Raw genomic sequence first — 221,308 nt, forward strand, 5'->3', positions numbered from 1 at the left:
ACTGATGTAGAGAAATATTATCGATCGGTACACTGCTAAGAGGAGAGGACAGTGTACACAAAGGATGAGAAACGGTGCTCCCGGTAAACCTTGGAAGGTAAGAAAGAGAGGCAGAAATCAATAGTCATGACGAAGATGGAATAATCAATGAGAAAGTAATACAAAATATAACTTTAAATACAATTGTACTGCTACGTTAAGGTATCATTAAATCATCGTTCATTCATACTTCGTAAAGATTCCTAAATCCTATTGGTCCATTCAGGTCAGCTGACCGTGGTTAATCCTGTGAGTAACGCACGGTAAAATTACGGGGCATCCCTTTAATAAATCTTTGGTTATATGTAACCAAAAATGTTTTGTTTTATGATTTTTTCCCCCACACAAATGGTAGTGTATGCATGAACGGGGTTAATCAACGGTCTAGCGTGCGTTACTCACATGATTAAAGCACTCCGGTTGTTAACGCCCTCGTGCATCGCTTGCATTATCCCCCGATCGTGCATTAATAATGTGAGTAACGCACGCTAGACCGTTGATTAACCCCTTATTTTCATATTTAGTATTTTAACTGACAATTAATTCTTAGACGGGCTAAATCTTGCAATTGCTGCTAGACGTAATTTGAGCAACATAGTAATCAAACTCCTTGGTCCCCTTAACTCAAAGAATCCCTCTTCCGAAACATAACGCTTCGGTTAGAAATCCCCCCTCACCCCCTCCCCCATTTGCTTTCTACTGAAGAGGGAGTATGACATACCTCTGTTTGCCAAATCCAGGAATTGAGCTCTCTTGATCAAATACCTTACATTGAGCGTAGTTGCCCAACAGAGTCTACACGCAGCGACCTTAAAGATGCTACGGATCTTTGAGCATAGGATGAAGATGTAATGAGTCGCCATTAACGCAACCAGTGTAAGTTTCAGCAGAAGCGACAGGACTTGATCCGGTTCTCCGAATAACTTGGGAACGAAGCTTCCGGTGTAACAAAGTAAACCGCCAAGGACAACTGTCAACCATGCCATAGAGATGACTCCATCACACCTTGGGCTCAATCGACTCCTCCCTATGAATTACAAAGAGATGTATATTAGATCCTCCTGCAAGCAGGATCTCGTGAAGAAGCCATCATTGGCTTATCAAAGCCGCAAGCTGACCGAAGTCAGTCTCGTAGATTCATATTTAACGTCCATGATTATGAATTGTCAACAACTCTGTAACTGGACGACATACATTAATCTTGGAGTGACTCGAACCGGGGACCTTATGATTGAAAGGCACCGGCGTTAACCACTGAGCTAACACTCCTCTCCAATTTGAACGCTCCAATTTGAAATCGCATAAAGATGACTATATAGGACTGGACGCTAAATTGAAGCTATAGAACAGTTGCATTGATTGGCCTTCCAGTATATTCTTCAAACATGAAATGGAAATTAAAAAAGGGATCAAACAGGACTTGACTGTGACCTTACGTAACATATTTTTTTCTCTCTGACTTTAACGTCTAATAGAACGTCGGGGGATTATTTGGAGGATCAGAAACTCTCCGAACAGTATTTTTTTGCGCATTCCCGAAATAGTATACAACGGACCGAGATTCTTCTTTATGTAGGAAGGCCTATAAAGTAGTTAAAATAGAATGTGTGTGGGTGTAAAGTATATTGAAACACGTTTAGAAATAACTTTAGCTTATTATCTCTTGATGAGATATAGATGGTGGTGGTCATTATTATGGCTATTCTAAGATTATATCTCGGTCCGTAGTTTGATGGTCAGACAACATCTAGGCCTATATATGGTGATGTATTTGCTATATTTAATCCAGACCAGAAGTCACCAAGTTCGAATTCCGTTTCTTCGGTCTTTGTTAGTAACTTACCAATGTCCCGTTCGGTGTATTTTTCAGGTACCCGGTAGCTGTTCCACCACGATGCTTGACAAGCGTCGCAACTGTCCGGGTCTTGATTCTGTGAGTTGTTCATTTCATCACTGCGTGATAAAGCGCCGTTGGATTCATACGTCAAGATATAGAAGTCCAAAGGAGTATCCATTCCGTTCATTCGTTGTTCATAATTGTTACCCGTTATGTTTCGAACGTGACAGTAGAGACATTTCCTCTCGATGACAACAGATCGGTGATAAAAGAGAGCTAAGGCCCTCATCAAAAACCAAAATGAATTGGGCCATTTTCGCGATTTTCTCTCCACTAAAGGTTGTGTCATCTCCATGTCGTTTTGTTTCTCCCAAATATTTCACGTTTAGAATATCACCAGGAAGTACCAGCTCTGGTTCGTTTCCTGAAAACGACAAACTGAGTATAGAGTTCAGACGTGTATTTACTCCCAAAGTACAAAACATGCTTAGAGCAAAAGGTTAGTATTAGTTTAATATCGAAGTGAAAACTTCGTAAGATTTAATTATACGAGATTCACTTTCTATCGTGCAGGTCCCTAATTTTATATCTCCTTGGATCGTCGTTTGTTTTGCAACAATGTTGACGATTGAATTTTGAAGTAGGTGTAGTTTCATATCACTACTGCATTTTGCATTCACTATATGCCAGACTAAAGTGCACTGAGTTAAAGTGCACATTTTTTTGGGCATTTCCTTCTCATCCGAAACTAGAGTTTATTAACCTGGAAATGTTATGCTATTTGCTTCATTTTCTTATACATCAATTAGGCTACTGGTATAATTTAGACTTTTTGCTTGGTGAATCCTGGTCCACCTCCATCATCGTCACAGCCTGCCAGTGGAGGATGTTGTGGCCTCGGGGGAGGGGCGTCCACTAACCGGAGGTATAGGTATGCCCCTCCTCTTTGAGACATATATAGTCATATGAGATTAAGGGTGCACGATTGAAACCATTCTATCATATATATTTCAATTATTTACTTTGCTAGAAACCCGCAAGGAGCGAGGCATGATTCCATGTATGACGGCATTGAATTGAACGGCCGTTGAGACTACGAAGACGGCAAACCAATACTTTATACGACTTCCCTTTCGGTATGTTCGCCGAATTCGATTCGCTAAGTAATTTCCCAGTAAACCCGACCTTTCAAAGTTTCCAGAAGATTCGCCGACCATGTCGAGAGTGCGATAAATTAAATGTATACGATATGCATTCAATGTTCTCCAATTTTGTAAACGAAAGTAGCTTGACCATCACAGAGATTGTAGTGCGAGAGGTTCTAAAAGCCGGCTCTCTCAGATGATGTTAGTGGTCACGGGATTTCACGCCTTCTTTGTTTATATACTGAGGTGTCCATCTGAATAACTTATATGTATATAAACTATCTATTTATACGACACAGTTTCAATTTTATAATTCCAAACTACACCGTAACATTAATATCAATGATAATGCTATTGTTTACTTGATATTTATTGTGCATTTTATATTTTCTTATTCTTTTATGAGAAATAGATTTCACACTCTCTCTTTATATACTGAGGTATTGAAATATATATATATATATATATATATATATATATATATATATATATATATATATATATCAATTCAGCAGAAATCAGTAAGTCGCTTTGCCTTTACAACCATGCCGACATCTTCTCTATAAAACAGTTTCAATTCCTGCTACTCCTTGTCACTTTCGGTGATCATGCACTGAAGAAGAGCTAGTTTTGCTCGAAAGCTCTGCAAAAACCAAACATTGGCTGTTTTACTTCCAATCACTTACCTAATTCAATTATTGTATCTCACTCGAGATCCAGCCTTTCTCTAAATGCAGCATAGTTGTTTAACAGTTTTTCCTTTGTTCCTATATATATATATATATATATATATATATATATATATATATATATATATATATATATATATATACAAATATATATGTAACCTTCCTTTTCCTTCGGTCAAGGTTATTGGGAAAATGGGTCAGTAATATGTGTATCAAGTGGGCCTAGGCCTCAAGACAGGATAAAATTGTCTCCATGTCCGAATGGTTCAATACTGATATTCAAAACAACTGCCGAGTCAGTTCTATACAGGTTTACAATGAAAGACACAAAACACAAAGAAATGTACCATGAAACTACTTATATTTTCAATCCTCCAATTTGGGAAATGGGGATGTAATAAAGCTATCAATGGCACAAAACAATAAAAAGGATCTACATTACAAATATGTCAACTTGACCACACTCTTAAATATTAATTCTTGCAGTTACATACCATACTGGTTACTGTGGTACTGAACACTGTACATCAAGTTGCAGCATAGGTGGTATAGACAATATTAACAATAATATATAAGGTTACAGTGTGCACTGTACTATGCACTGAACCTTTAGAACTTAGAAAAACTTGAACTTTATTGTCTATGGCCATGACAAGGTTACAATAAAAGGAATACTTAAACTTAACTTATTTTAAACTGCTGCTGCCGCGAACTGCTTGCTGTCCTGCTTAAACGCGGAAAGTTAAGTTAATTAAAAACAGCACTCCAACGATTTACAAAATTGTTTGGCAAATTAATAAAATAGTTTATAGAGTGACGTTCATAGTTCGGTGGGGTAGCATCTGGTTCTTCAAGTAAATACAAAGTACAGGTAGGCTCCAAGAACAACAATTAAGTAAATAATAAAACGTCCATTGTTACCATCTCGACAAGATCCAGAACAGTGGCCAAACAGATATTTATGACAGTCTCATCATAATTTTTTTTTTTTGACATTGACATCCTTTATTTCCATCATCAATTAAATACAAGAATGTTGAACGAAACATTTTTAAGCTCACAGAAAGCACAATACATTATAGAGACAACTTTCGATGATTGGGTATATACATAAATAAAGATTAAATGGAAAGGGAGAAAAAAGAAGCAAAATGCTTTTAAATAATTTGCCCAGTTATATATCTGTCTATACATGTATTACAGTGAAGGCAAATTGGTGATGGCAATATTAAATAGAAAATAAACAGAAAGCACTAAAAAAAAAAACAGATGTTGTGGCTTAGAGAGAATGAGAAGGTGTATAACTTAATTTAAATAATTATCATCATAGGCTGTCAGGAAATTGTTTTTAAGTCTTTTTTTTTAAATAAACTTAATGTAACAGCAGGTTTAAAAGTGTTATCCGATGAATTCCAAATTTTAACACCAAAGGAAGAAATAGAAAATTGTATTTTCTTTGTTCTTGCATAATGCAAATAAAAAATGGCATAAAATCTCTTATTATTACTTAGTACAAAATTGCTTTGAAAAGTTGATGGCAGACTATTATGAAAAGCTTTATACATGAAAATACTTGTATTGAAATCAATAATTTAAAAAACCTTAAGTGCTCGTAACTTATGAAATAGTGGGGAAGTATGGTCCAAAAATTTAACATGACAAACAATACCAATAGCCTTTTTCTGTTTTAAAAAATAATGGATGTACATTGGTTTTGTAAGTGTTACCCCATGCTTCCACACAATAATTCAAATAAGGAAGGAAACTAGCACAATATAAAGAATACAGAGCATGGGTATTAAGAACATGGCTAGCTTTGTAAATAGCACAAATACTTTTGGAAAGTTTACTTGAAATATGGGAAATGTGATCTTTCCAGAACAGTTTACAGTCAAGGAACACACCGAGAAACTTGACACAGTTAACTTGGTCAATTTCTAAACCATCTATGTTGACATTGTTACATGTGGTATGGTTGGAGAAAATCATATAATTTGTTTTGTTTACATTCAATGATAATTTTTCTTTGCGCAGTCCCATAGGGAACACAACTCTGGTACCCTTGTATATTATGTCATCTTGAACACTTAACTGAGACCTTACACTACTCAGTTATACTGGCTTGGCACACATTGTTTTCACTTGGTCATTACTTTAGGAAAGCTTCTTTTAGTGTGACTATACCTTCATGACTCTGTGTACTTTGTTTATCAACTACATTTTGTGATGATAGAGGTAGGCTTTTTACAATTAAATCACCGTACACACGGACATCTTGTTCTGTTTTATTATATGTAGCCTATCATGTTATAAACGTGTCAACAGCACTTCAGAGAGTATCGGCAGGAATTAATTCCTTTCCTGGGACATATAATACCATAAAATCATATTTTTAAAGCCGCAGCATTAACCTCTGTACTCTAAGAGGTAACTCGTTGAATGGCTTATTTAACAAAGATATCATTAGTTTATAATCAGTCTCTGCCTGTAATCTGTGGCAATACAGAAACTGGTGGAACCTTTCGCATGCAAAGGTAACATTCAATAACTACTTTTCAATATGAGCATAATTTACCTCCGCACTAGTCGTTGATCTAGATGCGTGTGCAATAGGGCGCCCTCTTCTTCTCATGTCTCTGTAAAGAATTGCTCATAAACCTGTTTTTGAAGCGTCTGATGAGATTCTTGTCTCTTTTCGTGGGTCATGAAATGCCAACACAGGTACACTTGTTGGTTACTCGTTGAGATGAACCCATTATTTATCATGGTTTTGTGTCCACACCCACTCATTCTGGACACTAAATTAGTGATCTCAAAAGAGCATTTTGGTTGATAGTACAAATTTACTTAAGTAATTGAACATTCCAAGGACTCTTTGTAGAGCCTTTTTGTTTTCTGGTTTCATTATGTTAACAATCGCTTTGATTTTCTTGGGGTTTGGCATAATGCCTGTATCTGTTAACTTATCTCCCATGAATGTTAACTCAGACAACCCAAACTCACATATATTTTAAGGATAACTTCCTGAATCTTATAATTTAATTATCCCTTCATCATGCTAAGCTTTCATCGAGCCCCACACTATGATATCATCGATGGAGGTGTCCACTCCTTTCTTGTTTTCAAACAATTGAGTCATCCAGTTTGCTGAATTATTTTGCATCAGCAACCATCACCTCCTTTGTAGAATTTAATTTGAAGTGATGTCTCTTAATTACAGTGTTTAGGCCTCTTGGGCCTGAGCACACTTTTTGACAGAATCACCCATGAATTAACCTATTCTGTCGGTTCTTCGATTTTAGTAATGGCATTCAACAACTCCATTCGATCTAATTCTGTTTTCAACTTATCTCTGATACGAAAAGGTACTTTAAGACATGGATTTATTGTTGGAGTAGAATTGTGTTTTTGCCTGGAAGGCATCCTAAGCCTTCAAACATTTTGTGACCATTTGCCGGGGGAAATGTAAAACATGCACATTGCCTTAAATGTCATTTGTGTGTAAGCAGTACCAGTTACAATGTCAAATGTTGCAACGTGTTCTTATTTAATATCAGAAATTAATTGACAGTTTTGGGGTACTTTCATGCAGCTGAATATTAAGGAAGACCGGCGTCGAGGCTCCATACAGGAAGCAGTAACAATTTCGAGTTGGCTTACCCAACAGCACATTACAAAAGGTTCTGTACACGACAGTCATTCCTGGATACCACTGTGCCATACCGTTCGCAAAGTAGCATACACCCATTAACTGCCCCATTGACATTGACATTAAATTATGAAAGTAAGGTGGTCTCTAAGTCTAGATATATAGAAGTTCTGACTGGCTAAACGCTACACCGATCACTGGATAGCTGACTAGATGGCAATTCAAGGCATTACAAATTTTCTATATCATGAACATGCATATTTTTGCTATTAGAGCCTGAATTTTTCGTCACTTTTAGCAAACCACTTTACTCAGTAGTAAACCATTTTCGTACGCTGTTCCTGGGAGGGTTAGTGTGGTCTAAAATTGCCCGAATTGACCTAATTTTTGCACCACATGTACTTCATTCATGCTTTTCAACATCCAAGCCACAAAAAACAGATCCTAATTGATAACATATAAGAAAGATGTTCTCCTGTTGCTTTCTGGCACTGTTCCTGACGTTAAGAAACAGTTGAAGTGTTAACCAGTCTACTTTAAATCCCAAAACCTTAAACTCTTATGATAGTTAGAGAAGTCATGAAAAACATAAACTCCATATTCCATTTGCCATATACCAGGAAATACATAACTTTCATCATTTCGGTTTATCTCTGTCTAATTGGGTGACTCTTAATATGGTGCCTCATACATGTTGTACAGTGAATATGCATACTACAATAATGAACATTAAACCAGCAAGTTCCGAGTGGCTGACATTTTCCCCGGTGTGATAAGAAGTCATTCCATCAGCATGGCTGGCATCTATTGCATGTCTAAGTTGTTATTGGGTCCATGGAAAGCATTTTACGCACAGTTCCTCAGTTTGGTGCTATCTAGTCCCTCTGACAGGACAAATCGTCCCTTGTTTCACGCACTGCAAATATGCAAATTATTTTATTTTGTTTTACGTAGTGACGAATGTTTTTAAAACATTTATATGTCCTTAAAAATTGTTCTACATCCTTTAAATTTGAAACGGCTATAAAATATAATTTGTTGTCTGTAACATAAAATTAGGATACTGCTTGAAAGGTATTATTTGTGATCAAACATTCAGTTGCAAAGCAGTGAATTGATTTGGATCGTGATAGATAACTTTCTAACATTCGTCAGTGCGCGAAACAAGGGACGAAATGATCCTGTCTGACAGGAAACTTGACACAGCTTGGCCTTCTTCTCTCTGAAACTTTCATCACTTCCAGCATCCAGTAAGCATTTTTGCACTTAGCTGTGGCCTGAGACGAAAGAGAAAAATGTACTTGTTACTTTAGAACTATTTTGCAAAGGCATTTTGTCAGATTTGGGGGCAAAAAGCTTTATACTGTGCCCAGATCTTTAAAGAGGGCGGTGTTCAAACAACGTTCAAAAATCGTTGCAGTCGATCACATTGACTAGTTTATCAGTGTAAATCTTGTCTTCTATCTCTCGATGCTTAGTTATTCAACTGCTCTGACTCCCAATACATGCTTCCAAACAAACAAGTGAATTAGCCACAGGGAACTGATTTTTGTATAGGATAACATATGAATATTATTTACAAGAATGGGTAGCAGGAAAGGCATATTCGGAAGGCGTGCAAAAACCTTTAAAACAGGTCACAGGTTTGGCTTCTTAGCTCGTACATGTGATGAAGGTCATGCCAATTGCACTGCTGATATGCAAATCCCTTCTGATACAGATGTGGCACATATTTCCACTTGCAACCTGCTTATAAAAGGCTCAGCAAGAAAGAGTATGGGAGATTAGTTAACTCACCAGTTAAAGGACATGAGATATTTTCACCTCAGTCACAACATACTATGTTACTCATGCCTATCAAGCAATATCCTGGCAAACTTGATAACATGGTTCATAATACAGGAAACAGGGTAGTAAAGTTGCTAGTCATTGTAAGATCCTCTCATAGTGCTACAATGGCTCACAGAAAGACAAACAATGGATATGGGGGGGGGGGGGGGGCTCCTCGTATCTCTTACTGATATGGAATAATTTGTGGGACTTGGTTCAAAGGTTGTAGTTGGATGCACTCTCTGTGGCTACAAAAGTAAGTTCTTACCTCTCTATAAAATATTAAACCAAGTGTAGCAATCTGGCAGGAATCCCTCAGATTTAATCATTGCATTACAATTAAGCTTGCATTAGACATCGATCAGTTCAAGTGCAGCTCGTAGATGCTCAGCAGCACTTTTCTTCCAAGTCCTGCTGTCACTACACTACAAAAGTCAGCCACCCAATTTGGACCTGTAAAGAAAATGGAATGGTAGAATATAAGGGGATGATAAAGGAAGCACTGCAACTGTGTGGTCTCTCAAAAGGCTCTCCAATGTTTGCAGAATATGATCGCCAATATCATCACTCTCTGAGTGATGCAAGAAGCCGGTGCAGAGATGTAATTGCTGAGTATGTCATCATGGATAAATTTCTTATTGGTTAACATCACAGTAACAAGTTTTGCTTATTTGGTAAAATGAAAAGAAGAAGGGCCAAATGGTACAATGTCCAGGTCATGAGGGCTGTTCAGCAAACTTAAGGAAAGATGTCAGTATCGGAGATGGGAAATGGTGGAAATATCTGTGCATACAAATTGCTTAAAGGTAAGAACCCACTTAAGGTCAAGTCCCTCACAAATGATGCTGATGACCAGGTCCACCTAAATAGATCACTCTGCAGAGCACTGACTAAAGCAGTTTTCTCCTCCAATATGTTTCCTGCAAAATATATTTCTAAGAAGCTTTTGATACAAAAGTGCTTTGCAGAGGACTTGAGCTATCGTGTACAGACGGAGGTACTCGTTTGCAGGGAAGCCCTCCGATACGACTACTGCAAAGTTGTAAAAGCTTTATCAGCTTATGTTTAGATTTATGTTTAGACTGCCTTGCAAAGTGCTACACTGAAAAATCATTCACATTGCCCAATAACAGTCATTTGTATGAAATAGGGGCAGGAAGTACAAATTTCCGTTTATGCCAAATGCTGCAAAGGGTTCTCTGCTCATATCCCACACTGACAGCACTAAACTAGACTAAATACTTGAGACACGCACCTGCACTAAACGATTATGGTCGACTCGTTTTGATACTTTCACTCAAAAGCAGATGCAGTCAATAATGCCTTCAAGGTAACCAATCCAAAATATAGCTCCACATTTTACGCAACAATACAGGGACCACAGTGCCATACACATCACAAATAATGGGCCTGGATAGTCCATAGCTAAGAAGAACGAAGCTGCACGATTAAAGGTGAGCTCAAGTAGTCCATGTATCAAGACTCTGAGAAACAGATGCTAATAAACAGCAGTATGATATATAGAGAGAGGAAGAACATACAGAAGGAGGATAGCACAACTTAGAGACAGAAAGTACAAGCTACATGGTAGAAATAAAAAAAATAAAGCATTCCAGTGTCTATTGAAAAGATCAACTGATTCATGATCACATTTACTCTAAGGGTAAAAACTACACTGATGATGAGGATGACAATATTTATCAGTGATGCTAGTCATTTGTAAACTGAGTGCTATCCGCACTCACAGTGATGATCTAAAGCAGTATCAACTCACTCTGGGAAGCAAGCAATCGATACCATCCTCGATAATCTTGACACATTTCTTGTCTGCTACTGACATCCCAAGTCTCTCTGTCCCTTGGCCTTCAGGGAAGTCTACCTATGTGGCTTGTTGAACCAATTGTGTCAACTGATCATGGTCCTCGACGGCTCTCGCCTCCACTCTGTTTACGGTGTGAGTATTCAAGGACGAACCTGGTCTCACAATGCTCCACGCGATCCAACCCAGTAGAGGACGTTGGGAAAAGGGTGAGCCCTGCCGCCCTGTTATCATCTCAAGTGGTGTATACGCATCGGCAGCAGCGTTCCCTATCATCAAGCCAATATCTGCATCAATCTTCCTCCGTGAGGCCTTGCCCCTGAGATGGTCCCAGGCATCAACATCCTTTTCGTTGGTATGTGTTCTCTAGTCACAGGGAGGCATTCCCTGGTGTAGACATTTGGCAGCTTGATGTCCCTGCCCCCATCCAAGTTACTGATCGCCAAGTTAGAAACTATGCTGGTTTCAAGAGTATAAGGCGCAGCCATAGTTTCAATTGGTATCCTTGCTCTTCGTCCTCCAACACCTAACTGTTGTCCTAGTTGATCTGTGCAAAAGGATATGCTCGAACCCGGATCTAGGAATGCATATGTCTGCGAAGCCTGGCCGTTCTTTCAGGACTTAACAACCACTGGGATTATAGCCATCGTGCACAACCCATCATTAGTTACACACGCCGATGCAACTTCTTTGGACTGACTTACTTCTGTCGTTACACCTGGAAGGTCATCTCTGTGAAGCTTCTGACACTTAGTGTATTTCAGGCGATTCTTAAAAAATTGGACCTAAGACCCGACTTGAGGCATCCAAAACAGAGTCCCCAATTTTGAACCCACTTAACTCTATGGTCAAGCGTCGCCTGCTGGAATTGCTCGCAGACCACAGATCCATGATCTCCCTGGCATAGGTCGCAAGAGATAGACTTTGGCTTTATGGTGGCCCAGGATTTCTTGTTGGATGATCTCTGATACTGGTATGAGGCAGTTTCATTAGCATGGCAATCAAATGTTGGGATGTTGACCTCCTCTGCCCTTTCAGCAATAAACTTGGCAAACACCTCAAATGAAGGGAAGTGGCCTTCGTTGTTGTTGTACTTCATAATGACCGTTCGCCATTTGCTCTCGATGTACAAGGGTAGCTTAGCAATTATCTTGTAGTTTTCCTGGGGGTAGTCTAGGATCCCCAAGTCATGGATTGACCCTTTAGCTGCACATATTTCATCAAGAAAATATGATAACCTCTTCAAACCAGCAGAATCTTAGGCCAATTTTCCAGCTTTCCTAGAAATGCACGGCTGATCACAGCATCCCCTCCATACCAATAATACATTTTCTTTCGTGCCTTGTCATATGCAACACTATCTTGCATAAGCAAGTAGCCACTTATCATAGTGAGTGGTTCCCCCTCAAGGTGTTGACTAAGTAGGTTCAGCTTCTCAGCAGCGGTGTTCGCTTTTGATGCAATGAGGTTGTCGAATGTACTGATCCACATTGGATATTTCAGAGGGTCACTTTTGAACTGCTCCACTCTTATGAGAGGTAGTCGAAATGAGTTGACTATGTCTCTCATCGTGTATTGGTGTTCTTTTTTAGCCACCGAAGTTAGAAGGGGCATTGTATGGAGGAATCTTGTGACACCGTCATTGGGTCCATCCTCATGAATCTCATCTAGAACGAGCGAGATTGACTCTTTGTCTTCTTCCTCATCCGATTCATCTTCCCCACTTTCATCAATCACTTCCAGGAGTACCTTAGTCTTCTCCATCTCTTTCTGGAGCTTCAATCTTTCAATCTTCAGTTGGAGCTCCCTTTCCTTAAACTCCAGCTCAATAACCTGCATTGCTAGTTGTCGTTCGCCCTCGAGCTTCTCGCTTTTCCTTGACATGCGAGTAGAACACTTGTTGCTCTTTATTGATGATCGTGTGGAACCTTTTCCAAATTTAGCAGCACAGGAGATGGCCTTGTGGTTTTCTTTTGTGTTGGGAGTTCCCTTACTTGTAGCATCAAGTAAACTTTCTGACCTCCTTTGATATTCTTTGCATGATCTCGTTGCCATATTGAAGCTCAGTAGGTGAGAAAAACTTCGTGAACGTTGTAGAATATACAAATAGGTAAATACTGTAACAAACGGCCTTCCTAAGATCGATGGACGATACCACAACGGACCAGAAACCATCACACTATTGTAACTAAAATACAACGTTTCTTCAAATAAAGCCCTTCCTTTATACCTCGTGTCTACACTGCAACATTAAGGGTATATTCATCAAATAAAACATGGCGAAATTATCGGGTAAAGTATTTGAATTTGTGAAAGTTTAATGGGATATAAATGGTTAATACAATTGCAGTTGTGTTACAAGCACTATCAAGCCAACTTATGGCGTAATATATATATTTTTTATCTGCCACGTTGTAATCTCTCGTATTTAAACCAACGTAATGAACACATGTCTTAGGCTAGACACATTATTACATAAAGGCTATGTACCGTACCGTTCGATATTATGAACTACATTATATTGGAAGTCAAGGGCATAGTATAAACACGTTATTATATTGTTGTGTTTTTATTTAAGTAAAGCTAATCTCATTAATAAGGTAAGGCTACATGGACGAATTTAAGCTTTAGAACGAAATAAATACATGATATCCAATATCATGATATCCAGTGAAATCGGAATGGGATAATAGAGCAGATATAAAGGATTTCTAATCATTCAGGGACAGTTGTCAAGAAATGGCACAGAAATTTCTGAAAAGATACCAGAGGTTTGTTACTGTTTATAAATATGGTTGTGTCAATGTAGTGTCATAAAAAGCAAAGTTCATAGACCCTTCTTCAGAACCAACACAAAATTCAGCAGAAATGGATAAGATGTCTCGTTCATAATTTGCAGACAGTAACAAACCCCTGCCATTAAATCATGTTTACAATCAACTATATGATTTTGGATTACTTCCATTGATGAACTGTGCTTTTTATGATTTAATATTAACACGTGGACATTATGTTTACTGTAAAAACCTACTAAGATACCATACAAAGCGCAGAGCACCCATGGATGACATCAAAGAACACATAGTGCATTGTGAAGAAGTCAAACCTCAGTGACCCATCACATGAAGTAGCTGGGCTACTCATACAAGAGCAGAGACCCATTACAGTGACAACGCAAAATGCAGTAGAAAGCATCAGGCATCTATGCCCCCAAAAAACTTCTTTACAATATACTATATGTTCTTGGATGTCATACATGGGTGTTCTGTGGGTGTTCTCATGGGTGTTTTGTATGCAGCAAAATGGACTCATTAATATTTTATATATGGTAACAAACCAGTGCTCTGCATATAGACCATTCTGTGCCATTTCTTCAGAGCACCCATGGATGACATCAAAGAACACATAGTGCATTGTGAAGATGTCAAACCTCAATGACCCATCACATGCAGTAGCTGGACTACTCCTACAAGAGCAGAGAGCTTCTTCTTTAGAACCAACACAAATTGCAGCAGAAAGAATAAGACATCTATGGCCTCAAATAACATGCTACGTTCATAATTTTCAGACAGTAACAAACCACTGCCATGTATCTTGTTTAGAAGAACCTTAATGGTCTAGATCATGTTTACAATAAACTATATGATCTTGGATTTCTGCCATCAGGGATCCTATATTTAACACTGACACGTTGACATCATGTAGACTGTAACAATCCATGGCGACCGGCTTGTTGATTTCTGTTGCATTTTGATATTTTGAGAAAGAAAACGTCAAACCTCGATGAAGTAGCTGGGCTATTCCTTCAAGAACCGAGTGCATTGTGAAGATGTTATTTGAGGCCATAACTGTCTCACGCTTTCCTGCTGCTCTTTTGTTTTGTTCATGAGGAAGGGCCTCTGCTCTTGTTTTAGAACTCCAGCTTTTTCATATGATGAACCATTGAGGTTCAAAGGTTCCTTTCTCAAAAATACAAATGCTATTAAGATTTGAATGGAATTTTTTCAACAGGTACACATCGTACAGAAATAAACATTAACCAATATAGCAGTAGCTTGAAACTGTCTGAAACAGATCAACTGTCAATGAAATATCTCATAATTCTCAGTGGGATGTTCAGCTATAGTTTGTTCGACTTTGTGAGGCGTTGACCTCATAATGTGTCCGAGGTCAAGGCATTGAGGGTATATTTATTAAGTAAACAAATTATAGTGTAAAGTATTTGCAATTGTAAAAGTTTAATAGGATATAAATAGTTTATACAATTGCAGTTTTGTTACAAATACTATCAAGCCGAATTATGGCCGTGTATATTTAATGTGCTACGTTGAAACCTCTCGTATTTGAACTGACGTAACGAGCAACAACAGGACAACCTTTGATGACATTTGGTTATCTTATTCGTCTACAAAACATGAAAACTAATTCCGTGCATAACTATACAATTTAGCTGCACATAAACAGCTGGTTAATCTGTTTTGTTATAAAAAGGTACATACCCTTAAGCTGCACAGTTATGCAGTGTACATGCGGTAGGGGATAATTTGATAATGCCGGACCCTTTTTCGTTATGTGCATCAATAGCAATTCTGATTCCATTCGTGAAATAACTAAGCAGTTTCCCTAAATTTTACGCGAATTTCCTAATTATTTTGTTTTACCCATTTGAACAACGGCCATTTTGTTAATTTGATAATTGAGGGCTCTTCAAAGGTAATGTAGGTAGGCGAGCCACTTCGTAACTTCAAAACAATGAAGCTTTGCATACGAGTTATAGTCTATTCACAATTTTTTTCGAGCATCTCGCTTAGCCTATTTCTCCTTTAAGGTATGGATGGCTTTAAAGTGTAATGGAACTACTACTATATATCATCTGATTGGAATATCACATATATTAATGATTCTTGGACAGACAAATGGAAAAGAACATTTATGATAGATATATATATATATATATATATATAAATGGGGTATATTGCAAATTGGAGCCATCATTATAATTCATTACACAAACATATGAGAGAAACCTATTAACCCTCAACGTTTCTTTTTTTCCTATTATTATTATTGCAGTTCCGATTTGCTTGTCAAAGAGAGGATGTATCGTTATGCATCCGACGGAAGAAGGTTTCTTGCAACCTCAAGTCTCTGAACATGGGTTTCCCGTAACCCAACCAACTGACGCAGACTTGTTGAGAAGAGGTATGTTAGTGTGTATGTTTGTGTGTGTTCATGTATGAATGTAGATATATATATATATATATATATATATATATATATATATATATATATATATATATATATATATATATATATATATATACAGAATATCTTAGAAATAACTGTTTGGACTTTCACAAAATGTGGTATACTGCAAATTGGAACCGTCATTAAAATCATTCCACATCATTCCATTATGAGAGAAACCTATCATACACCTCGACGTTTTTTATTTTCCTATTATTTTTGCAGTTCCGATTTGCTTGTCAACAAGAGGATGTTCAGTTATGCATCCGACGGAAGGAGGTTTATTGCAAACTCAAGTCTCGGAAAAGGGGTTTCCCTTAAGCCAACCAACTGACGCAGACTAGTAAAGAGGTTCTCCAGTCTTGCACCCTCAACAAATAGTTTTAAATCAAGTAAAAAATTGATAGCTATAGGCTATAGTATATATGTCGATAGCTCACACACCATACAATACAAGTAATTGCACAATTTTAATCCAGCTGAGAACATCAGCAAAACAATCGTTTGTACAGAATTACCACATTTTGATCTCTAATGATTTCAAAGCAACATATGCACCAAGAAACATACTTCGTGTGCGCCACCTATTTTGTATTTGTATCATGATCCTACTTGTTGTAGAGTTCCTTTATTGAGAATTGAAATAGCGCCGTCAGCTTGCTGCATTAAACGTCATTCCCGTTTTCATGAACCTTAAAGTATAGTGTTTGTTCCTCTACCGTTCGTTTTTGAAGCATTGGAATGGGTGAACCCTTGCATTTGTTGCAATGCCTTGAATCCTTTTCAGGTAACGCCCTGTTTGTTTGTTTTAGGAGCTGATGAGAGTAATGTGAAATATACATACGTTTATATATATATATATATATATATATATATATATATATATATATATATATATATATATATATTTATATACGGTATATATATATAATATATATAATATATATTTGTTTGTTTATATATATTTATATATATATTTATATATTATATGTGTAATTGAAATTGTAGTGAGTTGGAAAATCCAGAACAGTGAAAAAAAAACCGATATACGATACAAGTTTTACCAACCTTTTGCGATGAACCCAAACAAAACCAGACGATAGCACTTTTTGGCTGAAGTATTAAGTTCACTTTTTAAAAGAGTTGTAATGATCGCCGATTGATCCATGTTATTGGTAATATCCAAATTAAAAAATAAAACATAAAGAAGATGTTCAATTGTCCGAGAGTCTTTAAGTTCTTTGCGAAAGCTGAAACATGGTCTTGGTTTGAGTATACTAAAATCCAGAAACAACAGGAAGATATAGGTTGCACACTGTCATTGAAAGAACACTGGTTACAAAATAAGTAGAATATCGTTGTCGAGAGCCAACGTGGAAATGTTAATGCATGGAAATATGTCATGTATTTCAATGCATAGTATATCAGAGGGCGCAACAGCTCGTGCACAACTCTAAAAAATACGAGAAAACTTTACACCAATGATTCCTCAGGCAGTGGAAGTTCGTTAAGCGTCACCGTGACGTAAACCAATGAGGAGCGTTTAATTGTCACGTCACATGCAAAACCACGCAAATCGTCGCCACGCCAAGACACTGTCAGCTTGATCAAAACTTATCAAAAGGTTTGGTAAAGTAAGTTAACCATTTCACATAGTTCATTAGAATGGAATAACGGACAGGCTTTGTAAGTTAGACAACCGATATGTTATACAAAATATACCACAATGATGATTGTGTTGGAACACAAAAGAGCCCGCACGGTCTACCCTCGTAGTCGTGCCTATTCTTAGTAGCCTAGGCATATGTTTCTAACTGTACGAATTAACGGTAAATAGTGTTACATGGGTTTGATTATAATATTTCATTAAATGAAATGTAACACCCATAGTAACTCACAATTCCCCATTTATAAGCCTAGGTTATTTCCACTGCATAACATTTGCAGTGTTATGAAGAATCAGTTGATTGTGTTCTGATTGTTGGGTTTTTATGGCAGCAATTAGTTCATTAGTTGCGATATTCGCGGCTACGTATACGATGTTGTGTGACGATAGTACATGTAAGCAGGGTTACCAGCGACATTTGACCAAAAAACGCTAGATTTGCCAAAATAAAACCCAGAAAACGCTAGAAATCAGTTTTCACTCACTTATTTATTTATTGTTTTCAATCATTCGTGGCACTGATTTATATGATAGGCAGCTACCTTTTTGAAAACAAGTTATAACGGTGTATCATAATCAGGAAATGATACAAGAAACTTGACTGTGGATTTAACAAACGGACTGATTCAGGCCTAATAAAAACCCCAAGTATGAAAAGTTACACATGAATACAGTTTACGCAGTATACCTATGAAACCTATTAATAGATTTTATTGGGTTGCCAAATGGTAAAGTAATTACTTTGTGAATTACAAAGTTTGGGCAAAAACCCAAGATTCCGCCCAATTTGAAGAAAAAAAAACGTACGCTAAAACCATAGAAAAGTGAAAAATTGCTAAATCAAGTGTAAAAACGCTAACGCTGGTAACATTGCACGTACGTATGCACATAGGCCTCGGCTATAGTATTAACATGGTACAGAGAACCATGAGAACGGACTGGCTGTGTTACACTGTCGCGCACATGTACATGCGTAAGGTAAGATTTGCACGTCATTGTTTAGTTTGGCAAAGTACCAGCAAGATGGTGCAACCATACAAAACAACTTAAGAAGTAATTTAATATTCTATCAATTTTGTAGGTAAGAATCAAGTAAGGATAACAATTTTTCGTGTGGGCTTTTGAAAAGGTAGGATCAGTCGCATTTTTCTAGTAAAATGAAATAACCTACGAGTTAGCACAAGAATATTTTTGTTTAAACTACCACAAAAGAATGCTAAAAATGCTTATTGCAGACATTGGTAACATCGTTACATAAGAATTTAAGCTCCATGAAACATATTTGCTTTAAATAAACTTGAAATGATACTACTGAACATACAGTCCTACAAGTTTCTTACCATGGGCAGGTTATAATTGTTAGTTGATCAGAAGCCTAGTCTAGGTTATACATTTTGTAACAAGGTATGACACTTTTTTATTAAAACTTTACATGTAACTGTTCTTCCTGTTTGGTTCCATTGCCACAGGCAGCTGGATCCTATGTAGCCGATTTGCGTGTAAGTGTGTGTGTGTGTGACCATGAGCCTCATGAACATTTCCGGGAGGCAGACCATTTTTAAATATTGCTTACTCACGTGCCATACTTGCATGACTTTCTGTTTTTTTTTACATATTGACTGACAAAGAGAGGAGAAATTAACTGGAACCCTGTGAAAAGCAATTCCTGAAGCATCTGGTTGGGTTTATAAATATGTCTCTCTGGCTCAAATAGATGTGTACACATGTGTAATTTTAATAACATCAAGTTAGAAATGGTGCTCTTTCAAATGCAGTTGTGTTAATATTATGTAAGTGAGCAATGTTTGAAATTATCATGTAGTTATTTCATACGGACAGGAATCAAAGCAATGTAGTGTTTGTGTGAAGCAGTGCGCCAGATTGGGTTAATTTTGTTGAGAAGCAGTGTAACTATACTTAAAGAACAAGTCAAATGAAGGTAACGACTCTATAAGTAAAGTCTGTTACTTCATTCGCTTAAAATTTGAGCTTTCGTTGTCAGGCATCGTCTAAATATTGTTTGATGTATGTTTTTACCTTTCATTGCTTTTGTAAAAGCTTGCGTCTTTCAAGATAAAAATGTTTAAAAAAATTACCTGGCATCATTATTTTCTTTATGTGCTTTTGAAAGTGTTAGCGATATCACCATTCACTGAACTCATCAAATTGTTTCCACAGGTTAAGTAAAATTTTACACATGTTTAGGTTAATTATTAAAAGCAGCTTGATGCATCTTTTTTATTAAATCGATCACAACAGTAAGGCACATTTAAGAGACAACAAGAAGGAATGACAATACAAATAATTCAGAATATTTGATGAATTCAACCTTTTATTTCAACACTTCAAGTGGCCATGACACGAAAATTTCAAAGTCCTATATTTTTGGGATCCATCAAAGAATGTTCTCGAGAACATGTATCAACCATTCTGCCAATTAAAAACTTGATTTTTCACCTCTTCGGCGTTTGAAACTTTGTTTGCTCGAAAATTTTCCGATTCGCATGACGTCATGTGACGTCATGTTAGGAACACGATTTGTTGTCGCTGTTTCCGATCCTCCGAACATACCATACACGTACACATTAGACAAGTACACATACCACTAGTAGTTACTTAACAAAACACCGATCACAAGTGCGATATCAAATCAAAATTTCCTGTGAAATGGCGGATTCAGAACCAATTGCGGCAACCGAAGTTCAAGTTTTCTAAGAATATCACGAATGATTTGAATTATTGTTTGAAAACAAAGTTTAGTGAGTTGAAAAAAAAATTGTAAATTTTGTGGGAAGCTGATACTGAAAAGGATTTTTTATCGCACAGTATGTTTCTCTCTGCATTGAGGGTTGCCAAATAACATGTGCGTTCAATAGCACAGTGATTTCTTCGTTGCAAAGTTTTTCGCGGTCCCTTTAACCACGGACTTCAGTTACTTTTCCTTTTTTTGTGCCAAGTTTTACATCGTCAAATGGAGCCATTCAAACTTGAGTTTCTTTATCGACATTGTGTAGAAAAGTTATGTACATACTGTAATGGAAAGGGATCGGATCTGACCGGGGTTGGGCAGACTTGCCTATAGTGGTAGGGGAAAGGAAACTTCGGTTAGCTTTAATACATTTCTATTGGGTAACTATTCATAATAACTTACGATTCAGCTTCATGAAAAAGCAAGTACTAGGCCTTTGAAGGACGTTCTTGTATTCTAATATAAGTAACATTTCTACACAATTTAAGGGGCTCAATAAGTCAAATAATGAGTCTTATATTATAGGCTGAGCATGAAATACTGATACAGTATATAGCCTACCAACAATACAAAAAACACACTGCGTATACACAAAGAATTTATCATAAAGTACAACTAGATCAAGCCCTCTTCATTTCTTAATTGAATAATGCTATATGTTCAATCACTGCTTCCAAAGTGTTAGCCAAACATGATTGCACTTGTGAACTTCATAAAACTGTACCAGTTCAGTAACTTAGGCATATGCTAGCTTATGAACACAAGGTCTATTTCTTAAAAAGTTCCCAAAAATCCAATTTGTCAAAGATACAACTCTACCAGCATTAGTTTCTATAGGTAATATGATCTGTTCATAGTTACTTTAGTTTCAATAACAAATCATTAACTCTTGAACGTTCCAAGAACGTCATGTGTACTTTGCAACTTAAACATGCTGGTATTAGACCTTTGACATTTCATGATTGTAATGAAATATTCTAGACTAAAGCATTCATTCAAACAATGCAGTCACTACTACCTTATGCGCGCAACACCAGCAATTTTGACATTTTCATATATTAACCAAAAGAGCAGTTTGCTTTTACAAAAATTAAATTGCACTTTACGAAACTGTACCAGTTCAGTAGCTTAGGCATATAGCCCTTGCCTATTGCTGTTGTCGTAGTGGTAGGAACTGTATAGCTAGCCTTGGCTACCTTTATATACAAAAGAACATTTGCAATAAGAATTAAGAACCAGGGCCTGCACAATTATAAAAACAACATAGCAGGTAAAAAATTACTTTGTTTGTTTCTGAGATGCATGTACAAAAAGCATTTGGTCGGCTTAGGAATTTTCACCCAACATGTAAAGATATTTAAAATGACTCAAAGATTAACATAATCAACTGTCTGATTGCAAAATCTGTAAAAGATACAACTCTACCCGCAGCATTAGATAAAATTTCTTGTATAGACATACGTAAAATGATCTGTTCAATTGTTATAAACCCATGAACGTTCCAAGAAACATAATCTTCTTAGAGCTCTTAGAGTCTCTTGTATCTCCACATGTCAATCATCACCGAAATCGGGATTTGGAATATGTTAATGAGCTAAATCGATGATATGTCGATTTAAATAGGTATATGTCAATTTGAGACGCTAGAAACGGGTATAAGTCCACGGAAATTGACTTCTACCGATTTAATTCGACATATCATCGATTTAAACTGGTAGATGTCGATTTAAATGGACATATCATCGATTTATTTTACATATCATCGATTTAAATCGATGATAAGTAAAATAAATCGATGATATGTAGAATTAATCGATGATATGTCGATTTAAATCGACATATACCAGTTTCATTCTACATATCATCGATTTAAATCGACATATACCAGTTTCCTTCGACATATCATCGATTTATTTTACATATCATCGATTTAAATCGATGATAAGTAAAATAAATCGATGATATGTAGAATGAAACTGGTATATGTCGATTTAAATTGACATATACCAGTTTCATTCTACATATCATCGATTTAAATCGACATATACCAGTTTCCTTCGACATATCATCGATTTATTTTACATATCATCGATTTAAATCGATGATAAGTAAAATAAATCGATGATATGTAGAATGAAACTGGTATATGTCGATTTAAATCGATGATATGTCGAAGTAAACTGGTATATGTCGATTTAAATCGATGATATGTAGAATGAAACTGGTATAAGTCGAGGGAAACTGGTATATGTCGAAGGAAACTGGTATATGTCGATTTAAATCGGTATAAGTCGATCTCCCATGATTTGAGACTGATGGCCCGCCATAAGCTTCAGCCACCGTAATATATCCTTAAAACTTGACCTTCTATCTCAAGTATTCTGCACTGGTATTGACAGTATAAACAGTTCCTAACCTTGATCTGATAGAAACATGATATTCATACTGCTAGTACTGACAATACGAGTGCTCTGAAGCGGGACATAACACTACAGTATAGAAATAGTTGTCCCAACTGGGTGACAACAGCGTAAGCCGAAAGAATCGAACTATTTTGCTGTGAAAAAGTAAACTATTATGCACGTTATTTACAATGTTTCAAACGTGACTTGGTATGATAATTGAATAAATAAATATACCAACGATATCTGTCAAGTGTCATCCGATGTGACGGGTCTGAAATTGTAATGACAAAAAAACAACTCTTCCTGAAGTCAATTTAAAACAAGCAACAACTTTAGATACGCAGTGAATTGTTCAATATTAGTTTAATTTGAATTAGCATACAAACCAATCAAAACAAGTAGTGGCGAAATGAAAGGATATAATCTTTTTAACAGAAACTTGAAGATACACACCAAAGTGAACTTTGAGATGTGAAAACATGTGGAATGCTGACTATGACGACTGCCACACTGCAGTTAGATTGTCTTTGTTGGTGGAAGGGTAAGCACGAAAATATCGAATCTGGTGGCACTTCACACTACCCAGTTCATGCAGATCAAATACAACTTTTTGGAAAATTTGAAAAAAAAATCAGGACAGTCTGTGTCATTGTGAATTGATTTGAATTGATTTGATGATGGTGAGGAGGAGGAGGAGGAGGAGGAGGAGGAGGAGGAGGAGGAGGAGGACTATGTCAACATAGTCTTTGGGGAGTAAAATGTGTTTGATAGAACCTGTCGAGGAGAAGGACGTATGAGGGACTTGAGTTGACCCGAAGGTTACAGATACCTGCTATACAAAATAATTTTTTCTTTGCCTAATTCTGAAAGGAGAAAAAAACTAAAGTCTTAGTTTACACAATTTAAATTTTCATGGAGATGATCCTTGCACACATACTATAGCTGCTGTACCTATATGCGTACTGAATTGTACTAAGTACAACTAAGTACTCCTTAGTTGGAGGAAAATAAAAATGAATACAAATTTATTTTTGTTATAATTTATTGAATAAACATGAATACAAAATGTATGAAAATGAATACAATCAATAGTATACAAAATGAATACAATCAATACAAAATGAAAATAAAAATAAATACAAATTTATTTTTGTATATTCATTTATTGATGATTTACAGATATCTCGAATTCAATTACAGATATCTGGAAATTCCAGATTAAATGTTAAAATGGCTTTCCATACGTGCCATTTTAACATTTAATCGGGAATTTCTGCATATGCATTTCAGATATCTGGAATTCAATTTCAGATATTTCGAATTCAATTTCAGATATCTCGAATTAGAATTACAGACAACTTGAATTCAATTTCAGATATCTCGAATTCAATTTTAGATATCTCGAATTCAATTTAAGATATCTGAAATAGAATTTCAGATATCCCGAATTCAATTTCGGATATCTCAAATTCAATTTCAGATATCTCGAATTCAATTTCAGATATCTGAAATAAAATTTCAGATATCTCGAATCTATTTTAGATATCTCGAATTCAATTTCAGCTTTCTGAAATGAAATTTCAGATGTCTCGAATTCAATTTAAGATATCTCGAATTTAATTTTAGATATCTGAAATAGAATTTTAGATATCTAAAATAAGCAAAAATTTAAGATATCTCAAATTCCCGATTAAATGTTAAAATGGCTTTCCATACGGGAGTGTCTGCAAGTGAAAAAAAGATATATGGGCCAAAGCCAAAACCTCCGTAAGTGTGAGGGACGGAATTTGATATACGTTTCCATATGTTCCAACTCAAAGGTAGTGAAATAGGAAAAATCCAGTAGTAGGTTAAATAGAGAGAGTAACATACAGCATAATAAAACAATTGAAACATGTTCAAAATTAACATGTTGCCATAGCAACGAACATTAATTGGCACGAGGGACGGAATGATAAAAACTGGTTGTGCATGCACTCCAAACATTTGACGTATTATTATCAAATTTAGGAGGAATCTATATCCAATCATACCATATATGACAAGATCAATTACTCTTCTGCAGTCTCCAGGTTGCTACGCAATTAACTCCGACGCTTTCTGTGATTCATTTTGAACGATACACATCCCCGATTTCCGTTACTCAAAATTTTACGATTTGACTGAAACTTTCGGTGCTATCTTAAAACATAATCATAATGCAGATTCCGAAAGATTTTTATAATCGGTTCAGTAGTTTTTGAGATATTAAGAGACTAAAAATCGTTACCCCAAAAAACCTTGCTTAAAAAAAGCTGTATCCCGATATGTTGGGTACTTCTGTCAATCATTTTTCTGGCTTGTATATGTAAATGAAGGTCTATTCAATCTACTTGAGAAAGTTCAGCCCCTTTCCCTATTTAGTTTGAATGTTATTCATATTTGAAATCTTGCTCCGTTTCGGATTGGTGCTGGCATCTGGAACTAGAAAAACGACATGACGTCATATGTAAATTTTGACCCCATATGTAAATATGTGACACAGCCTCATTTGCGAACCTGGGACAACAAATAAACTTTCCACCGCAAGTCTGTTCATGGACCGAAAATGTTGAAAATGAAGCGTTTACTTCGCAATATCTTCGCTTAATTGAAGGTAAGTGACCTCTAAATACATTAACTACAATGTCGGAGGTAATTTTGACGTACAATGTTATGATTTTGTTGCCGAATTCAGCAACAAAAGACTCGGAAACTGAGCTGGCAGTTGCGCGAAAATTATGTGTTGCACTGCAGTATAGGCTACGCAATGATAATGTCAGTGAAAGTAGCGTTACCCTAGTCCGTAGTACGCCTACACCATTGAACTTTACGAAGTCTACTGAGTGATAAAAATTGAACATTTATCGTATTGTTTATTGAAGGGAAACATATTCAGTCTTATTTTTGGTAGGGTTTGCTTGGATTCGCTAGGGTGTGATTGAATTTGGGTCAGGTGTGGTTTAACTTTCTCTTCAGCCTGGGCGTCTTCGGAGAAACATATCTCAATATATTTCAGTAGGAACTTAAAACTGTTTACTGTTCAATCTTCATGAATATTATAGACCTAAGGCCCATTAGGCATTTACTTATGAGATGGGACTAAGTTATAACTGGTTAAACCCAATCAATGCCTAATTCAGATTTTCTGAAAGCCCCATTACTTTTTCTCTGTTACACTATAAATATCAGTCATTCAGCATCCATATTCTTCCTACTAAAATACAAAATACAAACGATGACAAATAGTTTTAAAGCTTTATTATGAACTTTAATGAATAAATTCGAACCTAGACCTAGTATAGGCTATGGAAGTTTATGTTGTTGACTGGGAAGCTCATTCCAGGGAAATAATCTTCCTATTCCGACACACACCTTATGATATTTACACCAACATGCTAATATTTAGGCCAGATTTAGTGAAAATTATGTTACCTTTTGAAAGTTTCAGCGGGCACTTTACTTTAAAGTCCTGCATACGGCGAAGCCCTGTTCAATTGTTTTTTTAAATGAAGTTTTTTAAGTATCCTCACTGTTTCAATGTGTTGCAACTCTCGTGATGGTCAGATGTATGGAAACAGAGTCACCGTAAATCAAAGAACTGATTACATTAATTTTTTTTTTCTTTTTGACAAAAAAGTGGCCCCATATCTAAAAATGCAGTTTTTAGCTAAACAAGCCGGTTACAGCGATGTTTAAAAATTCACTGTTCCTGCACAAATCAAGCATTAATTCCCTAAAAAAGAGGGTGAGTGCTGCTTCGATCGATTGTATTATAATCCTGTAACAAAAGAAATTTAAGAATTACAATTTTTCCACTAAAGATGTAATTTTAAGGTATAGGATAGAAGTTTTTTTCCTGTTTAGAGTTTTCTTAGTTTTTTATATTAACAAATTATTCTTAATTCATGTAATTATTATTCAAGTTTCAATTTAGCTCTGGAAGTATGTGTCAAACACTCAAAATTTCATGGCATGCATGTTATGCGTACATATCAATATGCTGATTTTTGTTTTTTTGTGAATTTGGTTAATTATTAGTGATAAACCTTTGTTAATTCTTAATCTTCTTCAGGCTATCTTTTGAAATTTTTTTCAAATGCTGTAGCAAAAATTCCCCCTGCTAAAATCATTACTTCTAACTCAAAAAAGTGAAATACTGTATAATTTTGTGTAAATGGCATACCAAAATTATATAAATTGGCCAGGAATAAAAAATCACTATTTGAGTACTGTATTTTGTGGAATAGCAGGAATCACGGATAGCTGTATTTGTGTCATGTGTTGAATTGTGTTCGCTTTCCAGTTATTAGAAAAAGACAATTGTTATAGAAGAATTTCTTTTCTCCCCACAGCAAACTGTATCATGCAGCATTCCAGACAGAATTACAAAGGAGCAAAAAAACCTTGAACAAATATGACTTTCACAAGAATGTAAAAGTGCAAGTTTGTATGTAGCATGTATTGGGTAAGCGAGACACCACATTTCTGATTGCTCCAGATGACTTTGCTGCAAATTAATATTAGCGTGCCGTGTTGTTAGTCTGTGGTGGACTTGCATCCCATCCTGTATTCTGATCTGCTTTCTTCAAGGAAACTGCGAGTCGTGAGGATAAGCACTGGACTCTTCAAACTTTATGGAAATTCAGCAGGATTGAATCTACAAGAACATTATTTCTAGTTGCAAGTTGCTCAACACCTAAACGGAGACTGGATGTTGTAATATTCGTCACGAAATACAATTAAGAATAAAAGTGATTTATTTTCCCTAAAATGCAGTGCAGAATCAAATATTAAGATGTTTCAGGGTTTTTAACTAGGCTGTAGTCTCTTATCTTCACACAAACATTTTGATGACCATTTTTGATTGAACTGCTTTGTTGTCTGTTATTTCATTAATATTTTGTGAATTTTGGGGAGGGCCCAGGAAACTTGATGGATAGGTCGTTTTGAGTACAGTAACTTGCAACTAGCGTTTTCCTTTGTTTTGACAATGCATGTGTATACAACTTTATGGGTTTTATTACGTGCAAGTATTTTTATTCATAAAAGAAATATTTATCTTTGTTGTTAATTGTTAAGTATACAGCACAGGTACAAAGAAAGAGCACAACAGTTGAAAGGAAAGATTTATGAAAGAAGCAGACAATATATGAAAGAAAAGAGGTTATTTTACATTTTAGTCTTATCTCTTTTTATGTTAAATCTATTTATATTAGGATAAAAAATCAATGGTGGATCCAGAAGGGGGTGGAGGGGCGACCACCCCCTTGCAGCTTGTGAATTTGTTTTATTTTAAGCCAAATTTTGTGAAATCATCATGTGGCATGCACCCTGGGCCGTCGTCGATAAGGAGGTGGACTGGCCCCTTGTTAACCATTTTAATGTAGTGACCTTTCTTCCCCTTTAGAATATTGGTTTCCAAAAATTGGGATTTTTTTTGAAAATCTGGTGGGGGGGGGTGCGTCAATGAAATAGTTTATAGAATTGTGTCGTCTATGGTGAAACTGCAGACAAAGTTTTTCCCTGGTAAGCATTTTGGAATTGTTAGGATTTGGATGGCATGTTGCCCCCCCCCCCCAATGTGGCACTGGTCACCATGTGCACAAATATCCATCTATAAGACTAGAAGTTATTAACAAATGCCTCTCTACACCAGGGCTGTTATCCTCTTCACAAAGTGGGCAGCCTTAATGAAGTGGAGAGGGGGTTGGGGATCATAAATTTTCTCCACAAATAAGGGGAACAGTATTTTTCCGAACATGCCAGCTGGAAAGTGAATGGAATTGGTCCCACCCTATCACAAGAATTTTTACCGTGCTGTACAACCACCCTGCTACCCCCGAAAAAGTTTGTGTTTCCGTTTATTATGATATTATCCCCCCCCCCCCCCATGAGACAAGCCTGCTTCATGATCCCCTATCAACAAAATCCAAGCTCTGCCATAAAAACCACCCAATTATGAATAAGATGCGACATGGACCAGTATCACCAACTGCGGCCCACAACAACCTTATTTTAAAGCAGGGGTGGTGCCATGATTTCCCCATGGGGGTATGACTCTCAGACAGGGGGCTAAATTGCACAAAATTTGTATTAGTATTAACATTTTTTTATACCTTCCCCCTTAAATATTTCAAAAAATATCTCCAACGGGGGCTAGAACTCTCCAACGGAGCAGGGGGTGAGGGCCTAACCCCATATGCTGGCACCACCCTTGTCTCCGAGTTCTTGTATCAGCGTAGGATGATGATTGGGAGTGGGCCGAGATCGATTTTCCCAAAAAGTTCCATATATGTAAAGATAAAAATCCAAATTATTGGGGCTACACCTTCCTGAGTACTTGGCACCACCCAGACAGAATGGGTAAATATTTCGCTAGAATGTTACAATAATCATGTATTCACTTCAACTGTGTCAGTGTTGTTTACTTGTTTAGGGACCACTTTAGTACAAAATGTCAAAGTCCGGTAGTCATTTATACGTTGCAGATTTTATTCAGTCAGCATTTGTGCTAAGAAAAATGTAAACGTGTAAAAACGAACCATAAATCTTCCCAAACAATATTTTTAATAATTAAATTTAATCACAATCGTTACACAAATTCCATTTTGGTAGGTTTTGATTCCCATGATTAGTATAATATATCAACCCCGTACGAGATTACGTCATTTCGCGGAACCGATATAGCCTGGTGCATTTTTTCACAGTTCATTTACCCTTAGTGATAGAAGAAACTGTATCGTGTTCGTTTGCGTTATACTTTCTTTCCGAGACTTACGTATATTGTAGTTGATACATATGTTCAACTTGTGCAGAATGGAAAATTTTTAGAAAGGTTGGAAAAGATACTTTTGGGAACGATTTTAAGTACCGTTTTGTTAAGTTTGTGTCGATTTTCATTTGGACATCACACGTGAGTTTCTTACAGAGATTTCACCTACTACGAGTTGCCAATTCTCGTGATATTTACGTGAGTGAAAGTTGAATGTGTTCTTAAGTCGTCTGTATCGTAACTTGCAATATTATTAATTAATTAATCCACAATCCACAAAACAAAATGGGTTGTAATTCGTATCAAATTTCACTGGGGCTATGCAAGCCTACGTTGCCGTTGCGCACTATTACATAACCCAATTAACTCACGGTTAGTAACGGCCGTATAATGACCTAGCAACCTGGAGACTGTCTGATATTAACTGAAATGTGTTTTAAAAATCTCATAGCTAAATTAGGTTACTCTTTAATTTCACAAAATAAGTCAGCGTAAGGGACGGAACGAGAGGGACGGAATTGCCCTGTCTATGTTGATCAATAAGAGAAAAAGCTGTTGTAAATTCTGTTTGTCATTGCCAAGCTCCCACAAGCAGTTGGAATATTATCACAAATTACACAATCCAATTAATGAACTCACATTCAAGGAACAGATGGGGGTGGGGTGGTGATTGGGGTGTGATGATGGGTGAAATGTAGGTAAATTGGAATCAAAATTGAAATTCATTCCATCACTCACCACTCACCACTCAAATGCCTTGGTGAATAATAATTAAGTCACCTCCATCCACCACTTCCCCCAAAATGAAGAATCTTAAACCCAACACAAATACTAAATCTATATTTTCCACCTTTATATTGTAGGTGAATACAACAATGTGGGACAATATATAATTTTTAAATTTGGAATACTAATTTAGTGTACAAATTCAACAAATATACTTCATACAAAGTCACCTTTTTAATTGAAATTGTCAATTCACATATTCATTAACAAAACTCTGCTTAGATTCGGATCCAAACAGCATATGAACGACTTAAAAACCTCTTCCCCCATCATGACGTTAACTCATTAAGTTGTCATTAACAAGAAAAATGAACTACTGCACAAAACATACATCAATGCAATTCAATATAAATTAGAACATTAACATGTAGAACTCTTGGATATGATGTAGATTTGGAAATCAACAAACAGCTCACCAGTGTGCAAGGAGTTGATATGAATGCTTACAATTCATTACACAAATAATGGTCTCTGGTTCAGCATACAGGGAGAACAGGGGCTATCTTTCCTTTCACCATATCCCTTGAATACCACAGTAGGTCTTTTGCCTCTGGCCACTTCCAATACTGTACTTCCCTGTTTTTGCCATGGCATTAACCTGTGAATTACTGACAATTATGTTTCCACCTCGCCTGGATACAACTGACCATCATATTCAACTATCACCCACTCCCCCACTTTCCATGGTAACTGATCATTGTTAACCAGCTGACTACCAATTTGATCTTGATCCCCATGATAACGAAATTTTTTGGATTTTTTTTTTTTTTAATTCTTAAGTGTCAATTAGTACTGCCATGAGCCCAAAATAAATTTCTCCCAGAGAAGTAACTTAACTTTTGGGATTTGAGGATGACCAATTTTGGCTTTGGCCCATATATCTTAGCCGTGTGATATGCAGCGCTGCTGTTAATGTATACTACTATTGCGTCAAATTACAAAGGAAACTTACAAATTAAAGTTACAAATTACCAAGGAAAATTACAAACTTTAATAGAAAACATATATGCTGGCTTAAGACAAGTGTTTGATCTTTACTTACAAAGACTGATGAAAACTGTGTTTTTTGATATTTCAGGGTCTTTATTGAGGCCAGTATTACATGAGTTTTCAGGCGGAAAATCCATCGGATTTCCTTACTCTCGCGTTAATTTGGGAATGCAAAATTGGTAGCAATAATAAAAACCCTAAGATCTGCAATTGAATGTTCGAGAGATTATTAAATGGCGACCTACGCTTAGGTTAATAGGTTTCTTAAAATGTAATGTGAACAATTCTGGAAAAAAAGGTTATTTAAAGTAAATTCTGAATGAGAAACAAAAAACAAGATCCCATTATAGCAGTTATTACAGACTATAATACATCATATTTATTCAAAGTAAACGCATGGGCCTTATTAAGTCTAATTTTCCTGTGGTCGGATCATTCATTAGTATTATTATTATCAATAGAACATTTCCCAAATTATTTTTAGCTCAGCTGAATGCTATCAGCTGAGCTACAGTGATCGTTGCTATTCTACCAAAATTCTGTCACTTTTGACACCGTGTGTGAATGACTGCCAGTGGTTTTCATGTGTGCGAAGAAGTAGTAACGTGCGTAATTAATATGAATAAGGATAGAAATCGTTATAGAATTGTTGATGTTGTGCTATAACCAGTTTACTGACTTTTTCCGGTTTTAGAAACAATTGCATAGAAGTAACAAGAAATATACGAAACAATGGAAAGTGGTATCAACAAATTCGATTCATGTATACAGACACACCAAAGGCATCAATGAAAACTTTATTAACAATGGAAATTGGGAGGCGGAATCGTGACGTGTCACACTATAATATCGATCCTATTCATTTCCCAGATAAATCATGAAACAATATGGCAACGTAATGAATTCAATAGGATATTACATCTATTAAAGCAAAGTACGAAGTAAAGTCACCTGACAAGGCGGGCGAGTAATTTAATAGTTCCAAACTTACGAAGTGTTCATCATGGTTATATGTCAATGGTAATTATGAACAATTACTTGCAAAAAGATTTCGGTGTAACAATAAGGCTGAAATAACTGATATGTCAATGACGTGCAATTATCTCAATACAAACTGGGCTTGTCTACTCGAACACGTGGCGCTATAGTATAGGAATACACATGCAACTGAATAGGCCCACAGTACGTACACAGATGCAATTACCTACTCCAGTTACACCATAAACAAAGATGATATTGTTCTGCAGTGAGGCCTACTGTAAGGTTACGTTTTAATGTAGCTAAGTATATACCCATGGGGTTTAACAGTTACAGTATTCAAGCTCAAATCATGCATTCCACTGTGCTTGTGTTTATTTTCAATTATTCGCCCGCCCTGTCAGGTGACTACACGTGATGTATCTCCACATGTCAATCATCACCGAAATCGGGATTTGGAATATGTTAATGAGCTAAATCGATGATATGTCGATTTAAATAGGTATATGTCAATTTGAGTCGCTAGAAACTGGTATAAGTCCACGGAAATTGACTTCTACCGATTTATTTCGACATATCATCGATTTAAACTGGTAGATGTCGATTTAAATGGACATATCATCGATTTATTTTACATATCATCGATTTAAATCGATGATAAGTAAAATAAATCGATGATATGTAGAATAAATCGATGATATGTCGATTTAAATCGACATATACCAGTTTCATTCTACAAATCATCGATTTAAATCGACATATACCAGTTTCATTCTACATATCATCGATTTAAATCGACATATACCAGTTTACTTCGACATATCATCGATTTATTTTACTTATCATCGATTTAAATCAAGTCAAATCTGTGTATTCAACTCTATTCATGCTTTTTATTTTCATACTCATCTATATTGTATTTTATTGTACAGTTTTACTACATATTATGTGTTATATATTTTGTACTGTTGCATATAGCGTTTTAGAGCACTTTTGTGGGTTGCTTTATAAAATCAATTACGAAAATCAATTACTAAAATCAATTATTAAATATTAAATATTATTATTATTATTAAATATTAAATTATTTCAACACTTAAGAGGGTATCCCGTAAATCTACAATCATGCATGAATAGTGAACTACAGCCATGATATTTTAACTTTTGTTTCCAGTTATAGGTGACAGTTTGCATTAGATACATTAGGCAATTGATAGCATACTTTCAAGTGATTGAAATCTTTCAGCAATGTAAATCCCACTTTTATCTACAATAGAAAAAAAACTAAAATAACAAAAACATAAACAAAAGGTAATAACAAAAACATGAACAAGAGGTACTATCTCTTAAAGGTGTATGCTTACGAAAGTTTAAATGATTATTTTTTTTTTAGATTCTCAGATGCATGTACAAGAAACATTTGGTCGACTTAGGAATTTTCGACCAACTCCCTCGACGTGTAGTAAGATATTTGAAAGCTCACCAAAATTAACATAATCAACTGTCTGATTTTTACTAATTTTACAAAAGTATAACTGCACCTGCAGCATTAGCTAAAATTCCTGGCAAAGATACATAAAATGATCTGTTCATAGTTATACTTTAGGTTCAACTACAAAACGTCAACCATGAACATTCCCAAAAAAAGATAATCTTACATAATGCTATATCATATGAGCTTTGCAACTCTAATCATGCTGGTATATAAATTGAGCATGCTGTTGTACTGTTCCAACAAGCTAAAATTCAGCTCTTTGACAGTATTATGATGTAATACTATTAAGCACAATAGATCAATACTTATACATCCTCAAGTAAGAGGAAGGATCTTAAATATTTGGTGGTAGCCAGTTAACACTGAAATTATTTTGCTTTCACTTTTCACATAAATACCCCACCTCATCAACGTTTATAGTAAATATCATTTTAAAGCTTAAATTAAATCATAATCAACTGTCGGCCATGAAGACAATGACAAAGATAAAACTTTTCCTGTAGTCACCCATATCTAAGCAGTATTATCATAATCTGCTGCAGATAATAGGCTAGTATAATTTCAATTAAGAGTCAACAATCAACCAGTACTAAATAACAAATGAAGAATGAATTGAACCGATATAATCTTCTTGAAAGAAAATGGAACAATAGTGAACAATTTGTGACATGAAACATATTTGTATTAAACTGACCATTTGCATTCTTGGGACATTGAATGCTACGACAGTATATCAATTTCATGTTACTGTTTGTGTAATAAATTTTACATTCACAATGTTAAACACACAATCATTACATTGATTGGATGTATTATTGTATTAAGCACAATGAATCTAAACACTCTTACAATAACAACAATCCCTCAAGTCTTCCGATGTGAACTTTGAGATGTGAAATAATGTGGAATGCTGACTATGACGACTGCTACACTGCAGTTACATTGTCTTTGTTGGTGGAACGGTAAGCACGAAAATCTCGAATCTGGTTGCACTTCACTCTACCAGCCCAGGCAACTCATAAACAACTTTTTGGAAAATTCCCATGCACCAAGACATGCCTTTTGGTATTCCAGATTAAAAATATATAATGATTTGAAGTACACATCAATGGCCTTCATAAATGTGCTCTGAGGTAGTCTGAGGATGTCTCTCGATGATCAAAAATAACTGCTGAGGATGTATTTTGCTTTCTCCAAGAAGTGACACATAGGGCTGAGGCTTTTCTGAAATATTTTGCAAATAGAACTGCAAGTTGGTGCTTTCCTAAGTAACAAAAAAAAAAGATAAATACATTCCAATCATTATAAGGCTGTGTAAAAACCTAACTGGTTCCTATGCATTTATTGGCATGTCTCACTCACAAAAACGTGACATCTGCATCCGAAAATAATAAACGTTTAGTGATTCAAGTGGTAAGAAAAAATTAATTATCAAGCAAGGACCTTCAACAGAGATACTCTCAAGCTGTTCTATTTTGTAATGTCTGTCATAATAACAAAAAGACCTGTGGTACATTAAACCCTGTCCACTGATTACTATGTATGATATCTGCAACAAAACTAACAGGGACCATCCTTGGGTTTATGGTTATAATTATACCTACTATCAACTCAAACATAAATAGATTTTTTGTTTATATGATAATTTCAGAAAAACTCTCATTTGGCCCCGCCAATCATCAATATTTAATTAGCAAGCCCAAAATGGCAGTGAAAACATAGTGATGATAGACTAACGCTCCACACCAAATATTAAGTAAATGTCATGTTTAGTTACTTGAAATGCCTTTTCAAGTTTTTACATTAAGGCCCCCCCCCTCCCCACAATTCCTATACAAGATATCTTCACTGAAAACAACATGGAACACCATGCTGCCATGTATCAACTCAAATTAATTTAGGATGCTTGAGATACCATGTATACAAGCAGACATCTCATGCACAGGACATCACCATTGCATAGATTATCTGAGCCTTTGGCAATAAAAACAAAGAAAGCCGAAGTGTTGGAAGGATGGAAAACAATGTTCCTCAACCATATCATTTCTCCTGAGGTTTAAAAATTAGTAACTTTGAGAAATTAACTCTCTACCAGGAATTGAGTAGTTGATAAGTATTCTTCATTCATTAAGAGAAAATATCTGCATCCAATTTTTGCATTGTACTCCAAACACAAACTGGCATAATAACAAGTGGTGGGCCCAAGGACATGCAAACTTACACAATGGAAGTCTACGAAAGCTGGACATGATTTTTTTACAGATAGTTTACCCCTTTGCGTCTCTCAGAAAACAAATGTGGTAATAAATGGATTGCAGCATTGTTTTTCCCATCTGAAAAAAACAATTTAAAATAAAGCATCACCCTGTTTTTAGATATGGTTATTGTTGAATTTATTAAAGGTACATACTGGTTTCCTTGATATCCACAGACAGTAGTGTTATACCAACTAAACGAACTATTTAAGCAATCAAAGAAAAAAGGGAGACATCTAGTGTGCCAACTGCATACAGCTACAGCTTAAGTTAAAGTTAGCCCGAAAGTACAGGTAGGCATGGTGGCACTCACAAAAATATGGTGGCGGAAGAATCATTCCGCCCCCCCCCCCCCCCGATTCGCAAGTCAGAAAACCCCTTTTTTCATTTCCAATTCCCTTTGGGAGCACCAAATTGCATCTAAGGCCAAGTGAAAATGCAAAATTATTTACAAAATGGAGTGGGTGTTGAAGTGTGCTGTATTGCACCAAATTGCATCTGAGGCCACCTGGAAATGCAAAAAAATAATCCCCCTCCCCCAGGCCGGCCACTCAAAAGTACCTTCTCCCCCACTCAAAAGTACCTTCCTACGCCATTGACTTTCATAATTATAGTGACAGTAGGGACTGTATCCGTATCAATTGGTTGGAACGATTTCCTCATTTGGCGGGTGCGAATAGGAGCAACCATTTTGGGCTATTTAAAAAAAAATAATAATAGCTATTGCATTTTAAAAATGCACAATGCCCGGTATTTCTTGTAGTACCTTTCATCCACGGGGTTCAAACGACACTAGAAATAAGGAAAGTCTTTCCTTGATGGTTACACAGCCAAAATATTTCAATATAACTTTTACAACAAACTCATTGTATTATTACCTCCATAAAATTCTGGTCTAATGAGTGGGGCGCAGTCACTTTTTGCTTGTGGCTCATCTAGAAGTGTTGGGTGCGATACTTTGTTTAAGCCACCTTTAGCCTTTATTATCAAAACAACAATTGCTCGACGGTGGGATTGTTTGATTATTGTCGATATAGATTGAAATTCCAATGGACTATGAGAGTAACCATGGATGACTAAATTACTCATATCTAAGGCGCAGATCCACGGGTGTGAGGGTGGTGTACACCTCCCCCACCCATATTAACCACACTTACAATTTAGAAGTGGTGTCAGTGTAAATTAAATTATCATATTACAAAATTTAACCTAATTTATAACCAAAAATACTTCAGAATGCACCATTTCATTTCTGTAAGTCCACAACACCTCGAGCCTGTGTGCGTAACAGAAAACTGAAACCCTGCAGTATATTTCTGCATTTCGTCATTGCTTACACTTTTGAAACTTGGTCGGTTGACAAAAAGAACAAAACTTTCCAAAAAGAATATTTAGCAACGTTTTTTTTATTTCATTTGTGTGTCATTTATTAAACTGTAACAGAAGATTAAATACTAGGCAAAGATACAAGCCAATCAGTTTTTATTTCAATTTAACATCACAGCAAAAAGTATCAATATTGAGTGAAATCTTCCATTGATTCTTAAAATTGTTTACAATATTTACTGAGAATAAAAAAAAAACATCTTTTTAGTTAACCAGAGCAATAACTCCATAACCCACCACTTTGGATTAATTTGTCCTCTAACACACAACATGCAGAAGTTTGGTAGAAAAAGTCAACACAACGAAAATTTGTAAAATACCAGAGAGAAAAGGAAACACAACGAAAATTTGTAAAATACCAGAGAGAACAGGAAACTTTCAAAATTAATATCACACGAGATGTATTTATCTGATAATCTGAAAGATTTCAACCACTTACATTATGATGATTTCTAAAGTTTACATATGCCATGAATATTTGAGCAACACATCGGGAAAAAAATGGAAAAGAAACCTTGCAAATTAACTAGTAAAACGAGAGAGTTAAGAGTTTTATATTTTACTTTATAGGCAGATGATGGGTTCTTTCTTTGATAGACCTGGAATTTGTGTGATACATGATACAAAAGCACCAACTCTGAATGAACCATCATCCATGTCTCTAGATAGTAAGAAATTGAACACTAATCAAATACCAACATTAGGAGTCTGCTTTAAGACCAAGACATTTTGAACTTTGACACATAGCAGCTTTGATTTAACTCAAATTTGTCAGTACAAGAAAATGTTGGACAAGAACATGCTGGATAAGAAAATACTGCCAAAGAAAAGGTAAAGAGCACCATCCTATTATTTATAGGATAGAGGTAACTTCACCCCCCCCCCCATCACCTTTTCATCCTCCCTCAAATATGAAGAACCAGTCATTTTACCCATGCTCACATACCATTTTTCAAGTTTCTAACAAAATATTGGGTTTCACCATTACGAATGATTTTAATAGTCATCAACAAAATTGAAGCCGAGAACAAACCAAGATAATTATTCCCTTACCTAGATGAAAACATTGCAACGATCACATCTATACTACCGCAGAGCCCATGATACAGCTAAATGGTAAATAGTAATAAGCAGTGTCACAATGTCCAATGTAGGCAACAGCTACATCAAAGTAACTCAACAAGAAAGAATGGATTATCATCTCAAGATGAAACAGTGGCTTGAGTTGATGACTCGACTCCAGCTGGAGATGACCCCACCGAACACGTGGCTGGCTTTATTGCTGCGGAACTTGGTAAGGTCCACTCTGATTTTTTCAATTCTTAGCCTCATTCAATTGTTTCCAAGACTTCTGTAATCATGTTTGGCCTGAATCCATTATTATTATTTACATAGTATCCAAACCAGGAAGAGGAAACTGCTTGGCAAAGTTTTCAACTTCTTCTCGGAGAGCTGTAATCTTTGGTTGTACCTCTGCGTTGGTTTTCAGGGCAGCCTTAAACTCCTTCAGAGTTGGCCCTGACAACGCTTTCAGCTCTTTCGTGATTTCTAGGGCTATCGGGAAGAAAGGGAAACAGAGGAAATAAAGGGAATGAACCCAGTGTGACAAGGTACTTAACTTGAGGGGTATGAGAGGGACGGGGGGGGGGGGTATATTCACGGAAAATATATTACATGTGAGGGGGGTTAACTTTGGTGGAACTCCCCAAACCCAACACAACAGCGTAGGTTCCAATCTAGTAGTGATTACCTCAATTACATAACAGAGCTGCATTCTGTTTAAATGTACCACCAGAAAACTTGCAAAATCATAATTTGGAATGTAAGAAAAAAGTCAAGTAACTTATAGAGCCTAAGGCCTAGCTATCACATTGTGAGTGTTCACTCGGTGGTCGAAACTTATAAGCAGCTATTCTTTTAACTGCGGCTGAGGATTTGACAAATCTTATCGGTTTCTTTCTAAAAATTAACGATGGTTAGGTTTACCATGTGATATACAGGCAACGTTCATAGAGATGACTGATGTACATTGTAGACAGGAACTGACAAAACTTCACTAAACCTACAACATACAAACACAGATAACTAACCTCTATGAATAAATTCAACAACCTTCACAAAGTCACTCTCTGTCAAGTTTCTAGAAGTGAGTGCTGGTGTCCCAAACCTAAGGCCGCCTGGTTTAAAAGCGCTCTTGTCTCCCGGGCAAGTGTTCTTATTACAAACAATGGACGCAGCTTCCAAAACCTTCTCCCCCCTGGCACCGTCCAAGCCGAGAGGTCGAAGGTCAAGTAGAAGTAAATGAGTGTCAGTGCCACCTGTGTTAAAAGAACCAAAACAGCAAAAACTGAAGAAAGTTTTTTATGGCAGATCATCGAACAAGCTGAGCAAGAATCTACTTCTGTCAGTGGCGTCAACTTTTTGAATGCTGATTCATCACTTTTTAAGCAAAGGACATGATGTGTTGTAGCCATGACTGACTGAATCTATCCAACAAACTTTGGTCAAATTTACTTCAAAATCACTGTTATTGAGCTTATCAAACTTATAGCTCAACTCAAATTTACCTTGTTGCAGAGGTACGAAGGAAATAGATCATAGGGGTCGATGAGGAGAGTAACTTGGTACCATGATCCTCACTGTCTTGGAATCATGGGTTTGCTTTATGCAGACTCAATTATTTTACCAACTGACATGGTCTTTCAAATGTATTGAGTGAAAATAAGTTTAAAGTAGATTATCGTTCCATTGCAATTTTAGTGACATTCCATTTTCTAAAAGTGTACAGCATTGTAAGCGGATTGTCCTTTTTGTCCAACATAATGTTACAGGTGAACGCTTGTGTCATTTTTCTTATCAAACTGACCTGTGGCAATGGAATAACCTTTTTCTACGAAAGCTTTGGACATGGCACGAGCATTGGCGATAACTTTATTACCATAGTCTTTGAATTCTGGTTGCAGGGCCTGCTTCAGAGCTACTGCCAGACCTGAAGGAGAGAAAATAGGAGAACCATGATGGGTGACCATCCACTGAATCTGTCACAAGCTAAAGTATGCACTGAAAAATGCCATATCCATATCCAACGATGCAACAAAGCCCAATAAAGTTTACTAGCAAATTAAAAGCTCTGTTTCAGCACTTTCAATTGAACCAACTTCTGGCTAGTGAAACAGAGGAGGTAACAACATCCCCAACTAACGAGGGTATCTCACAGACGAAATATGAAAGTACGCAAATTATACCAGGTTCAATATTATGTAAAACCCTGGGTCTGATGTGCAACGGTTTAAGCAGTCTCTGGACCCTACGTGTGTTGACTTATAGGGGGCTTGGCAGAGCCTTGGACCTCACACCTGAGCAGTCATCCACAGCTGTTAAACAGGATACGGAAGTTCTTTTCCAATTGTTGAGTGGGTGGGAGAAGTGGAATAGGTTAAGAAACACTGTTGTATGTGTATGGCTGAATTTCATTACATCTTAACATCCATGAGAACTGGCTTACAACTTCTAATATACTCTGCCACTCTTTCAAAAATCTTAAGCATGTTTGGTTAACTGGAAAAAAATTTCAATATCATATTAAAAAATAAAAAATAATCGACAATTCTGAAGTCGTACCTGCAACAGCATGCATATGAGGACCTCCTTGGAGACCGGGGAATACTGCATCGTTGATGGCACGCTCCAGTTCATACATCTCTTCCTTCCCATTCTTTAGTACTTTCCTCACACCTGAGAATCAAAGTTAGAAGGACAGCATTTATTAAGGATACTTGGAAACTAGAAGGAAACCAACCAACATTATTATTAACACCCTTTGCAAGCCACCAAACGAGAATCTTGCAAGAATCGATTCTAGTCCTCAAATCTGACATCCATTCAGCCCAGTCCAATCAAAACAGTTCTGCCCATCATCAATCTTGTGCCGTATTTGGCAGATTTGTGCTACAACTGAAGTAACTTAGGGTCAAATAGGTCGCCAAGAAAGCAGTACCTACATCGATGTTCATAAGTTGCATAATCGTATAAGTCAAAATACAAATAAGTCGCTGGTGGTTTTGTTGCTTGATTAAGCTTTAACCTTTTCCGTCAATTCTGCGATAGTCTGTGAATACCATTTTCTTTTGAAACCCAATTAGCCTATCCTGTAACATTACAGTACAGTAAGTCACCAGTATTGTACAACAAATAGTCTACATAGCAAACTGGATCTTACTTTTTGGTGCAATAAGATTAGCCATCCCATCTCCTGTTATTACATCTTGCAAATCCAGGATTTCATTTAATTTGTCATACTCTTGGATAAAGAATGTTACGTCAGGAGCAGCAAATAAAACTTGTGGGAAGTTTCCATCCTCTCTAACCTTACCTTTCCTATAAAATATCATGCCGGCTCTGGGTCCCCTGAGTGACTTGTGAGTCGTACTGGTAACAATGTCACAGACTTCAAAGGGGTTGGCTACAACATCAGCTGCCACCAAGCCACTGACGTGGGCCATGTCAGCCATCAGGAATGCATCGTGTTCGTCGCAGATTTCTCTGAAACGCTTGTAGTCTAAATTTCTGGAGTAACAGCTGATACCTGGTGAAGTAAGAATAAATTTGTAGTAGCTGGTTGCATACCACTGATACTCATATTTAAAATAGCTGGATTGTCACACTCCAGGGTGCATCAAGTATGACAGAGGCAGCGTTCTAAAACGAGGGCTACCAGAGCTACTCTTCTCTCCAGGTAACGAAGGCTACGTAGATTTCCATTAAATTCTTGCAGGCCGACAGTAGGCTACAGCCCCTACGAAACCCAAGTGGTGTAAAACAGGACTTGGTGTGTCCCGACTTTCTCGACAAATCTTCAATCTTCAAAATTTGCTTTATTATTTTCCAGTCTGATTTTTCTGTGCATTTTTTTTTTTAAATCTTCCTTCAAAACATCTGTAATTCCTTAAATTAAGAAAGGTTTATAGACATGTTTTTTTAACTTCCACCCTATAAATCCAGATGACTTCCACTATTTTGATTGGAAATGAAACCCCTCCCCCACCCCCACCCCCACTGCCCTCCAAGAAAAACAAACACACAGTTGGAAAGAAGCTTGACATGTGTAAGTTGCCATGAATTGATGAAAATATAAATCTATTTTCTAACCTGCTATGACCAACTTGGGATGAAACAGTCTTGCCGTCTCTGCTAATTTATCGTAATCTATCAGTCCAGACACTGGATCTACTTTGTAAGGCATTGATTCAAAGAATATCGACGTTGCTGAGATCTTTTTCTTGCTGGTCATGAAACCGTGGGTGAGATGACCGCCGTCCGGTAAGTCCAGACCCATTATCCTGCCGTGTGGTCCGACCACTCCTGTGTAGACTGCGAAATTCGCCGGGGAACCGGAGTAGGGTTGGACGTTGACGCCCCATTTCTCTGGATCGAGTCTGTAAACCTCTAGCGCCCTCTGTTGGCAGATGATTTCCAGTTCGTCATAGTACTCGGTACCACCATAGTATCTGCAGGATACAACATGTCAGGTAATTAATAATCTGGCACGATTGCATGACATTCAACGCCATTTTTTGTCCATAAAAAAAAATTGCAATGCATTGTTAACGTGAACATAATTTCAGGTTGTACAGTCAAGCCATTTTGGTTTCCTATTGAGTTTTGTGTTGCATCTGAGGAACTGAACCAATGGCCCTGTGTGTTAGGCTACAAAGTCCAGCTACTATACTTTAATTCATAAACTTGAGATGTTTAAAGGCTCACTTTACCTAAAATTAGAAGAAAAAAAAATACAACCTAAAGGGCAGTTTTCTTTTTTTTCTTAATGGTTTCCAACATGACAAATTAATTTCACACCTGATGTAATCCTTTAAGTACTGTGTGTTTAATACTAAATATGTATTGTATTGTATGCATCTAAGCATGAACCAAGCCTACATTCCTGCTTAAAGCTTAACAAGTATTATAACAAAATGTACATAGATTAGGATAACAGCAATGGACACTGCCACAATTTCAACAGACCCCCACTCTTAGGACTTGTTGGCCAGAATGAAAACAATGCATGTTTCCTTAAGCTTTGATAATGGACGTCAACCCTTTTCAATCTGTGCATGTATTAAGTTTACAAACATGGTAATGTTTCCTTTATATATCTTTGCCTACAAAGTATACAATAAAAAAAACGTACAGTACTGATCGTGGGCACCAGCACTTATAGTCATACACAGAATAGCTGAGGTCAAGGAGGTACATTTGCAGTCTAAAATGTGACCATGAAAGGTCACAGTCACAAGATATTGACTCTTGGGGATGGCCACGACAGATATCAAAAGTGATAGTGCATATGTAAGCAGGGAACATGTTATTGCATAGCAAAATAGTGCATAATATGGGCAATAGCTGTACAGATGCCAAAATTTATAGTGGATTTTGTTCACAGGAACCATATTATTTTGAAAAAGAGATAATAAAGCCTTCAATACTGCTACAGTACACAAAATTTGGACATTAAATTTAATATCACCTTAATTCCTAATTTCCTGTACACTCCTTCGACATGCATTACAGGATACTATACACATAAAGAACTATGTACTGATTCTCATATTCAATTTAAAATACATACTGCTACCGTGCTAAACAAGTGACAATGATGTACCCCTTTACTTTTGACTGATCGATCTATAACTTTGCTATATATTGCATTTCTCTGAACTAGACCCGATCTGCTTTTATGAGTTTTAAGTCACTAAACATTTTCCGTACAGTGTTCATTAATTACTGTATTAATGTCACTGGTAGGAACACACAGACAGTAAGAGAAGGATCTATTCTACTGTACCAATCAGACAAAATTCACTTTTTCCACTTTGAAAGCAAAAGGCAAAGCAATCTTAATAAGTTAATAGTACTGAACATGCTGGTATCCAATAAGCCTATATACGGTAACGAAACACAGTGACAGAATGTAGCAGTACTGTACACTACAGTGTGGTAGAGAATATCAGGTATTGATGCCATCTCTCTTGTAGAGTACATCACTGGTAGGCTTTGTTTAACTAGAGGAATGGCAGAACATTGGATCATGATCAAAATCCTACACTCATGACTACCTCCCTGATGAAACATTTCTGCCCTCTGGTTATATCTCTACATTTTGATCCTGTGTCATGGGGAAGGGGAGGTTGTGGGGTGAAGGGGATGGCATCAAAGGCATAAGATCACAATTTAAGTCAGGCTATGAGCTTGGAGGATAAAGATACCCCTTGGAGGATCAAGATACCTCAAGATCTATGCAGGGGAGCAATGCAAAACATCCTGCTTGGTTTTCTCTAAAAATTTGTAAGACAGTGCTAGCTTATGACAGTCTTTGTAAAAAAACACAATAAAGTCAACGAACTAAGAAATGGATCTCTGGTCATTTTTATTTATGACGTCTTCAATACTGCCAACAACATCCACTGCTACTGATGAAGTGATAAAGGTGAGTTTAATTGCCCCGATTTTTGTTACAAAAACCCCCACTGTTTACCTGTTTCCGGGGTATCCCTCGCAGTATTTATTCTGCATGCATGAACCAAGAGCCTCCAGTACAGCTCGGCTGGTGAAGTTCTCTGAAGCGATGAGTTCTAAACCGTTAATCTGTCTTTGTTTTTCTTTACGGATCAAGTCATATATCACCGGATCATTTTGCTCCAAAGGTTGGTCTCCGAACCAAACATCCTTCTCTCCATTTGACTTGCCATTGGACGACATCTTGGCCTGATGAAGAAGAAAGAGACGTATGTGAACAGTACAAGATGTAAGAAGGTAGACTGTGTCATGGACAACACTGTTCTGTTTAAATTTAACACAGTCAAATTTCCAGACCAGCATTAATTGTTTATTCTTTAAGTAGTCGGTATGGAAGTGGCTGCTATGGCTGTGTGACATACAGTTATTGTAAGTCACATCTAGGTCTGTTGATGCCAAAGAACAGCCAATGAGCAGGTAATTTAGTTTAGTTCACAGTTTGTTTATTGTATTTCTACCATTTCACAACATACACAAAATTGATATTTTATAACAATTTTACATGTGTTCATATATAAGACAGGGTTTGGATCGTTTGGTCAGACTGACGCTGATGTAAGATTTATAACAAAATAGTTAATGTGTTTGTAGAGGAACCAGGATAAGCATTTGGCTTTGCTAGTCTGGTCGCTCCCCCCCCCCCTTCCCCAGAAATAGAAAAAAAGATTTTGGAACAAGTTAAACCTAACTGTATGCCAATTCTGTCTTCCTTGACATACAGAAATTTACATTGATATGGTTATCACCACTAATGCACATTTATACATTAACACTTGTAAACATTTGTATACTGTACACATGATATACTGTATGTATTAAACATACAAACACAATTACACACATGTACTAATACATGTACTAATATGTGTAGTACTATTTATTTATTTTATTTTTAAGAATAAAGATGTGGAGGCAGGAATAGCTACATAAGGACAATTACAAGACGTTGACGGGTGAAGTTTGAATGTGGCGTTTCAGTGACATTTTAAACTGACGCAAGGATTTTGTATCACGCTTGGAAGTGAATTCCAGAGTATGACACACCACGATTACCAATAAGCAATTGGTTTTGGTTTTGTAACTTAAAATTTTTTCCTGCTATGGTTCACAAAGTGGCAGAACAAATAAACACTCCTGACACACAAATGTAACTTGAAGCAGTCCTACTGTACACTCTACCAATAGTTTCTTTTTTCAAACTAACACCTCTCAGCATTTTTTTCTATTTTGTACGGTTTGCTTGCAGCGAGAACCGAAACTTTCCAACGAACCTAGTTTGAGTGGATCGTGAGGTTTTCCAACCCACAGTTGATGGAAACATATCAGGTACAATGTACTGTACATGCTGTGTACCTACTGTACCTCTGCAATGATGTTAATAATGGGCAGAGAATAATTATTCATCAAATTTTAATAGCAAATGCTATAAAAAAATAAAATTAACTATCGATAAAAATGCTATATATATAAGTGCTAAAATGAACATGTTATATAATTTTCTTACATACAGTACATGTAGAGCAGAGCTGGAAGTTGCAGAATTTCCCGTATATATGCATCATTGCACATGATTTGCAATGTTAACCAGTGCTATACTATTTCTTGAAAAATACTGTATGTACAGTGTATCTTAAAGCAACATCAAATGTGATGATTGGTAGTCTCTTATTAAAGAGAGAGAAAAGGATTCACTTAAATGTTGAAATGGCCTACCAGACTACCACCTGAAAACAGTCCAGAAAGACCTTTATATCTCTGCAAGTCCAGTAACAGTCTTTTACAGTATGTTATGGAAGCTTAAAAGTGTCATCAACATAAGAAAAACTTTGCCTCATAAGTTGACATTTTTCAGTAAATTGTTTAGATAACAAGATAATATCTTATAAAAATCAGAAAAATGTTGGATTCCTCAGTTGCTTTAACTGAGCAATTGAACAATTTTCTGCAAAATGTTTAATTGACAACCTATCGTATCTTGTCAATTCAACATATTTCTGCAAAAAGGTCAATTGTTCACTTCATTCCAACTGAGCAAGTGAAAAATTTTCTGCAAAATGTTCAATTGACAACATAAATTGACTTGTCAATTCAACATTTTTCTGCAAAATGTTTAATTGTTCACTTCATTCCAACTGAGCAATTGAACAATTTTCTGCTTAATGTTTAATTGACCACTTATCATATGTCATTATTTCAACAATTTTTGCACTCCTATCACTCCAATTTGTAAATCATTTGTAAGTTGGACTTACTTGGGGAACTAGTGATCTACATATTTTGTACAATGTAGTGATCTTAAGCCTTTTTCATCACGATCCTAGGACCATAAAAGACTGGAATACATTATCCTTGGCTGTTAAAGAGAGCCCTAGTCTTGGGTGTTACTAAAACGAATGACAATTGCGTTACACATAACAAATGACAATATGTTGTACACACTAAAAAATTGTGTTGACTAAAACGAATAACAGGAATGAGAGCACAGACATTTGCTTCAACCGGATATCACAGTTCAGACTTCGTGGGTATCTAGATCTAGTAAAGTACGGACAAGATAAAAACGCACCTTACAGTAAGCGAAATTGTAAGTTTGATTTTAAAAAGTAAATTTAATGTCATTTTTCCGATAATAATTGTTATAAACTAACAATACTATAATCTTGAAACGGCTTCAGTTATCTTTCTACATAAATCTACAGAGGTAAAAAGCACAACATTCAAGAGCATTCTCACACAAAAACTTTCCCTGTTGTTTCTATCCGTGAATTACACCAAAACCATGCAACCACGTAACATGCGATTTTCCTCAAATCATTTTTTGCGCAGAAAACCAATAACCGCATTTACTCCACTCCGTTAATCATTCTATCTCTTCTCACCACTGTCCTTCTTTGTCATTCGTTGTCATTCGCTGTCATTTGCAAATGATAATTCACCCTGTACAAAGTCAATTGTCATTCGGTCATTCGCTGTCATTCGTTTTAGTTTGTCCCCTAGTCTTGAGGTGTTTAAGACAAGATTGCCCACACATTATTTTTACAGTAGCTCTGCTGCGCTACACGCCAACATCCTCGTTGTGATACCCGAGAGAGGTTTTTAACGAGTATCCTACAGAAACAGAAACTTCACCTCAGAAACACTTCCTCAGCAATTGGCCCATGACATGTAACCAAGAATAAGATACTAAGACAATTATATGCTAAACAAACAAAGTGTCAAGAAGGAGTCTAAATACACTCTGTAGGCCTAGGTCTACTCTTACAGTAAGGCCTTGACTTGACCTAATTTGTTTGAGAAAAATTTCAAAAATATTTGATAAAAGGGACACTTTTGAGTTCTTCATTCACTACAGAACTTGAAAAACATAGTAAGGTGACCAGACATCCCTGATTTCCAGGGACAGTCCTCTAAATCTGACATTATGCCAGACTACTTACTGTCCCTGGACTAAAAGTGTCACTGTAAATGTCCACAGTCGTTACATAATGTCAAAGGAATATCAAATGTATTTGATAAATGTCCCTGAATGATATACATTTGAACGACAACTAGTCAAGTTCTAACAAGTAACATTGTAACAAGTACTAGTCTAGGCTAGTACTGGTACTGTAGTACTAGTAGTCTATTACTACTGCTACTAGCCTAAGCCTGGGCATAAGTTACATCACTTGCCTAGGCATTTTTAATAACAATCAATGGCGGGAAAGTGTTTTGTTGCACAATGACTGTACACGAAAATTTGAAGTAGGGCCTACGATCGGTTCGTCTTCTTTTTCACACCTGACAGGTGCTGAAAATACCTCAAAACGTAAATATGATTAGCCTTACCTCGTGAACATGTGCCAGTTTAAGTTTCTTCTCCGGGACTGCTGTATGGCTCATGACATACAGTGTTAGTGGACTAGACTATGGACTGTTTATCAACGTACCCTTATAAAATTTGGTGACACGACAATATTTGTTGAGCGGAGTAGCTAGCTGTTCTGTTGCATGCATGCGAATTATTTTCGCGTGTGTTACAAAACCGTGGTAAGGCTTCCATTATGGGTGACATTGTAATCATGAAAAGAGGTCATATAGATATTGTTTTTATATTATCTGACGTGGTGTTGTGCTTCAAATCTGTAATTCTAGATATTACATCCAAACATTAAAGATGAGTTTGTGGTGTCATTTTAAGGTCAGATATTACTCGCAGTATCCATTCTTTACTACTTAATAGCTCATGTAAAGTGGAAAATTACCCACAGGCCATCAGGCAGATATTGCGAAATGTCTCCTCATGAATATTAATAACATGGAAAAGTTTCCACTTTAGGGACGACAAATGGAATAATGCTTTTTGGTTTCCCAATTCCCCGAAAACTAAAGAGTCACTCTTGCTGACCTTGCAAATAGTGTGGGAGGACCTCGGATTGAAAAGTTGGCAATGAAAAATAACGTGGATCGTTAAGTCGGTAATTCTTATTAATGTTAGATTCGTCCGATATGGGAGCATGCAGAACCTTTGTATTCAAAGCCGAAGGCAAAGTGGAAAACCCAGGTCACAAATCGGGTAGTCTATACATGGTTAAGTTCTTCATTAAATTAACGCCCTCGTTTTCGGCCTTTGGTCTAATATCATGTGTAGCATTATGTTCCCCTTCTAGAGGAATCGTGATATAAACCTGACGATGATCACACAATCAGTCACGATACAATGGCATAGCCGTAGTAGCCCAATTTGATTGAGGGAGGGAGCGGGTGGGGGATGTATAACGACTTGTCAGAAAAATATAACGAAATTGGTTCGCAAGGCTACTTTAATATGCATAATGTATAGGCATTACATCAGTTATTACATTGCGTTCCAATTACATTCAATCTTTGCCGTATTATTACCCTTCCACATTAGTGATAATAATATAAGTTTAACCATTGACAAACACATTGCAATTTATTTTTCTTTCAGTAAATGTACGAAAAATTCTCAGAATATTGCCTGATTCTTCCCAAAAAATATTTGGTTGGGCTGCAGCACTCCCCCCCCCCCCCTCCTAGGCCTATGTGTAAGAGGACTGGGCTTGCGCGCGTATCAGTCGGTTATTTGTTTAGATTTACATGTCCAGGTATTTTCCTGGGTAACTTTTCTTAAACAGTATATGTAGCATTACGTTCCCCTTATATAGGAGAATCGTGATACCCACCTGACGATCAGTGGCGGAGCTAGGAGTATTGGTCAGGAGGGGCGAGAATGGTGTGCAGGGGCGCTTTCGACACTATCTAAGCGGAGCGCCACCACTGGTTGGCGCGTAGCGTACAGACATTTTTTGAGTAAAGATACTCCATAGATCGCCGAAAATGACCCTTTGCGGGCCTGGCTAATTTGCAGTAAACGAAGAATAAATAGGTGTCATCGCCAAATTACACCAACAAAATGTGACAAATGTCAATAAGTAGATGAGAGCGCAATAAAAAAGTCAATAATCGCGAATAAGTAAAAAGTGGTAAAGAGCTGAAAAGGGCGCCAGCATTCCATTTGAGCCCGTCAGGGGGGCATCCGCCCCCTGACTGTATATGACGCTCCGCCACTGCTAACGATGATCACACAGTCACAGCCTTGATGCAAGGGGACTGGGGTTGAGAGGGACCGGTTCTACCACTACCTAATTAAACTTCCCAGTATCCCCTTTTCTTACCGCCCAACAGTTCCCCAAACAACAAAGTAATATAGGTCTATCTTGATAATCAACTCTCACGCCGAAAAAAAAAGAATTAGCGCATGAGTAATCAACCTTAAATCCGAACTATTAATTATCAAACTATGAAATATGTAATTACCAAGATGAGTTCAATCGTATCCACTACTGTAATGAGAAATAGGAAAGGATGATTTGGCCAAGTTAGCTCCTCTAACTAATTTTATTTTCACACGATCCATAATGCAAATGGTGCAATTAGGTTTCCAGAAAAGTGACTCGGTATTATAAGGCACAGATGAACATTTAACTTTGCCTATTATGGAGACTGCCGGATATTGACTGTGTTCAAAATATGTCACCATTTTAAAGGATTGGTTCAGTTGGTTGACATGTCTATTTTGTGTGATAGAGCACAAAAAGAACAGTGAAGAAACTACCATGATAGCATGCTCTGTTAAAGAGATATGACACTTTGAAGATATCAAAATTTCTTTGAAAACGACTAGTGTAGAAAGACTTACTGTGAGGGTGTGACGTCACATCTTCACTTCCTTAACATTTGTGAATATATTTCTTTAAAAATTATTTACATATTTTAACACATTTCAAAATAATAGGCCTATAGCCTAATGAAAAATTCGTCAGATGTTTAATCTCAAATACTTCCTTTGACAAATGTGAGATCACCTGACATATCTAAGCTTTTGGTTGAAAGTCATGAAATCTCACAAAATATTGAGAGAAAAAAAAACAAAGACTTTTCAGGAATGTGAGGATGTGACATCACAGCTAGTCAGATTTCAGCAGTTTCGACACAATCTGATAAAACTTTATACTTGAATATCTCTTTAACCGAAAAAAAAAGATATTTGAACAGTTTTTTCACCATTGTGTGTCTTTGAGAGTCCTCTTTCATATAACATAAACATGTATGACAACTGAACCAATCCTTTAAAATCCCTCTAACATGCTGGCAAGGGAACCCAGAGCCGTATATACGGCTCTGAGGGAACCCAGAGCTCTATATATACGGCTCTGAGGGAACCGAATATCTGCTGCCACCTACATCGAAAATTTCAAATCGGATGAATTTGGATCATTATTACCCTGTATGACTGACATAACTTCCTGAAAATTTTTCAACACCCCCTCCCCCCCAAAAAAAAAACGACGTCACTAAGGGGCAAGTCAACACGGATACCTCCATCATGTAATTACTGGGCTTCGATGACTTACATGCAAGTTTAATTGAAGTAGTTAATCTAGGTGGAAGTGCTCCGTCTAGACTGGCTCTCGCTGCTAGCTTGCGACGTTACAAAGAACGACTGGTCTGCAACGGCTCAGCAGCTTCACCTTTGACCGAACTTTACGAAAACAGATTCATGTCAACATGGCATCCACCACTGAGCAGAATGATACTCTTGAAACTCTTCTAAGTTCGTATTATTTGATTTCTTTAATAAGTTTTTGTTATTGCATGTGACGGATTTCGCCATGTGTTTTATAAGCTGCTTGTCTTTTTGCTTAGTCTTTCGACTATTTGTAACAAGCAAAGTGTAAAGGAGCCGTCTCATGACCTAACTCAGTCAGTGTTAATGTTAATTGTTATTGCAAGGGAGGAGGTTCCGCCTGTTGTGTGCAGATGTGATATCACTGCATCACTCTCGATTGCACTAAGCTAAATTTACATAAGGCCTATCAATAGGTACTCTCCGCCAGACCGAAATAATATTCAGAAATTATGCTGAAGCAATTTTATTAGGACGTAATCGTTTCATCCTATTTTGTTTGGTGGCCAATATCTCTGTCTGGGGACATAGGCCTAGGCTTACACAGTAACAATACAGTACACACACATTTCACTAAGTTGCAGTACAGTATTGTCGAATATAACCTAACAGTTACACTGTACGTTAGGTACTGAGGGCATAAACTTTTATCTAAGCTATGTTACAAACATCCTGACTTTGGTTACACCATACTGGAGTTTCAATTTCTCTCATGTTATGGCCCACTGTAGTTAATACTTAGCTTTGAGGCCTTATATAATATTTGACCTACTGTAGGCCTATACTTCAGTCTATACTTCAGCCTCAGGGCCAAGAGCACATCTCTTGAGATCATCAGGTTACGTTAGAATAGCGAGTTACCATCAGTGTACTGAGTTAGGCTATACAGTCCTTGCATCAGTTGATGAGGCTATTCTCGAAAGTGGCTTACACCATTCATAATGATTTGACTAGCAAAATTAGTCTTCCTGTAGAGATAGCGATATAAATATTTTGGGATTGTTTGACAGAGTTCTATTAATTTTAAAATTAAATGCCACTAAGGCAACCTGAAGGATAACTTTGGTCCTGTGAACGGAACTCAACCAGCTCTGAGCAACTATTAAAAACCAGGCCTCTATTGACACAACATAGAATGGCCTAATCAGTTTTTAAGATGATATCTGGTAATGTCAATACTATAAAGTATAGTTAAGCTGCTAAATTTCATTCATGGTTTTCCATATTTTTAAAGAAAATAATTAAATCAGGTTTGAAATATTTCTATTAGAATACTCAGACTTTTGGCAGGAAAAACCAGCATTTTGGTAACCTTTGCTTGTAGGGTGAACAGAAATTATCTTGTTTTTACAGTACATTATCGTAAAAATGAATGGTTTTAATAATTTTCATGGAAATTTTGTACTCTTGACAAATTGATAGAAATTGAAATTATAAAAGCAGCTTTGATGTTGTGTTATACATATTTAATAGCTTTATAAATGAGAAAAAGATATGAGCAATTTGTTTTCTTGATTTGACAGAGCTTGTTCACTACCTAACCTAGCTAGTCAAATTTGACATCTTTATCTTTCAGATAAAGCAACAAACCCTCTAAATAGAGAAGAAGATTGGGAATTTATTTTGACTTTTTGTGACAGAGTGAACTTTGAACTCGAAGGGTAGGTTATGAAGACATATTTTTCTTTTTAAGAAAAAATATATTAAGTATCAAGTTTAAATGAAGCAGAACATAGACACTTTGTAATAGAAACTGGAGCCTAGCAGGCTTTTGTAATGGGGCCAGATGATTTATGTACTCTCTCCTTTGCCAAGTAAATTAACAGAAACAAATTATATATGCCATATTTTATATGCAATGTGAGGTAAAATTGTGCTTTGTGTTCAATGCTGTTCTTGTTTCATGTATGGCAAGTAACCCCTGCGAGAGAAGTCACTCTTGTCTGGAAACTTGTGAATTGAAATTTGTCATTTATGTCCATTTTTCCAGACCTCAAATAGCATGTCGGCTAATAGGTCACAAGATCCAGTCCCCCCAAGAGCGAGAGGCCTTACAGGCTTTAATCGTGGCAGAAGCATGCGTCAAGAATTGTGGCGAGGCATTCCACAGGGAAGTTGGAAAGTTTCGATTTCTTAACGAGTTGATAAAATTAATTTCTCCAAAGGTAAGAAGAGAGGAAGGCATTTGAAATTCTGTACAAATTCTATGTATTTCTTTAGTTATCTTCAACCAAACATTTCGCCTTTGGTGGACAACAAATTTCTAGAACACAGGGTTTAGTGCTCATCGGGAAATTGTAGACAAATGAAATGACAATCGTACATAAGGAAGTTAAAGTTGGAATTATGTTAAGCCTGCATGATCTATAGATATTTATAATTTCTGATGTCATGAAGTTTTATAGGATATAGTTTAAAAAGAATTGGTCTGGGTATTTTCATTCTCGTCTTCCGTAAATAATGAGTCTAGGACCAGCAGAACCCTTGGCTTCCTTAATAGGAATTTGCACTCTTGCCCACCAGAATTACGTGAATTGGCCTCTATGTCTATGTGTCGTTCTACTCTTGAATATGCAGCTCAGATTTGGGACCCTTATAAGGTCTCAGACCAAGATATTTTTAGAAAAAATTCAAAGGAAGGCATCACGTTTTGTAACTCGTGATTGCCGTAGGCAATTCAGCGTCACTCTGATTTTGAAGACTTTAAAGTGGGAACCCCTCACAGAAAGAAGGAAAAGGGCCAGACTTACAGTATGCTCTTTTACCAAATTATTAATGACCTAATTGCAGTCCCAAACGAGACTAATCCCTTCTTGAAACCAGGGAGGCGTGACCGCTATACACAAATTCCACATAATCATCACGCTTTTCAGTATAGTTTCTATCCTACTGTAGGACTATAAAAGACTGGAATACACAATCCTTGGCCGTTAAAGAGAGCCCTAGTCTTGAGGTGTTTAAGACAAGATTGCCTACGCATTATTTTTAGCTCTGCTGCGCTGCACACCAACATCCTTGTTGTGATACCCGAGAGGAGTTTTTAACAAGTACCTAACAAAAACAGAAACAGAAATAATCCACAGAAATGTAGCACACTGTAATGTTGGCAGATTCTGACTTACAGGTGGGAGAAAATAGCTTTTGAATAAAACCTCCAGAAACCAGATAGCTCTAGAAACATCAAACATGAGTGAGAGATGAGTCTGACATTCCTGATGATTCATTTTGTCTCTGGTAAAGAATTGATCACTGCAAATTGTTCAATTGTTCTGCTAGTCTGAAAAAAAAACTTCATGTTGTGTTCTGAAGAATAATTTCATTTCCATTCCGTCCGTCAGTATTTGGGTGCAAGAACAACAGAAAAAGTGAAGAAGAAAACCATTGAAGTTATGTACAGCTGGCAAATAGGCCTACCACATGAACCGAAGGTGAAGGAGGCTTATGAAATGCTGAAAAAACAAGGTGAGTCTACTCTTTCATTGACCTATAGTATAGATCTGCATAAAAGATTAATCTTGGTGTTTCTGTAAGAAACAAACGTGAAGATAATCAGCATCATTTTGGCCAGATTTGTACACTCCGATTTTTTTTTCCAGAGAGGGTGAAGAAGGGGTAAACCTTGGTTTGTGTGTTGTCTCCAAGTCCTCCACAATCTCTGCAATAAGAATCTTTAACATATTTGAAAGTTTTCCATGAATTTTGACCTTAGTAGTCATCACAGTATTAAGTTTTGTGTCTTGTATTCAGACATTACTTGAACTATGAGAGAAAAAGACAAAAGATCGTCCTCAGGGGTGTTAAAAATTTGTTAACGATAATTTCATTTCATTTCATTTATTTGTTTGTTTTATGACAACATTCAGGTGATAATTAATAAGCACACATCAAGTAACAAACATACAAAGAGTTGTGAAAGGAAGTGCTCTAAAAAAAACCTTTACGGCTTAACGAGTAGAGCACTCCCTACTTAACTTTGAAAATACACATACATATATGTCTCTACACAAGAAACAATCAAAAAAGAAGAGAAAGAAGAAAGAGCAACCCTGTCCCTGACCCCACTCATAACCTCCTGACCCCTGCTTGACCTCCCACCTTCCCCTACCCATAACTCCCAGCTATAACCCACCCACCCACTCAAAACCTGCTATCCCTACCCCTAACCAACACCTAATGACAGGTTATTACCGAGCTGTCTGTGATTTCACTTCAATCTTCTCTCTCTCTCGCTCTCTCTCGCTGTTAGGGTTGGTCAAGGAAGATCCAGAGTATGTGAACGAGACCTTTACATTGGAACCTTCATCTCCACGGATGGCAGATTTCGAAGATGACGATAAAGCAAAGGTCAGTTTATACACGAGCAGGTTATGAAACCTTCATTTACGATACCTTCTTATACAGTACTTAATCGAGTCGTGACGAGTAAATTGGAATCATCGCCTAACATTTCCTTTTTTTCTTGGCTCTTTCGGTAGTTATTATCGAGGCTCTTAAAGAGCAAACATGCGGAGGATCTCCAGGCCGCCAACCGCCTCATCAAGAACATGGTAAAGGAAGACGAGAAGAAGACGGAGAAGAAGACGAAGAGAATGAACGATTTGGAGAGCTGTAACAACAGCGTGAAATTACTCAACGACATGCTGGTGCACTTCGATCCAGCCGTCACCAGCGAGGGAGAAAGAGACCTCATGAGGGTATGCTACTGTGGGTTGAGGAGGGGAGGCTGGCCTGGGTCAGGGATCGAATCCTTGGAAGCAATTGTGGGCTAAAAAATATTGAGTTATTAGATTTAAGACTTCCATTTGGCAAATTATACCTAAAAAGTTTGAAGTCTGTTTTATGGAAAAAATGGTGTCTAATGGTGTAAATGATGCCTGATCATTATTATTACTTTTTTTTTTTAAATGACACTAGATTACAGACTTTTAATTCTGGCCATCAGTAAGATTATACTTTAAGTATGTTCTTCCAATGAAATATATGACGCCCACTCTCAGTTGCTACAAGTCATAATGGTATTGCATTTATTGTAACCTGCAGGAGTTGTACCAAACTTGTGAGAGATTGCGACCGAATCTCTTCAGATTAGCAAGCGATGCAGATGAAAAGGACGATGGCATTGGTAAGTCACAAAGAAGACGTCAGGGATTTACACCAGACTTTGGAATTAATCTGATGAAAGTTTGATAAAAGGTCGTCTGGACTGCCCACAAGGGAAAAAATTGCTTTAAGTACCAGATCTTGTAACATTAAAAGATACTCTTAAATTCTAATCTAAAAACTCTCAGACTGCAGTTACTGACAATGCTCGTTAATTTAAACTTTTCCGAAAGCAAGAAACGAATATAATCTCGGGGACTTTGTGTTTGGACCCACCCCCACCCCCCCCAAGATTAGGATAGGCAAAAATAATAGAAAGGATAAAACTTTCCCTATCACTTGTTTGCAGCTGATATTCTCAAGACAAATGATGCTTTAGTGAAAGTGATGGAAGACTACAAGGCTAAATTTGGAGAGCCTGGTAAGGACGAAGTTGAGGCTGTAGCTACCGCAGAGGAAGCCACACCGACATCAACTGGTAAGTTGAATGGTGTCAGCGGTGGGAATGTATTGTTCCGGAACATTGTTACCATATGAAGACCGACTTCAATGAAAAGCCTTCGAAAGGAGTGAAACAATGATTCCAAATGGTCAAAGTCGAGCAAAAGATGCTAATATATTATTCCTTCGTGAAGCTAACTTTGTTTTGTCAAAGGTTTTTCAAAGTTTTGTTAATGCATCTAGCAACAGTAAAGTGGCATCATCATAGCAAATGAGTTAAACCTAACTTGGTTGTTTTCTTAAATGGTGTGCAAGTATTCTACAAACTCTATCTACAGAGGAAAGAATTTATTTCTCGAAATAGATGATATTTTAAGGAAGCCTTGAATTCAGAATGTTTTGGCAGTCACACAATCATTATAATTGTATCACAAGTCCTTTCACAGTTTTGAAAGCTGCAAGATTTTTTGGGCCCCTTCCTTCCCCCACTATATCCCTACCGTCAATCTTAATTCTCAGACAAAATGTCCACGTTGAAATACATGCTTCCATAGTAGGTATAATGCCATTGAACCTGCATGGAAAATGTACAGTTTGTTCTGTTGGTTGAATTTCTAGTGTATATTGATAATTGAACAGTGGATTAGAAACAAAAATTGTAGTTTTCATATTCAGAAATTTAAGCTTTGAAGTTTGCTAAGTATGATATGTTTCTATCCGTTAAAACAGCACCTCAGAAGTCGACCCTCATAGATTTTGGTGGTTCGTCACCAGTGAAGTCGAGACCCACTGCTGCCACCAATGGTACAGATCAGCCAATGTTGGCATCTGCTCAGGCTTCTCAAGAAGAAGCAACTGCATCTGCTACAAGTGACTTATCCCTCCTTGGTAAGTAATTAAATAATTTGTATTCTTATCTATTTATTACCATTGTCTTAATTGACTTATGCAAATACTAAGTGTTGGTGGTTTATTGACTCACTGGAAAAATTTGTACAGGCTGCTATAAATTCATTGTCCAAAAGATATATCATTGCTCATCAAAAAAAAAGGGTACCTTTGAAAATAGGAGAGATTATGATATATTGTCTGAGAAAGCTTCATAAAAATGATAAAAAGTCTTGAAAAATGTATCAGTATCAGTTGGCTTTCATCAACCTCTAAATGATATCATGGTCTGGAGAATAAGAAAAAGTAGGCAAAAGGTAAACCATCTTTTCTAGGTCTTCAAAGTCCTTGAATTTTCAACTTTAGTCTGAAAAAGTGAGATAAAATCCTTTAATAAGGCAAGCAAGATTTTTAAGTAGCATGAGATGAAGTTATCGGCACAAATCAAGCTGTGATGAACAGAGATGGCTAGGAGCATGTCATGTTGTTGGCTGCATGGCTCTTTATGAATGTCCTCTTCACCACAAATTAACAAAATGGGTCTGCATAGATTTTGCAAGAATTACTGTTGTTGGGCTACTTTAAGTAGTATGACATTGGGTCATGTTTAGTGTTTGTGCTTCATAGTGACCCTGGACAGTGGCGGAGCTAGGGGTTTTGGTCCTGGGGGGGGGGTGAGAATGGTCTGTAGGGGCGCTTTCGACACTATCTAAGCGGAGCGTCACCACAGGTGGCGCGGAGCGTACAGACATTTTTTAAGTAAAGATACTCCCTAGCTCGCCGGAAATAACCCTTTCCGGGCCTTGCTAATTTGCAGATAAACAAAGAATAAATAGATGTCATTGCCATTTTGTCATAAAATTACACCAACAAAATGTGACAAATGTCAATAGGTATTTGAGAGCGCAATAAAAAAGTCAATAATCGCGAATAAGTAAAAAGTGGTAAAAAGCTGAAAAGGGCACCAGCAGTCCATTTGAGTCCGTCAGACTGTATGGACGCTCCGCCACTGACCCTGGAATTCATGTGTTTAACAGCCTGGGCATAGAATAATATAGTTTTCACATTTTGTGTAGCAGTTTCAATGGCTCTGATTTTTTTCTCTCTCATCGAAGACTATAGTTCCTGTTTATGAAACTGCTATGCTTTCACTTGTATAGCAACTTGGCCATTTTGTAAAGCATCTTGCTGTTAAACTTGATTTTGTTTAATATTTTACATATTCATTGACTACTCAAAAATATTAAATATATATGGTAAAGCAATGTATTTGTCTCCAATATTTCCTATAAGTTTATACATATTCATTTATATTTAAATTTTTAATGTATCAAGATAACATAAGTTCGAAATCACCATTCAGCCAAATCATTATTTTTATGCCTTCTGCTAAACAACTAATTACAGTACAAGTAATTATGTCCAATATTTATATCAGCATCAGCATTTGAAAAGGACTGACATCTTAACTTTCACACCAAATCTCTCACTTCATGAATATTCACAGATTTGAATTCGTCAACCTCTTCTGCTGCTGGAAACAGCTCTGTCCTACAAAGGACCAACCCTTCAGACCTTGATAACCTTCTGGGCCCATCTCCAACAGCAACCTCTGTGGCAAATGTCCAAGCCATCAACGCAGCCCAATCTAACATTCCATTTACGCAGGCTGCCCAGCCCGTAGGGACGGCATATGCCGGATTCACACAAGCCCCTGGAATGGTGAGTGACTTGCCATGGAATCTTACAATGATGACATGTCGTGTCTAGCTGTTTCAACATTTAAAATGCTTCTCTGTTTACAGAGAAGCTTTTTCAATGTTGAAACAGCTCTGTTTACAGAAACTGCTAAATTTGCCCAACTGAGGAGTATTTTGTCATGCAATATCACTTATATGTCACCCTTTGTGTGGTTTTAACCTAAACCTTTGACTTTTAGGTTCACATTGTCATGTCATTCGATTGTAATATATCTCTCCCCTCCCCCTTCCCTCCCCTACCCCTTCCCATCCACCTTCATGTATCAATGCAATAATTACCCATCTTGAACAGTTGTAGTAAGGTGTGTTTTTCATCCAAGAGCAATCTACGGTTTTCGCATCTGAAATGACTTTCTAAATTGAAAAGATTCCAAATTTGAGTTACAAATGTTGACTTGGAAACCACCAGACGTGTAGGTTATATTAACTCATAAACCCCTGCGGGCTTCTTCCAAATCTGTGGTCGCTTAAGTGTCGTAAAAAATAACTGCCCGATTATTATGATTGTTAAATATTACTTCCGTTGTGACAGAGAGGGTACCCATACCAAGCCAATCAGCCCCACCCCAGTCAGCCCCACCCCAATCAGCCCCACCCCAGTCAGCAAGTTATGCAGACGGGAGGGGTTATGTACAGCATGCCGCCACCACAACAACAGCAGCAGCAGCAGCCTGGTATGCCGATGGGTCAACAGAGGCCACCTATGCAAGTGACCATGGGTCAACCGATCAACAGCTACACTTTGGCAGGAGTCAATAGTGTGCCCAGGTAAACATTACCATCCGGCATTATTACAACAGGGAATCCTTTTTGTTTTGAGATTTTTGCACTGCAGTGCTTAGTTTTAAATTTTGTTACCAATTAGATACTAAAATTTCTAAGGCTATGTGTCCAAATAGTGCTATATGGCTATGCATTATTGATGTGTTTTCAATACCAGAGGAATTGTTCCATTTACCAGGGACTGTATTTTAGACATCAATTGGTGAAGCTATAATTACACACAAGGCGCTGTAATGAGAAATTGTTGATATTGATATGAGGTTTTGTTTTAACTATGAAATGTTTGTCCTGGAAGGATCTTCCTTAGAGACAGACTAACATGAGAAGGGAGGATACAGCTTATTGTCGGAATAAATGGGACAGACAGGTTATATTTGGAACATTAAACATTGAGGGCAGGGCTGCTGGAGATTTAAAAAATAGGGCTGCAGCTGTTTCACCTCTAGCGACCTGTTTCCTTCGAAGAAGATTTGCGCTAGGATGCAAATGTCAGGACTTCTTACTTTAGCTGTATTTGCTGTAACTACATTAAATACCTAGACAGGCTATTTGTAGTAGATACGTAAGTAGTTGAGTAACCCTTTTTTTGTGCTAAAACAAATTTGAAAGGTGTTCATTTTCATTTTGTTGCTCAGGATGTCATCACATCAACCACCAACCCCACAACCAGCCAAACAGGAAGCAACAAAACCAGTGGACACATTTGCTGACCTGGCTAATTTAGGAAAGAGTCTGGTGACTAAGACACCAGCTGAAATACCCCCCAAAGCAACAGTCAATGCAGTCGGGGGTCAGAACCCCCCGGCAGGACCAGAGTTGCAGCAGGGTACCCCCTCCCCTGTGACGACTGTCAAACCAACCAGCCCCACTGTTCTACCTTTGAAAGATATATTTGTCGCTTTAGACTCCATCAAACCTGGTGAGTTGTCAACCACTTGTGAAAATATTTACATTTGAGCCTAGAGTGGGGAAGGAGTGGGTGGGGGGGTGTTGGGTGGGTCAGGGGTGGGATTGTGGTTGATTTAACTATCAACTTTAGTTAGTGCTTTTGTAGAGCAGTTAACATGTTTTCATGTTAAACTATTGTTAGCAATCAGAATGGACTGTAATGTTGGCTTGTGACATTATTGTCACAACACAACTATGTCGACACCTTTGAGCATGTCTGTCACACGGGCATCGGTCAAACCTAATCCTACCATAATTTTAGAGCAGAGGAGGTCCATGTCCCTGTCCTACTTCACTTTAATGAATGAAGTAATTAATTTGTTTTCATGAACCTTAAAGGCTAATCTCCAGCTAATTGCGCCTCATTTCCACTGAATGAAAATTACTTCTCGGACGTGTTAAGAGAGCGATGTCCGTCAAGTTGCATGATTATATCCAGTAAGAACTGGAATATGATCAACAGGAAACCAGTTACTCTTAGGGAAGTACTATTACATTTGTTAGTTCTGGCAGAGGTCTCAACCATCCTTTGGAGCCGTATAGTCTGATAACTTGCAGTTTATCAGAGTTGAAATGCAGCCAAAAATATCAGCCAAAAGTATCAACGCTTAAAAGTATCACTCGGTCTGGTCGTGCGTTTCGACAGATGTGTAAACCTACCTCTGTAACATTAGCACCTTGATTGCTCTTGTGTATATTGAAAGGTGTAACATAACCTATAACAGCCAACAAAAGAACAGTGCTGTAAACATCACTGACTATTTTGGTTATAACACTCCACAGATGTTTAAACCTTTCCCGTGCGACATTTTGACTTGATTGCTTTCATGTTTATTCGCTCAGGTGAAACACAGCCTATAACAGCCTACGAAAAGAACAGTGTGAAAACAGTGGTCCACTTTGGAAAAGACTCGCCGAGACCGGACATTAAGGTCATGGTGGTCTCCACCATGAGTACAAACACTTTACCAGTCAAGAATCTAACTTTCCAAGCAGCTGTACCAAAAGTAAGTTCATCACCTAGCAACCACTGTACCTTTTTTTGTTTTTTGTTTAAAATAATCATGAAGAAGACTATAACTTTCAACAGTTGAAGCAATTCCTCATCTTTACATCTGCATTATTCCTCAAAACATTGGCAGAATGCAAACTTTGCTGAACTCATTTATGAAAACATATGAACTTTTTTGTCTGTTTTTTGTTGTCTCCTTTTTTGACAGACAATGAGGGTAAAGTTGCAGCCTGCATCAGCAGAAAACCTACCTGCTTTCAATCCAATCCTTCCTGCTGCTGCAATAACCCAAGTCATGCTCTTAGCCAATCCACAAAAGGTTTGTACCACATTGTCATGAAAGATGGGTCTAGCAGAAAGGCATTTTTTATCTTTTACACTTATTATTAACTTTTACACTTACTCATTAAAAGGATATGTATGACATTGACGTGATTTGCTGGATTTTTAAGAGATACTAAAACGTTGAAGGGATACAAACTCCAATCAATAAAAAGAAACTTTAAGTCTTTAAAGGCATTGAAGACTCGCGCACAAAGAAACATCTCATGCCGGTAATCTGACCTAGTTTCGAATGAGGTGTAACAGAAGTGTTAGACACCACCATCGATCCCAGAAAATACACACACAGCTTGCTACCGTCGGTAATTAGACACTAGTGTATAGTCAATACATGCAGCTACGGTCAATACCTACAGCACAGTGTACATAGCAGCGATGGACATCTCAGGTCGAGATTGCCATGAAGTCATGGAAGGGATAAAACCTTCCCTTGACACGGGAAATGGGTGGTGAGGTGGTGGGTACGTGGAGTTTATCTTTTGGAGACATTTTTCACGGAGCCATTTTCTGTCTATTTTCAGCATTGCCTTTGTAGTAGGTGCTTCATTGTTTTATGCCAGTATTTGTATAAACAATCAGAACTGGCTACCATCAAATGGGCCGATTGGATTGGATTGACAAGTATAGATTGTACCGCAATTAATAAGACATTGGTTTAGTCCTAATGCACATAGGATCGTCGCTACTGAATCATTGGGAAAGTAAATCTTTCGCACAGGGTTCTGCCGCTGCCGGTCGGGCCCGACCAGCACGCTGAATTACCGACCGCCACAATCTGCCTGAGTGACTTTTCCGACCGGCACTTATTTTCGATAGGAACTCCCAAAAACAGCTCCATAGCCGGAGGGTCGAACGTACAGAAACAATCTGTTTGAGACTAGGGGAAATCCAGTTCATAACTGTTCAAAATATCCAACACATCACAGTGTCATACTTAGTAAAAATTACCAGAGTTCCGCATTCCAGACCAATGACTGTTTTCCGTTTCCAACTCCTGATCGTACTTTTGATAGTTTCATTTATATCTATTTTTATCGCGCGAGACACAGGCACTATCCAGCTAGCTAGTACACGTATGGCCGTTAACCTTCGTAGCGGGTGAATTAACATCATATTGCATTAGGCACGAGTGACAAGGGCTGGAAAACCTTGCGAACCGTCCGAACCAGGTTCGCGGGAAATCCGCGATGCTCGCGGGAAATCCAGCCCGGCTGGCGAAAAAAAAAATCGGACAAAAAAAATAGAAAAAAAAAAACGGGACGAAAAACTGAAAAAAAAACACAAAGGACAAATAAGTACATCTATAAAAATAAAAAAGAGTAAAATTTCACAAGAAAAGTTTCAGAAACAAAAGGAAAATGTTCAGAGAGCGTGCTCGCAATTTTAGTCACAATACCAACGAGTAATGATGTGTCCCCAACCCACTTACAATGGCTATTTTGCAAGCTTCAGGGTATACGTGTCACACGGACACCCACGGCCCAGCGCTGGAAGGTTGCTGGAAATCGCGGGAAATGTTTTGAACAACATTGCCATTCCACATTCTTTTATATTTGTTTTGTATGTTGGATAGTAAACGTTTTCTTTCGTATGAATTTGACTTCAGTTCAGTGTTCCCACTAAGGTGCGGGATTCCCTTCAACTGACTCAGTAATCCCTCAAAGAAAACATTTGTCTGCTGGATATCCCCGCATCGTTTTTTGCATTCGCTATGAGTTTATACTCAATGTACAATTTATTCACTTGACCGTATAGAGAAGAAAAAAAAATGAAAATCAATTTTGTACCAATTGTGTACGGAAGGTGGTAGGCTACACCTTTCAAATTTTACGAAAGATCGAGCAAAGCACTTTCGAAAAATTCACGCCAAACTTGCATATCGTACTAAATGCAACTAATGTCATGTAAACAAGGCTCTAGTGCATCCATTTATGAATATACCATAAGACCACATCTGGTGTTAAGCGGGGGGGGGGGGAAGAAAGTATTTTCTAGCAAAAATACCGAAAAAAATAATATCCTACCATTTAGTGTGTAGCAAATAGCCTAACCACCTCGGCGGTTATAACGGATCTCACGTAACTACAAAATCACAACTAATTTTATTTTGCGGAGTTTACATTTTCTACAAGAACATGGAAACAATATTTAGCATTGAGTTAATCATGCCAAGTGGCCTAAAACATGTGATTACAAGGGTAACTTTCATAAAGATGGCCATAGCAAGGGGCCTTGATATCGTGCTATGCGTGTATGGTATGGACTGTGCCTCGTGTTTCTTGGGGTGTGCATGCGGAGGAGTCAGTTGGCTTGAGGTGTGTTTTACTTACCTAAATGTAACAGGGATATTTTACCTACTTTTCTTGAACGTCTAAGATATCATTTCGCATAACTTTACCGATCCTTTACTGACTGACCTAGTTAATTCTAGAGTGGAACAAAAAAAATTTACTCCATGAAAAGTTCCCTGGCAACATGCCAAAAAATGTTAACAAACAGGTGTTAGACAGGGGATGAGCTCACAGTTGTTTGGCAAGGTACCTGGGAAAATTCGCAGCACATGTACCGTGGTAGTTGGGTAGGGTTAAACACTGCAGTAATAAACGCTGTTCGAAGGTTCACTGCATGATATCGCGCAGTTGATCGGAGTTATTCACTAGTTTACTGTTTATTTGTACATGAAATTACACTCAGATTTTGTATTCAATACTCGATACATGAGAAGCAGCGTTAGTCGCTCAGTGTGTATATCATAACTGTCGTAAATTAAGTCAGTTCCGGCGAGAAGAGATAGAAAGAAGACAACCATTTTTCTGAGTTCCTCTACTCAGCAGTCACTGCTGTAATTATGTGATATCCTTTCAATGGACCGATTTCATAGGCCCGATGTTGAATAAATGAGAGAGAATACATAATTCACTATGATTCGTCTTTATTTGGGAGTGGACTCTCACTCACTGTCCATCTAAAATTATCATCTCAGCCTGAATGATTTATTTAATAGGCACCACCGGCTGGTCTGTACTCTGGTGCTCCAGATATTTGTCCTAACTTTTTTCATTAATTATGAAAAATTCCGGACATGAGATCTCATTTCAAAGCTGTCTACATGTGGCTCAGAATACTCGGGAAGGGCCGTTTCCGGCCATCTGGGAGGTTTCCAAAACCCAAAGTTTTCTTGTACGCTCCGCACCAACTGATGGTGGCGCTCCGCTAAGATAGTCCTGCCGGCACTCAATCCACCCTGGGCAGAACCCTGTTCGCATCAGTGACGTTTTCACAGAGTAAACCAATGTACTTCAGGTTTGCTTTATTATTTCAGACACTCGTACCTGCGTTCTCTCTCTCTTTTTACAGGAAAAGGTCCGCTTAAAATTCAAACTGCAATACAAACTAGGAGAGCAGAACGTGGTCGATATAGGAGAAATCTCTGCAATCCCTTCGTGAAAAAGCAGTCTCGGGAGATGCTCGTACAACTCAGCCCAGTACTAGGTACGGCCCGGCAGTGCTTTTAAGATATCGCTACTCTCGTATTACTTTCATTTGAAAGGTGGAGGTGAGTCGGTGACTGCAGAAATGTTTGAAGTTTTGAAGAGGATTTTGAGACAAAAGAAACTCTATGAGGCCGTTTTTTTTTTTTTTTGGCCTTCCTTGTTTTTGGTTTACCTTTATGTGGACATAAGAGTAGGCTTCATTTTTTTTCCATTTTTGTTTCTTTTTTCTTCTCTTTTTTAACACAAAGTTGCTAAGCAATATTTAATGTGTGCTTAAAGCATCTTGTCCTGCATTGATGTATAGGTAGAAAATATCTTGGTTAAGTTGATGCTTCCAGGTTACAACTTTTGTGTTAAAAAGTAAAAAAAAGCCTGTTCTATATCAAAACGCACTTTTAGAAACAAATCAGTGTAGTCTCAACCAGTCTCAAGATGTGAACTTCATATCTCATAATAGACGTAACATTCACACAGACTTTCATTCACAAATAACAAATTAATGGCTCTAATAGAAAGTAAGTAATGAGAGCGCTCTAGCTACAGGCTCAGTGCAGGCACTGTGATTATGGAGGGAAGGATGAATGTAAGAGATGAGGGTGAGTTTTAGGGTGGGGTGGGAAGTGGAGGGGAGGTGCAATTTTTGGTGTTCCAGTAGCTGTTGGTTCAGGTAATAGGAACAATATACATATCGGAGGGGGGGGGGGAGGAGATCTTGAAAATGCCTGTTAACTTCTGAAATGAGATGCAACTTGGTGGCCTTAAAGTAGAAATATTGATTGGCAATATTTGTCATACCCTAACAAATTTCAAAAATATTGAAAATGTTAACACTTTTGGTTTTTAAAGTGGTGTGTGTGTTCTGATCAGCACCCATCTCAAATTTGGCTGAACCAAATGTAGTTATGAATTGCTTGCTAACAATATGAAATCTGGAGCTTAATTTTCTGTGATTTTTCAAACAGGGTATTAAAGAAAGGGTGAATAAATGGAAGAACTTGTAAGCCAAAACCTCCCTTAATTTTGCTTTTAATTGAGAACATATTAACACAAATACCTGCAGAAGTAACAGTGCTTTAGTACCAATATGTGGAAATTGTGAAGCCCTATAAATAAAGTATTCTACTTTTGATTACATGTTGTGTGTAGTTGTATCTTAGTAAAACAATCTCACCTATTAGTGTAACTCTTCTTCTGAAGGTGTATTGACGAGTAATATGGCTTACAATCTTAAAATAAGAAGTTGGAAGAATAAGAAATAGGATATAAAGAAGAAGAAAAAAAAAAGTAACACAAGTTATTGGTTTAGAAGGTTATTGAACCACTCACCTATAAGTTCTTTGCTCTGCTATTGAAACTTAACTATCGAAATTTGCATGTCTGATTATTATGTCCTATGCCCCACTCCCTTAAAACGAAAATGGGGGAAGCAGGGAAACCAAAACGTAAATGATAACTCAGAGATGATTCATATCCTGGCAAGAATACAAAGATAGAAAATGATACATATATTACATTGATACATATATTACATTGATACATGTCTTACATTGATACATATATTAATACATTGATACATATATTACATTGACACATATATTACATTGATACATATATTACATTGATACATATATTAATACATTGATACATATATTAATACATTGATACATATATTAATATATTGATACATATATTAATACATTGATACATATATTAATATATTGATACATATATTAATACATTGATACATATATTAATATATTGATACATATATTAATACATTGATACATATATTAATATATTGATACATATATTAATATATTGATACATATATTAATATATTGATACATATATTACATTGATACATGTCTTACATTGATACATGTATTACATTGATACATTCATATTAATACATATTTTACATTGATTCAGATATTAATACATTGATACATATATTACATTGATACATATATTACATTGATACATGTATTACAATAATACATATATTACATTGATACATATATTAATATATTGATACATATATTACATTGATACATATATTAATACATTGATACATATATTAATACATTGATACATGTCTTACATTGATACATGTATTACATTGATACATTCATATTAATACATATTTTACATTGATTCAGATATTAATACATTGATACATATATTACATTGACACATATATTACATTGATACATGTATTACAATAATACATGTATTACATTGATACATACTGAATGCAGTTTTAAAGAGGTTCTGATTCTTTTATAAGTAATATGCAATTCTTCTTTCACTCTGTTCAATATAACGCTTAGATTTCACTAAAAGCAACCAAAATAGCAACTTCGTAATTCCCTCGAGGAGGATTTGGAAAATGGAGAGAAAAGAAATTGTCAAAGTTGTGAATTTGTGTTTGGGGATTTGGTAATTCTGACTCATCATTCAGCTTCTTAATATCAGTCTGGTTGTAAGAGGTAAACTGTGTGATAGATTTTCCATTTCTCTTTTTTTTGGGGGGGGGAGTTGGTGTGGGGAAAGGGAGAGAGGATAATTTGGTAGTTATTTTCATATTTAAGGGCAAAAGTTTGTAGATTAAACTGTTGGTTAGGGAGAGTAACTTCATCAAGAGCCATTCTTTGTTATGCCCGATTTTGTTGCTGTTAGCATTTGATTTTTTTTTTTCATTTAATTCAAATGACATCTGTTTTACATAGTAAAATTGGATGTTGAGATGCTTGAGTGTTGACAACCACATGTAAACTAGAAAATCATAATATTTTAAGAATCACTTACACCTTTTGAATCCATTCAGTATATATTTATTTTTTAGTTTATTTATTTATTTCACATGGGGGTGGGTTAATAACCTGAAGCTACTAAAACTGAGGTTAAAGGAGACTAGAAAAGATAAATTAAATATGATTTACATATAATATTCTTCAAACTGAATTTTTAAAAATCAAAACCCTTTTTTTTCTTGCAAAACAAAATTGGATCTCATGTGAATAGCTATGAGGATTTTATAGAGAGGTCCACTCTTATTATCCATTGACTAGCTTTACTCATGTTTTCTTTCATTGATAACACAATGGGTACATTTGGGGGTAAAGTACTGAAATGCTTCCTAATTTGGGAATTTTTTTTTTTCATGTCATTTAGACATCCTTTACAGGGAAAATATCTTTCTTGTTTTTTTCTTTTTTTTTGGGACAGATTTGTTTTTAGCACTATATGTAGCATTTAACCCACATATAATGGTAATCCAGTCAAATTTAGAACAATCTTTGACAAGGTTGTTGTCTTGTCAGGTAAAATGGTCAGTTCTGGGCTGAGCTGTATGTTAGACTATTGTAGGAACACAAATAGGTGTGGAAAAAGGCCCTATCGTGTTCTTTAGGCTATTCTAGGAAAAACAATAGGTTTTGATAAAGACCTATTGTTATATTCAGAGGATCTTTGTTGCAATGTTAATTGAGGAATTGGTGTATATAATATTAGAACTGTTAAAAATAAAAACAGACATTAATACTTGCTGACTTATATTGTGATGTAAAATAAAGCTTAATATACCAGTATTATTAGCTAAAAAAAGAAGGTAACATTCATCTAACGTTAACAAAATAATAACAGGACTTTGTTTTGTGTGAAATTATAAGATAGAAGACTAAAAAGGGGTTTTCTTTTATAAACATAAGTCCAACACCTGTTGAGCTGTGGTAAAATCAATATCACTTCTTTCCACTGTTTTGGCCTGCACAACACAATGCAAAATGGTCACTTTCATGTTTAGAATAATGATCGTAGACTGAAAACAACCTTGTTTGAATAGTATGCACCAGTTAAAATACAGAAAAGTTGGTTTTATAAATGTTTAAGAGGTCTGGGGAGAGTAAGGATATATATACATGTATGTACATGAAATACTCATGTTTGTACATGAAATATAGATGTATATTACTTGATGTATGCATGTATGTACATGGAATATTGATGTATGTACATGAGGTAAACACGTGTGTACATGGAATATTGATGTATGTATGGGAAATATTCATATATGTACATGAAATATACATGTATGTACGTGAAATACACATGTATGTACGTGAAATATACATGTACTTATGTGAAATATACTGGACATGAAATGTACAGACACTGTTAATGAAATTAACTAAATGTAAGTAGGAATCTCGTATAGAGTAATTTGCATAGTTTTGTGCAATTGATATGTTAGTCTATGGTGATCCATTCAGCTTGCAAAGAGAAAGTTGTCTTTGGATGTTAGGTATAAGATGACTCACACATAGGAGAAGAGAGTCTCAGTGAGTTGGCCTTCTTAGAGCTAACTCACTCTAACAACAGACAAGATAAGGGAAAAGTGCATGTTGAGAACTCTGTCATACAAGTAGAGTGAAAAAAAAGAGAAAAAAGGGAGGGGGGCAGGGAGGGGAGAATGAGGTGTCTTGCTGAATTGTTGTTGCTTCCTCTCAGAGCAATCTTATTAAATTTATGGAGACCAGGCGTTCATGTTAGGGCCAATGTATCTGGTGGGGATTATTCTGTTTTTGATTATTCTGTTTTTTCCTTACAATTGTGAAAGGGAAATGTGCCTCTTTCAGATACTTCTTCTGTTCAGAGCAGTTTAGAATTATAGGCCTTCTGGAGCATACAAAAGTCTGTGATGTTTATATTGCTTGCGAATCTTACTATACATGAAATATGTTTATTTGTAATTTAAGACATGGAATACAACATTTGATGTTCTTTTATGAATTTATCTGGCAAATGGAAGGGAAGTATGTATAAAACATGAAATATGCTCTTTTAAGTTTGTTAGAATTTTGTGTGGTATTAATGCCCTTGTCTTCTATCTGGAGTAGAGAGGGGGGGGTGGGGAGGGATCTGTTCGGGAGGGACAAATGCGTGCAGTTATAAGTCGTTTCACTCACAGGAGTATGCCATTTTTTCCTGTTTTTTTTTTTCGGTAGTAAAATCTTGCTGACATGAATTAACCTATCAAATGATTCAAAATATTGAAAGAAAAATATGTCTAAATTTAAAGTATTATGTCGCTCATATCAATATATTACTGACTTGTACAGCAGTCATCGTACATTAAATAGTTGTTTTCATGTATGGTTCCTTATTTGGTGTTCCTATTTATTTTCCATGTTTGGTTACCTGCGGAAGGCATGGCAAGTATAACCTATGCAGTCAAGTTAGCGTGTGTGTTTGTGATGGCTCTAGCTTGTAAACACGATATCTCAAGATATAGGTAACCTATGTAATTCTCAGGGATGTAGCTGTCCCATAATTAGCTTCAGGGTTAGCTTGCAAACTCTCTTCTGCTGCATATGTAATGCATTTAAAGGCAAATAACGCTGGGAGTGGTTTTCCCGCTGGGTTTTTCAGTGCATTAGAATATTCAATAATTCACACCTTAGAAGCACCCCTTGTTGGTAATAACTGACCCTTTTCCTATTTTTTGTAATTCAAACTTGGCCTTTTGAAAAGTTAAGGATGGAGAAAATTTAAAAAAAAACAGAATGCAAAAATGCATTGTGGTTTCGATGTTGTAACCTAAGCAGTTTTCTTCATGAATCTGACGTCATGTATAGTGAGGGTGTACATGTTTACAAGGGTTCAACAATTTGACCCCTGGTGACCACAAATGACATTTGACCTCCACCAAAAACGATAGGCTTCTTGCACCCAATGTGGTACTTCTACACACTGGATATGAAATTGGTCTGACCGTGCCTTCTGAAGATATCGTGTTTACAAGCTGGGCGTCACAAACGCACTCACACACACTCACATACACACCCACATACGCCATCAAGAATGCATAGGTTACGGTTATCATCGAAACCAAAAAGATTAAAAAAGTTAAAATAATGTCGGTAAAAAGTATCGTTTTGTTGAAAATCGTACAAATGCTGAATTGGTGGATGGAAAGTTTTAAGATAACTGGTTTTCCCGCCTATCCTCCACAAATCAAAGACACATGTCCAGCTGCCCTTTGAAATTTGCGCACCTGACCCCGACCCCGACCCCACACCAACTTTCGGCAGTACATGCTCGCAGAATCATGCCATTGGCTGCATATGCTATCGAACACTATTAATATTAGGCAGAGGGAAGGATAGAGTAGAGGTATCTTTAGTTTCGAGCAAAATATTTATTTTTCAACTTGCGAAGAAAGAACACAAAACTAAAGTTTCAAATACATTAGTTGTTAGTGATACATAGAAAACAATTAATTGAAAGCTGCGGTAATATAAACATTAAGTGAAAACGAAGTCATATTCCGTTAAAATATCTACGTGAAAATACATGAAAATGACTAATTTGAATTAAAACAAAAATAACACCAGACATTTTTTTTGAAAGGGATGCTTTGGTTTCGAACTGTACTGACTTCCGTTGAAGTGTACTATTGACGTATATAAATTTATTTAAACAAAATCTTGACATCTTCCTGGAAAATCTAGAAGAAATTTTCAACAAAAATGATTAACTGTTCAGATAACAGGTAAAGCGAGTTGTATTCTCGTTATTTCTACTATTAGTTAGATTCTCAGTTATATTCTATCCTCGGATGTTTCTCCAAGAGTTTCTTTTTCTTCCCCCTCGTTATCCATACTTGTATTCGCCTTCCAGGAAGGATTTTCTATTCCAAACAGTAATGGTGGCTCTCTTAATTTTTCTAGTTTCCTACAAAACAGAACAAAACAAAAATATAATAACATCAAGAATATATAATAAATTCAAGACATATTTTTTATTTTTTTCATTTATAAAAAAATTCATTTTACAAATTTCTATTAATGACCTTATACAATATAGGCTAAATATTGATATAATATATGTCGATATATGTCGTTAACCTCATCAATACCATTACTACAAAGCTCACATTTCATTTCCACTCACCTGGCAAGTTGTTCAGTATCTTGGATAGTGGTAGGGAGGGGTTTCCCCTTTGTCTCCGGGAGAAGTAGGCAAAGTAAACCAGCTAAAGTAGCCGCACCTCCAAAAATAAAATACGGCAGACCTATCCAAACGTCCTCCAGAAGTAATATGAGAGGAGCAATAACGCTGCCTATGCGAGAAGTTAACGAAAACACACCAAGCCCGATGCTCCTGCAGGCAAAGTATTGGGAAAAAACAGGTGACCAGTTTACTATTCAGGAGGGTGTGGGGGTAGGGGGTGGAAGGAGTAGGGGAGGTGTGGAATGAGGAGAACGAGAGGAAGGGGAGATACCGATTCGTCCAACACGGCAGGATACAGAAATGTTGTACTCAAAGCCAAAGTGAATTAATCAGGTCACACATCAGGACTCTACGCATGCTACGTTCTACACTACCGCCCTCACTCATTTTCGGGGAAACATTTCATACTATAGTTTTAATGTAAGATATTGACCATTGATTTGAAACTTGGCTCGTTCAATGATCGGGGTGTTTGCGGAAATGTTGGAGGGCAGAGCAACGTGTCAGCAGTTTATCAAAATCTATCTTTTATTTCCTACGGTGACATTTACTCCCTCAGTATATGCTCTTATAAACTAAAAAATGTTCCTCTCACCTCTATAACATTGCTAGTGTACTCGTATGCAAATATGTAGAAACACATGTAGAGTGTAATGGTAACATTCAGTTAACTATAGGAGCTCAGTGACATTAAAATGTGAACTTGATTGTACTCCATTTTCTTCTTGTTTTATTGTTCGAGACTGCCAACATACCTTAAAGACGTTGGTACTAATTCCACAGCCCACGTGTAAACTAAAGAGAATGACATGGTTATTCCGAATTTTCCCGCCATAACTACTATCAGACGCCAAACACCAGCATCTGTGAACATAAAGTTAGCAGCATTATAAATATCATTATGTAACCATTTTTGTTGAGGTTGTGTAAGTAGTTTTTTTTTTTTTACAAGTTGACAATGAAACATAGTAACGACAGTGTTTAATGCCCTGTGCAAATACAATTATCTATAACACATACGCCAAATTGGGAAACACGTGAATTGCTTTATAATACTATAAAATACAAAACGTTAGATTCAACCATGAGTACTTTCGGTCCAGTGGAGAGTCTTGAAAAATAAAACACGACGATATCAAGAATGTCAAAAAGAAAGATAAACGCACCTATTAAAGGCGCAACGGAGCAGGATACACCAGCTAAGAGCATCGTGGCAAAGGTGGCGCGCTTTCTACCAAGCACATCCGCCACAAACATACAACAGAGGTAAGCTGGAATCTCGACCACCCCGGATATCATGAACGACAAGAAAGGATCCACACCTAATTCTGATGTACTTAAAGAGAGTCCATAATATACTAAACTTTGGACACACCTGGGGTATTAAGAAGATTTGAGAAAGGAAAATGACTTTAGCTGTTGAAATAAAACAAGATGTGACATATATATATAAACCGTTAACGAAAGCAAAGAAGTCTTTGGCCTAGAACGGGATTCGAACCAGTGACGTCAGGATTACAAGTTCTGTTCTCTACTAACTACGTCATCACATTAGTTAGAGATGATCTTTATCATAGCCATGCTTTTGCTGCCTGGGTGCATAAGGGATCACATTCCACTGTAGTTGTAGCAGCTAACAAGCTGTATAGGTTACCGCTTTCTTAGCGTTCACCCCGATGGTGACCTTTGACACGGTCACCATAGTAACGTGTCTTTGTCTGGTGCAAGTTTGTTGGTATTTAGACTTTGAGGTTGGTTACATGTTCATTACATTGGGTATTCGGGTTGTTCTTGTTGTTTTACCTGTGTTTGTATATGTGTTGGAAGGTTCTTGGACAAGATGTGGCACATTAAACAAGTTATTCATATTTCATTGTTTTATGGTATGTTTTCAGCTTGAGACAAAGAGGATCATGTCGAGATGGTGGTGGTTATTTAACAATATCCACCATTCAACTCTCAATTGGTTAGCTTGTATTACTGTGATAACAACGTAAACACAAAACTGAATGTGTTTACAACCATGCAAGTATACTTCTAAATAGTGATAAATGTGCTTTGACGATAACGGACAATGGGATTATGGGTATATAATACAATCTATATACAGATTATGAATACATACCAGTTAAAACACATATTTACAAAAATCAGTAAAACAACAGGACTGCGTATAAGATCACGAAATGTTCCCTTAACCTTGTCAGACGATTGGCACTGCAAGATAAAACATAGGAAGGTAAGACAGAGGAAGGTAAAACATAGGAAGGTAAAACAGAGGAAGGTAAAACAGAGATAGATAAAACATAGGAAGGTTAAACAGAGGAAGGGTAAAACATAGGAAGGTAACGCAGAGGAAGGTAAAACAGAGGTAGGTAAGACAGAGGAAGGTAGAACAGAGATAGATAAAACATAGGAAGGTTAAACAGATGAAGGTAAAACATAGGAAGGTAAAACAGAGGAAGATAAAACATAGGAAGGTAAAACAGAGGAAGGTAAAACATAGGAAGGTAAAACAGAGGAAGGTAAAACAGAGGAAGGTAAAACAGAGGAAGGTAAAACAGAGGAAGGTAAAACAGAGGAAGATAAAACATAGGAAGGTTAAACAGAGGAAGGTAAAACATAGGAAGGTAAAACAGAGGAAGGTAAAACATAGGAAGGTAAAACATAGGAAGGTAAAACAGAGGAAGGTAAAACAGAGGAAGATAAAACATAGGAAGGTTAAACAGAGGAAGGTAAAACAGAGGAAGATAAAACATAGGAAGGTAAAGCAGAGGAAGGTAAAACATAGGAAGGTAAAACAGAGGAAGGTAAAACAGAGGAAGGTTAAACAGAGGAAGATAAAACATAGGAAGGTAAAACAGAGGAAGGTAAAACAGAGATAGATAAAACATAGGAAGGTAACACAGAGGAAGATAAAACATAGGAAGGTAACACAGAGGAAGGTAAAACATAGGAAGGTAAAACAGAGGAAGGTTAAACAGAGGAAGGTAACACAGAGGAAGGTAAAACAGAGGAAGGTAAGACAGAGGAAGGTAAAACAGAGGAAGGTAAAACATAGGAAGGTAAAACATAGGAAGGTAAAACAGAGGAAGGTAAAACAGAGGAAGATAAAACATAGGAAGGTAAAACAGAGGAAGGTAAAACAGAGGAAGGTTAAACAGAGGAAGATAAAACATAGGAAGGTTAAACAGAGGAAGGTAAAACAGAGGAAGGTAAAACATAGGAAGGTAAAACATAGGAAGGTAAAACAGAGGAAGGTAAAACATAGGAAGGTAAAACAGAGGAAGGTTAAACAGAGGAAGGTAAAACAGAGGAAGGTAAAACATAGGAAGGTAAAACATAGGAAGGTAAAACAGAGGAAGGTAAAACAGAGGAAGATAAAACATACGAAGGTAAAACAGAGGAAGGTAAAACAGAGATAGATAAAACATAGGAAGGTTAAACAGAGGAAGGTAACACAGAGGAAGGTAAAACAGAGGAAGGTAAGACAGAGGAAGGTAAAACATAGGAAGGTAAAACATAGGAAGGTAACACAGAGGAAGGTAAAACAGAGGAAGGTAAGACAGAGGAAGGTAAAACAGAGGAAGGTAAAACAGAGGAAGGTAAAACATAGGAAGGTAAGACAGAGGAAGGTAAAACATAGGAAGGTAAAACATAGGAAGGTAACACAGAGGAAGGTAAAACAGAGGAAGGTAAGACAGAGGAAGATAAAACATAGGAAGGTAAAACAGAGGAAGATAAAACAGAGGAAGGTAAAACATAGGAAGGTAAAACAGAGGAAGGTAAAACATAGGAAGGTAAGACAGAGGAAGGTAAAACATAGGAAGGTAAGACAGAGGAAGGTAAAACAGAGGTAGGTAAGACAGAGGAAGGTAGAACAGAGATAGATAAAACATAGGAAGGTTAAACATAGGAAGGTAACACAGAGGAAGGTAAAACAGAGGAAGGTAATACAGAGGAAGGTAACACGTACAGAGGAAGGTAGAACAGATTAAGGTAGAACAGATTAAGGTTTAAAACAGAGGAAGGTAAAACAGAGGAAGGTAACACAGAGGAAGATAATACAGAGGAAGGTAAAACAGAGGAAGGTAAAACAGACTGAGAAAGGTTTAAGATAAATGACCCGGATATGAATATTAAAATCAGCTATCTAATAACGCTGAACTCTACTTATACAAGGTACATGAAAGATAAAAGTTAAAACTAACGCGACAAACATAATTTGATTCTTCAAGAGAAATGGAAATAACTATAATTAGCACATATAGCTTACCTCGTCCACATGACATACGCCATCAATGTACTCATCAGAAACAATCTTGCCATTCACTTTCGCTATTTTCTTAAGTATTTTTGCTGCTTTTTCAGGCTTTCTTTTCGTTATTAACCAACGAGGTGACTCGGGCACAAAAATACTTCGAAAGATAAAAACAAGAATTATCAATGAATATCAAAACATTTTCATATACAGAACGGTATATCAGTGGCTACCTAATATTGAATAGTAGCTAGTTTATTTATATATTTCTTGTTCACTGTCAGTTCTCGTTGTGTTGTTTGGTTATTGATTTGATGTGAGTTTTCCTTGTGTCTGTGGGTGGTCCTTTGACAAAACCCCTTTTCTGTTTTTCTCCTTTCGTATCTCGTCCATTTCCCTTGTATTTCTTATCCAGGGAATGTAAAACCCACGATTGATTTATTTTTTAAATTCCTTTGAAGTTTCCAAATCTTGTTCGTTCCTTTTTCTTTCTTTTGTTTTTGTCATCCATGCTTTACTCTCTTTTTATTTTATATAATATTTAATATTTATCTTTGGCGTATTACCAAAAAAAAAATTGCAATGGATCAAACTAAATCACTCTTACGTTATAATTAAATTTTTCGGTATCTGTGAGTAATGAGATGACTCCACGAAAATTGGTCAAGAAATATCTAGTAATCATTAGCAAATCCAGGGCTAAATAAGTTATTAACAATTTCTTTGAATAGCGCCCTCTACTAAGTAACATTCTGTTTCTTTAATACATTCGGTGTTCTTTGGTACTTACTACGTTACGATAAGTGCCAGCATCATAGGTAGCGATATCGTTATCTCTAGTATCCTCCAGTTAGTGAGAAACTTCGCAATCGCAGCAAAAATCATGTAACCGAAAGCCCAAAACACCCACAGTAAGTTACCAACCAACACCCTCTTAGAGGGCGCTACTAGCTCGTTGACTGTGGAAAGATTAGAGATTATTTACATCATCAAATATCGAAATTGAAAGATGGGCAATGTGATGTTTCTATGCTTGTAACTCTTTAAGAATGATAACTTGGTGTACTTTTTATTCAGCCTTTGGCTTTGAGAGAAACGTGACGTTCTATTTGAGAGGAGAAATACACCCCCAATGGAATGAAAATGGTCTTTGGGGACGCTACGCAAGAATATTTCCCAGTTGTGTGTACCAGTATAGGCTAGGTATATGGGAGTATATCTAGGTCAGGGTTTCCCTAACTTTATCCCCCCACGAACCCCCTGTGGATGTCAGTGTCGTCCACGAACCCCCAACTTTTCGAAACACGATCTAAGTCATTATTATACTATAATACGTATAACAGTGCTTCATAAAAGATCAAGTTCATAGTGTAATATTGTAGAAGTTGTCGATGGGTACGACTTTTGTACATTACAAAATTATATGATATATCAGATTTTAGTTCAACAAAAAGTACTCTAGTTTTGACTTTCAGAAACGTCTCACGAATTCCCTGGGCTGGACTCACGCACCGTCCCCTGGAGGTTCATGCACCCCAGTTAGCGAACCCCTGATCTAGGTATATTAGGTATACTAGGTTACTCAGTAACTTGTGCAACACGATGTATTATCAATTAGTCCAGAGCAATGAAGCTTAAATGTAATTCAATGTAGTCCCTGCTTGTTATAAATTTAAAAGAACATGTTTAATTGTGTTACTTAATTTTATGAACAAACGAAACGGATTAATATGCAGGCCTGATCCGGGGACTCTATGCCATCATCGACTTACATCTTTAAAGGAGTATTACAGACAGTTAGCGTTAAATTTTGGATCATTAGTGCTGACCTTTATAGGTATTTGAAGTATTATATATATATATATATATATATATATATATATATATATATATATATATATATATATATATATATATATACACATGTGAAGCACAGAAGTACTCATCGCATGCTTTGCTAACTTATCTGATAACGCACTCAAAACAAAGTCTGCGAGGCCGATCCCTCTAAGAAGCATTGCCGAACAGAATCGTAGGATCATGTACATCCAAATGCTAGTCGAGAAGGCAGTTGCTACGCCAACCGCCGCAGACGTTACGTAACATAGCAACTGTGTTCTACGGCGACCGATCCTAGAGAAAGAAAGGAAGAAAAAACGATCAATGCAGGAAATATGTATAAACTATAAAGCAATGTTTCAGATATTTATTTCGTAATTAACGATATTGACGTGGTAGTTTCTCAGCAATTCCAAAGATGCTCCGAGTTATCATGATCTCAATTGGAAATTGTCTGTAGCAGCTCACAATTTCAGATATCGTATATCTGATATTTCACGATAAAACGACTTTCCATACGGACGCCTATACATCATCTGGGTTTGTATCATCTCTGTTAACCACGGCCTAAATTATTCACGGAGAGCTCCTGAATATACATAACATTTACAACTTCAACTCAAAAATCGTGATACTTTGTGAAAATCACCTCAAGTATTTTGTTTTTGCCTTGTCTTTTATACTTCTTTTGCTTTGCGTTTAATTACTTTATTCATCATTGCTGATCATTTCCAATCATAAGGCCCCGAGTTCGAGTCACTCCAAGGTTAATGTATGTCGTCCAGTTACAGAGTTGTTGACAATTGACAATTCATAATCATGGACGTTTAATATGATTGTAGAGACTGACTTTGGTCAGCTTGCGGCTTTGATAAGCCAAATGGTGCATCTTCGCGAGTTCCTGCTTGCAGGAGGATCTAAAATACATATATACATACACACGCACACGCACACATACATTTCAAAACACTTACATGTCAGCTGCTGCTCCAGCTATGAAACTGCCCGCCAAACTCCCAGCGAAGAATGCCGACTGTGCGAGTTTTGCTAGATAACTTTTGTCGCACACCAAATCGAACTATACCGCATAAAAGTGAAGCAGAAACGAAAAAGAAGAAATGAACATATTTTTAAGAAATTATTAAAAAGAAAGACAGTAAACAAGAATGCAAAAAGCATTTCTCGTCGCGAATAAGACAGAATGATATAAATTCGAACTTGTACTTAATTGCCCAACAAAGTTTAAACTACTATTGTTGAAAAGAAAACAACAAATCTGAAAGGAAGAAAGAAAGACCTTGGTAAAATAAATATACTAAAAAATATCCCAAATCTATTATTCTATAGAATTCCTGAATTTTTCTCATTCATTTCATATAGACATATACGTGAATAATGGTACCCTTCGGTATTTTGCAAGTTGTTCGCCCACTCAAAATATTTTGGGTTTCGAATTACGTTATCCAAGTTTTACCTTGTTTAGCTAATGATGCAATGGACACCCAACGTTACAGGTGGCTTGGTAGAACACTAATAAGAGTAGTAAAAATGATTTACTGTCCGTTAAACCAACGGTTGATAACTCCTATACAGTTCATTGCTTTCAGAATTTATCAGTCTATAGGTGTAAGAAGGGTAACTACTGAGATCGATTAGGGAACTCGAACTGAGGATTGAAGCCCCCCCCCCCTCCTCCCTCTACCCACCCCCTCCCGCCTCCATTGTCATTTAGGGGAAATCGCAGAAAATTCAAAATTATTTTGCAGCACAACTTTTCGTTTATACCTAATCATAGACCTACTGTAACTTTTAGTCTAAATATGTACAGAATGTACCATTTGACTTCTCAATTCTAATTGTATATTTTATTATTTTTATAATTTTGTATATTTGCGCCTTATAGGAACTGTGTATTATTATGATTATTATTATTATTTTCCACACCCTATATAGGAGACGAAATGCATTGTTTGGTATATGCCTATAATGATGGATATACTGACCCACCGTACTTCCAAATAGGCGTAGACTACTGTACAAGTAATTTACTGCGGCGTTCCATAAAAACCGAAACTGAAGATATTTGTATATAGACGGAGAAAATAGATTACACACGTGATCTACGACAATACGAAAACCGTGACATAAGGTCGAAAAGTCAATAAATTATCGGGACGTTTGACTATCTAGAAATAAATTCATGTGTGAGCCAAATGTATAACAGTTCTTTTCAGGAGAAGTGACACTTCAGGAGAAGGGACACACAAAACTTCAAAAGGCCAATGAGGTGTATACTCCTTATCAACCCACACACAAAACATTAAATATAGTTATTAATAAAACTTTGAATGTACACCAATGATATAGACCTAAGTTATATAGCTTTGGAGAGGATGAGGAGACTGCAAGCACAACTTCACTCAGTATATGCTTGTATTTATCTGATTGTTTTCATGTTACAGTGCGGCATCATACAGTAAAGCTGCCTACAACAGACATACCGTTGCACATACATCTGTACACATTCTACTCAACAATAGGATAAACTGCAGTGACAATGGAAAGGATAAAGAAATAGGCCTACAAGGTACTTCGTAGGCTATCAGGCTAACCCCCCATGACCTATATATGCCACAACCTATATATGCCTTAGATGCACTAACTCTCGTCTAAATTTGGATTTTCCGGGGAAGTCAGCTGCAACGACACAAGGGGGTTCGGTTGGAGGGGGAGGGGTGGTTGGTAAGTGGCCGATTACCCCAACCACCTCCTTCAATTTGAGTCATGTTCTATTTACTAAATTATAACTATTTTTAATTTATACTATACTTACATCTATGATAATAGAGCTAGATGAAGATGTCCTGTTGAAGACCCATCCCTCATCACAGCCGATAATATCCGTAGAGTTAATCCAGTCATCAGAGGAATATGCTGTTGCGAGACTAATACCTGTCACGTTATATTTATGACATTGATCTTCTTCCGTTACATTGCCAAAATTATTTTGCGTAAACGGGATAGATAAATCCCGCTTCAAAAGCCCGCATTCCGTTTCGCTGATATTTAGCCCACCACATGTCTCGTTTGGCCAAGCTTTGCAGTGGTGTTCAGTATCTTGAATAGTTAATACCTGAATATAGATATACGATGCCGCGAGAAGATGTGGTAAACTTAACACAGATAAGATAAACTTTTGATATCTACCAAACTTCCCAATCTCCGTGAAAACCGCTTGAAAATCCATGTTGGTATATAAATAGCTAGTGTACGTTAGGATAGTGCGACATTACAACGCAACTGTTAACTGGAACGCATAGTGTTACAGTTACCGCTGACCAGCTTACATTCCTATTTCCCTAACCAGATCCGAGGAACATAAAACTTTGGAGGACACTTGTGAACCAATCAATGTTCTGATGAGGGCGCGAGATTCAATGAAATATGTATGCTAACACATTTTATGATGTACTAGTCATGCAGATTCTAGAGATTCTAGACGTCATAGATATCGCCGTTTAGAGAGTTCATTTGCTATCACCAGACCTCATAGCTCTCTCAGTTAGACACTCTACGTATTTTAGCACCATCTATATATACCGATACTCCATAGTTTATTAGAGATCACTAGCTTGATTCGGTATTCTGCACACGGTAAATAGTATGAAGGTGTATAACACTGACATGAATAAGAGCGGTGTGTCAATAGACCAATTGTAAACCTGAACAATATAATCGACCTGAATGGGTGGGTGAGTCTGCGCAGAAATTGGGTTAAGTGTATAATCCATGCAACCTGGATAGCTTTCATGGACAGCATCCACAATGTTCTGGGATTTTATTTTTTGACACCGTGGAACCTTTAAAGGTACCGAGTGTTATCTGATGTTTGATTTCGAAACGAAATACAGGTGATCCACTAGTATCACAGCGTCTACCGTTATTTTGTTCTCGCTTTATTCGGATGAGTGCATTGCGCAATACTCGTTGGTGCTATAAATGAACTTTCACTAAGGCCTCACGAGAGAGGGGTACATGGGGGGGGGGGGGGTTACAGCCCCAATGGAGATTCACAAAACTAAAGAATATGTTCGGAAAAGAGTTACAAGTTCTCCCCAGACTCTTGGTTTCAGTCGATTGTTATAAAAAAAACACCATGCAGGCACCTCAGTAATAAAACAAAGCCAACGCGTTTTCCTAGCGTAGCGTTGAGCACCACGCTTAGCACGTAGCGCTTGGCACTCGAAGCGCTTAGCACTAATTCGCGTAGCACTAAAGAGCAAAGACAGAAGGTTATTCGTCTTTAAATGAGGGGATAAATACGAGGGGAACCGGTCTTAAATTTGATTTGAGACCGATGATGACGTCATCGAGGAGGCTGAGCGGACTGAGGCGATAGCCGAGGTCCGCTGCCCTTCTCGATGAAGTCATCAGAGGTTCATTAATGACCCTCACAAATGTTAGAAAACGGCATTTTTTCGCTAATTTTTTGCTGATCTGTATTTAATTCTCCTTATGCCTCCCTTGATCTTGTTCCTGAATGACGTAATAGTCACCTCATGTAAAACAGCATTTTCTTCCCACGAACATTAAGAGTGAAAAAATACAAATGAAGCAGTGTCGTTTGGTCTTAAATTTTGGTAGTTAAAATCAATTCATAAATGCCTAAACCAACTTTCTGTATACTGGACCAGTCAGTGGCGTAGGAAGGTACTTTTAAGTGGGGGGGGGGGGCTGAAGACTGATGGCCGGCCTGGGGGAGGGGTCTAAGGGGAGGGGGTGTCCCCCTCCTCTTTGGAATTTTTTGCATTTCCAGGTAGCCTCAAATGCAATTTGGTGCAATATAGCACACTTCAACACCCACTCCATTTTGTAAACTTAATTTTGTATTTTCACCAGGCCTTAGATGCAATTTGGTGCTCCAAATGAGATTTTTTTCTCATTTGGAAATGAAAAAGGGGTTTTCTGACTTGCGAAGCGGGGGGGGGGGGGGCGGAATGATACTTCCGCCCCTCCACATTTTTCACTGGGGGGCTGGCGCCCCCCCCAGCCCCCCGGTTCCTACGCCCTTGGGACCAGTCTCGAATGCGATTCGAGACTGGTCAATTGTATAGAGAGGAGAACTGCTTCTGGATCGAAATGTTAGACAAACACTGGTTTGTTGCCGTGGAAATTGACAAAATTTAGACACTGCACATCTGCCACGATATTAATGTCTGTTAGGATATATTGGCTGTCCATCTGTGTCACATAAATGTGGTCTTAATTTGTTTTCTTCTCAGGTAGCCTCTGATGAAGATCATGCTAGGATCAAAACGTCAGGCTCTCTAACTGTTACATCACCCTAGACAAGACGCTTGCAGTTGATAAGATGCTTGCTAACAGTAGAACGAAGAAGGAGAACTAAGTATCTTTGTAGGTTCGAGATGCCTATGTGTTACTGGAAACAAATTAAACTGAGCTAAAAAACTCTGGACTTCTCTGAAACACATCATGTTACATGATGAAGGCAACTGAACAGGTCAGTGACAATTATAATCACTTTTGAATTTTGAACAATTTTTTTTCGAAACTCACTCAAGATGGAGATAGGGCACGGAACCTAAATAAACTTTATCCAGTCTCAAGCCTAACTCCAGTCCCCATTATACATATAGAGACTGTATAACCGTATGATTATAATATATGCTCCGTCAAGTGAGTATCACCGTTTCCATGGAAATTATCAAGTGTAAGGGTAGTAAGCGATCTACTGTGTACTGTGGTTTTAGGAGTGTTAGCTCAGTGGTTAACGCCGGTGCCTTTCAATCATAAGGTCCCGGTTCGACCGGGTTCACTCCCAGATTAATGTCTGTCGTCCAGTTACACAGTTGTTGACAATTGACAATTCATAATCATGGACGTTAAATATGATTCTAAGAGACTGACTTCGGTCATCTCGCGACTTTGATAAGCCAATGAGGCTTCTTCGCGAATTCCTGCTTGCAGGAGGATCTAAAATACATACATGCATACATGCACACATACTGTTTATACACGTGATTACATAATCTTAGCCAAAAGGCCGATCACGACATAAGTTCTTTGTTGGTTTTTGTGTTCTTTCCCATTGTGAAGAGCAATAGAGGAATCAGGTGGTCCTGATTAAAAGTTGATATAAGGTTCTACACTGGTTGCTACAAATTGGTTCGATTCCTTCAGTTTCAACGTCCTTTCAGGTACTTGTTAGATATAACGAGGCCTAATTGGGATTCCAGTAATGGTGAAGCTCTTCAATTGTTCATCAGAACTTAATCCAGTGTCTCGCAAAACTGATGGAATGAATTGTTATCACATATGTGGATAACTGTCCAGTTAAACGGTATATTTTCTAAGCTGAAGGCATACCCATTCAATTCATCGGATTTGTATCGAAATATAACAAATATTTTAAAAGAAACTTGGAGCTTCCGAAACTATCCTTAACACGTGAATTGGTTACCTACCACAAGACTGGCAATGCCATAATGATACACGTTAGCTATGGGTCAATCATCTCCATCAGGCCCGTTGCCAGGATTTTCCTATTTGGAGAGGCACAAGCAATTTAAGGCGAGGGAATCAATATTTTCAGTAGGCGAACAACACTCGTGTCCTGTAGTAAGTTGTAACATTTTGTACACATGCTTTTGGCACAGATAAGAGCACGGTAATCTACAGAGTGTGGGTTGGGTTGGGCCGGGAGGGGGGGGGGGGGCGTTTCCGCGTAACCAAGCCTGGCCACAGGACTGGTCATTATGCTCACGCTCAATAATGGTATAGTTATGGTAGTAACAGGTGCCAGGTTTTTGTTTCTAATATTTAAGGTTCATAATGGGAGGTAAGGGATATAAGAACAGCAAAAGCAACTGCCTACACTGGGGTTTGAACCCTAGACATGGAGTTTGTCTTGAGAACTAACCACTGCGCCAATTTAACTGTTGAGAAATAATGCTCGTTTCTAATATTTTAGGTTTATAATGGAATTAAAGAGGTAAGAATAGAAAAAGGAAAACTGCCTTCACTGGGCTTTGAACCCTAGACAAGGAGTTTGTCTTGCTCTTTTGGCACAAAGCACCAACCACTGTATCTATTGAGAAATATTGTTTCTTTCTAATATTTAAAGGTTCATAATGGAAAAATTTAACTGCCTTTACTGGGGCTTGAACCCTAAACATTGAGTTTTTCTCGCTCTTCAGGTACATACCACTAACCCATGGGCGCAGAACCAGCGGGACGCTTCCCCACCAACTTTTTCAGTGGTGGGGACATGATATACCGTGTCCCCACCAATTTGTCATGACCAAACGCTGCATTTCAAATTACCGCCCTGTATTGAACTTTGGCGCAGTTTAATCCAGCATTGTGAAAATGATATGCTATAAAAGACGAGAATTATTACTATTGACACTGTTAGGCGTGACTTCTCCGCTGAAGTATTAACACATTCAATCATGTGAAACATAATCTATACACGAGGCTGGTAAATTGTGGTCAGTAAAACGGACTCGGTGCGAACAAAACAATCGTAGACAACTCACACTGTGAGCTAGCTTCAAGTCTTGCAGTGGTTCCACATTCACTTGAATTACCTGAAGTTTTGGTCAATTTCGGGAAATATTTTGAGAAGATAACATTTTGGAAGGGAAGTATTTGGATGTTTCTAATTATATGTCTCTGATGTAAGAATAAACTGGGCCTTACAACCTGCTACACTATAGTACTCTTTTCATCGTACTGTGAGACGTATGAGCTTTCTAAGATGAATATACGAGCATGCAGGAGCAGCATTCATATAAGTCGATGTAACTTAAATTATCACTAGTTCTCATTTTATCATATTTATCCACAGTTGTTGAATATAGGACGGAAATCGCATTTGCGGCAGTCTATAATTGTTATCTGACCCATCGTATACAAAAGTCTTCTTGGATTATTATTCCCCTGATTTTTTTTTTCTGCAGACGCTCATGTATTTCCCCAAACTCAATTTCTAAGCCATGAGATCTAAGACTTATACTACAACCAGTTAAAACAACAGTAACGGGCAGTATGTTGTCACCCTCCCTTCCATTTTTAAAGAAAAAATTTTGATTACAACATTGAACTCTTCTATCGCCTAGCATACACAACTTCCGAGGAACAACACAAAACCGGAAAACATTTATGAATAACAAAGATTTGATTTGACTGCTTTGAAATCACGTATCACTGACAAGATGCGTCGAGCGCCTTCTCTCGTCGCTTCTATCGCTTCTAATTCTTAGCAATCGGGAGGTTCGGGGTTGGATTCCAGGCCGGGACATAGTGAAGTGGGTTTTTTATCCAGGAGAAATCTACGGTTTTCCCATCTGAAATGACTTTCTAAATTGAAAAAATTCCAATTATGATTATTATTATTATTATATTATTATTATTATTCTGATGATTATCATTATTATTATGATTATTATTATTATATACAACTTCCGAGGAACAATAGCAAACCGAAAAACTTTTAGGCAGAACTAAGGTTTCTCAAACCTTTATTCTGCCTAATTTGTGAAAATCGGTTTCAACAACAGAAGAACGGCAGATTTGCTTGATTGCAGTGAATCACCTGTTACAAAAGGAGGCGTACAAAGAAATTGTATATCATCGTTTGATCCATTTTAATTTGTGATTGAAAATTCAATGAACGAGTACGAGTGCGAACGGCCGACGCACCTCGACTCTGTGATTGAAAAGTTCACGCTCGCCCACGATATAAATATGCAAGTTTGGCTGTCACTCAAATGGACGATCTCTAAGACGACGATCTCTGAGTGGGCGATCTCTGAATGGACGATTTCTGAATCACGACCATTTCTCAGTCGCGGCGGTTTCTAAGTCAACGGCCATTTCTAAATTGACGGTTCCCGAAAATGTGGGTGTGTTTGCACGGCAATCTCTGATTGGACGGCCTGTGTATCAACGGCCATCTCTAAGTGGACGGCGCTTCGCGTTAAGCAGCGATTACAAAATGGACGGCTGCTGTATTTGAGCGGCGATCTCTAAGTGGACGGTTTCTGAGCGAACGACCATTCCTATTTGGATAGCGCCTCATGTTGACCCTTTCCGCGTTCCATACATGGTACCTTATTTACATGAAACAGAAACCCAGCGCGAAGTACAAACACCATGCCTTTGACATAACTAAAATGATAAAGTTTACATAAATCACTCCAAATGGTGATATCGTGTGCCGCATTTCGCCAAAAATGTGGCGGTGGACTGCAGCTTCACAGGTAATTCTTAAGAAGCGATAGCAGAAGCATTTACATAGGAAAAATATTACTTTAGTGTTGTCTGCCCATCTAATGATCTAGTGTCAGTGAGTAGCCTAGTGCTGTATTGTTATTCACTGGACCTTGGAAAGTTGGATGTAGGCTAGTTAGCCTACTGTAGGCCCCTATAGGCCTAGACCAGGGTTTCAGTTGTTTTCCGCATACGTTACTTTCCGCTGATTACTTTCCGCTGAAAAAATTCTTCTGCGGAAAACACCTATTTTTCACTTACCTGTACACTATATTTTCCCGCAATTTTGAGATACCAAATTCAGGCAGGATGATTAAAATAACATGAGAAAGTATCAAAGAACGTCGATCAAGGATGGTTAGACTGAGTTCATGTCAGAAAAGTTAAGCTGCGTATAATTTAGAGGAGGCTTGGGGTGTTTGTAATTACGAATTATTAAAGAAGCATATATACTAGGGCAAAGTATCTAATTAAGTATTAAAAATTCGGCCCGCGTAATGATGGTTTAAAAAAAAGGTGTAAAAGGCGGTATCTTTGATTTTCGCTGGAAATAAAATGGCTGTATAAGTAAGCCTTACAGCCTAAGCTACAAGTACAACCTTAGCTACTGTATCCTAAATCTGGTCTCGAAGCTACATTTTATCCTGTTACAGTCAAATCCTATCTTCTCCATCTTCCTAAATCCTTCCATGTGCCTAATCAATTCAGTAAGTTATTCTGTTTCTCCCAAAAAAAAACGTTACTTTCCGCTGAAAAAAACATTGTTTTCCGCTGACAAATTTGTTTGCGGAAAACACCGTTTTGTTTCAGCGGAAAGTAACGTGTGCGGAAAACAACGGTACCCTAGACCAGCTATACGGCTGTCCTTTTGGATGCGAAATGACTTTAACCTAATGACAGCAATTATCACCACCTCATTTTACTTAAGACTTTAACCCTAACGATAGATCCACATGCCAGAATAACTGAAGATGACATTTACATAGCCTACCTTGCCCTTGGTCTACTGAAGAGTAAGATTCTAACGTAGGTTCGCCTAGGCTAGGTCATAACGAAGCCTACAAATACAATATTTCAGTCTATTAATATATCTACTAGAATTGTACGAATATTCAAACACATTCTCCATTTGCAACATATTCCCAACAATGTACAAGTAAGTGTGGCAAAAGGGTGGGTGTTACTAAAACGAATGACAATTGAGTTACACATAACAAATGACAATATGTTGTACACACTAAAAAATTGCGTTGACTAAAACAAATGGTATCACCGGGTATCACAGTTCAGACTTCGTGGGTATCTAGATCTAGTAAAGTACGGACAAGATAAAAACGCACCTTATAGTAAGCAGGGTGGGAATTTGGCAAAAAAAGTTGGTAAGCATTTTTTCATTTTTTGATGAAATGTGCTTACCAACATGAGCCAAGAGTTCTCAGTTGGTAAGCACAATTCATGAATCGGTAAGCACAGCACAATGACCTGAAAAATGAACAAATATCAAGTCGTGTTGTTTATAATACAATATGCGACCAATCAAATGAAGGCAAGTACAACCATACCAGCACATCCTGTGATCTAGTATCCAGTCAGAGCCACATAGAGGGTGATGCAGATGCACATTGTTGCTACGGCAAATGCAATTGCGTAGTTCATGTGTGAAGTTGGAATAATTTGCGATGCATACACAGTTAGTCGTAGGTATGTGACGGTCCAGGCACGATCGCTGAGCTAGCAGCCAGCTGTGTGCGGCCTGTTCGTTGGTGCTTTTTGCTAGCTGCACGACAAATTAATCCTCCGTAACTTAGAAGCAGATTGCAGATAAGCCTACTACAGTCCGATGCAGTCACTTACGGTCAGAATTTTTGGTACGCTCATTACAAGGGTGTGTAGTACTAGGCCCATTTGATTTTCTTATTTTGGTAAGCCATATTTTCATTCCAGTACGCTAGCGTACCGGCGTACCGTAAAATTCCCACCCTGATAGTAAGCGAAATTGTAAGTTTGATTTTGAAAAGTAAATTTAACGTCATTTTACCAATATTAATTGTTAGAAACTAACAATAAATAAAAATATAATCTTGAAACGGCTTCAGTTATCTTTCTATATAAATCTACAGAGGTAAAAAGCACAGCACTCAAGCGCATTCGCACTCAAAAACTTTCCCTGTGGTTTCTATCCGTAAATTACACCAAAACCCTGCAACCACGTTACATGCGATTTCCTCAAATCATTTTTGCGCAGAAAACCAATAACCGCATTTACTCCACTCCGTTAATCATTCTATCTCCACTCAACCCTGTCCTTCGTTTGCATTCGCTGTCATTGGCAAATGATAATTAACCCTGTACAAAGTCAATTGTCATTCGGTCATTCGCTGTCATTCGTTTTAGTTTGTCCCCAAAAGGGTTTAGGGCCTAAACAGTAAAGCAGGCTAAAGGCCTAGCCAGTAATCTGAGTCTTGAGGTAGGCTAGGCCAAAGCCTATAGCCAGGTATGTTCTGGATAGTAACTTTAATTACAGGCAATTTGCATAAATTTACTCAACTATGATTTAAAGGCCTAATGATACAGTATTCACTTACCATGTTTGGACAAAGCTTTGTAGGCAATACAACACACTCAAGCCACTACTCGTTATAACATCTCATCTATTGATGACAATATGTGACTGAATGTAGATATGCATCAAACTGTTTGCACTCTCACTTCATAAGGTGGGATCTGTTCCTGCATAATCTACTACCCACTTTGCAACATTAACATTTAACTGAAAACTGCATGCACAGACTAATATGGAAATATTACACAAAAGTAGGTGCGTGGAAAGGGGGAGGGGAGTGGGTGGAAGGTGGAGGGAGGGTTGCTTCTTCACTGCATTTTCCTGGGACAACTATGACACTATCTGAGTGGAGCACTAAAATAATACAAGCAAGAAAATGTTTGCCATATGCTTCTCTGATACCGGAAATGACACTTTCCAGACATTGAAAGTTGCATAAAGCACTCCACTTGCTCATAAGAGGCGAGAAAATGTTTCAAAGTTGGTTCTTAAATAAGTCAGGAGTATATTACTTACTACTCTGATCTGGTCACCATAACATTTCTCTCTTGTGAAAAGTACACCTACTCTTTCGGAAAAATGGGTAAGATCAAATTCTGTTTTCAAAGTCGAATGGACAATGTATGTATGACGACTTATAAATGATCTGGCTCTTTGCATCACTTTTCTCAAGGCTTCACGGCTTCAACACACGATTACTTTAATTATGTCCCATTGAGATACTTTTCTTGACTCACAGGCAAAATGTTTATCGATCCTTGCATACAGAATCTCATATAATCTTTGATACAGCAATCTTTTTTATTCTCGTATATTCTCCTATAGGAAAATATGGAGAATAGATGTGCAAAACAGTGTGTCAGTTGTAGGAAGCATGTCCTCTACCTTGCACACCATGTAGCCAGGCAACACCAGGTGAAGGACAAAGGCCAAAGATTGCGGCTTAAGTACTAGTGAGGACAAATGTAAGTACCAAATGTTTGTGAAAAGTATCATATTCACACAATGTAATAGAAGTAAAGTTCTAATATTTTGACAAGTAAAATTACTGCCTTTTTTTATTAAGTAACTCACATTCTTCTTCCAATTTGAATGACAGCATCTACATGTAGCTCTCTCCTTTTCTGCTCAATCAACATGCAATTGTAGTAGCATCCTGTACTTCTGCCCTTAATCAAAAGTACTTTTATTCCAAGGTACTTTCAGATATAACCCTTTACGGTTCAAAAGGTCTCCTGTTAGAAATAACCCTTCACAGTTCACAAGGTCTCTCCTGTTAGATCTAAAGATGCAGTACTTTAAGTGGCTAGAACATGTTTCATATTGTGTGATTTGACTCCAGTCAGTCAGTAACTCTATTCCAGCTAGATCTGAAGATGTTGTAAGTGGCTAGACCATGTTTTGTGTTGTGTGATGTTACTTCAGTCAGTCAGTTACTTTATTCGGCAGTGGATAACTTTGATTTGTCCAGTGGAAATCCTGGAAAAGTAAAGAAATTTCAGTTTCAACCCTGATAGTTATTGAAATCTTTGATAGCCAAGTACAGTACTGTAACAAATTTGTGTTGAGATAATTCTAATAGTATGAAATGTTATAAAAAGGTGAAGCTAATATGTATAATCAAACCAGGTTTTGAGACTGAAGACTTTCATTAACTTGGAGATAGTGAGCTTGGTGTCTTGGTAGCACATGCAATAAAAATACTATTTTTGTGTCATAATATTTACTCACAGTACTTTTGTTAAATTTTGAAAGTAAATATTTTATCAAAATGCCACACTTTTGGACCCATAATGTATTGAATAACCCATCATGTAAGTTTCTAAGATAGTAACCATGTTTTAATTTATTTGTATCTTCACAGAGGGGCAATCCTACAGTATACTGTACAGAAGTTACTCAGATTTTGATGGCGACTAGAGTAACGAATTTAAGTGATGACACACTGGAAGGAAAACCTGCAAAGATAGAAATAGATGGAAGTATGTTGAAATAAAGTATTCAGAGAATGAATTGTGACTTGAATATATGACATATTGCAGTGATTTTTTGATGGACAGGAGAGTTTGCAGCTATTCATCAATTCATTTTGCTGCCATCTTAAAGTGTTTAAATGATTTCCTGCTTAAATATTGATATCGTACAACATGGTGAATACCAAATCAAATTCATCAGTTGCGCTATTATGCCTTGGTTAAATATTTTGTAAAAAGTGTGATGTATGTTGACATAATTTTCAAATTCATCCTCAAAGCATATTTTTGAACCGATGTGTTTCAAATAGACATAAAATAGCAATGAAAAATGAACTAATTGACATGATTATAGCAAAGTATGGTCTGTAAAGGGGTGTGTCTCTTGTCTCAGGAATGATAGATGGGGACCTAGGTAGACTCACAGATGGCTGGAGCAGTTAATGATAAACTTACAAACAGTTCCAGTCTGAGACAGTGAGTATGGTTTATTATCCTTGGTCAGATTGTAGGAATGAATATCTCTGATATGGGTATTCAGTCTGTCATTGTGCAAGCCAAGGATGAACCTTGCCATATCAGAGGCTGTAGAATGTTTGCATTTTGACAAGAGTGTCCTGTTCATCAGTAGTTTAATTACCTAGCCTTTTGTCCATATATTGTATGTCCAGTTAGACTTTGGCAGAAAGCTCATTTGTGGCATGATGAAAGTGGTCCTTCCAGAAATTGGTGAAGTAGAGGGGTTAGAAAGGGATTTTCATGACATCTGTAAAAGGGCAGACTGTGTCCTATGGATACTGTACTTGATTTAAGTCTGCTATGAATAGAAATGATGTGTGTTTTGTGAGTCTCGAAAATTCAGGTTATGGAGGAATGACAGACCAAGTTCAGCATTCTCTTATTAATGATAGCCTATATAAATGTCAGGTACGCCTAAGCAGTTCTCACTGGTCAGAGGTTGAGCACTGGTGCATGACTTGATGATAATTTTGGTTTGTAACCTAAAATATCCCCATCATCAACTCTCAGGCTGAATTTACTTATTCATGTTCTTGTTTGATGATTTGTACATCTTTGGTTGTGGCTATGTGCATGCAGGCATTTCTGATTATTTTTTCATACAGACTATATGTGTGAGCTAACATTGGCTATGCTTGTCCAGTCAGGCTGTGAATCGGAATTCCTGTTCATGGGTCAATTATACTATCTTTCACTTGCATCATTTCAGGAAAGCAGGAATTGTTGCTTGCAGTACTGAACTATTTTTATCCAAGCTTACAGTGGCTTTTCTTATTGATTAATGTTGAATGTGTTTCTGTAATTTTTTAATTTTTGTGGTTGTAATTTCATGTTTGTCCTGTAATTTTTAATTCTGTTCTCTTTCCTTTTTAGCTGTCATTTCCTTGCCCAACATGCTGTTACATTGGAAAAGCACTTTTATATATGGTTCATCATTGTTTAATTGTTTAAACAACTACAATCATGGCAATCTAATATTTTACAAATATCTAAGTAAAATCACAACTTCAGCAGCAGTATCTCCAGGCCAGCCAATTTGAAGAAGTTCAGATTTACCATTTAAAAATTCAAAAATTATAGTATTGACCCATGTGACCTAATTAATATGATCTGAGCAACCAATAGTGAGGCATATAGCAGGGCTCTAGCCAGGTTCACTTGTCCAAAATCAAGTCCAAGTCAACGTGTCCTGAGTCCAAGCCATGTCAGAATCAGAGTGAAGGCCAGGACAAGAATATCAGAGTCGAGAATCCAGTTGAAACATAATTTTGCTTTTTGTTGCTCACACCAACTTGGCTGGCCTGGATGTATTGCCATTGCTAATGTTGTTTGTGATTGTACTTAAATATTTCCAATCATTGGATTGCCATTATTTTATCGATAAGGCATGATAAGTATGGACAGTTTGTCAACTGCTTGTGACAATTAGGATTCAAAGACATTTTAAAACTATTGGCATAGTAGTGTTAATGAAGCAGTCTATGAGTCATGTATTACAAGTTTTCCCTGTCATATTATATTGGAGGGGGCAGAAAAGAGTAAAGGTGGCTATTGGGGAATGGTGGGTACGGGTGTGGAGGAGGGGTAGGGAGAGATTAAACTTTGGAACAGGATGACTCCCAGAAAAGTTGTCCATAGCTGTTTAAAACTATGAATGCATCATTATAACCTCAAACCTTGTTCATTTTCAGTGTGATAATCACCATGCAAAGCTCAAAGATCATCATTCAAGGGACTCGTGCGAAGAGACCAGCAAGAAAGTTAAAATCCTAGATTAGAGGTGAGAGGTTTGATCAGACATAGCGAAGTCTGCATGTTTTTGTGTGATTATGTGTGTGTGTATGTCTTAAAATGGAATCTTGGGTTATATAGTTAAATGAGCCAATATGCCATGTTATGTTGGATGGTTGGTACTCATACCATAAATTAATTATGAATTAAGTTTTCAATATGAATATATACACAACTATAAAGTATGTAAAATTTCATCAAGCATGGAATGTGCTGCTGTACAACATAAATTGACCGTACCAAAATTTGAAAACTTTATTATAACTCAAACATAAAATGTAAAAACAAATTTTATGGACCAATACAAGATTTCTACATGCCAATAATTGGAGGAATGTTTTGTTACATGTCATAAAGTTGTATTTGTGTTGTGTGGATCATTCCATTCTAATGCCAATTAGTCCAAAAACATAATATTGACTGTTACATTTCATAATTGTGGTTTTTTTACCAAATTTTCTTGGTTGATTACTGTAGGTGTTAACATGTACCAGTGAGAAATTATCATATTGGAGAATATTTTACCATTTTGTTAAATTTGCTAAACTAGAATGTTAATTCCTATATGGCTATAACATTATTTTATTTTTTCCATTTGGATTGAACCCATGTAAATATGATTATTATCATTACTTTATCAATGCAGATTTGAACAATTTGCACTTTTTAGTAAAAGTTAATTAATAACAACTTTGTGGCTAATAGCTCATTTTTGGCAAGGAAGTCACTTCTATTGGTGGTTGATCATATGCAAACTCATCCCTTACTAATTTAACTTATGTGATTACTTGTTTGTAAACAATGAAAAGTTCACACTAACTATCATTTCATAATAATGATCAGTAGTGCAAGCAAGCCATGATATTTCTACTGGTCTAGGTTGTCATTACATATTTTTCTTTTATATAGACAAAATGATTGATGCCGAAGATATAAACACAGTAGTTATGATGCTGAAGGAGAAAACACCATACTGTACATCAGTGGGTTGTATTGTCTTGAAACAATTGATTGGCTCCTTGTTAATTACTTCCCATACTGGAGGCAACTAAAACCTATGCAATCAAGTTGGTGTCTGGGTGTGTATGTGACAATGAGCTTGTGAACAAAATATCTCTACAAAATGCATACTAGAGTGATACCATACTTGGTTAATAAGTTGGGAAGTTGGTGATCCCTATTGATTTGGTGCACAACTCATGAATATTAGTGATTGGGCTTGGTTTACTGAGGCCTATAACAAATAGCTTTGGCCATGTTAGTTTGCATTTCCAATTTTTAGTGCTAATCTATTGGTATCTCAGTATCTGCCTTCTACTTTAATCTTGTCCCACTAAACATCTATAACATGAGAAGGTGTGATAGGGAGGGGGGGGGGGGGGGTGGATTGGATAACATGGGAGGGAGGAGGGAAGGTAAGAAAGGGTGGACCATTGCACTTTTCCCCAAGACCTTCAGTTTTGTTTCTCTGATTCACTTTATGCAGATACCATAATTTCAGAGCCAAACACATGGCTAAATCTGGGAAATAAGCTATGGACACCCCTCCCCTCAGACCCCTGCCCCTTATTCAGACATCACGGCTCTATGCAGCTATTTGTGTGATCCAAAGAAAATATCATGCTTTATGCACCACTGATGTACTTGCCAAGTGAGAAGATTCAAATTTGGCCACCCAACTTTCCAAACCCACTGCTGATGCCGTCATGAGGTGTTCCAAAAAACTTTCATTCATGAAACTACACAAATCTATAAACATGAATTATTCCTTAACAATTACCAGCAAGAGTCTAATCATGGATAGTACCATATTGACATTTAAGTCTTGCTAGTTTTCCTTGTTGAAAACAATTCTCCTCTCCTTATGACTCTCCCAATTTAGTAGGGCAGCTGAAAGGGCTGTCAGCTGTGGCAGGTCTCACCCAGCATGCCCAGGGCCAATCGGTGAGACCCCATACAAAGATTACACAAGTGTATAAAATGCTCTTTTTCCTGTTGTGATCCTAATGAAGAAAAAGATTGATGAATTCAAAATAAAATTTAAAAAAATTGAACCCAAAAATGACATGTTTGTTGAACAGTACGAATGCATATATTCCATTATATTTTAGTAACTAAACTGATTGAAAAAGAGCATTTTTCCTCTCTGCATGCAAATTATTATTTTTGTTTTGTCTAAGGTTAACTTCTAGCTAGGCTGACTCCTACTGGCTCCTGCTCAACTTGGTGTGTCTAAATTTCACCACATGGTAGAGCAAAGAAATACCATCATAAATGCATACAATTCAGCCATTACATCTTAAAAATGAAAATAGTGTTATTGAACTAAAATATTACAAAATATCTTACTTATATGATGAATATTAATTATCCTTCCTGAGTGGATGAGATTGCAAGTCTCAGCTCGACACATGGTCCTTGTCATTGATGGAATGTGTACATGAGTACAGGTGATATTTGATACAGTATTAGAAAAGTAGGTTTAAAAAGTTTGGTTTGTCCTATTGCTGTTGTCTATCAGGTGCCTGGATGACTCTGATGAATTAGCTGAGAGTACTGTAGTGACCTTAGAGGGGAGCTTTGGTTTAATTCCTTTAAGTTGCTGATGTGTTTACAAGTCTCAGCTCATCACCTGATTGGTTGTTGGCATTGATGGCATATGTTCATGAGTTGCCAAGGCCTGTGCCATTTAAGTAAATTGTTCATGTGGAACATTGTCCTTATTTACAGCTTTTTATCTAAACAATGAAATTAAAACTTCATTGTTACTAAAATCACATCAAATTTATGCATGTTGATGACGCACATCTGACCTTCATTACTTCTCAGCAATATAGACCTGTCTGAACATATCATATTCCACTCTAAATTTGCTAAACATGACATTTTGTCACTAATATCTGAGAGTTAATCCTAATATTTGAATATTCATAACAGCATCTGGCAATTTTTAAAAGTACACATTGGATAGATGTGAGGAGGCAAACTGTTAGGTATGTGGGAATTTGAAAGGATTTCTACTTGGGAGGCACACTGGTAGTGTGCAAACTGGTAGTGGGACAAAATGACCTGTTATCTACTCAAACTGCCAAAATGTTGATGAATGAAAACATAGTGTAGAAGCTTCTACTTCTTAAATGCATTTTCATATATTTTGATAATTACTTTCAAGAAAATGTAATGTAACTTCAGTCCCATATGGAAACTAGAATTTCTTCACACATTTACTGTGCAAAAAATGTTTGTATTATATTCAAAGCTAATTGTTGAGTGTATATTCCAGTTGGTTCATGGTGAGTCACTTTAGAGATCACAATTTGTTTTGAGGTACTGATCAAGTTAGGTCTATAAACAATTATCTCTATATTTGACAAATTTCACCATGATGTCTTTGTTGGTATTTCAACAAAACTAACAAGTTCATTTTAAGCAAAGTTCTGCAAAAGTTTATTAGCTGCAAAACCTTACTTTTAACATACAGCCGGCTGTTGGCCAACAGGTACTGATAGAGTGCTGCAATATTTCTGTACCTTTAAAGTAGAGGGCTACCATGGACCATGATATTTTCTAAACCAGCCACTTACTATTAACCTCAAAATAACAAAATAAATTACTGAATGCAAATGAAAACTCCCATTTTATAAGGGTAAATTTCCACTCCAACCTGTTTTTTATCATTTAACCAATAACTCATTTGATTATAAATGAATTTGGATTCTACACTTGTGCAGAAGGAATTATCATCTGCCATTAGATAATCCCTAGTTATGGCTGGTACTTATAGTGGCTATCTTTGGTGTGAAAGCTATAAATAATCAAAAGTTGCTGTGAGTCTTAACTACTCTGGATCATACCTTGCCACTTGGATTTGTTTTTAACAAACATTCATTTTCAGAGCAACATGTCTCTGATACAAAATGGAAAAAAAAATCAAACAAACCATATTAAAGAATTCTTTCTTTAAACTTTCTACCTATTATTAGATTAAACAGTAGTAATTATTTCTGAAGCGGCGACTTATGGGACATCATCCAGTTTTGCTTCTGCTTTTAACTTACTGCTCTCAATGTCATTGCATGTGTATTGTTTTTATGATTTTAAATGTTTTGTGATGTTATCTCTCTTTTTTATGTAGTTTCATAATAAGATCACCCTACACCAGGACTGCCTCCATCATGTACAATCAGAGTGTGATAAGGAAGACTTTCAAATGAGGTTAATCATTGATACCATTGGTAAGATGTAAAAAAAAATCATTTAATGCCTTTTTAGGATATTCTGTATGATAGTGCATCAAATTCAAGTGGGAAATGATCCACAGCTTAAACTATAAAACTAAGACTAAAAATTTCAACTTGAACGTTGGTCAAATTGCTTTTACTGACATTGGAGTACAGTATGTTAAAGGTAGTCTGTATTGGCCCTAAATTTTGGCATGCTTAAATTGCTAGAAGTTTTCAAAAAGCACTGACCTTGAGGTCTTTACTTTCCAAACTGTTCTCATATTCTAAATGAACACACAAGATGACTGAATGTCCCAGTGAGATAATTGATTTAGTTCCAATATGGAAATTACCGCCATTTACTGTTGCTCAATGGAATACTATTATGAATACAAAGCAATTTTTCTTCCTGCCACTGGGATTGGGGTGGGGGGATGAGGGGGTCATGCCCAGTGTCTCTCTCATTTTGTTTTGTCCTTTTTGTGAGTGGGGGGATGGGGGTGTTCATTTAGAAGAGTTGGTCTTGATAACATTACTGTTTCATTATAATGGTTGTACAGATGGAGGGATGGGGGTTAGCAGAAAGAAGGGAGATTATTTAAGAACAAAATCACTTGTAGAACACCAACTGTGTATGGCCTTCTGTGATTGTTCCCATTCCGATATGGAACGCGGGAAGTGAGGCTGTCCAAGATTGAAGACATTGGACACAACATCAAAGAACTCTTCTATTTTCCTTCCCTGTATCAGAAAATCTTTTTCAATCCATTCCTTTTTTGACATCTTGACAGGAAGAGGAGTGTTTGCAACAAAGTAAATCAGGCAAGGTGATTTCTAGCTAGAGTATAGAGGAGAAATCATTTCTCCTGAGGAGGCATCCAAAATAGCTAGAACCAAGGAAGATGGCAACACCTTCTTGTACTTTTATGAGACTGGTGGAACTATTGAATGGTAAGTTAAAATGTTTGCTTCCCATATTATGGTCTGTAAATGTTTAATTTTTCTTTGACTATTCACAACATTAAGGATAACAATTTAAACTTTGAATGCATATTTTGTTCTATAAATATTCACAAAATGGAGGGTTCGAATGTCACACTACTTGCTAATTTGTGAGTAGGATTTTATTATTACCAGGAGAAAATGAAAGGCACTACTATTTTTCATGGCGTAGCCTAAATTCCCTGAGAATATTCGCTGCATATTTCTACAAATAAAACCTAGTCTACTTTCCAAAGATTTGTCTGATGGAGCGAGTTATCACCTTTGAATTACACTGATTTTTCACCAGAAGTGGACTTGAAGCAAACAAGGGTGATGTCAGAGTTATGCACTGACAACAAAGTGTTTTTTTTTACCTTTCACAAACTACTGTATGTTTGCACCTTGGAATGAATAACTTGCAAATCAGGAATCATACTTGATGCTTGGGGTTGACTTTTGTGTGAAAAGAGACAACTTCAAATGTACATCAAAACATATGACTTGAATCATATTCCTCCAGAATGTTACATTCATTTTCCTATTTAACCTGTCAAAAATTCATTTTGGCTTGTACTATCATATACAATGAGTGATCTGTCTATGTAGCTCTCTATACAGTGTGTCAACTTTTACAGTTGTTCAGTCCTGCTCCTTTGGTTTCATAGTCATTCTGAATTGTTTTTATAATCCACTTAAACTTTCAATTTGTTGCCCTCAGTATTGATGCTACAGACACAGCCTGTGCTGCAAAGATAGTAAATGATGAGATTGGCAGGGAGGCCAATTCTGTTATGAAGAAACAAATACTTGCAAATACTTGAAGGAAGAGTCTGCCTCTGTTTGTTTGCCCTAAAAGACATAAAACATGGTCAAGGACTTCGGTACGACTATGGGCAAACAGATTTACTGTGGTGAAAGAAGGTAAGAAAGAAATTGCAAGGCATGAGTAAATATTTACTTAATAGTTAACTTTAATAGGGTATGGAGAAATATGTTTAAGATAAATTCCAGTATACCCAGTATCTGAAGGAGATCGTTCACTGAATACCACCTGGCTGAGGATTCTGTCCGTTACAAAAATCTTGGACATTCCTCCAAACAACATGAATCGTTATTCATATAAGAGATGCGGGATTTGCACAAAATTGCTATGCCATGGTGATCAGTTTCTTACAGAACAAATCATGAGGGTGGGATGCAGGACATACATGAATGTATGAAGGAGTGAGCCCTTCTGGCTATCTGCTTAGCTGCTTCACTTTACTTTGGCAAATCTGCCTTAAAATATCGAAAAGACCATTTAGCTCAGAACGATAAGATAACTATTGAGAAATGTACAAGACCCTAGGAATGAATATAAACATCAAGTATGGGGGGGGGCACTCTGAGCAAAGATGTGTTCAGCTTTGTGTAAAGAAGGAAGGTGTACTCTGTGCACACTGAAGCAGCTGAAACTATGTTCTTAACAAGACTAAGTATGATAGAGGGTTTTAACCTTTCGCAGGGCTTCAAAGATATCTCTCTTTTCAACCTCTAACTGTGGTAAGTGTTTCCTGAAGAAAGACCACCATTAGAAATCAATCAGCAAGGTAACAGAGAAAAGTATTTTAGTAAAATAAATAGAACTTGACAAGAAATGTTCTTATTGATTGTGGGATTCAAATGTTGGAAAATTCGGGGCAATAACATACCTGAATGATAAACCCTAAACAAGAGCTTACAGTAACCACTTGAAAGTATTCTACAGAATGTAGTTTTGGCTTGCAAAGCGTAATTGATCAAGCATTAGCTTACATACTACATAGGAAAGGCCAACTGGAAATCTTTACTATCCAAACTATTCTCATATATTCTACATGAACACATAAAATGATTGAATGTCCCATTGAGGTAAATTTATCAAGTTTAAGAAAAGGAAAGTACCTCCATTTATTGTTGCTCAATGGAGTACTATTATCAAGACAATCCAATTTTCCGTCCTGCCACCTGTGGGGAGGGGTGAGGGGGGTTGGATCATGCCCAGTGTCTGTCTCATATTTTGTAATATGTACAGTACCAGGGTAATGCAGAGTACTGTTGAAACAGCTTTATGGAACTTTATGACACTTTCCTTGGGGGGGGGGGTGGGGGAGTTGGTCTTGATAACATTACTGTATCATTATAATGGTTGTACAGATGGAGGGGAGGGATGGTGGTGAGCAGAAAGAAGGGAGCTTATTTAAGAAAAGAATCATTTGCAGAACACAAACTGTGTATGGTATTCTGTGATTGTTCCAAATCCGATACATGTATGGGGGAGTGAGGCTGTCCAAGGTTGAAGACATTGAATGCAACATCAAAGAATTCTTCTATTTTCTTTCCCTGTTCAACCAATTTCTTTTTTAAGATCTTGACAGGAAGGGAAGTATTTGCAACAAAGGAAATCAGGCAAGGTGATTTCTAGCTAGAGTATAGAGGAGAAATCATTTCTCCTGAGGAGGCATCCAAAATAGCTAGAACCAAGGAAGATGGCAACACCTTCTTGTACTTTTATGAGAATGGTGGAATTATAGAATGGTAAGTTAAAATGTTTGCTTCCCATTTTATGGTCTGCATATGTTTAATTTTTTTTTATGACTATTCACAACATCAAAGATAACAATTTAAAATATGCATATTTTTTTTCTATAAATATTCACAACATCCAGGGTTCAAATTTTGACTATATCAATCACTAATTTGTGAGGATGTTATTATTGCTAGGAGGAAATGAAAGGCACTAGTAATTTTTGGGGAGTAACCTAACTTCCCCTAGAATATTAGGTACACATTTCTACAAATAAAAGTCTCCTTTCAGAAGATTTGTCAGATGGAGGGAGGGGGGGGGGGGGAGGACTCAGGGTAGCATGACCAGAGGTTGATATTTAATGTTTTGTGGAATGTGGAAGAGAGGGAGGAACTTTTTTCTAGAGGTAGGGAGTGGCTGGCACAACGCAATCCACTAAGTTAAGTGCAGAAAATCTAGCCTAAACATTTGTTTAAAAGAAAAAACAATATTTTTTTTTATGAAAAACAAAAGAAATGCATAGCCATGCTTACAAGTTTTACATGTAGTCACCTGTAAGTGGATCGTGGAGCTAAGAATAAATTGGGAAGAGGGTAGGACTGGGGAGAGAGGGATGGGTGTTTATAAGCTAGGGACAAGGGAGTGCTGGCACCATATGCCAACCACATTTTGCTTAACACTACACTCAGTCAAATGGGAGAAGCCAGCCTATTCACATGTTGACAAAAGTAAAATTTGCATAAACTTGTGTACAACTTTGGATGTAGTAATCTGGCAGTGGATGCTAGCCTAATTTACTGAGGAAGAGGGAGTGAGCAAGGACTGGGGTGGGCAACAGGGAATTAAAGAAGTATTGATATGGAGTCATTTGATAGTTTTCCATTTTCAAGCTAATTTGAGAGACGTTTAATATTGGTGTTTGAAATCTTTTTCATGTTGTTGTTGGTCTTAAATTTGAATTAACTTTTATACTACACAAAGAATCATATATAAGCTATCAGCATAATTAAAGACATCACAGAGAATAACAGTCTAATATACAATCATGTGTCCATTGAATAAAAAATATCAATGATAAAAAGGGGTTATATTCAATAAGAATTGGATGCAAATTCCTCCAGAATGTTACATTCATTTTCCTATTATACGTGTAAAAAATCCTTTTGGCTTTGACTATCTAATGTATTGGAGTGATCTGTCTATGCAGCTCTCTAAACAGTGTTTCAACTTTTAAAGTTGTTCAGTCCTGCTCCTTTGGTTTCATAGTCATTCTAAATTGTTTTATAATCCACTTAAACTTTCAATTTGTTGCCCTCAGTATTGATGCTACAGACACAGCCTGTGTTGCAAAGATGGTAAATGATGAGATTGGCAGGGAGGCCAATTCTGTTATGAAGAAACAAATACTTGCAAATACTTGAAGGAAGAGTCTGTCTCTGTTTGTTTGCCCTAAAAGACATGAAACATGGTCAAGAACTCCGGTACGACTATGGGCAAACAGATTTACTGTGGAGAAAGAAGGTAAGAAAGAAATTGCAAGGCATGAGTAAAAATTCACTGGTTTGTTAAAGTTTAATAGGTTATGGAGAAACATCTTAAAGATAAAGTCTTGGTCATGATGTTTTTTTTCAGATTTTAACTTACAAGTGAAAGTTCATATCAGCATTAAGGAAAACTGAATGGATATTGCAACTTTTTCCACATTATGTAGGGAATAGAGTGGTATAAACTGAACTGTGTAGACTTGGCGACAAAAACATTTGCTGGCACTAAACACATTTCTAATGTAAAAGATAAGTTTAAAAACACTTTCTGCTAGAATGAGATTTGATTGAGGAAACCTTGGATGTTGTCGTAACCTCATTATTCAATTGCAACTATTTATGTGGTTTGACACATTTCATAAGATTTTTTTAATTTAACCTTTGTGTTAGTTTATACTAATATAACCTTAATACCTTCCCTGTAGTTCAGTACTTGTCTTACAGTACTGATACTTAGCTTTGCATGTGACTATGAAGAAGACAAATATGTGCTGGGAAAGCCGAGCACAAGACTCCTTTGATGCTTGTAAAACCATAAAAAAAAAAGGCATGAAGAAAACTGCTCAAAGCTTCAAGTTTCCTTCGTTATTTCAAATTTATGGAAATTATTAAAAATAAGAAAACTTTTGAACTGTTCTAGACCTACCAGGATTTGAACCCTAAACCAAGACCCAGAGAATTATCAAATTTATAATTTGAAGCAGTGTTAATATCACCTTTCATGGGATTATCAGTGAGGTACATAACTGTGAGAATCTGTAAGGTAAAATATATACTTAAAGTTTACAGCAAAATAGTTCAATCTACTTGCTTCTGAACTAAACAGTGAGGGTGGTGTCTTAATTTAACAAATTGTAATGGAAGTTGTCAATACTTGGTAAACTATTTACGAGCTAATAGTGGCCAAACATGATGTGGTAGGAATTAGAAAATATGCAATGAAATATAAGCAAGAAATTTTTGGCACAGAAATAAATGAATTTATAACAACCTTCAAGAACATCAGCTTAACCACTAATATGTGCTAGAAATGAAATAATGGTCACTTATGCTCTTTGCTTCATTCCTCAAACTACTATTCTGTAGCACAAAATTTTTAGAACCATTTGTCGTGAATAATCTTTCTCTTCTCAAAACAATAAATAAAAGGTGTTACTGTAAGTTAAATGAAAACAAATGAATGTATGATCTTATATTTCTCAAGTTTATTTTCCTTTAATAATGTTGAAATCAAATATTACAAAACGATATCATGCAGTGTATGAAATATTACAAACCTTGGTCCCTGGCACCAAATGTTCCTATTTTCACCCATCAATCCTCGTCTACCCCCTCCCCACCCACAATCACTATTTACCCATCTAGTAACCTTTGTTATTTACATAAACAGATTAAGAGGGAAATATTCTAAATCTGTTGCATGATATGGATAAAATTGAAAGCAAATAGTTAATAGCCATCTCTGTAATTTCTTCCTCAAAAGAAAGAACTATTTCACACGTTTTTGTAGAAAAATAATTATTAAAAGTTTACTTTTGAAAATAATAACAACAACTATTGCAAAATAATATATATCTGTGAAGTTAAGATTTCCCTCTACCAGTAAAAAACAGAACACTATTTAAAACAAAAATAGGACAAAATGTACAACAAAAAAACAAAAAATCTTGCTTTTGTTTGAGAGCTTGAACATAACATACATCGCATGCATCTTGCTCATGTCCAGATGTTTAAAGGAGCATTTTGAGGAAAAATTTAACAAATTTTCTGCCCTGTCAAGATACTAAAATCCCATGCCAATGAAGGTCATTAATTTCACTAGACAACTTCAACCTAAAATAATGTATTCCAAGTGGAACAATTTCAAACATTATCAATGTGATTTCTGTGCCTGAAATATGAAAAATATCTTGAGTGTTAACTATGGAAGATCGTTGGATTTGTTCACCACTTTAACCACTGTAGGCTTGATTAAATTTACAATTAAATGCATAAAGCTTCTGTAATTGCTTCAAGAAAGTTGTTGTTTTTGGTTGAAAGCAATTTATTCCTTTTCTCCCATGTTGTAAGTCCTATTCATATAGGGTAAAATGAATTGGTTTGTTTCCGAGGTAAACACCCCCCCCCCCACCCCAATACAGAAATCATTGATACAAATATGTAGCTAACCTGTTGCATTATTGTTCAAAATTATACATGGCTTTAGAACTCATTTGTATACATTTCCTCCAGTTCTGCTTGTGTTAATTCTAGTTAAAAATGAAACTTCATATCTTCTTATGGCATATATACATTTTTGTTACATGCGCAGTTTTATCAAGTTTTTTGAAACACACTTAGCAGGAAGTGAAAATACAAGGAACTCTTTTTTCTGATACAACAAATAATTTGTTACCATCGAAGAACAGAAGGTAAAACACAAAGTGTGTATTGCAGTCTAAGAAGTAAAATACTAAACTTTTTCACACAAAAGAGAAAAAAACTTAATGAAATGTTGGTCCGTAAAATGTAATACAAACTATTCCTGTGTAAATAAAAAAATATCTACAATGGCAGAAAAGGAGACAAAAGTCCTCCAAGCAATTCTGGGATACATATAAATATTGCAAAATTATGAGGAGATATCAGATATGGAAAAGTTATCCTGTGTGACATATTGACTTTTAATTTTGGGGATTAACCTTGAATAAATAGAAAGGAAATTTATGCATTTCTTTTTCAAATGTTGAAAAATAGCCATCGCAATGAGCACTCAATCCATAACTTATTTATATTTTATACAAACCAATGACCTATTGTAGTTTTACGATTGCATTGTAATGAGTGACCATTTAGCAGTACATGTAATTATCCAGCAATGAGCTATTTCATAGACCCATTGAAAGTAGTGACCATTTAGCAGAACGTGTAATTATCCAGCAATGAGCTACTTTGTAGAACCATTGAAATTGGTGACAATTTAGCAGTACGCGTAATTATCCAGCAATGAGCTTTTTCATAGACCCATTGTAATTAATGACCATTTAGCAGTACGCGTAATTATCCAGCAATGAGCTATTTCGTAGACTCATTGAAATTAGTGACCATTTAGCAGTATGTGTAATTATCCAGCAATGAGCTATGTAATAGACCTCATTGTAATTAATGACCATTTAGCAGTACGCGTAATTATCCAGCATGAGCTATTTCGTAGACTCATTGAAATTAGTGACCATTTAGCAGTATGTGTAATTATCCAGCAATGAGCTATTTAATAGACCCCATTGTAATTAATGACCATTTAGCAGTACGTGTAATTATCCAGCAATGAGCTATTTCGTAGACTCATTGAAATTAGTGACCATTTAGCAGGATGTGTAATTATCCAGCAATGAGCTTTTTAATAGACCCCATTGTAATTAGTGACCATTTAGCAGTATGTGTAATTATCCAGCAATGAGCTTTTTAATAGACCCCATTGTAATGAGTAACCATTTAGCAGTACGTGTTTTCTATTGTCTATTATCTATTGTTGTTACATTGCAAGACAATATTACAACTGTATTATTCATTATGAGAATTGAATTCATGTTATTGATCCACTAACCAAGCTCTGCCTGTATGAATTTCAATATTTTGAACAATCAATACCTTGTTTTGTGCACATTGGGACAATCATTATTAACTTTTGCATATGAACCTCATTTTCATCTTTCTTTCTTCAATTTTTTTCAATAGTTTCAAATCGATAATCCAGCTTTTTGCCTGCAAACGGTCCAATAGTGTTATACAAACTTTTCTTGCAAAGCAAATACTGCAAAAGGAAATACCAAAGAAGCAGCTTGTGTCTCCAACATGGCTAAAAACTCATTGGATATATTTCCCTTGATGTTATTGATCAAACTTTTTTGTTGCCATTTAATTTATAAGAAGTATTTGAAATTTTCTGATACAGAAAAAAAAAGAGTTGGAACACAAAGATATATGTTGTTTCACTGATTTCAAATTTACTTTGCCATCAACTATATCAGAGTAACTGTGGTAAATATGCTAATGGCCGTCACAATGTGACAACGAACAACATCTCACCTTTAAATAAAAGACCTGGTGTCATCCCACGACAAAATAGTTAACGAGACTTACTATTAATGTATATCAGTTGGAATTTAGGTACACTTACTTAATCAAAAACTGTTTCAGACTGTATAAATGACAATTAACTCTACAGGGTGACAAATATATTGTAAATACATCATTTCTTAACAAGACTGCAAGCCCACGATGATTGGATGAGTACTGTCATGAACAAACTAAACATAGGTAGATGCCATGCTATGTATATTCCATTTTGAAATGGTTATCGGTTCCAATCGTTCCAAGAATCCAGTGTTTGATGGGGAACCATGCAACCATACAATCCATTCTCTTCTTCACCAGAAAACACCGGATAACGTGAAACATTCTCGATCACGTAATTTGGGATTCACTTAATCGACGGCCATATTTCTGGGATGTGGCAATAGATTTGTAAAGATGGTGGCTTTTCACCTCTGTACCCTTGAGTTGTATCAGACTGAATCTCACACTATTGGATGTTGGAATAATTGAATTTTTTTAAAAAGAGATTGCATTCTATTTAAATATTTTATGTATCTTCTTTATCACTGTCTTGATTTCTGAAAAGTTTGGTATGTCCTCTGGTTCTCTCCTCCAGCAGGCCTGGATCCATTCCCAGACGGCACCTGGACATTCGGGAGGCTGGTTCATCCGATAGCCTGAAATTGAGGAGAAGATAGGCTTATAACCATGACAACGACAAACAAGCACAGGCATCTAACAGTCGCTATGGTAGTGGTCAATAACGAGACATTTTAGGCATATTTCCAAGAATGTCAGACTTTTTTCTACATCATTTGTATCATTAATATTATATGTAAATAGTAGTTAGTGTATCTAACGTAAATTAAGGTGGCATTTTTCTTGAGGACGAAAAGAAGGAAGCAGTTACAGCTTTACAAAAATAAACCCCCCCCTCCACTCCCCCAAAGAATAATTCATTAACTGTCTGGTACAGCTTTGGAAACCATCTATTACACCTACTGAGGCTTTCTTGTGTAACTATACTAACCAACTGAGGACCACCTGGTGTAACTTTTGTTATCTATTATATATCATCTTTTAATTGTAATTTGAATTGCATACAGTGAGTACTATTATTTTCCAGTTCATCTGGCCAATATTCTTATTTTCCTTAAAGGGGGAGGGTAAGGTGACTTCATATTCCTCTCTCATTGTTTTTCAGTACTTACTGCCCTCTATTTTCTCTCTGGCCTCGTTGTTATTCATGCCGGGGTACGGAGTGCTACCTCTGGAGAATATCTCCCAGAGGAGTACTCCATAATTCCAGACGTCAGAGAGCGACGTGTAGCTTCCTGAAAGAGGACAGAGAGAGGACAAGCAGAACGGGTTGATTCGTGAGGAGATAGATGATGCAAGTCTCACGTTGAATGGAAGAGTCTAAAAAACATATTTATATATATATATATATATATATATATATATTTTATTATATATGCAATCAATTTAATATGTATCTGAACAAGATTTGAATGTTAGTGCCTGTCTGTTGATGTTTCATGCTACGATGTAAGCTAGGGGCAAATTTTTTACGGATTTTGACTGGTTGTCCATCTGACAACCCGGCCTAATAGTTGATATGTCGAGAAAATTATAAAAATATCAAAATAAGAATCACTAATATATCACTTTAGGAGAGATTGATTAGACCATTAAAACTGATTGGTTGGAATTAAACAGGACTATATCTGAGCCTTATGATGTTTTGATTTATATATTTGATTATTGATTCCTAGAGCTACAGTATGATGTGTCAACTGTTTTTAACAAGTAATTCTTATTTTTCAAATTGGGGGCCTGGGGGGGTGATGTGGGGTGGGGAAATACATTATCAATGAATTTGGACAAAAAATAGCTAAGATGCCAATCAGGATGCTCATTATGGATTCCAAGGGCTCAGGTAAACTCTTCAATGAAGTGGCAGGGTTTGGGATTGAAAGTGTTTCACATAATAAAACGATTTTCAAAATGTTTCCTTGTCTTTTATTTCAAATTGTGAATGTTCTGATTTTGGCCAAAAATGAGAAATAAAATCTTAATGCTTTGGCCAGACAAAATCATTAAATTTTGAAAGAAAAAAAATGTTCTCAAATGCCAGTCAGGATGCTCATTATGGATTCCAAGAGCTCGGGTATACTCTTCAATGAAGGTAAGTGTCGGTCTATGGAACACTAATAAAATGATTTTCAAATGTGTCTTTGTACTTTCTTTAAATTGAGAACGAATAATCTCATTATAGCTTAATAAGAAGGACATCCTCTATACAGTGTAGAAAAAACTTTAAAAAATGGCCCAAAAAAGAAGAGAATTGATAAGGCTATATGCCATACAAAATCCCAAAAATTTTGACCAAAAAAAAAAAGTTCTCAAATGCCAGTCGGGATGCTCAATATGGATACTCAGAGCCCAGATATGCTTCTCTCTGAAGTTAAAAGTGATAGCCTATGGAATTTTTAGCCTATTAAAATGATTCTCAAAATGTTTCATTATAAATTCCCTCAAATTGAGAATGAATAATATCACTGTTGCTTTGGAAGGACACCCACTATCTAATGCATATGTGTAGGAAGAAGTAAAATAAGGTCATGATTTTGGCCCCCAAAAAATAAACTCCTTAGGCTATATAGCCATACAAATTCATTAAATTTGGACCAAAAAAAAAGTTCTCAAATGCCAGTCAGGATGCTCATTATAGATACCAAGGGCCCAGATATGCTTCTCTCTGAAGTTAACAGTGGTAGCCTATGGAATTTTTAGCCTATTAAAATGATTCTCAAAATGTTTCATTATAAATTCCCTCAAATTGAGAATGAATAATATCACTGTTGCTTTATAAGAAGGACACCCTCTATCTAATGCATATGCATGGTAAGAACTATAAAGGTCATGAATTTGGCCAAAATAAACTCCTTAGGCTATATAGCCATACAAATTCATTAAATTTGGACCAAAAAAAAAAGTTCTCAAATGCCAGTCAGGATGCCCATTATAGATACCAAGGGCCCAGATATGCTTCTCTCTGAAGTTAACAGTGGTAGCCTATGGAATTTTTAGCCTATTAAAATGATTCTCAAAATGTTTCATTATAAATTCCCTCAAATTGAGAATGAATAATATCACTGTTGCTTTATAAGAAGGACACCCTCTATCTAATGCATATGCATGGTAAGAACTATAAAGGTCATGATTTTGGCCAAAAAAAAATAAACTCATAAGGCTAGAGCCATACAAAATCATTAAATTTTGGAAACAAAAAAAAGTTCTCAAATGCCAGTCGGGATGCTCATTATTGATTCCCAGAGCCCAGATATGCTTCTCTCTGAAGTTAAAAGTGGTAGTTTGTGGAATCCTTAGCCTATTAAAATGATTCTCAAAATGTTTCATTATAAATTCTTTCAAATTGAGAATGAATAATATCATTGTTGCTTAATAAGAAGGACACCCTCCATCCAATGCATGTGTGGAAAGAACTAAAAGGGTCATGATTTTTACCCCTCCCCTCCCCCTCGTAAGGCTTTGGCCATACAAAATCAATAAATTCAGACAAAAAAAGTTCTCAATGCCAGTCAGGATGCTCATTATGGATACCCAGAGCCCAGATATGCTTCTCTCTGAAGTTAAAAGTGGTAGCATATGGAATTTTTAGCATATTAAAATGATTCTCAAAATGTTTCATTATAAATTCTCTCAAATTGAGAATGAATAATATCATTGTTGCTTAATCAGAAGGACACCCTCCATCCAATGCATATGTGTGGAAAGAACTAAAAGGGTCGTGATTTTCACCCCCCTCCCCTTTGTAAGGCTTTGGCAATACAAACTCAATAAATTCAGACAAAAAAAAGTTCTCATTGCCAGTCAGGATGCCAAGAGCCCAGATATGCTTCTCTCTGAAGTTATAAGTGGTAGTTTATGGAATTTTTAGCATATTAAAATAATTCTCAAAATGTTTCATAATAAATTCTCTCAAATTGAGAATAATATCATTGTTGCTTAATAAGAACGACACCCTGTATCTAATGCACATGTGTGGAAAGAATTAAATAGGTCATGATGTGGGCCATATGGCTGCAACTTTACAAATTTAGTGAATTTGGAGAACGAAAGTTCTCAATTGACAGTCAGGATGCTCCCTATGTTTTCATACAGAGCTCAGAAATATGCTTTACTATGCAGTTTCTATGTTTTTTAGAATTTCTTTCAAGGTGGGAATGGTTCTTCTCATTCCATCTATTTTTGTAAAATTAAATGAAATTAGAAAATCAGAAATTTGCTTTTCTATCCAGATAAAAGTGGTAGTCTATGGAATTTCAAGCCTCATGATATCATAACAATTTTCAAAGTGTTTACAAATAAACTTCTTTTAACCTGGGAATGAATAATACATTATTACATAATTCAAAAAGACACCCTCCATCCTATGCATATACTTAAAAGGTCATGATTATGGTAAAATATAGAGTTATTTTTAAAGGGTTAAAAATTCCCAATAAACCACTTTAAACTGATCCTAGACAAGCATATCTGGTAACTCATAATGAGCATTCTATCTGACATTTGAAAGGGCTTTTACAATAATTGTCTTACTGTACTATTGTTTCTCATACTTATTTATATTTATAAACATAGACTATGATTTAATCTTTTGTGCATTTTGTTAAGTTTTTAAATTATTTTACTATTTACATACTTCTGAAGTTGTTTTGGACTGTATGCGTTCAGGTTGTATTTTTTTATTATCGTTTAGTACAAGTGTTTTTTATATTGTTGGGCTTTTACATTTTATGCCTTATTGGTTCTATATATTTAATATTTAGGTTTTTGTTACTATTTGTTTTTAGGTTTTACATTTGCAAAGCGCTTTGAGCAGTGTTGCTGATTATGCGCTTAAAATATTACTTATTATTATTAATATTATTGAGTGATGATTTTTTTGTCTTAGCGTTTTAATTCTTTCCAAAACTATGGTTAGGATGGAAGTTGTCCTACTGCATTAAGTTCAAATAATATGCTACATTCTCAATTTGAAAGGAAGTGAAATGAAACATTCTGATAATTATTTTAATATTTAGAGGTTTAAACAGTCCATAGACTTCCACTATTAGTTTCAGTATAAAGCATATTTCTGAGCTCTGGGAATTTATAATGAGCATCCTGACTGGCATTTGAGTACCTTTGTTGATTTTTGCATGGCTGAAACCTAATGATTTTTTTGTGGCAAATCATGTCTTCCCGTTTTTTCCACAAGCAACAATGATATAATAAATTCCTAATTTGAAAGAAGTTATAACAAAACATTTTAAAAATCATTTTAATATTTAGCGGCTCTAAGTTCCATAGACTAACTATTTAACTTGGAATCCATAATGAACATCCTGACTGGCATTTGAGAACTTTCTATTTTTTTTGGTCCATATTTAACAGTTTTGTAGGCTGAAACCTTATAATTTTGTTTTATTTTTGGCCAAAAAAATGACCTTTTAAGTTGAGGGTAACCTTCTGAATTAAGCAACAATTATATCAATTCCTAATTTGAAAGAAGTTATAATAAAACATTTTAAAAAATCATTTTAATATTTAGAGGTTTTTGTTTCCATAGACTAACACTTTAACATCAGAACTTTCTATTTTTGTTTGTCCAACTTTAACATTAATATTATAAGAGGCCTAGCTCTGAGAATCCATAATGAGCATCCTGACTGACATTTGAGAAATTGTTATTTGGTCCAAATTAAATAAGTTTGTAAAATTAAATTTAAGTTAAATTTAAATTAACTAAGTTATGATTTTCTTTAGCTAAACCATGACCTTTTTAAGTATTTCCACAATGATGCATGGGATGGTGTGTGTCTTTCTGAATTAAGCAACAATCATATAATACAATCCAAATTTGAAAGAAATTATTATGACAAATTTTGAAAATCATTTTATGCACATTTCTGAGCTTTGAGATGCCATTATGAGTATCTTTACTTCTGTCCAAATTGAATGATTTTTGATAATATTTGAAAACAATCATGACCTTTTAAGGCCTTTCCAAAATTACGCATAGGGTGGAGGGTGTCCTTCAGCAAAAATCAACAATGGCATTTGAAAACTTCTGCCAAATTGAAAGTTTTGTAGGGCCATATATAGCCTATGACTTTTTTTTTTTAATTCTTTAGCAAAAATCATGACTGTTTTAATTTTTTCCAAAATTATGCATAGAATGTCTTTTATTCTCAATTATCAGGTCTGAATGCTCTTTATGGATTCCCCTGGTTTGCATTTGTTTAGTGGTAGTCCCTAATTATCAAAATGATTTCATATAACACAAAATCATTCAATTTAGATTCTCAGCATCAAGAATTTTATGTTTTTCTCTGAAGCTAAAAGTGGCATGTTAAGAGGGTTAAAACTCCATTTTTTGCTGTGGCTAAAATTCTGACCTTTTTTTAATTCTTTCTAATATTATACCTAGATTGGAAGTTGTCATTCTGATTTAAGTTATTATTACTTCTGAATTATTATTTCTGACTTATTACGTCTGAGTACTTATTACTTCTGAGTTATTATTACTTCTGAATTAAGTAATATAATCAGTTCCCACATTGATAAAAGTTATAGCCATTTTTTGTAAAATCACTTTAATTTTTAGAGGGTAAAACTTCTAAAGACTACCACCTTAAACTCCATTTTTTTTACTGTGGCTACAATCGTGACCTATTTTTAATTCTTTCTAATATTAAACCGAGATTGAAAGTTGTCATTCTGAATTAAGTTAGATGAATATGATCTGTTCCTACCTTGAAAGAGGTTATAGACATTTTTTGGGGAAAATCACTTTAATGTTTAGAAGGTTAACTTTCAGAGAAAAGAACATTTCTGGGCTCTGGGAATCTATTTTAGAACTTTCATATTTTGTCCAAACTATAATGATATTGTACATGCTTATAAATACCTTATTTTGTTTGCCTTATGATGATTTTTAATTATTTGCCAAAATAATGACCTGTTTCTAAAATGATTTGATCCCAATTATTTATTATGTAACAGGCAATAGCCTTGTGATTCAATTTGTGTTTTTGGCCACACTCATTTTATCTTTTCATTTTAACTCAATACATCTTTCTGCATTTGAAAACATTCGTTTTAGTCCAAATTTAATGATTTTGTAAAGCTAAAACCTTATGATTTTTTTCATTTTTGGGCAAAGTCATGACCATTTAAGTTTTTTTCCACAATTACACATAAAATGGAGGGTTTCCTTCTGTGTTAGGCAACAATGGATACAATCAATTCCAAATTTGAAAGAAGTTATAAGAAAATATGTTAAAAATCATTATAAATATTTAGAGGCTTTAAGTTCCATAGACTAACACTTTTTACTTCAGAGAAAAGCATATTTCTGGTGTCTGGGAATCCATAATGAGCATCCTGACTGGCATATGAGAACCTTTTTATACTTGTCCCAATTTAATGTTTTGTAATGCTAAAACTTAATGATTTTTGTTTGTACTTTTTACCAAAATCATGACCTTTTAAGTTGTTCCACAAATATATGCATATAATTCAGGGTGTCCTCCTAAATTCAGCAACAATGATATAATTCATTCCCAATGTAATAGAAGTTATGAAAAACATTTTGAAAATCATTTTAATAAGCATAAAAATCCATACATTACCACTTTTAACCTTCAGAGAAAAGTATGTTTCCAAGCTCGGAGAATCAGTAATGAGCATCCTGACTGGCATTTGAGAACATTTTGTTTGTTCAAGTTAATTGATTTAGTAAGACTATTCATATCGCCTTACGAATTTTTAAATTTTCCACCAAAACAAAATATCATGACCATTTTCATTCTTTCCACAATGATGCATAAGAGACAAAGGCTGTCCTTCCTAAAGTAAGCAACAATGATATAATACATTCCCAATGTGAAAGAAGTAATTATGAAACATTTTGAAAATCATTTTAATAAGCAAAAAAATCCATACACTACCACTTTTAACTTCAGAGAATAACATATTTTGGAGCTCTGGGAATCCATAATGAGCATCCTTACTGGCATTTGAGAACTTTTTTTTTTGTCCAAAATTTAACAGTTTTGTAAGGCCTTGTAAGCCTTACAAGTTTTTTGGCCACCAAAATCATGACCTTTAAGTTTTTCCACAATAATGCATAGGATGGCGGTGTCCTTCTGTATAAAGCAACAATGATATAATACATTCCCAGTAATTATGAAACATTTTGAAAATCATTTAATAAGCGTAAAAATCCATACACTACCACTTTTAACTTCAGAGAAAAGTATGTTTCCAAGCTCTGGTTCCGTCATGGGCATCCTGAGTGGCATTGGAGAACTCGTTGAGTTTTTGGCCCCAATTTAGATATCATGAACAGTTTAATTCTTTCCACGGTGATGCATTAGATGGAAGGTGTCCTTCTGAAGGAAGCAATATGATATAAAACATTCCCAATGTGAAAGGGATTTTTAGAAACATTTTGAAAATCATTTTAATAAGCATAAAAATCCATACACTACCACTTTAACTTCAGAGAATAGCATATTTTTGAGCTCTTAGAATCCATAATGAGCATCCTGACTGGCATTTGAGAACTTTTTTTTTTGTCCAAACTTTAACAGTTCTGTAAGGCCTTGTAAACCTTACAAGTTTTGTTTTTTTTTGGCGGCCAAAATCATGACCTTTAAGTTTTTTCCACAATAATGCATAGGATGGAGGGTGTCCTTCTGTATAAAGCAACAATGATATTATAATTCCCAATGTGAAAGAAGTTATAATGAAACATTTTGAAAATCATTTCAATAAGCATAAAAATCCATAGACTAAACACATTTTAACTTCAAAAAGAAGCATATTTCTGAGCTCTGGGAATCCATAATGAGCATCCTGACTGGCATTTGAGAACTTTCTTTTTTGGTCCAAAATTTAACAGTTTTGTAAGGCTAACACCTAACAAGTTTTTTTTGTGGCCAAAATCATGACCTTTTTAGTTCTTTCCGCACATATGCATTAGATAGAGGGTGTCCTTCTGAATTAAGCAACAATAATATCATACATTCCCAATGTGAAAGAAGTTATAATGAAACATTTTAAAAATCATTTCAATAAGCATAATAATCCATAAACTAACACATTTTAACTTCAGAGAGAAGCATATTTCTGAGCTCTGTGAATCTATAATGAGCATCCTGACTGGCATTTGAGAACTTTTTTTTTGGTCCAAATTTAATGAATTTGTATGGCTATAAACCTTATGAGTTTTTTTTTTTGTTGGCCAAAATCATGACTTTTAAGTTCTTTCTACACATATGCATTAGATAGAGGGTGTCCTTTTGAATTAAGCAACAGTGATATCATACATTCCCAATGTGAAAGAAGTTATGATAAAACATTTTGAAAATCATTTTAATAAGCATAAAAATCCATAAACTAACACATTTTAACTTCAGAGAGAAGCATATTTCTGAGCTCTGGGAATCTATAGTGAGCATCCTGACTGGCATTTGAGAACTTTCTATTTTTGTTTGTCCAAATTTAACAAGTTTGTAGTGCTAAAACCTTACAATTTTTTTGCCAAAAATCATGACCTTTTTAAGTTTACCTACAATTATACATTAGATAGAAGGTGTCCTTCTGAATTAAGCAACAATGATATCACCAATTCCTAATTTGAAAGAAGTTATAATAAACATTTTGAAAATCATTTCAATAAGCATAAAAATACATAGACTAACACATTTTAACTTCAGAGAGAAGGATATTTCTGAGCTATGGGAATCTATAATGAGCATTCTGACTGGCATTTGAGAACCTTTTTTTTGTCCAAATTTTAAAAATTTTGTAGGGCTAAAGCCTTATAATTTTGTTTAATTTTTTGCCAAAAATCATGACCTTTTTCAGTTTTACCACAATTATACATAAAATAGAGGGTGTCCTTCTAAATTAAGCAACAATGATATAATCAATTCCTAATTTAAAAGAAGTTATAACAAAACATTTTAAAAATCATTCTTTAAGTTCCAAAGACTAACACATTTCAGATGAAAAGCATATTTCTGAGCTCTAGGAATCCATAATGAGCATCCTGACTGGCATTTGAGAACTTTCTATATCTGTTTGTTCAAATTAAACAATTTTGTAAGGCTAAAACCTTATAATTTTGTTTTAATTTTTGCCAAAACTATTGACCTTTTAGGTTTTTCCACAATTATGCATCATATAGAGGGTGTCCTTCTGAATTAAGCAACAATGATATAATCAATTCCTAATTTGAATGAAGTTATTACAAAACATTTCAAAATCATTTTAATATTTAGAGGCTCTAAGTTCCATAGACTAACATTTTAATTTTAGAGAAAAGCATATTTCTGAGCTCTGGGAATCCATATTGAGCATCCTGATTGGCATTTGAGAACTTTCTTTTTTGTTTGTCCCAATTTAACAATTTAAAGTTAGGTATATCTGAGCTTTTGAAATCAATATTTTAGCACCCTGACTTAATATTTGAGTCCTTTATTAAAAACCTTCCATATAATTATTGTAAGTCTTTAGTCATTATGATTTTTTTTCTAGAATCACAATTTTTTTAAATTGTTCCCAAAGTGATGCATAGGATGCCCTGTTGATTATAAAAATGCAAAGGGTTCAAATAAATTCAGTGTCATTTAAAGCTATATCATAATTTGAGGCTTAATATTTCATAGAACCCCACTTTTAACTCAAGAATAAACCAGACCCTAGTTTGGTGGGAATTCCTAGTTCCTAAACTGTTTAATTTTTGCTAAATTTAAGGTTTGCATAACCTGTCATAATTTTTTCAATTTTCAGCAACAAAGCACCAATTCCTCTTGCTTAAAAAAAAACATGCCATCATTTGATGATGACGTTATATTGCCCCTAATATTAATTATTATGACCAAAAAATAAAAAAATAAATAAAAAAATAAAATAAAAAAAAAGTAATAATAATATTTCACTTATATATAGCGCTTATACCAGCAATAGGTCTCAAAGCGCTTCACAGAAGATATGTTACCCCTGGTCAACGATAACCTGTCCCAGAGACAATCCCTCTAGGCGGCTGCAGTTATATACTGCGCCCAATGACAAGTTACCTCACAGGTACCCATTTAACCCCTGGGTGGAGAGAGGCAATTGAGATAAAGCATCTTGCCCAAGGACACAAGGTAATGGACTAGGCAGGAGTCGAACCAGCAATCCTTGGATCACAAGTCCGACGCCTTAGCCAATCGTCCATAACACTCTCTAAGGTTTTGAACACGCAGGTTTTAAAACAGACCCACAGAATATTTCACTTTTATAGCGCTTTTACCAGCAATAGGTCTCAAAGCGCTTTGCAGAAGATATGTTACCCCTGGTCAACGATAACCTGTCCCAGAGACAATCCCTCTAGACGGCTGCAGTTATATACTGCGCCCAATGACAAGTTACCTCACAGGTACCCATTCAACTCCTGGGTGGAGAGAGGCAATTGAGATAAAGTATCTTGCCCAAGGACACAACGTAATGGACTAGGCAGGAGTCAAACCAGCAATCCTTGGGTCACAAGTCCGACGCCTTAGCCAATTGTCCACAACACTCTCTAAGGTTTTGAACACGCAGGTTTGAAAACAGACCCACAGAATATTTCACTTTTATATAGCGCTTATACCAGCAATAGGTCTCAAAGCGCTTTACAGAAGATATGTTACCCCTGGTCAACGATAACCTGTCCCAGAGACAATCCCTCCAGGCGGCTGCAGTTATATACTGCGCCCAATGACAAGTTACCTCACAGGTACCCATTTAACCCCTGGGTGGAGAGAGGCAATGGAGATAAAGCATCTTGCCCAAGGACACAAGGTAATGGACTAGGCAGATGTCGAACCAGCAATCCTTGGATCACAAGTCCCACGCCTTAGCCAATCGTCCACAACACTCTCTAAGGTTTTCAACACGCAGGTTTTAAAACAGACCCACAGAATATTTCACTTTTAAAGCGCTTTTACCAGCAATTGGTCTCAAAGCGCTTTACAGAAGATATGTTACCCCTGGTCAACGATAACCTGTCCCAGAGACAATCCCTCTAGGCGGCTGCAGTTATATACTGCGCCCAATGACAAGTTACCTCACAGGTACCCATTTAACTCCTGGGTGGAGAGAGGCAATTGAGATAAAGAATCTTGCCCAAGGACACAAGGTAATGGACTAGGCAGGAGTCGAACCAGCAATCCTTGGATCACAAGTCCGACGCCTTAGCCAATCGTCCACAACACTCTCTAAGGTTTTCAACACGCAGGTTTTAAAACAGACCCACAGAATATTTCACTTTTATAGCGCTTTTACCAGCAATAGGTCTCAAAGCGCTTTACAGAAGCTATGTTACCCCTGGTCAACGATAACCTGTCCCAGAGACAATCCCTCTAGACGGCTGCAGTTATATACTGCGCCCAATGACAAGTTACCTCACAGGTACCCATTTAACCCCTGGGTGGAGAGAGGCAATTGAGATAAAGTATCTTGCCCAAGGACACAAGGTAATGGACTAGGTAGGAGTCGAACCAGCAATCCTTGGATCACAAGTCCGACGCCTTAGCCAATCGTCCACAACACTCTCTAAGGTTTTGAACACACAGGTTTGAAAACAGAGCCACAGAATATTTCACTTTTATATTGCGCTTATACCAGCAATAGGTCTCAAAGCGCTTCACAGAAGATATGTTACCCCTGGTCAACAATAACCTGTCCCAGAGACGATCCCTCCAGGCAGCTGCAGTTATATACTGCGCCCAATGACAAGTTACCTCACAGGTACCCATTTAACCCCTGGGTGGAGAGAGGCAATTGAGATAAAGCATCTTGCCCAAGGACACAAGGTAATGGACTAGGCAGGAGTCGAACCAGCAATCCTTGGATCACAAGTCCGACCCCTTAGCCAATTGTCCACAACACTCTCTAAGGTTTTGAACACGCAGGTTTTGAAACAGACCCACCGTAGCTGCTTTTACCACTTCTTTGCCATACTCAGGCGCGTAGCCAGGAATTTGCCAAGGGAGGGGCAAACCTGTAGGTAAACCTATCAGAGCCAAATACATGGCTCTGCAAACTATCTTAGCGTAGCGCCATCAAGAGTTGGCGCGAAGTGTACAAGAACATTTTGGCCGAAAATGCCTCCCAGATCGCTGGAAATGGCACTTCCCAGGCCTTGTAAGTTGCATCTAAGCATTTTCTATTTTGAAATTACTAGGGATATCATAAAAATATACACAAAAAAATATGCTCAAGGGGGCAGGGGGGCGGTCGCCCCCTTGGCCCCCCCTTGGCTACGCGCCTGGACATATGCATACACAACCTTTACCATAGTTCATGGCCTCAGGGGCCGTCCATTTGATTGGTATCTGTCTCATGTTGTTGCTGTGGATCTGATATTCCTCTTCTTCTCTCGACATTCCAAAATCGCTGATCTTCAGAATATTCTTCGTGCCCACCAGACAATTCCTCGCTGCCAGGTCTCTGTCAGTGAGTAAAAACATGGCCCAAACTACATATTAGATAACAGAGTTTAACAGAGGTATACTGTGGGAACATGACGATGAATAAAGAGCAGTGACCATATATCAATCTAATCGATCTGCTGTAATATACAGAGCATTTGGCATCTCACGTTATTGGGCCCCTCCCAAAAAAATTCTCCCTACCTAAAGGTTTCATTCCTTAGTTAACGTTGAGACATTTTCTATAATGTTAACATCATTTCAGTTCCACAGAGTGTTTTTTTCTAACATTTGTGGAGATGGATAGGAGATCGATGGTGTGAGGTGTGGAGGGGGAGGGGGTGCATGATGGTGGTTCTATCTGTTAACAGAAAGTTACTTACCACTTCAATTTACTAGCAGCATTCTATATTTACCATCATCATGAGCAAAATTTCTAAAAGGAGTGGGAATGTCCCATTCTCCTTATTTGGTTAAGTAACAAGAATTTTTGACACTTTTCCTTTAAAAGCAGATATCACACAAAGCTTTAAACAGATATAAGTCTGATGACTTATCTGAGTTCTTCTTGTTTATTCCTAAACAAACATTTACAAACACACACACATGTTTGTATTACATTTAGACCGGGGACCCCATTGTATTTTCAATTGTTCAAATCCACGTACCCTAACCTTAAAAATACCCCATACAATAGAATTCTTCCGAGGACGTGGTGATTCTTTAAAATCACAACCGAGGACCTGGAATTCTTTTGTTCAAGTCCTTGGTCAGAATACAAACAAGTGCACACACACATACACACACACACGTTTATAAATCCACGGACAAACTTTTAGTTTACCTGTGAATACAACTTTTTCCCTCCAAGTAAGCCATCCCTGATGCTGCATCTTCACTCATCTTGATCCTCTCTGGGACACTCAAGGTCTTACTGTCATCTCGAAGCAACTACAAAAGATCTCCTCCTGCAAAAGTGACAGAGAAGCAAACATCAGTCAGTAAAGTCAATCTTTTCAAAAATTCATTGATTTCATCTCATAAATCTATTATTGTTAAGTCTGTTTTGTGTGTGTCAATTATGATACAAGCCTAACCGTACGCAAATAGAGTTTCTCTATTCATTGTACATGTTGCACAGAAGTGTAAAAGTAAGCCAAAAACTAATGAAAGAGCTTATATTTAACTTCACTATTCTCTGAATGTGTGGCCAGAAATCCACCATACAAAACTTCAATTACTGGAAAATGTCACACAGTTTATTTAGAAAGATATTTATTAGGATATTTATAATATATGGATATATATGGATAATGTAAGTATATTTATAATATTTATAAGTTGGTCAAAATAGGTTACATTCAATCAACCAATACATCTCCACTTAGGGGAAAAGATCTTGAGTTGGGCTATTCAACAAGCAGTGTAAAAATATTTTTCTCTTCAATAAAATTTCACGTTGTTTGCGACCAGAAAATACTTCTCCATACAACTAACCAGAGTGGCAGGGTATCCATATACAATGAGATGTTTACGGTGTACCATATTCCCTAATAAATCAAAGGCCAAATTTGCCCCCTAATCTAACTAATTTGATAGCTGTCACGGAAAAAAAGGACTGATGTCAAATCCATTTTTTTCTGGTTTTTTACCTTGTACAAGCTCCATGACGATGTAGATTGGTAGATGTAGATGTAGATAGTCTGTCTGTTGCCACGCCGATAAGTTTGACGATGTTAGGATGGTTGTAATTCTTGAGGATGTAGGCCTCTGAGAGGAACTTCCTTCTCATTGCTGTGTCCACCGTAGCCTTGCACATCTTGACGGCGACAGGTTTATTCTTAAATGTTGCTTTATGGACGTCACCAAAATGTCCCTGCATGTACACACGAAAAAGGATGCTCATGAAACTAAAAGAACAATGCAGTCAACAAACCCCTCCCCCTCACCCCCATCCCCCCCCCATTTCATTTTTTTAATATTTCATTTCACTAAGGGTGCAATAGAGAAGAGTAACAACCATATGGGATGTAATTAATACAGTTCTAACAAGATATTCATATAAAAATTCACTTTTTTTCTTCTTTTTTTCACCTTAAATAAAGAATGCAGCAGTAGTATAGACAAAGAGATGTCACATGGGATGTCATGTGATATATCACATGAGAGCTCACAATATATGTCACATGAGAGGCAACCAGTGGCTTAATCAACCATAAAACAGTCATTTCTCATTGCCTACAGCTGCAGGGTAACATCTTATGTGAGCTGTGCCAACAGTACGAATCTTCCCAACTAACTCAACATTACTATGCACACATACTGTGTTGATAGGAATAGACTGGAGTAAACAACATGACACATGTAGTGCACACAGAGTGATCCCTGTTAGATTCAAATACAAGTCAATTGGCCCAAAAAAAATACAAGGTTTCAGGGTCACTGGTACAAAGTGGGTAAATGTCAGTGAAATACCTCATCTACCAATTAACTATACTATACTATGTACTGACTCTACACTATTGTCTAATTACTGAAGGTAGCAAGCTGTTTGTGTATTTGCTGGGATCGATGGTGGTGTGTAACACTTCTGTTACACCTCATTCGAAACCAGGTCAGATTACCGGCATTAGACGTTTCTTTTTTTGCGCGAGTCTTCACACTCTTTAAAAGATTGAATCGTTGTGTCTTTCATGAAACTCACCTGTCCTAATTTGGTGTCCAGCAGGATGTCCTCGTGTCGAAGGTCGTGCTCGTCCTTGACCTTACTTATTGGATTTCTGATCATCGCGTTGGACGCTTTCGTCACCGGGGTTTGAGTTGACATGTGATGGTTCACCAGTTCCTGGATTGACCCAAAACTCCCTCCTTCCAATCGATTCTGTAAAAAACCAGAACATTCAGACATTCAGAAAAATGTGTGGAGGAGAAAAGTCAGGCTTAATGATATCATGTATCAAACACACACAGTATGCCATTTCAATTTGATACATTGTCATCACGTAATGTGAGGGAGGATGGTGAAGGGAGAACCCAGATGTGTGGAGGGGGGACCTTTGAGGACCCCTAGCCCCACCACTGCATACATATTATGGTTTTGTAACCAACCCATTTTAATTCCCCAGTGAATGAGGTCGCCAGGAGGAAAATCCTGTGGCAACTAGATCTTTATTTTTCTCAAATTCTGGTCGCCCAGAATGAAAATGTGATCGCCACTTTGATATATGCTAAATATTTGTACAAAAAACACTAGGCCTAGGCTCAACATCGAGCAGCACTACTCTCAGTACTGACTACACTACTATACAAACAGATTCATTTCACCGAAACACCCCTTTTCCTTACCACCTGAAGAAAATCATCTTTTATCAATTATAGTACCTTTAATAGGGTTGGGCGATATATCGAAAATTATTATTATCACCAAATATTTTTCAAGACGATACTTTTTAAGGATTGAACATATGACGATAATTTCTTGTGAAAGAAATTTGAAATAAAGTGTGGAAACAAAATGCGATTATCCTTTTTCCGTTTTATGTGTAAATGTTATTCTAGCATTCCATGGTTAAGAAAGTTGAAAAGAAATAAAGTTTATCAACTTCATTTACTGACTTTTGAACTACGTAAAAAAACCCGTCCTTTACAACATTGACTGCATAGAGGAAAAAACTCTGAAAATCAGTAGAGAAATTACCAATTGTGTACGAACAGTAAGTTGGTACACCTTCAAATTTTACGAAAGATCGAGCAAAATACTTTCGAAAAATTCACGCGAAACTGGCATATCGTGCTAAATGCAACTAATGCCATGTAAACAAGGCTCTAGTTCAACCAATTATGAATTAACCATAAGACAACATTTGGTGTCAAGCGGGGGAAAAGGAAGTATTTTCTAGAATTTCCACCAAAAAAAAAGGGAAAAATTGATTGTGCATAGTAAATAGCCTAACCACTTTGTCGGTTACGGATCTCACGTAACAACAAAAACACAACTAATTGTATTTTGCGAAGTTGACGTTTTCTACAAGAACATGGAAACAATATTTAGCATTTAGTTAATCATGCCAAGTGGCCTAAAACATAGGATTAAAAGTTTATTTCCATAAAGATGGGCCATACTGTAGCTATTGGGGTCTTGATATCGTGCTATGTCTGTATGGTATAGACTGTGCCTCGTGTATCATGGGGAATAGAATGTTTTGTTCATGCGGAGGAGTCGGTTGGCTTGAGGTGTGTTTTACTTACCTTAATGTTACAGGGATATTTACCTACTTTTCTTGAACATCTAAGATAAAATTTCGCATAACTTTACCGATCCTTTATTGACTGACCTAATTTATTCTAGAGTGGAGCCTAAATAGTTTACTCCATGAAAAGTTGTTTGGAAACGTGCCAAAAATGTTAACAAACAGGTGTTAGACAGGGGGTTGTTTGGCAAGGTACCTGGGAAAGTTCGCAGCATATGTACAGTAGCCTACAGTGATATTTAAGTAGGGGTAAACACTGCAGTTGTAAACTGATGTACGTATAGTGCACGCTGTTCATTGTTAGACAGTCTAGAAATGGGTCTTTACCGAACCTAGTTTGTTTCATAATATCGAAAGTTTTGTAAGTTAAACTTTTATTCTTTTTTTTTAAAGATTGTAATGAAAATTCTTTTCATTTCATCACATAATATAGCTACTCTAACTTGTCATTTAAAAAATTTCATAAGTTTTGTGACAATTTAAATTTAAAAAGTTGTCAGTATTTGGAATCCTCAACTTCGGATTTTTTATCGCCAGACACACAAAAATACTAAAATTTTCCATGGTTATTTATTTATTTTCAAGGGAATAGTTCATAACAAACTCAGATATTCTCTTTGAATGTCCCCTCCATATATCTCTCTTTCTCCCTCCACGGAATTTGGAACGGGAAATCCTTTCAATATTAATTTTAAAGCAACGTGCGTTTAGTCAGTAAGTACATTTCAGTTTTTTGTAAAGCAGTGGTGAAATTTTCAGTTGCAAAAACTGATCGCCTAAGTATCATAGGGCTGGCGACTAGCATTAATTTTTCCAGAAATTCTCATCGCCAGCCGAGAATTGTGGTCGCCAATGCGACCATGGCGACCATAATTAAAAAGGGTTGATTGTAACACCAAAATGTGTATTTTACATGGTGTTCTTACATGCTTGCTACTATTTAAAAGAAAAAAAAACACTATTGTAATAATAGCTATCAGCAATAAGTCCCAAGATTGATATGCTGTCATAGATGGGTTAACGCTCTGCAGGTTTAAAAACTTGCAATTGACTGACCGTACTATCGTCTTGTTTTACGATCGGGAAGTGCCTCTGTTTATCAGCGGACCTGCAGGAGAGCACGTACTGGCCGGAGGCGTCACTCTTGAATCTGACAATAAAGTCTCCCTCCTGTTTCAGCAGCTCCTCCGTCTCCTGTCTCGGCAGGGCGCCGTGGTACCAGGCTTCATCCTCCAGGGGCACGTCCTTGTTGGAGCTAGGCTGTAGACACAAACATCTCTGCTGTAAGTTACTCAACATCAACAACATTCTGTTAAAACAACAACTTTGGACAACAAAAAATATAACTGAACCTAACTGTAATAGGAGCCTGACTAGACACAATGAAGTCAGACCACTGTAGGAGCACGCTTCTCTGATCTAATGTTAGTTCAGCTGGAAGATTCCACTTATCAAATGACATGTGCGCACTGTCACCTGACAGTGCACTAGTCACCTGATTGAGTGCACATATCACCTGACTGAGTGCACTAGTCACCTGATTGAGTGCACATATCAACTGACTGAGTGCATTTGTCACCTGATTGAGTGCACTTGTCACATGACTTCAGTGCATAAGAATGGTCTACCCTTCACCCACCCCAGATCGAATACTTGCTAACTTCACAGAACCTAAGCAGAATAAGAGATTGAAATAAGCCAACACAATAGGATTAACTCATATCTCCCATTCTTGGTATTATTTAAATGTACTATAAATTAACCATTGTCCACAGTTCTTCAATAGTGGCCAAATGCTTAACACGCTAAAAATTTTCAAAATTGTTCAAAGTACTTTCCGGAAGGCTCTGAGCCTCTCTACATAATACTCAGAGGGTGGGTGGGTGTTCAATTAGATAAATAAATGTCTCAGTGAGTTTATATGCTTCATGGGTTGGAACAATATATACTTATGGTTTCATTGATGTTTTGGTATGTGTAGGGGAAACACTGACGACTATTAATATCAGTATTTAATGCTTTAATATTCACATACACACTTATAACTTATATAAACTCCCTTCATACCTCTTTAATACTTCACACCCACGCATGTTTATGAGACTGATATTTTTACCGGTATATTAAAACAAAGCGAATCTAAAAACATATCAGTAAAGAATTGCCAAGGTAAAATAAATTCAGGTTGCAGATAAACCCAGCTTCCTTCAAAAAAAGTATCAATAAATTCTGAGGTTTAAACTTCCTTGCAATCTGTAAAATAGTATTCCCACCTAACATTGCCTAAGAGAATGGAACATGCGACTGAAGCACTGGGAACCTAAATACTGTAACTCAGACAAAGTAAAACAAGAAGTGAAATCAACAAGGAAACAGTCACCTTTATCACTAGTATACTAGCTCTCTACAGCTAAATAAACTTTAACACACCTACTGGCCTTGTTTGTCAAACACGAGACACCTTGCAACAAGCATTACGTGAAAGTTAACACAACAGCCAAAGTATGTTTGGAAATGTCATGTCATAAGTGTAGTGTTAGTAGAAATCAAGTAGGATAATCTGCTAGAATACTTCCTTGCCTTAGGATCTGTTTCTCTTGAATCTCCCAAAGGAAGGAGTCTTGACTAAGACAACAATGGAGATTCATAATTCAGGATGTTTGTACATGAATTAAATTTCAACTAGCTTTAATTACGTCTCTAGTTTTAGCAACAGAGGATAGGAGGAAGCAGGAGAACTAGCACATCTCCAAGCAGACACAAATTTTCTCTGACATTCAGATCAACTCTTAACAGTTAATATATATACAGAATATAGTAATTTATCATGTCTTATATATAGAGGAAGCCTGGTTAAAGGTCATATGTTTTTTCCTCCCAAGTTCATTGAAGACATTTCTTGTCAGTTAAATAGGACATTTAAGTGTCTCATGCCATATGGTGGCCAAAGCAAGAACTTAAGTGCAAATGATTGGTCATGGATTACCACTTTTCTAGCACATTTTCACATACATATATGGTCATTTTCACAATCAGTGGTGTAACTTTCAATATTGGCACTTATTGCTTTGTAACTCAGTGACCAAATACCAGAATTCTTAGATTTTTTGTCATTTAACCATCCTAAGTGAAGTCTACCTTGGGTAGCTTAAAAACTTTCTCCGTTTCTTCAGGTGGATTTGGTGGCCATAAATATGCTTAAAATATGCTACTTCAGCCGTACACTTTCAACTACACTGTTTTTGTCAGAGCCTGTACTTTTTGGTGGAAGGTATTTTCCAGTTCTTATTTGGTTGATATTATCAACAAGTGTCCAAACTAAAATGCAATTGTGTTCCCCAGGTTTCCTTCCTTTCCTTCTTCAAGGACCGGTGGCTAGATTTTGTCGTTTCAGAGGTGACATTTTCAGTTAACAATTGGTACCTAAATTTGACTGCAACTAAGTTCTAATTAAGCAGTGTAAATTTTGTTAAGTAAGGTTGCATTATTACAATAACTAATGTGTCTAATATCTGGGCCCTAAAATATTTTCCATTTGGAATTTTTAAAAGAATTGTGTAAATTTCAAATTTAATGTTAACTTTTCTGTTAACTTTTCCGTTACCTCCGAAACAAAGCATTCTTCAGCCCAAGATTTATTTAAACAATAGTATAGCCATTTTGAACTTATTAAAATATACCTCACCCGCTAACGTAATATTTGAGTAAAATTTGTGACAACATGACCAGTCGTTTTAATTTCTAGGAGATTATTAACTTCTGTTAACATTCATCACCGCCGAAACACCTTGTCCCCTCCGAAACAGGTTAGTTGGAAATTTTATCTCTACTAAATCCAATAAACATCTTCCTTGGCTAAAACTCATATTACAGTAATTCTGTAGAGGTGTAGCAACCAGTATGATAATATCTTTTAAAAGGTCTCTTATTAATTGCGTCAATCAACAGATTTTTGGGTCGATTCCACGTCGACCCTCTCAGAATCGCCTGAAATTGATATGGTGTCTTGCCAAATGTCTCAAAGGATGAAACTGGGCAAAAAAAACTTTTGAAAAATTTTTGGTTGCTAGGATATGGCCACACCTAGCAACCAAATCCAGATTGCATTTTGAGAGCCCTAAGTTTATGTCAAGTTTGGAAGCATCTTTTGCATAAATGTAAAGTATTTTATGTCTGATATTGCAGATATTATGAAAGACATGTGACCAGCTTTCAAATTTAGCTAATTTTGAGGAAATTTTACGGTCTCAATTTTTCGTAACAAGTAATTAAAATGGCAAAAAATGAGATAGGGGCCTTTTCTGGCCCTACTTTGAGTGTGCTCTATATTCACAAGCAATGGCATGTTTGAGTTTTAATTTGCATAGAATCCTTGTCCAGTGGTAGTTGTACGGGAAAAGTGCCCAATATATGTCGAGCCGGTCGTACCTTTTACGAACAGCGCCCTCAAACTTAAGAAATCTCACTTCTGGCCCTAATTGGGGGTCCAATTTGGGGCTGTGGGTTAATTTGAATATTTCTTTAAACACCATTTTTCAGGAGTGTATTGACTCTTTTTTTAAAAACTCAAGTCAAAAAGTTTTTTTTTTTGTGTTATCTACTCAAATTCACGACTCGAAAATTGCGAAAATCACGTAGTTCATATGTATGAAAATGCCTGCACAAGCCGATTCGAGTAATTCAAATGACAACAACTTCTAAGCATTAGCATACAGGTGCTTAAAAATTAAGAGGGTGGTACACTAGCATAAGGACTACCAATAAACTGCATTTTCAGGGTCACATGCCCAACGATGCCTGTGAACAGTGCCCTCAAACATCACATTTTACCAACATTTTGGGCTATTTTGGGCATTTCAAGGTCAAATTTGGTCACAATTAAAACATTTATTTTTTGTTTTCAATACTAAACTAGTAAGACATGTATAATTATGATGCAAAGAATGAGCTCTGGGCAACTTGGATTGGATATTAGCCCTCTGTGAGGAGACATTATTTTAGGGTGTTTGACTTGGCCTTATCTGTTCTTTAAATAGTTTAAAGTTAAAATTAAGAAAAACAATCCTTGATTTCCAATAAATTTTCAGTTAACATGGAAATATCTGCAATAGTATTAAAAACTTTCTGCCAAATTCTTTTCATTTTTTAGTAACATATAATGATTTTCAGTAAGCATTTTAAAGTTTACTTGATCAGAGTACTGTTTTAACACTGTAAAATATGGTTGCTTAAAAATATATCTTTTTGCTTAAAGTTTCCTAGAGTCATACAGTACAGTCACCGAAAAATTACTCCCATAAATGTATATGTTTAAGCTCCAAAATGTTGAAGATACAAAAATTTGAACCCTTTAACATGTGATGTTAGTAAAAATTTCAATATGGTGTTTGAAATTTTGGCCCTGAGTGTACAAAAGTTACACCACTGATTGTGAAAATGACCATATACATGCACGCATACAGGGGGAAAGGAGCTTGGGGGCATGTGCCTCCCAACTATTTTTCAAAATAGCAAATGTGCCCTACTGGCAAATAAAATGTGCCCCTTTGATGAAGAACTGTCTTTTGGATACCTTAAGCCTTTGCTAATTTAAAAAAAAAAATGCACCAAAATTGTATTGATAACATACTAACACATCATATACAGTATATTTAAGTGATTTGGCCGGGGTGTATCTGTTTATAGCATAACGAGTGGTGATTGTGGAATGAGAAAGTGCCCCTCTGATGTTGTGCCCCCCCACTTTTTGGAAGCTTCCTACCCCCTGCACCCAGCACCCACACATACTTATACATGAATACACAAACACATACACACACACACGCAATCACCATCGCATAGATTAATTCGGCCTTCAGCAAGGAATCAATAAATTGTTAAAATATCCTACCTGTAGTGAATGATTTGTGTAATCTCTTCAATTGGTTTTCCCAAGACTCTGTATCAGATTCCATATCACTTTCACAGTCCTCCTCATATGGATCAACTGGAACAAAAAAAATTATAAATGCTATGAATGATATCTGTTGCAGAATTAGGCATGAACCCAAGAGGTAATTGAATTGCCACTGGTAGTAGTTTTACTTAAGTGTAATCTTTTTTGGCAAACAGGTATTGAAAAATCCCAATCTGCTCTTCTCTAGCTATGGTGGTTAGCACAATATAGCTATCTCTAGTTGATCTTAGCATCATATGACCAATTCTTCAGCATCAATTTAAGATACAGTACGGTACTTAACTGAGTATTTGCTAGTGTGACTACAACTATGACTTGCGCAGAAGGAAAAGAAACAGGTCTATGCAGTCATGCTTGTGTGTATGGATGAATATGTGTATATGTTAGTGACATGCATCAGTGGCTGCGGAACGGGGGGGGGGGGGGGGGGGGGTTGGGGGGCTCAGATCCCCAATGAAAAAGTTGAGGGGGCAAATGCATGATAAGCCCCCCAATATTTACCAAGGCTCCGAAACGTGCATCTGCCCATTTTACAATGCATACTTGTCCGATCTGTCCGATGCACACATATACTATATAGGTGTAATAATTTTAGTAAATGCTGGGGGGACCCTCGGCCTGTCCCCTGGCTATAGACCACATTGTCACCCCAACCGCGTCTTCACGCCAAGTGAAAAGTGGAAGCAGTGAGTGTGAGTACTGGTAAGCTCAACACAACTTTGTCTTAGGCCAATGAGTAATAGCTACTCTCTTAAAACACCATCGAATATACAAATTACAATGTTTTTACAGATTTTTACGTGCAGTCTGAGAAATTGCCGGCTTCAGACCCATATTTTAGGGCTAGGTATTCGCAGCATAAAACACTCGGGTAGTGCCGTTTCCGGCCATCTGGGGGTTTGAAAAACCCAAATTTTCTTGTACGCTCCGTGCCAACGGATGGTGGCGCTCAGCTTAGATAGTCTCTACACATTAGCCCCCCCAATAATTTTCCCGTTCCACCGCGCCTGACATGCATGTGATGCTACTTGTAAACATAATAACTCTACTTAAAGCAATCTTCAGTTGAGCTCATACTAGGTAGGTAGAATACCTTTTTGTGAGTACATGGTCCCTATTGCTTTTGGTTGAGGCCAAAGTTCATCTGAGGTAAAAAACTGTTAACCTATAATCATCGTAATTTGAGACAAACTTCAATTAAATTCATGCTTGTTATGTAGATTATTCATAGTGAGTACATGATCCCTATTGTTTTTCTCAAAGGTCAACAGATGTCAAACACTGACAACCTTGTAAACACCTTATCTTGACAAGACACACTTCAATTGAGCTCATATATTAGTATGTGTATTCTTTCGAGTGTTTATATGACCCATATTGTTTTATATGGAGGTTAACAGAAGTCAAACATAGAAACCTTGTAAACAATATCTTAATGCGGTAAAATTCAATTGAGCTTATACAGTACTTGGTGGGTAGGTTACCCATAGTGAGAAGGTAGGTAGGTTTTCTTCTGTGCCAGATGGCTCATAAGGTTGGTGCTTAAACCTGGTTTCCATGATGCAAGTGAAATTAGAGTGAAACACTCCCCCAATCCGTCAATCCATTGCTTACTCGCCCCTAGCCGAAGCTAGCGCATATTTTAGAGATGGGTGGACTGAAGCAAATGGAGTAAAGTGTCTTGCACAAGGATTCAGCGTATTGACTATGCCACCTGTGGGACTCAGACTCACAACCTGTGTGTCACAAGTCGAATGCACAAGGCACTAAGCCACCATGACCCATAGTGAGTGAATTATTTCTATTAGTTTTTTCAGCAGTCAAAGGTCATGTGCGGTCAACAGAGGTCCAGCAATGTGTAAGACTGTGTGCGCGCCAGTAGCGCAAAAGTGGACCTTTTTCAGATTGGACTTTGTTTGAGGACCCTTGCATATGTCCCTGGCTTAAGGATAATAATTTTCCTTACCAGGCAATATAATGCTTTTTGCGTTGTTGGACAAACTCTCGTTGGGGTTGACCTGGAAGAACATGCTTGGTCAAGATCGCTACTTTCATATCTTCATCCGGGGTACCTGCAAACCAAAATAAAAGAACCATGTACAATTTAATTAATTGTAAGTATGAAATTAATTCTTTCAACAAGAAATTAATTGTAAGTATATATGAAATTAATTCTTTCAACAAGAAATTGATAGGTAGATATTGATGGTTTGGCATATAAGAATTTCAGATATCCTTTCACTCCATATTCGAGAACATCATATTCACTACAAATATTGTATTCTATTAATTAATGTACAACAGTGTGGTTTCTTCTGACTAGTAGCCGTAATGGTAGACTTACATGGACTGTACTGTATGTTAATCAGTCCATGTACAATATTCAGCCCATAGCCATGTACTGTTGGACACCTCATTAAAGTATGTCATTCAACACATGTGTTGTTCAGAATGATTAAGTAAGCACACTTTTTTAACTACCCTTTATTTGTTACAGTGGCATAGTGAGAGGAGCAAGGGAACTTTCCCCAAGGCGCAGTGTATAGCGCCCCCTGCCCGCTCACTATGCCACTGATCGTACTTGGAGTTTTTGCATGCAAGAAATAATCAAAATTTGCAATATATGTTGAAGAAAATATAGCAATTACAACAAACTGAATGTTGTACATATGACACCCAGCATGTAGCCCTTCATGTGTGTGCATAGTAAGACCCTTGTGACTGGTCCATCTTATTCCAGAGAGTTCATATAGTAATGGATTTACCACCAGAGAGAAGACATGTACATGAATAAATAGGAGGTGTTATACATGTGATTTCCACTATCTTAAACAATATTTTGAGTCACCTTTAAATAAAAGTAACATTACCATATGAGTAACATATTTAATGAGTAACATTAGGATATTCAAACTTTCCAATACCTCAAAATATTGAAATGTTGAAATTATACAGATCAATGAATTGTAAGTAGGACATTCAGCATACAACCATTCACGCATCAGGGTGAGACACTTGTTACTGGTCCATCTTATTTCGGGAAATTATTAGTTAAGGATGATAAACTTGTCTAGCTCCTATTGAAGCACTACACAACCTTTGAATGTTTTGTTACATCTTCCATACACTACCTCATATATAGACTAAAGAATTCCTGCTATATATAGAATGAACATAGACTTGTGTGTGTCATGAACACATATGGCCTCCACTTCTGAATAGGAAACATTAGGGGGACATCTTAAATCCGTATTCCCTATATATATATATGTTAAAGACATACAGCTAAATGAATACTGTAGTAGGTAGGCCATTCAGCAAGCAGCCATGTACTGTAAGACAAAGTTTGTAACTGGTCCATCTTTTGTCAGGGAATTTATAGTTGAGTATGCTAAACGTTTGCCTAGATCACTGTAGCCTATATGTCCATGACCTTTGAATACATATTCCATATACTACATTCTGTACCCCACAATGTACAATGATCATGGATTTGTATGTTTGGAGGGGGGGGGGTCTACTAAGTAGGAGAGACCCAGTGAAGACGAGTAAACATGTTTTAGGGATTTTCATGTACATACATTGCTTCCACCCTCTTATGTCAAATTAAACATTTGGTGTCAACTTCAACATAGGCAACATTAGGGGGACATATCCATATATGTTACAGACATGTACAGCCAAATGAACAGTACAGTTAAGACAAAGTTTGTCATTGGACCATTTTATTTCAGGGAACTTATAGTTGAGGATGATAAAAATTAGCCTAGCTATCTCTCACTGTAGCCCTGCATGACCTTCAAATACATATTCCTTACTACATACCTCACAATGTGCAATGGACATGGATTTGTGTGTGTGGAGGGAGAGGGGGCTACTAGGTTGGAAAGACCCCATTGAAGACATGGGAACATGTTTTGAGGATTGCCATGAACACTATAGGTGGCTTAAATGTCTTAGAGGCCTATCAAATTAAATATTTTGTGCCAACTTACACATAGGCAACATTAGGGGACATATTCATATGTTGAAGACATGCTATTAGCCACTGTGCCCCTGCTTATATTGAACCCTGGTCCATCTTATTTCAACGAATTTATAGTTGAGGGTCCTAAACATTTGCCTAGCTCCAGTGGCGTAGCCAGGATTTTTTCGGTGGGGGGGGTGCTGAGGGGCTTGAACATTTCCTGGGGGGGCTTGACCATTTATTTGTTACTATCTAAGCGGAGTGCCACCATGAGTTGGTGCGCAGCATACCAAAATATTTTAGCTAAAAAGGCCTCCTAGATTGTTGGAAATGACACTTCCCAGGCCTTCTAAGCTGCTCTAAGTTTTTCTCAACATCCTTTATTTTGAGATCCCATGTTTTGATATGGCCATCAAATAGCTTAGTGAAATAGAAAAAAAAAACAATCTGGTAAGTTACTTTGAAATATCATGACATATCTTTTGTGAGTTTGACACCGGCATTGACATTTTTCGACAAATCTGCAAATGGCGCGTGGAAAATAAAGAAAGATTGACTGGGCTTTCAGCCAAGTAACATACTGAAATGACCGAACTATATGTCAAACTGACATCAAAGATTGCGTCTGAAATATTATTAGGGTGATAGACTGATTGGCCGGCAGTGGCGGAGCGACACTATCTAAGCGGAGCGCCACCACAGGTTGGCGCGTACAGTAGCGTACACAAATTTTTTGAGTAAAGATATTCCCTAGATCGCCGGAAATGACCCTTTCCGGGCCTTGCTAATTTGCAGATAAACGGAGAATAAATATGTGTCATCGCCATTTGTGACAAGTCGGAAGTTTATATGGGTGTTGAAAGTACATGCGCTTCATCACAATCCTTGTAGTATCTTTGTGAGTGCTCATGTTTTCGAAAAAATAGATCGAAAACCCCGTACAGTTCTTGGAAAGAGTTTCGTACAACAGAATTAGGTGCCGATTAATTAAATACCGCCGTACGTTAGAGCATTTTGTCAGTAAACTACACCAACAAATTGTGACAATGTTAATAGGACCCTAGATGAAAGTGCAATAAAAAAAGTCAATAATCTCGAATAAGTAAAAAGTGCTAAAAAGCTGAAAAGGGCGTCAGCAGTCCATTTGAGTCCGTCGGGGGGGGGGGGGCATCAGCCCCTGACTGTTTGGACGCTCCGCCACTGTTGGCCGGTAGTTCTCAGCGATAGTGTTGTCTCCTTTCTTGAAAATTTGGGTTTTTAGCGGTTTTAAGAGCATCAGGGTACGTCCCAGAAGTGAAAACCCGATTGAAAATGTAACAGGGTATCAAAGCAATGATGCGAGCAATGATGTGAGAAACATGTGTATGTCAGCATTTTTTACCTTTTAACATCTTCTTTGGCATTCAAGTACCTGGAAACCACCTTTCTATAAGGGTATAGTATTGCTCACTAGCTTGTTTGATCAGTTAATGCACACTGGTTACAAGATACTGATTGGCTGTTTGTATTAGTATTTATTTGCATGTTAGGGATTATGGATATTTTAAAAAAGAGTGACAAAGACAAAGTTTGCCCGAACAGTCGAACACACAGATTCAGTAGTAAACATTATGTGTGTTGTAGTCTTGTAGAGCGGGAATTATATTATTCGACGGTCGTTAACATGCGTTTTCAGTACAGTGCGACTACTGTAGACTTATCTGCCTATGCACTATGTCATGTCAGGTTTTTCAGCAACTATAGCCTACTGCCAGTCCACGGTCGAAGGGTCGTTCATGAGTGGTCATCATAGAGATTCGAGACCATTCAGACCAATGATATATATTTTCGCACATGTAATTTTGTTTTTGACACCCAAAATCTCAGTGGGGGGGCGACTGGGGGCAACAAGCTTTCATGGGGGCTATCGCCCCCCCCATGCCCCCCTGTAGCTACGCCACTGCCTAGCTCACACTGTATCCCTACATGACCTTTGGATACATATTCCATACTACTTAATCTCACTGTGTCCAATGGGCATATAAGTGGAAGGGGGGGGCGGCTACTAAGTAGGATAGACCTGCATTGGAAACATGTGTAACTAGGCTATATCTGAGTTCAAACACAAGCGTTAAAATGCCTCAGAACTCAATTTTTTTTATAGGTAAATATTATAAGTACTTGCCCAATGTTAAATGAATGGTGGTTATGACATTCAGCACACAGCCAAGTACAGTAACACAAAGTTTGTCACCGGACCTGTATTGGGGTACACTTCAATCCAAGCATCACAAAAGACATTTTTTGTATATATGTACGCAGTTGTCAAACTCATTATCAATCACAACATGAAATATCAAACCTTTCTTACCTGTCAAGGTTTTGTGTGCTCGTTTCAGTGGATGACTACTGTCACAGGAGCTTGTCTCAGATTCTGTAACACTTTCACAACTTTCCTCATCTGGAGGAACTGAAAGATATGCAAAAGATCATGAAGAATTTGTAGCTACAGAGTATACAGTTCATAATTATTTAAGAATGAAACAGATCCAACAGTAAGCTAATGGGGTCTTAATTTACCACTGTAACGTTAGCTAGGCGGTTTGGACTAGTCACTGACCATAACTGTGTGCTATGGTTTATCAAAGGTGGAAGCTATTTAACCGATCGTCAGCCAAATAAGCAGAATTTGTAGCAAAGTACTGTACTGTACCTGTAATATATATTGTCATATTTCACAAGAGTATTTTTAACTCATAGAGACAGATATTTTGATTATTTATTTCTTCAATGTTGTTTACATTTTAGACTGTTGAACAGTGGCTTGATAAATTGGACAGATCATTAAATGTTTTGTTTTAGTGTTTTTTCAATAAAATAAAATACTGTTTTTTTGCAAGCTTTTGGCGCTGTTATTTGACCTCCTAATCAAAGGTTTATTCTATACTAATTAGGTTAAATATAAATTGTTGCTATTGGATTAACAAAATCCTTTTGTGTCAATGATTTGTGTTTCAAGGGATTTAAGGTTTGTTCTGCTTGAACCTTTTATTAATTTACAAGTTTATTAAATAATTACTATACATAATAATTTATGTTTGATGGTGTTGCTTCATATTTCTTATCTGAGTCGATGGCCACCAATACCAATGAATGGGTGATCGTGATTGGGTAAATAAGTGAGGTTCCTTATCTGACCGAAATTCGGGTAAATATCCACAACGTTCACTAAAACCTCCACAACACAGTCACTGCTGTTTGCACGATTCTTACCCACTTTTACTCGTTTTAGATATGTTTTTCTTACTTAACTGTGTGTAGCACATCTTCATCATGGACAATATCTTGTGATCATATTTTAAAAATGAATTCAGTGATAAAAGACAACAAATTTTGCCAAAACTTAACACACACAATATGGCAGGGCAGACTTCTAAGTTACCATTCTGTTACATTTGTACCCAACCCGCCCATCAGCCAGTAAAAACAAACGATAGATACATTCACTTAGTACTATGGTCTAGCTTGATCGCCAGAGCTAAAATACTCTTATTCAGAATTTTAAACTTCAAGTAATTTCAAATAGTTGTGTAGTTGTTATTTGCTACTAAACACTAATCGTTGAAGAAACAAGTAAGTCAAGAAACCTTTTTTTACTTAGCTAGAGCCATTATCTGTACGTTATCTACACTATTCAAGAGTAGAACAACACATTGACATATACATGATGCAGCTCAGATTTGTGACCCTTATAACGTCTCAGACCAAGATAAAATAGAAAAAATTCAAAGTAACGCAGCACATTTTGTAACTTGTGATTTCCGTAGGCAATCCAGCCTCACTGGGATTTTAAAGACTTTGAAATGGGAACCCCTCATAGAAAGACGGAAAAGGGCCAGACTCATGCTTTTTTATCAAATTATAAATGGCCTAGTTGCAGTCCCAAACGAGACTAATCCCTTCTTCAAAACCAGGGAGACGTGGCCGCTATATATACTCAAATTCCTTGCTTTTCAGTATATATAGTTTCTATCCTAGGACTATAAAAGTCTGGAATACGCAATCCTTGGCCGATAAGGAGAGCCATAGTCTTGAGGTGTTTAAAACTAGATTGATTAGCATTGTTTGTTAGTTTTACTAGCACTGCTGCGGTGCTGCCCTGCGTAACAACATGCTTGTTGTGATACCCGAGAGGGGTTTTAACAAGTATTTAACAGAAACAGAAATACACTGAAGATTGGTGTGTGCTCACCGGCAAAAATCTGATGACTGCCGAAAAATATCTTCATCCCGTGCTGCCCCATAGACGTTAACTCGAATTGGGCAAGTGTGATGCAATTCACATATATACCTTAGGCCTAGCCTAATCGTGCATCGTTTTATTGTACATCAACCATGGACTCTAGTGTAGAGGTTTGCGAAAAGTTCCCACTTTCATGCGGCCTGACTAGCCTACGCTACGTATCGTATACAATTACCAGTAGTAGCATGGACACTTCAAAGTTCGGATACCTAAGCCTTAAAACACCCCAAAACTATATCTATTGGTATAAATCACCTGAAAATATACTTGATATGGTGGGAGAAGTGTGTTATATTATGATACACGGCCAAACTTTCTTTCCTGCAAACTGTTTTCACGTTTTATTCCAAGAAGATTGTTCGTGCTTGTGGAACTGGTATTTCTTTGCTAGAGTATTGTCAAGTTCGGACACCCGGCCCAAAGTGCGGCACTGGTGATAAAATTGGTGGCGCAGTTGCTTTTTCAGTAATTGTAACATACTTCATAGATCTACGTCATTTTATTAACAAATATGTAAGTAGGCTACTTACTCAGGGGCGTAGCGAGCGGGGGTGTGGGGGTGGGGGTGTGGGGGGTGTCACACCCCCCAATAATTTGGTCGCTGTCGGCAAATTTTGGGTCTGTCGGAGGAAAGAGAAGAGAGCGGAAGGGGAAGAAAGAAGGAAAGCTGAATAGAGAAAAGGAGAACGGGAGCTTCTTCCGTGCCAAATTTGACTTAAAATATGCACCAGATTGCATCTAAGGACGTTTCAAAACTAAAAATTTTCCAAAGGGGAGGGAGGGGTAGACCCCCTACCCTTAGACCCCTCCCCCATTTCAGTCACCACTTCCAGATCCGTCGGCAAATCAAATTTGACTTAAAATATGCACCAGATTGCATCTAACGACGTTTCAAAACTAAAAACTTTCCAAAGGAGAGGGGTAGATTTCTTACCCTTAGACCCCTCCCCCATTTCAGTCACCATTTCCAGATCCGTCGGCAAATCAAATTTGACTTAAAATATGCACCAGATTGCATCTAAGGACGTTTCAAAACTAAAAAATTTCCAAAGGGGAGGGGGACACCTCCTAGTACTAGCTGGCATTGTAAAACAGTACCGTAACAGTAAAATTAACTTTATATATCGTAAGTTTCATAACAACATATTCAGAACTTCACGTCAGATCATTCCGTAACCACCTTTGTATGTGTTGGCCTACAGAAAAAATCCAGTTATTCATTACCCGTTAAATCGATAAACCACACTTTCAAGTATTTCATACTTTCAAAAGTGTCTAGTTTTATTGAACGCCATCGACTTTTCATACTTTCGGATACATACTGTACTACGCAGTAGTACATGGAACGACGTTATTCAAATTCCTGAATCGGAATCCATCATCATTTGGACTCAGATGGTCGCATTATTCATTTGTACGTACAGTTTCCTCCGTCATTACTGGATAACTATATTTTTTAAAATAATTGTTAGACCTATTTCAAGTAGTTTTAAGGCCAACCATTTTGATTTAACAACAAAGTTTGACTTCTCTTCGCAGTGTTTTATGTTTACCTGTTTGTTGGGATTTCCCCTGATATCCAGGAGCCCCGCCCTGGCACCGTTTGTTACCACATTTTGAGTCAAATGTTTCGGATCACAACTGCCAGTCGAGTTTTTGAATGAATATTTGAACGAGCCTGACAACACATTCCCCCTTAGTCTATATTTATATCATTAATTAAAGGAGGGTACGTGCCAACAGCTGTTGAAGTTGTGACATGTCTTTCGGAATAAATTTTCTTAAGTTGGCACGTTTGTTCATTGAATAGCAAAACTTTCCAACGGTAGCCTAAAGTGAAACTGCACAAGTAAAACATATACTTAACAAATTCCAGCCTGGAATTGTTCCCACTTTCCATCAAATTCATTAATTTTGGTTAGGCCTTCATCTCGTTTTCTAGTGTTTTAATAGGTGATAGGAGGGAGTTTCTTCAAATCTGAAGAGCATACGATGCATACGCGTCGCGACTCCTGAATTAAGAACACGAAAAGCCCCCCCCCCCCCGCCCCCAAATCACCAAGTATAGTGGTTGCGCCCAGCTAATAATAAAATATGTTATGACCAGGGGCGAACCTACGTACACCCCCTAATTTAATCAGGGGATTATTCAATTGCAACAGAATGAAGCATAAATATCTGTGTACCGCACCACAATTAATTGCTCCCATTGACTAACACACTAAACTCGTCACTTTCCAAGGCCGATAGAGTATAGGAGTTTTCAACTGATATATCCTACCCACCTAGGATAGTTTATAGCTATCATAAAACAGTCAACTTTTACCACCATGACCGTTTAGATTTTGAGCTAGATGAGCTAGAAGAGAGGAATCTCCTTGTTTCAGGCAAAAAAATTATAAAATCCTCCAGATTTTTAGACCATTCAGTAATTTATTTGATCCTCTTCACCATTCAAGTATAAAAAAGAATGGTGATGGCTTAGAAAATTCCTTAAAAAAAAATCAACACAGTGGGTCACTTTAGGGCTATTTTCCGCCGGACAATGGTTAACCTCCCAGGCGGACGTGCACAACTACTCCAATTGTGCTGTGATACCTAAAGAGGCTATAGTATACTTTTCTATATATTATATCACGGGTAAATACCACTCTAAAAGGAACAGCAATGATTCCACGACACACGTATGATATTTGTTATTACGCAGTGATAAGGTATATAAAGTATAAGTGATTATTTGCATAGGTGAAATAGTATGCCATAAAAATATGTTACATCAGATATGGGACAAACATTAATGATATAGGCCTACCAATGAAGTATAGTAAGTCATGGTGGTGCACAGTGCGTCATTGCAATATGCGATATCCTTATGAAGCAACGTTCAATTGGAGAGGGTGAGGGTGGAGGGGGTGGAAGGAGGGGGGCGGGGGGCTGGAAGGAACGTACCGCAGTAGGTATTACAAGGTATGACATACAGTTTAAAATATATTTTGAAAAACAGTTTATTTTATATATCCTAAAATTGTTCACGAAATTGGAACACCATAAATTTGTTCAAAGGAAGGAGCATGTAAAAGTGTTATTTTATCAATTAATGACAGCTGTCTGATCAGATGGAACTACCTACCCCACCCCCCCCCCCTTCCTCGTATTCATCAATGCAAGTATTTTGTAGATAAATCACATGTTAGTGTCATTGATATTACTGGTACATGGTACCGTGGCATATCAGTGTTGTCAAAAAAAGGGAAAAAAAAACAACTCAGCTTCCGAACTAACCTACGGTTTAATAAGAGATTTCGCCCTTCAAATGAACGAAGATCACTAGAAACCGTTTTTTTGGGGGGGGGGCCCGTGGGGGTGGTTGATATGTGCTGAATGAACCAAGTGCACGGTAAAGCCTTATTAAGCTATAAACCGTAAGAACCGCTATACATGGCATAGCCACACACAGCAAAACTTAGCAGTGTATATAGCGTCATTTGTGAAAACGGTTTACCATAGCAAGCTTGACAACACAATAGGCAAAATTGTGTGGTCAAAACTCGCCACCTAACCCACCTATAGCTTTGTACGATACTACGATTGTACTAACCCTTTTCCTGTTTTCAGAAACAAATGAAATTAGTTAGATGTTTATCTGCAATTAATAACCTTGCGCTCACAGGCCTACGTTCCGTGACGAGGGTGTAGCAATACAGTATCAGTATACCAAGAGAAATCTGTGGTGTTTGGTTGCGGAACTATATTATATACTATCGTATATATAAACCGTGTTTGTAGGTCATTACTTGTCTAGAATGATACGCCGCAGTGAAATAACACAAAATATGAAACTGGCTTAATATTTTATATACCTTATAAAACTGTTTACAATACAACTTCATTTTTCATCAATCTTTTTTTGTTGTAACTTTGGAACTGATGAAACTCGAACGATAATTCTGCATTTGAGTTGAAAATGAATTTTGATAGAAGCCATAAACTTCGGATCGTATCAACTTTACGTCCCTTAACTGGGTACTCTGTTAAATCTAATATTATCATACACTAAGACTGTATGATATTATTGTCGCAGTAGAAGCCGTAATTGTTTTTGCTTTGTTTACCACGAATTAATAGTATAGTAATGTCATTAGATTTATGTTAGGTACACAGAAAAGAAAACACGCGATCGTACATATTTAACGATATATTTATTAATATCACCGTTGTTTGTATCAAGCAAACGAGTCCACGCGTCCTAAATACTACACTGCTGCAAGGTTTCGTGCGCGCGCATTTTGGCGGTATAACAAGAAATATGTTACAGCGCTATACAAAATCTTCGGTGAATAACTTCGTTAATTGCAATCGGCGATGAGCGCGCGCACTTGATGCGTAACAACTTAACATTTGCGCGTATATTTGACCATTGGGATGACCAACCTGATGAAACGCGTTGAACGAAATGCGTCACGGAGAGTCACTACGAAACAATGGAAACTGCAGATGAAGATGTCCCCTTGACGACAAACCTTCAGTTTGTATCAACAAGCACGACTAAGCAGATCTCTATAGAGTTACGCAAAGTTTTCGGAAATATTTCCACAGCTATCAAAAGCTATTTAACAAAATGAACGTTTCATCCGATCTAACTGGAAGGTAAGCTTTAAATTTATTACCATTTTGGTTGATTTAGTAAATGAAAAGCTATTTGAGGTTAAAATATTAGCGAAACATCGGTTTACACTACAGTATAAGCTACTACATAGGAATAATGAAAGTTGACCGAGTGCCGCCAACTCAAAATGCATTCTAGCCCTTAAATGAGGCATAAATCCTAAGAATTTGGGTCCAATTATATATTACGATCATAAGATTAACAAATTTAAGCCAAAGAAAAAGAAAAAGGCCAGTATGAAATTTGACTGAGGAGGGCAGCCTATAGTAGCAATACATGGTGTCAAATAATACATAATCCTGCATATAGATATGTCCTATTGAAAAAAAACAACTTACCTACCAAAATTATTATTTTTCAGTTTGTTTTTGTTCTAACTTAGTATCAAACTATGAGTCATAAGAGTTATATTAAAACATTAATGATAAAGAAGATTTTATTTTGCTTTGATAACATCTTACGTCAATGGTAACTTATAAATATTATTATATTTACTATTAAATTTGTATAATTTGATTTCTCCTTGTCATATTCATAAAAAAAAACTGAAGCTTTGTACATTTTAACATTAAATTCATGCACATATTGTTCAAATTGTCAACAACAAACAGAAGTATCCTAATCATCATATAGCCCATTAAAATCAACTATAGCTTGTTATTGATATCCGGCAATGCTGGGTGTTTTTTTAGGTTGAGGTACCGGGAAGGGTGATGGGATGGGCAGTGCTGTCGAGAACCAGGAGGGGCCCTGTGAAAAATATGTCACCGGGACCCTTCCTGAAGTCTCAATATTTCATGAGGTAAATGATGAGGGTACATATTTTATCCCATGTACCCTCGTTACCCCTAATGGCCCACCCGATCCGACATGGGGCGGAATAACGAAAGACGCTTTCGGTTTTATTTCCTGTATCATTCGCAATTTATTTAATATTCCATGATCCTTTCATAAACTGCAGTGTGTTTAAATATAATAATTTATTCACTTGCTTGTTCATTGAAACCGCCATGTGCTTCTTACAATATTGTAGTATTTCTACATATTTCCATGTAATATCGGCGTTATACTAACATTAACTAGGGTTTTATTTTAAAGTAAATTTCAGTTCCTTCGTATTTTCTTGTTTTCCTTCAGATATCTTCCTTTTACATTGAATGGCCCCACCGGTGTCCTTGACCATGTGACAGACACCCCTCTGGCCCAATTACATCATTCTTTGACCACTAGGGCCGAACCAATCGAGGAAGGACAACGAGAACAGTCCCCTCGGAATACGGAGACTTTTAAACACCATGTCTCCAGCTGGCCAAAATTTACCAGCAGTCATGACGACCACGTGCAACAATTACCAGTTCCAGCACAAATTCCGCTTAGCGCCATCGATGATCATAAAATCAACGACAGCGATGACGAACTCGATGACGCAAGTCCTCTACCGATGGACGATAACACCGGTGAAGAATCATGTTGCAATGATTCGACTTTGGCAAGTATAGCCGAAGAAGGCCGACTACCCTGGATGCGGACCTCGGTAGACATGGAAGAGGCTGTTGTACCCTGCTGGTCTGAGGAGGCTCACCCCGACATCAGCGATCTCGTCAGAGCAACAGTTGAGGTAGAATGTGAGGTTAAATCTAAAGTACCTTACGACCGCCGAGACAGGTTTACCTTCCAGAGGTTTCTAGATGATAAACGAATGAGCAGAGTACCAAAACCAACTCTAAACATTCACAAGGAGGACTCGAATCAAATGTTGATCAACTCTAACGACAAGGAGAAGGTACAGAAACGTGTCCGATTTGACTTGAGTAAGAACCAAGTCAAGACCGTAAGCCGATATCTGATTGGTCGCAAACAGAGACTTCTTCGTCCGGTTAACAGCAATGATAGCTCACCGGTGCTCCACGGGAATGCCTTCCAATTCAATGGATATGGTGCATCAGTGAAGGAAATGAAAGGAGTGGTCTTGCCTTCATTACACATGCCATCAAATACGCCCTCTACTTCAACCCACAGTAAATCGTGTCTATCTTCTCAAAAGAGCAAAGTCCTCGCAAAACGTAAGAAACAGAGAAATGTTCGGGATGTTACAGACGCCACTGTTGAACGGAATGCCGATGTCGATAAGTCTGGTCCAGCCAATAAACATGGTCTTGTCCATGCTAAACACAAGGATTTAAAGAAACGAGTAAAGAAAGTAAATTTGGACAGCGGCACACAGTATGATTCAGACGGTAAGGCAACAGGTGTGCGAGACAACAGAGGTATTGGGAGAGAGGAGAGAAAAGAAGGAAGTTTCGCTGAAAAACGTGTTTCTAAGAGCAAGAGCCACCGTCGACTGAGATGGACAGAATCTATGACGTCACTCCCCGTAAACAAAAAATCGGAAAAGTTCAATTCGAAGGAGAAGACAGAACAACAAAGCTGTCAGAGCATCAACGAAACTAGTGAGACAACAATCTCCGAGCAATGCAACGGGCAGAAATTAAGCAGCCGCAGTTTCCATAGCTACAACGAACTTATCCATGGCGTGCATAAGAATGATAATCTTGCTGATAATCGGAATGAAAAAACACGTCGTAGGAACAGATCAGTCAAGCTGTCTGCGCATGTTCAGAAGCCTGTTAACTCAGGACGAGATGCGCCTTCTCAAAGTAGCAAGGTGTCGTCTGCCACGAATCAGAACGATGATCTAGGGATGGAGTCTTGTCTAGCCATCTTTGGACTAATAGTCTGCTTCATGCTCACTTTCGCTCTATTACCTTTGATATAAGTTTATTATTGAGAATATCACCACGGCAACGAAAACAATCATTGAATGTTAGCTAAACGAGGATCTATGGAGTCATAGAGAATCGTACTGACTTATACATCATTCTGATTGTTGTTTCCAGTTCTGCGAAATAAAATATTGCTCTCTGAAATTTGAACATAAATAACGCTTTAGTTTCAATCACTGGTTTACTTTACTCTTCGGTCTACGCATCGTGCACTATTTTTTAGTCCCACTCTATCTTAATATCAGGTCGAAATCAAGTTCACTTTTATGGCGGAAATCCAAGTTGCTAGGCTAACCGGTGGTCGTTGTTACTTACAATATGTACATGGCCACAACCAGCATTTTTGAACTCTGGGGGGGGGGGGGGGAGGAGGTTGGATGGATATATTTTGTGGTCAAGGGAGAGGGTTGAAAAATGCTTAACCCTCCTGATTTTATTCTGAATTATATGTGGTTGCGCACATGAACATGTATTTAGCATAAGAGAAAATCTCGAGGTTACATTAAATATGGGGTAGGAACCAACTTTGAAGGGTACGCATTGGGGGCATAGGCCAATCGAAAAACAGCTCACCATTTTTACGGACGGAACATAGGCCTATCCCCTTTTTACGACCTGTGATAAAAACAAAAAGTCCGTTCGAAGAATAGGGACGAAAGGGAGGGAGAAGGGGTGTAGGCGGTAGGATTTCCTCTAACCCTTCCTTACTTCCGCTCGCTAATATTTGGAACAAATGGGAGAAGGATCCTAGCGTCCCATCCCCCTTAACCGAAGTCTCGTACGTGCTCAGTAAGGTTGGGAAGGTGTGGGTGGGGGAGGGGGGGGGACTCCTCTTCTTTGAACATGGTTGCCTCATGTAATTAATGTTTCCTTGGTGAACAAAAGAGCTGCTGTAACCCACAACCAAAACGACAGGAGACAGGAGATCATTTTCTTTTTACGTTTCGCAATTTTATTGCTTCGATCGAAATTCATGGATGAAAACTTGAAAGTTATAAAAATATAAATCTGATCAGTTAAATCACATTAAATAACCGATTGATTGATTATCTCACTCATACTCGATTCTAACATCGAATGTTTTCTATTCCAAAGAAAAGTAAAAGAATAGAAATTTTAGAGTAAATTATGATAGTTGATGCGTTTAAGAAATAACAAATTTCAATTTGGAAATGAAGAATGACAGAAAGAGATATAAAAATGTTCTTGAAATATGCTAGAAAAGTAACCATGTAACATAAGAAACGTATAAATAAGAAAAATATGTACAATAGAAATCAATTCATGACTTTTGTATGAACAGAGTCATGAAAAAGACATCATGTTTAGTCTCTATAATGATAGCTTATAATTATTAATTTTATTAAATAATAATACCTTAGGCAATGGTAGTGTAACAACTACATTTTATCTCAATGGGTTTAAAAAACACCGTTTTACATCAACTGGCATGCAGGTTTGATTTTCAAAATTTCTTCCACAGCTTTGCTTATTTGTTTTTCTTGCTAGGTACACTGGATTGTGTAAAACTGGAGAATTGCAAGCCAAAGCAATATTTGAAGAGATGGAATATTTCTCATATTTCCTCCTCCTTCTCCTGTAAGTCCAGAGAGGTGTATCCTGTCTGTTTGTCCTCCTGTTCCTTCTTTGAGACTTTAACATCATCCTCGTCTCCGATGATCGTCCTGCATCTAAAATGTACAAGATTAAAAACCGAAGCTCGTTAATTTTAATAACAACAACAAACCAAACTACTGTAAGCCACAGTCGACCTCTCAACACAAAGGCCTCAACAAAAGACGATTTCTTGGTTCCAAGTTACTTTGGCATTTACACACATCTATCTTAATCTATATTTTCATGTACATATATATTAATATATATATATATATATATATATATATATATATATATATATATATATATATATATATATATATATATATATATATATATATATATATATATATATATATATATATATATATGACTCGTGATAAGCAAATCATAGTTCATGGATACACTTACATATACAGCTGTTCAGTATCTCTGATGGTAGATGGAAGGGGTTGCCCTTTAGTCTCTGGAACACAAAGACAGAAAATGCTGGCCAAAACTGACAAGGATCCGATCAGTAAGATGGGAAGTGGTTCCCAGACGTCCTTCAGAATTAAAACGATAGGGGTTAAAACTCCTCCCAGACGGGAGGATACACCAAAGAAGCCCATCCCACTACTTCTGTAAGATGACATGTGAGGGAAAGAAAAATAGGAGAAAATATGTAAAACATAGATAAAAAATCCCTGATATTAGAGAGAGGAGTAGTACCTCAACTTGAAATGCATAAAACATTACCCCGTAACATACATTATACCTACCTCAATGGGGTTGGTGTTAATTCTGCCATCCAAGTGTATAAGATGGATAATGACATTGAAATGCAAAATTTCCCAGTCATTGAGGCAACAAGCCTCCATATTCCCAGAGCTGCAAAGGAAGGACAGAAACGCAGAATGTTAGAGAACATACACTAGCTGATTAGGTCCATTCCCTATATAATAAAACCAAACATATTCAATGGAATATTTTCCATATTCCTCCACGACTCATTTAATCAACTATTAGTAAAATGTTAAAATTTATGAGAAATCCATAAAGCGATGAAACTACACACAATGAATATCACCAGTCGTGTACAACAACCATTACACGCAATCCTACTACAAGAGTTTGCGGTTGATTTCAAACTTGATGATGTATAGAAAATGAGAATGATTGAACGAGTCTAGAACGAGTAAATGTCCTACTTATGAACATGAGAAGCGACAAGACATAAACGCAAAACACAAACACCACCATTCTGAAGGTTTACAAGCTACCTGGGTGGATATTTTACTACCTGGACAAACTACCAATGTACAAGTTTCTCCCTACAAAGGAGACTTCCAAATATGTCAATTTTTAATTGATTCGTGTAAAACTTTTATGTGCTATATGTTCGTATGAATGACCAGACATAGTTGGTGATCCTAATCCTCAAGGGATATTTTCGTATTATAATAAATTTGATAATGATGTTTTCATAGCAGGTTGGTTGGGGCACCTTAAATGTTGGGATGAGGTTATATATACCGTACTCACGAATAAATGCTATTGCACAACAGCAGAGCCCACCCAACATCATGGCAATAAAGTTGGCCCACCTTCTTCCAAGTGACTCCCCAAATATTGCACAGGCTAGGAAAGCTGGAATCTCAACCAGACCGGTCAGGACAAAGGACAAGTATGGGTCAACACCGAGGGACGTAGTGGTAAATGATATGATATAGTACACCATAGACTGGACACAGCTGAAAACCAAATTAAATAAAAACAAAATAATAATAAGCTTAATAATAATAATAGGCCTAATAATAATAATAGGCCTAATAATAATAATAGGCCTAATAATAATAATAGGCCTAATAATAATAATAATAGGCCTAATAATAATAATAGGCCTAATAATAATAAAAGGCCTAATAATAATAATAGGCCTAATAATAATAATAATAATAATAGGCCTAATAATAATAATAGGCCTAATAATAATAATAGGCCTAATAATAATTATAATAATAGGCTTAATAATAATAGGCCTAATAATAATAATAGGCCTAATAATAATAATAGGCTTAATAATAATAATAATAGGCCTAATAATAGTAATAGTGGAATATTCTGGTGGCTAAAGTTGACAACAAAATCACATTCTCATAGAATTTCGGTTTGCAATGTTTCATATCTGGTGATAATTTGTAAAGGCATCTGGCAACAACAAAGATCATTATGTAATGATTGCTAATAAGGTTAAAAATGTTTGGTTTTCCTTTTTAATAATTAACTCAGTTATTGACAGAGGAGAGTTTTTTTTTGGGGGGGGGGGGGAATTTGTTTGTGCCCAGGCTCTATCTTGGGTGACATGGGTGACACAAAACTTTTAAAACAAACGACATTACCATGGAGATTAAAAAAATAACACTTCAATTGTTATTAGAAGCCTTCACAAATGGCAGACGGAATGGAAGGTAGAGGATGTTTAATATGAAGTTGAATTGGTTCTTTTAGATTATATAGGTTACGCTATCTAGTTCTGATAACAAAATGTGGTGGGGTCTACATAGGTGGGCTCTCTAGCTCTGATAAGAAAGTGTGGTGGGTCTATGTAAGTGGGCTTTCTTGCTCTGATAACAAAAGTGTGGTGGGTCTATATAGATGGGCTTTTACACTTCACTTTTTTCTCCAGTAAGCAAACCTTGTCTTAGAGCCCGCTAAATATTCTGCTTGCTTGTTTATCTTGTCTTGCTGGGTTTCTGTTTTGTTGTTGCTAGAAAAAGGATCAAAAATCTTACCAGCTAAAGATCATGTTGATATAAATAGTCATAACAACAGGACTGTGTAGTAAGTCTTTCACAGCACTATTTGTTCCGTCTCCATGAGCAGTCTGCAAATAGAAACAGCAAAAATGCTCACAATCATTTAGATAATTAAGTATGGGAACACTTAGACAATCAATTTAATCATATATAATCAAATTAATTCAAATCAAATTGTTTCTCATATAGGTTCACCAAAACCAATGCAAGTTGCTTTTGGTCATTCGAAATTAACAACTGTACAGTTCATATTACCGGCAACAGTAAAAACAAACAAATTATGGTTGTTTACAGTTATGTTGTCTGGAGTAGTTCAAATACAGCTTACCTCATCTAGTTTACATGCACCAGCGATTACGTCATCAGAAACAATCCTTCTATTCGATCTAGCAATTTTATGCAATACTTGTTCAGCCTCTCCTGCCCTTCGTTTGGCTAGAAGCCATCGAGGTGACTCCGGGACAATAAACCTACAGGTAACATAGACGACCAAAGTCAAACAGAAAAAATAAAATAAGTCTGGTAGAAAGGGTCCGATAGGGTGTTGGGGAAGGGGTTTGGCGATAATAATAGGAGCGACAGAGGGGAGTATAATGAGGGCTCTGTTACCCCTTAAATCCCTTACTCGAGATCAACTTGATTTCTGATTAGAGGTGTATTACCTGTGGTGGAGATAAAGTGTTAAGGGAAGATTGGTGGGTGGGGGGGGGGGGGCTTCATGAACACATATAATGGATTGTGCAGAAGAACTACGCTGATCAAGGGACCTTAGTTATAATCAAACAGATTAATTTATGTGAGATGATTAAGTGTCAAAAATGGCCTAGTAACAGCCATAACATATGAGCAATGTGTGGGCTAGCACATAGTGCATCGCATTTAGCCATGCGGTCCCACTTATATCCTTTCAACCACTGTTGACAGACGGACGGACAGACACAGACAGATGCGTTGCCATGACAACAGCTCCACTAGTTTAACACAAAATTAACACACCTAGATGTTTTCAAGAATAACAATTTACAACATGGGACAAAGAGGGACGGACAACCATGCCTCGCAACCGTGACCTCCTCCTACTCGGCAATGACAGGTCAAACATATAAATGATGGTTACATACAATAGAGAGGAAGAAGAAGAAGACACATCTTACCAGGCAAAAATGAAGATTGGTATGTACGGTATTGTAATGACAGCTTGAAGCAACCGCCATCTTGAGATGAATTTAGCTAATAACGCCAACAACATATATCCGAAGCCCCACCATATATATAAACAATTACTAACAAATAGACGCTTGGACGGTGCCACAATTTCTGTACCTGTTTGAGAAAACAACAAAGAAAACTAGGTCAATGCGAGTAAAAAAATATCATAAATATGTATTCTTTTTATATGAAATCTTTAAGGGATTGGACAGAAAATTATTAAATTGAAGTCTTATAACTCCACTTTATTACTCAGTAATGTTGACATTCAGAGATCGATGTTAGGAGTTTTTTCCGGTTAAAAGCATTGTTCCATATTGGTAAGAAATGATAGTCAAGTATGTCACCGCCTCAACCCCGTTTTGGAAGCCTCCATTTTATCATGAAATGACGACTTGATTGGATATAAAATTTCAACATGATTAAACCACTGTTTAAGGGTGATTCCCCCGATTGTTCCCTTATTGGGAATGATAATCCAATGGATTGACTTTAACATGATATGATGTCATCACCGACAGTCACCTTAAAGGAGCATCCCGGAGATTTTACACACTACTTTAAATGTGAATATGTTGACAAATTTTACAAGCGCTACAGAATCACTCTTTGAGTATTCATTTCTTTCGATTATGTTCGACTATGACATATCAAACTTAAAATTCGGTCTATATTCATCCGTAACTTATGTTATGAAAATAAATTTTTTATTTTACTTTAACCCATATTTCTCCAAGCCCCCTAACTGATCATAACCCCTGCACAGTCGCCTCAAACCCCCTTACCCTCCCTCCCTCCCACCCCCCTCCGATCGTCAGGCCTGTGTGGTTGTCATGCTTTAAAGAGCCTCCTTACCTATGACGCAGGCCACTAGACCAATCCCTCTTATAAAACCAGAGAGGGAGAACCTCAGTAACATGTACATCAATACACTTGAGGAGAACGAAAGAGCAACACCGAAGACAATAGTAAACAGAAAACAAACAAGGAATGTTTTTCGACGACCAAACCTGTAAGTAAAAACATGAAGGCAAAAATTGTTTATGGTTCCGATGCTTTTTCTCGGACACCAGTTGATATTGATATCACCATCGATAAAAGTAACCAGTGAATGGACCATCAGAAACTAAAAACGTCAATGGTGCACACATCATAAACTTCCAATGAAAAGTTGTTGAAACATAGAAAGCCAAAAGGGCCAAATCATTTCTTTTTAATTCTGCCTCACCCATTTATGAATATGCATATTACTTGGATAACCAATGTGGAACATCTACAAACCTATATGTCTATCCGTGTGCTATATATGACATGTGCCCAATGAATAGTTCCTTATATTTCGCGTTTATACGAGCTAAGCGTAACACATGTATAAACACAGACATACACACGCCATCCTGCTGCTATAGCATCGGAATCAAAAAGAGGAAAATAAAATACACACTCGTAAAGTAGTTAAAACTCTTACGTAAAGCAAAAATGAATTGTCTTTAATTCTTAATTTTAACCGATTAACTATTTCGTAATAGGAAAGAGAAAAATATGCAAAAATTATACCGATCTATTAACTTTATCACTTTAACATGAAAGACGTCAAATACCAGTCAATACTGCAGGGACTTTGGATTTACGTATAACACCTTACTGAAAGCAATTTACATTTCGTGAACATTTTGCGTTTGGTGACCATCGGTGTAGCTTACCTATATGCTACAGAAAAGTTTAAAAGTTCAAAAAGCATGTTAAGCCTCGATGTCATCATGTGTACGTCACTTAAACACATGCTGCATATTCATATAATTGCAAAAGAAAATAAATGTAGCCAGTTAGGACAGTTACCCGGACTGTGCTCAAACTACTCTACAATGTACTCTCGTATAATGCTTCAGAGCACTCGTACTGATAGTATTAACAGTTCCCTAGCCACAGACGGAGACAGAATATTCATACTGCTTATACTGTCAGTATAAGTGATTTGAAGCATGACACTAAAATACAGTATTCCAGTGGACAACAACGATGACGTTTCAATGCAACAGAATGTCTGTTCAACATGATTAGGAACTTACATACTGAAAGTGACCCTGTTCTACTTTCCTTTCTAATCGTTTTTTTTTTTTTTCAATTTTTTAGTTCCGAGTTATACGTCTTCTTGGTACTCACATATCTGAGAAAAGTCCACACAGAGGGCTACCAATTAAAGACCCTGCAAAGAAAACCGACTGGGCGACTTCCATGACGTACGCCGATCCACACACGAGACTAAACTTTATATATAAGAAAATCAAAACAAAATTGAAATAACCCATGAGTTAAAGTTTCCTTTTGTTTCATATGAAATATTAAGACGACTAACTGTTTTAGCTGGTGGCTGGTGGCTGTGCAGGGGTCAAGCGAAGATTGGTAATATATACACAAGTATAAGCTCATATAGAAATATCAACCAAATTGTTTTACGATGTACCATGCGTTGCCTGACAATGGAATAGAGTTCCATATGATAGTAGGCGTTATTGACAAGGTTAACCCTCCTATAGAGTCGCGTGCTGTGAACTAACAATGCAAGCATATATATATATATATATATATATATATATATATATATATATATATATATATATATATATATATATATTTGAAAGGAAGATTAAGGAAAAGGAGATTAAGCAAAGGTATAACATTTCACATCAGTTGATTTTATGTTACGATTTGAAATTCCAAACTTTTGGACCATTTCAAGACATTTAAATACTCATAACTTTTTGCAATGAACAAAGACTCCACATCCATATCTAACGATCTATTATACAGGATTGCTAATGTTGATATAATCAAACATTTGGTAACGAAATGTTAAAAAATAAGCTAATATCATAAAAAGATTGTTATCTGACGTCGATATTGACAGAGCTTATTGATTTACTATTTGGACTTCAATTCTAAAACTTCAAAGCAATCGTACCCAGGTACCGGATCCAGAGGTGCACGATGGTAATATGTAACAAAGTCCAATTATACTTATGCTATAGTGTGGTTAATATACCCTTGGGATAACATGATAATACATGTACTTTATCTATATAAGCCTTATGACAATTAAACCTGGACCAGTAGCCCATTTTGTCTCCGTTTATCTTTCCTTTCATGGCAAGATTATTCGCAGTATCAAATCGAAGAGGTCTGAGGGAGCATTACGAAATCGCACAACTTTTATGTATAAGACTTGACAAAGGCGATGACATATTTCTGATTGTGCGGTAAACAGGAATGGTACTTTCTATGGGTGAGGCGGGGAGGGGAGAAGTGGGGGGTGGGTAGTGGGGGCGTAAACATCTGTTGAAGCACGTATAGTTCGTCATGTAAAAAAAAAACAATCTAGGATTAGATGGAAAGATGAACTTATAGAGCATATGTTGAGTTGTTCCACAATATAAACCAATATAGACCACATGGAGGTAAGACCGTTTAAGCTTATCAAACTAAGATCCAAACTTGCTGGAGTGCCCATGACTTATAATGCATCTATGCACAGTTATATGAAAGTATTATATACCCGCATCAAATGTAAGCCTTTGGTTTTAACGACGTTACTTGCGTTAATTTAGCTGACAATGTTACCAACAATATCACTCGAACTATAAGTATAGGCACCCTCCTATGTTTGTTTACCAATTCAAGGTAAATCACCAAGTAATAAATAATTGCATTTGCTGTTGTCAACATGTCGTCGTACATACACACTGTGTTCATACACACAGTTGCAACATCAGCGTAAAGATAAATAAAAATCAATCGAAAGACAATCCTAGTTTTCGAACACGCTCCATCCGCTAAAATGCGATGTAACGTCCATGGTGGCTCTTTGAGGGCATCGCGAAATAGATTGTATGACGTCAAGGTTATAACCTCATCTGTTTTGTCAAATTGTTGTGGAATTAACTATGATCTATCTCAAGTATAGTTAAAGTTTTATCGTAATATATATATATATATATTTTGTTATCATATATATATATATATATATATATATATATATATATATATATATATATATATATATATGCATGTTATCCAGTGATATATAAGTTTTACTTCAAAGCTCACAATAAATGTTGACATAAGTATAGAGAATATTAGACCTTGACTTTTAAGTGGGTGTTCTTCGGTATCAAACGTACACTTACACGATATTGTTTCCGAAGACACTTTTCCATGAGTGTTTTACTAGTTAATTGAACTGTCTTCTTACGTTAGTTCGGCATTCTAAGAATACATGAGGCATAGCTAACATATACCATATAATTGATGACTTAATACGTAAGGTTTGTGCTTGAAAATAGGTCGTTCCACCTTGCACAAAATCACCGAAATTGATCTGTAATCAACCAATAATGGTTCCATAATATTTCCTGCTTTCTTCCACAGCTCAATTCTTGTTCTTCCGGTCATGGTGTCGTAGGTGTATATAGTGTGTAAAAGAACTGAACAGTCGGACTCGGTATTTGTCATTGGCCTATATTCTTCATGCATGTGCAAGATGCATCAACTGTGTAATGATATATTATATTATCAAATAATTGTTGTCGAACTTTGCCCCTCCACTCCACCCCCCCCCCTTGGTGGTGTGGTGGGAGTGGGATCGATTTTCGTCTGCCACTTCTTTCTACATCATGCTAAAGTTCATAATTATGTTCGCATCTTCAGCGCCATCGTTAATTCGCCTTAACGGAAGTAAAACTCTCAAACCTAAGTAAGGATGACCCAAGAAATGTGAAAAGACATTATCATGGGTAAATTGTCAGTGTAATAACCAGTTTAATTGATGACAAACAACAAAATGATTCACTTAATTTTAACTGTATTGAGCAAGTTATTCATGATTGCCAATTCATAGGTCCAAGGAAACAATATATTCTTCTTCTTTTAACGCTTGATTTGATTAAACGTAATTTTGTGGTAATTTTTTGAAAATCATCTGTGACCAAGGGCGTAGGAACCGGGGGGCTGGGGGGGCGCCAGCCCCCCAGTGAAAAATGTGGAGGGGCGGAAGTATCATTCCGCCCCCCCCCCCGCTTCGCAAGTCAGAAAACCCCTTTTTCATTTCCAAATGAGAAAAAAATCTCATTTGGAGCACCAAATTGCATCTAAGGCCTGGTGAAAATACAAAATTAAGTTTACAAAATGGAGTGGGCGTTGAAGTGTGCTATATTGCACCAAATTGCATCTGAGGCTATCTGGATATGCAAAAAAATCCAAAGGGGAGGGGGACACCCCCTCCCCTCAGACCCCTCCCCCAGGCCGGCCATCAGTCTTCAGCCCCCCCCCCCCCACTCAAAAGTACCTTCCTACGCCACTGTCTGTGACACATCTATAGAGTCGGTTGGCCTCAGGTCTATAAATATAATATAATCATATAGGCCTAATTACGCTTTTTTATTCGCTCAATAATTGAAATTTTCAACGATTCATGTATTTTGGATTTACTTGATACTTCTGTATTTAAATTTTGATTACAAAAATGTTACATTGAGAAATACTTACATCAGCAATAATCGATGAAGGATAAAGTGAATTCTCCGAGAAGATCCAACCGTCGGTACATGGAATGACCTCAAGACTATTATCTGCCTCGTCGTATAAATCAACGGCTGTATCAAGACTAATACCTGTCACGTTGTATTGCGCACATTGTTCATACTCTACTGTTTTGTTATCGTTGGCCGCAGTGGACGGTATAGAAAGTTCCTTCTTTAGACTCTCACATTCAGCCGTTGTTATGTTCATCCCAGAACAATCTTCATCTCTCCATACTTGGCAGTAGTGGGGCGGTTCGACGGCTGCAAACAGTTGGAAGTAGACGTGCGCAGATCTTAGTAGCATTGACGTACCTAGCAGAAAGACGACCAGTTTCTGGAAACGTCCAAATTTGCCAACCTCGCTCAGTACTTCCTCGAATCCCATTATGCTTTATGAAAGAAGCTGTACGGTACAAAATGAAAAGCAGATGAAAATGACATGGAGACAGTGGCGGAGCGTCCATACAGTCAGGGGGCGGATGCCTTCCCCCCCCCCCCCCCCTGACGGACTCAAATGGACTGCTGGCGCCCTTTTCAGCTCTTTACCACATTTTACTTATTCGCGATTATTGACTTTTTTATTGCGCTCTCATCTACTTATTGACATTTGTCACATTTTGTTGGTGTAATTTGGCGATGACACCTATTTTTTCTTCGTTTATCTGCAAAGTAGCCAGGCCCGGAAAGGGTCATTTCCGGCGATCTAGGGAGTATCGTTACTCAAAAAAATTCTGTGCGTTACGCGCCAACCTGTGGTGGCGCTCCGCTTAGATAGTGTCGAAAGCGCCCCTGCAGACCATTTTCGCCCCTCCTGACCAATACCCCTAGCTCAGCCACTGCATGGAGATGGAGGTGTGGCGTAAGAGGGTGGGGGGGGGGGGTAAAGGTAATGAGGAAGCGAGGACCGAATATCTTTGCGTCCTGTAATAGTCAGAAGGGAATAACAATGAAATATGTAATTGCCTATTTATCAATAATTCCAGTGACAATCTCCCCACGTAGTGAGGCTGCAGGCAAAATAAAATGCGGGTGTACTCGGCAAGGAGTGTAATTGATATATTAAATTTGTATCTCTGTGTATCTCATGATAATCTACTTGTATAATCTACTTTGTATCTACGTTGTAATCTACTTTGTATCTCATGATAATCTACTTGCTAAAGAAAAACGTCGCATATCTGCTTTATTTGAATTTCAATTTGAACCCGATGGAAGGAAAGTAGAGTACGAAACTCTCGAGGGATCTTACGAAAGAGCGTCGTCGGTGTTCTCGAGGTCTCAGCCTTCATTGATGCATGGCAAACATATTCCATGGCATCAAATGAGCTGATCTAGAACGATGAACTTACATAAATACCAGAACGAGGAACGGGGAGAGGGGGGTGGGGGGTGGGGGTGTTGGTGATGGTTGGACAATTCATGCATCTGGCACACACATATTGTATATACGTCCTCTCAAGGTTTGACAACCTCACTAAAAAATATAGAGCATCAAATTACGTCACGCACGCGCAGACGTATCAAGGATCAAAAAATTGTCCACGATGTATAATAGTTCGCTTTATACTAATCCTATTCTTCTTCGTCTCTCTTATTGTTGTTCTGTCTGGTCTGGAACTTTTCCTAGCTTTTTATCCTCTTACAGAGAGCAGTGACACATCATTTTCTGTTCCTCGTAGCATACAGTACAAGTCATTTATTCGCCTCTCTGAACATATTACTTCAGCTTAACGAGTCTTATTATTTTTTTGAATACTCTTACCGCCCGATAATGATAATCTTTTCCCTAGTTCTTCGGAACACTGATCACATGCAACAGTATATGCGGCTGGTTAAATTTTTTTATGTTGATCTTTATATGGGTATGTCCTACAGGTTTACAGTTAAAGGCATTGAAGACTCGCCCTAAACCGCGTGCCGCGCTCTAAAAAAGTTAACTTTCCGTTGCTTGCAAGTGAAGTTTTCTTGTTGTCGCTGCAAAATGCAGACAGTAATGAAACGTACCTTGTTTATGTCCATCGCTGCTATGTACACTGTGTTGTGGGTATTGACCGTAGCTGTGTGTATTGACTTTACAATAGTGTCTAATTACCGACGGTATAGCAAGCTTTGTGTGTATTTTCTGGGATCGACGCTGGTGTCTAACACTTCTGTTACACCTCATTCGAAACTAGGTCAGGTTACCGGCATGAGACGTTTCTTTGTGCGCGAGTCTTCACACCCTTTAAGGTACACACCGCCATGTCATGTCAACAAACTTATCGTTTTGAAAACGTGTTGGTTAATATTGACAATATAGCAGGGAATTATATGACATGCATATCTATGAACAACTGTCTGTATAGTAGATATAGACAGAAAGACAAACAAACAGACAGACAGGCAGTATTTACTGCATAGTCATAAAAGCCGGAGTTGGCTTAATGAGATTATTTGTTGTACCATAATACAGCTAGGGTCGGTTTAACTGCTGCACTCTGATATACTACTATACAGTATATTAAGTGACATAGTCTTCATCATATATACAACCCGTAACAAAGGTTAAATATATGATTTCAACGATACTGTTTCATAACGGTATCTATTTTATCTTACTTACGCATATATATCATTATCACTGGCAGCTGTATATTTGGGAATAATTCAAGGGCGGCGGAACCGGGGGGGCACAGGGGGCACGTGCCCCCCCCCCACTTTTCCTCAGGGTTAAAAATGTGCCCTTTTTCTACATAAAAATTGAGGTGTCTCAAGTTAGCAAGAGGCCAGGGAACCGGAATGAACACTCGGGAAGGGCCGTTTCTGGCCATCTGAGGGGTTTGTAAAACCAAAAATTTTCTTGTACGCTCCGCGCCAACCGATGGTGGCGCTCCGCTCAGATAGTCGTGCATACAACTTTGGATATTGCAGAGCTAGTATGCATATTTTCTATGAAAGGGGTGGGGGGAGGGGGGCGTTGATGGAGTGATGTGTATACGCAAAAAAGATAATACAATAAGAGTTATAAAGGGTACTAAATATAAGGCTACATCAGTCCAATCGAATTTCTGCAAAGTGCCCTTTGATGTCGGTGCCCCCCCAGATTAAAAGTGCTTCCGCCGCCCTTGGAATAATTTCAGGGTTAAGTTTTGTCAACAATTCGTATACTTTTGGAAATCAAAGTATAGTAGAATTTGCCACTCTTGTATTCAAGAAATTTTAATCAAGTACCAAGTACTTCTGATTAATTTAGGCTCTGTGTATTAAGTACCAAAGTCCGGAGTGCATGCTGCTTTTTAGGGTCCGAGTGTACCAGTGTCTGAGTACCAATTACGAGCACTTTTGTACGTTTCGAGTACTTTTAATTTATTCTTATATTGATAACTGCATGCTCCCTTGTGGTTATATTTCTTAAACAAATGTAACATTTACATGTGATGACTTTGCTCGGAAATTGATATTGTGTGTCAGAATCAGGTTGTCCCCATATTACCAGCAAACTGGCAGTAAACAAGCGACTTCGTGATGCGTAAACAATGGTAATAATGCAATCATGCAACTAGGTATTCCGTACGTTAGCAAGTGTATACATCTTCGCACATCCGATACGTATGTACTGCACTTGGTAGTATGCTAGGCTAGAAGACTACATGTACGGTATACTACTGGAGTAGAGGTGCAAAGTATATGAATACAATGAAGTGCCCAAAGGATCGACAAAGTAGTTGTAACGTCAGCTTTCCGAGACCTGATGCCTTACATACGTATGCTCGTATTGCGCATAAGTCCTCGCATTGAACGAGTAACAAGTCAGTTTAATCAAGTACAAGCACGAGTACTTAATCATCCGAGTACCTTTCACCTAGTACCTGCAAAACGGTACTCTAGTAGTATACTTGAGTACCGTTTTGTACATTTCGAATACTACACCACTGGAATAATTGTAGGTTGAATCGCTAGTCAATGAATGCTGATTAATAGATAACGAATTAAAATTAAAAAAGCCACGTATGAAATTTATCTTAATGAAACATCAGGTTTATCAGTTTATTGTACAGAAAGACTGTACGGAGGGAATGTTTCTATATACCTGCACAAATATAAATTGAAACAACACACAAAACCGTATAGTGAGTTGTTACCAGTGGCGGCGGAACCGGGGGGGGGGCTTAGGGGGGCTCAGCCCCCAATGAAAAAGTTGAGCGGGCAAATGCATGATAAGCCCCCCAATATTTATCAAGGCTCCGAAACGTGCATCTGCCCATTTCAATGCATACTTGTCGATCTGTCCGATGCACACGTATAGGTGTAATAATTTTAGTAATTGCTAGGGGACCCTGGTCCCTCGGCCCGTCCCCTGGCTATAGACCACATTGTCACCCCAACCGCGTCTTCACGCCCCGTGAAAAGTGGAAGCAGTTAGTGTGAGTACCGGTAAGCGTAACACAACTTCGTCTTAGGCCAATGACTTGCCTCATTTCAGCCAGTTCTCCAACATCCCCTTACTTAGTGGCGAAGCGTCCATATATACAGTGAGGGGGCGGATCCCCCCCCCCCCTCCTGACGGACTCGAATGGACTGCTGGCGCCCTTTTCAGCTTTTCACTACTTTAAACTTATTCGCGATTATTGACTATTTTATTGCGCTCTCATATACCTATTGACATTTGTCATATTCTGTTGGTGTAATTTTCCGACAAAATGGCGACGACACCTATTTGTTCTCCGTTTATCTGCAAATTAGCAAGGCCCGGAAAGGGTCATTTCCTGCAATCTAGGGAGTAACTTTACTCAAAAAATTTCTGTACGCTCCGCGCCAACCTGTGGTGGCGCTCCGCTTAGATAGTGTCGAAAGCGCCCCTACAGACCATTCTTGCCCCCTGACCAATACCCCTAGCTCCGCCACTGCCCTTACTACACTCAAAAACGTCTTTGCGAGTACACTACGAGTGATAGCTACTCTCTTAAAACACCATCGAATATACAAATTACAATGTTTTTACAGACTTTTACGTGCAATCTGAGAAATTGCAGGCTTCAGACCCATATTTTAGGGCTAGGTATTCGCAGCATAAAACACTCGGGAAGTGCCGTTTCCGGCCATCTGGGGGTTTGAAAAAACCCAAAATTTTCTTGTACGCTCCGCGCCAACCGATGGTGGCGCTCCGCTTAGATAGTCTCCACACATTAGCCCCCTCCCCCCAATAATTTGTCCGTTCCGCCGCGCCTGGTTGTTACATCAGGGAGACAGTGTAAATTTACACTTATTTTTTTCACGTGATTTCCATAACTTCTTCATACATTCGTAGTGATTCGATAGAATCATTATCAAGCTATAGTCACTCTGCTTAGTTCGTTTAATTGTTTGATTATCTTTCAAGGACTAAGCCTATCCTGTTGTTCATGTTAAAAGTTGAAAGAACATTATTTGTTTGAGTTAATTAGAATGTAAAACAAAAAAAGTCACTCATTTTAGCCCTAAAGGATGCAATCTAGAGATATAAGCATATCATGTATCGTCTAATATCTTGACAACCAGAGCAGCTACATATAGCACCATTACTGACTACAATAGTACTCATTTTTGTATTTAGAATATATAAACATTTAACAGCGCAAAACTTATGTCTAATGTCATCCTTTCACGTATATAAATCTCATCTGCGGGGAAATGTCGAATTGTAAAGGTTCCACGCAGCCTGTAGGCCTACGGTAGCGTGCGAGTTGGGTATGAAAGATACCGGCTTTGCCCAGTATGAGCACGTTTTAAATGTCATATAAGAAGGGCATACAGGAACAGCAGGTATGTAGTAATGTGCAAGGTCAAGGTATATAAGAGAAGTCAACGTCGAGACATTTGCGTTTCTTGAGGTTTATAATTTGTTCACCTGACCTAAATAAAAACAAATATGCCAATGCGGCGGGTCAGAGACTTAAACCGGTAAGCCAATCCGTCCATGCTCCTGCCCAAATTAAAGCCTGTGTTGGGCTCCTATACTATGGTGATAATTAAACAATACATAAAATGGCATTATTATATTCATACCTATACGGTTCGCACCCCATATCGATAAGAGCGCCCGAAGGCTAAGTTTTCAACGGGTCACAGACTCACAGTCAGGCATAATCACTAGTGATGATGATAACACAATGGCACGCCAAAAGGAACCAAAAAGATAATAATCTTTATTTTCCACACCGCTCTTCACATGCAAAACAGGGTAGCTGAAAATACGAAACTTGCAGATTATACCACTATCGACGCCCATGTATGCTTTTTAATTTTTATATGCAGATTGGTATCAAAAATAATATACCATTAAAAATTCAATGTTTCCGCATCAAGTCACTTCTTTGCTAATTTAGAAGGCCTTGGATAAACATGTCTAATGCTGGTATCATCGTTTGGAACTTTCTTTAGGGAAATCCGAACCATTACACCTCACTTCAAGATTTCAAGTTTATACTGTATGTTCAAAAGCAGTCTATTGTACCGAATGCATATGCGGCCAAGCCCCAAAAATATATAAACCATAATATATATAGAAGACAACAATTTGAAACGAAAAACAAAAATTTTAAAACAAAAATATTAAAATCGAAAAACAAAAATTTCAAAAACGAAAAAAATTTTAAAACGAAAAACAAATATTTTAAATCGAAAAACAAAAATAATTAAAACAATAACAAAATTGTAGAACGAAAATATATATTTGTTATTGTAGTCACACATTCACAAACATTTGGATCTGACTGTGCAAGTGTGAGTAGACTTTCGATGAGAGTTCTGAAAGTCTCGGCATGGTGATCGAGACAGCCTTATTGCAGCATGCATGGTTATCCTATGCTGAATTCAGGCAATTCTATGCTTTTGAAAACGATATTATGTTTTTCGTCTTAAAATGATAGTTTTTCGTTTTAATATATTTGTTTTCGTTTTAATACTTTAAAAAAAAATTAAACAAAACGAAAAACAAATAATTTACAACGAAAAACAAAAAAATATTAAACCAACAACAAAATTGTAAAACGAAAAGAAAAAAAATTAATGTCGTTTTAATTCTAATTTTGAAAACGATATTATGTATTTTCGTTTTAAATTTATTGTTTTTCGTTTTAATATTTTTGTTTTCGTTTAAATATTTTTGTTTTCGATTTAAAATTATAGTTTTTCGTTTAATTTTTTTTTTCGTTTTAAAAATTGTGTTTGTTGTTTTGAAATGTTTGTTTGTCATTTCATATTTTTTGTCTTGTAAGTATATCAACAGGATTGTTCAATATATATTGAAGTGGATCCACACACAATGCATGTATCAAGTTTATGCAAGCAGCTCTCCCAGTGGCGTAGCTACGGGGGGGCCTGGGGGGGCCGAGGCCCCCATGAAATCGGCTGGCCCCCCACTGGCCCCCCACTGGGGATGGGGTAAAAAAAAATGTAAAAAAAAAAAAAAAAACTCATCAATGCCATTCACTAATATTTTTTGTTCAATAATTTGGGAATAATAAATTGGGAGTTACACAATTTTCTCGTCTGCATCTGGCAGAATAAGAATAATACAATATCTGTAGTAATCATGAGAATGGTCACACAGCATGGCATGGCAATGGTCGATGCGATGATTGCGACCATACACCACGAACCTTGTTGTGCTGCGCGATATCGATATCTACCAATACATGTAATCGGTCATCGATTGGCACAAAAACCCAGATTCTGATGACAGCTGCCTCAAGAAACCCAATAAATGGCCTAATTAGCACCGAGCCACCATTATCATTACCGAAACATCGATGCGTGTTAGTCTTCCATCCCCTTCCTCTAATGCTATTTAAGTCCACATGTGGGCATATCCTACAAACCTACCGGTAGCCCACAGGGGTTTGAGTTGGGAGAAAGGCCTTGACACCTTGAAACGACAAATGATGCCAACCATAGGCGTACGAGGCGGGGGGGGGGGGAGCAGACTGCCCCCAAATTTCCAGAGGACAAATTCGGGCAAAAGTCCTGAAAAATTCGGGCAGCCTAAGAGGAGAAAAAAAAAATTTCTCCTTTTAGGCTGCCCGAATTTTTCAGGACTTTTGCCCGAATTTCTTGTCCTCTGGATATATATATATATATATATATATATATATATATATATATATACATATATATATATATATATACCGGGGGAAAAAGGGGGCACGTGCCCCTCCCCCACTTTTCCTCAGGTTAAAAATGTGCCTTTCTTTCTACATAAAAATTGAGGTGCCTCAAGTTACCAAGAGGCCAGGGAACCAGAATGAACACTCGGGAAGGGCCGTTTCCGGCCATCTGAGGGGTTTGTAAAACCAAAAATTTGCTAGTACGCTCCGCGCCAACCGGTGGTGGCGCTCCGCTCAGATAGTCGTGCATACAACTTTGCAAATCCTGGCTTAGCCCGTGACTATTAACGAATTTCTGTGAGTCAAACTCAAAACATTTTCGAATGGAAACAATTGTTAAGATATTAACAAGAAAAAAACTCTAATTCGGAAGATTCCTACATTAGCAACTAGCTTGATTTCACCTCATTTTGTCTCAAAAGAAAACTTGTTCCTTGTTTCCCAATTTGCGCATTGGATATTGCAGTGCTAGTATGCATATTTTCCTTGAGGGGGGGGGGGGGGGCGTTGATGGAGTGATGTGTACACAAATAAGATAATACAATAAGAGTTATAAAGGGTAGTGAATATAAGGCTGCATAAGGCTGAATTTCTGCAAAGTGCCCTTTGATGTCGGTGCCCCCCCCCCCAGATTAAAAGTGCTTCCGCCGCCCTTGACCTGGATATCCCCGACATGAGTGTATAAAAGAAACATTTTCTTTTTCATGGATGGTGGGGGGGGGAGTGCCTACAAGCCTAGAAGTACAGGTTTATCATATTCTTTGTTATATTTTATCCTTTTTTCTGAGACAAATTGCAGTCTCACCCGACACAGCGACATTATCCCGCCTGTCGTTGAACAATGTATGTTTTTCTGGAGGTAGCTGAGTACTGTGTTAAAATAATAAATAAGGTAACTAAATATAGGAGCTTAAAAAATATACTGTCCCATTTTTCCCCTTCAAAGTGATGTTACCATTTTTTCTTCTTCAAATTTACCAAATTTTTGGGGAATTGTAAATTTCTAAAACGTGAGATTATAAAATAAAAAATGTTTAGATGCAACTTGCAAGGCCTCAGAAGTGCCGTTTCCGGCAACCTGAGAGGCATTGTGTGCCAAAAATTTTCTTGTACGCTACGCGCCAACCGATGGTGGCGCTCCGCTTAGATAGTGTCACAGGAACTTTCAGGCACAAAAAGTTCTGCCCCCCCAAACTGAAATGGTCCCGTACGCCTATGATGCCAACTTCCCTCAAGTTAAAAGTCTGGCTGAGTTGGCAAGGCCAGTCAGCATGAAAGAGAAAAAACTTTTTTTTGCATTTCTGTCACCAAAGTTGCACATCTTTTTGGTTGCTATTTTGCCACACAGGTGCCATCTCCTGCGATCTGGGGGGTTTTGAAATCTCAAATTTTCTCTGTACGCTCCGCGCCAACCAAGGTTGCGCTCCGCTCAGATAGTAACCTCCGGCCCCCCCCCCACAAGAAAGAACATCCCCCCATGGCCCCCACTCAAAAAATCCTAGCTACGCCACTGAGCTCTCCTCCTTGAATGACCATGATTACTATAGTTTTTCAGACTTGGTTGACTCTGTTGAAGTTTGGGCAACAAATTGTCAAAAGGTACATGGTAAAATGTCATCACTGCTAGTAAATATGCTAATATTTAATCAAGATGCAGTTTTCTATAACTCTCAAAACACACTTTTTTGCCAATGATAAATGCTTTAATCTGATTCGATCCAGACTTGCCAATAAACCTGCAGAATTCTTTTGAAAAAGTTGAAGGTAATTGCTGGAGGTTTGTTCTTGTCTTTGGTACATACAAGTGTGCTTTGATAATTCTCTTCTATATGGGTGGGAAAACTGCAATGCATTGCGTGTAGTGCTACCATATATGGTGTACTAATTTTAGACAGGAGCATATACTACAAACCACTTGCTATTTGCAGAATCTAGCTGTTACTTGATATAATGTAGGCAAAGTGTCCTATCCTGACATGTTTAAAGCTTGTACCCATTCAAGTAATTTTTTTCATCCATAAAAGAGCATGATCTTTGTGTGCTGATTCATCTACTTGCACTTATTATAAGCCTGAACTACAATACAAATCAATATTACAGGCAACCGGTTTTTAGTGAATTAATATGGGACAACCGTTAGATGAACCACACATGAGTGTTCATCTAATGCGACTATCATATCCCGAGTGAACTGTTCACAGTTACGCGTTACTTACGCGATACTGCAAATAAAGGAAACACTGTTAACAAACAATCACACTTACCAGAAGGAAGGACAGGATTATGTAAGTTCAGTCAACTGTGGACAGGATTAACGGAAGGTTTCAGCTCGTACCGGCCGCAGTGGAGAGGTTCGAATTTCCTAACTTGCACAGCATGTACAGCGATAGTGCATATTGATTATACAAATGCTAATTGGCTATACGGTTGGTAGAATGCCGTCCGATTTCAGCCATGTAGTATTATCGTCTGCAACAGAAAACACATATACGTTGGTCAAGGTCTACAGCCTTATCAAAGCGGTTTGGAATAGCATTTTTCTACCTGCATACTGTCGAGAATAACTTTTCTCGTTCCCTTTACAGCGTGCTCAATCAATGCCTCGGTCGATTGCAAGCATCACATCACAGTGGTTATTGACTATGTTGCGTAATAATAACGCCAGGATTGTTGTGATTGTTCGGTAACCATAACGTGCACCACTAGATCTGCTATCCGATATCGACAGGAAAAGATAAACCGCAATGTGCGCTCTGGGCTACGATAAATATGGTGGGAAACCAATGATGTTTATGCAGAGGTTAATTTGAGCAATGGCGCCATTTCTTAACACAAGTGCTGAGTTAAGGCTTCTATGAGGATATTGTTAGTCATAAAGATCAAAAAGCGGCTGGGCTGTTCATTCGAGAGGAAGCTATAGTGCTTACTAGGGTTAAATCTCTTCCCAAAAAATGTAAGTCGGAGATCTGTGTAGTGCGTTAGTATCATAGGAATTAAATCAAACAGCTCCAATTGATTTGTGTTAGCTCCGTGAGGGGGTGCAAATGTCCAAAGGCCCGTCCCAAACCCCACACGGTATGGTATTCATACTTCATGAACGACTAGGGGGTACATACGAAATTTGGGCCAGGCCTTAGTTTTGGTCAAACAGGCGTGGCGGAACGTAAAATTATTGGGGGGGGGGGCTAATGTGTGGAGACTATCTAAGCGGAGCGCCACCATCGGATGGCGCGGAGCGTACAAGAAAATTTTGGGTTTTTTCAAACCCCCAGATGACCGGAAACGGCACTTCCCGAGTGTTTTATGCTGCGAATACCTAGCCCTTAAATATGGGTCTCAAGCCTGCAATTTCTCAGATTGCACGTAGGCCTAAAAGTCTGTAAAAAGTACATTGTAATTTGTATATTCGATGGTGTTTTAAGAGAGTAGCTATTACTTGTAGTGTACTCGCAAAGACGTTTTTGAGTGTAGTAAGGGCAGTGGCGGAGCTAGGGGTATTGGTCGGGGGGGCAAGAATGGTCTGTAGGGGCGCTTTCGACACTATCTAAGCGGAGCGCCACCACAGGTTGGCGCGGAGCGTACAGAAAATTTCTGAGTAAAGTTACTCCCTAGATTGCAGGAAATGACCCTTTCCGCGGGCCTTGCTAATTTGCAGATAAACGGAAAATAAATAGGTGTCGTCGCCATTTTGTCGGAAAATTACACCAACAGAATATGACAAATGTCAATAGGTATATGAGAGCGCAATAAAATAGTCAATCATCGCGAATAAGTAAAAAGTAGTGAAAAGCTGAAAAGGGCGCCAGCAGTCCATTTGAGTCCGTCAGGGGGGGGGGGCCTCCGCCCCCTGACTGTGTATATGAACGCTCCGCCACTAAGTAAGGGGATGTTGGAGAACTGGCTCAAATGAGGCAAGTCATTGGCCTAAGACGAAGTTGTGTTACGCTTACCGGTACTCACACTCACTGCTTCTACTTTTCACGGGGCTTGAAGACGCGGTTGGGGTGACAATGTGGTCTATAGCCAGGGGACGGCCCGAGGGTCCCCCAGCAATTACTAAAATTATTACACCTATATAGTATACGTGTGCATCGGCCAGATCGACAAGTATGCATTGAAATGGGCAGATGCACGTTTCGGAGCCTTGGTAAATATTGGGGGGGGGGGGGCTTATCATGCATTTGCCCGCTCAACTTTTTCATTGGGGGCTGAGCCCCCCGGTTCCGCCGCCACTGGGGTCAAATCCCTATTTTCCACGACGCACGGGGCCCGGAACACATAAAAGAAATACTAATTCTGTTTTTGACTTAGACAAAATAACAAACAGCTCCTATTGACTTTGTGTTAGCTCCGTGGGGGGTTGCAAATGTCCAAAGGCCCCAATCCCAAACCCCAAACAGTATGGTACTCATTAGCATTTCTTTCATGTGTTCCAGGCCCCTTATTTATAGGGTCCTACATGTCCCTTCTGATGCTTTTCTTTTTCAACTTTAACTCAGGGGTGGATCCAGGATTTTTAAGTCCCCTCTTGTCCCTGGGGGTCATTAAACCAACTTCCATTGATGCTGGGGAAGAACCCCAGAAAAGGAAAAAAGTTTTACTTGAAATGTGGCATTCTGAGGCACATATATGCTATAAATTTGGCCTATAATTAGGTCTATATGCAAGGTTGTGCCAACAACCACTTTTTAATTTTTGTGTGAAGTTTAGTTTAGTCCAAAAAAAAGATCATGAGGGACACTCAAGTCCCCATCAAGGACCCTATAGCAGAGAAACAAAACTCAAGACACAAACACTCAGACCAGATTACAATGCTTAAAGTGCTTGTCCAAAGCATTCTTAAACCCATTCACACTACTTGCAAGTACAACTTTCTCAGGCAAACCGTTCCACTCATTCGCAACCGTATGAAAAAAACGGTATGCCAAATATTAATCCTACTTTTATGACTTGACAATGAGTTGCAGACAATGACCTCTGGTGAAAAAGAAAGGGACGATTCTGGCTGGATTTTGTATGGAGCTGTAAAAGGTATCCATATCTGGATCCAACCAGTAATGGTAGAATTAAATAAATAAATCAAATAAAAACTATCACAGACAACATAGGTAATGAGAAAAGACTTTTTATTTCCAAGTTTACAAATTTCTAACAAAGAAACAAAAGCATTTTACACAAGTACATTGACATAACTATGTAATTCTGTGTGTTGACATTGATCCAGAAAATATTCCAGAACTGTAACGGTAACCTAGTATATAGCAATAGTATATAGTTATATATTTTGAAGCTGTAGCCTGTTCCATAAGCCTGTAAAGTAACCAATATCTGTTGTAATTCAGGAAATTGCCAGTAAGAACTCGATTTGAACCAGAAGATATTTTAAGCACTGGCATCTGTTATCAAGTGACTAAAATTGTGAAATTCTAGGGTCTGAAGACGAATGCATATTTTCAATCAGGAGATTAAAAAAAAGATCGTTTAGGCTCATTAATGATGCAGACTATCCTATTGTCTAGGGGCCTATAGCTTGAAGGGAAGGTAGTGGAGAGAACTGGGAGGGGGCCGTGTGGGCCAATACTTTGAGTTGAAAAATGCAGCTTTAACAAACTAAAAATAATTTCTGAAATATCACTGAATCTTGAACAAATGTTGCACATGATTTATCAATAGCTAGACAACTTTGTGACAGTGACAAACGATAAAATCCACTACGTGCATAAAGTGCATCAGTTGTGTGCAGACAGGTAAGTGTAAGAGAACATTACATTGGTCATACAGTGACAAACTTTAATTGACATCGAGCAAGCAAAGTAACATGATGTAACAACACTTAACGGAGTAAAGTGGAGAATAGCTAGAAATGCAAGCAGGTCTTGCATATATCATATCTGGTTAAGAAATATCCGCCCTACGGATAAAAATTGACTGTCACAACTCACAATAACGTTAAAATGTTTCAATCTGCCTGCATATCCTCTCGACAGCAATAAACTAAAGATCTGCTGAGAAACTTTCCAGTAATCATCTCATCCTTTCACATGCACACAACTGTTTAATTCAAAACATTATATTTTGCTATCATCCAAAACTTAAGGGATTATTTCTGAGAAAAACTTATATTGTTAGAATGCCACACATTGCTTTGTTCTGAAGCACCAACTGCCGGTCCTACCATTTTCGTTGACCTTGTTGAGAATACGAAGAAATCGACATGTTTTGCCATTTGTTTTCAGAAGACTACTTCCAAACTTCACCTTTTGTTATCTACCTCCACAAGCTTGACAACACCTCCATAGAGATGAGATGACATATGACTGCTATCTTTGCAGACTTGCGTTTCCGCTGGTCACTCGCACGGTGCTAACTGACGGTCTGGCATTTACGGTCATGATTACGTTGAAACAGAGAGAAGGCTGGAGTAAGGAGAGATTCTTTCCAAGGGTTATTTCCTGCTCTCCTTGGCAGCTTCTCTAGCTGAGGGACAAACAAGGATTAAAGCAAATGACAAATCATCTAATAGGTCATAAAATAACATCTCTGTTGCATCAGATTCGTTACGACACATTCTTAACTATGCAAAACACAAAAAAATTGGCATCACTCATGTTTATCTCACAATGTTCAATGACGTAAAATTTTCTGCAACAGAAACACAGACAGCATATACCCAGGGGTGAAGGGCTGGGGGGGGGGACCTTGCTTCACCTATGAGCCACATACTGTACCATAAACTGCAGATGTTTGAAAGCTGCAAGTCACACAGCAAATTGTCAATTTACCATTTATTTACAATTTATATTCATTCTGATGCAAAAAAAGGAGTACTGCCGAGACATTCCATGAGCTGCCCAATTAAAATGTCTTAGAGTGGCATGTGGCTGAAGAACCAGGTATAAACTATACCGCTTACAGCACGGCTGACACCAACACAAATCAAATTAAACGAATAAAGCATTGTCTCTTTGTTATTGAGGTTGTAAATGAAAAAAATGACAGGCTTTTATGGAAACTTTGATCATTCCAAAACTCGGATCTGCAAGAACCATCACCTCTTTCAAAGGAAATAAATGAATCGTCCCTCACTAGTCTATCTATCACATGAGTTAATAGTGATGAATGAGACTGCTTCTCTTTAACAATACAGACAAAAAGCCAATCGGAAGTACTACTTTAACTTATTCTAAAGTTAATGATAACCTACCTTTCTTTTCTGCATCTCTCTTTCTGGCCGCGTCTTCTCTCTGTTTCTTGATGATGGCGAGACGTGCTAGGTCAGCCTGTGCCTCGTGTGTTTTGCCCTGAGCTTGTAATTGCCTATACCTGTTCCTTTCTTGTTGTTTTTGTAGTTCTTCCCTAAAAAGGACAACAAGGAATTGAGATGAGTTTTTACAGCCCCTGTTTCACAGCTTTCATTGAGTCTAATATAACTTTTGAGTATATTTTGGTTTGTCGGTGAGCGATCTACCTTGGTAAACGATACTATTTTAAGATCAAACTGTGCTGCAAAAGCGGGTTCCCCGGCCAATTTCAAGTGATACAATTATATGCATGTATCACATTCATACATCCGATGGCATCGTTTCTGATGGACGGGGATTTTCCTTAATTTAGATTCCTAGTTTCTGGTGAGTGATTAGTTGGCTTCACATCCTTATCCTTGTGGTCAAGATGAAAATTTCAATGATTTGATCTTGGCTAATATGAATTAAAGAAAATATTTAAGCTGACTCAAAATGCTAACTTTTATCTAGGTCAGTAACTTATTAGTTCCCCTTTAATTTCACACTGCACAGTGAAATAATATATTAATCATCTTGTTAATTGAATTTGTAGAGGTCAGTACAGAATAATATGCTTCATTGTTAATGCTGTCTCCCTATTATTCATCAAACAATTCGGATGGAAATATGTCATTTCTACCGTAGGATAACAATTCAAACTATAGTTTTGTTTGCAGCTTTGACATCTCCCTCAGCATGCATATATATGTGAATAGCCTTTGCAGTTGCTGATGTTGCTGGGTCTCAATAATATGTGGCAAAGATGTGTGGGAGGCCAGTTGAATGAAATCTAAACTGCTAGGTAAACCAAAGGCGTGCACAAATGTTGACAAGCTCTTGTGTGTTACTGTTGCACAACAGCAAATGTGCACGGTCAGTAAATGAAGAATACCTTTCTCTTCTTGATAACTGTTGAGTAGTAGGAGTAGCGCTGTTGACATCTAAATCCCTGGCTTTCTTCATTTTATTGTGGCTTCTGTTGGGATTTGCAGTTTCTATTAAATGAGATATGCCTTTCTTCTTCTTGGTCTGCATAAATGGAAACCAAAAAAAAAAAGAATGTACTGATTTAGTTTAAGAGGATAGTCCAAACGAAATTTACATTTAGCTGATGAACATGTACTACTGTAACAAAATTCTTAGCATCCTGGTGAAATCTGCTATCAATTCCAAACTTCATAATTTGTGCTACATTTTATCTCAAAAATGTACATCAAACAATCTTCTTCAAACTTGGAATGCATTAACATATCAATACACTACAGTCCTTGGGATATTTACTAATTCACATCACCTACTGTCAGAGAAAAACAAAGAAATGCAAAACTCATGTTTCCTGACAGTGTACAACTATGACACCACACATGTTTGCTTCAAGGTTCAGTTATATGGTACAGACTGACAATTTCAACTACTGTATCAACGTTCTGAGAATGGAAGGTAGGAATTGCAAGCAAATTTGTTCTTCTTCAATAGTCAAAACAAAGTTTTCTTTCAAATTATCCATTAACATGATTCATATTAAATCAACTTTTATCAGAATACAGAAGAAAACAATTTTATGTGAACCCCGGCCCACTCATTAATATTCATGAGATGGGAACCACAAACAATAGGACACATCATGGGGTAGATACGTACCTACCATGGCGTTGACTCAGCTTCTGCTTCTTGAGATATCGTGTTTACAAGCTGTCCGTCACACACACACACACATACGCCATCACGATCACAAAGGGTTTCTGAGCCTTTGGCATTGTAACCAAACAGGCTTGCTTACATATACAGTGATCAAGAACTTGCAAGCTAGTCCAAAGGATATTGCTCAATTGCAGCATGTGTCAAATTGTAAAACTTACAATTTTCTTTTCCAACTAATTTCATTTCTGATTGGTGAAACTAGTGAACTTAAGACGTGTTTGACCAATTCACTAAAATATGTGGTGAAAGAGTTCGCTGGAGCCAGAAATATTACAACATTATGAGACCGTTTCATCCTGAAGATAAAAGACCGCTCTCATCCACCAATTGTACATTTAGGAAAGTATTAACATACACTAGCTCTGACAAGTTGAGAGTATACTGTCAGCCCACACAGACAAATTAAGGTGAAGGGGTACTTCTTGCATGTTGTTGTTTAACATAAGTATGACTACAAAAGGTAATAGATGTGTTGACTATAACACAAAATGTTGCGATCACTTTACCCCATCATCATCAGAGCTGGAGTCAGAATCTTCCTCTGAGCTAGATGGTGGAAAGTCCCTCGGTGGTTGTTTCATCTCAGTCGCAACTTCTTCCTCCTCCAAGTCACCTTCTTCCTCCCTCTTTTTCTACAAACGTACAAAACATTTCGGTGGCACATTAAGAGTGAATTAACTTAAGATATTCTTTAAGAAGCAAGTAGAACATTAAAAGTGAATTAACTTTTAAAAGAGATATTTTATAAGAAGCAAGTAGAACATTAGGGGTGAATTAATTTAAAAGATATTCTATAAGAAGTAAGTAAAACATTAAGAGAGAATTAACTTAAGATATTCTATAAGAAGCAAGTAGAACATTAAGAGTGAACTAATTTAAAAGATATTCTATGAGAAGTAAGTAGAACATTAAGAGAGAATTAACTTAAGATATTCTACAGTATAAGAAGCAAGTAGAACATTAAGAGTGAATTAATTTAAAAGATATTCCATAAGAAGCAAGTAGAACTTCGAGGATTGACGGTTCTTTTGTGCTAAGCCTAAGATTATACATCTGGTTTAATACAAGAGTAGACCCATTAGCAGAGCGAGGAGAGTAGGAGAGGGGAAAGGGTTTGGTGGGTTCAAGTTTTCATGACAAACAGTACCACCCGAGTTTTCCATCAATATCAAAATTTTATCAATTTTAAGATAGATCTGCCACCTCCCAAGGATATATTCGTACTTCAAACTACTTCAAACTAGTCTGTACTTCAAACTTTGGTTATGGAAATGCTAAGTGTTAACTGATATCTAATTCCAATCAGATTTAGAGTACCGAATGCATAGTATTACACATTCTACTGTGAGATTACTAGACTTATTGCATTAAGTGACAATATAGCATTGAACATTTGTGCTCATCTTAGAGTATGTCTACAGTAGTGCAGTTTTTGTGTCAACTAGCTCCAATTAAAACCTAGTGCTTTCTTAAACAATAAGATTCTATAATAAATTGCCTAAAACATGTAATTTAGTACATGTCATCAGTAAGCTTTGTACTGTAGGCCTAGGTGTACAGTGAACAGACTGCCAGTTTCTGTAGAGCTACAGTATTAAGTACTGTCTACAGTATTAGGCAAATGTTCTCACCTGTCTCTTCAATTCTTCTCTCATTTGGGCATCAATTTCGTCAGGATTTGTGAAGACCTTTCTCCCTCCCTTGTGACTTTTCTTCCCTCCTGTTTATGAAGAATGTTTCACAATAATTACATATCTGCTGCTCTTACCTGGTTATTCCAGTGGCAGACATGTGACCTTCAAATGGTACAGTAAGAGAAAATATTTCACACTGTTAGTTGAAAGCACCATCTCAATTATCTTGTTCCTAACTCAATGGCTGATTCAATGGAACCTATTTTGGCTAGCTAAGCCTAAGCCCTGGCATCTTCTCTGGAGAGCCGCAAATTTTCTTCAAAACCTTCACCTTCCTATAACAAACTTCTTATTTATGTATCCTTGAAACCAGATACATTTGGAATGTTTGCATCTTGAGAAGGTTCTCTGTATTTAGAATTTTGTGGAAATGTTTTTTTCCCCTGTAAATTATATGTGAGTTAATAAATATCAAGAAAAACAAAACGTTTTCAGCTGAATCGCCATAATGATATCATGGCTCTGCTGTAGACAGATCTGTATTCACGAAATACTCTATGCATGATGTACAACACCAGCAAATCTGGAAAATTTGTATATCTTTGCCATATAAAATGCAATTGGATGCTTCATCCACAAGAATATCATTTTAAAGACAGGATTCGGATTCTAAATAGCCATAGGGTACCTTAGGTTAGGCAAGTGCTAACGTTTAATACAAATATTCAACCCACATTGCGTGCAATGATGGAAGTTACTGGCTTAACGTTATGGAATATGGGTATTGCAGCCTAGGCCTAGCCTAACGCAGTAGTTAGCCGTGTTACTGTTGGCCAATGTATACTAAAGTGTGTAATATCGGGTCCCGCGGTTATCCGTCTAATAATTACATGGAAACAATTCTTAAATAAATCATACCTCTTCTCGACATTATTTTGGTTTATTTGAAAAGTCTTGTTATAGTAATAACGGCAGAAATAGCTGACAGCTGGCAGGAAATATGACAGATGTAAACCGAATTGTGAAATGTTTAGTGACCATATTACAATGTATTCATTCAGCTAGCTTAGGCTATTCAATTTATCGACAACGTGACAGCACACGTATGGAAAGCCGAATTGAGATCAGCCGTTCCTACCTGTCTTCAGTTGTTAAATTTCAATCGGAGACAGGAGGGGATGGGATCGAAAATGAAGAAAGGTGGAGGAGGAGGAGGAGGAGGAGGAGGAGGAGGAGGAGGAGGAGGAGGAGGAGGAGGAGGAGGAGGAGGAGGAGGAGGAGGAGGAGGAGGAGGAGGAGGAGGAGGAGGAGGAGGAGGAGGAGGAGGAGGAGGAGGAGGAGGAGGAGGTGGTGGGGGAGGGTATAGGTGGGGGAGGGTATAGGTAGGAGTGAGTGAGGGAGGGAAAATGGAGGTGAGAAAGGGTATTGATACTGGGACCAGGGATTTTTCAATACCTATAGTACATTTCACGAGGATATGATGCAGTGCAACACATGATTCTTACCCCAATTTAGTAATAACAGTGTTTGGTAACGCATAGGAAAGTGTATTTTCATTCATATTCCTTGTGTCATCGGAGAGTAAGGGCAAATTTGAGCTTAGTCTCCCACTGGTGAAGCCACTAGATATCGCCAATTACATGACATGAAATGCCCCTTACAGAAATTGTGCAGCCTTGCATCTAATGATAATCATTTGAGTCAACAACCAGTGTCACTGATTTCCTGCCTACGAGTCTTATCTGTCTAAGAAGAAGAACTTTCTTTGGTAACATAATAAATTTAAGCACTCTGCTAAGAAGACATCTGTGAAGCATTTCGTTCAAGCGTAATAAACAGTGGTTTTGCCTGGCCATGTGGTTTGTGTACACAAGAGTGATAAGCATCCAGCTCTACAGCTGGAGGTGTCAACTCCAGTTTAAACGTTCTGCTGAAAATCCGACCTGTGGCCCATATATCAGGAATTCAATAGTGTTCAGTTCTATAAGGGGCACTTTCATAGCATGTACGATGACAAATGATTCGATGAAAATTAATATAACAATAAAAGGAATATTTTCACTTAACAGAAATATGTAAGGTCAGCACTACTGTACTTGAAGTGGGCACAGTTTAGATCAGGGTTGTCCAACCTACGGCCCGCGGGCCACAGTCCGGCCCGCCGCAGGGTTGCGTCCGGCCGGCCAGAGATGCTCTACGGTGCGAAATTTTAGTGAGCAGATTTATTGATAACAATTTGAAGCTATATAATCAATCATTCGAACCTTCTGGGTCCAAAAAACTGCATACAGGACAGTTTGTGTGACACTCTCAGCGGAGGGGGGGGGGGGGGGCGGCTGGACTTTATTCATCTGTTTTACCAGGAAGGAAAATAAATCAGTGCGCTCCGCGCGCAGTGCTCACTTTTTTTTGGCCTTGGGCTTCGGGCAAAAAATCGAGCGTAGGGTTCATGCGGCCCCCTCCTTCATCATAATCATTCCATGTGGCCCTCCTCTGCAAAAGGTTGGACAACCCTGGTTTAGATCATCAAACATCAAGGTATTTGGGAAGATCTTTCTATTACAGACATACCTAGTTTCAACACTATGTTGGAAGTTTTCTGAATAACCTGTTTTCTATATTGATCTAGTAACATTCAATGATGTTAGGAAAACCCTCATATGGTTGAACAATGGGTCACAGAGATCCAGATAAGAAACTACGAAGGTTATATTTCACACCAAGGTCAGAAACCTAAAGACTCCGTTTCAGACCAGTTACAGCACCAATGTGTTCCTTATGAATCATAGTATATTATATAGGTTGATGTTGCATAGTTATCTAGTTTAGATCAATGGTCAATGGAGGGTTACTGTGAAGACCTTTAAAATCGGTAAATGTAGGATAAAGTGAATAGACAGAAAGATATGTAAATATGTTAATTATTCATATTGTGTGTGAGGGTGCTTTTCTTTAAGATAGAGGTCATGTCAGCTCAACCTAGAATTATAGCTATCCAAACAATTCATAGACATATTTCCAATTTAAATAATGGGTCCTTTTGTATTTTGTGCAGGTCAAAGGTTACTTCAGACCAAATGCCCGTATTCTGAATAAATCACAACTGTGCCTCATACACTGAATTCAAGAGCTCTATTGGTACAAAAGATCATTTGAGATCAAAACTGAAAAAAAAATCAGCTGAAACTGTGATAACATATTCAGGCTTTTTCTTGTAAACCTTTTGTGCAAACCTTTGTCAGAGATGTGTTAAGATAAAAAAGACTGGGTAATATGAACTTTGGATAATCAGGGTTAATATAAAGAGTCAGAAATTGAGACAAAAAAAGATGAAAACAGTCTAAAAGCTTTCAAAGAGCAAATGAAGCCAAATTTATTTTGTAAGATTTCTCTTATCCAACATAGCACTGTAAACTTGTGAACATTTTACTATTTTCACTAATCCAGCATATGACTGGAATTTGGGTGATCACATTTCAGGTTTGAAATTCTAAGATGCAGTTCAGAAAGCAAGAGAACACCTTTAATATTTATGTTATAAGTCAACAAATATTAATTTGTGCATATTTATATTCATAGCAATTAGGTTTGTTGGTAAAAGTATTAATTATACATATTCAATTGACCGTGGTATGAAACAAAACCCTTTTCAATACTTTTAAACAGCAATGCAGCTAAAATGTTCACTTTTCTCTCATTCCAAAGGAAATTACAATTGAATTTCACAGGAACCTAACACCAACTTGAACAGATCTTCTAAGCAGAGACAACCTATTCATTATTTGCATGCATCATCTGACCACACCCCACCCTCCTCCTTCTCACCCATATCCCTTCCACTCCCCCCCTCACTCTATCATTAGTCTCTTAGTTATGTTTCTACTTAAATAATAGATTGCGGTTTATTAAACTTTCTCTCTATTAAATCACACATGCTTGTGCAAATATTGTGAGGGCATATTTTTACGTTTATAAACAATAAATGATGCAGAAGAAAACGTTGAAGTTTCATTTTCAAATTCATGACCTGACAGGTTAATAGATCTTCAAAACAAACTCCAAAATGAAGGTGTTATAATGAAGGCTTTTCAAAGGATGAATGCTTTCAAAGGATGATCTTCAGCACACACATAAACAGTGTATCGTGATATATTAAAACATTGTCGCTTTATTCCATGGATATAAAAATGATTTTGATTCCCTTCAAATTTAAAGAAGAAATTTTCATATTTCCTGTTCCATACACATCTCAATTCTTTTTTTTTTGGTCATTTTTTCCTACTTGTCCTTCTTAAGAGCTTCTGTCATTTCAGGAACGGCCTGAAAAGAGAAAAAATGAAAAGATAAATTGTTAGCAAAATGGATCACAGCATGGCAAATTCATTTGACAATGTTTTTTTGCTTTACTGTATGATATTAAGCTAAGTTATTCTTATTCACAGAGAGAAAACAGTTGTATTTTGATGATATTCTTAATACACAGAACCTCGGAAGCTATGTAAGCTACCATTCCGATTATATCAGGTTTCAAGGATAAATCAACAGGAAGATTATAATAGAACCAGATAAACGAACAAAATAAAACGAAACAGTTGATGAAAGTCATAGTAATGTATATTCAAACGTTTTCGAAGATTTCACATCTTCCTCGTCAGGAAATAGATAATAAAATAATCTCTTATGTATAGTGCATGCGAAAGTTGTAGTAATAATGATGACTATGTATGTTCCAAGATATAGGAGGTTCTAAAATAAGTTGAGAATAAATGACGATCCATGTTGAAATAGTTGATTGTTTAAAACGGGTTTAAGTTTCTTGATGTACAGTGCCTCCTTAATTTTAATTTCAAAGTCTGTATAGCCGCTGTCTATGACACTAAAGTTGGTGATGTTAGCTGATCGGCAGTCTATACAGTGAGTGATATGCTCATAGATTGCAGATTTGTCAGATAAGTGCTCCTTGACCCTTGTAGCCAGATGTCTTTTAGTCTTACCGATGTAAGTTTGGTTCTTATCACAGGAACCTTCAAATGAATAGATGACATTGGCTTTAAGGGCCATGGGGGTCTTATCTTTCAAGGAAAAGTAATTACTGACTTTAAACGTTTTGAAAACTATAATACACTTCTTGTTAACGCCTCTAAAATGTTGGAAGATCGGCTTAATTAATTGTTTCCTTAATAGGGCATTTGTTGTGTGCAGCAATTGGTCCTTATTCCATACAGAGGTCTCCAAATTAAAAGAGATTTTATACCATAATGGTTATCCCAGCAGGATTTTGGAAGAGTGTGTATACAAATTCCTCAATAAGAAACTTAGTTCTGAAGTGGATAATCAGGATAAGGATGATGACAGTAAGTACATGATTACCATTCCATTCATAGGTCACCCTTCACTAAATTTCAAGAGATCCTTAACTAAACATTTTAGAGGCGTTAACAAGAAGTGTATTATAGTTTTCAAAACGTTTAAAGTCAGTAATTACTTTTCCTTGAAAGATAAGACCCCCATGGCCCTTAAAGCCAATGTCATCTATTCATTTGAAGGTTCCTGTGATAAGAACCAAACTTACATCGGTAAGACTAAAAGACATCTGGCTACAAGGGTCAAGGAGCACTTATCTGACAAATCTGCAATCTATGAGCATATCACTCACTGTATAGACTGCCGATCAGCTAACATCACCAACTTTAGTGTCATAGACAGCGGCTATACAGACTTTGAAATTAAAATTAAGGAGGCACTGTACATCAAGAAACTTAAACCCGTTTTAAACAATCAACTATTTCAACATGGATCGTCATTTATTCTCAACTTATTTTAGAACCTCCTATATCTTGGAACATACATAGTCATCATTATTACTACAACTTTCGCATGCACTATACATAAGAGATTATTTTATTATCTATTTCCTGACGAGGAAGATGTGAAATCTTCGAAAACGTTTGAATATACATTACTATGACTTTCATCAACTGTTTCGTTTTATTTTGTTCGTTTATCTGGTTCTACAAATGTAAAACTCTTCCTAAAAGATTATAATAGAAAAGGAAGTCTTTTGAAGAACAATTGCCCAGATGACATTACAGACCACCTGGCACCTACAATAATCCAATCCCCTCCCCCAGCCCCCTCCCAAGAAAATGGGGGTTTTCGTCTGTCAAAAAAGTTCCATTCAATCAACCATATCTTGATTTATTGAATTATTTTTCTACAGAGGATTTCTCAGGCTCTTTCTGCAGTGATTTCAGCACCTACTACTAATCTAGTATACGCCACTGGATACAATAAACTAACCTTAAACAAGTCAGCGACCAGGCCGACATCTGCAACCTGAAATATGGGTGCCTCGGGATCCTTGTTGATGGCTGCGATAACCTTGCTGTCTTTCATTCCAGCGAGATGTTGAATGGCACCAGATATCCCCACAGCTATATATAGTTGCTAGATCGAAAAGACGTAACAAATAAAAGGTCATTTTTCAGTCTGTCATCACTAATGATATGAATCCCACATACAGTATGTGGTGTTACATGAATGATAAACATGGCAGGTAAACATGGTAGGAAATTTCCTATTTGCTGAATCTTAAAAGAGAGCTTTCCAAGTTTTGATGATTATTGTTTTTGTTTTTAAGTCGGTAGAAGGGCAGCAAGAAAATACATCAGGAAATGTAAACAGGACAAAGTACAATATGAAAAAGTTTTTTCCTGCAAATGTCATAATTCAAATTCAAATTGTTTCCATCAATAAACTTCTTGCAAATCAAATGCATTATAATCTAAATACAGCAGATTTACTATGTTGTCATTAAAATTTAACCAATCCTCAGTGTATTGTACAATTAAGTACAAGTTAAAGAAAAGCAAAACAATTTATTTTTCTGTCAGTAAACGTCTATGACATCGCACACAAATTCTTCAAGTTCGCACTAGGTACAAGATGTGACAACTCCAGTTTTCAATATCTGAAAAACTGTATGTTAAAACTGTGCAAATTTCACCACTATCCTTAAAATATGTCCCTCTTTTAGAAGAGAACGAAAAATGTACAACTGAAGTAATCTTTTGAAGTTCCCTTTCTATTTAACTCAAGAAGAAGAGTGAACAGATTACACTTGAATGCTTTAAGGAGACACAAACCCATAACCAAAACCACTGCTCCCAGAAATGACCTTATTAATGAAGCAACAATTTTTCTACAAAGATCGCTGCCATATAATCTTCAGATCATGGTTGACTTTGTGTCCCCTTTAAGTTAACAAAGTTTCAACAGCTGGTAAAACAAGCAAATATCCACAAGGTTCAACACATTTCTGAGAAAATGGTTTATCATACCCCAACCAACCTGCCCCTACCCATTGGTCATTCCCTCTAAAAAGAAAAGTTGAGATACTCACAGGTGCAACAATCTTTCCTGTTTGTCCAACCTGCATGTCATTTGGCACATACCCTGCATCTACTGCAGCCCTGGAAGCCCCAACTGCTGCATTCATTAGGTCAGCGAGGTCGTATAAAAGTTTGAAGTTTTCTCCATTCTTCAGACCTCTTCCTGTGTCACCCAAAAAAAAATGAATGAAACTTAACGATCCTAAAATTGCAATACATCATGCATCTGTTAACAAAACATCTACATTTGGTTTTACATTGACGTAGCTACTTCAGATTATGCCAGAGTGGTACACAGGTCAGTACATGATTCATGAGAAATTGTAATACGAAAGCACCTGGGTGTGTGTCCATAATACACTTATACAGCCTTATTGCATCTCCCCATGTAGGCCCATTCAGAGTGCATTGAAGTAACTAGTGAACAAAACACAATGTCATATATTAACTACTGACAAAAACAGTGAAAGCACCTTCAGCCCAGAGTTTTGATCTTTATCATCTGCTGGTCACCAGATTAGCCCAGAAGTTTGAGCTCAAATTAAACAAGGCCAAGGTACTTCTCTGTAGGGACAACTTTGATAAACTTTACTTTCATGTCATGCTTCAGAGCACTTGTACTGACAGTAGGAGCAGTATGAATATCTTGTTTCCATTCAATAATAAAGTTCAGAACTGTTCATACTAGTGCATGGAAGTGTGACATATAGGAGTACCACTTAGTGTGCTATTAGAATCGTGAGATATATTACTAGAAATATTCAAACTTGTCCCAGTTGGCAACACGGTATAGCAGTTTGTGTGCCTAGTCTTAAGCCTGCCATACACTGCCAGACAGATCACGACCCGACTCACCGAGCAAATCGTTGCTAGTCCAACAGTGTACGTTTGCTTAAAGGATTAGTTCAGGTGTCAAATATGTTTGTTTTATATGAAAGAAGACAATAAAAGAAACACAATGATGAAGAAACTGTTCAAATATCTTATTCCGTTATGGAGATATTCAAGTTTAAAGTTCTATCTGATTGTGTAGAAACTGCTGAAATCAGACTAGCTGTCATGTCACATCCTCACATTTCTGAAAAGTCTTTGTTATTTTATTAAAATGTTTTGTGAGATTTTATGAATTACAACCAAAAGATATGTGATGTGGATCTCATATTTGTCAAGGGAAGTATCAGAGTTTTAACATCTGAAGAATTTTTGATTATATTTTTTTAGATTTGTGAAAGAAATGTAATTAATTTTTATTGAAATATATTCACACATGTTAAGAAAGTGAGGATGTGACATCACACCCTCACAGTTAGTCTTTCTACACCAGTCATCTTCAAAGAAATTTTTAAATCTTCAAAGTGTGATATCTCCTAAACAGAGCATGCTATCATGGTAGTTTCTTCACTGTTCTGTTTGCCTTTTTGAGCTCTTTCATACAAGATAGACATGTCAGACACCTGAACCAATCCTTTAATATCATATGACCGATCAAGCACTAAACATGTAGCTTCTTTCCAGTCTGGCCAGCACAAGAGTGCGGTGGTCCATGACTGACACTGCACCCGATATCTTAACAAATGAAATGAATCAGGGCGAAAGTGATTTTGCCTGCGACCTAAACGAGTATGAAATCATTTCAAAATATATAGTCGGTACGCTGATCAGTTGGTCAATGTGCAGGGTCAGTTGGAAGACCATGGATCTCCACCACCATTGAAAACTAGGTTATGACGGTCTAGTTAAGTCTGGGCAAAATTTCCTTGAGGAACTCAGACATATGTGGTGACATTACTGTAACCGACAAGTTGCGTATTCTGCGCATTCAAAATTTTGAATAAAATAACTTGGAAAACCATCTGATAACCTAATCTTTTAATCCAGGCTTTTTTTCCCCTTATTGCATACAAGTCAAATTGTCTTCTTTACCTCCAGAAATCACGACGTCTGCGCTGGTCAGCTCCGGTCGATCGCTCTTCGATAACGACTGCCCTTCCCAGGTAGATAAGTCATTAGTGGCGTCTACTGCTGGAGCTGATGAGTAAGAATGCTTTAGACTAAGCTACAGATTCAACAGCCAAGATCAACAATTTAAATTAAGGCCAAACGGATTTAAAGAAACCAATGCAAGTTTTATTACATTTCTAACAAATTCTCTGTGGTCGATAGTACCAGAGTTTTCCATCACAAAAATCACAGAGTGGTTTAAAATTTCTTCAGTATATATATATATATATTTTTTTTTCCAGTGGATAAACAGCTTCACACAGTATGTATTGATTATAAATAAGAGTTCATGTTTCCTGTTCAGTACAAAGTAGAATTGCTCACTTTATCTTGGCATCATTTAAAGTAGTCATGAAACCTATGGCTACAGCCGAAATAAATTGAAGGGTTCTGTGTTTGTTTCTTTCCAAAGTTTGTGTTCCAACCTACTTTGTCGATAAAGTATAAAAACTTCTACATGTTATTCCACTCCTGAACTAAACACTGAAGGTGTGACTGTCCATCAGAGTAAAGCCCGGGTCACATCTGCGCAATTCAACACGCGATTCAACTCGCAATACAATTGAAGGTTGAATCGCGTAGTTAGACACGGGTATCAACTTGTTGCGCAATAAAAGTTGCGCCGTCGATTTGGGTTGAATTGCAATAGAGCAATGTCCTAATCAGCGCAACTTCTCAGAAGCAACTTTTCTGATTCGCGTGATTTTAGTTGCGAGTTGAATCGCGTGTTGAATCGCGCAGATGTGACCCGGCCTTTACAGTTTTGTTTATTAATGTGACCATTTCAAGAAAACATAAACCCTTTCTCGGCTGCATGCGTATGAGTAATGTCTACTCTCTAAGAGTTCATGTTCAGGAGATTGTGTGTGTGTGTGTTGCATCTAGCACAAAATACAATCAACTTACCATCTTCTGATTGCGCTGTTCCACCAGTAACAGGGCTGGCCTCAAAGGAGGTCCCTCGGACAGTAAACACTTTAACCGGATCTTTGGATTTTACAGTTGAGATGGCATTACCTAACAGAGAACAAAAACCAAAGGAAAATGGTGGAAAATAGAAGATAAAAATCCAAAATAGTGCATTGTTCACAAACTTATTTTGGGGGCTATTAGCTTAGTTTTTCAAATTGTGTGATTTCTTCACATTCCAGGTGTTCAGTTAATATAAAGATAAGGGACCATTGACCTCCCAAATGATTTCCTCTCCCCCCCTCTCCTTCTTAAGGTGGACCGATAAAATAAACCTACCAGATTTAGGAATCAACTCTCTTCCACTCCCTGGGGGTAACAACATGGACGTGTATAACACAAATTTGGTTAGATGTACAGGACACTTTGGGAAAGAGCTATCCCATCCTACCATTTCCCTACCTTCCCTGCCCTTCCTACAAAAGGAAAGAAAGTAGGGAAGAGAGAAAGTATTAAGTGAAGATTAATCTTACCGGCATAGATGGTTCTAACAAATGTGTCCTCCCCCTGAATATCAATTATGTCTGAAATGGGTGAGACGTCTAACTTGGCTGCTACTCGAGGTAGGAGACTCTGAAAATGTAGGAAAATAAATATAATATACCGGTTGATGTTCATGAAATCAACTTCAGACATGCTCAAGTTATATATACATTTTTCTTTCAACATAGATCTTTGCAATAAAGTACTTTCACCAAGAAAATATATACGCTGTATCAGATTGCCAGCAGTAATAATGCGTTACTCTTTGTTTGCTTAAATTGAGGGTTCATGTTTTTAAGTGATGATCAGTGCAGTAACATCTTATCTTTCCTACTGGGAGGATGAGGGGGTGAATTTTTACCATTTCTTAATGGGATACCGGCAATGTACAGCAAAACTCTTACCTTTCCAAATGCAGTGGCTCCTGCTGCAATGTGTGTGAACTTAAACTGGTCCTGAGCCTTGATTAACAGTGGTGTGAGGGCTTCAGGGAGAAAACCTTTGTATGTTTCATGATCCGCTACTAGGATCTTTGTGATCCCGGGAACTTTAGAAAGTTCTTCGACGACCTGCAGAGTGAAACAGAAAAAACCAGAGTGACAATGCTCTCAGTGGTTTACTTATGTCCAAAAAAAGAAAAAAAAAGAAGTAAAACCAGTATCAATGGAGACACAAACCCAACCACGATGATTCGCTAATGTTGTAGAGATATTAAAATGTGCTGAAAAACTTCCCAAAACACTAAACAACCAAAGTAAGAAACTTGTATTCCGTCTGGGAGATATCACATGTTGTATGTTCTGTCACACACATGGCTGTAGACTTGAGCAAGTCTAACTGTGACATCATCAAGCCACATATGGATCTTTTTTATATACATTTTTTTTTTTATATATTTATTACAATGTTCATCTTCTCCTCTCTTAACATGACCTAATGTTGTTTCAGTGTCAACATTGTTAACTGACCACTTTGAAAATATGAAAAGACAAACAAAGAGAAACTTGTAAAAGGTTTCAGAGGCTAATGGTAACTATGATATCACAGATTTACAAGAGCAAACAGATGTGACTTTTAAACTTGGAGATCTCGGCTGAACATGATTTTTCTTAGCTGTTTGGGGGAGACTTGATCTCCTGTCTAGTTTAAGACATGTGGGCACTCAGTCACTGTCACACTCGTTTAGAAATTAGTACCTGGAAGAGAAATCTTCTAGGAATGAAATGGAGAATGAAAAAAAGTCCATTCCATGAGGAAACTTCATGAAGTAATATGATAAAGAAAAAAAATAACCAAACCATTTCCATGTTTATTTAATTTGATCATTCAATTCTCTTTCAGTATACATTTGCTTGAATTCTTCCATTCTTTGTTCAGCATCTTATAAGCTGGGGAGCACTATTAAAACTACTAACTTAAGTTCTGCTAAGTAGGCCTATCTTTTGGTATTCCCAAGTCATGTTGACAGCCTGCTGCATGAGTTTGTCGCATGTAGTTCATCGGTTACACACAAATAACTAAACAATTAGTACCAAAAAGGGTGTAGGGTTAGGGACTGGAATGCTGAAGTCCATAATGGAATGCTTAAAGAGGATACAACTAAATTTTTAAGGCATTGGATTTCTCTTACCTTGGAACAATTGGTACCTGCTACTAGGCATGTCACATCACCACCAAGCTTGCCAGCTGCAGTGACAGTATTGAGTGTGATGGGTGTTAATGCATCATTTGAATGTTCAGCAACCACTAAGGTACTACTGTTCCTCAGGCAAGAAATCTGTGTGGAAAAGAAAATGTCTTGAAAAGAGAAAACCTACTTGCTAGCCAGTGGCGGAGCTAGGGGTATTGGTCAGGAGGGGCGAGAATGGTCTGTAGAGGCGCTTTCGACACTATCTAAGCGAAGCGCCACCACGGTTGGCGCGTATCGTACAGAAATTTTTTGAGTAAAGATACGCCCTAGATCGCCGGAAATGACCCTATCCGGGCCTGGCTAATTTGCATATAAACGAAGAATAAATAGGTGTCATCGCAAAATTACACCAACAAAATGTGAAAAATGTCAATAGGTAGATGAGAGCGCAATAAAAAAGTCAATAATCGCAAATAAGTGAAAGGTGGTAAAGAGCTGAAAAGGGTGCCAGCAGTCCATTTAAGTCCGTCAGGGGGGGGCATCCGCCCCCCCCCCCGACTGTATGGACGCTCCGCCACTGTTGCTAGCTGTGTTGCAACCCCCAATTGGGCATGATAAATGTTTAGTTATCAACCATTTCAACAAATTAGCAAAGTGACTTACACTTACTACTTTACTACTTAGCTTTGACCTAATGGGTATATTAAAAATATAATTTTTCCCGGCATGATACTCAGTTACCATACTAGTTGGCCTAATATTCCTAGCATAGGCAACCTTTGTTAACATATAAGTAGTACAGCCTTATTTAGTCCTAGTTTTCGAACGCAGCATGTAGGGTAAGATATATCGCGGATTTAGTCCAACACTGGCGTACATAGAATGATTACTGGCGGAGTATATATACGTTAATAACAAGGCCATGTATTATTACTTAGGAAGTAACTGACGATTCTTGGAAATGAAGTAGATATTGCAGTGTTTTTAAAACAACAAACCGATTGGGATATCCTTCTGGAATTTCTGCCGACGATTCCGAACATCTTGAAATTGTTGTACGCTTGTAGGATTCTATGTTTTCATTAGTCCAATGTACCTGAAGGTGACCGTAAAGGCTGTACAGTGTATATATGATGTAACCATTATATTCTGTATAGTTGAATTCGAGTCAAAGTAGTTACGCAAAACGCATGTTACAAAAGATGTAAGATTTAATTGCTGCCCTCAATTTTTTCATTACCTAAAGATGTTCAGCTTGCTAGCATGCAATGAAAGTCACCTGGGCCAATATACTACGGGCTCATTTCAAATAAGCCTATCCCGAAATTACATGAAAATATGCATGATGATAGAAACGTTTTACTGTCTATTTTTACAAATTAATATATATATTTAGCTCAAACTGTCACACTAAGTTCAATCCCATGTCAAACATGTTAAGATCCATTTGATGTATTTAAACGTAAACTAAGGAAATATTACACAAAAGGAAATTTGTCACAAACAGTGTTAATTATGAGTACTCGCTTGGTATAGAGCTGTCAATATATGTTACTGTGTTATAATTAGCAAACGTGGGCCGGTGGCACGTTATGGTCATTTCTGAAGCCAACTCACTAAAATAGTGTGGCGATCCAGATAGGATATGTGGGTTTCCGTTATTGTTTGTACCAAGTACCACTCAAATGCGTGCATCCGAGTATCAAAAGATCGCGGTGCCAGCGATTATTTATAAAGTGACGTAAGGGCTGGCAAAAGTGCGATCCGGGTAATTATTGTAGAGCGTCCGTCAGATAACCTATATAAAGGGTAACCACTCTATTATGTGACGGTTTTATTAATTAGAATGAATAGCTAAGAATTTTGAAGAAAAAAAAAATAATAGGCCTAACAACAAAACTTATTAACACGTTTTACGATTGTTCTTATGTTGGACATGGAAAAGCTCCATAAGTGAGGAGTCGGATAGGAACTAGAGGAAGAAGATGGTGAGGTTGATGGTAGACAATGGGTGTCTTTTTTATTTAATGAGATGTTTGAAAAATTCACAAGAAGTTAAGCTAATTTTCAAGAAGGAGAGGGTGGTGGAGGGGAGTTGTTGATATGTTTAAAAATATAATGGAATTAAGTTACACGTAGTACATCTTCTTCTGTATAGCAATAACTTAATAACTTGGTCAAGCTGTGATCAGTGTGGTCAAGATACAAGTCACGTGAGTAGCCTAGCCTCCAATATCTTCAGCTACACAGAAGTTTTGGTACGGAAAGTAGGCCCTACTTGATCAAACCAAGGAGAAATATGCATTACCATAGTTATCAGCTTAATCGCAAGGAAAACAACAGATATTTACATTTTCATGATCTAAAATGTGTTTTGGCAGTTCTTTGGTTATATATATATATATATATATATATATATATATATATATATATATATATATATATATATATATATATATATATATATATATATATATATATATATACGTTTTCCGCTGGGTGAGTAAGATGTTCCGCTAAACTACTGTGTGGATAATTTTAATTAAAAGAGTTAAATTGTGTCTAAATGTGAAAGTAAAGATTATACTAAGAATATTATCTGGTTGTGTTTAAGTGCTTAAATTACGTATAAACGTTTGTTCCAATGGATATTAGTCTTCTCAGTATAATTAATAAGATGATTAATCAGGGGTTAATCTGCTTACGTTAGCTGTACTGAGATAATGACCTTTAAAGTCGGCGATTCGGACGGTTATCACCGATAGGCTATAAAGTCCATCTACCAAGGGCGTAGGAACGGGGGGGCAGTGAAAAATATGAAGGGGCGGAAGTATTTTCCCGCCCCCCCCCCCGCTTCGCAAGTAAAAAAAATCCTTTTTCATTTCCAAATGAGAAAAAAATCTCATTTGAAGCACCAAATTGCATCTAAGGCCAGGTGAAAATGCAAAATTATAAACAAAATGGAGTGGGTGGGTTGAAGTGTGCTATATTGCACCAAATTGCATCTGAGGCCACCTGGAAATGCAAACAATTTCCAAAGGGGAGGGGGAAACCCCCTCCCCTTACACCCCTCCCCCAGGCCTGCCATCAGTCTTCAGTCCCCCCCCCCACCACTCAAAAGTACCTTCCTACGCCACTGCCATTTACAATGGCTGAACGATGGCGACAATTAATTAAACGTCCCGTTTATTATTGTTTTTCTTATTAAAACAAAGGACAAGAGATTGCGCGGTCAAGTACATGGAGAACGACGGTAAAATTTACAAAGAGACGAACTGTAAAATGTATTTCGATAACGTAGATCCATAGACTACAAGTAGATGGCGCTAATGCTTTATTTTCGAAGTGATGTAGCTGCGAAAGACATTCTGACTTTTCCAGACGAACACAATGTTTTAGCTTTCGCTAAAACGTAGTAGGCTGTGTAGTATTTGTTTTATTGATGAAGAGAACAAGGAAATTGGGGTTACAATTATACAAACTGAATATAAAATTTAAAATTACCAACGCCCTTAACAACTCTATCGGGTGAAATCACCCTGACCCTCTTTACATACATACACAATCGTTAATAGTTTGTATAATGAGAAGTTGATATATAGGACGTGCACTATATTTAGTGCATAATAATTATAATTACCGAACCTTCCATAAAAGTGAATGACGCAGCATACAAGACAGCCATGTGGCTACTTTTAAGGTTCACTCTGTATAGTTCCATGGGAAAGAGCTGAAATAGGTTGGGAAGGGGCCGGGGGGGGGGGTTCGGGTGGGGTAGCGTGTACTAATTGTGAATGTTGCAAAATTGCCCGTGCCTTGATTAATATGTGCTGTTCACACGGATGAGTAAAAATAGCCCTCAAGATATGTTATAGAGGTTCCATAAAAAGCAAACAATTTTCTCGCGTGAAAACTCATTTAATTGTACTCACTTGTTCAGTACCTTCAAAAAGAATATAAAATTGTAGCGTAATATAATACTAATGATAACAGTTATTTTTAATATTATTCAAAAGTAACATATAAGCCCAACCACCTTTGTAAGTCTTATAAGTGATGAACAACTTCTCCGCAAACCGCTAAACACATTATCTTATACCTTTTGTGAGATATCACAGACTGAAGTCTAAATATGACATCCGATCGAGCTACAAGTGTTTCATATTTTGAATCGTTTTGAATTATTAATAACAATGTTTTACTATCTATATTGGTGATGGGTTTTGTAAAATGCTGAATCTAAATTATTGCGGCTCTTAACATGAGCTAATGATGGGCATTTATTTGTTTCGATGCCAACACTGTAAACATTTCTACATTGAAAGTATGAATAAAGCAGGGGAAGGGAAATTACCAGGTTACATATAGTATTGGTATTATAATATCACAGATTTACGAATGTCATCTCCAAGATACTTTTAAAAACTAGGATATATCACATCTGGAAAATAGTATATTCCTGGTTTGCGGTTGAGATGTTCTTGACAAAGATTTCTTGCCGTGTAAGCCATAGCTGATGGTTTGGTTGATGTCCCCTTTACGTTAATTGCGTATTATCTGCCCCGGACTTTAAAGAACAGGGTCAAAGGTCAGTAGGTATGCTCCAGGGTACTCCTAACGTGTTTTACAAGGGCTTCTCCTGTTGTATCTTTGCAGAATTTGCTGGCGACGTAAACACCTATCTGGTCTGATTGGTAGACTGCGAATGGTTCTTCTTTTTCAGTGATATCTTTGATTATTTTGGCCGTCTATGCAATGGGAAAACAATGTAAGCAGAACATAATAAATGACATTAATGTGTTAAATTATGTTAAATTATTATGTTACTGAAAGATATGCTTAATCGTTGTACTAGGAATTTGGTCGGCGATTTAACAAACCGATAGTATGGCCTAGTTGGTTAGGGTGTTAGCTATATATATAAAGCGGGAGTCCCGGGTTCGAACCCCGGTAGAGGCTGGAAGTTTTGGCACTGTACTGAATTCTCAAATATACACACACATATATAGATAGATAGATATAGTATATGTAAATAGTAGGCTATTTGTATGTTACTAATATAGATTTGCTATACTGCCATGCATATTGTTAATCCGTAATTCTTTCCAAACTATAGTTACAACCGTTTTGTGTTTAGCGTTTGTGTATCATTCAGTAGTTAATTGTCTTCAAAATTCGATGTAATGTGACGTTATAGCTTACTGTACATTAGTTTTGAGATTTGGCTCGGAAGTAATTCTAATAGTGCCACAGTACCGTACATTGAACTAGCCCGGGTAGTTACGTACGTACGACACTATAGTCTGCGTAGCGAACACTTGATAACGTAGTTTTGAAGGATTTCAACGTATTCATTGGCCTTTAACAAATTGAGCCAACACCGTCCATGAAGATTTGCCCAATTCGCTTCAGTAACAGTTGCGAATATTTGGGCGATCAAATTGCGCGTGAGTAATGCAATAATTAATGGCTTACCTCTTCCGGATCTTGTGCTTGACATTCCGGCTTAAATGCATTTGCTAATTGATCAAGTCGTTCCTGAAACATTTTATTCGTGACTTCATCAACTTTTTCAGTCAGTCGCACGTGATCCTGGTAATCACGTGATTCAAAAACCTTCATGGGACGCTCGGTTCGAACAGCTCTAGGATGCAAGACGCTGAGCCTGATGAATATATAAATATGATTTTAATATTAGTCTAAACAAAAAAAAGGATGTCAATTTGATAAATTAGTTTAATTGTCGATTTTGCCACGTTTACAATTAAGAATGGAAAAAATCTGGATGTGAAACAAAATAAAATTACATATGAATATTTCAACAGAATTAAATACATATTAACGTAACACAATGTCACAGTCAATTCCTTTTATTTAAAAGGTTAGCTGTGTAATGAAGGAACATTTTCCCCGCACGCAACAACTTCAGCAGAAGATACAGACAGTCTGATTCATTCGTGTTTAATTAATTAGTATAGTTAATAATCAGACGCTATGTGAGTCGTTGAATCTCCCTACCATGCATAATGGCTAAATTACATCTCATAAAGTATAGAATATGCATAGGCTGAACGGAAGTTGCGAATCAAGCAATGTTCTTCTGTTTTACGTTCCTCTGCCTTTATTTCTGACATGTAACAGCCCCTACCCCCCCCCCCCCCACACACACACCACCCCAAAAAGGGTCTCCAAAGGGAGAATTAATGAGATGGTTAGCTTATAAAGACCTTCTTGTTGGTACCCTCATTTGAATAAATACCTCTACAAGGAGAAGACTAATTACACAACCATAACTTTTGCCCTCAGATATGCTTGTATAATCCATTTTCCCTTAGACGACCAAGAAAATTCTTGTTCCGGTAAGTAAATGCATTGGTTTAAATCCACGTTAAGAGACTGTTGTCTTATTAATTAAATTTCAAGGGAGATTAACTCTAACAGAGGGGATATGGAAGGGGGTGGGGGGGGGTAGGGAAAGCAAGAAGAAAGGTAAGTCATGTCCTCCCCATGGGCTCATTCAACCTCATAAAATAAGGTTGAGCCCATTCAACCTTATTAACCTGTTTGTATTCTGTGCTTGTATTTGTCCCTTGTAGTTTCTGTTACTTGTCACTCAGCCTCTGAAGAAGATCCTGCTAAGATCGAAACGTCAGGCCCACAATACTTTTACACATTTCTCTTACACAGGCTCTTTAGTGGATAAGTAGTTTGCTAACAGTTTTGTTTTTGTTTTATAAAGATATATAAAATGTATGAAAACAAACCAAACATTGTACGGTCTCAGTTGAGCGTTCAAGTCGGTGGTTAGAGACTCAAGGGCACACTTTGAACCGGAGAAATACTCGTTGAATATTCCGTTATCTGTTACAAGATACACAAAGATACACAAACAAAAGTTAATTTGCATATCTCAGAATCATCAGACTGAGACAATATTAAAGGAAATATGATGTAATCTTTTCATTCCTACCCCTCCCTGCCCCAGATGCATTTCTTAATTATGTTAGAATCACCTATCCTAAGAAAAAGGGAATAGAATAAAATAACTGGAACACTTTAAAGTGATAAATATATCCAGGCAATCTTTTTCTTGTTGTTAGTACTCCTATACCAGGGAGCAAATTTTCTGTTTGTGCCGTCAGAGAAATTTGACCCCCAAACTGTAATCAAATCATGGAAACAGTTATACGTTGGGTTAAAACTACTTGTGCTTTCCATGAAAAAGTTCAAAACAAACTGCATATAAATATATGATTGTTGTGCATGCTTTTTGTGTGCATGACGTATGCATGATATTAGCGTGACTCACATCCGACAGCTCCTATAGATCCTATGCTAATGATTCTTCCGTGACGTCGTTCCTTCATTCCTGGGATCAGCAGATGAATGAGTCTTGCATGACCAAAGAGATTAATCTCCATGACTTTTCTTCCCGAGTCAATATCAAGGGTCTCAAATGGAGAGAAAAAGGTGCATACGGCGTTGTTAACTGCATTGAAAGAAGAATAAGTAAATACCAGGGTATAATTAAATGTTATCGGAATCGCTGTTTCCTCCCCATCCCCTGCCCCCTTCCCCCTTCCCCCTTCCAAGATGCTAGACTATGGTCAAATTATGACCACTGGTGTTCAAAATTCAACAACCGTTACTGTCGCCACCTTCAAGCACTTCTAATCAAAGGGATGTGTTAAAGGTGCGAATGCAGAAGATGAGGATTTGGCTAGTTTACAGCCCACCCACACTTTTCAATCACATCACCTCACGTCCACCTCCCCCTTCCCCAAACAAAATAACTAACTAAATGTATATGTCCCCGCATCCTGGCGTTGTGTAGTTCTAATTTCATGTCTAACATTTGCTTTTACGTCACCCACATAATTTTGGACATGCTTATATTATTTTGGATATGTAGGCTTGTTTATACGAGGTTTGTTTCTTAATTACGCTCCATTTTGATCGTGTATTCGATTGATTGTTTTTTTGTTCTCGTATATATTTCGAGAGTGTTGAAATCCTTCAGACAAAATACTCTCCATGTGCATTCCGTATCACAAATCCCAGTATTTGAATGTGTTTCAACAAAAAGCAACTTCTTCAGTGAATTACTTCAGAGTAATTTACAAAGAGATTTAATGAAATGTCTAAGGAAAGTATTTTTACGTTACCAAAAAGGAAATATTTCTGATTTATGTAAGCGCCCGGGGTGGGTGGCACCGTTGAGGTTTTCACAAACTGAGGGCCCTTGTGCCTAGTTCCTACCTCAAGACTATTTACTGCCCATTATACTATTGCTTCAACTTACCCAAAATGTCGATTTTGCCGTCTGTTTTGAGTATCATATCCACAGTAGATTCGATACTATTCTTGACGGTAAGATCAATGGAACAAACAAACAAGGTATCGTCCAGTAAATTCCCCGCCATTTTCTTAATAAGTTCGCTGTCGTCATCAACTCGTACTGCTGCCCATACTTTATAACATTTTCTAGGGTCATTAGCGTACTCCATTGCAATATTAGTACCAAGTCCAAATGAGCACCCGGTAATGAGTACAACTTGCTTGTCAGCCATGATTCCTGTGTGTAGTAAAATGAAAGAAAAAAAACTGTTTATAATCACACACTCGTGTTTTGACCTAGAAAAGAACACGGGATCAATAAATTAATCATTAATTTGGTCAATTATTTCAGAAGCAACCATGTAGAGCAAAACGAAAAAAACTAGGCTGATCTACTGGTTAGCCCCTTTTCATGTTTCAGACTCTCCTATGAATCTCATACCCAGCTCTATCCATTCCATTCACGTCCCACAACCCTCCCCTTCCCCTCCCGTGAAAAGAGCAACGATACAGTTGTTCATATGATTAATGTTTTGCATTTTTCGAGCAATCTTATCTCCACATGGATGCTTATAAGACACTGAGTCGATCAACCACTTGAGTTTAGTCAAAGTTCTCAGATTTTCTCCACAAGAGTGACAGACAAAACAAACAAATCTATTGGTCATAATACGGTACAACCATGATATGTTAAACTGAAGAACCAAACAAACTTGAGACGAGGTGTAACTGGCCCAATACACCGACTCTAGCGATTAACAGAATAATGTACACTACTGCAGGGTGATATTTTAATAAGGTAGGGGATTCAATCTCTTCGAACCCCGCCACCTTAGGTATCGCCCAATACTAACCGCGACTCTAGCGATGAAAATGGTTAATGTACACTACTGCAGGGTGATATTTTAAGAAAGTAGGGGATTTACTAACCCCGCTACCTTCATTCTACACCATATTTTTGCCAACCTTTCATTTAACGAACAAGAGCCAATACTAATTATTTATATAAGTCAAATAAAGAAAAAAAAATTGATACACGTCAAAATATGTTAACGTATAGGTACTTACCTAAATACTTTTCTCAGATTTCGTTTTGTTTAAATCTTCTCAGGGAATGTTTCTGAAACAGAATCTGTAATGTTGTTATATTACAAAAACCCAGCTGACGTATATCTTCCAAAGTGTTCGCATTGCAGAGAATATCTATATATATATATACATTTCAGAGATCCTTAGCCTGTTCACATGAAGTGATCAAGGCTACATTGTAATTAGATTAAGTAAGATTAAGTAATACTCGAGTCAATTAAGTATAAATACTCAAGGCAGAGTCTGTGAATAATAAGGGTGTTATGATGTGTAGTCTATAGTATATTGATGAGTGATAGATCATTTCGAAGGGGCATTGTTGGTTTCAGCAAACCATTGTATGAGTCGTTGAACAATTTTGAGTGTTCCGTTGATGAGAAGTTCTACGGGTATGTATTTAAAGAGTTAGGGGTATTGGTCAGGGGGGTCGAGAATGTTCTGTAGGGGCGCTTTCGACACTATCTAAGCAGAGCGCCACCACAGGTTGGCGCGGAGCGTACAGAGTTTTTTTGAGTAAAGATACTCCCTAGATCGCCGGAAATTACCCTTTCCAGGACTTGCTAATTTGCAGATAAACGAAGAAAATAGGTGTCATCGCCAACAAAATGTGACAAATGTCAATAGGTAGATGAGAGCGCAATAAAAAAAAGTCAATAATCGCGAATAAGTAAAAAGTGGTAAAAAGCTGAAAAGGGCGCCAGCAGTCCATTTGAGTCCGTCAGGGGGGCATCCGCCCCCTGACTGTATGGACGCTCCGCCACTGCTACCACAGATTTAGCACGCATTAAAGCCTTCAATGTTCCGGTGACAAACAATTTAACACATATATTTTAATGAAAGTATTCCTTACTGTTAGTTAAAAACTCGAGATCAATTTGGCTTGTCCCTAATTCGGAATATGGTTCATTCAGTGACCTATTTTTAGCTATGTGGTGATTTGCCAATTTTCTGTCACTTTTTGCCACCGTGTTTGAATAACTGTCATTTCGTGATTTTACCTTCGATATGGTATGGCGCGAGAAAGCGGAATATATTACGTACAAATATATATATGCTGTACTTGCGAAATATATACATGGTTAACTTCAAAAATACATTTTAGACATATTTATATATATGTTTATAATAATATATTATCTAACAATAAATATTCTGTAAAGATATTTATACTAAAAAAAATTATATGTTTCTATGCCAAGAATATATTTATTCTGTAAGAGAAAAAAATATATATATTCTGTAAGAGAAAAAAATATATATATTATCTAAGTGAAAAAATATATATATTCTCTAAGAGAAAAACTATATATATTCTCTAAGAGAAAAAAATATATATATTCTCTAAGAGAAAAAATATATATATTCTCTAAGAGAAAAAATATATATATTCTCTAAGAGAAAAAAAATATATATATTCTCTAAGAGAAAAAAATATATATATTCTCTAAGAGAAAAAATATATATATTCTCTAAGAGAAAAAATATATATATTCTCTAAGAGAAAAAAATATATATATTCTCTAAGAGAAAAAATATATATATTCTCTAAGAGAAAAAATATATATATTCTCTAAGAGAAAAATATATATATTCTCTAAGAGAAAAAATATATATATTCTCTAAGAGAAAAAATATATATATTCTCTAAGAGAAAAATATATATATTCTCTAAGAGAAAAAATATATATATTCTCTAAGAGAAAAATATATATATTCTCTAAAAAAAAATTATATACAATTGAGTGAAATGCGCCCTGCACCACTGACGTAACAGTTTACCTGCCTTACAGATTTCAATATGCACTTGCGGTAGATCGCAGGAAATTTGAGCTGTGCAAATGACTTTCCCACGTTCGTTTCCTTTGCAAGGTTTGGCAAACTGCTTACGTAACACACCTGCTAACGTTCCAAACTAATAACCTGGAAATGTGAAGAAGTGAGCAGTTACTGTTAAGCCGGCTAGTTACGTACGGTACAGAAGGCTTCGCTGTCGAACGTACCGTCGTACAATCAGGGAGTTGTTATGGAATAATCCCTGGTACTATCATGTGCAATGTGATATCGCAAACCCACTAACTATGAACTGCATTAAGATTCTGAGCAAACATGTGCGTTTTATGAATGGCCAGTGTAATGAACAGGCTGGTCACTGCTGAAGTTACTGAACAACTTAACAAACATCTTGGTCAGCACTTACAGAGCTCCGTACTTTGTACAGCATATCTATTTTTTCGCACAGAATATATTTTTCGTACAGAATATATTTTTCGCACAGAATAGGTCTTGAATGTTAGAGAATATATATATTTTCTGTACACACAATAAAAATATATTTTTGCACAGAATATAATTTTTCCTGTAGAATATATATTTTTTCTGTCTCAGAATTTATATATTTTGTTAGAGAAAAATATTTTTCATGTCAGAGAATATATATGTTTTGGTACTTTGTACAGCATATATATATTTTTCGACCAGAATATATTTTTTCGCACAGAATAGAATTTTGTTGTTAGAGAATATATATATTTTTCGTACACACAATAAAAATATATTTTTGCACAGAATATAATTTTTCCTGTAAAATATATATTTTTTCTGTCTCAGAATTTATATATTTTGTTAGAGAAAAATATTTTTCTGTCAGAGAATAGATATGTTTTTTTTTAACAAGATATATATATATATATATATATATATTGAAAGAAAATATATATTTTTCTCTTAGAGAATATATATTTATATTATAAATGCTTTTGTGTCAGAGAATATATTTTTGCAGAATATATAAATATGTCTAAAATGTATTTTTGAAGTAAACCATGTATGTATTTTGCAAGTAAAGCATATATATTGTTGTACATAATATATTCCGCTTTCTCGCGCCATAATATGGCTGAATTTTCATGAGAGGTTTGTGTGCGTTAAGTTTTTTAATTTACTTCATTTTATTTGACAAATTTGAAGGTCGTTTGAGGTCAGGAGAGGTCTTTTTCTGAAAAAAAAAAACATAAAAAAAGGCTACTTCTCCCAAAGCTCCCGCCCGGTACCAGTCTGCAGGGTGCCATGCCACAGCCCCCCCCCCCAAATAATGAAAGTGTAAATATCTGTTGTTTTCCTTGCGATCATTCTGATAGCTATAGGCTAGGCTACTCACGTGACTTGTATCTTGACCACACTGATCACAGCTTGACCAAGTCATTAAGTTATTTGTTATACATGGCAAGGTGATGTACTACGTTTAGCCTAATTCCATTATATTTAAGCATATCAACAACCCTCCCCTACACCAACCCCCCCCCCTCCCCCTAACAACCACATCCATCTTGAAAATTAGCTTAACTTCTTGTGAAAATTTTCCAAATATGGTATTAATCAAAATAAGAAATCTATTGTCTACCATTAACCTCAACATCTCCATCCTTCCTATCCGACTCCTCACTTATGGAGCCTTTCCATGTCCAACATCAGACCAGTCATTAAACGTGTTAATAAGTTTTTGTGTTAGGCCTATTATGTCTTTCAAATTCTTAGCTATTCACTCTAATTAAGAAATTGTCACTTAATACAGAGGTAACCGTTTATATTGTTTTCGGATGGACGATCTACAATAATTATCCGGATCGCACTTTTACCTGCCTTTCCGCCATCTTATAAATTACCGTACATTGGTGTACCCATATATCCTATCTGGATCGCCACAGTATACAAAGTTAACTTAGTTGGCTTCAGAAATGACCATAACGTGCCACCGGCCCATGTATGCTATTTATAACACAGTAACAAATTGACAGCTCTATACCAAGTGAGTACTAATAATTAACACTGTTTGTGATAAACTTCCTTTTGTTTATAATTCCGTATAGTTCACGTTTAAATACATCAAATGGATCTTTTCATTTCTTTCTCCTTAAACTCGATTTAAGTTGTCATTAATCCTGAAATCATTTCTTGTGACAATTGGTGGTATTATTCTTGAACACAATAAGCACACTAAGTGATTGTCGTACGGCGCAGTCACGCATGCGCATACGTGGAGTGTTACAAAGATGACGTCACAACGCGCGTCTGATATATAACATGAATCTTACTATTGGTTACTATATAGTGAAGGCATGAGTTGATTACGTCATCAGCCTTTCAATGATGACCAGGAGAAGATTGCAGTCATGCATGATTTGGTAAAACCGAGAAAGGATTCAACTTTATCATAAAATGAGGTTGGTATCTGATGTTTTATTAGTTGGAAAATTCTGTGGTGAATCTTTTCTTGCTTCGTTGTCTGTTCTTTGAGGAATACAAGAAAACGTTCTTCGAGTATTTTTGTTGTAATTGAACAACGGTTTCCTGTTTTTTTCTTTTTCTTCATACAGTTTAATTGTTTCTGTGGAAACACTTGATACAACAAGTCACTGAAGGGGATCAAAGTTGTCAATATTTCACTGAACCTGGAAACTTCCCTTTGACTAAGATTTATAAGGATTTCCTGAAAACAGCAGCAACTAGTTTATACATTACGTCACGTACTGTAAATATACACGAATAAGGATGTTTAAATATAGATCATCGTGCCCCTCCTGCAGTGTCACTCATACAGAATTAATGTGTGTAGTTTCTGGATGCATCTTATAGGCACATCTCATTTTGAATAGCTGAAGGAATACTCTCACGTCTAATAGTGATGTCTAGTACTGTAAAGAACAATACAGCTTTACCTGCGAAGACATTGTTTATTCATGATCAAACTAGCAACGAACATATTCTACTGGTCATAGACAAAGAATGGAACGGTCCGCTCAAGCTCTGCCGACGGCAACTACATCAGCAAAAACTAAGCAACGGCTGGAGTCCGCCGACTGCTACGGACCGCAACCGACTGCCTTCAGTTGTTGACCTGCGCAAACTTTCCACATGCAGATCCATCATCCCGTCGATCGGATCGAGTAACAAATCCGACAAGAATTACTCGGATCTGCGATCGTCTTCAGAACATGAGACAACGAGCACGAGCGGTGAAGAGTTTTCTCAGGCTCCTGAAAATCTACCCAAGTTAACCATGGAGAGGATGACGTCAGAACTGGACGCATCTACGTCACTAGCACCTGCAAGAAAGAGGGAGCCTAACCCGATCAAGAACGAATCACAGGAATGCCGTGAAATTTCTCAACAGGAGAAAATAAGTAGAACTTTTAAAAACTCGGCGAGTGGCAGCCGACCTTCAAGGCCTGAAGAGAATGCCAGACCTCCGCGTTATAAACCAACTAAACGTTCCGAAAATAGCAAATTAAAAATTCTTCAACTCGAATTTCACGAACCAGTGAAGTATGTGAGAGAACACTGTCATCAACCCAAGGTCGATGCGTTTTATCTCAAACGATTTCTTCCGTATGAAACTGTCAACCTGCGATCGCCGAGCACTCGCACGGAAACACCTTCAAGGGGAGACTCGCTCGGGAGAAGTAGTACAACTACCACTAACACTGCACCGTTAAATGGTCGTAAAATTCAGAGTCCATTAAGTTCGTTGAACAGTGAAATTGTATTTAATAAACAGGAAAACGCAGTCACTGGAAGTAATCTCCGTTACGAACTCACCAAACCTCTTCGTCAACTTGACCAAACCCACGAAGCTAAATTCAATGAATTTATACGAGCGAATTTGCCGAGTCCGCTCAATGACGACGAGACGAGTGGCAGGTCTAGGCCGACTCACGTGGTGGACCATAGTCCAGCTCAATACGTTGGCTTCCCTGTCCCCGCTAGCGCATTTCTTTGTGACGTGAGAGAGTCGGTTCGACCCAGCCGTTCGGTTATTCACGGAACCGGCAGAAATCATGTCATTTTCGCCAACAAATATATTACAAATAATTGTAAGACTCCGCCGTGCAGTTATGAATACCAGTTCAAGCCTGAAGTAACTACGATGGGAAATCGCTTATCGCTTTGTTTAGATATCACCTCCAGAATAAATTCCACTAACCCACAGGAGTAATTATCTGTTTCTCTATAGGAAGTCGATTTTGTTTGGCAAATACGTGAGAGGCGTTCATCAAAATTAAATTAGCATACATCGTTAAACATGGCAAAATGTCGCTAATGGAAAATGTGAAGCATATAGGCTTATAAAGATATATTATGCGCATAATATATATATATATATATATATATATATATATATATATATATATATATATATATATATATAAATATATATATATATGTATATATATATATATACATACATATCTATATATATATATATGTATGTATATATATATATATATATATATATATTTAATAATTATTAAAAATATCAAAAGTTTGCCGATAAAATACGTGCTTGGATTTACATATGTTTTCCGAATGGTTTAGATTCATCGATAAATGATATCAGTACATTATCCCCAAATATGCTAGAATGTGAAATAATGGTATGTGTCTTTAGAGGGACTAATTGAACTTTAGTTTATTTCTCTTTGATTTTTTTCCAGTTTGTTGTTTTACATGAGATTGAGATTGAAGCCTAGAAGTGTTTGGGCGACGGAGATCTTTGATGATAGAATCGGATACGCTGTAATTATACTCGCTAATGATTTCTACATCTGTGTATAGGGTTCAAGAGAAGGGGGAGGGGGTTACAGTCCATCGCCTCAGGATCTATTCTTGATTTGGGTGTATTTTATCAAATGCACGCAGGCAGCTGCAAGCAGAATATATACCTCTGATATCTTCCACTATAATTACAAAAAGATCGATGCTGGAAAGAGACACTATGAGGTATTAATATTATGCAATTATTTCATCTCACATAAAAATGACAAAAATAACCCTTCAAAGATGTTAAATATAAATAAATTATTGTCATAATCATACATATGACCTCGCAAAACTTGTTTGTATTTATAATAATTGTCTAGATATGTCTTTACCCTGTTGAATGATACATCTTCATACAAAGTCAAAGTGACGCTTTTATATAACATCCCTCAGTGGTTGCATGCATTCATCTCTATAATGTCTGCTTCTCCCAGACAGTTGCCAATATTGAAGAGGAGATAAAAAACCGGATCCAGTTACCACTTGATCATGTGGAGAGGCGTTTGATATAACCAAAGAGTACATACCTTATCTTTGTTAGCATGACTATTTTTAATGAAGAGAAGAAGGAGATATCGTATCACTACTTTGGCTTTAAAGGAATACATAAAACTAAGAAAACGTTGAACCCACAAAATATTTATTAAAAAAAAAGTGTCAAAATTTGACAGAATTAAAACCAATTTTAGGACAAAAAGAAAACGCTTGCATGTTGGTATTGATATATCATCACATGTTGTCTTAATCGTGTTTCTATGATTCAGATAGATAGGAAAGCGTTTTAGATCCATTGGATGAAAATATAGTTCAGTCAGAGTCTCATTAATATATAGTTTGGTGAATGATAAGAAAGCTCAGTTTAATCAAAATATAACTTACTGATGGGTAATACCCCGACTAGTAAAGTATGAATTACGTAAGCGGGGGCACAAACCCAACGGAGAGCCCTTAGCTGATATGACAGAAATCTTTGTTGAAATAACTCACCCACTCATAGAACTAAATTAAGAAAATTCGGTTTTCAGAGTCATATCCTGCCATGGTTTAAAAGTCGCGTCTGGGAGTTCTGAGAGCTGTTAATTTATCTCTTCTTTTTTCTCTTTTTACTAATCATATTCTTATGTCATATTTTATGAATCGGAATGTTAAAAGCCTGGACACTGAAACCAATGCCATCATTATGTAGTCTCAATATTTTAGATTATGCATTTACAAAACTCATCTTCTTTACTAGAAAGAAAACTTTTTGATAAATAAATAAAAGCCTAAAAAGATGAAACACATGAGACTAACCGGTGCCATATACATTCGATGCCCCCTACCAGTACAATTTGTTCATTTCTAATCAGCCGGTATAAAATTTAGGTGAAATTTCAAAATACCGGGTATACGTATTTCTAAAACACATATTGACTTTAAAATACAGGGGTTGGGCGTGGGATCTTATCAGGGTGAAATCCCTAACACTATTGTAACCCAGTGATAAATCCGCCCTGCACCCATGGGCCAACTCCTCTTCCTCGTGTAGTCGGTTACTATGGTGTAATGCCCTCCAGATATATCTTATTGACCCCTGTCGTGCCCGACCTGTCAAAGCCTCCCCGCCCGACAAATCCCTCTTTATGTACAAAATCGATCCTATTGTACCCCGTTAAATGAACGACATGATTTAGGCATGCCTGTGAGCATTGATTATTCCTGTTTATTGTGTACAGGTATGTATGTATATGATTACTTTGATTGTACTCATATGTTGTTAGTACATACGTTGTTGACAACAATTCAGCCATCCATTAGGGTATCCTAAGGGGAAGCAACGAAATGTTGTTTTCGAATCATCTTGCTTACTAAGTTGCCGATAGGGCGTAGAGTTGAAGATGGCGATTACAACGAGGAGGATGTTTGAAGATGAAATGTTACTGTCCAGCGGATAAAAGTAGGAAAAAAAAGGGGGTAAACTGGCCTTTGATGAGGATTGACAAGGTAAAGGTAAACGATACCTAAATTCCAAATGATAGGTAACGTCGGAAAATAGTCACAGTTATTTCGTTTTATGAAAAGAACCTTAAAATTGGCCTCAAGTTTGGCGTGCAATAGAAAAGCTATACCGCTGCAGATTCTCTCTTATATTTTTCAAGGTTTCTACTGTATTTTTGTCAAACATATTTTTGTTACGAGATAATTGAAGTGGATCAAGTGAACCCCACCCACAAAATCAACGACGACCCGGTCAATAAAAATAATCAAAATGGACTACGCAAATTGCTCTTTTGCTTTAACTAAACCATGATTGTTACTTAGTTAAATATTTTTCTCAAGTATTCTTTTGAGGTCTGTTGGCACTTGTATGCATATATATGTTACTCCCTGAATTTTCAAATTACTAAACATTTAAGTTCAGTGAAATGTATTGTAGGTTTATATTTTTGTACGTTTGTCTGTATCTGTAATACGATATGCAAGAAAGCACAAGTAAATGATGTTAAAGAGACTTTGCAATACAACATGATAGTAGAATAGGGAACAGCTCATAATCAAATGTCAACTCTCTGAAATTGGTCTTCATGCAAAATGTCACATGATAGAAATAGAACATGTGTAGGACATGTGTCATTGTGTCACACGCGACATATTATATTTTGTATTCAATTTTCAATCGTCTTTTTTTTTTTCAGTTAATCGCATGATCATGTTTTGAGGGAAATTCGGACACGATGCCGTCGACATTAATCGCCGAGAGCTTCCCGACAAATGCTTTCGCTGTAACTCGGAAGGATTCGGGTGCTTACGGCGCTATTCGAATGGATATGCAATGGAATACTCGTCCTCTCGGATGGTTACCCGAGGCTCTTTCGAAACCTAACAACACAGCCGGATTGTATAAACGTGGACATCATGACTTCAAGAAGAATGAATATCGGAAACGAACTGGCCGAAGAAGAAGAATTAAACCGAAAACGTACATATTAAACTCCCCGCAAAAACATTTAGATAAAAGTAAAAAAGATTCGAAGCAAAATGAAAGCCAACATCCTTGTTATATTAATTTTCCTCGACTCTCAATGTCTAGAACTGATACAGCAGCGAATGGAGATTTATATATTGTATCTTCACCCTCGCAAGATGCAGACAAGCCAGACAAAATGGCGCCCACTGTCAGCAAACCGTCAGCTAAAGAGGGCTCAGAAGCGACTAATACCAAGACCTGCGTAACACTCAAGAAAGTCAGTGCTTACTCAAATGACTTTTTCAAGATAAACAAGCAAATAATTGACACAACGGACGAGTTTGGTGGAATCAAATTATCGGACATTTTAACGAAGGAAGCCACTCGTAATATCTCGAAAAGTGATACATCTGTGGTTGGCGGCAAACCTGCAGCTCAATCTGATAACAAAGTTTTGCCAGGACTGCATGATGACGTAAGCAATGAGGAAGAATCAGACTTGATGCTGAAGGGACGTCAAGCACCGGCAACAGTAAAGCACCAAGGAAGGAAAACGATGGATGACGTCATTGAAAGTAATGACGTCACTTCAATAGAGTCAAAGGTCAGCCCGCCGGAAGAGGCCGGCCTTAGAACAGTTTCAACTCATGACGTCAAAGAAGTTTGGTGTGAAGACACAGATGATGGTAAATCTTCCTCCTCCGATGTAATCGAGGATGATAACACTAGATTCTCTGAATCACCCGGCGAAGCCCCGGATCGAGAGATAAGGTCATCAAACGATTACGTCATCACCGAGAAAATACTACGAAAGCTGCAACCACCGGTTCCTCACGTGATTTGGCCTGAGAATAAATTTATGACTCAAAATACATCATTTGTTTACGGTAGTCCTTCTCGATTAGCTCCGGTTATTGTTCCCGTACATAGCGTTGACTGCCCTATAAGCAAAATGTTCTTTCCTTCAAAAAGGGGTAATGTGTGTCCACCGAACAGCCCCACTGGGTTCCTTACGAAGGAGTATGGATTCTACCCCGTGGAACGCCATTATGGTTATTCGGACAGTTAACACTCTCTCGATATTTTTTTTTTCATTTCATATATACATAAGTATCCGGCAGGACAGTTTTGAAAACTCTCAGAGATTACAGTGATATGAATATTCATAAATTATAGCATGAATATTTACATATAGATGTATGGACGTATAGTGTTTTGGGACAGTTTCCTAATGCTAGTACCACTCCTTACTGTCCACTCATACCATGCATCAAAGCACTCGTACTGACATGTATGCATAGTTCTCAACCTTAATTGATTTGATAGAAACAAGGATATTGATTCTGTTCATACTGTCAGTACAAGTGGTTTGAAAGCGTGACATGAAAGTACGTAAATATCTCAACTGGCTGAGTGACGACATTGATTTCAGTTCCCTGACAGGAAGTCGAAATTCATCTGTGTTATATATATATATATATATATATACATATAGCCTCTATAAAGGAGAAGGACAAATTGGTCGAACTAGGTGGTTTGTATAAATTCATTCAATCCTTTAGACTAATTTTTAATAACAAAGTCGATACGAAAATCTTGCTAAGCCATGCTTGGTTATATATGCTTCATATTTAAGTCGTTTTACTAATCCCTTGTTCACGATTCTTAGTCTTTTCCCCCAAGTTTATTCTGGTGCATGGTACTTTAAAATTATAAGCAGGGAAGCTCTTCAGATGATCAAACACAGGTCCGTGTGAAGGGGGAGGTAAAAGAGGTATATACCCTCTCTTCACTACAATTTGTATAAAATAGAAATTAAAGAGTAAATCTTTCTTTACAATTGCGTTTTTGTGGTTTGAAATCGCTACAAGAGAACAAGACAATGTCTCCAAATGGTGCTTCGCTCATGGTCCTCAACAAGGGTTCTCTCTTTCTTTCTTAGCCGCTCTTATTCGTCTAAATTTTGTAGTCTGAGGCTATTGTATCTATATCTATATACGTCATATTTCAGATATCTGTTATTATGTTTAACTTTAAATAAAACACAAAAGTTAAGGACAATCAGTCGTTTTATTTTATTTTTGTTTGAGAAAAAATAACAAGACCATCCTAAATAAAATGTTGCAAATAAGTGTTCATTATCATTTATATATTTACAATAATGCTTACAGTTTACAGCTTTTTTAACTATAATAATAATAATGCATACGTATATAACTATGTATTTATGCCTTGCAAAAGCTGACAATCATATTTTATTATACTGTTTAAACTACGATCATAATGTAATAATTCATAACTAAATATCTTAGCTAATTGATGCACACAAAATATTATTTTAAGTCTAATTAATAATATGAAGTCGTCCAGAATTAGTCTCCTTCTAGAATAAAGTTTAAAACCTATAACGTATGTGTAAGGAATTTGCTATTTTATCTCAAAACTCTTTTTTAGATATACGGTATGTTGTAGATGTAATATTTATTCGTTTTATACATGTATCAGTAGCGTGGAATTAACAATAAACATCTGAAAATAAGACTAATCAACTGACAAGTTTCGATTGTTCGTTCGCGATCTCGTCTGCTCTTTTCCTTTTGTTATATATATTTTATTTGACACATTTTCAGAATTAAGTAACGCTGTATCCACATTGTGTGCGACAGGACAAGGTTTACGGATATATAGGCTAGATAGACATATAAGAAACTTCGTGTACATCCCATAGTTTGCTTAGTACTGCATATACATCTTACTTCCAAGTTTATCTCCTATATATCCCGCCAAATATCCTTTTCTTTTCTTTTTCTTGCATCCTAGTAAGCTATCATCCCTCCCCTCCCCTCCAGCACACCCACACATTGACACCCCGTTTTCTTGTGAAACATATACCTGTTTGTGAACCGCCTATGTTTGTGTCACCCCCCCCCCCTCCCCACACACACACTTTTCACTTATAATGTTGCATTCATTACGCGGACCGCGACACAGGACGCACCTATTTCCCAGTAGCTAAAATGAAAATATAATGGAACGCAATAGATTAAATAGTTCTACATTCGCAATGTCCATGCATTATGTTGAAAAGTGTACCTGTATATGCAAATTCCTCAAGGTATAAATATATATCATATTCTTTCTTGCTAAAGGGTTCCGCGGGTAGGATTAATATGGTTTTGAAGAAAAAACCTTACCCCAGTACCCAGAAAATCTGCCCAGGCGTGTTACACGTTGCACATGCATCTGTGATCTATACAAGTACATATACAGGGGGGTTGTTCCATAACGTGTCAACTCCTAGGTATATATAGGCGCGGAGATCAAGTTGGTATATGCGTCCAAATACAGGACATAAAACTGAAGCTTTTTAAAAAGACAACCACGCACGTAAAATGTAAACCACACCACAGGACTGTTATGTATAAATTTAATAATGAAATAACGCAACAATCTGCTTTTAAAAAACCTTCTGGAACTTAAACGATAACTGGATCAATAGTTTTCATTACGTTCAGAATTTCAAAACAATAATTCAGACATTAACAATATCAACAGAAACTTTTTAAATTTTAAGTTCCAGTGAATATTTGAATTGTTAGTAATAATTATTGTCTTTCTTTGTTGTTTATTTACTACAATCAGGCCCGTAGTCAGGAGCTCTGAGTTGGAGGGGGTACCAACAATTTAAGGAGTGGCACAATACGTCTGTAACTAAGCTTTACTTTATACGTCATGGTGACACATTTGGTAGGCTGGTGGGGGGGGGGGGGTTAGTCTGCGCGAAGTGACACACCTGCGCCCACCCTGTGGGTTGGTTTGGCTATGAGCCTAAATACAACTCAAAGAACTGTGAGTCGTAATGAATAGGCACATGGGTTTTGTGGTGTCTCTATTAGCGTACGTTATAGAATGGCCTGTGAATAATACACCTATAGTGTACTCTGTAATAAGTCAAGTCTAAATTACATAGCAACAGAAAACGTGGAGAGACAAAGCAACATTCTAAGAAATATTCCATTGTTATCTTCTTTTACTTCGGGAGGATCCTATACTTAATGATGACGTATCCCCTGATCGTATGACGTTATATACGTATAGCTACTGTCGCAGAATGGGTGTGTGATATATTGCTCTATTCTCCTACAACGATATCAGAAATAGATCCAAGTATCAATCAATCACCAATCAATCAGACACATTTATATAGCGTCAATATCAACAAAAGTTGTTCAAAGAAGTTATGAGACGGTTACATGACATTAACTATTGTACGCTTGTTCAAACAGGTAATGTTTTAGCAGTTTCTTGAAAATATCAATAGTCTGAGCGTTTTTGATACGGTTATATGAATAATCCGTATGAGAACTTCCGGGATTTTCATTTCGTGAAACCACAACAGCGCCACAGAAACACCCCCCCACAACCCCCACCACACCCCAACCAAAAATACATTTCACAGAAAAAACGTTTCACGATATTCACCACAGTGACTGTACATTTGTCTGACTAGCCCTGACTTCAATCACCGATCTATACAGGGTTCCCCGTATATAGAGTACTATACCAACTTCCTTGTGAAATAACATAACTATATGTCATTAACCATACCTTTTCAAGTATAACATATTTCATTTCAATTCATTTAACTCAGATAAGCAGACATTTTCAACCGGCTATAGAAGCTCCTCTTTCGTCGTTAAGATAATTAATTATTTTATAGGTTTTTTTTTTTTGGTGTTGATTCTTTGCTTTTTACCGATTTGTTGTTATGCATGCACCGCTATTTGCGTTTGTAATCTCGGTATCTACCGATACTTCTCTTCAATCCCCTCCCCCTCCCCCCCCCTTCTCCACCCATTCCCATCCCTAATCCGCCACTGTCTTAGAGTACGTTTGATACGTTGAAAATCTAAAGTCAATTGCTTGATTCAGACTGTTACAACCAACTGCAACCGTTACCTTGGTATATTTTGTACCCCTTATCTCCCTCCCCCACCCCACTCCCATATCCTCCCCACCCCCTGTCCTCGTCATCTGTCATCTCAATAATGTGATTGGTCTGAAATCTCAGTGCTTCTCGCACCCATCAGCTGTGAAGGGTGCTGTCAATGTCAGATTTTGTATAGAATAAACATACGAACAAACATATTGACCTATACCCCACGTCATTCAAAGACGATTATAAAGACAGACATATAAACGAACAAAAGGGTGAAACCGTGGAAACTGTTATATCCTTTTTCTGAGAAGAAGGATGAATGGCTGACTTTTATTGAATCTTTTTAACTGGGATGTGTATCAATAGAAATACTTCCTCCACCCACAATTAAGCAAGGATAATAGACACAATTAGTGGCAATTTACATGGAAACGTTTATCTGTGGGTATATTAGGACTGTCAATCAAAGGAACTGTTGTTTTTATGTTTTATTTACCCGTTTAGAGAGATTGGCTAATGGAAAGAGACATTATGATGGTCTAGATATGCTGCTCATACCGCAGTTATAAATTGTCGATCTTTTGATTGAGTGAAAACCGGATTGATATCACGAAGCGTGAGTTCTGTTTCAGTTTGAATATACTGTTATATACTGTTATGGAACCTTTGTAGAAAGTTATATCGGCCAGACTTTCTCGTTGTGTGACGACAACCCGGCACTTTATAAGGTTTGTTGAAATGGGAAGTTCAGTAATATTTTACTTGTGAAGTTTCGAGATATTCAACAAAGATTATAAGAAAACCTCAGAAGATGTTTTCATCAAAGTTACTATAGCGAGGATTACAATTTCACCTTCAAGGACCTATTCTTAGATGGGCCGATCAGGACATGTTCAGTTTCGATGAAGTGATTTATGGGAACAATATACAATACCCACTCGTCTGATATTTATGACTGAACAAAAGCAAATAAATATCAGAGACAAAGTTTTGATTTCTTTATACGGACGTGACATGTTCACTGCTTTTCTTTGCCGATTTTATGTTCCAAATCGGATTCCATTTATAACTGTGACATTTCCACTATCAGACTATTCATGTTGATCAGCTGTTTAAAGTATATTTAAATTTAACGTTTAATTCCACATAAAGATATGTCAAACATTCAACGTGTGAGGTGTAAAGTGGTGAAAAGGTTAGGATATTTTTAGAGTTATAATATGCAGTCACAATACATCAAAGCATATACATCCTGCGAGCAGGATTTGTTAAAACTATGAGCAGTGTTGACGGACGACAGACCTGAATAAACTAATTCCGCGAAAAAACGAATTTTCTGTCTATTCCATCGTTAGCAAAATAAAAGATTTCTCACGTGGATTCATGCGATTGAGTTTCGAATCAGTCATTGTTACCATAGCAACCGACGCCAGACGAAAATGACATGTCTGGGTGTACCTTCTCTATCTTATGCGAAGCGTTTAAGACGCGCAGCCGTACGCACTACGGAATTAAATGATACTTGGCGCGAGGAACTATTTCCCAAACCGCGGAAGTTCACTAATCGTGAGCAGAAGGAGAGTGTAAACAGGCGGAGAGATGTTCGCAACCCATTTCTTAGGAATGCGGACCTTTCACCAGATTTGCAGGGCAGTGTAGATATTAAGCTAAAACTGGGTTTTATTGAACCTGTCAAACCACGGTCTCAAAACAGATTGAAGAAAGTAATGCTATATGATAACGTCTGTGAACAAAGAAAGTTGGAATTAAATTTAGTCAAATTATCCACAGAGGAAAAACGATGTGTGGAAAATATCATTCACAGAAAAGCAGAATTTGTGGAACTACTTGCCAAGAATGCGGCAGTAAGCAGCAACAGAAGCAAACAAAGGCCAAGTTCGGAGTCCACATATGGCCGTAGAAATCACCTGATATCTACAAGACATGAAGGTGACTATATTCCTGGACTTCGTCTTGAAGCAAGTTCAAAACTGTCCGCGAAATCGAGGTCTGGTCATGAGTCACTCGCTAGAAGACCATTATCAACTTTGGTAAAATTTCCCGCCATTTCTAAAGGAAGCCACCATCATACATCAGAGTATCACGCGGTAATTGAAAACTTTTCAAACAGCAAAAACTATTTTGCTGACGTCACAAGAAAATGTTTAGCTGACGGTAGGTTTCAGCGACTGCGTGAAACGCTTATCCCACCAGAGGAATCGAAGATGAGGGATGTTGACAACGAAGACAATTAGTCTAGCGAAGCGTATGAGGAACTTTAAAAGACTTTTGAAGCATCAATTATTTTGCAGTTGTGGATCGAATTTAGTGCATTTGATAGGTTTGACGTCATCATTAACTTCCTATTGGTCTCAACCCTCCCCTCTCTCTATTTTCGCCTCGTTAAATCATTAAAATAATGAATTTATAAGTTCGAACTTGCAGCTTTAGCACAATCTTTTGGGTTGGTTACTCTGTTTCTCCGGGGAGCGGCACCCTGGTTTCTTTTATTGTTTGCCAATGTTGTGAACATCGGTAACATAAATCATATTAAAGATTAACTTTACCAATTAAAATAACATTTTGAGCTCATTTATTACTGAAATATCGTATTCAGAAAGTAATGAAGCTGTCATAGCCTTGTGTGTGTACCTCAGATAATAAAATTGTATGGCAACCAATGTTTGGAGAACTATACTTTATAAGTGAAATCCGAGTAACTCAGTTCACATATACTGGACAAATCAACGACTCGTGTCATTGCTTACAAAGTTTGATGTTTGAAGTCTTTAACCGCTAAATGTGTTAACTATTAGACTAAATATCAGCGGTATGAACATGAGGTATATATTGAGTCTTAACTACAAATATGCTTTGACAAATATTAAAGTAGGCCATATATATAAACGATAACATATGTATACATTTTATTTCTATTTACCAAAACAAAAATGTTTCTATTTATGAACAGACGTAACGTCTAGAATGACGCCGTTTGATGATCTCATATCTTGAATTAAATCACTAAATTTTAAAATAGAATTGATTCGTTATCAGTAATTTTCCTGACTTGAAGTGAGCAATAAAGCCGTGATACACACAATAAGAGCACGACCTTAGCAACTAACATCCGGGGGACGTGGGGGTGGGGAGGGTGGGGGATTGGAGGGGATTGGTGACTAGATTAGTCTCTAACAGATGAGCAAGCTGTCTCGTCGTGGCCTTGCATAAGCTCATGACGCGGATAATTATAATATATGCATGCATGTATGTATAATAGCCTGTCTGCGATATTAATCATAAGCTCACGACAAATAGGCCCAGACGATATGTCTATAGTTTCTGAAACAGGTGGCCGTATTTACATAAATTATTCCTGTCACTTTATGATTGCTCTTTTATCGTAATTTAAATACTGTGCTTAATATTGACTGATCAAAGTCTAAATAAGACATACAATGGGATTCAGTAATGTGCAGAAATATACACTATGGTCTCATGTATGTTGACTAGAACCAGCAGAAATCATAATTTTGCAACCGTCTGCTTTGTTTTATGCTGTTTATATTGTTAATATCATTATTTTTATTATTTACATTTTTTTTTGTTTTTTTTTTTGGGGGGGGGGGAAATATAACATTTGTGCCATATTCACCTCAATTATTTTTGCTTCTGATTCTCTGTGTACTTTGAAAAATATTAAATATTGAAAGTGTGCAATGCAATTTGATATAGCTATAGTGCTAATCTTAAATGGGGACACAAACTCAACCATCGTTTTGGTTGATATATTATGACAGGAAATCCTTGTGAAGAACAACTCCACCAGGTAGCCTAGGCTAATAAAAAAGAACTGGTTCCGTTCAGAAGATATCCTAGTATGAAAGTAAAGGCGGGAGCTGTCATTTTGTAAACCTGTGACGTCATAGGGCCACTAGGTTCTGAAACGTTTTACTTTCTTTTTGTTTATGTTTTTCGTTTGACATTTTCATGGTGGAATAATAACAGTTTTGACACTGAAACCAACGTCATCATTACGTCATCTTAATTAATTAAGAGGGCTCAGTATTTTAGATTCAGTATTTGTAAATCCATCTCTATTACAGAAAATTAACATTGTAATAAACAAAGCAAAAAGGATAAAAAAATTGAAGCACGCGTGACTCGATGATGTCATTTTTTTTTAGACTTGATCAAGTCGTCGGCCTTGTCTGTGATGGAACATTAAATCTGTGATACCTCCCAACGCGAATAAGATTTTTCTTAACTGTTTTGATAAGTTGTTTATGACAGTTATGTCTACCCCACGGAACAATAATGGTTGGGTTTCTGTCTCCTAAGATATATATCAGTTTAATGAGGTGAATCTTTGGACTTGCAGGGCTTTCACACATGACAGGATCAGGGTATAAAATGGTCTGAGGTTGTCACCTTTACTTCTATTAATGAGCTTTTAACATCAAAATGACAACATAAAACAGAAGTCTTATTTAGCAAGGTAAACAGGAGCTTTACCCGATGCCTCATCTCTGCTACTCTTTCCCTGAACCCGTTGAGCGTTCGGGATTCGAATTAAATATGAGTATTTACATTACCTCAAAGAGAAGCTATGGTTAGAGGGCGTGAGTCAGCTGCAAATTTGAAATCATCTCAACAAAACCTTTGATGGACGAAGTATGGGTTAGAACGGTATTGGGGAATGGTGGGGTTAGAGAGTGAAGGTGCATGTGGGGGGGGGGGGGGGCTGTGGAGGGGATCGAAGAGTGAATAACAAACTTATACTAATAATACTAATTAAACTAATAATGATAACAAGTTTAACATTTTGGTCTTACTTGTAAAATCAATAAGTAATTTTTTCTCCTGCCAAGATTTTAAAACCTTTTTTTCTGCGTCAACCATTTTAATACGATGAGCTATATCCGTTTCATTCCACGAATCCCCGTTAAACGTTTATCAAGGGAATCGCAAAGTCCACTTGAAATGCGTCTTTATCAAGTCTATGAATAAAAGATAATAAAAAAGACCCCACAATTTAATTATCTCGACAAAAACTAATACGGGAGTTTTCTTCTTTCCTTTTCACTGTTGAATCGTCTTTTTTTTCTTACTTTTATATAAACCCAAAGGTTAGAATTTTCTTTCGTAGCTTCAAATGTACTAATGAACTCTATCGAACTTTTCACCTCATGCAGTGTCTATCATGCCGTTCTGAGAGTTGAACCATGTGACGCCAAATGGGTAAATATTTACATCATTTACAGCTTTGGCTGCCGATACCAATATTTGATTAAAAAAAATTGGACTAAAGGGAAAACGATCTGGATGGTTCTAGATAGTTTTGCGACAGCTGCAAAATAGTCCAGAGTAAACAGAGAAGAAAATTAAAGCATTTTACTGCATTTAGTTGGTATATGTAAACCATTCATGTACCAAACCACACATGACTTTCACAGAAATGAGTATTCTTCTTACCATACGGTTATACTATATATGTATACAGCAATTTATAAAATACGAGATGTTGGCTATAACATAGAAATGGGAGTATAGGATAAATATAGTGGATCGGTGCCGTGTGGGATTGGGGGTGGGGTGGGGGGGGGGGAGGGGGCGGATGCCTCTTGAAGAGTGTGTAACACGGGACCACGTGCTGCAATTGGTCAATCCTAGATGATATGCAGGTTGAGTTTTTATTCCGTAATTTGTTTATCCCCGTTAATGAGAACACTAAATTAGGTTCACACACAAGCTCTTTTTTATTACTACTATTCATATGTTTGTGATGTAGAAAATGGTCTTGCCCCCCCCCCCCCACCAATCGATCCGCGCCTGTGAGTTTTG

General features: G+C 37.1%; 9 protein-coding genes, 2 long non-coding RNA genes and 1 pseudogene across 20 annotated transcripts in view; 5 read left to right on the forward strand and 7 right to left on the reverse strand.

Annotated features, from left to right (window-relative positions):
• Positions 1 to 2,380, reverse strand: part of LOC139960308 (uncharacterized) — a 26,289-nt gene extending 23,909 nt beyond the window's left edge. For 2 of the 4 annotated variants that reach the window (XM_071958597.1, XM_071958596.1), the window contains exon 1: positions 1,883 to 2,380. In XM_071958597.1, coding sequence (XP_071814698.1) covers positions 1,883 to 2,231 — 349 coding nt within the window. In that variant the 5' untranslated portion in view covers positions 2,232 to 2,380. Of the gene's footprint in view, positions 90 to 760; positions 1,067 to 1,882 lie in introns of all 4 variants that reach the window. The other 2 variants (XM_071958594.1, XM_071958595.1) reach the window with 2 other exon arrangements.
• A 22,855-nt stretch (positions 2,381 to 25,235) lies between these two features.
• LOC139960473 (uncharacterized) lies at positions 25,236 to 28,268 on the forward strand. Its single transcript, XR_011790529.1, has 2 exons — positions 25,236 to 25,710; positions 27,449 to 28,268. It is a non-coding gene; the product is annotated as an uncharacterized lncRNA (long non-coding RNA).
• Positions 28,269 to 37,760: 9,492 nt separating this feature from the next.
• On the reverse strand, positions 37,761 to 49,328 carry LOC139960024 (serine hydroxymethyltransferase-like). The gene is made up of 8 exons (XM_071958033.1): positions 49,162 to 49,328; positions 45,293 to 45,522; positions 42,907 to 43,265; positions 42,131 to 42,343; positions 41,380 to 41,493; positions 40,625 to 40,747; positions 39,849 to 40,076; positions 37,761 to 39,312 (listed from the first exon to the last, which is right to left on the reverse strand). The coding sequence occupies exons 1-8, from the start codon at positions 49,213 to 49,215 to the stop codon at positions 39,146 to 39,148; spliced, it is 1,488 nt and encodes a 495-aa protein (XP_071814134.1). The 5' UTR covers positions 49,216 to 49,328; the 3' UTR covers positions 37,761 to 39,145.
• Positions 49,329 to 52,315: 2,987 nt separating this feature from the next.
• On the forward strand, positions 52,316 to 68,389 carry LOC139960507 (ADP-ribosylation factor-binding protein GGA1-like). The gene is made up of 15 exons (XM_071958931.1): positions 52,316 to 52,450; positions 53,880 to 53,964; positions 54,294 to 54,468; positions 55,642 to 55,765; positions 56,550 to 56,647; positions 56,779 to 56,997; positions 57,344 to 57,425; positions 57,753 to 57,881; positions 58,574 to 58,732; positions 60,240 to 60,454; positions 61,025 to 61,260; positions 61,911 to 62,194; positions 63,067 to 63,230; positions 63,444 to 63,554; positions 66,935 to 68,389. Exons 1-15 carry the CDS (start codon positions 52,405 to 52,407, stop codon positions 67,022 to 67,024), a joined length of 2,217 nt encoding a protein of 738 aa, XP_071815032.1. The 5' UTR covers positions 52,316 to 52,404; the 3' UTR covers positions 67,025 to 68,389.
• A 1,363-nt stretch (positions 68,390 to 69,752) lies between these two features.
• LOC139960511 (solute carrier family 22 member 13-like) lies at positions 69,753 to 83,827 on the reverse strand. Its single transcript, XM_071958935.1, has 10 exons — positions 83,019 to 83,827; positions 81,160 to 81,263; positions 80,325 to 80,479; positions 79,137 to 79,305; positions 78,362 to 78,503; positions 76,211 to 76,302; positions 75,252 to 75,460; positions 74,841 to 74,949; positions 74,026 to 74,235; positions 69,753 to 73,806 (listed from the first exon to the last, which is right to left on the reverse strand). Exons 1-10 carry the CDS (start codon positions 83,430 to 83,432, stop codon positions 73,674 to 73,676), a joined length of 1,737 nt encoding a protein of 578 aa, XP_071815036.1. The 5' UTR covers positions 83,433 to 83,827; the 3' UTR covers positions 69,753 to 73,673.
• A 5,454-nt stretch (positions 83,828 to 89,281) lies between these two features.
• On the forward strand, positions 89,282 to 114,794 carry LOC139960516 (uncharacterized). Of its 5 annotated transcripts, none has more exons than XR_011790547.1 (11): positions 89,282 to 89,469; positions 92,868 to 93,007; positions 93,907 to 94,024; positions 96,226 to 96,314; positions 100,461 to 100,560; positions 101,340 to 101,499; positions 102,251 to 102,453; positions 103,919 to 104,088; positions 105,396 to 105,598; positions 110,315 to 110,448; positions 110,903 to 114,794. It is a non-coding gene; the product is annotated as an uncharacterized lncRNA (long non-coding RNA). The 5 variants fall into 5 exon arrangements; XR_011790549.1 differs by having other exon boundaries at positions 89,283 to 89,469; positions 110,318 to 110,448; XR_011790548.1 differs by lacking the exon at positions 93,907 to 94,024 and having other exon boundaries at positions 89,288 to 89,469.
• Positions 108,114 to 142,108, reverse strand: LOC139960515 (tyrosine-protein kinase Fer-like; annotated as a pseudogene).
• Positions 142,109 to 145,822: 3,714 nt separating this feature from the next.
• LOC139960513 (uncharacterized) lies at positions 145,823 to 149,951 on the forward strand. Its single transcript, XM_071958938.1, has 2 exons — positions 145,823 to 146,338; positions 147,495 to 149,951. The coding sequence occupies exons 1-2, from the start codon at positions 146,310 to 146,312 to the stop codon at positions 149,131 to 149,133; spliced, it is 1,668 nt and encodes a 555-aa protein (XP_071815039.1). The 5' UTR covers positions 145,823 to 146,309; the 3' UTR covers positions 149,134 to 149,951.
• Positions 149,952 to 150,066: 115 nt separating this feature from the next.
• LOC139960512 (28 kDa heat- and acid-stable phosphoprotein-like) lies at positions 150,067 to 180,171 on the reverse strand. 2 transcript variants are annotated; one of them, XM_071958936.1, is made up of 12 exons: positions 180,000 to 180,171; positions 170,728 to 170,932; positions 160,306 to 160,743; positions 156,928 to 157,031; positions 155,620 to 155,774; positions 154,710 to 154,878; positions 153,884 to 154,025; positions 153,532 to 153,623; positions 152,282 to 152,490; positions 151,519 to 151,627; positions 151,169 to 151,378; positions 150,067 to 150,831 (listed from the first exon to the last, which is right to left on the reverse strand). In XM_071958936.1, the coding sequence occupies exons 3-12, from the start codon at positions 160,723 to 160,725 to the stop codon at positions 150,717 to 150,719; spliced, it is 1,725 nt and encodes a 574-aa protein (XP_071815037.1). In that variant the 5' UTR covers positions 160,726 to 160,743; positions 170,728 to 170,932; positions 180,000 to 180,171; the 3' UTR covers positions 150,067 to 150,716. The 2 variants fall into 2 exon arrangements, with proteins under 2 accessions (XP_071815037.1, XP_071815038.1); XM_071958937.1 differs by lacking the exons at positions 150,067 to 150,831; positions 151,169 to 151,378; positions 151,519 to 151,627; ... (6 more) ...; positions 160,306 to 160,743; positions 170,728 to 170,932 and adding exons at positions 173,573 to 174,940; positions 175,668 to 175,819; positions 176,639 to 176,775; positions 177,954 to 178,079; positions 179,079 to 179,167 and having other exon boundaries at positions 180,000 to 180,157.
• A 2,258-nt stretch (positions 180,172 to 182,429) lies between these two features.
• Positions 182,430 to 192,712, reverse strand: LOC139960148 (electron transfer flavoprotein subunit alpha, mitochondrial-like). The gene is made up of 9 exons (XM_071958298.1): positions 192,554 to 192,712; positions 191,556 to 191,702; positions 190,330 to 190,494; positions 189,916 to 190,015; positions 189,380 to 189,490; positions 188,396 to 188,500; positions 186,484 to 186,635; positions 185,382 to 185,528; positions 182,430 to 183,401 (listed from the first exon to the last, which is right to left on the reverse strand). Exons 1-9 carry the CDS (start codon positions 192,596 to 192,598, stop codon positions 183,360 to 183,362), a joined length of 1,014 nt encoding a protein of 337 aa, XP_071814399.1. The 5' UTR covers positions 192,599 to 192,712; the 3' UTR covers positions 182,430 to 183,359.
• Positions 192,713 to 195,422: 2,710 nt separating this feature from the next.
• LOC139960276 (retinol dehydrogenase 8-like) lies at positions 195,423 to 201,114 on the reverse strand. The gene is made up of 6 exons (XM_071958530.1): positions 200,961 to 201,114; positions 199,858 to 200,130; positions 198,865 to 199,044; positions 198,320 to 198,416; positions 197,031 to 197,220; positions 195,423 to 196,303 (listed from the first exon to the last, which is right to left on the reverse strand). The coding sequence occupies exons 2-6, from the start codon at positions 200,123 to 200,125 to the stop codon at positions 196,145 to 196,147; spliced, it is 894 nt and encodes a 297-aa protein (XP_071814631.1). The 5' UTR covers positions 200,126 to 200,130; positions 200,961 to 201,114; the 3' UTR covers positions 195,423 to 196,144.
• An 8,129-nt stretch (positions 201,115 to 209,243) lies between these two features.
• On the forward strand, positions 209,244 to 213,083 carry LOC139960692 (uncharacterized). Of its 2 annotated transcripts, none has more exons than XM_071959254.1 (2): positions 209,244 to 209,567; positions 210,254 to 213,083. In XM_071959254.1, exon 2 carries the CDS (start codon positions 210,293 to 210,295, stop codon positions 211,592 to 211,594), a length of 1,302 nt encoding a protein of 433 aa, XP_071815355.1. In that variant the 5' UTR covers positions 209,244 to 209,567; positions 210,254 to 210,292; the 3' UTR covers positions 211,595 to 213,083. The 2 variants fall into 2 exon arrangements, with proteins under 2 accessions (XP_071815355.1, XP_071815354.1); XM_071959253.1 differs by having other exon boundaries at positions 209,247 to 209,561; positions 210,254 to 213,082.
• Positions 213,084 to 221,308: the final 8,225 nt, after the last annotated feature.

The sequence above is a fragment of the Apostichopus japonicus genome, chromosome 19, assembly GCF_037975245.1.
Source record: "Apostichopus japonicus isolate 1M-3 chromosome 19, ASM3797524v1, whole genome shotgun sequence".
In the NCBI taxonomy this organism is placed as follows: Eukaryota; Metazoa; Echinodermata; class Holothuroidea; order Aspidochirotida; family Stichopodidae; genus Apostichopus; species Apostichopus japonicus.

Excerpts from the sequence above, each read along its gene's own strand:
- LOC139960507 (XM_071958931.1), top strand. The coding sequence starts at position 52,405 with ATGGCATCCACCACTGAGCAGAATGATACTCTTGAAACTCTTCTAA. Across the intron at positions 55,766-56,549 it reads TGAAATGCTGAAAAAACAAG|GGTTGGTCAAGGAAGATCCA; the intron begins GTGAGTCTACTC and ends TCTCGCTGTTAG. Across the intron at positions 63,555-66,934 it reads TCTTAGCCAATCCACAAAAG|GAAAAGGTCCGCTTAAAATT; the intron begins GTTTGTACCACA and ends CTCTTTTTACAG.
- LOC139960511 (XM_071958935.1), bottom strand. The coding sequence starts at position 83,432 with ATGGATTTTCAAGCGGTTTTCACGGAGATTGGGAAGTTTGGTAGATAT. Across the intron at positions 76,303-78,361 it reads GCGTATGTCATGTGGACGAG|TGCCAATCGTCTGACAAGGT; the intron begins GTAAGCTATATG and ends TTTATCTTGCAG. Across the intron at positions 75,461-76,210 it reads GTAAATATGTGTTTTAACTG|GTGTGTCCAAAGTTTAGTAT; the intron begins GTATGTATTCAT and ends TTAATACCCCAG.
- LOC139960512 (XM_071958936.1), bottom strand. The coding sequence starts at position 160,725 with ATGGGATTCGAGGAAGTACTGAGCGAGGTTGGCAAATTTGGACGTTTC. Across the intron at positions 155,775-156,927 it reads TGTGGACTTTTCTCAGATAT|GTTTGGTCGTCGAAAAACAT; the intron begins GTGAGTACCAAG and ends TTTTACTTACAG. Across the intron at positions 154,879-155,619 it reads TCTAGTGGCCTGCGTCATAG|GTACAGAAATTGTGGCACCG; the intron begins GTAAGGAGGCTC and ends TTTCTCAAACAG.
- LOC139960513 (XM_071958938.1), top strand. The coding sequence starts at position 146,310 with ATGAACGTTTCATCCGATCTAACTGGAAG. Across the intron at positions 146,339-147,494 it reads TCATCCGATCTAACTGGAAG|ATATCTTCCTTTTACATTGA; the intron begins GTAAGCTTTAAA and ends GTTTTCCTTCAG.
- LOC139960148 (XM_071958298.1), bottom strand. The coding sequence starts at position 192,598 with ATGTTCGGAATCGTCGGCAGAAATTCCAGAAGGATATCCCAATCG. Across the intron at positions 189,491-189,915 it reads TGTTAGAACCATCTATGCCG|GTAATGCCATCTCAACTGTA; the intron begins GTAAGATTAATC and ends GTTCTCTGTTAG. Across the intron at positions 188,501-189,379 it reads AACAGCGCAATCAGAAGATG|CTCCAGCAGTAGACGCCACT; the intron begins GTAAGTTGATTG and ends CTTACTCATCAG.
- LOC139960276 (XM_071958530.1), bottom strand. The coding sequence starts at position 200,125 with ATGGCTGACAAGCAAGTTGTACTCATTACCGGGTGCTCATTTGGACTT. Across the intron at positions 199,045-199,857 it reads CGGCAAAATCGACATTTTGG|TTAACAACGCCGTATGCACC; the intron begins GTAAGTTGAAGC and ends CTTTCAATGCAG. Across the intron at positions 198,417-198,864 it reads ATCTATAGGAGCTGTCGGAT|ATAACGGAATATTCAACGAG; the intron begins GTGAGTCACGCT and ends ATCTTGTAACAG.
- LOC139960024 (XM_071958033.1), bottom strand. The coding sequence starts at position 49,215 with ATGAGCCATACAGCAGTCCCGGAGAAGAAACTTAAACTGGCACATGTT. Across the intron at positions 42,344-42,906 it reads TCCCAAGTTGGTCATAGCAG|GTATCAGCTGTTACTCCAGA; the intron begins GTTAGAAAATAG and ends TTACTTCACCAG. Across the intron at positions 40,077-40,624 it reads AGGTTATTCCATTGCCACAG|GTGGCACTGACACTCATTTA; the intron begins GTCAGTTTGATA and ends CTTTTAACACAG.
- LOC139960692 (XM_071959254.1), top strand. The coding sequence starts at position 210,293 with ATGCCGTCGACATTAATCGCCGAGAGCTTCCCGACAAATGCTTTCGCT.